This window comes from Leopardus geoffroyi, chromosome B2 (assembly GCF_018350155.1).
Source record: "Leopardus geoffroyi isolate Oge1 chromosome B2, O.geoffroyi_Oge1_pat1.0, whole genome shotgun sequence".
Taxonomy (NCBI): Eukaryota; Metazoa; Chordata; class Mammalia; order Carnivora; family Felidae; genus Leopardus; species Leopardus geoffroyi.
In genome coordinates this window covers 143,748,348-144,036,705 of record NC_059332.1, presented here as the reverse complement: position 1 = coordinate 144,036,705, position 288,358 = coordinate 143,748,348, and the positions used below count along the sequence as shown (strand labels likewise).

The window sequence follows — 288,358 nt, the reverse complement described above, 5'->3', positions numbered from 1 at the left end:
TACCACCTCTCTTATCATAGTCATACCAGCAAATACAGCATCCAATCCCCAAAATGAAAAATACTGACTTTGCACAATCCCAAGTTCTAACTAACACAGATGCATCAGAAACTTGAAAATTGGTAATGACATATAACCGTTCTATGTTAAATTTAGTTATAAAATTCTATCACTAGTTGAAAAGTTTATTTCCTATTATACACCAAGGATTACAGAACCTCAAAGGAAATTCCATTTTTCTTTAAAATGGCAAGGTTAAAAAAGTACCTAAGAAAAACCGAAGTCAAAAGTACTTCATAAATCCAGGGAATATTTAGTATTAAAAAAATTTTTTTTTTTTTTTTACATTTATTTTTGAGAGAAAGAGCGTGAACTGGGGAGGGGCAGAGAGAGAGAGCCAGGCACAGAATACGAAGCAGCTCCAGACTCTTGAGCTGTCAGCAGAGAGCCAGATGCGGGGCTCGAGCCCACAAGCTGTGAGAGCATGACCTGAAGTCGGACGCTTAACCGAGTGAACCACCCAGGCGCCCCTAGTATTTTAATACACACCAAAATGTCAAATTATCCTAAGTAAATGTATTTAAAATTGTGTAGGATTTGAGACCGCACAAAAGGCTAACGAAAAGTCACAAAGTGTAGCATCTTAAATACACCAATGAAGACAAGATACACCTGTATGCCAGTTGAGCGAGCAAAAACACAGGGCTTATATTCAAATAAGCTGTACCTCCGTTTCGGGTGTCCTAATTCCACTTCTGAGGTTCCTTGATTGTATTACAAGAAATATCTAAAACAGTAGCTTGCTTTCGTCGGTAATCACATTTCCTCTCAACCACATATATGTAAAAAACTATAGATTCTAAAACCATTCTATAACACAGACTTTGATATATCAGTAGACATATTATTAGTATCAGTAGCAGTGGCCAGTGTTTTCAAACAAACATCACTGACTACTACAGATACCCTAGTGACCTGAAATCATCTCACAAAAACAAAGTCTACTTCTCAACTAAAACCTAACACACACTTAAGGAACTGATTTTCTTCTTTATAAAATTTTTCGTATATGTGAATATTTTATAATTACTTTTACAAGTCAGAAAAAACATTTACAGTCCTAAATTCCACGTTTATCTTGCAAAACAATGCATATTGTTTTTTTAAAGATTTTATTTAAGTAGAATCTATACCCAGTGTGGGGCTCAAACACACAACCCTGAGATCTAGGAGTCACATGCTCCAGCAACTGTCAGCCAAGCACCCCAAAGAATACATTTTTTAAAAATTAAGTGCACAATCAAAATCAATGCATGAACTGAAGTTTCACTTTTGTGGTATGTTGAAGAATTAGGAGTAGAACTTCAGCAATTCAATGAAAATAAATGCTAAAAACACACACGCAAATAAAAAAAAACTAATGCAAGCGGTTACAATAAAAATCTTTATTTAGGTTTGGTCAGTACAGGTAAGATATACTGGAGTCACAGAGCAATATGCATTAACAGGATACAACAGTTCATAAAAACTGAGTAACTATGCACACAAATTTCTTAAACATTCAGTCACCTAAAGAGAAAATGCACAGATGTAAGGTGGTGGAAAAAACTGTATCTAACACTGAAACTACTCTAGGACTCCATCAGCAAGTCCAGCTTTTAGTGAAAAACTACTGTACTGGGCAAACTTGGCAGTCATAAACCCACATCTACTCTAACAAGTCTGAATGGTGCATAAGTATAATAACAGCATGAGGAAGAATGCCCGTACACAGCACAGGTTCTAGGATAGACACAGATTTATACAGACAGCATTGTGTTATACTTTAGGGAAAGATTTCCATTTACAACTTCACATTAACTCATATAAAAATAACTTGACCCTACACAAAATGTCCTTTTAGCAACATTCAAGGTAATTAACTGTTACAATTTCCAAAGTGGCAGAGGTATTGAAGCAAAGGGGGGGAGGGGCGGGGAGGAAAAGAAAAAAAAACCACACCCACAAAAAAAAGGCAAATTGTGACAAAAGTATGCGTTAATTTTCCGGACAGTATCCTCTCCCAAATTAAATGACACTGTATAAAAATTTGTTGGAAAAAATATTACAAAACTGAACCCTGTACATTTACACTTGAGTCCAAGCCATTCTGAACGTGGCGGGAACCCGTAGTTCGGTTACCTTTCCCACTCACTGTTTTCTCCTCTTGAGGGTCAGGATTGGAGTCTGTGTCATTTGAGTGGTGTGTGAGAGAGTTTTCACTGCCCGTGGGAGAGTCTACACTTTCATACCCCGCACTGAGTTGATTTACGTAACTACCACCTCCTCTGCCAGTTCTCTCCTCTGAGCTGTTGGAGGCCTTATTCCCATTCCCTGGAGAAGAAGGAAAGTCATCTTCGGCTGTGTCCCCCTCCCTGTGAAATCCAGACCCAGACGTCCTCTGCCGGGAGGAACTGCCATTACTTGGTCCGTTGGCCAGCCGGCTGCAGTCTTTACCTGTGGCCTCCGCCTGTCCTCCAGGCTCGGAAGGTGTAGTCCTGCTGGTACTTGGGGCTGGAGCCTGAGACTGCTGTTGTTGGTACTGAGCCAACTGCTGACGCGTCTCTTTCAGCTGTTGCTGAAGAACTAGAATGGTGCTCTGCATACCCTCGACTTCTTCGTCAAGTTGAATGATGAAGTCATTCAGTTCTGTGCAAAGGAGAGTCAAACCTACTTTAATATCTCTGAAAACAGATTTTAAAATATTGCTTAGCGCCTGCCACAAAGCTAGGCAGTCAATAAATGTTTAAGTGAACAAATACAAGTCTAAAACTCACAAACTATTTCAAGCTTTTGCTTAGAATTTAAAAATAGTCATTCAAGAATGAGTTTGTTTGGGGTGGAAGTAGGGGTGGGGGAGACTTGCTTAAAATATCTATAAAGCAACCAAGTTCCAACGGACCCAAGCCATCTAGCCATATACAACTCATTATAGCCCACAAAATCCACTCCACATGGGTTTACCTCTGGGCCCACATGGCCAGTCCCCTTACTCCTTATTCTCCTAATCAGTGTCTGTCTCAGCTCCACAGCAGGTTCAGCCCTAGGAAACAGTGGGTCCTCTACTCTAACACTCCAAAGAGGCCTATGCTATAACAAAGGACTGTCCCACATCCAAAAAAAATTAGAGAAAATAACTCTTGAAAACTGATAAAATACACATGTCCATTAAATCCTAAAAAGCCTTGGGAGAGGAAAAAGTCCTTCACTACTATACTGAAATCTATTTTGTATGTTTACGAACAGTAAGAGCTAACAACTATCACTATGAAAAGATACTTTAAAAGATACTACACTGACTACTGATCTTCACAATTAACTGTCAAATATACTAATTCTCAATTTAGTTTTCATTGGTGAGATATTTTAGGTACTATTCATCCTTCTTCAAAGAGAAGAGAAACAGAACAGATGCAGCTACACTTGCCAAAAAAAAAAAAAAAAAAAACACAAGGTGTGGGGGAGGCGGGCAGAGACAGAGACTGAATTCGGGCAGAGACAGAGACTGAATTAAGTTTACCTTTAGCAAATTTAAGTATTACATTACATGTTTAGCAGCACCTGGGTGACTCGCTTAAGTGTCTGGCTCTTGATTTCGGCTCAGGTCATGATCTCATCGTCAGTAGACTGAGTCCCACATCAGGCTCAAGTTGGGCATGGAGACTACTTAAGATTCTTATTCATTCTCTCTCTCCTCTCTGCCCCTCCAGAGCTCATGCTCATTCTTTCTCTTTCCAAAAAAAAGTTACATCTTATTCACTAAACAGGACCTTAACAGGTACAATCAATTCTTTATATTTAGACCACTGGAAATAGCCAAATACCTCCAAGATTTACACTTACAGAGAAATTGGTTAAATGGAGATAACCCCCTTTTAAAAACACTGACTTTAAATTTGTCTACGTACAGCCTTATGTTTCACCAAATTCCACCCCTCCAAAACCAAAAACTTCTCGAAATTTGCACAGTAAACAATTAGGAGGAGGGGGACCGCTAAAATTAAAATGGCTTTGCTACTCAACTAGAAATTTTTTTTTTTTTTAAGTTTATTTAGAGAGAGAACAAGTGAGTGGGGGAGGAGCAGAGAGAACTCTAAGCAGTCTCCTTCCTGTCAGCAAGGAGCCCAATGTGGGGCCTGAACTCACAAACCTGGAGATCATGACCTGAGCTGAAACCAAGAGTCGGATGCTTCACCAACAGAGCCAACCAGGTGCCCCAGCTAGAAATGTTTCATTTGTAATTTTATAGAATACTGGCAGAGATTAGCACATACAGAACCTAATCTATAATATTCATGCCTGGCAAGTTTTTTAAAGCCAGTGCAAATTTAACCAAACTTTTCAAAAATCCCCTTACCATCCTGACTGCTTTTAAGCTCCTCACTATATTTCTTCTGTAAAGCCAACTCTGCTTCAAGTTGTGCAATACGTCCCTGGGACAGCTGCCTTCCAAGTTCTTGATTCTCCTGGATAAGCATTCGACACTTCGCCATTAACTTTTTGCCTGTTTGGCTGCAAAGGAAAGAGCCATCCATCACAAAATGAAGACAAGTTTCTACAACCTTGTTTACTTGCAATTATTACAGCAATAGATGTAACACGTACAGAATGTAACTGTCACAGCAGATGCCTCCCTATAATTACCATCTTCTCTTCTGGAACACGTCCATCTTCTGCATTTCAGTATTTTGCCAATACAGCAGCAAAAATAAACCCTAAACAAAAAGTACCCAAATGGCCACATCTTCTATTACACTAATAATTAATTCTGGTATCTATTTTCATCCCAATTTATCATTTGTAATAGAAACAAACCAGTTAATTAACACACATCTCAGATGTATCAGTATTAAGAAAACACTAAGGTACTTAGCTTGGAACAGTAAAGTTCTTGAAAAGGTAAAGGCAGTATCATAAGCAGAGTACATTTATTCTTGCTAAAACAGCATTTGATGAGGATGCCTCTTAACAAGCTGTTCTCACAAGAAGGTTTACTGCAGTAAGTGAGGCATATTCAGTAACTGTTTTTAAGGAGCCGTTAAAAAAAAACCCGTTAAGACTATTTCCATTCACTAATCTTCATTTAACTTCTTTATTATATACTTCTGAGCTATCTTCAACTGTAAACATAAATTAAAAAAAAATTCAATATTGATATGTGGTTAAGATTTTATTCATGTTTAATAGGTTATCTTTAGAACAGAAAACTAAGATTGGGATTACTTATCACAAATAACATTGATGTAAATATCTGCCATATTAGGGGTACCAAACTTTCCACAAATTAGTTACCAAGGCCCAGTGCAACACTCCACAAAGACTACACACACATACACAGCAACTGCAAAAATGCAATCAAACGCCTTAATAACAGTCTTCAATAAAACTTTACAGCTTTTCTTTAGCCTCAATAATAGAAATGATCACTTCTAAAGGGATCTGATTTAAATACATAATTGTGATATTACCTGACACTTGAATAAAGACAGTCTGATATTTTTAACTTTTTTTTTTTTTTTTTTTTTAACTAAGTAGGCTCTACACCTACACCCAAGTAGGCTTGAACTCACGACCCCATGATCAAGAGTCGCATGCTCCACAGGGATGGTCTGGTATTCTTGTGATGGCGTTAAGTTCAGAAAGACTTAATGGGTTAAAAAAAATGTTTTGCTGACATTTCCTGTCCTTTCCTTCCTTTAGTGGGGCTTTCACTTGCCTGATACATTACTTCACAATGCATCATATCCTATTATATAAGCCTTCAGACTTTTTAAATGAGAGCATTTTGTGGAGTGCCTGGGTGGCTCAATAGGTTAGGCGGCCGACTTGCGGTTTCAGCTCAGGTCATGCCCTCATGGTTTGGAACTTTGAGCCCCTCATCGGGCTCTGTGCTGTTAGCACAGGAGCCCACTTCAGATCCTCTGTCCCCTCCCCTCTCTGCACCCTCCTCGTTCTGTCCCCAAAATATTTAAAAAGTAAGTTATGAGAGCATTTTGTAAGTGATTCTCATTCTTTGACTCAGTGTTCTAGTGTTTTTTATCCATTGTATATACTCTACCCTAATTCAGGGGTAATTTAAGCAAAAGTTCGTAAATTAACTTTCTCTGTGGTACAGTGAAACCTGGGTTACTGCTGCTCGGAGCAGCCTCAGATGAAAGCACTTGCTAAGGGTTTTATTCTCTCTATCGTAACTCTATTAGCTGGTGTTCTTGCTCATTGCTACTGTAGCTCCAGACTCCCCCTCATTTCCCATCAGTACCCTCCGACTTTGGCTTCCACTGAACAAGAGTTTAGAAATCCAGTGAGGAGTTAAAAGACGGGCACCACTGTCAGGCAGCGCGCTCCTCCCACGCCCTGCCCGCGCTCCCAAGTTTGTTTTCTTACAAAGTCTATAGCTTCAGTGTTTTCCAACTAACCTGAAAATCCTACGTGAATTTAATAAAGATTAGAAAAAAAAGACTACTGGTAAAACCAATACATTAACTTGTGACCTGACTTAACCTCGTATAAAGTACCACAAATTCTAGTAGAAAAAATGCTTCCTTTATGGTCATACCTTTTAATAAATGCCTGTTCTAAGATAATCCTATCACTTCTAAAATTAGTGATTACTGAAACAAGTCTTAAAACACTTTACCATTTTACCATGTCATGTGAGATTTATATTGTGTTCATTACATCCTCCAAAATGGTAAGAGTTCAATTACCAATAACTGTCTTTGGAATAATTTTCTTTAATTACACCCCCCGCCCTGCCCCATAACCCATTCCTAAAAATCAAATAATCCCAAAGAAAATATGAAAGGAAACAGTCTTGAGAGAAAGATTTATAAAAAAGAACAGACACTATACATTGCTTTATGATCACAAGGAAGGGGGCCAGGGTATCTGAGACATGTACACACAATTGCCTAAATGATTAAATGCAAAACAGAACTGTCAAAATAACTGAAATATACCTCTCTTAAATACTCTAAAATATATGCACTGTTACATGTATGAAGTATTTCAACTAAAGCAAAGAAGATAATTTAGAGAATCTTTCTCTTTCAAAATTAAAACAGAATAGGAAAATGGGGGGGGGGGGACCCATAACCCATTCTATTTGAATTACTCCAGACACAGCACTGATTAATAAGCACTGTTTCAAGTTAATGATGTATTTATAGTACCATTTATACCCTATTCTTTACAGAACAAAAATTCACTTACAGGTGATTAAAATAAATTATGATTTATTAATACAATGGAAATATTATGTACCCATTAAAAATGAAGTAATCTAATAAAAGAATGAAAAAAACGTGCAAGGGATAAACTGTGTGTGTGTGTTAGGGGGAGGGGGACACCAAGCTGCAATCGTGTATGTACGTTCACATTTGTTTAAAATCAATGTATATAAAATGACTGTATGTGCATAGAAACGATCTTGATGATACCCAAGAAATTTAACAGTGGTTACTGTTCCTGGAGAACACAATGGGGAATGGCAAGGTCACATCCAGAAGGGACTCTCATTTTTTGTCTCCACCTTTCTTCATGCTGTTCCAATTTTATACATGAGCATGTATTATCTTATTAAAAAAATATTTTTAACCCCACAGAGAAAAACCCCCACAGACCTCACAATGACTCTTACCTAAGCAGTAAAGAAGGATGCTAGCTAATAAAATTTGAGTACATGTTAATAATACATTTTATGAATTATTTCTTGACCTACTAAAAGTACGTAGGCCATTTCTACTGTGATCTTAAATGGCATAAAATATATACAAATGCCTTAATGCGGCACACTTTTGTTTACTTACCCTCCAACCCCACAAATAGTGAGAATTTTAGAAGCGGATTTTCTTGCTGTAAAATCACACAAACCACTTCTTCAACCCACCCTCTGCCCCACAATCAGTTCCCTAAAGCACAAACATATAAGATACTTACAATTGATTTGAATGGTTAAGAGAGAACTTAAGTCACCCTTGTTAAAACTGCACTTAAGCGTTGGGACAATCTGGAACATTTATCTTCCACTCATCTTAGACTCCATTATCACCAAGTGAAAATTCTCATTGGTGACTTAGAGAATGATCTGACGAAAAAAATTCACCTCCAGGATTGGATGGAAGCATGAAGAAATAATGCCTCATTTATCTAAATGATCAAATGAATTTGCTAGAAATGATCACTATACCTTTTTTTCAATTCACAAAATGTCTCACTTAGGCCAGCCCACAGTTCCAATACATTATTTCCCCAATCTTCTGGCAGGCACCCTGTGAAGCTGTCCCACATTAACTTCTACTGCAATACCCTGGGACAAGGTGTCAAAAAGTAACAAGTGTCAAGTCTCCTTGTCTTTTATGATACCAGCTGGAAAAAAGTAGGTCTTTAAAAATGTGACACAGAGCCTTTTCCTTCACCTTGAAGAGCATGGCAACAATTTTTCCAAAATCAATCTGCTCTCCACAGCCCCCCAAAATCAAAATGTTAAAAGTACAACAAAATCATCATAGTATTCCTTGAACTTAAAAAAAAAAAAAAGAAAGAAAAAAGAAAAAAAAAACCAACTACTTCAAGGCACATTTAATTTAATATCAAGAGTGCAATACAAAAGGCCCCAAATACAATGAAGGAAACACATTCCCCCATTAACACCAACGACAATACTCTTTCAACATGTGCCTGTTGAATGGAATGGGGATTTAATTTCACTACTGAAAAAAATAACGCGGTGAGTCTCATCACAGCCAATATCCTTATACAATCTAGTAGTGAAATGAATGTTCATAATGCTTCAAACAGTTTCAACCTGAAGTTTGATACCACACCTTTATGTTTGTACAGTCCTCAATAAGATTATCTACAGCATTAGCAAGAATTCAAAGAACAAACCATTGATTAAACCCACATTGATTTAAGGCTCAATCAAGTAATATAGAGCCCCAAACTAAACGGTTATGAACTACTTGTACTGACATCTATTATTTGATTCTCTCACGACTATTAAGTTGGTTCCTTAGCAAATGAAGCTCTTTAAAGGCAAAATTCACCTCATTTGAGTTTTGACCCAGAAGTTCAACAACAATCACGAAGTCCACAGTCTTATTGGCAAAACTGATATACAGTGTCTCTAAGTCACTATGCTCAAGGTTAAGAGCGATGCATATTCCATTTTTACATTTTACTGGAATTTTACATGTTCAATTCATGATTTTAAATCTCTAGGTTTTCATTCCTCCAAACTGTCTGAAGACACAGTGTGCCACAGACTTAAGACTTCTGTTTCTCCCTCTATTTTCTTCAAACAGAAACATTTCTCAAGTGTCTACATGTTCTAGAAGGGGAATTTTTCGGAGGTGGCCACTTCTTCGGAATAGTCCGACGCCATCAGGCCTCTGAAGCAAGGGGAGGGGGAAGAGAAAAAAGCTGAAACACAAGGTTCATCTGGTAAGTTTTACATTAACCATTACAAGCTGGATAGTGTAAGAATGTGGCTTTTTTTGGCTCAAAAAGTCTGAGTCTTGGTGTGGAAACGAGTACTTGGCTGTCCCACCACAGCTTTCTCGCAGTGGGACTGTCAGGGAAGTCTTGACTGGGGAGTATGATTTGTTTACCTATCAGGCGTAAACTTCCAGGCACTCAGTTCATTTTGGGCTTGTTCCAGTTTGTCTTTAGTCTGTTCCAGTTCACCTTTCATTTTTAGGAAAAACAAGTTGATCGCTGGGTCTACCATTGTTGATCTCAGTTGGGCAACGCTAGGCTGCTGGACTTGCTTGAGGTACTGGATTTGAGTCTGTACAAAGTAAAAGAAACAATTACTACCAAATCAAAGAAAATATACACAAGACAGTGGCGTAAAACCCCTTTTGTTCACAGAATTTACCAATTTATTAAATCCTTCCTCCTTTAATCTTAACATCCTCTAGAAAAAGTATAAATTGTAAACAACTATTTAAGGTTACCCCATGTAGGAATTAAGGCTACAATTGCATTTCCATATTTGGAATCTTTAAAGAGGCTGTATCTTACTTCGCAACCAAAGGATACAAAAAATCAGTTATATTTACTAAAAATATTGACACCCCTAGAAAATTGCCAAGTTTAAAATATTATCTAAGAGTAGTTTATTTGTATCTGTGGAAATTATTCTATGTATAGGTCTCCTAAAAATATACCAAGTACAAGATTATAACTTAAAATACACATTTGTATTTCCAAATTTAAGAATACACCGTGCTTATATTTATGAGGTGGTATTACAGCTTTATAAATACCTCAAGTGAAAATAAAGTATATATTCATTTTTTTCCTTCTGAGTAGATATGAATCACAGAATTATATAGGTGGAAGGTGACTGACCAAATCCAAACTGCTCATTTTTGAAATTAAATAAGGCAAATGTCCACGGATACACAGTTCAGTGCCAGAATGGAGACTAGAATCTAGTTCTCAAGCCTCCTGACTCCCAGTCTGGGGCTTTTTCCACCACACCAGAACCCTTCTACTTACATATGAAACCTTCAATTTCGACTCCAGTTGTACTATTACTAGCACACTAACATTACATTTCTAAAATATGAAATACAGTTTATTAGCATTAAATGCATCACTTTCTTCACACCCAAAGTAGTTTTGGTTCAAGATCCTGCTGCACGCTAACACTTAAAATAGGATTAAAGTAAACAATTTATAAGCTGCTAATTTCTACCAAAATTTAGCAGAAAGTACAAATATGCTATGTGGATTGGAAATATATATATTGGAATATATATTTCACTGAGCAAACAGAGGTAATTTTTTTATTTAGCGTAAGGAGATTTCTTAAAGTTACTCATTAAAAAAATTTTTTTTGAATGTTTATTTTTGAGAGAGAGGGAGAGAGAGAGACACAGCACGAGCAGGGGAGGGGCAGAGAAGGAGACACAGAATCTGAAGCAGGCTCCAGGCTGTCAGCACAGAGCCCGACACGGGGCTCAAACTCACGAGCCGTAAGATCACGACCTGAGCCGAAGTTGGATGCCCAACTGACTGAGCCACCCAGGCGCCCCAAAAGCTACTCATTTTTTAAAAAACGTTTTATTTTTGAGAGAGAGCGAGCATGAGTGGGAGAGGGACAGGGGTGGGGGGGAAACACAGAGGATCCAAAGTGGGCTCTGCGCTGCAGCAGCTCGAGCCCTATGCTGGGCTCGATCTCCCGAACTGCAAGATCATGACCTGAGCCAAAGTTGTATGCTCAACCAACTGAGCCACCCAGGTGCTCCTTAAAGTCACTCATTTTAAACAAAAAAGTGCAGCTGCTTATTTAACATAAGACCAGTTGTTAAGATAACTGAACAGGAACAAAGCATGTCATACAGCACATATCACCCACTGTGATCCCTAAGAAAACATGCCTCTCCGAGATGGACATAGTTACTATTTAGGTTTACAAAGTGAACTGCCCTCATCTGCCATAGATAATCTTATCCTTTCCTTATGCTTTTGTTCCTACCACCCTTTCTGCAAAATCTTACTCTGTAACTAACTGAAAACGAGCTGGTTCAGCTGACATGTGAAGGGGAAAACTATTAAAAAAAGTATGACTGGAAATGGTTAGATTCTAGTTGAAATAACCTTAAAAACCTAGGATGAGAAGACAAAAGGGTAAATGAGCATCACCAAAGGCTCTGATCAGGCATGATGTTACCAAAACTGTCTGTGCCATAGCATAGCTGGAGAACAATAGAAGTGAGTCAACAGTATATACTGTCTAGGCAAGCAGTAAGAAGTATGTGACCTAGGTGTTGTATGAAAGGAGCACTCACTTGACAAGGATGGAAGAGGCCCTCGGGCATGACAACACATATGGTTAAGGCACTGCCACCTATTTCGTGTCATCTAACCATCGTTAAAAAAAGGTACATGAACTAGGATGTCAAGAGTAGGGCTCAAGAAAGAATTCAAGACACACTGGTGCTAGGAGGTATTAGCACTGGCACCCTCCAATCACACTCTACCAGCAGTTTGTATCTTGCAGATAAGATTCTTCCATTGCATGTATAAGCATCTGGCACAGTGCCATGCAAACTGACCCAAAACTAGGTAGAATCTAGAATCCTTAGTATCAAAAAAAGGAGAAAAGAATTTAAGAGTTTTGAGATTGGGGTGTTACCTATAAAGAAAGAAAATTAGGGGCGCCTGGGTGGCTGGCTCAGTCAGTTGAGTGCCTGACTTTGGCTCAGGTCATGCTCTCACGGTTCGTGGGTTCGAGCCCCGCGTTGGGCTCTGTGCTGACAGCTCAGAGCCGGCAGCCTGCTTTGGATTCTATGCCTCCCTCTCCCACTCTCTCTGCTCCTCCCCCGACTTGCGCTCTGCTCTGTCTCTCTCAAAAATAAACAAGCATTGGGGCGCCTGGGTGGCTCAGTCAGTTAAGCGGCCGACTTCAGCTCAGGTCATGATCTCACGGTCCGTGAGTTCGAGCCCTGCGTCGGGCTCTGTGCTGACAGCTCAGAGCCTGGAGCCTGTTTCAGATTCTGTGTCTCCCTCTCTCTGGCCCTCCCCAATTCATGCTCTGTCTCTCTCTGTCTCAAAAATAAACGTTAAAAAAAATAAATAAGTAAACAAGCATTAAAAAAAAAAAAAAAGAAAGAAAAGAAAATTATATTCAAACTATTGGTGAGACTTCTTGAAACCAAGTGTCCAGGTAAAAAATACAGCCAAAGGTGGGGGGTGATCAAGAGATGAAAATATAGAAAGTGAAGGTGTGTGATTACCGAGAAAACAAACTTTACAGGAAGTAAAAGGACTGTGACTGAACCCTGAAAAACATTTTATTAGTGAGAAAACAACTAGGAATAGGACTGTGTCCCATTTATGATCAGAGTCTCCAGTGACCAGAATATTATCTTTTGCATTAGATTTAATAAACAATGTATCAGACCAATGGAGATTACACAAAAGAATTCAAGAAAATTTCAGATTTTCAGGCTGCCTGTCTGGCAGTTGGAAGAACATGCAACTTGATCTCAGGGTCATGAGTTTGAGCCCCACGTCAGGTGTAAAGATAGATTACTTTAAATACATAAAATTTTAAGAAATTTCAGATTTTTAAAATTAGTAACAACATAGATAGAGCTACCTCTATTTTACATAACATATATACAAACACTAAATAAAAAGGAATAACTGAGACTACTGAAGACAGCGTAAAATCGAACCTAAATCCAACCAGACCTAAATGATCAAACATGTCAATGGATTTCAGATCTGTGTACAAATGAAAGCTATTAACAATTAAAAGCAGACATGGCAGAGGTTGCTGATACCAGGAAGAAGTTTTTTTATGCACAGAGAGGTAAAGAGAGCAGAGGAGAAACAGCTTGCTTAGAAAGGAGCAAATGCTCCTTATACTCTCAGATACCAACCTACTAAAAAACATCTGAATCAATATGCTGATTATTGTATCATGGAAAATAACTGAAAACTTTGAACTTCCTGGCCATTGAAAAAAACTTCAAATCCGACCAAATCCGACAACAGGGTGATCGCCCAAGATTTTACAATTTGCATATTTATAGCATGAAGCTGATCTATCTCAACAAAAATGTGCGTTTATACTTACGAGCAAGTATATAAAATTCGCTAACTACGAATACATGTCATAATGCAGACTAAAACCCAATTTCGCCAAAAGACTTAAACCACTTGAAATACTCACAGTACACTCTTGCATCTCTTGCTCCTTGGTAGCCAGTCGCATTACTAGGATGTTTTCCCTGCGGGCAGACTCTTGCTGTTGTTGCTTTAGTTTTTCTTCAGACTCTCTTAACCCAGTTACGTCATTAGCTGATGATTAGAAGAAAAAAAAAATCCCCAAACATTAGGATATATAATTTCAAGATCAACCTGACCTACCCAAATAAAGTTCCGACTGCCTCTGTCAAGAATAAAAAAAACAAAGGCAAAAAAAATTCATCTAGTCTTTAGTTTCTATCCTAATGTGTTCTTGATCACAGTGGTGTTAGAGTGGCCCACAGCCACCTCATCCTACATGGGATTACATTATTCTTGTCCAATCCATCTCCCAGAACATGGGAAGCTTCATTATTTGCATCTGTCTATACTGTAACACACTGACAAAGTCCTGACTATATTGTTTTTAACCTATTCAATGTAAACATGCCAAAAACTGCACGATTATTACTTTAAGCTCTCATAATGCTAATGTGTGTGGATTATAATATAGTCATATAGTAACTGAAATTTCAGGTTATTAAGCTTTCTGGACTTGAAAAACTATATTGTCCCCCTCCGCCCTTTTCAATTTTTGAGAGAGCGAGCGAGCGAAAGCACGCGGGCGCACACACACACACAAGCAGGGCAGGGACAGAGAGGGAAACAGAGAATCCCAAGCAGGCTGTGTTGGGACACTCAACCGAATGAGCCACCCAGGTGTCCCTATATTATATTGACCCTTTTTAAAAAAGTTTATTTACTCTGTGTGTGTGTGTTGTGTGTGTGAGAAAGAAGGGGGGTGGGGGGGAGACTGAGAGTGCATGTAGGAACAGAGAAGGAGCAGAGACAGGGAGAATCCCAAGTGGGCTCCATGCTCACAGCACAGATCTCACAAACCATGAGATCACGACCTGAGCTGAAATCAAAAGTTGGACGCTTAACCGATAGAGGCCCCCAGGTGCCCCTGTATCGTTTTTTATGTTCACAAATAGTATGTTATTCTTAACTCAGTGACAAGTGACAAAAACTAAAATGGCTTGAAACTAATAAACTTTGTTGGTATTATTTTTCAGCAGGTTTTGAACAATCTGTAAATATATCTATTGTTACACTTGAAGCTCTTACAAGTTTATTGTGTGTGCTTCTATGTACTTCCTTTCTAAGACTAATAACTCATGTTTCACTTCCAATTCTTCTGTGGAAGCAATGAGGGACACATCAAGGAAAGTTCAAGTAGTTGTTGAGTTTCCCCATCTATGCTCTCAGACACTTGTATGTAATTCTACTAAAACAGTCTCGCTATCATATGATTATTAGATGTCGGTCTTTCCCAAGAACTGCACACGAAGGGAATTAAAGAAAAGAGATCACGGCTCATTCACCTATTTTGCAGCAGCAATACAGTGAATGCTTGGACAGAATTCTGGAACAAAATGCCTGAATAAAAATTACAATTGCTGGGGTGCCTGGGTGGCTCAGTCAGTTAAGTGTCCAACTTTGGCTCAGGTCATGATCTCAATGCTCCTGAGTTCAAGCCCCACATCGGGCTCTAGGTTGAGAGCTCTGACAGCTCAGAGCCCAGAGGCTGCTTCAGATTCTGTGTCTCCCTCTCTCTGTGCTCCTCCCCGACTCGTGCTCTCTCACAAAAATAAACATTAAACAAAAATTACAGTTGCTTAGTAAAACCAATTATCCTGCAACAAAAATTTTCCTTAACAAAAATCTAAAAGGAGATATTCATGTAATCTTCAGGAAACTTAAAAACTTACAATTAAGATCTGTGTATTTGCCCTCCAAAGCTTGGACGTATGCTTCATATTGTTTCCATCTAGCACAAAAATAAATTCACATATTAGTTGTTACATTGATACTGCTTTTACTAAATTTATAAACTTATAAACTTATAAATTTAAGTAATGCCAAGAAATTCACTACATGATTTTTAACCAATAATAAAGTTAGTCACTTCATTATTCCTTCTCAACTTATAGGAACTAGGCAAAAGGAAACACAGAACAAAGTGTTCTCTGTTGAGAATATACTAAGTGTGCTCCTCCAGGTCAATGGGCCTTACAGGACGCTGTCACTGATGCTCAGCACATGCCTGGATTAAGGAAGCGGAGTAAACAACTCGCTACTTTCAGATATGCTGTCCACCTCAAATAAATGGCACCTAAGAAATGTGCCCACTTATAAGGGACTCAAAGTTATCTTAGCTCTTTTCTGAAAATATCACGTGACTCCATTTATTTTTGCCCGTAGAAAAGGAGGGAGAGAATATACTCTCTCTCAGAACTATTCTTTAAAGCGTATCTAATTGGCAGAAACAATCTGCATAAATGCCATACGCTATGAGAGTATGAGGAAACTTTTCTTCCTTGCTATATTCCTCTACCTTCAAAATACAAGCTATGTTAGCTTGGCTATTATTCCTGATAAACAAGGTCCCCAGACTTATGCTTACGCAACAAAAAGTAACCTGCCCCAAATGTCTACTATTCTGCTCTTCTGAAGAGCTATGTTTTCAAGCTGCTCTTCAGTTACAGCTATTCAAAATTTAGTTGACCTCTGACCCATGTGGGGTGGAGTTTAGGGAGGAGAAATCCTGCATGCTCAAAAATCCATGTATAACTCTGGACTTTCCAAAAAGCTTAACTACTAATAGCCTACTGTTGACACGAAACCTTATACCAGTAACATACACACTTGAATAACATGTATTTTGTGTATGTATTATATACTATATTCTTATAATAAAGCCAGAAAATTTTCCTAGAAAAAGGGAATATTAAGAAAACAAAATACATTTCAAGTATTGTACTGTATAAAATCTGCACGTAAATGGACCCACACAGTTCAAACCTGTGTTGTTCAAGGGTCAACTGTACCCTTGATTTTAGAAAATCTTTCCACAAAACCTCAAAAACTTCTGAAAGCTTTGCTATGAGATATTAACATTACAACACAATGAACAAAAAAATTCCAGGATACCAAGCAAATTCACCTTTTACTGTTCAGACTACTGTTCAGTCAAAGGCATGCTTATTTTTACGGGCCCTACAACCTAGGACACAAACAGGAGTTTCACTCAATGTTTGGAGATGAATAAACATCTTTTGTGGAAGCCACATTAACAACTATTTTAGAAGAGCAGAAAAATATAAAAGCTCAGCCAAAAACATCCTTATCAAGATGACAGAAAAAACACAGAACAGTTAAATAAGCAGAACTTGATTTAAAATCACCAGGAGAATTAATGAGGACAAAAACTCACTTAAAAGTCATATGTGAGAATTCCCTGAAGAAAGAGAAGTTAAACTGACCTCAAGAATATAAACTGCACATGACTTAAAACCTTAAAGGTAACTTAATATAAAAAATTGCTACCATGAGTTTTATTAAGATCATAGTACTGATTTCTCCCCCTACAGATGAATCAAGAAAAAGACTGCACACACCAACCAAATATACAGAGAGAGTATCAACATGTGAATGGCAGTATTATCATAAACAAGGGACTACCTCAGCAGGAGGATAAGAGTGTTTTAGAATACTATGGATTTAAATTTCATGTGCAGGAAAATAAATGTATGCAATGGAAAAACTGCCCTCTGCATGAAGAAGATAAAGAGCTTGTCTACAATAGAGTAGCTGAAGGAGGTGGGAAATTATCAGATTCTAGTTAACAATGGAACATGTCATCTGTGCCTGCCCATCTTATAAAACACCTTTTTTCTCTCCCCTACTTCCAGCCAATTAAATTTACTTATTCAAGTAAAAATCACTTGGAAAGTTCTAGAGAAAAAAGTTCAATGACCTTGGCAAAGGTGCCCTGAAAAATCTTTGTTCTAAAAACTATCACGTAAAAAACTTACCAAAGTAATAAAATGCAAAAAGAACACATTTAAGTTACACAACACAAAGCCAGTGTTGATCATATTTTACATTAAAAAAACAAACAAACAAAAAAAAAAAACCCTTAATGCTGTTCTTGACAATCTGCTTTCCAAAGACATTTACAGAATAACCATAGAAATTCAGAGCTTAAAGTAACCTTTAAAAATAATTTAATTCAACTCCTTTAACCTGCAGATGAGAAAATGGATATAGTTAAATGAGCTGACCAAAGTCAGTTCTGAGAAAGAGTAACTTTGCCTATCAGCAAATGATATATGTCTTCCATAACTAGACTTGTCATCCTTCAGGACTACAACTTTTTCACATGTTGAACAGAAAAGGAAAAAATAACATCAAAACAAGTCTATATACTTGTTAAACTAAAAGCCTTCTGAAAGCAGGGTTATTCCCCATAGCCAAGTTATACACATGGAGTACAAATGCTTTCAGTTAAAATTCTGAGTATCTTCCCTCAAGAAAACCTTAAGTTACCTATTAGTCTAGAAGCTACCCAAGCTAGTACTTTAGTTCTATGAAGTGTTATACTTCCTTCAATGTTTACACAATGAACAGACCATATTATGTTCAACAGTACATTAAGTGATTTGAGGATGCATTAACGTTAAAAAGAAAAGTCTAACTTGAAGATAATTACAGGACAGAATCACAGTATGTTCTACAGAAAGTGCTTTATATTTTTGGTTAAAAATATTTTTTTACCTTAGAATTAACTCATCTCGTGCCATAACTTTGAAGTCTGTTTCACTCAGTCGAACCTATATAAAGAGATTTAAAACATGAACTGACTGCTCTTCCTAAAACTTTTTTTTCCAAAGTTTATTTTTATTTTCGAGAGAGAGAGAGAGAGAGAGAGCGCGCGCACGCACACATGCCTGAGAAGGGGAAGGGTAGAAAGAGGAAGAGAAGGAATCCCAAGCAGGCTCCACGCTGTGAGTGCAGAGCCCAACACGGGGCTCCATTTCAGGAACCATGAGATCAGGACCTGAGTCGACATCAAGAGTTGGACGCTTAACCAACTTAGCCACCCAGAAACCCAATTCCTAAAACTTTTAAATACTGAATACTACTAGTTCTTATATTCTTCACATTTTTTTATTTAAACAGGATCGTAACATTTTAATCCCTCATTTCTGTTATTAGCATTACCCTTATTACTAAAATCACACAGCACCCCTCCTAAAAGGAGCTCTGTACTGAGATGAAACATTTCCAGAGCCTGAGACTTAAATGGCTCAATATATATTACGTTTTTTTAAATCTTATTTTATTGAAAAGAAGTTTTTCAAAGGTGAACTACTTATCTTTAATATAAGCATCATTCTTAAGGAAATGCAAATTACAACTCCAATGAGCTATCACTACACATTGATTAGAATGGCTTTAAAGAACAGTAGTAACACCAAATACTGGGTGTCATACATTGCTGGTGAGAAATAAATTTATTTTCATACAGAAATTTGTATATGAATGTTCACAACTTTATTTGTAATAGCCCCCAAACTTCCTTCAACAGGTTAAATTACAATATATCCAAACCCTTGGAATACTGTATTTACTGTTAAGAAAGAAACAGTCTATGGGTCAACTTGGGACAAACCTCCAGAAAATTTTACTGAGTGGGAAAAAAAAGTCCCAAAAGACATACATACTGCATAATTTCTTTGGTGTAACATTTGTGAAACAGCAGAATTACTAAAATAGAGAACCGATCAGTGGTTGACAGGGGTTTGGGATGGAGAGGGAAAGGATGGATGGGGCTATGGAGGAGTGGCAAAATGGTGGCTTATTAGTAATGGTTCGGTTGACTATTTTGGTTGTGGTGATGGTTACACTTAATTACCCATGAAGAAGCTGCACAGAGCTACACACACACACACACACACACACACACACACACACACACACAAGCTCTGTGGATTGTGCCAATGCCAAGTTCCTGGTTTTCATATTGTTATACAAGATTCTGATAGTTATGCAAAATTAACCCTGAAGGAGGCTGGGTGAAGAGCACACAGAACCTTCCTGTACATTTCTTTGCAACTTCCTATGAATCAGTAATTGTTTCAAAATAAAAAGGTAAAAAAAAAAAAAATGAGCACAATATTCCAACTAGCTGAAACTGCTTTGTAAATTGAGAAACATTGTGTGTTTTCTCTATACCAAATGAAGACTATACAGGTTGAGACACCTCTCCTACTTTAGTATGAAATTAATGCTTTATTAGTTTCCTTTTTAAGAAACTTGCTTCAAATTGCAACACTAACCAGTATAATAGTACTACCATCAAAAGGAAAAGGGAAAATCACTGTACCAAAATACATTAAAAGTCTAACAAAAAGCACACAATTCTGATTATTAAAACACATTACAATTCTTTATTTCATGAATAATTTAACTTTAAAACTAAAGACGAATTCCCATAATACCACCTTAAGTGTTCACTTAAATACTCACTGCTTAATATGTACATACCCTGCTTTCCCACTTGAATTATAAATTACTTTTAGGAACAATGTTATTTTGTAATTCTGTGACTGACTAAATTGAATTAAGTTAGGGATATAGGACAAGGAGAAAATAAGACTAGAAAACAAACTTCAGAGGAAAGGTAGGATCTAAGAACTAGCTGTAACCTTTTCTTGAAAAACACAGAAGTGGTTTTACCACACAACCAAAGGGATTTAAAAAGTAGGAAAAAAAAAAAAAAGCAACTTATAAGAACTTGTGAAGGAATCTTTTTTGACACTTATAGTCATATAGATGGAATTACTTGTAAAACAAAGATTAAGAGTAGACCATGGAGATAAAAGTTTTTTAAAAACTCAAAATATTCTAAAAATACACTCCCTATAAGATTATGTCTAACACATTATACACCCACAATGCTATTAGTGTTATAAGGCAAAAGAATGAACAATAAGCAAATAAGGACAGTCCCTTTAATTCTATTACCGTCCCCCCCCCCCCCCCCAAACACAAAGTGCTTAAAAAACTGCTGAAAAAACACACCTTTTTGGGAAGAGGTTCCTCGTTGGTCATCTTGAATCCTAGGAAAAAGAGGCAGAGAGCAGAGGTTCGATTGATTTTCTCCCAGTTAAGGTAGGAACAAAATATACTGGCTTTTCTAAACCAATTAGGGAACTTAGTTAATCACTAGGTTATTTATTTAAAAACCTTTTATTTCATAGTTTGTTTTTTTTTTAAACGCTTATTTATTTCTGAGAGACAGAAAGAGAGAGAGAGAGAGACAGCCTGTGCCTGAGCGGGGGAGGGGTGGAGAGAGAGGGAGACACAGAATCTGAAGCAGGCTCCAGGCTCTGAGCTGTCAGCACAGAGCCTGACACGGGACTTGAACTCACAAACCATGAGTTAACCGGTGCCCCTAAAAACCTTTTATTTTTTAAGTTTTAGATTTACAAAAAAGTTACAAAGATATCACAGGGCTCCAGTTTACTCCACACCCATCTTCTCCTTTGTTAACATCTTTTGTTACTACTGTCTTTAGGTTTTTTAAGAATTCCTTTGTAAAAAAAACTGATCATTCCTTTTGATGTTCCCATAAAGGATTGACCAGAAATGTAACTCAATGCATTCTTACAACTGTCCTATGAGAAAGAGAAACCTTACGGAAGCGATAGCTTTGTACTAAACTCAGATACTGACCTCAGGCAGTATCCCAGACATCTTCCGCAAGAATAGGAAGGGTAGTACCAGTTGCTAAGTCTTTCCTTTTACAGCATTAGGTTGCTATAGTAAAGTAGAATCTGTCATCATCGTGATAATTCACCACTGTACAATGAATATTTATATACATTATATACTACACCTTAATAAAAATATTCCCAAACTACTTAATTTTATGCCACAGAATTTATGTCAAGTTAGCTTTTTATAAACGTATACAAAATTTAGTGAACCCAGTTGCAAAAGACAGGTTATATAGAACTACTCTCATTAACTTTATTATGCTTATTGAAAACACTTTCTGATACCTCCTATTGTTCAAATAAGGACACAAGCTAATTTAAATTCATTCCTAAGTTTTATTTCCAACAGCACTGTCATGAATCTTCCCCTTATATTTTAAACTTCCTTTGTATTTATTTTACTTACCCACACTTATTACAAATCCCAAACTATTAAACATTCAGCCAAAGGGAAATAAGTTGCAATGATGTAACACACAGCATGGTAACTATAATTAGCAATACTGTATTGCATGTTTGAAAGTTGCTAATAGAATAAATCTTGAAAGTCTTCACAAGGAAAAAAACCTTTCTAACTGTGGTAACAGATGGTAACTAGGCTTACTATAGTGAGCATTTCACAATATATACCAATATGGAACCATTATATTGTACATCTGAAGCTAAAGATACATCAATTATACCTCAATAAAAAAATTAACCAAAGAATTTATAATTTAAAACTGAATTATTTATTTATTTTGAGAGAGCATGGGCACCCACACACACACGTGGTACTCAAACTCAGTGAGATGTTGACCTGAGCCAAAATCAAGAGTAGGACGTTTAACTGACTGAGCCACCCAGGTGCCCCTAAAACTGAATTTTTAAAAGCTACTTGACTTCTTACTATTTGAGAGTCCTCAAAAGGAGATAATCTTCCAATATCACTTTTTATGTTACATACGATCCCAACTGTGTAAATCAGACATTCTAATCATATGCTGCCATTAAAACCTCATTTTCAGACTAGAGAAATCAGTGTTAAAGAAATCAGTACATTTTAGAAAAAAAAACCCATAAGTTGGTATTATATATTGCTGGCTTAATTCTTCCTTCTTATCAAGCCTGGCATTTCCTTAGAATTTCCCATTTGAGCTAAATATAACAGGTAAATGTCAATAAACTAAATAACTTTTAAAAACTGATGAAGGGCACCTGGGTGGGTCAGCTGGTAGGTGTCTGACTCTTGCTTCCGGCTCAGGTATGATCTCAAGGTTCTTGAGTTCAAGCCCCTTGTTGGGTTCCAAGCTGACAGAGCAGATTCCAATTGGATTCTCTCTCTCAGAATAAACAAACATTTAAAAAAACCTACGAGACAATTCCGGCCCTCTGAACTTCTAGCCATTTTTAACTAGTATACATGTGCCTCTGCAAGTCACTACTCCTTCTAAAGGCACCCAACTCACTCAAAATAGTGCACTGATCCCTTACTATCCCCTCACATCAGGCTTTATGTTTCTTCATAGTTCTTATCATAAGCTGATATTTTGCATACTTATCTGTTTCTCCCAATTATAAAATAAGATCCGTTAGAATTGTTTTATTCACTGCTGATGGCACAGTACACCGGAGACACTCAAACATGCTGAATGGAAGTATGAACAAATGAATTTGCTTCAATTACCAATGAAATCATAAAAGTGAACTAAATAAGCCAATCTAATTTCCACCCCCCCCCCCAAAAAACCAAGATGACCTACAGTAAAATCCTGAGAATAAATATGGAACCTAATATAACAGATACTGTGATAACACTGCTATGAGTGACAGTTTCAAAACTGCTAGATTTATCACTTGGATAGGTAATCCACAGTATTGCTAAATGGGCACCACAGCTACTCAGAATTTTAGTTGTAAAACTTAAGCATTATGGCTGTTATTAAACATAAATTCCAGTTTATAAACTAGTAAATGCTTCTATAACATGACATTTTCCCCCAGATTGGTTCATTCTTTTAATACGTATTCAGATTATTCCATTAAAATAAAATTAATTAAACACTTAATTAGCAATGAAGAAGCTAAACTGTTTTTAAAGGGCATTTAAAGGACTGGGGAACACATGAAATTCTAATAACCCTGGTTTTATCTAAGAGAGTGACAAACTGGGGCGCCTGGGTGGCGCAGTCGGTTAAGCGTCCGACTTCAGCCAGGTCACGATCTCGCGGTCCGTGAGTTCGAGCCCCGCGTCGGGCTCTGGGCTGATGGCTCAGAGCCTGGAGCCTGTTTCCGATTCTGTGTCTCCCTCTCTCTCTGCCCCTCCCCCGTTCATGCTCTGTCTCTCTCTGTCTCAAAAATAAATAAACGTTAAAAAAAAAAAATTTAAAGAGAGTGACAAACTTTGAAAATAAAAAAAAAAAAAAAACAGAACTTCTGAGCCCATTTTGCCCAACCCAAAAAGGATTACCACCACCAAGGCTCAAAACTATTCAGCTACTTCTAAAGATAAACACTAATCTTTAGCATGGTGACCGGCACAAAATAAGCAATTATTAGTTTCCTTCTCCCCATCAAAAAAATAAAAACTTTCAATCGCTACTTCTTGAAGAAACTGAAAGGAGAATTCACAGGTCGAGGATAACTATCAAGACATGCTCCCGTCTTTGTTTCTAAGCCCCACTGCAGAATGCTTGGTGATCTCCAATCTTTAGAATTCTAAACAGCAAGCTGTTAAAATTTTTAACATTGGTTTATGTTCTCTTTCTTTCTAAAAAGTTTGATGGTGGGCAAATTTTCATTACACACAGCTGAACGAATATCTGTATTCTCTTTATAAAACTAAATAGGTAAATTTGTGACATACATCAGAAATAAATGTAGTTTTTGTATAAAGGTTTGCATTTCACGTCGATTCTCAGAGTCACAGGTCATTCCACATGTTATAGGATATGTATGTGGCTTGGGAATTCAAAGCATAAGCATTTTGAAAGAAATCCCTCCCTGATTTGTAGCTGTTGAAATGTCACTCTTTCCTTGAGAATCCATAATATGCCACAAGAGTCAAAAGCAAAAAAAAAAAAAAAAAAAGGGGGGGGGAGGCAAATTAGAACATATTTAAATTTAAAAGCATCAATATTTAACTATTTAGTCAAAATAGAACTTGGTTCTCAAATTTGTCTTTCATATTACATGAATGTACTAAGAAAATTATTATTGCCTAAGGCAACTTTTAAATTTCAACTGACAAGCACAATAGCCATCTAAAATCAATTCTAGATTCATAAAGACAATGTTTATTCCAGGTTCTTAGAACCATCTACTTTTGTATCAGAAAAATGAATGACTGAAATGTCTAGATTTAAATTCAGAATCTTGGAGGGGTGGGGGTGGTGGGGCGGAAATGAATATAATATTAAGTGCTATGAGTCACATGCTTAATAATCAAAACTTTCCAAAATCAAAGTTAGTCCCCATCTTCTAGATGATGAAAATGATTGAGTCATCTGGTGATTAGCTCTGGTCAAAACAGCTATTAATAAATTGGGGGTTAGGACCACCAAATGCCACACCTCTCAAAAGTTGGTAACTGGTTAAGATGGATTATTCTTAATTATTAAGCTTAACTAATCTCAGAATATAAAAAAAGCAAAATAGGAGGCGCCTCAGTCGGTTGAGCGTCAGATCAGGTCATGATCTTACAGTTCGTGAGTTCAAGCCCCACATCTGCTCTGTGCTGACACCTTAGAGCCTGGGGCCTGCTTCGAGTTCTGTGTCTCCCTCTCTCTCTGCTCCTGCCCCGCTCATGCTCTGTCTCTCTCTCCTTCCAAAATAAATAAAAACATTAAAAAAATTTTTTTTAATTATGTAAAGGTTTCAGTTATTCCTATGGATTAATTCAGGGATAACCTCTTAAATTCAGATCTCAGAACCACCATGTACTCTTAATGCCTTAACAATGAGAAACATTTAATGATGGAGAGTTCAGTTCTGGTTGGCTAGATGCCTAGCATCCCAGATCCCAGTACTTCCCTGGCTCTTAGCATTATGACCCGAAGTTATGCAACTCTGTTCTCTCTTAGGCGAACACCAGCCAACACAATTTAAGAAAGCATGTACCTCACTGAACCTAATCATAACTAAACTCAAGAAACTAATAATCTGACAGCATACAACATTGGGTCTGTGGTAGGTAAAAAGGGTACTAATTAGGAACTGGAAAACCACCTTTTCCTGATTCTTATCAGTCATGGATCTTGAGCAAGTCACTTAACTCTGGGCTGCAGTCTCCAAATCAGCAAAAAAAGGATACCAATTTTGCCTGCCTTACGTAGTGTTGGAAATCTCAACATCCAAGTGCCATAAAAATGCTACACGAATGATTTTTTAAACAAAATATCAACATTAAAAGTTTAATATGCATTAAAAACAATTAAACCAAAACGCAACAACTACATTGTCAAGACCGGAGAATATTTATAGCTCGGAGTTCTAATCTGATGGACCAGCTTAATATCCAGTGGAATATACTATTATGGGAATACTGAAAAGTTTTTCTGATAATCTGAGTATCAGAAAACAGGTAAAAAAAAAAAAAAAACAAACAACATAATTTAAAAAACAAGCATAAAACCAAACATTATCTGGATATTGTTTTGCTAATTAGCGGCAAAATCTTCTTTCAAGAGCGAGGTAACATACAGTTACATGAAAATGCTAAGACCATATCAGGTAAAGGTTATTTTCTATGGGATTCGATACTATATACATACAAGTACATACGTACATACAAGAACACAAAGGACTTCGAAAGCTGTAACGTACTGTACAAATTATTACAGCTCTCGTCTCCACATCGTAGAGCTGCCACAGATTTTCTGTATCGCATATACCAACTCATTTCTAACACAAAAAATATTTTGAGCAAGTAGGACTCAAAATTGAATCAGGAAAACTAGATACTACTAAGTTCTATAAATTACATAAGCTAAGTAAAACATCAACAGTGCCGGGGACACATTTTTATTATTACTTTCGTCCTTTGGGACTTAGAAATTTAGGTAGGTTGCTTAAGGTCCGCCAGTGAGAAATGAGAATCCTGATTACCTGGCTATAGCTACCTGTTTAAGACAAGGTAAGCTCTAAAAGAACTCCCGAAAGGCACGCACCCAAACCCTTCAAATTTAACTTCATCCTTTATCACATGCCACCTGGTGGACTGCAATTTCTTTCGCCGACTAGCCTCATCAGATGCTACTGAACGACAGGAGTAAACAGCAGCCTTGGAAAGACCCAAGGTGAGACCCCGAAATTTCACGAAAACCTCTAATTCAATGAAGAATTTTTTCTTTACTCAGAATGCATGCAATCATTCAAAAATGGAAGTCTACAGGAGGACGCAGCTGCAGCAATAACCTACTGCGCGACGTGAAATTTGGTCCACGGCTTTCCTTCCCTTAATGAACTCGTTAGTGCCGCCAACCCTCGGGATCCCGCGGAGAGGTGGGAGGGGGCGACACCGAGGCGGGGACACGACGCACACCGAGGGGGCGGCCTCCCGGTATCGCCGGCCCGCGGGAGCGCCTGCCTCGCCCCCGGGACGGAGGCCGAAGGCAAAATGGCCTCGGGGCGGCGGAAGTGTCCCCGCAGGCGAGAAGAAAGCGCAGCTAACGGGAGGCCGGCGGGCCCGGGAGCCCCGAGTCGCCCTCCGGGCTCTGCCCACCCCTTACCCGGGTCGGCCGCGCCTCAGCCCTCGGGACCCGGAGGTCCTCGCGGCCGCTCCCGCCGGCGGCCCGCACCTACCTCTCCAGACGGAGGCCGCGCCGGCGCCGCCCAGTCACATAGGCCAAGGCCGCGCTGCCCGCTCACCGCCCAGGCGGCCAGACCGCGCTACCGCCGGCCCCCGCGCTCCTCCTCCCGCCGCAGCCCCGGCGCTCCCCTTTATTTGCGGGTCTCGCTGCCACAAAATGGCGCTGAGGGAGGACGCGAGGCCCCGACGCCCCACCCCCTTCCCGCTCCTCCCGCCGCCCCGCCCCGCCCCGCCCCGCCCCGCGCCGCCCCGCGCCGCCCACCGCCCGGCCCTAAAGCGCCGCAGCCGTAGCCCGCCCTCATCGCCGCCCGGTCCTGTCAGCGTCCGGCTCACTCACCGAGTCGCCTCCCCGACGCGGCCGCAGCCCCCGGCCCGTCACCAGGCCCCGCCACGGGGAGGAAAGACGAAGGGACGGCACCCGCCCAGGCGCTACGGGGGGAGCTGAGCCTCGGTGGCACGCCCCACAGCCTCCGGAACGCGGCAAATTCAGCAGGGGCCGGGGGAGAAGGGGGCCGCAGGGAAGGGTGGAAGGCGAGGTCGGAGGTCAGCCGCGGGGCATCACGGGAAGGGCGGCGGGGGTCGCGATTGGCGGCGCGGGGTGAACGCGCTGGCCGGCCACCTGCGGCTGCAGCGCCGCCTCTGGCGGAGGAATCTGGGCCAGGCGGCGCGTGATTGGTTGCTGTATGGTGTAGCGTCCATCGGTGATGCTTCCGCGCGCTGGCGGGCCAGGTGCTACCTCGGGAACTAGGCCGTGGGTGGGTCGGTTTAGGCTTGACTAAGCCGTGATGTTTGAGGCCTCAGAAACCAGCGTTCTGTCTTCTGTCGTGAAGCGCAGCCTCCTGGCCTCTTGGTCCGTCTCCACCTTGACATCTCGTGGCGAAACCGAGGAGCTATTGTCTAGGAGATGGGGGTTGTGCCTGTGTCAGCAGCTCTAGGGGCACCTTGCAAAGTCAGAAACTAAGGGAAGGCGAACCCTGTGAGTTTCTAACGAACCAGATAAGTTTTGTAATTTGAACATACTCCCTTACGCAAGACTTTGTCACCCGGACCATTGCATAAGAACGACAGTGTTACCTGCTAAACGTGAAACAATCTCTTACGCGTCCTACAAGGGGTCAGAAATTCTTTTGATTGATCTGCCTCTTATCCGGCTTTACCAGAACTGTTTATCCCTAAAGGAGGTGTCCTGAAATGAGGGGATTTATAAGGATAAGATTAAAGTGTATTCCAGATGGTCAAAGGGATCATGGCGTATTCCCAGATCAGTATAGAGAAAATATTTGCAGCTCACAGGAAATCTTAAAGACTGAAAAAGACCACAATCCGAAGAGAATTTTTGGGCAAGAACTTGAACAGACAATTCACAGCAAAGAATATCTATCAGTGGTCCTTAAACATAAAAGGCTGTTTGTCCTCACAATGGAAACGCACGTTGAAATCACACGGCTCTGGAGAAACAGTGGTCATACATCTTTTGGTGGCAATGGGAAAATCATTGAAGCCCTATGGAGTACCAAAATTATATTGCATCAATTCTTACATCTTGCAATTTTGCTTCTAACCCTAACCTTATTCTGAGAATACACCTCCACAAATAGAAACAACATGTAGGCAAGGTGATTTGTTGCAGCATCATTTGTCATAACAAGAGTTTGGAAATAACCCAGATGCCCATTAATGGGGAACTCTTTGGACAAGATACAACCATACAGTGGAATACAATGCAGCCATAAAAAAAGAATGAGTTGCTTTGGAATGAGCTTGTTTGGAAATTTGGAAGGGTATCCAAGAAACAAAAACGGTTACCTACAGAGGTTTTGAATTAAAAAAAAAAAAAAACTTTTTTAATGTTTATTTATTTTTGAGACAGAGAGTGAGCAGGGGAGGGGCAGGGGGAGAAGGAGACACAGAATTCGAAACAGGCTCCAGGCTCTGAGCTGTCAGCACAGGGCCTGATGCGGGGCTCGAACCCATGAAGTGTGAGATTATGGCCCGATCCCAAGTCGGATGATCAACTGAGTGAGCCACCCAGGCGCCCCTGGTTTTGAATTTTTAAAGTTTTATATAGATGAGGCACCTGGGTGGCTCAGTGGGTTAGGTATAATCCAACTCTTGATTTCAGCTCAGGTCATGGTCTCTTGGTTTTTGAGATGGAGCCCCATATTGGGCTCTGCACTGACAGTGTGGAGTCTGCTTGGGATTCTGTCTCCTCTCTCTGCCCCTCCCCTGCTTGCGTGTGCGGTTTCTCTCTCTCTCAAAATAAATAAACTTTAAAAAAGATAAAAACCACACACTTAAAAAAAAAAGTTTTATATAGCCAAAAAGTAAGTAAAAAAGGAAAGAGGGTAAACCCAAAGTTGGAAACAAATCGAAACAAACTTAACTTTAAATCAAGTTGGTAACATAACTATTGTTACCCAGAGAAATGAATTATTCCCTCAGGGCTTTTGAACATAGTACTCCGACAATATCTGTGGTGGGAGATGGTCTAAGAATGAAAAAGAACGGCAACGAAATCTTAAGCTTCTCGCAGTGGTTTATAATTAATGGTAATACTGTTGGTGTGGTTTTGAAACTATACATATTGTAGGGTGAGACAAGTAGTAATGTGTAGAACTTGAAGAGAAAATGAGGTACAACTATAAGATCAAGAAAATTCAGAAAAAAAAAACCCTATAATTTAAATTGGAGGTATCACTTTGAGCACATTGTTTTAAAAATAAATTTCCTAGTTCTGTGCACCAAAATGGCCTAGAAGCAGTAGGGGGACAAACTGTCCCCAGGGATTTCCCAGGATGTGGATTTTCAGTGTCAAAACTGGCACCATCAGAGGCAAAGGGATGGTTAGTCACCTTCTGTAACAATGAGCACTCTTGCCCCCTGCATGGTAGTTTCTAAATTCCATTTCTCTCTAAATAGATACAAAGCTCTTTGGAGAACTGGCCGATTCCAGTTCTGGAGCAAAGAAAGCACAGGATGAATTAGACACTTGGTGCCTGAATGCAGAGGAAGTGCTTAGGCTAATGAAGATCTGTCACCAGAACTTAGGAGAATAGGCAAAACTAATCTACAGTGATAGAGGTCAAATCCATGCTTGGCTAGGAGAGGGAAGGAGCATAAATTGACTGGGAAGGAGAATGGGGACTTTGGGGGGTTACGAAAATATTGTACATCACAAAGTGCTTACCCAGGTGCATGTGTATATGTGTGTGTGCCTGCATATGTGTGTCAACATTCCTCAACTGCAGCACTAAAATGGGTACACTTAATGTCACTTTTACCTCATATAAAGTATACATATTTGTTACATACATACACTTCATGTAAGTTAACCCTCATACGTATGTCTGTTATACCTCATTAAAGCGTGGAAATAAATGAAGACCAGCCAAGTGAGAAAAGCAGAGGCTATTTATTCAGAGCTTGCTATAAGAGAGGCACTGTTACTTGCATTTTTCCTAGTAATTTTTCTTAATGTTTATTTATTTTGGGGGAGAGACAGAGTATGAGCAGGGGAGGGGGGCGCGCGCACACACACACACACACACACACACAGAATCCAAAGCAGGCTCCAGGCTCCGAGCTGTCAGCACAGAGCCCAATGCAGGCTCACTAACCGTGAGATCCTGACCTGAGCCAAAGCCAGATGCTCAACGGACTGAGCCACCCAGGCGCCCTCCCCCTGCCCTGCCCTGCCCCGCCCCATCACTTGCACTGTACTTGGCAGATACTTAAAGGCAGGCAGAGGAGCGGGAAGGCTTCACAGTGGAAAAAAAGGAATGGCTTCAGGTGGCCCTGTTGGGGGCTGTTGGCATGGAGAAGCTGAAGCAGAAGCAGGGCATCCTATGTGATTGGCTGGGGTGCATAGTTGGCTTTCTCTGATTGATTCTTAAAAAATTTTTTTCTTATGTTTTATGTTTGAGGGAGAGGCAGAGAGCGAGTAGGGGAGGGGCAGAGAGACGGAGACAGAATCCAAGGCGGGCTCCAGGCTCTGAGCTGTCAGCACAGAGCCTGATGTGGGGCTCAAACTCACAAATGGGGGGAGATTGTGACCTGAGCCGAAGTCGGACACTTAACCAACTGAGCCACCCAGACACCCCTTCTCTGGTTAATTCTAAGTTGGAAGTGGAGACAGAAATTAGGGAAGCTGTGAGTTTTTAATCAAGCCCTGGCCATTTTGAGCTGATTGTTATAGAAGGTGTTGTTTAGCTGCTTGAATTACTACTTGGGATAGTAGTCTGGCTTCCTCCAAGTTCGCCTTACAGGAAGCTGGCTTCCTTGCTCATTGTTGCAGATAAGGAGGTTGATTTCCTGGGCAGGTTGCTGCCAGCTGTGGGTCACAATTCTATTTTTATATATGGTCTGGCCATGTCCGTTTGTATATCCAGGTTTCAAAAATAAATTTTAAAAAGACACAGGAGCCAGCTTGAAGGATCTCCCACAGGCCACATTTGGGGTAACTACCATCAAAAAGAAAATGGCAACAATTAATTGTAAATACTCAATAGATAAAAATCTATGACTGCAGCTATACTTGATGAGAAAGGGGGTGGAGGACTATTTTCCATCATTGGAAATGATTATTATGTCAAGTTACTCTGAAAATTACTTATTAAAGGGAAAATAGTATTTCTCTTTTCTTTTAAAAGAATTATGGTTCACTCCTGATTAATGAGGAAAAACTCTTCTTTATAATAGGGTGCTAGTAAATAAGTGTAGAATAAATAATATCACTAGCAAATGACTATTATGAAAATCCTAAAGAAATAATTAATTCAGGCAAGAATAGTCAATGGGCTTTAAAACCATTTGATGACACATTGCTGGGAACTGGGAGCGTACATTTGGCACCAAAATATTGTTCCTCAGATTATTCACCTAATGATAAAGAGAATACACTTGTATAGTGGAGTCATCTGGTGGTCACCATCTGAACCAAATGAACAAATTTAGAATCTGTAATAGTGGGACAACTTCCAATTTACAGAAAATACAGGAAAAAGACTAGTGGTAGCGAATCTAATGGCACTAGCAAAATTATTCCCTCCAAAACTTTATGAAACTATAAGTAGTAAATATTTATTGAGCCCCTGAGTGAGGTCTAGCACAGTCCTCAGTATCTATATCCACTCAACTTTAAGCTACAATTTCTTTTGTTTTAGTTTTTTTAATGTTTATTTTTGAGAGAGAGTGCGAGTGAGAGAGGGGCAAGGAAGGAGACACACAATCTGAAGCAGGCTCCAGGTTCTGAACTGTCAGCACAGAGCCTGTCACGGGGCTTGAACTCATGAACTGTGAGATCATGACCTGAGCCGAAGTCAGACGCTTAACCAACTGAGCCACCCAGGCACCCCTTCGGCTACAATTTCAAAATAATTAGCAAAGTGTGATGAAAGTTACTTACATTTTACTGTTTTAAATACCACACACTGTTAAGTTAGACTGGTATGAAGTAAATTGGTCATTTCTTTCCCATCAGCTCACTGGGTAGCCCATAACCTATATTCGTATTGCTTTGATTTAGGAACGACCTAATAAAATAATAATAGGAGAAAAAAGAGGAAGTGGAAAAAAGAAAAAAGCATTTGCAGTAAGTCTGGCCTTTATCATAGGCACAGAAGAAATCCAGGGAGCTTGGTGGTGGGCAGAATCAGTGGTTAAAGAAGTTGGCAGTGATTCATGGATGCTCTTCTGAGCTCAGAAATGGTCTGACCCTGACCCTGAGCATGTCAAATCCTTCCATGTGTCAGTACTTTTGCTTGGTCCATTCTTTCTGTGTGCCTTCCTTTTCACAGTCTTCCTTACCCAGTTATCTCCTATTACTCATTAGCGATTAGCTTTAGCAACATTATTTATTTAGACTATTCTTTGTCAATCATAGAGATTTGTGGTTTCACAGATATGGGAGTGAAACAAAGCTGTCTACACCAGTTTTCTCTTTTTAAGCTAGTGGATTTTACAGTGACTTTCTTACAAAATTTTTCTTTGAGTAGTGATGCAATATACCAACCCAATATATCTGATCTTTCAGGTTCAGTTAACGTTTACATTTTTTAATCATAAAGCTAATGATGTTTAGTGTTCAGTTTCTTTGCAGACCACAAAGAACTCTATTGGCACTCTCTTAAAAAAATATTTATTTTTTTAAAAGTAGGCTCCACACCCAACATGGGGCTCCAACTCACGACCTCAAGATCAAGAGTCTGTACTGACTGAGCCAGCCAGGTGCCCCTCCACTTGACACTCTTTAAAAAAGTTTTAAAAAATAAATAATTATATTTGTATCATAATTTTTTTATCAGTACTATTTTTAAAATGCCATTTCACTGTATCTATCTCTTTGAACATAATACTGAACAATTTTCTGGGCTTTGTTTCTTTGTATTATTTTGAATCCATGAAACATTGATTAAGTGCTCTCCACGTTGTACTAAGTAAAGGGTCTACAAAGGAAATCGTATCCCCCAAATAGTGGCTATACAGTGGGGTTACAATTATTCTGAATCCTTGGTGGGGGCAGGGAACAGAGATGATAGAGGTGTGGGGAACTCAGAATTACTTGTTCTTGGAAACAGGCTTGTCTAGTTACTGGGAAATCCCTTTATTAAAAATAAAATAGGGGCGCCTGGGTGGCGCAGTCGGTTAAGCGTCTGACTTCAGCCAGGTCACGATCTCGCGGTCCGTGAGTTTGAGCCCCGCGTCAGGCTCTGGGCTGATGGCTCAGAGCCTGGAGCCTGTTTCCGATTCTGTGTCTCCCTCTCTCTCTGCCCCTCCCCCGTTCATGCTCTGTCTCTCTCTGTCCCAAAAATAAATAAACGTTGAAAAAAAATAAAATAAAATAAAATAAAATAAGGGCAGACCTCAGAGATAATTTTCCTACCATGATCTCTGTAATTTTTTTTCCTTGTCACCCTTTTAGTGAAAATAGCAGAGCTTTCTGAAAAGGATTCAGTGTGCCCGCATGACTAAGCATCACTGTACTCCTTCCAATTTCCACCAGGGTGCCGTGGCACACACTGCTGGGAGCCATGTTCCTCTTCTTGGCACTTTATGGTTTCCTGATGCTGTTTGAGTCATAATATCTTCAGCCCAGGGGATGAATTACGGCTGGTATGAGCCAATGTTTCTTAACAGGAGTGCTATTGATATTTTGGGTAGGATGACTCTTTTTTGAGTGTAAAAGTGTTTGGGACACATGGGTGGCTCAGTCATTTAAGTGTCCGACTCTTGCTTTCAGCTCAGGTCATGATCTCACGGTACATGAGTTCAAGCCCTGCATTGGGCTCTGTGATGACAGCAGGGAGCCTGCTTGGGATTCTCTCTATCCCTCTTTGTCCCTCTGTGCCCCCCTCTTAAAATGAATAAATAAACATTAGAAAAAGTGTTCTGTGTATCTTAGGACATTCAGCATCCCAAGACCAACCCACTAAATGCCAATAGTATCTCTCTATTTGTGTGATGACTGAAAGTTCCCCTTCTATATTTCCAACCCCCCCCCCCCCCCGGTATGTGCAGGAATCTCCTGATGAGAGCCTTGGTCAATTGCGGGTATTGGGATCTTTACCAAATCATGACACCCTGTTTTCTTGCAGGCAGAATTGGCCAGTTGACCCGTTCTGGCCAGGAGCAGAGGAAATCCCCCCCCTCCCCCCCCCCCCCCGGGGCTTCTGAGAAAGATTGTCCTTCCCGATAAGGGAGATGCACATGAGGAGAAAGTGCTTTTTGCCCTCCCTTCGTCTTAGCAGTCTGGGAGAGACTTGTGATGTTTGCACCTATAGAAACCGTCTCATGATCAGGAAGTACCAAATGGGAAAACAGAAGCCAGCCTGCTGAGAATACAGAGTAGGGAGTAAAAAGTCCCTGGATCCTGGGTGACATTGTCAAGCTTCCAGATGAATCCAGGGACTGCCAAATGTTGGGCTTTTTATGAAGTAAAATAGAAAGGTCGTTATATTTTAAGCCCTGTCCATCAGGGTTCCTGTTAACCCATCACCAAACACATTCTGACTCACTCAGTTAGGGAAAAAGAATATTTACACAATAAGCAGGTTAAAGAAAATGGAAAGATACCAAGTAAGCCAGGTTTATTTTGAGGGAGGAGGGGGTGGAAATAGAATAAAATCTTTCACCTGCAGAGTGTTGAATACTTAAAGTCTCAATACATGAATTGTGTTTCCTTAACTGAACCCATGCGTCGAATAATTGTACTTCCTGTACCATTTTGCTTTATTGTTGTTTTTACATAAAGTTACAATTATGGCCCTCTTTGCTTAGTGGTGTGATAAAGCAGAAATTTACATACCATTATTTACTTCCAGAAACCCAAACTTTGTAAGACACAGACCTAGGTACATTCAATATGTAGAATATGTATGGAGAATCTTATTTTTCAGAACTTTTCAAAAATACCATTCTGTTTTTCCTTTGCCGCTCCCCAACCAATGGGTGGGTACAACCGTTAAGTTCTGTTGGGTCAAACACTCAATGAAACCTCTAGTTTTTAAAAAAGACAGCCTTTTGTTCCCCACAGACCACTAGCTGGGGAGACTGTCCATCCAAAAACCGTGTGCCCGACTCACTCCTGACAACTGGAATCTGTACTTCTGCCAGAAAAGAGCAATTGTTCCGGACACCATGCTGACCACCTGTTACAGATGTCTGTCAGGAGCAACAATTAAACTTATTTTCATTGCTCTTTCCTGCCTTTATTAACCTCTTAAGTACTTTTCTCTATCCCACTCATCTGTACCCACTGCTACTGCCCACATCCAGCTCTTTATACTTTCTCATGGAAAACAGCTTCCTAGTTGGTCCCCTGCCACCCATCAAAACCATCTTCCACACAGCAACTCTGGGAGATTTCCACTTTGGGGGGAAAGGAGCAGACATACCATTCTGTGTTCCCTTCACTAAGCACATCAAAAGAAATTCTGGATGTTACCTATGAGAGAAACAAGCACGAGAAGGCACACTGACTTCAGGACCCGAGGACAACAGGAAGGTACATTCCCTGGGCTTGCTTTTTGCCATCATAAACATCAGAAGCAGGCAATCTGGAAACAGAAAGAGGCACAGACAAAACATGCTCCCTGCCCCCCCTCCGGCCAAGAAAAGCCTGCTCCCTATCACCAAAGGACCAAGAAAGAAAGAGCAGCTCAACAAGACAGAAAATCTTAAGACAGTAACCACTGTCTCCAGCCAAGTCCTCCACCCATGCCAGCGAAGGCTACACATCAAAACGTCGTCCTTGTCGCTGAGGCAGGATGTGGTTAACTGGGGAGACACTGGGGGCAGGAGTTTCTCACAACCTGGGCACTCTGAATCAGTTGTTACACCTTTTCAACAAATTGCAAAACAGGAAGTGCTTTATAGTACGCTGGGAAAGAGCACCACCTAGTGATGCAATCAAAGCGAACAATCTAAATGCTGTGCTCCCAAACGCTTGGTCAAAGCCAAATCAACGTGGACTCTCAGAAGATGACTCCCAGGCCCAGCCTGGGGAAAGAGAGGGTGGTGTACAGGTGTACAGTCAGGAAAAGGGGTTGATGTAGTCCAAATGGAATGTGCTAGAATGTTCCAGATCAAAGCTGCGCTCATCCCTCTTGAGGAGGGAAAATTCTGTGTGAGATGTATCACACAGTGGGGGACTCAGGGATAACTGAGGCCCTGGGTTTCTGGAGAGGAAAAAGAATGTGGAGAAAGTTATGGAGAGAAAGAGAGAAGGAACATGATGGTTAACACTTCGCTGAATGCTTTACATATGTTGTTTCATTAGTTCTCACAAACTGACATCTAGGGAAGTAAGGTCTTGTATTAGTCTCATTTGGCAGGTGGGACATCAGAGACACAGAGAGGTTAAGTAACACTGATAAGAAGAGGTCAAGCCTCAGCTTGTACAAAGTTGAAGCTGATCTCAGAGTCTACTCTCTTAAAACATACACAACAGGCTTCCTTTAGGAACGTATACAAAAATAGAAACCTTTAGCAGAATAAAGATACAACTATAGCAGAGAATGTAACTTAAAGTATGTTTAATCTCCTCAGCCTGATATTATGATAAAAGTAATGTCCCCTCTTTGGGACACCCTTATTTTATGCCTGTAGACCCTTGAGCTGAACAGAAGGAGTCCCACTCTCAGCAGGGGAAAGCTTAGGCACCCTGGAGAGGGATTTTGTTCTTGTTGCCTAGGAAATACATGCTTAATCTAGCCAAATGATCCAGTAAGTTCCAGTAATGCTTCTGCCCAGACAGAGGAACAGCCGAATGATAATGAGGGCAGATTTGGGCAGGAGGCAATCTAAAAGGGGCTGCAGTAGCCACATACTCTTTCTGAATAAGGAAAACCCGGCTATCCAAGGTCATGTCCAGAAGGCATGGGAAACTTAGATGTGTTTAGGTAAACAGATGTTTTCAGAGGTCCATTCTCTGAGCAGGGCTCCACCTTGAAGGAGTCCCAGAGGTGGATGATGATGCAGAACAGAAGAGGAGCCTTGGGGCAGAGGTGCTAATTATAATCCAAGTAGGAGCCCAGGCAGACGCCCAGATGCAGAGAAGGGGATTCAGCCCCTAGAAGGGACTGGCAGGGGCCAGGAATTGTTCGCGGGCCTCAGACATTGAAAACAGGGAAGGAGTAAGATACTCAGGATAAATCACAGCAGAAAATCGTACTTGTTTTTTTTGTATAGGAATCTTACTAGAAGACATTACAAAGATAATAAATATTTAATAAGTTTTTAAAGGATAAACCGTGGTGTAGCTTTGACCTAGGTATTTTTCCAAAATCCACAATGTATGAGAGTTCAGCCTTGGCCTTTGGAAAGCTGGAGCCAAGTGCTCACTTTGTTGTCATTTGGGCCATCCCTGGCCTTGTGCTACCCAAGTGATTGTGTAATAGCTTAAGTTATGTCATATTCAACTGGGGTGACAATGTCGGTCGTATGATCAAGGTGCGCTGTTCAGATTATTTTCTCTTTTTTTAGTGTTTATTTATTTTTGAGAGAGAAAAAGAGGAAGAGCATGAGTGGAGGAAGGGCAGAGAGAGAGAGAGGGAGAGACAGAGAACCCCAAGCAGGCTCCACACTCTCAGCACAGAGTCTGATGTGGGGCTTGAACATATGGACCATGAGATCATGACCTGAGCCGAAGTCAGACGCTTAACTGAATGAGCCACCTAGGCCCCCTCAGATTAGTTTCAATAGTCATTAGATGTAGCACGGCACGAACATCTTAGGTTCTGTGTTCACTGAAATTCTCTCAGTTTTATCAATGTATATTCATTATGCAAAACCTTTTTAAACAGCTAAATACATCTCTCTTCTGTTTAATATCAATTAAATTCTTATAAACATTTATGACTCAAAATAATATAAGGGTCTTCCTAAAGTTATCTATATAATAGTTAACATTCTCATTGACTTCAACCTATCTTCAAATGTATTTAGCTTAAAAATTTTTTTTATCATGTTTATTTATTTTAGAGAGAGACAGACAGAGTGCAAGTGGGGGAGGCGCAGAGAGAGAGAGAGGGAGACACAGAATCTGAAGCAGGCTCCAGGCTCTGAGCTGTCAACAAGGCATTCGACCCTTGCCATAATAAATCCACATGTATGCTTCAACTGATCATGAGAGTTCTTATGAGGTGCAGCAGTGACCTCAGCAGTAATGACATGCTAAGAAATTGTTATGATATCAGGTATTTAAAATTAAGTTAAATAAAAGGGACTAAAAATACACTTACTGCGATGTGCGCTGAGTAATGCATAGAAAAAAAATTACAATTGGGATGCCTGGGTAGCTCAGCTGGTTGAGCACCCGACTCTTGATTTTGGCTCAGGTCATGGTCTCATGGTCACTGGGTCGAGCTCCACATCTGGCGCCTCGCTGAGCATGGTGCCTGCTTGGGATTCTCTCTCTCTCTCTCTCTCTCTCTCTCTCTCTCTCTGTCTCTCTCTCCTTCTGCCCCTCCCTTCCTTGTGCTTGCACTCTTTCTCTCTTTCAAAAAAATGAAATGAAAAAATGATAAAAAGTTGTTTCATTCCTAATTTAAAAAATGAAAAAAATAAACTACTACTAAATGTTTTAGAGAATCATTTTATTTGTTTCAGATAAAACTTCAGATCAGTTCTTGAGTTTCAAAAGTCCATTCTGAGAGGATGCTATATTTGTCTTTGATCAACAATTGGTCGAAACCTATTAGGCATTCAGCAAAAGTGTGCATTTATTGCATGCCTAAATTGTTTAGAAAGTGACTGATAGAATTATGTCATCACATTTCTTGGTCTCCGGTGAATATTAATTTACATCTTAACACTTATTACAATGACCAGGTATAGGACTCTTCAGTGTGTGTGTATGTGTGTGCGCGCGTGTGTGTGACCCCATTCACCAGGCCTATTTCCTCTTCTTCCTGGTCACAGAAGCGACCTACATGGCCTCACTTGTCTTGCGGTCAGATGTGGCCACATGGCTGAGTTCCACATAACGATGTGTGGGCAGGGGGCTGTCTGGCATGTCCAGGCCGGGCCCAGGCCGGCGGTCAGCTGGTGGAGGGAAGGTGGTGAACACGCACACTGGGCTGTGACAGAAACCCTGGAGAAGCGGGAGTTCACCTGTCAGAGCAGCTAGTGTTACTCTCAACTATTACTCTTCTAAAGGAATTTCAAGAAACACTTGAAAACAGCTCCGGATGCCCTAAAATGTGTCAAAGAACCTAAGCGGTAACTTTCCATTCTCCTTTTTTTTTTTAATGTTTATTTATTTTTGAGAGAGAGTGAGACAGAGCATGAGCAGGAAAGGAGCAGAGAGAGGGAGACACAGAACCCAAAGCAGTTTCCAGGCTTTGACCTGTCAGCACAGAGCCTGACGCAGAGCTCAAACTCACAGAGTGTGAGATCATGACCTGAGCCGAAGTCAGGCGCTTAACTGACTGAGCCACCCAGGTGCCCCTCCATACTACTTTCTAAATTTAAAGTCACATGTGGGCTGATTAGACGTGGGCACCCCTGGACAAGGTGGTGGTGTGGGCACAGACTGCCTCTAGAATCCCCACTGAAATGACCCATGGAACAGTCATGGGGACAAAAAATCCACACTGCTGTTAGAAATATGAAGAAGTGCTACCCAAACACCAGAAATCTGGGAGAATTTCTTTTTTTTTTTTTTAATTTTTTTTTAACGTTTTATTTATTTTTGAGACAGGGAGAGACAGAGCATGAACAGGGGAGGGTCAGAGAGAGGGAGACACAGAATCTGAAACAGGCTCCAGGCTGTCAGCACAGAGCCCGACGCGGGGCTCGAACTCACGGACCGCGAGATCATGACCTGAGCCCAAGTCGGCCGCTTAACCGACTGAGCCACCCAGGTGCCCCTGGGAGAATTTCTTGTAGACACAGACTTGATGTGTCGCTGTCACATTGGGTAGCAATGACTTGTGGCATGTGATTAGGCAGTGAGTCCCCTTTGCCATCCACTGTGTCATTACATTGGCCTGCTGAGCTCAGTTTTTTCTTTGCCCCTGGACCAAAATGCTGGTCCCATGACCTTTTTATTTTTTTTTTTAAGTTAATTTATTTATTTGGGGGGGGGACGGGGCAGAGAATCCCAAGCAGGCTCCTCACTGTCCCCGCAGAGCCTGATGTGGGGCTCGAACTCAGGAACCATGAGATCATGACTTGAGCTGAAATCAGGAGTTGGATGCTTAACTGACTGAGCCACCCAGACACCATCCTTTTTTTTAATTGTAAGTAATAAAAGTCATATAATCACTTTAAGTTGGAACACAGGCTCAGTCTTAAATGCCCAGTCCTATGTATAAACCTCTGACAGGGACCAAAAGCTAAGAGCTCCCTTAGTGCAGGCCTAAAGCAAGCCAGCAGTCCGCAGTGGGAGGAGGAGGGGGAAGCTGATTGGCTCTTCCAGTCTCAGGCCTTATTCTCTGGCTCCTCTTCTCTTAGCTTGTTAACCCTGGTTTCTGACTTCCCAGGGACTGAGCTGCAGGAGAGAGGAGGTGTGGGGGTTACTGTTCATGCTGGTGGTGTGTGTGTGAAGGGGGGGAGGGCCCGTGGGGGTCTTCCTTGACTATTACTGCCTTGCCTGGCAGTTGTTGGACACTGTCTCTTGTGGTTTTGGGAGATCGTCTGTCATTGATAGTTTCTCACTCAGACCTCAGTCAAGAAGCAGAAAGACAGCATCGTGTTCCAGGGAAGCTTAAGAAAAGAAAACCAAATCTCTGTTTTATGCTGAACCCCAATGAAAACTAGGCCAGCGGAAAGTCAAATTTTATTTATGTATTTAATTCAAATTTTTAGAGAGAGAGATGGAGACAACGGGTACAGCGGTGGGGGAGACAGGTGGGGGGGGAGAGAGAGAGGGGGGGAGAGAGAGAGAGGGGGAGAGAGAGAGAGGGGGAGAGAGAGAGAGAGAGAGAGAGAGAGAGAGAGAGAGAGAGAATCTCAAGCAGGCCCCCTGCCCAGTGTGGAGCCCAATGCAGGGCTCAGTCCTGGGATTGACCCTGGGATTGTGACCCAAAGCAAAACCAGGAATCTGACACTCAACCAACTGAGCCACCCAGGCTCCCGGAAAGTCAAATTTTAATAAAAATAGACATTGTGTCCAAAGACCAGTCATTTAAACACGGCTTCCAAAGTGCTTACACAGAGATGTTTGCTTTTCATTTAGCACTAAGAGACAACAGTTGGGGCCAGAATGAAATGTCGCATACTTACCTTAAACAATGCATTTTAACTTAACATGTGCCAATGTATATCCATTCAAAACTTTTCAGATGAAAAGCCACGCTAATAATGCACTGTCTACGATATCTGTGTACAATTCTCTGGAGTGGAGTAGGAACTTGAACATGTCTGCAAAGCAATCTGATCCTTTCAATGTTCAGTGACTTTCCCAATTTTCTATATTTGTCTTGCTCACATCTAATTGAACAGCGATTATTTTTAGTGCATCACCTTTATTGAAACTTAACAAAGTAGTCCCTTTAGTTTTCATTAAAATAACTTCCTTTCTCACATTTTATCAGTTTACACAACTACTTAATCAAATCACATAATTTTGGGGTGCCTGGCTGGCTCAGTCAGTAGAGTGTGTGACTCTTGATCCCCGGGTTATGAGTTTGAGCCCCACATTGGGCATAGAGCCTACATAAAAGAAAAAAATTTTTAATAACATAATTTCAGTAACTAGTAAATAAGTAAAACTAGGCATAAACCTGTTTGGGGGAAGAAATACACCTGACTCTCGGTAAGCATCCAACCCAAGCATCCAACCTGGGGCAGCAGTGAGTGGTCTGACCCTGATCGTGCATAGTCTATGGGCATCTGTCACTATGCTCTGCAGAGGAATGCAAAGATGTCTGTTAATCTGGAAAGCAGTTGATGTGGACTGTGTATAAAAACTTCTGTATTCTGCTGGAAACAGCATGATATGGTGCAAAAGCATCGGCCCTCGACTATGCCTTCCTCGGTCTGCCGTCCTTTGCTGACTAACTCACCTGGTTTGACACTTTTGTGATAGCTTTACCTTTAGGGCAGTGGTTCTCAACTAGAGATGATTTGGCCCCCAGGGGACGTTTGGCAATGTTTGAGACATTTTTTGGTTGTCACAGCTGGAGTGGGGTGCGTGCTACTGGCATCCAGTGAGTAGTGGCAGGGGTTGGATAAATATCCTACAATATACAAGGCAAACCCTGAAAGAGTCATCTGGTCCAAAATGTCAGCGGTGCTGGGGTAAGAGCCCCTGCTCTGTGAGTTCTGGCCTTTGACCCCAGACTCCAGTGTTGTGGCAGCCTCGGGCCTTCTCATCAGCACTCAGAAGCCACAATCTTTCCTGAGCCACAGGCTCTCCAGGTCTGTGACGAAGCTCCTGAGGATAAGGATGGTGGCTGGTTTTAACCAACTCTTAATGAGCTGAGCACATAGGTACATCATTGTTTAAAGAATAACAACAGAACATGAAGGTTAAAGCACCAGTTGAAATCCTTTCTTTTTTTTAAAATTAAAAATTAAAAATTTTATTAATGTTCATTTATGTGGGGGGGGGGGAGGGGCAGAGAGAAAGGGAGTCACAGAATCCGAAGCAGGTTCCAGGCTCTAAGCTGTCAGTGCAGAGCCCGATGAGGGGCTCGAACCCACAAACTGTGAGATCATGACCTGAGCCGAAGTCGGATGCTTAACTGAATGAGCCACCCAGGCGTCCCTGAAATCCTTTCTCATTCACACTCCAACTCCAACTGATGGAATCAGCTGCCACTAAAGTTTATGAATTCTCTAATGCCTGGATTGAAGGTAGAGGTGGAGAGGCTCGTGTTGTGAGCAGGCTGTGCGGGTTTGGCAGCTTTTTCAACGGGGAAATACAGGAGGGGGATTGAAAGGAAGAGCTGTTCTGGAATTTAACAGTGTTGGGCTTGCCCCTTTCCCATTTTGCTCTTCCCTCAGAGAAGGGGGGTCGTGGAACATTGGGAGTGAACTTCGGCACTGGAACCCACTTTTTGTCAGGATATTTCGGAAGGTGGAGTCACCAACCAACTAGCCTTTTAAAAAAAAAACAACAACTTTTTTTAATGTTTTTTGAGACAGAGAGAGACAGAGCATGAATGGGGGAGGGTCAGAGAGAGAGGGAGACACAGAATCCAAAGTAGGCTCCAGGCTCCGAGCTGGCAGCACAGAGCCCGATGTGGGGCTCGAACTTACAGACTGTGAAATCGTGACCTGAGCCGAAGTTGGAGGCTCAGCCGACTGAGCCACCCAGGCACCCCACCAACCAACTAGCCTTAAAGGGAGCATGGCGAGGAAGCATGAACCAGGATGCCCTCATGGCTGCATGTTGGTCAAAGAACATTCATCCAGAAAAGGGGCAGGGGGGCCAAACAGAGGCATGGCCACACCCGGGCAGGGGCAGGGGGTCTACATGACAGAGAGCCAGCTGGGGGTGAAGCTGAGCCAGATACGTCACTTGCACAAAAGCGCTTGTACATATGTGGGGCTATTAAAATGAAGTTGAATCAGACCAGTCTCAACCCAGACTGTGGCTAGAACTGGTGGGGCCACATGACACCCAATGCAGGAGCCATCCCTCCTGGACATAGACTCCCCTTTCCATCCCTGCAGGTGAATGCCAGCGAGCCTTCTGAAGAAGTGGGGGGAAGGGGAGGGGAGTGTGGTAGGAGGAGTCCCAGGTGGGAAGGAGACCCTCTGATTGTGATTATAAACTCAACAGTGGCTGACAGTTTGATAACCAGATTGGATTATGGAAGGCGGTGGACTGCCCTATTGGTTTGCTTGGGTTGGTAAAGCAAAATACCCTAGACTGGCTGACTTCAACAACAGAAATCTATTTTCTCACGGTACTGGAGGCTGGGAGTCTGAGATTAAGCCGTCAGCAGATCGATTTCTCCTTAGGTCTGTTTCCTCGGCTTACAGATGGTTTCCTCTCAGCCTTTGTGTGATGGTCTTTATCTCCTTATAAGGACACCTGTCACACTGATTTAGGGCCCACCCTAATGCTCTCACTTTTTACATTTATTTATTTATTTATTTATTTATTTATTTATTTATTTATAAATGTGAGTGCAAGCAGGGGATGGGCAGAGAGAGAGGATCTGAAGCAGGCTCTGAGCTGACAGCAGAGAGCCTGATGCGGGGTTTAACTCAAGAATCTTGAGATCATGACCTGCGCTGAAGTCGGATGCTTAACCAACTGAGCCACCCAGGTACCCCTAATACTCTCATTTTATTTTATTTTATTTTGAGAGAGAGGGCACAAGTGAGTGAGGGCAGAGAGAGAGAGAATCCCACAAGGGGCAGAGAAAGGGAGAGAGAAAAGAGGGCTTGTGCTCACCTGACGTGGGGCTCAAGCTTACCTGATGTGGTGCTAGAACTCATGAACCATGAGATCATGACCTGAGCTGAAGTCTGATGCCCAACCATCCGAACCACCCAGGTGCCCCTAATACTCATTTTATTTATTTTTTTTTTAATTATTTTTTTTTTCAACGTTTATTTATTTTTTGGGACAGAGAGAGACAGAGCATGAATGGGGGAGGGGCAGAGAGAGAGGGAGACACAGAATCGGAAACAGGCTCCAGGCCCTGAGCCATCAGCCCAGAGCCCGACGCGGGGCTTGAACTCACGGACCGCGAGATCGTGACCTGGCTGAAGTCGGACGCTTAACCGACTGCGCCACCCAGGCGCCCCCCTAATACTCATTTTAATTTGAACACCTTTTTGAAGGCTCTGTCTCCAGGGTACCTGGGTGACTCTGTCAGTTGAACTTCTGATTTTGGCTCAGGTCATGATCTCACCGTTTGTGAGTTTGAGCCCTACGACTGGCTCTGTGCTGACAGCTCAGAGCCTGAAGTGTGCTTCGGATTCTGTGTCTCTCTCTCTCTCTCTCTCTGCCCCTTCCATGCTCATGCTCTCTGTCTCTCTCTCTCAAAGATAAATAAGCATTAAAAAAAAAAAATAAAGTCCTTATCTCCAAATACAGTCACATTACAAGGCACTGGGGGTAATCCCTAACAACTGGATTCAGTACTAAACAGGTCTAGCACAAAACTAAGATGTCTGCTCAAGGGAGAGTTGAGTGTTCAGGGTTAGTGTTGAGATTAAGAGAGCTTTTGGTTTGTATATCACTGAGAGGATACTCTTCAAACCCTGGACAGGAGTAATTGATCAGCCTTCTTTTATAACCAACCAGAATATCTTGTATCAATGTATAGCTGAGTAGTTGCTTAAACTAAATTAATATTCTTAGGATGGAGACACTTGTGGGCTTGTTTTCCACAATTTTATGCTATTTCCCCACAAAAGGGCCAGTGAAGATGTAAGCCAATACCAGAGTGGGGGGAGTGGGGGATGGAGGCCAGGATGGCTAGTCTTATGGGACATGCCTGAGATGGGACCCAAAGTTCATACTATTCCCAGTAGACATGAATCTTCCAGAGGTTCTGGCATGAACCTCTGTGGTGTATGAGGCCAAGCCTCCTGCACACCTACTCTGGTTCCCCGCCGCGGGGTGTAGTCCCTGGCATACGCTGGCCAGGATGTGTAGCCAGTCTCAGATCCTTATGCTTCTTGGTCATTGCCCTCAGTGATGTGAGTCAATTCATCTTGGGTAGCTCTTGAGAATTATTCTTAGAACTGTGCCCATGAATTCAATTTTACTCCATGATAATCTGGGGATATTAATTGGATCTTTGTGGTATAATGATTGACAGACCAACTCACTCCTTACATAGAATGCGTTGGCTATGTTGTGTTTTGCCTGGTGTGATGGTTAATATTATGTGTCAGGCTTCAGGTCCAAGAATTATGACCTGAGTTATAGGCAAAAGATGATAAGGCCTGGGGCCTTATCATAAGATAAGTCAGGAGTTGAGAAGACAGGAATATGTCCTGAAGAAGCACGGGAGGGGGAAGTTTCAAAACTTGGGCCACACACAAGCAAGATAGGATTGAGCTCAATTTTATTGGCGCAAGGAATGTGGGAGGGGGTGGGGCAGCTGTTAAGGTGCGCAGAGCATGTCAGGGTTAACAAGAGAGAGCAACATAGTACATTCAAAGCTCAGCTCGCTGTGTGCGTGACTCGGGCACATCACTTACTGTCTTCACGAAAAAAGGCATAATAAGCCACTGCACAGAGATGTGTAAATTAAGAGGTGACGTAGAGCCTTTGACCTAGTACCTAGCACATGATGAGGGTCTGCTCGCTAAGGTTGGTTCCCTTCTCCCTTTATGGATAGGATCAACCCACTACATACATGCCTTGTTCAATAAAAACACTTTCATTCTGAAACAAGTTCCTCTTCTCCTTTTCCAGTAGTTAATGTGTTCTTTGAGCGTGCAATCTAATTATAATTAGCCTGAAGATATGGGGATGAGGGGAAACTCACTTCAAAACCTCTGTTAATGATGCTACATCTCTACCATCACTTTCCCTTTTAGCCTGGATCACTGATTTTATTTTAGCAATTTAAGTACTACCTTTGGTCCTATTAGCAATCCCAGCTACGCGAAGGGAAAGGTTGTACAGCAATTCTCACTTAGTTTCCTGCCTGGGTAGGATTTGCAATATGAGGGGTATAGAGTAAAAGAGGGAAAAAAAAAAAAAAAAAAAAAAGAATGTGGCTCAGGTCATTCCATGAACAGCCAGGGTTTGTATCCAAGCACGTGGAAATAACGCCTTATATAAAGATATCTGCCAGAGTGACGATTTGCCAATCCACTCCTCATTTTCCTGTTCGTTCTCGAATTTCACATTTTTCAGACTGGAAATGTGCACAGCTTAATGACTACATTTCCCAGCCTCCTCGGTAGCTAAGCGTAGCCTTGCACCTAAATTGAGTGGAATTGGTTGGGTGAATCTACCACAAGGATCCTTAAAAGGGAGAGAGTAGGGGCCCAGCCTTTTGTCCTTCCCTCTTCATGGGAAGGAGGTGAGATGGTTGGTGCTGTAGAGGCTGTTATGGATCATGAAGCGACTCTGAAGACAGAAGAGCTTGGGTCCTTGATAATTTCATGGCACTGTCATCCCAACCCTGGTTTACCTACTCCGGATCGCTTTTACATGAGGGAATGAATATGCTTTCCTGTGTTTGAGACACTCAGTCACTAGAATATGAATGCAATTAATAACTGGCTCAAAATGATGTTATCTCAACCCATACTTTGTCTCCTCCAGCCGATATGTCAGTCTAAACCGCCGTAGGTCTTAGGATGGCTGTGAAGTAGCCTTGGGAAGTTTATTCAAGGGGAATGCACAATTATGATGCCTATGTGGCAGATGACATCCTGAGCTGGCTGGAGGAATTGGGGACAGAATCCAGTCAATTGTAATCTAACTCCTTGGGCCAATACTGAATGAATACTTCATATAGTGACCAACTAAAAAAGAAAAAAAGAGGCCTGTTTATTGGGTGTGGCAGTCAAAGAAGGTAAAAGACTTCTCTTAACCTCCAGTATCCCCCAAATCCTTGGTGTCGATGTAGATACGCTCACAGTCCAAGTTGTTTTCTGGAAGGACGGAGCTGTTACAGATATGATGTTAGAGATGCTTCTATGGGACTGTTATTGTCACTACCTTACCCTCCAATTGTTGCTTGTTCAAAAGGGCATTTCCCCGAGGTGGTCAATTTAACAGAGAGAAAGCTCACAAGCAGGGGAGGGGTGGGGAGAAAGGGAATCCCAATCAGGCTCCACACGGTCAGCAAAGAGTCCCCCATGGGGTTCGATCCCACAAACCCAGGAGACCACGACCTGAGCCGAAATCCAGAGTCAGATGCTTAACCGTCTGAGCCACCCAGGTGCCCCGCAAGCAATACTGTTCTAACTAGCTTGCCCCTCGTGGTAACGATGTCAGACTACCTGACTGAAAAACTGCTTTCAATGTGTCTCACTTCAACTAAAATGCTTCTTGCTTTCCTCTATCCAACCATAAGTTTGGATTTTAAGGACATGCACAACTTGCCCCCAACGTGATTTTCCTCCTTTGCCAGGTCGTATACTCTTGGTTTCCTGTCAGCATGCCCCAGGCCTCTTGCTGGGAAGTCAGCTCAGTGGTTCTTGTTTACTATTCCCCAACCCAAATGCTAGTCATCCTTGTGGAGGGGTGGGGGTAGGGGTGGAAGAGAGTAGCTGAAAATCTATGCAGCACCTACTCTATGGTTCCTGTTATATTATTCTATTCAATAAGGACCCAACATAGATCAATAATAGTGTATAGCTTTCCTAACTTCTATACAGGGAGGATTCACACAATTCAGGATTGTTTTTTTAATTGTTGAGAAAGCATTAGTACAGCTCATTACACTGTAAGAAACAGCACGAAAGAATCCTTCCTCTTGTACTCTTTAAAATACTCTCCGGAGCAGTTGGTTCATGGAAGTCATCCCCAACACACACACTCAGGACCTGACTGCTAAGGCTTAGTAATCAAGAAAGTATGGACTTTCGGTTCTAATCCGCTATTTTACTTATTAACTGTGTGATCAGGGCAACCTGCTAAAATTTAGTGAGCTCATTACTGTCGCCTGGGGTCAACGATACCTACCCGGGAGTGAAATAAAGATCAGTGTATATAAACCCTGCTGCGTAGTCCCTGGCACATCGCGTTTAGTAACACTATTATCAGACGGCCCTGGGCTTGGCTCCGGCCCGAAGGTCAAGTTCATTAGAAAAGCAAGGTCACTCCTGGCAGTGGTTAGAGGAGCATTGTTGCTACAGCTTACCAGCGCCCAGGACCCTCCTCACTGAGGGATCCTGGCCCCCTAGGGCGCGCCAAGCCAGCTCAGGGAAACCGCAGCTTTTGCTCCGAGGAGGTCGCCGGACCGCAGGCCGACCCCGGCGTGCCGGCAGCAGCGAAGAGGCGGGGAAGCACCGGCCCCACCAGCCAAGGCCCTCCCCGCGGACCTCCGAGGGGCGGGGCTTCAGGTCGTACCATCTTACACCGTGGAGTGGGGGGAAGCATGGCCTTTCTTTTGGCCACACGCACAGAAGCGGGCAGGTGGTCGCTGCGGTTCTTCTGACTCCCTGAATAAGGTCCCTCATGTGCCTCTTTCTCGGGTCCCCTGGGCCCCCAAAGGGGGCGGGCTGGCGCAGGCAGCGGAGACGGCGCGCTGCGCGTCCCCCCCCCCCGGTGTGGGAGCGGCGGGCGCAGGGGGCGGAGCCCGTGGAGGACGGCGGTGTCCTTGCGGCGCCGCCGGGGACGCGGGTCAGTGTACGCCGGTGGGTCGGCGCGGTGACTCGAATTCAGGAAAGCGACTAGCGGCATCGCTCACTATGTTGTCCCGGGCAGCGCTCAGGTGAGGCCCCCGAGCGGCGCGTAGCAGTGGGGACGGGTCACGGCCCCGAGGGCGAGGGGTGCGGGCGGCCTCCTCCAGCGGCCCGGCTCCCTCCGTACCCGCGCTGGCTCGGCGGCTCCCGGGTACCTACGGGGACGCGGCGTGGCGGGGACGCCGCGGGCTTCCCTGCCGGAGGGCAGGTGGCCTCTGAGCGCATCCGGGTGCTGCCGCGGCGCCGTTTAATGCTTCAGAGAATGTGGAGGGCGAGCGAGCAAGCGATAGAAAGGCCCAGATGCGCCGGGACGTCCACAGCCCTGTCTGCGTAGACACGTGAGCGAATCGGTGTGTGTGTCTGCTCTCTTTCCAGCTCGAGCAGGACGCTGGTGCCGGCGCTGGGGGCTCTGGGTTCCAGGCAGAAGCACAGCCTCCCCGACTTGCCGTATGATTATGGCGCCCTGGAGCCTCACATCAATGCCCAGATAATGCAGCTGCACCACAGCAAGCACCACGCGACCTACGTGAACAACCTGAACGTCCTCGAGGAGCGGTATCGAGAGGCGCTGGAGAAGGGTAGGTGCCAGGCCGCCCGCCGGTGAGAAACCGCGCGGGGAAACGTGACGGCGACGCGGTGCCCCTCGGTTCCGTGGGGCCGCTCCACGCGCTCTTGAACTCAACCAGGGGTCAGACTTCACAAGGAAGGTGCCCATTTTGTGGGAAACTGAAACAGGCTTGTGGTTATTTACTAATACTTTAGAATTCAGCGTAACACTATCATATGGACGTCACACTTTAGTTTTTAAAGAGCTCAGTCGACAAAACCAGTCGTGTGTGGACTTTGTGGATCTGGGTCTGGGGATGTGTACGAAAATGCCGTGTTTTAATGTCTCTGTACAAAATAGTATTGCACTTTTCAGTCTATCGATCAGTGGCTTGCAGGAGGAAAATAATTGTATGTATTGCTTAATACGCTACACAGTTCAAAACGTAATTTTTTTCTTAAGCATATTTTTGATGACGTTCAGCCCTCTGAAATTTGTTGGGTGAATTTCAGACAGTGGCAGCTTGTTGAATGGGGGCATCTAGCGGGAAAGTGTAGTATTTCAGCCCGGTTGTGGATGAAGTAATTGGCTAAACAGAAACAAGAGGAAATTGCCACATTCTGGAAGGTTTGTGACAGGAACCTGGAGCATGGGGAAAAAGTTTGGTACTTGTTCGGGAAAAGGTTCGGGGTTTTAGAAAATAACAAATTCGGGAAAGATGTGGTAATGATGACAAGGTGGGGAATATCCCGATTGTGAAATTGTTTCCTGCGTGACAACATCTGACAACTTGAACCTTTCTTTTCAATATTTTAAAAACAACTTGAATTTCAATCCTTTCCTTGTGCAATCACATCTTTACTTGTGTAACAGAAGCTACTGAAAAAAAAAGCTTTACATTATGTTGTGCTATGTTGCCTATAAGTTACTAAGTACCCGCAGAGCTTTTTCTTTTATTTATTTAAAAAAAATATTTTAAAGACTATTGAAGGGTTAAATTTTGATGTTTGAAAATTTGGGGCAGTAATGTAAGTGAAATAACATCATCGATCTCATTATAAGGAAGTAAGTAAATACTTTTCAAACAGAAGTATTTAACTTTTATTGTATTTTACAGGAAAAAAATGGAAACCAAAGAAAATGTTGAACTTAAGAAAAGTATTCTTAAAAGCAGATATTAAAGCCTCCCAAATTTCTGTTATCATCATTATTATTATTATTATTTTTTTTTTATTTTTATTTATTTTTGAGACAGAGAGAGACAGAGCATGAATGGGGAAGGGTCACAGAGAGAGGGAGACACAGAATCTGAAACAGGCTCCAGGCTCCGAGCTGTCAGCACAGAGCCCGACGCGGAGCTCGAACTCACGGACCGTGGAGATCATGACCTGAGCCGAAGTCGGACGCTTAACCGACCAAGCCACCCAGGCGCCCCTATCATCATTATTATTTTTTAATGCAAGCTCTATGCCCAATGTGGGGCTCAAACTCACAACCCTGAGATCAAGAGTCGCATATTCTACCGACTAAGCCAGCCAGGTGCTCCCCAAATTTCTGTTCAAACTTAAAAATGATTAAACTTTAAGAGATTGCAATTATTAAGTTAGTTTTTAATAAGCATGTTTCTTTCCCATTAGAAAAATTTAGTTACTGTTGATTTATTAGAAAACAATATAGGGGCTCCAGGGTGGCTCAGTCGGTTGATCATCTGACTCTTGATTTGGCTTGAGTCATGATCCCAGGGTTGTGGAATCAAGCCCTGTGTCAGGCTCCAGACTGAGCATGGAGCCTAGTTGGGATTCTCTCTCCCTCTGACCCTCTCCCCCTGAGCCTCTCCCCCATTTGGGCTCTTTTCTCTAAAACTAAAACTATACGCGCGCACACACACACACCCACACACACGTGTTTATATATGTATATATGCATACATATGTGTATATATATGTATGCATGTATATAAATATATATAAAACACGTGTGTGTGCGCATGTATATGTGTGTGTATACACACGTGTATGTATATGTATATAGAAATATATAAACATACAAGCATTTATATTTAGGATGACTTTCCTAGAATAATTACTAAGACACTGTTCTGTAAGAAAATTATTTTGCAAACATAACAACAACAACAACAACGAGAAGTTGGCATCTTAAAACAGCTCTCCAAGATTATCTGTGTATTCTGGTATCACTCGGCCCTCTCCTCCTTTCTGAGATGTGCCCAAAGAGCAGATTAGAGAACCTTTTCTATCATGTAAACTCCCTAAGCACAGAGTCCTCAGTGGTTCTGTGTATCTTCCACTTTGCCTCTTAATGTCTGGTGAATAATAAGCACTCAGGACTTCTTTTTTTTTTTTTTTAATTTTTTTTTTAACATTTATTTATTTTTGAGACAGAGACAGAGCATGAACGGGGGAGGGTCAGAGAGAGGGAGACACAGAATCTGAAACAGGCTCCAGGCTCTGAGCTGTCAGTATAGAGCCCGACGCAGGGCTCGAACTCACGGACTGCCGGATCATGACCTGAGGTGAAGTCGGCCGCTTAACCGACTGAGCCACCCAGGTGTCCCATAAGCACTTAGGACTTCTTGAACAAGGGAATTCCCATTTTTCCTAATAGTTAATCTTAGTTTCTTGAAGGCCTGGAAAAGACTATTTTATTTTGCCTACTTGTTCAGCAAGGTAGAAAAAGTCTTCAAATGTGACTTTTTTTTTTTTAAGTACAGATAGCAGAGAATTAATTTTTCTTCCATAAAAGCTACATTTAATATATTCAATTATCTAGTCAATCAACAAACATTCATCAAGTGCCTGGTATGTAGGAGGCAATCTAGCAGCCCCTGGGATACAGCAGTGCAAAGAATTCCTTGTTGTTATTGGAGCTTTCATTCTGGTGGGGAGACAGATGAATGAGTAAATAAATATGTAGTATGCCAGGGGTCTTAAGTCCTCTCGAGCAAAACAGGTTGGGGAGGTGGTGGGGAAGTGCCCATTCTCTCTTGTGGTTTGAGAAGGCTTCCCTGATGAGGGTGACGTTTCAGCGGAAGCCTGAAGGAGAGATGTGGGAACAAACCACGAGGCTATCTTCAGGAAGGGTGTTCCGGGATGGGCAGCCGCCATCAGTGGAAGCCGTAAGCTGGGCGCATGCCGAGCCCCTGTTGTACGTGCAGGGAGACCAGTGTGGCCAGAGCTGGGCCAGCGAGGAGACACAGAGGATCAGATGATTTGCCCCTCTGAAGCCAGTTGTAGGGACTTGGGGTTCATCGAGTGAGAGGAACAGCCTTTGGAGGGGTCTGGCTCAAGAATGCTGCACTCACTTTGGGGTGTAGAGGAACCCTCCGGCCACTATTGGGAACAGAGTGTGGGGGGCACATGTGGAAGCCGGAGACCAGGGCGGGGTGGTGGCTCAGATGCAGGCAGGTGACGCTGCTGGTCTGTACCCCAGGTTAGCAAGAGGGGGTCAGATTCTGGATCTTTTTTTTTTTTTTTAAATTTTTTTTTTTTTTTAATGTTTATTTATTTCTGAGGCAGAGAGAGACAGAGCATGAGTGGGGGAGGGTCAGAGAGAGAGGGAGACACAGAATCAGAAGCAGGCTCCAGGCTCTGAGCTGGCAGCACAGAGCCTGACACGGGGCTCGAACTCACAGACCGTGAGATCATGACCTCAGCCGAAGTTGGTCGCTCAACCAACTGAGCCACCCAGGGGCCCCATGGATCTTTTTTAAAGGGAGAGCTGGCCTTGCCGGTGAGTATGTTGGTGGGCTATATGTGAGGGAAGGAGTAAGAAAGGACAAGTTATCAGAAATGCCCTGTGAAAAATAGCTGGCACTTGCTGTGATGAGGAAGGCCATTGGAGAGTAACTTTGGGATTGAAATTCTCGAGTTCGGTTTTGAATATGCTGAATTTTTTGTTAATGTAACATTGAACTATTTTCCAATGAATAGTTGTCTATCTAGAAAATGAGAGCTGAAAATGTACCATTTAAAAAAAAAAAGTCTATTTACTTGTTTATTTTAAGTAATCTCTACCTCCAACGAGGGGCTCAAACTCACAACCCTGAGACCCAAGAGTTACATGCTCTACCGACCCAGCCAGCCAGGCGCCCCTGAAAATTTACTATTTAGTCTGTGAAAGCACACATTTCAACCTTCCACTATTTTCTATTGTTCTCTTTGTTATTGCTGAAATGTTTTTTTTATAATTTTTTTTTTTTTCATTTTAGAGAAAGTGAGTGGGGGAGTGGCAGAGAGAGAGAGAGACTTAAGGATCTTAAGCAGGCGCCACACTGAGCGTCCGACACGGGGCTCGATCCTATGACCCTGGGATCATGCCCTGAGCTAAAATCAAGAGTCAGATGCTCAACTGACTGAGCCATCCAGGCGCCTCTGAAATCTTTTCTATCCAAGAAAACTTTCACTTCTTTGAAGCTCAGGAAAGAATTTTCTACTAGCTTTGCCCCTGATGCCGGACCTCTCATCTCTCATTAGTTGTTCACGTTACTAATTGAAATTGAAAATCCACTGGAACAAATAATTTTTAAGTAAATCTTTTTTTTTTTTTTTTTTTTTGGTAGAATCTTGAAATTGTGGGATTTTAGGACCTTATAGGGATGTTACAGATAAGCAAGTACAATTACCTGATGTTTTACAAAGAGAGCAAATGGTGCATAGAACGTTTGAAAAGAAAGAATTTTAAAGAATATGTTTACATCTTTACATTTCAGGTGACGTTACAACTCAGGTAGCTCTTCAGCCTGGGCTGAAGTTCAATGGTGGAGGCCATATCAATCATTCCATCTTCTGGACGAACCTGAGCCCTAAGGGTGGCGGAGAGCCCAAAGGTTGGTAGATATTGGTGCAGCCTTAGCTACATTTGTGCATGATAGGGATGGCTGTTGCTTTTCTTACGTTAATTCTCTCTGAGGTGTCACAGTGGCATATTTTTCCTAGCAAGGAGTACAACGAAGGTGTGACTTTCAAAGGGACATATGTAGGAACGGAGAATATATTCAGGGAGTTATTGTGTCTTCAGATTTTATACACACACACACACACACACACAGTGTCAGATATGGTGTCAACTTTTGTCAAAATGTACTGTATTTTACATTAGAACAAGACCAGGAAACAGTTTTTAGAAGAAGTGAGTGCCCTGGGTGGGGTAAGACACTTGATCATTCTGTACTTCTTCATCTGTAAGGTACAGGGATAATAATAGATCCGTTTTGAAAATTAAGTAAGTTATCAGATGTAAAATGCTTCGAATAGTGCTTTTTGCTGTTATTTTACTACTCTCCCCAGCTGATAGAGTCAGTTGTCCCAGGAAATTGGGTTTTCCAGGACACGTGCAGGTAGCGCGCGGAGTACAGAGCCAATGACCTTGCTCACTCTGGCTGGTTTACGTGACTTACCGTGTCCTGCGTGGAGGCCCAGACGACCTTAATTAGCCTCCTCACCCCAGGGAAGGTATGGGGCATAAGTAGAGCTCTCCTTGTCCCTGGGCTTCTGGTGCACACCTTAAGTTTCTGTGGGTTTGTTCGTTTTTAATTGGCGTATGGTGAGCATCTCATGTACTTGTGATAAGCAGTCTCATTTGGAATTGGAAGTAAAGGTGAATGGGGAAGTCAGCATGGGAAGCTGGACATTCTTTTTTTTTTTTTTTTTTCTGAGTTAGGTGTGGAGACGGTGATGTAATACTGTTGACGTTTGGTGAGTTAGCAGAATGTCAGATATGCCCATATTCAGCCAGTGGTACTTTGCCACTTTGGGTTGTCTGTACCACTTTATTCTGTCATTTGTGCTTGTAATAGATAATTACTTTTATTTTTGAATTTTTAATTTTTTTAAGTAGGCTCCAATTGCAGGGCTTGAACTCACGATCCTGAGATCAAGACCTGGGCTGAGACCAAGAATCAGACACTTAAATGACTGAGCCACCCGGCACGACGATAATTAGTTTTAACTCAGTGGGATAAGAGAAGTGATATATTTAGCCTACTTGATTTAGTTGATGTGCTCCATCTAGAATTATATTCTACATTGCCAGAGAATAAAAGGGCTGTAGCTCTTACAGTGTACCCTCAGTTTGGTGATAAAAGACAAAATTACTCTTCTTAAAATTATATAATTGTGATAAGAAAGATCTCAGCTGCCGTGGGGAAGAACCAAATAACAGCCATAAAATTTTACTATTCCCAAATCGAGACAGAGTAGGTAGGGTGGAAATCAAAGTAAAAGTTTTCTGTAAAAGGGGGGGAAAAAAAAGCTAATGAAAAAATTACTCCTTTTCTGATGGAAATAGCACAGCGAAGGAAGAACTTGCTCTAACTTGGTTCAGTAAGAAACATGTGAATTCAAATCGTGAGATCTTATGATGCCAGGGTGAGGGCAGGAGTAACAGTGCTAACTAGGCTCACTGGGTTATGTTACGTCTTCCCTATGAGGTCGTCCAGTTGTTTCTGGTGCCATACGACAAGAATATTTTGATATATGGAATAGAATTCTTGATTGTAATTGTTGCAGTCTGTTCACTTGTGGGTATTTTTGGATTTGTTTTTTAAACAGGGGAATTGCTGGAAGCCATCAAACGTGATTTTGGTTCCTTCGACAAATTTAAAGAGAAGTTGACCACTGTATCTGTTGGCGTCCAAGGCTCAGGTTGGGGTTGGCTTGGTTTCAATAAGGAACAGGGACGCTTGCAGATTGCTGCTTGTTTTAACCAGGATCCCCTGGAAGGAACAACAGGTTAGCTTTGAAGATTATTTCACATTCATTAGTGGGAAATGGTTCACTGTAAAGCATTTACCTTGAAATAAGGAACACGAGCAGTGGTTAAACCTATCGTGAGCATGTACTAAATCTTAACAAATGATACCCAGAGCCTTGTGTAAGCAGAAATGCTCTAAAAGTCCTTGATGTTTTGTAACATTAGCGCATGTAATTTTACAGATACATTAACAAAAAATGTTTTTTTTTATCAAAACATTTTTTTAATGTTTATTTATTTTTGAAGGAGAGAGAGACAGAGTGTGAGTGTTGGGGGGGGGCAGGGAGAGAGGGAGACACAGAATCCGAAGCAGGCTCCAGCCTCCGAGCTGTCAGCACAGAGCCCGATGTGGGGCTGGAACCCACAGAACATGAGATCATGACCTGAGCTGAAGTCAGACGTTCAACCGACTGAGCCACCCAGACCCCAGGTGCCCCTAACAAAAAATGTTTTAAACATAAACTCTGCTTCATTGGACAGAATTCATGTAAGCTTACATAACTGCATGTGCTGAAGTTGGATAAACACCACAAAAGAGGAAAAGACCTATAAGCTGAGTCCAACTTCAGCCCTGGGACGCAGCCCGTCTGCTGAGCACCTGTGGTCAAACTGGGACTAGAGCTCAGGTTTCCAGACTTCTGCCTTTTGGGGGATTTGGTCCAGGAAAATATTTGGCTTAGAGGCTCCAGGCTGGCTTCACCAATTCCTTTTTCGTGTTGAGCCAGATTGAATTAGAATGTCTTTAGGAGATAGTCCTGAGACATTGATCTTCAGATGTAAGGCACCTACAGTGATGTCTTTTTTGTTTTTTAATTTATTTTTTAATGTTTGTTTATTTTTGAGAGAGGGAGACACAGAATACGAAGCAGGCTCCAGGCTCTGAGCTGTCAGCACAGAGCCTGATGCAAGGCTTGAACCCACAAACCGTGAGATCATGACCTGAGCTGAAGTCAGACGTTTAACTCACTGAGCCACCCAGGCACCCCAAGACCTACAGTGACATCTTAACGGCAATCAGCAGTAGTTCTCAGCCACGTTTTCTTTTCTTTACTTTTTTTTTTTTTTTAAAGATACTTAACTTATTTAGGTTTATTTATTTTGTGAGAGAGAGAGAGAGAGAGGGAGGGGTGGAGAGAGAGGGAGGATCCCAAGCAGGCTCCAAGCCTAGCACAGAGCCCGACGCCGGCGGGGCTGCATCTCACGACCACGAGATCATGACCTGGGCTAAAACCAAGAGTCTTGAGGCTTAACCAGCCAAAGCACCCAGGCGCCTCTCAGCCACATTTTCTACCTCTACACACGTCTGCAGACTTGCTTACATGACTTACTTTCCTGGGTATATTCAGATTTAGTCAAAATCTGAACGGCTCTTTTGGGAAAGAGATGCCACAGAATTTGTAAAACCAACAGAAGATTTGTGAGCACCGACTAGAGAGTCGGGTATATCTTTGAAGGCACCTGGCCGAAAAGGCTAATTTCTAGGTAAAGCCTGGCTACACCTGCTTCCCTTCCACTTGAAGAAAGCCCATTGGAATGAAAATAAGTGGAAGTCATGGCAATTTATGTAGGGGAGAAGTCATTTATAAACTTTGTTACCTTAATTACTCATAATGAATGATGAATGACATACCTCACCACTGATCAAGACCTACTGGTTGATCATTGTTTTCCTAGAGGAGGCTGTCATTCAGTTGGAGAGTTTTTGAAAATGAATGTTGCATAAATATAAGTAATTCTTTGCATATACTATTTCATTTCTAAGACTTGTGTCTTTTTCTTTAGTCCTATTCAGTTTTCCTTGTTAACTGTTATTTCTATAAATGTCTCATAGATGCTTTGTATTCTCTAAGACTGACATTATTAGCCTTGGGAGCAGAGCAGTTTTCCTAAAACTCCCCTGACTGCTTGGGACCTTCGGAAGGTGCTCAACCACCCCATAAACATGGCATCCTTACCGATACCCCCAAGAATTGCCTCATGGATAGATTTGTTGGTATTTTAAGCATTGCTGTTAAAATACTGTACTTAATTTTCCCAAGTCTTTAAAAAATTTTTTGCTATTTATCACGTTTTCCTCCAAAGAGTAAAGTTTAAGGGCGCCTGGGTGGCTCAGTCGATTAAGCATCCGACTTCAGCTCAGGTCATGATCTCACAGTTTGTGAGTTCAAGACCTGCGTGGGGCTCACTGCTGTCAGTACGGAGTCCACTTCGGATCCCCTGTCTCCCTTTCTCTCTGCCCTTCCCCCTACCTCTCTCTCAAAAATAAATAAACATTAAAAAAATTTTTTCGAAGAGTAAAGTTTCAAATTTTTTATAGGGTGTTTATTCTTAGGCAAATTTTCTGTTTGTAAAAGAAGCTGAAAAATGGATGGGAATTTTGCAAAGGGTAATTGGGGTAATTTGGTGTGCATAGGATAATCGAGAAGAGACAATAATATTTCAGATTGAAATTCACAGTTTTTGCTTTTTTCCCCCCCTCTTCTTTCCAATAGGTCTTATTCCACTGCTGGGGATTGATGTGTGGGAGCATGCTTATTACCTTCAGTATAAAAATGTCAGACCGGATTATCTAAAAGCTATTTGGAATGTAATCAACTGGGAGAACGTAACTGAGAGATACATGGCTTGCAAAAAGTAAAACATCATTACACTGAGCAGAACAAGCTTTTTACGACTATTTTCATAGCAGTGCAGAGTACCGTAGTATACCAGTAAGCTGCTCTATAGTAGCATTTCTTAATGTAGGTTCTTCAAGTATTTGATAAACACGATTTAATGCTATGAACTTCCTGTTTTCAAATTTTATTATTGGGCAACGGAAAACAGTAAGTGCTTTGTATGATTTAGTCTTGATTGAACATTTTCTTCAAGAGCTGAAATAGCTAGGAGGTTATAATTGTCGTCATAAAGCCATCAAAAATATCTCAGCCCTTAGGGCCACTGGAGAAGCCTTTTGACCCTATTGTATTGCAGTTGTAGAAAACCTGGTCCTTTGCCCCAGTTGTTCATAGAAGATTAAATTTATTTCCCAAGGGAAACGTTCAGTGTTTCTATTGAAAACTGCTCTTTTTGTAAGTAATCTTCTGTCTACTAGTACTTCCGGTAGATATCACCCATTGGCCTTTAATTATTTTTGGTCACATGTTACACAGGGTTAACACCATTTTGTCTTTTAAAAAATATAACTTGATTGCTAATTGAGAATTGCTTTATTATGACAAGGAAATAGTCGTGCATTTGAATTTTTCTGTTGGGAGAAATAGGAGGACTTGTGTGTGAAATTTTGTCATCAGACAGAAATATGTGTTGTGTACATGCTCAAAATGGGCAGAGTCGGGCCTTGTTGATAAAATGAATGTTGGGAATGGGGCCACAGATCATTCTGGCGGGGCACTTGCCCCCACCTTCCAGTCCTGTTCATGAGCATCGCTTGGGGTGGGGGGAACCAGCCTGAATCAGGTGCTGCCTGCCCACAGAGGCAAAGGAGTCGGTTTCTGGATGTGGTCAGCAGCGTGTCCCCATCCAGGAACATTTCTTTTCGAAGACTTGTTTTTGAGTTACTCTATCATTTTTTATCTTTTCTTTTAAAAAATGTGCAGTCACTATAGAAACTTTATATTGTTTAGTCCTTTCAGTAAAGGCAAACGATACCCATACTCCAGTGACCCAACATGTCAAATTATGTTCCTGGTTAGCTTTTGCAGGTGGGACTGTTTAAATGTAGCAGGGATCCTTTCTGTAATTTGGCTTAACATTGTCATGCATTCCATGTTTCACTATTTTCTGTATTTTTACTGGCTGTATAATTTATCAATTGGACACTTCCTAATTTATTTTACATTTCCGATACTGAATATTTCATTGGTTTCTAATTGTTACTTATTCAAATAATGTTGTGGTGAACAACCCACATAGGTTTTGCCTTCTATTGGAATATCTTTTCTATATAGGTTTTTTCTTAAACCTATCCAGTAACAGAATGTTTTCCTAAGTTAGTGTATTATTTTTTCCCTCAAAATTTATTCTATTTTTTTTTTTTTTTGGCTTGGAAAAATGGAGTAACTTAGCAGTTTCAATATTGAAGACTGAAGTTAAAAAACTTTTTAATTTAAGGCACTTTTGTTTTAGAATTCAAGTAGAAAGTACTTAGGCTTTCTGAATTGTCAGCAGTGTTGATGACACTGATGACAGTGGTAGCTCTTTGTGTGCCTGTGGATTGAAAACACTTTGGAGACAAAGATTGCCATGCTTTCTCCCACAGTAAAGTCACTTTCGTGGAGCACAGATGGGAGTCATGTGATTACTGCTTACATATATACATATATACACATGCATGCCCATATAGATATATACACACATATGTATGCACACACGTATATATAAACAAGGCAGTGACTCTGTTTAAATGGACCATGTAGAAAAGTAGAACTTTTTGAAAGATGAGCTTTTGACTATAGTCTGGCAGATCATGGTTTGTATTGAACTAACAAAGATACGCAGAGACTACTGATTCATACAGTGCCTTTTGACTTTTACTAAGCTTTAGCATTTCAAAAAAATTCAATGTTGAAATTTCTATGGGGCTCTATTTTTGCCTCGATTTTATGTTGAGGGAGTGAGCGACAGCACACTGTTCTCTAAGGTTTTGGTTTCTCCTCCCCATCAGATTTTAAGAGACTAAGGTAGATTACAGATAAAGATTTTAATCATCCAGTGGAAAATGAGACTTTAAGATTTTGTCTAGCCTGGTTTTTCATTGTGGAAATAAATAAAAAAGGTAAAAGCGGCTGCTTCTGAAATAAACCCGAGTGTTGTTCATCCAAGAGGGATTTTTGTGGCCGAGTCAGCAGTGCCTACTCTAGTTTTAAATGTGCTTCAAACGCCATAGCGTGATTAGTACTGAAGGACAACAGGACACAAGGCAAATACTGCCTGAGGTAGAATCTACTGCTTGAACCATTGTGTAATAATTAAACTTTGATGTTGAGAAATTACAGTTTTACTGCACACCTCAAATTCATGATCTTAAAATGAGATTTGAGTTTCCAGTGAATACCTTTAAAAAAAGTACCACCGGAACCATAAAATTAAGATGGATTGGTGTTGTGAGTCCTCTCTCGAACTAAGTCTAAATACAAATTCTATTTCCTGTTTTGATTTCGGGGGAGCTCCTGTTTGGGAAAGCTATTAGGTAAATGTTTTATAAATTACTGCTTCTCATTTTCAGTCATACCTAATGATTTTGGCAAGCTAATGTCCTGTTTTCTTAGGTACGCATCAAACCTGGCACACATCAGAAATCCTATAAAGTCCTGGATAGTTTTCATTTAATTAATCGATAGAGAAACACTTATTTTCCTATTGTAAGTGTGAAGCTTTTTGATTGTTAATAAAAGAATCTACCAACCATCAAAAAAGGTCTGCATTATGCATGTGTGTTAAAACATTAGTAATCCTGTAATGCTTTGTCATTTTTACTGCTTTTCTGTGGGAAAGGGATAGTAAATGTTAGGTAGCATTTTAAGCATTCTTAAAACCCAGAAGGCATATGAACTGTCTCCAGTCATATCTGTAGTAACATCTGATAATAGCATAGTGTTTTTATTTCATTTATTTTTTTATTTTAGAGCGTGAGTCAGGACAGGGGCAGAGTGGGTGGGGGGAGAGAATCTTTTTTTTTTTTTTAATTTTTTAAGGTTTATTTATTTTAGAGACAGTTCTAGTGGGGGAGGGGCAGAGAGAGAGGGAGACACAGAATCTGAAGCAGGCTCCAGGCTCTGAGCTGTCCGCACAGAGCCTGATGCGGGGCTCAAACTCATAAACCATGAGATCACGACCTGAGCAGAAGTCAGAGCAGCTTAACCAACCGAGGCACCCAGGTGCCCCCGAGAGAGTATCTTAAGCAGGCTCCTTGCTCAGTGTGGAGCCCAACACGGGGCTTGATCCCATGACCCTGGTGTCATGACCTGAGCCAAAATCAAGAGTCAGATGCTCAACCAACTGAGCCACCCAGGCGCCCCAACAGCATAGTATTTTCTATGCTAAATTATAAAGTCGCAACATCTTTGAACACTAACCAGATGTAGAATATTGCCCTAACTCCATACAGCACATCTTGTGGTAATTGGCTGTTTACTTCTTTTTTTTCCATAAAATTCTGGGCTGGTGATATTTTATCCACTCTCGTATTGGGTATGAGCTTACCTCATGAATCTTTCCCTGGACCGTTTGAAGGATAATCTTGGAAAGGGAAGTGAGGTGCACCTGTGTTGGGTGAAGTCTCTGCTCTTCTGTGTGTGCCTGAGAACAGGTGCAGTTCTCAAGATTCTTCTGGAACATATTAAAAAGACTAAGACCTCAGACTGCGGAAAGGAAAGGATGTGCGGTTCTGAGTCCCACTGTCGCTCTCCGTGCTCGTCTTGACACAGCGGTAATTCTAGCTTTGTCTCGGCCCCCGCTAAAGCACAAGCTCCAGGAAGGCCAGGGACAGAAGATTCTTGTTCGTGTCTTTGCGACTGAGCACACAATTCTAGGCCCATTTTCAAATATTTTTATTAAGTGGTGTGGAGGGGAGAGTGGGTGGTGGGCATTGAGGAGGGCACCTGTTGGGATGAGCACTGGGTGTTGTATGGGAACCAATTTATATATATATATAAGATCACCAAGATCTTTATTTTTTATTACTTTATATATAAAGTAATAAAAAATAAAGATCTTGGTGAAAAAAAACCCAAATGGTGTGATTTAATACAGGCCTTGTAAATACATGTATTTGCAAGGTTCAGGTCACCTCTGCAAGTTCACCTATCAAAACCCAGAAGGACGTTTGAAGGCAGAGCTGCTGTGACCGCGAAGGCCTTATGCTTGCTCGTCTCCCTGTCGCCTTCGCCCGCGGCCCTGGGAGAACAATGAGTCAGGTCCCGGCAGGCCCGGGTCCCGGTCCTGGTGCTTTGACTCAGGACTGTGTGATACTGGTCAGCCTGCCTGCTTTGGGTCCTGTCCCTCTGATGTGGAACGATGGGTTTGGAGAGAGCATCTTAGGGGCCAACTCTAGCATTTGAGGGATTTATCTGTGTACTGACCAAACTTCCGGTGGATGAATGAATACTGAGGATACGAAATGGTCGTGTCATTTGCAAAGGGCATCCATCCAGCATATGTCCCTTGAACAAGGGTTCTCGGACAATAGAAGCCTTGCTGGTGTTGTTCATTGTGGCTCCATCTTTCACCGGGGCTCAGGAAGGATGCCGGGAGTTAAAAAGACAGCGAGTCTTTTAGCCTCTGGTCCCCACTAACATTTTTAAGTGGTATCGAAAGGAGCGGTTCACTTGGCTAAGCTGTCTCCTGAGTGCCAACTCGTATGAAGTGCACCTCAACTAAATTTGGGCTTTATTCCTTTTATCTCCCCTGGCCAGGAACAATGTGATTAATCTATCATTGATTAGGAATATGTTGTTTTTATTTATCTGAGAGAGGGAGAGAGAGAGACAGCGTGAGTGGGGGAGGAGCACAGAAAGAGGGAGAGAGAGAATCCCAAGCAGGCTCCATACTGTCAGCACAGAGCCTGATGCAGTGCTCGAACCCACGAAGCCATGAGATCGTGCCCTGAGCCGAAACCAAGAGTCAGGCGCTTAACCTGTGCCACCCAAGCTCCCTGTTACTTCTCTATTGCCTTATTAGGAGATATTATCCTATATGCCATTGACTTGTGAAATTCTTAGTGAACCCGTGTTAAATTCTGGCAAAGATAAAAAAAAAAAAAAAAAAAAAAAAGGAGAGATCTTGGGGCTCGAACTCATGAACCGTGAGCTGATGACCTGAGCTGAAATAAAAAGTTGGACACCTGAATGACTAAGCCACCCAGGCGCCCCTTTTGAGGTTTTGGTTTTAGCAATTCTGACAGATGTGAGGTGATACTGTGGTTTTGATTTGCATTTCCTTGATGGTGAGTGATGTTGAGCATCTTTTCATGTGTCTGTTGGCCATCTGTATGTCTCCTTTGGGGAAATGTCTGTTCGTGTCTTCTGCCCATTTTTTAATTGGACTGTGAGCTTTTTGGGTATTGAATTGTATAAATTCTTTATATATTTTGGATACTAACCTTTTATTGGATATACCATTTGCAAATATCTTCTCTCGGTAGGTTGTCTTGTAGTTTTGTTGATTATTTCCTTTGCTGTGCAGAAGTTTTTATTTTGATGAAGTCCCAATAGTTTATTTTTTGCTTTTGTTTCCCTTGCCTCAGGAGACATATTTATAAAGAGGTTGCTATGGCTGATGTCAGAGAAATTACTGCCTGATGTCTCTTGTAAGATTTTTATGATTTCAGGTCTCACATTTAGGTCCTTAATCCACTCTGAGTTTATTTTTGTGTGTGATGTAAGAAAGTGGTCCAATTTCATTCTTTTGCATGTAGCTGTCCAGTTTTCCCAACAGCATTTGTTGAAGAGACTACCTTTTTCCCATTGCATATTCTTGACTCCTTTGTCAAAAACTAATTGGCCCTATCATTGTGGGTTTATTTCCCGGCTCTCTATTGTGTTTTATTGATCTATTTGTCTATTTTTGTGTCAGTACCATACTGTTTGGATTACTACAGCTTTGTAGTATATCTTGAACAGGGATTGTGATACCTCCAGTTTTGTTCTTGATCAAGATTGTTTTGGCAATTTTGGGTCTTTTGTGGTCTCTAGTCTCTCTAGGTTTTCTATATATATTATCATGTCATCTGCAATAGCGAAAGTTTTACTTCCTCCTTACCAATTTGGATGTCTTTTATTTCTTTTTCTTACCTGATTACTGTAGCTTAGGACTTCCAGTACTATGTTGAATTAAAGTGGCAAGATTGAACACTTGTCTTATTCTTTAAAAATTATTTTTTATTTTTTATTTTATTTATTTTTAATTAATTTTTTATAACTTGTTTTATTTTTTATTTTTTAAAATTTACATCCAAATTAGTTAGCATATAGCTCAACAATGATTTCAGGAGTAGATTCCTTAGTACCCCTACCCATTTAGCCCATCCTCCCTCCCACAACCCCTCTTGTAACCCTCAGTTTGTTCTCCATATTTATGAGTCTCTTCTGTTTTGTCCCCCTCCCTGTTTTTATATTATTTTTGTTTCCCTTACCTCATGTTCATCTGTTTTGTCTCTTCAAGTCCTCATATGAGTGAAGTCATATGATATTTGTCTTTCTCTGACTAATTTCACTTAGCATAATACCCTCCAGGTCCATCCATGTAGTTGCAAATGGCAAGATTTCATTCTTTTTGATTGCCGAGTAATACTCCATTGTGTATACCACATTTTATTTATCCATTCATCCATCGATGGACATTTGGCTATTGTTGATAGTGCTGCTATAAACATGGGGGTGCATGTGTCCCTTTGAAACAGCACATCCCTATCTTGTGGATAAATGCCTAGTAGTGCAGTTGCTGGGTCATAGGGTAGTTCTATTTTTGATTTTTTTGAGGAACCTCCAGACTGTTTTCCAGAGTGGCTGCACCATTTTGCATTGCCACCAACAATGCAAAAGAGATCCTCTTTCTCCGCATCCTCGCCAACATCTGTTGTTGCCTGAGTTGTTAACTTTAGCCATTCTGACAGGTGTCAGGTGGTATCTCATTGTGGTTTTGATTTGTATTTCCCTGATGATGAGTGATGTGGAGCATTTTTTCATGTGTCGGTTGGCCATCTGGATGTCTTCTTTGGAGAAGTGTCTATTCATGTCTTTTGCCCATTTCTTCACTGGATTATTTGTATTTTGGTTGTTGAGTTTGATAAGTTCTTTATAGGTTTTGGATACTAACCCTTCATCTGATGTCATTTGCAAATATCTTCTCCCATTCTGTCAGTTGCCTTTTAGTTTTGCTGATTGTTTCCTTCACTGTGTAGAAGCTTCTTATTTTGATGAGGTCCCAGTAGTTCATTTTTGCTTTTGTTTCCCTTGCCTCCGGAGACGTGTTGAGTAAGAAGTTGCTGCGGCCAAGATCAAAGAGGTTTTTGCCTGCTTTCTCCTCGAGGATTTTGATGGCTTCCTGTCTTACATTGAGGTCTTCATCCATTTTGAGTTTATTTTTGTGTATGGTGTAAGAAAATGGTCCAGGTTCATTCTTCTGCATGTTGCTGTCCAGTTTTCCCAGCACCACTTGCTGAAGAGACTGCCTGTATTCCATTGGATATTCTTTTCCTGCTTTGTCAAAGATTAGTTGGCCATACGTTTGTGGGTCCGTCTCTGGGTTCTCTATTCTGTTCTATTGTTCTGAGTGTCTGTTCTTGTGCCAGTACCATACTGTCTTGATGATTACAGCTTTGTAGTATAGCTTGAAGTCTGGGATTGTGATGCCTCCTGCTTTGGTTTTCTTTTTCAAGATTGCTTTGGCTATTCAGGGTCTTTTCTGATTCCATACAAATTTTAGGATTATTTGTTCTAGCTCTGTGAAGAATGTGGTGTTATTTTGATAGGGATTGCATTGAATATGTAGATTGCTTTGGGTAGTATTGACATTTTAACAATATTTGTTCTTCCTATCCAGGAGCATGGAATCTTTTTCCATTTTTTTTGTGTCTTCTTCAATTTCTTTCATCAGCTTTCTATAGTTTTCAGTGTATAGATTTTTCACTTCTTTGTTTAGATTTATTCTTAGGTATTTTATGTTTTTTTGTGCAACTGTAAATGGGATTGATTCCTTGATTTCTCTTTCTGTCGCTTCATTGTTGGTATATAGGAATGCAACCGATTTCTGTGCGTTGATTTTATATCCTGCAACTTTACTGAATTCATGAATCAATTCTAGCAGTATCATGAGTATCATGTATCATGTCATTTGCGAAGAGTGTAAGTTTGACCTCCTCCTGGCCAGTTTGGATGCCTTTTATTTCTTTGTGTTGTCTGATTGCAGAGGCTAAGACTTCCAATCCTACGTTGAATAACCGTGGCGAGAGTGGACATCCCTGTCTTGTTCCTGACATTAGGGGGAAAGCTCTCAGTTTTTCCCCATCGAGGATGATATTAGCATTGGGTCGTTCATATATGGCTTTTATGATCACGAGGTATGCTCCTTCTATCCCTACCTTCTTGAGGGTTTTGATCAAAAAAGGATGCTGTGTTTTGTCAAATGCTTTCTCTGCATCTATTGAGAGGATCATATGGTTCTTGTCCTTTCTTTTATTGATGTGATGAATCACATTAATTGTTTTGCAGATATTGAACCAGCCCTGCATCCCAGGTATAAATCCCACTTGGTCGTGGTGAATAATTTTTTTAATGTATTGTTGGATCCGGTTGGCTAATATCTTGTTGAGGATTTTTGCATCCATGTTCATCAGGGAAATTGGTCTATAGTTCTCCTTTTTAGTGGATTCTCTGTCTGGTTTTGGAATCAAGGTAATGCTGGCTTCATAGAAAGAGTTTGGAAGTTTTCCTTCCATTTCTATTTTTTAGAACACTTTGAAGAGAATAGGTGTTAACTCATCCTTAAATGTTTGGTAGAATTCCCCTGGGAAGCCATCTGGCCCTGTACTCTTGTTTTTTGGCAGATTTTTGATTACTAATTCGATTTCCTTACTGGTTATGGGTTTGTTCAAATTTTCTATTTCTTCCTGTTTCAGTTTTGGTAGTGTATATGTTTCTAAGAATGTGTCCATTTCTTCCAGATTGCCCATTTTATTGGCATATACTTGCTCATAATATTCTCTTATTATTGTTTTTATTTCTGCTGTGTTGGTTGTGATCTCTCCTCTTTCATTCTTGATTTTATTTACTTGGGTCCTTTCCTTTTTCTTTTTGATCAAACTAGCTAGTGGTTTATCAATTTTGTTAATTCTTTCAAAGAGCCAGCTTCTGGTTTCATTGATCTGTTCTACTTTTTTTTTGTGTGTGTTTTTTTCCGATAGCATTAATTTCTGCTCTAATCTTTATTATTTCCTGTCTTCTGCTGGTTTTGGGTTTTATTTGCTGTTCTTTTTCCAGCTCCTTACGGTGTAAGATTAGGTTGTGTATCTGAGATCTTTCTTCCTTCTTTAGGAAGGCCTGGATTGCTATATACTTTCCTCTTATGACTGCCTTTGCTGCGTCCCAGAGGTTTTGGGTTGTGGGTGTTATCATTTTCATTGACTTCCATATACTTTTTAATTTCCTCTTTAACTGCTTGGTTAGCCCATTCATTCTTCAGTAGGATGTTCTTCAGTCTCCAAGTATTTCTTACCTTTCCAAATTTTTTCTTGTGGTTGATTTCAAGTTTTATAGCATTGTGGTCTGAAAATATGCACGGTATGATCTCAATCTTTTTGTACTTACTTAGGGCTGATTTGTATCCCAGTATATGGTCTATTCTGGAGAATGTCCATGTGCACTGGAGAAGAATGTATATTCTGCTGCTTTAGGATGAAATGTTCTGAATATATCTGTTAAATCCATCTGGTCCACTGTGTCATTCAAAGTCATTGTTTCCTTGTTGATTTTTTGATTCGATGATCTCTCCATTGCTGTAAATGGGGTGCTGAAGTCTCCTACTATTATGGTATTACTATTGATGAGTTTATTTATGTTTGTGATTAATTGATTTATATATTTGGGTGTTCCACATTTGGTGCATAAATGTTTACAGTTGTTAGGTCTTCTTGGTGGATAGACCTCTTGGATATGATATAAGATGCCCTTATGCATCTCTTGATACAGTCTTTATTTTAAAGTCTAGATTGTCTGATGTAAGTATGGCTATTCTGGCTTTTTTTTGTTGCCATTAGCATGATAGATGGTTCTCCATCCCCTTTTTTTCAATCTGAAGGTGTCTTTAGGTCTAAAGTGGGTCTCTTGTAAACATCATATAGATGGATCTTGTTTTCTTATCCATTCTGTTACCCTATGTCATTTGATTGGAGCATTGGGTCCATTGACATTTAGAGTGAGTACTGAAAGATATGAATTTATTGCCATTATAATGCTTGTAGAGTTGGAGTTTCTGGTGGTGTTCTCTGGTCCTTTCTAAGGATGAATATATATATTCATCTTTTCTCCCCTCAGGGAGTCCCCCTTAAAACTTCTTGCAGGGCTGGTTTAGTGGTCACAAACTCCCTTAATTTTTGTTTGTCTGGGAAACTTTTTATCTTTCCTTCTATTTTGAATGACAGCCTTGCTAGATAAAGACTTCTTGGCTGCATATTTTTCTGATTCAGCACACTGAATATATCCCGCCACTCCTTTCTGGCCTGCCAAGTTTCTGTGGATAGGTCTGCTGCAAACCCAATCTGTCTTCCCTCGTAGGTTAGGAACTTTTTTTCCCTTGCTGCATTCATAAGTCTCTCCTGGCCTGAGTATTTTGTGAATTTGACTATGATATGCCTTGTTGATGGTCGGTTTTTGTTGAATCTAGTGGGGGTCCTCTGTGCTTCCTGGATTTTGATGTCTGTGTCTTTCCCCAGGTTAGGAAAGTTTTCCTCTATGATTTGCTCACATAACCCTTCCACCCCTATTCCTCTCTCTTCCTCTTCTGGGACCTCTATGATTCTGATGTTGTTCCTTTTTAATGAGGCACTGATTTCTCTAATTCTTAAATTGTGCTCTTTTGCCTTAATCTCCCTCTTTTTTTCTGCTTCCTTATTCTCTATAAGTTTGTCCTCTATATCGCTGATTCTCTGTTCTGCCTCATCCATCCTTGCTGCTGCTGCATCCATCCATGATTGCAGCTCAGTTATAGCATTTTAAATTTTATTCTATTTTTTACTTCTTTTTATCTCTGCAGAAAGGGATTCTAATCTATTTTTGACTCCAGCATTTATTATCGTGATTCTAAATTCTGGTTCAGACATCTTGCTTGTATCTGTGTTGGTTAAATCCCTGGCTGTCGTTTCTTCATGCTCTTTCTTTTGGGGTGAATTCCTTCATTTTGTCATTTTGAAGGGAGAAAATGAAGTAATGAGGTAGAAAAATTAAAATTAAAAAAATATTAAAATTAAAAAATTACACACACACACACACACACACACACACACAATTCTAATAAGTGATGCTAGATCCTAGGTGTGTTTTGGTCTGGGTGTTGAAAGTGGTTTAACAGATTAGAGAAAAGAAGGGGGGGGGGGAAGGAAATCGTTTGAGAATTTGAAAAAGTGAATACATTGAAGTAGACTAAAATGAGATGATGGGAGTAAAATAGAATTTGAAAAAATTTACACAAAAGTGAAGAATATAGTAGAAAAAAATCAAAGAAATTATTTTTAATAAAAATTAAAAACAAAAATGAATTTTTTCTCCGTATTCAAGAAAAAGAAAAGAAATGAAAAAAGAGAAAAAAAGAAATCGTTTGAAAATATGAAAAAGTGAATACACTGTAGTAGACTAAAATAGAATGATGGAAGTAAAATAGAATTTGAAAAAATTTACATAAAAGCAAAAAATATAGTGAAAAAAATTAAAGAAAAATATTTTTAATAGGAATTGAAAGTAAAAATGAAGTTTTCTCTTTCTGCATTCAAGAACAAGAAATGAAAAAGAAAAAAGAAAAAGAAAAAAAAGGAAATCGTTTGAAAATTTGAAAAGGTGAATACACTGAAGTAGACTAAAATAAAATGATGGAAGTAAGATAGAATTTGAAAAAATTTACACAAAAGTAAAAAATATAGTAAAAAAATTAAAGAAATATTTTTAATAAAAATTGAAAATAAAAATGATTTTTTTCTCTTTCTGTATTCAAGAAAAAGGAAAGAAGTGAACAAGAGGTAAAAAAAGAAAATTGAATAGATGGACCTCTTAACAGATTGAAATAGGACTGAAATTACTTCGTTTTCCCCTAGAGGTCAGACTATGTACCGCTTTATAGTCCATAAGCTAAGTAGGCGGTGAGACTTGTGTTCTTGAAGAGAGAGGTTGGCCCGGTTGGGCGGGGCTTAGTGTAAAGGCTCTGTTCTCCAGTAGATGGCGCTGCTAGCCTACTAGGATGTTGTGTTGCTGTGCTTGTAGGTGCGTATACGCATGCGCGGGAGCGGTCAAAATGGAGTCATCCAGCTCCCCAGTCTCTAATTTCAGAGCTCTGTTCTCCCAGATCAGCAGTCGCGCACCTGTCCTCTGTCTTCAGCTTTCGTCCACTCCCCGCTTCTTCACTGTCTGTGACCGAGCCCCAGGCAGTATCTCTCTCCTGAGTTTTGTCTCAGATGTGGCTGTTTTCCCCGGCCCCTTACTTCCGAAGGACTGCGGCTTTGACCCGTTCAGCCGCTTCACGGGAGGGTGTCACCTAGCACTGGCCCAAAGAGCAACCAACGGGTGAATGTCTGCTGCACCCAGGAACTGCCGCTGGACCCTTGCTGCTGCCGGTGCCCCGAGACTGCGGCCGGGTCCCAGAAAAAGTTCTCAAGACAGTGTAGCAGCAGCGTTTCAGGGATTGTGCGAAATCACAACACACATCTGACACCAGGCTTTACCCTTAAGGACCTTGTTCCGGCACCAGCGAATGTGGCTGCCTTCCGGGGTCTGCTGGGACCAGGTGGCTTCAACAGTCTCCACCAAATGTCCTTCCAGCAGTGGGACCGCTTTTCCCCGTGTGGCCCAAGAACCTCCCGAACCCCACTCTGTTCCTGGGGATTCGCCCTTCCTACCAGAGCACTGCCAGGTAGGGAGCTGCGGAGTTGCAGCCTTTGCGCCCCCCTTGTTTACAGTCTGAATGGAATTGAAACCCTCTCCTTTCACCTTTCTCCCTTTCACAGTCCCTGTGGCTGTTTCCAATTTTCCCCTTTCTCTCCAGCTGCTTTTGGGAGGGATGCTTTTCCCATATTCTATCCCCCCCACCCCTGCCTCCATCTTCTCTCTGCCTGCAAAAGCACCTCCCTTCCTGTGGCTTCTCGCTCCCCAAGTTCATCTATTGAAATTATTATATGGCTTTTATCCTTTCTCTTCTTGATGTGATGTATCATGTTGATTGATTTGTGTCTAACCACCCTTGTATCCCATGAATAAATCCCAGTTGATCATGGGGAGTGATTTTTTAAAATGTACTGTTGGGTTCAGTTTGTTAATATTTTGTTGAGGACATTTGGATCTATGTTCATCAGAGATATTGGCCTCTTTTTTTCCTACTGTCTTTATCTGGTTTTGGTATCAGGATAATATTGAATTTATAGAACAAATGTGGAAGTTTTTCTTTCTTTTCTACTTTTGCAAATAGTTTGAGAAGAATAGGTATTAACTCTTCTTTAAATGTTTGGTAGAATTCACCTGTGAAGCTATCTGTTCCTGAAATTTTGCTTGTTTGGAGTTTTTTGATTACTGATTCAATTTCATTGTTGTAATTGATCTGTTCAAATTTTCTTTCTTCCTGATTCAGTTTTGGGAAATTATATGTTTCTGGGAATTTATCCATTTCTTTTAGGTTGTCCACTTTACTGGCATGTAATTTTTCACAATATTCTCTTATAATCCTTTGTATTTCTGTGGTGTTGGTTGTTTATCCTTTTTCATTTCTTTTTTTTTAATTTTTAATATTATTTATGAGAGACAGAGATAGAGAGAGGGAGACTGAGCAGGGGAGGGGCAGAGTGAGAGAGGGACACAGAATCTGAAGCAGGCTCCAGACTCTGAGTTGTCAGCACAGAGCCCCATGTGGGGCTCGAACTCACGAGCCGTGAGATCATGACCTGAGCCAAAGTCAGACGCTTAACTGACTGAGCCACCCAGGTGCCCCACTCCTCTTTCATTTCTGATTTTGTTTATTTGAGTCCCCCCCCCCCCCCACCTTTTTGTTGATGAATCTGGTTAAAGTTTTATCAATTTTGTTGATCTTTTCAAAGAACCAGCAGCTGATTTCATGGATCTGTTCTATTGTTTTTTTAGTTTCTTTTTCATTTATTTCTGCTCTAATCTTTATTATTTCCTTCCTTCTACTGGTTTTGGGTTTGTTCTTGTTTTTCTAGGTCCTTTAGGTGTAAAGTTAGGTTGTTTATCTGAGATTTTTTTTTTTTTCTTCTAGAGGGTGGCCTGTATTGCTATAAACTTCCCTTTTAGAACAGCTTTTGCTGCATCCCAAGATTTTGGACCATTGTGTTTTCATTGTCACTTGTCTCCATTATTTTTGGATTTTCTCTTTGATTTCTTGGTCGACCTATTAATTGTTTAGTAGCATATTATTTTATGTACCTGTGCTGTTTCCAGAGTTTTTCTTGTAATTGATTTCTGGTTTTACAGAATTGTGGTTGGAAAAGATACATGGTATGTATGACTTCAGTCTTCTTGAATTTGTTGAGACTTATTTTGTGGCCTAATATGGGATCTATTCTGGAGAATGTTCCACATGCACTTAAAAAGAATGTATATCCTGCTGTTTTAGGTTGGAATGTTCTGAACATATCTGTTAGATCTATCTGGTCCAACGTGTCATTCAAAGCCGCTGTTTTTATGTGGGGTGTCAAACTCCCCTGCTATTGTGGTATTACTATTGATTACTTCCTTCATGTTTGTTATTACCTGCTTTATGTATTTGGATTCTTCTATGTTGGGTGCATAAGTATTTACAATTGTTATATCTTCTTGATGGATTGTTCCCTTTGTCATTAGGGAGTGCCCTTCTTTGTCTCTTGTTACAGTCGTTTTAAAGTCTATTTTGTCTGACAAAAATATCGCTGCTCTTTCTTTTCATTTTCATTTGCATGATACATGCTTTTGCATCCCTTCACTTTTGTGTATGTAGGTATGTATGTATGTATGTATTTAACTTTTTGTATATAATTCATTGTCAAGTTAGCTAACATACAGTGTATACAGCGTGCTCTTGGTTTTTGGGGATAGATTCCCGTGATTTATTGCTTATATACAACAACCAGTGCTCATCCCAACAAGTGCCCTCCTCAACGCCCATCACCCACTTCCCCCCTCCCTCATCAACCCTTTTTGTTCTCTGCATTCAAGAATCTCTTATGGTTTGCCTCCCTCTCTGTTTGAAACTATTGTCCATCCCTTCACTTTTAATTTGCCTGTGTCTTTAGGTCTGAAATGAGACTCCTCCTGGCAGCTGTTTTATCCTGTCCATCACCCTATGTCTTTTGATTGAACACTTATAGTTTAGTACACTTATATTCAGAGTAATTATTAATAAGGATGTACTTATTGACGTTTTATTAGTTGTTTTTTGGTTGTTTTTGTAGTTCTCTGTTACTTCCTTCTCTTGCTATTTTTTCTCATCGTTTACTGGCTTTCTTTAGTGATATACTTAGATTCCTTTCTTTTTATTTTTTGCACATATATTGCTGGTTTTTGAATTATTTTGAATTTTGAACATTAGGCTCATATATAACATCTTATGCATATAGCAGTTTATACTAAGTTCATGATTGCTTAAATTTGAACCCATTCTTTACTCCTTTCCCCTCCATGTTTTAGGTATAGGTGTCATATTTTACATCCTTTTATTTTGTGAATCCCTTGACTGATTTTTGTAGATATACTTAATTTTACTGCTTTTTGTGCTTCCACATTTGTTACTCCTGCTTATGGTCTTTCCTTTCTACTCAAAGAGACCCTTCGACATTTCTTGTAGGGCTGGTTTGGTGGTGATGAATTCTTTTGACTTTTGTTTGGGAAACTCTTTATCTCTCCTATTCTGAATGATAGCCTTGGTGGATTGAGTATTCTTTGTTGCAGATTTTTCCCATTCAGCACTTTGAATATATCATGCCACTCTCTTCTAGCCTGCAAAGTTTCTGCTGAAAAATCAGCTGATAGCTTTATGGGTTCTCTCTTGTATGCAACTGTTTTCTTTTCTCCTGATGCTTTTTCTTTTTTTTAATTTTTTTAATGTTTTATTTATTTTTGAGACAGAGAGAGACAGAGCATGAGCAGGGGAGGGACAGAAAGAGAGGGAGACACAGAATCCGAAGCAGGCTCCAGGCTCCAAGCTGTCAGCACAGAGCCCGACGCAGGGCTCGAACTCACGAACCATGAGATCATGACCTGAGCCGAAGTCGGATGCTTAACCGACTGAGCCACTCAGGCGCCCCTCTCTTGATGCTTTTAAAATTCTCTCTTTCTAACCACATTTTGCCGCTTAAATTACTGTGTGCCTTGGTGTGGTCCTCTTTGGGTTGATTTTGTTGGGGGCCCTCCGTGCTCTTGAATCTGGATTTCTATTTCCTTCCTCAGATTCAGGGAGTTTTCAGCAATTATTTCTTCAAATATATTTTCTGCCCTTTTTTCTCTCCTTTCTGCTTCTGGGACCCCTGTAATGCAAATGTTATTGCACTTGATGATATCATTGGGTTCCTTAAGTCTATTTTCATTTATTATTATTGTTTTTTTCTCTCTCTCCTGTTTATCTTGATTGTTTTCCATTACTCTGTCTTCCAGGTTCCCTGATCTGCTCTGCTTCCTCTCATTTATTCATTCCATCTAGTATATTTTTAATATCAGTTATTGAGTTCTTCATCTCAGATTGGTTCTTTTCTCAGATTGGTTGAGGGTCTCACTGAGGTCCTCCATTCTATTCTCAAGTCCAGTGAGTATCTTTATGACTATTACTTTAAATTCTGTATCAGGCATATTACTTATTTATGTTAAATTTAGGTCTCTTGCTGTGATTTTCTTTCATTCTTTCAAAGTTAATTTATTTATTTTGAGAGAGAGAATGAATATGAGTTTGGGGGGGGGGCAGGGACAGAGAGAGAGAGAATCCCAGGTAGGCTCTGCACTGTCAGCACAGAGCCCAACGTGCAACTTGAACTCATGAATTATGAGATCATGACCTGAGCCAACATCAAGAGTTGGATGCTTAACCGACTGAGCCACCCAGGTGCCCCTGACCTGTTCTTTCATTTGGGATATATTCCTCTGTCTCCTTATTTTGTTTAACTCTCTGTGTCCGTTTCTATGTGTTGTGAAAGTTGGCCATATCTCTTGTTCTAGAAGGTAGCGGCCTTATGAAGAAGAGGCTCTGTGGTGCCCCTGCAGTGCGATGTCCCCTGTTTACCAGAACCTGGCACTTCAGGGGTGTGTCCTATGTGGGATATGTGTGCCCTGCTGTTGTGGCTGAGCCACTTTTGCTTTCAGTCAGTCTTCTGTAATGGCTCTCTTTGCTGTGGGCAGTGTTCGCTCCCTGTGGTGTTAGTTTGCTGAGCTGGGGCCATGCTGGGCTGGAGTTGAGTCAGACCGGGCATTTACCAGAGATGTAGCAGCACCAAACTTCAGGGCATCTGCCCTGTGTTGTCTCCTGAGAAGTTTTCATTGGTGGGCGGAGCCTGCAGTAGATCAGATGTCTACCCCCAGTAGACTGCTGGGGCCAAACTCAGACTGGTGTGTGTGGTTATCTTCCCCTCTCTCTGCGGCAAGAGTCACTTGGAGGGGGTTGGCCTCTGTGGGGGCTGCTTGCACACTGCCAGGCTTGTGGCACTGTTTTGGATGGGCGCCAGCCGGGGGCATATTAGTGGAGGCAGGTCTGCAGGAGAACATCGGGGTGGGGTGTGCAGTGTTAGCAAGGTTCGTGCAGGTCTTCCACGGGAGGCGACCTGCAGCTGCCCCAGACTCCTGCCCTGGCTGGCCCGTTGCAGGGTGTAGATCTGAAGAAGCATGTGGGGCAGGCACACTGTTAGCAGAGTTAGGTGGAGAGTGTTCTAGTGGGTTGGTTCCCACAGGTGTCTGTGTATCTAGGCTGGGGGCCAGGGTAAGGAAATGGTGCCGGCCAACGGCCAACTCCTTTGTCCCTGGAAGAAGTCTCCTAAAGATCTCTGCCCCTCCAGCGCACGACTCTCCCTCCCATATACCCCAGGCATTTTTCACCTTGCTGCTTTTATGCTGTATCTCCTCAGGGCTGTTTGTTGTGCTGGCTCTTTAAGGGTGAGGTCTCAGCCTCCTCTCACCCTGTCAGCTCTCCGATATTTTAAGTTCTAGGTGTTAAGTCCCACTGATTGTGAAATTTGGCCCCTCTGTTTCTCAAAGTCGGATGCTCTGGGGGCCCGGGGCGCCTGGTGTGAGGGTCTGTTTCTCTCCCTTCTCCACACCCGCCAGTCCTTCCCTTCTGCAGACAGTCCCGCAGGTCCAATGGCTCCAGTCGTGTCTCCACCCTTCCTACCCTCCTTGATGTGGCCTCTTCTTAACATTTAGCTGTGGAGAGGCTGTTCTGCCAGTTTTCTTTATGCATCATCTTAGATCTTCTGGGAAGAGTCTCCTATGTCTCCTCTCCCCTTCCCAGCCAAACTCCTTGAACGTGTGGTACTGGCAGTGTTTTCCTACTTCTCTGCTGATCACGCTGCCACATCTGGGGTTCTGCCCCACCGCTCCGATGATCCAACACCACGCCCGATGTGTGCTGAACGCTGAGGGGAACATTTGTGGTTTTGCTTGACCTGTTCTTCATGAACTCATCGTCCAGGGATGGTCCATGGTCTCCTGATGGCCCCTTGTCTCGAGATGGGCTAATCAGAGTTCTTCTCTCAAATTTTCAAGACTGGATTTTTAAGACAGTTGGTTCCTCTCTTTACTTCTTAAAACTATTAAATGTCTTTCCTTTATTTCAGTGAAATGGTTCTCAATCCAGGCCGCACTTTTGAGTCACCTCAGGGGAATGTTAGGAAAGTAATAATGCCCAGGCTGCACCCATGGAAGGCTCTGACTCCAATGGTCCGGGCAAGGGTTTATTTGTAAAAGTTTATCAGGTGACTTTGGGTCGAGAGCCAGGAACGGAGCCCCTTTGTGACAGACAGACGAGCCTAGAGAAGCATGGACTGGAGCACACACTACCCTGTTGCCCCAGCGCAGGACTGCTGCAGGGCTGTGTGTGGGGGGGTATCGGCCGCCTCTGCCTCTCAGCCTCTGTGCAGATGTGGCCTCTGCCCACCTAAGGTCTAGGCTTTCCTCCCACAGTGTACAACTGTCGCTGGGGAGTGGCCAGTCGGCTGGCGCCACTTTCCCAAGCCTTCCTTATGTAATGACGGGGCCACGTGGTTGCTTCTGGATGGTGACCAGAGGTGGTTATGAAGCGGGCAAGGCTTATGAAGCGGGCAAGGCTTCCTAATCTTCTTGTGTCCCTTCTGCTGGCTTGCTGAACATGAATGCTACTATTTTGGAAGTCACTTGCTGAAGATGGTGTAGACATAGGAGAAAAAAAAAATCTGTGTCCTTGAATTATTGCTTCAAAGAGAGCTGCATGACCAAGAGGCTGCGTGACCAAGAATACCCAGATTATGGGAGCAAGAACTAGCATTTTAATGTGGAAAGGCACAGAGGCACCTGGGTGGCTCAGTTGGTTGAGCATCCGACTTTGGCTCTGGTCGTGATCTCGTGGTTCATGAGTTCGAGCCCCGCATCAAGCTCCCTGCTGTCTGCCTGTCAGCACAGAGCCTGCTTTGGATCCTCTGTCCCCCTCTCTCTGCCCCTCCCCTGCTTGCACTCTCCCAAAACTAAATAAATATTTTTTAAAAAATGTGGAAAGGCACAGAAATGTTGTGACTTGTTTATTATAGCAGTATTACTAACCCAATGGTTTTCCCCTTCTGCCCGATAGTATCCTATTATTCTTTGGGGAACAACTTCTTTTCACTCCATCAGGGCTCGGTAAGTGTCTATTCCTGTGCTCTGCCCCCCTTCCTCCCCAATTTGGCCCACAAGGTGGGGGCACGAATCAGGCAGGTCAAGTTCTCCATTTTTGGGTGCAGAATCAGTTCAGTCATGACTCAAACTGTGTCAGTGAGAATCTTTCTAAGCCTCAGCATACGGACAGTGGGAAAAATGGTTTTTCCTCTTCTTCGGACTCCTGTTTGGGAAAGCCTGTAAGGTGGTGGCACCTTGCCCTCTACAGTGGAACAAGTTGGTTGTAGAATTAAGACAGTGAGTGAGGCAGGGAGAGCCAAGCCATGGAGACAGAGGCAGAGCTCCATTGTCACTGTCAGTGTCACTGTCGTGTTTCTGAACCTGGTGGTGCCTGAAGCCAGTGCCTGGGTTTACTGCTTCTGTGAACGGAAAATTCATTAAAATTACTGTATGTAACTTTCGTTTCGTTACTTACTCTGCCTAGGCAAGTTGAGCAGGACAGTTGTCGTGAGCTGACGCTCTGCTCTGTGTCAGTTGGGGCTCCGCTCTGCTCTCCGGACTTGGGGGACACGGTTCCCACTCGCTCACTGGCTGTGCCATGTGAGCCACCAAGAGGCAGCTCAAAACCAACGTACTCTAAGGAAAGCTCCGAGTTCTGCCCACTCCCAAGTCCTCTCATTTCTAAGCCCTTCCCCCCTCACTAAGTGGAACACCTGATGGCTTGAATCCAGACCCTTCGTTACTCTTAATCTTCTCCATCTTGTTGTCCAGTTTCTCAGAAAGTCTTGTGCTTTCTTCTTCCTTCTCATGTCTCTTCTCTCTCCCCAGCATTTTCTCCAAGAGCTTCCCAAGGGGGTTCTCCGATTCCACTCTTGCACCCCTATAACTTATTCCCACGTAGCAACTAGAATAATCCCAGAAGTACACGTTCTTCTGCTGAAAACTGAAATGTCGTTCCTTCGCTCTTAGAATGAAGTCCAAAATTCTTCCTAAGACCTTCAAGGCTTTGTATGGTCAGGCTCTTCCCTGGTTTTGAACCTTACCTCTCATCCCTCTCCCGCCCACTCCCTGCACTTGGGGTGCCGGGTTCACCATTTCCCAGACCCCTCTCAGTTCTTCTGGGCCTTTGGGACTTTGTGCCTGCTGCTCCCACCACAGGGAAGTTATTCCTCTCTTTTCCAACAGGGCCATACTTCCTCAGACAGGCCTCCAACCATCCTATTTAAACGTATTTCCTTCCCAGGAGCGTCTGTGATTGTCTATTTTTTTACTTGTTTGTTACTTGCCTCTCCCCATTAGAACCTAAGCTTCAAGAAGGCAGGGGTCTTGTGTGCTAATAGTAGCTGAATCGCTGGGCCCCGTGTCTAGCACATAGTTGGTGCTCAATAAATAACTCCCTTATCATGTGACAGGCCCTGAGGGGGTCCTCACAATGCAGCTTGAAACCCCCCAGACTAGAAATTCTCTGTGGTCCCTGTTGGTTTGTGATCCTCATGAACTAAGTGCAAAGCAAATATAATATCTTGATTAATATTCATTTAGGTTGGTGTGATATTTTATTTATATATGCTTTATTCTTATTTTTAAAGAAATGTTCCTATTTTGTTTTATTTTTTTAAGTTTACTTACTTTGAGAGAGAGCGCGAGAGCACTAGCTTGAGAGGGGGAGGGGTCGAGAGAGGGGAGAGAGAGGAATCCCAAGCAGGCTCTGCACTGTCAGTGCAGAGTCTGATGTGGGGCTTGAACCCATGAATCGTGAGATCATGACATGAGCTGGAGTCAGACACTTAACAGATTGAGCCATCCAGGCACCCCAGAAATGTCCCTATATTAAACCTTTCTTACATTCTTTTTAAAAAGTTTGTTTACATATTGAAGTAATCTCTACACCCAACGTGGGGCTCAAACTTACGACCCTGAGATCAAGAGTTGCATGCTCTTCCCACTAGGCCAGCCAGGTGCCCTTATTTTATTTTATTTTACTTTATTTTAAAATTTTTTTTCAGCGTTTATTTATTTTTGGGACAGAGAGAGACAGAGCATGAACGGGGGAGGGGCAGAGAGAGAGGGAGACACAGAATCGGAAACAGGCTCCAGGCTCCGAGCCATCAGCCCAGAGCCCGACGCGGGGCTCGAACTCACGGACCGCGAGATCGTGACCTGGCTGAAGTCGGACGCTTAACCGACTGCGCCACCCAGGCGCCCCTATTTTACTTTATTTTAAACTGAAGTATAGTTGACATAGAACATTATGTTGGTTTCAGGTGTACAATATCATGATTCGACAGTTACGTGCATTGTGACGTGCTCACCATGATAAGTGTAGTTACCACCTGTCACCATACAAAATGCTATGATATTGACTATACCCCCGATGCGGTACTTATCATCCCCACGATTTATTTTATAACTGGAAGTTTTTACCTCTTCTTCCATTTCACCTATTTTGCATATCCTCCACCCCCTCCCATCTCTTCCTCTTCTTGTAAGGGTCCAATCCTATCCAATTAGGGTGCTATTCTTATGCTTATGACCTCATTCTTATGCTTATGACCTCGTCTAACCTCAGTTACCTTCTAAAGACCCTGTCTCCAGACACAGTCTCACTGAGGGTTAGGACTCCAACAGAGGAACTTTGAGGGGAACATAGTTCAGTCCACAGCAGTCTAACTCTAAGTTCTTCTTCCTTTTCCCCCAGGACCTCAGAATTCTGGGTGAGAGATGAATCTTTGTATGGCTCATAATACTACAGGCTCATAAACAGGTCAAGTCCTTAATGATGCAAGAAATAAGGCAAAGGAAATACACTTACATTTTTAACCTCAAGACAACAAAATCTTATCATACTCAAACACCTGGAATGTTTGCACTTAAAGGAATTTAAGGAATTCCTTTAAGTTTAAGGAATGTTTAAGGAATGTTTGCACTTAAAGAATTTAACCTGGAGAATTTCCAACCTTTTGAGGTTTTAACTAAGCACAAGCTTTACTTGTTTTTCTAGTCTTTTTTTTTTCTCCCCTTACTAAGTATAAGATTTCTTGCATACTTCTTGATTACAGGGGTAAGAAATAGATGAAATTCATCTTAAAATTTGTTTTAATTGAATACTTGTAAGGCGTTTGTTTTTTCCCCCCTCAAACACATGAATTTGTGACACTTTCAGTGCTGAAAGGGTGTGGGCAATTGTATCTCTTACTCTCTTTATTTTGACTATATTCAGTTGTCGTTATGGTTATTGGTGATAAAGAGAGAATTTTGAAAAATAGAATTTGTATTTTATTAAAAATTTTTTAATGTTTATTTATTTTTGAGGCAGAACACGAGTGGGGGAGGGGCAGAGAGAGAGACACACACAGAATCTGAAACAGGCTCCAGGCTCTGAGCTGTCAGCACAGAGCCCAATGTAGGGCTTGAACCCACGAACTGTGAGATCATGACCTGAGCCGAAGTCAGACGCCCAACCGACTGAGCCACCCAGGCTCCCCTAGACTTTGTGTTTTAGAGCAGTTTTAGATTAACAGCAAAACTGAGCAGAAAATATGGAGATTTCCCATTTACCCACCCTCCCCGACTCCTCCCGCCTCCCCACCATCAACATGCCTCACCAGAGAGGTACACTTGTTATGTTCGGTGAACTTATATGGACAAGTCATATTCACCCGAAGTCCTCAGTTTATATTAGAGTTAGCTCTCAGTGTTGCATATTCTACGGGTTTTGATAAATATATAATGATATGCATCTACCATTAGAGTATCAAACAAAATCATTTTTTAAAATGTTTATTTTTGAAAGAGAGAAAGAGCGAGAGGGCAAGTGGCAGAGAGAGAGGGAGACACAGAATCCGAAGCAGGCTCCAGGCTCTGAGCTGTCAGCACAGAGCCGGACTCGGGGCTCGAACCCACGAACCATGTGAGATCATGATCTGAGTTGAAGTCAGATGCTTAACCCAGGTGCCTCATAGATATCATACAAAATAGATTCACTGTCCTGAAAGTCCTCTGTATCCCCACAAACCTCTGGCAAACACTGAGTTTTTTTTTTTCACTCTCTCCATAGTTTTGCCTTTTCTAGAATATCATACACTTGGCATGATACAGAATGTAGTAGCCTTTTCTGATTGGCTTCTTACATTTAGTAAGATGCATTTAAGGTTCCTCCACATCTTTTCATGTCTTGATAGATCATCTCTTTTTAAGTGCTGAATAATATTCCATTGTGTGACTGTACCACAATTTATCTTGGTTGCCTGTAAGTTTTGGCCGTCATGAATAAAGCTGCTAGAGACATCTTTGCATAGGTTTTTGTGTAATACAGGCTTTCAGCTCGTTTGGGCAAATACCAAGGAGAGCGATTGCTAGATCACATAGTAAGACTGTTTAGTTTTGTAGAAATGGAATTTCAAAAGTCTAACAAATAACTTTTAGGTGGTTCAGTGTTCACCCCACCGTGGGGGAGAATCTTAGCAGTAGCTGGAGCCCCTGTGTATGATCGGCAAGCTGGATGTCAGGCCGGAAGGGTGAGTGTGGGCTGAGATCCAGCCTTTTCCTGTCCTGGAAGCTGTGTCTTCTCAATTCCCACAGAGCTGCCCTATGAGCCAGTTGAGATCTGGCTAGCTGTCTCTCTCCCAGGGTCCTGGCCTGGTACCTTATCCCTGGGCCAGTTCTCTTGTTTCTTCTTTTTCCCAGAGGATTCACCGACTCCAAGCCCGCTGGGGAATGAAGTTTTGTGTCTTTATCGTACCCCATAAATATATCCCTTCCTCTTAAACTCAGTCCAGACTATGCTCTGGGCTCATCTGAAACACAAAGAGCCATCTGCCACCAGCTCCGAGTGTCAGATTGGATTCTTGCGCAGGCCTCAAGATGCAGTGACCTGTTTCCTTAGGTGTCTGACAGTTTTTAAAAGTTAATCCCTAGGTGTGATACAGGAGTGCGGATGCATAGGGGCACCTGCACCCCAGTGTTTATGGCAGCACTTTCAACAACAGCCAAATTTTGGAAAGAGCCTAAATGTCCATGAACTGCCGAATGGATAAAGAAGATGTGGTTTATATATACAGTGATATACTACTTGGCAATGACAAAGAATGAAATCCTGCCGTTTGCAGCAACGTGGATGGAGCTGGAAGGTATTATGCTGAGTGAAATAAGTCAGTCAGAGAAAGACGGATATCATATGTTTTCACTCATATGTGGATCTTGAGAAACTTAACAGAAGACTGTGGGGGAGGGGAAGGGGAAAAAATAGTTACAAACAGAGAGGGAGGGAGGCAAACCATGAGACTCTTAAATACAGAGAACAAACTGAGAGTGGATGGCGGGCTGGGGGGTGGGGAGAGGGGAAACAGGTGATGGGCACTGAGGAGGGCACTTGTTGGGATGAGCACTGGGTGTCGTATGTAAGCAGTGAACCATGGGAATCTACCCCAAAACCCAAGAGCACACTTTACACACTGTATGTTAACCAATTTTAAAATATATTATATTTAAAAAAGTAAATAAAAGTCAATCCCTATAAAAAGCTCTATTCTTCCCAGTGCAGAGGATACCTCAGGATGGGCTCCCCTCCACCTCCACCCCGCCCCCATCACCCGAAATATATTTGCTCTAAGACCAGTAGGTGGCAGTATTTCCACACTTTTCTCCTTCCCATGCACTCTCCTAAAAGCAGGATTTCTGTAAAACCCGAGTGGGTTCAGGGTGTTGAAATAGTATTAAAGGAGGACAAGACTTTTTTGTTTTGTTCACTTGAGAACAGTCTTTTACTTTTTTTCATTTTAACCTTTTTCTTTTGAAACAATCTCAATTTACATAAAAGTCACAATTATAGAAACTTGTTTTTTTCAGAATCTTTTGAAAGTAAGTTGCCAATATGATGTCCTGTCACCACAGAATATTTTATCTGTATTTCCTGCAAACAAGGACATTCTTCTACATAGTCACTAGAGAGCCTTCGAAGTCAGGAAATTAACAACCGTACATTACTGTTTTGTGATTCTCACCTCCCCTTCAGGTTTTACACATTGTCCCAATAATGCCCTTTACAGGAGAGGGATCCAGTCCAGAATTACCACTGTATTTAGTTATGTGTCTCCTAATATCTTTAAAGCTTGGAATGTTCCACAGTCCTTCTTTGTCTTCTATAACATTGACACTTTTTTTAAAAATGTTTTTTATTTATTTTTGAGACAGAGACAGAGCATGAGCAAGGGAGGGGCAGGGAGAGGGGGAGACACAGAACCCGAAGCAGGCTCCAGGCTCCGAGCTGGCAGCACAGAGCCTGACGCGGGGCTCGAACTCACGCAGTGTGAGATCATGACCTGAGTTGAAGTCGGACGCTCAACCGACTGAGCCACCCAGGCGCCCCAACATTGGCACTTTTGAGATTACAGGTGTGACTTTGTAGAATGTCCCTCAGTACATCTCTTTCCTTATATTAGACTCAATATACGCATGTTTGGCAGGAAAAGCTCAGAAGTGGTATGTGTTCTTGTCACCATGTCCTATCAGGTGGCACAGGGTTTCAGTTTGTACCGCTATGGGTTAGCTACTATTCCCTTTGAGCACTTGATTACCATGGCGTCTGGCAGGCACCTCCATTGGAAAGATATTCTTTTTCCCTTTGTAACTAACAAGACTTTGGGGAAGAGGTACTTTGAGACTATGTAAATTGCATGTTCATCAAATTTTCCAATTACTCATTTGTTTATACCAGTGTAGACTGATGAATTGTTATTTTATTCAATGGGCTATTTTTTTTCAGATTTAGTCAGCGAGAACCACTTCAGGGTGTCTTCTGCATCCTTTTGACACACCCCATCATCAATTTCTGGCACAACATGTGCAAAGTTTATATTGTACTTTCCTTGCCCCCTAATCTGCCACTTCTTCTAAGAGTTCTTTGGGTTCTTTAGTGGGGGATGGCATTTAGAAGCCAGATCTAGGAGCCAGATGAGCTCATTGTTTTTAGAGTGTCATTGCTCTCAGGTTGTCTTCTTTTTCTTTCTCTTCTTTTAAGTTTATTTATTTATTCTGAGAGAGAGAATAAGCAGAGAAGGGGAAGAGAGGGGGGAACAGAGGATCTGAAGCAGGCTCTGTGCTGACAGTCGAGATCCTGATGGGGGGCCCTCAAAGTCACAAATTGTGAGATCATGACCTGAGCCGAAGCACCCCACTCCCAGGTCTTTTTGTTGGACAGAGCTAAGGAATATGTAAATATGATGTGAGTATGTACACACACATAAATAAACACACATATGCATATAGATATACACACAGATACATCCCTATGCATACATGCATATGCACCTAGATACACACAGATGTGCACACACATTTACACACACATAGTTACATACATGTTCACACATATACCCACATATATGAAAATACCTACGTACATATGTCAGACACATCTATAATTTTTTCTGTATCTATATAGACTAAAAACTAGGAGTTCACATCAGAGCTGACTAATTTGTGGGTCCCAGTGCAAAAGGAAAATGTGATGTTGCTTGTTCAAAAAAGAAAAAAAGTACTGTTTAAGGCATTGAAATATAAAGCTTTTTCCTATTTTCCACAGTCTCTCTCAACCTGTCATGATGTTTTCTTATTTGCTAGTCAATGTCACTCTAAGGAAAGAATAATTAAAAATTTAAATTATTAGCATGAATTTTTACTAGTCATCTTTATATTGTGTAATGCTTGTTTTTAGTACAGATATAAAAGCATTTAATTTGTGTGTGGAATCACCTAGAATGACACAATACATATTTTGTATAGGCATGTGCATTGTGTTTTTACCAGAACGGCTGTAAGACCGCACAAAATTGACTTAACTGTTTTTATTTCTCCTCCTGACATGCATGCGTTCTACCAACACTGTCTGCTCAGGTTAGGCTCACCGATGAGCAAGGAGGGTCTTAGGGGAAAAAGCTATAAATGTGTGGGGGCCAGGGGCAGGCCTCCTCGAGATGGGCCAGTGTGGTTTATAGATTATTTTAAATCCAAGTTATGTGAGAGATGGCCAGTACGAGGACCCTCAGACCCTTCTGTCCCCCTGACAGCAGGAAACAAATCTCCCACGTGAAAGGTGCCTTCCTGTCCCAGGAGGGAGAGACATCCCATCACCAGAGATGGGGAATTTCGAGCCAAGAAGGCTGTAATGTACTCTTGTGACTTCCTACTCATTACTACCCTGGCCCAAATTCTGTTGAGAATTCCTTACTAGTTGAAGCTCTGCAAGTTGTTTTCCTTGTCCTGTTAATTCCTCACAGATTTATTGTCTCTGTCTAAAAAGTGTAAAAGCTGTCTGTCTTGGTCAACTCTTTAGGTCTCCATTTTATTACTGGGCCTCCATGCACATGGAATTAATCCTCGTTTTTCTTCTCTTAATCTGCCTCACGTAAATTTCATTCTTAGTTCAACTAGAAGCATCTCGGACAGAAGAATATTTCTTTCTCCCTGACAATTGCCATCTCTTTCCTTTTCCTTCTAGGTCACTATTTTCAAAGTTGGTTGGCTAATACAGTATAACAAGAGTAAGAACGAATATGGTCTTGTATTTCTTTTTTTTAAATTTTTTACTTATTTTTGAAGGAGAGAGAGACAGAGCATGAGCCGGGGAGGAGCAGAGAGGGAGACATAGAATTTGAAGCAGGCTCCAGGCTCTAAGCTGTCAGCACAGAGTCCGATGCGGGGCTCGAACTCATGAACTGTGAGATCATGACCTGAGCCGAAGTCAGATGCTTAACCGACTGAGCCAGCCAGGCGCCCCTGGTCTTGTATTTCTTAGAACACCATGTCTTCTTTACATGGGAAGCAAGTTCTAGTCCAAATGGAAAGTGTAGCTCTCAGAGCCTGTCAATCACAGACAGAACATGTTTCCCTTGTGCTGGCTTTGAGTCTAACTGAACTCCAAGGGGTCCGTGGGAATCTGTGCTCATGGAGCTTGGCGGATGCTTCATGTGAAGGGGGTGAAGGGGCCGTTAGGGAATGACAGACATGCTTTGCGCATATCTCTTCTGCTTATTCTAAGCTCTGTGGTCCTGTTAGACTTCATTTCCAAAACACAAATTAAAAAACAAGACTATCAAGAATTTCGAGGGGTGACACCACAGCATGAAACACAGCGTGGGGCTCTTTGGAGCTTTGGTCCCTATGGATCTGCACAGGTCATGTGATCAGACGGCTGTTCTTGGCTCTGGCTTCTGACAATCCAGAATGAAGGCTGCTTAGAACCTGCCTTAGATGCTGCCTTGGGGTGTAAGTAGAAGCCCTCACATCATGGACCCTGTGCAAATGGTCATCGTGGGAAAAACACCCTTCTCTTTGCTTTGTACTTCAGTAGCCTTGGACAGAGTCTTTAGCCTGTATGCACCGTCTTGTAAAGATTTCTGACTTTGCCCGCGGCGAGATTCTGTGCTCTGCCCTTTGAATTCATGGTTTCCGTTCACAACTTTCACACCCCTTGAAAAAAAATTTCCTTTAGGCAAAAGGTCCTGTGTCATGTTTTTTTCCCAAAATCTTTTGTTCTGACTCATTTAGGTTCCAAGGTGCCATGCACAGTTTTCAGGCATTTTAAAGAGGACCCCAAGAGAAGTCAAGGGAAACCGCGTGTGGGTGTCACCCACGATGTTGACTACTGGTTTTATTTCTCCCCCACCTCTTGCCAAGGAGTTTCTTCCCTCTAGAAGGTGATCACAGCTCTGGAGGTCTTAACTCTCAATTCCTGTTTCTTTAAATGTTCGGCTGCTTCCTTCCACCTCTTTCTCTTCCTGGCAGAATCCACTTAGTCTCTATGATTCGGTCAAATGGTGCCTCTTCCTGATGCCCCCAGGCCAAAGTGGTCAGTCCTTCACACCCTATCTGCTCCCATCTCTGTTCTGGAACGTACTGGCATACATCATAATAATTGGCTTCTAGGTCTGTGTCTCCAAGAGGCGTCAAGTTTTTCCAGGGTGTGAATTGACCTTCATCTATTCTGTGTCCCTAGAGCTTGTCACAGGGCTTGACACTTGCCTCATGATCAACCTAAGTAAACAGGGGCGCCTTCAACAGCTCTTTCCTTTTAGTTATTGTCTCCTCACATTTCAGTCTGGCATTTTCCTCAGTTTACATGGCATATGTTTTTGGTTGCAGAAAACAGAATAGAAAGCATTATCCCGTATGTTGATGACCTGGCTTTATTATCAAGAACTAGAAGTTGCCTTAATAGATAGACATCTAATTATCGTCAGAGAGCAGAACATAAGAGTCTCTTTGAAAACCCAAACTGTCATTTAATTTAATTTAATTTATTTTTAAATATTTCTTAAAGTTTATTTATTTTGAGAGAGAGAGATTGCAAGCTTGAGTGGGGAAGGGGTGGGCAGGGGGGGCAGAGAAAAAATCCCAAGCAGGCTCTATGCCGTCAGCGGGACTTGAACTCACAAACCGTGAGATCATGACCTGAGCCAAAATGAAGAGTGCTTAACCGACTGAGCCACCCACGTGCCCCGGAAAAGCCAAACTGCCATTTTAAAAGCTTATTTTTAACCACTCTACAATAGTCCATTCCATTTATTTAAGCTACTTGAGCTTAAAATGTTTCAAGACATTTCTGGCCCTTTACTAAGGTTTGTTTTTTTTTTTTTTTTTTTTTTTAAACAATGGCTACAAATAGCATTGGTAAGATTCATTTAAAAACACTTACCTGGTGAGAATTATTGTGGGTATCCTTAATGCCCCACAACTTGGACTTCAACGGTCCATTTGTCTGTGTGTGGGACCCAGAAAGTGTCCTGTGGGGAAAATGATGACCCGGGGCCTCTTTCCTGTGGAGTGAACCGCCTTCTGTTCAGGTACATTGTAGTTTATTCTACAAATCCTACTTAAACCCACTGGATGATGAAGGGGTGTGGCCCTGCCTATACTTTGCAGTATGTAATTTACACTTTAGATAGTTGTCAGAGTAAAACCCCAAACTCTCTGCTGACTGATATTTATAAAAATCAAGAAATAATATTTATGGACATTTATGTGAAGCATGAGTGCTTAGTACATCACATGGAGATCCGTCATGAGTGATAGGCTCTGATCCCTCGCCATCACCTGCTTCCTCCTCCTTGTCATTATGATAATAATTATAACAAAGGTGATGCAGTCCCCTGTTGTCTAGAATTGTTCATGGATGAGGCAGATGATTGGATCGCTGCTCATGTGCACTGCAATATTTCAGTCTTCTGTAGACCTTCTTAGCTGAACAGGTGAGCGGGACAAGACAGTGGTTGAAAGCTTGGGCATCACATACAGATGTTCTTGACTTGAATCCTGCTCTAACCCTGGCTCTTCCTCTTGCCACCTGTGTGACCACTGCCAAATAACCTGATCTCCCCAGGTCTCAGCTTCCTCATCTGTAATATAGGGGAAGATTGCCTCTGACAGAGTTGTGGCAACAATTAAATAATTGACCTGCAGCCTTTGGCACAGTGCCTGGCCCATCATGACTATGCAATATATATATTTAGAAGCTGCTTGAAACTTTGGGGCGTTTGGGTGGCTCAGTCAGTTAAATGTCCGACTCTTGATCTCAGCTCAGGTCATGATCTCATGGTTTGTGGGACTGAGCCCTGAGTCAGGCTCTGTGCTGACATCGACAGCCTGATTGGGATTCTCTCCCCTGTCTGCCCCCTCTCTCTGCCTCTCCCTTGCTCATGCTTGCTCTCAAAAAAGAAAACAACTACTTAAAACTTTTGACATAATTATTAACCGCACATTGGAGAACTGTTGTTGGCATTCACAGGGGTAACGTTATGACAGAGTTCCCTTGTGATACCGTGGTAGGGATTTGCCAAGATGTTCATTCATTGGTTTATTGGACAAGTATTTGTTGATATTATTGCCAGGCACAATTCTTATTGCTGGTGGTGGAGCAATGAACAAAGCACAAAAAAGTAAATTATTTAGTACATTAGAAGGGGAGGGTGCTTTGGAAACAGAATAAGAATGTGGGGGAAGGTGGTGCATTTAAGAATGTGGTCATAGTGAGCCTCACTGGGAAGGTGTCTCTTGAGTGAACCTTGAAGGAAGTAGGGGTGAGGGGTACAGATGCTTAGGAGAAGAGCACCCCACTGAAGCCTTCGTGTGGGTGTGAGTTCCTGGTGTGCTCTGGGAACGGCCAGGAGAACAATGTGGCTGGAGAGCAAGGGGGTAGCAGGGGGTAATGAGGCTGGGGTTGGGGCATCGTTTACTTAAGCTTGTTGGCCTCTGGAGGGGCTTTGGCTTTTGCCCTGAATATGATGAGAGCCACTGGGGGGGTGTGGGTGAGGAATATGTTGTTCAACTTGTGTCTCACTGTTTTCTTCCTCCCCCCCTCCTCTTTTTAAAATTTTTTAAAATAAATAAATTAATTAATTTTTAAATGTTTATTTTTAGGAGAGAGAGGGAGCAGGGGAGGGGCAGAGAGAGAGAGGGTGGGGAACAGAGGATCTGAAGCAGGTGCTGTGCTGACAGCAGACAGTCTGATGGGGGCCTCGAACTCATGAACCACCAGGCCATAACATGAGCTGAAGTCCAAAGCTTAACTGACTGAGACACTCAGGTGCCCCTTAAGATTTTATTGGTAAATAATCTCTATATCCAACGTGGGGCTCAAACTTACAACATCAAGAGTCACGCACTCTACTGACCAAGCCAGCCAGGCGTCCTCTTTTCTCTTCTTCTTTCTTTCTGTCTCCTTCCTTTCCTCCCTCCCTTCTTTCTTTCCTCCTTCCCTCTCTCCCTTCCTTCCTCCCTCCTTCCCTTCCTTCCTTCCTCTCTCCTTTTTTCTTTCTTCTCCTTCCTTTTCTCCTTCCTCTTCCTCTTCTTCTCTTCCTCCTCCTTCTGGTATACGAACTGGAATTTTTTTCTTCAAATTGCAGTATTAGGTCTGCTACGTTCCTAAGTAGCTTGTTGGTTTTCAGATAAGACTGTGAAAAATGCGACCTGTGTGACCTCCAAGGCCGTATTCTTTGTGCTGACAGCCAGAAAGCTGGCCTACATCCACTTTCAGGTCAAAGCAAGGGCCCTTTTGGCAACAGAGTATTAGGTTGATGACAACTTACTTGCTTATCTGTACACCTTCCTCACGGCAGGGGGTGACTTCAGAGCACACACCATCAGTGGTTTTTACTGTCTTTGCACGATCGTTTGGTTCGTAGCAGTTTCCTCCACTAGACCATAAGCTCCATGAAGGCAAGGGTCATGGTGCTGTTTTAAAAATCAGCATTGCACCTCCAGCAGCCACTATGAAGCCCTGTATACTTATAAATATTGGTTTGATGAGTGAATACATTGGATCAGTGTGATAATTTCTATTTTTCTTTGCTGCCATAATGCTAGAGCCATACATGAAACCTGTGTTCTCAGAGCCACGGGCAATTATATTATTGGATAAAATCTATCTGTTTAAGAATATGTTGCAAGACTGAATTTTGTGCCAACAAGATGTGGGCCATGGGGCTCAGCTTTTGTCATAATGTAGCAATTGTCTGAAATGTTTCCTCTCTGCCAGTTTGTTGGTAAGTCACACAAGATCTCAGGGGAATGGTAAGATTTGATACGAAAACCCATTTGTGTGTGTGTGTGTATGTATGTAAATGAAAGGATTCAGGAGACTCAGTTACGTGTTTTTTTTTTTAACTTAAATGATTCTTTAAAACATTTTTTTCTTTTTCTTTTTTTTTAAAAAAAATTTTTTTTTTCAACGTTTATTTATTTTTGGGACAGAGAGAGACAGAGCATGAACGGGGGAGGGGCAGAGAGAGAGGGAGACACAGAATCGGAAACAGGCTCCAGGCTCTGAGCCATCAGCCCAGAGCCCGATGCGGGGCTCGAACTCACGGACCGCGAGATCGTGACCTGGCTGAAGTCGGACGCTTAACCAACTGCGCCACCCAGGCGCCCCAAAACATTTTTTTCTTAATGTTGATTTGTTTTTGAGTGAGAGCAAGCGAGCAAGTGAGCATGCTTGGGGAAAGGGCAGAGAGAAAGAGGGAGACACAGAATCCGGAGTAGGCTCCAGGCTCCGAGCTGTCAGCACAGAGCCCGATGTGGGGCTCGAACTCATGAATGGTGGGATCATGACCTGAGCTTCATGAAGTCAGATGCTTAACTGACGAGCCACCCAGGGGCCTCAACTTTTACGTATTCATATATGTAGAAATACAAATCTATATAAAAATTTCTACCTCTATGGATCTTACACAACTATAAAACCAAATAAACACATCACTTAATGCAAACATAAATATGAAGCTGATATAATTCAAAGGAACCACATCAGCGAAGCTAAATCGTGCCTCCCCGTAAACACTGCCCTGCACCCTCTTCCTGTGTTTCCCTTGGCAGATTTGCACACCATTCCCTAAGGCGATGCAGTTCTCCTAACATTCTTCTTACTCAGAATATGGAAGATATATATCTCTTCTGCCATCTGCAATGCAATTCACCCTTTACCTTGACTGGGTTAAAAATGCTTCATTTATCTGTTAAAGTGGTATCACTCAATGACTATGTAATTGATGAGCCTGACAGCAGGGTGAAGTCCCCTTGTGTCCTTGGACATAAAGCAGACACTCCAATTGAGAAAGTGCTTACATTAAATTTTTTTGCATTACAACTGAAATGAAAACAGTTAATAATTTACTAATTTGTGTAGAAAAAAATGAAGGGTGACCAATTATAGATCAGAAGACTATGGCTTAAAAACTTTAGACTAAATAGTTACTTACTGCCTATTCATTCAGACCCAAATAATCAATTTGGTACTTTTTCTTTCTGTGTGTGTGTGTGTGTATTGGTGGGGAAGGTTGGGGGGTTGTGTATTTGTGTGTGTGGGAGACAGAGAGAGAGAGAGAAGGAGGGTGGGAGGGAGGGAGAGAAGTTATTATGTAAGAGTAATTGTTTATTTTAAGCTAGTCCTTAAATTTTGATGGGTACATAATTTCTTATGGGGATGTCTGAGGACAATTAAGCAGTGTGCTTGCCTCTGGTTATTTTCAAGATTCTTAGCATTAAGTTGGAATTCTTAAGATGAAAGATACTGTATGGTTCTAGTAAATAAATACAAGAATTTGAGAATGCATGTCTTGGGCAAATGCCAAGACTATTGCTTTTTATTTTCCACTTAAGTAAAATATTTTAAAATTGCGTTTGGAGATGGTGTTCACCATTGTGTTATGTTTTAGACTATTCATTAGTTTATCTAAACCTTACTGGTGTTTATTTAGATGATAATAAATGGCTTAATTATCTGTGTTTAGTTTTTTGTAATTGTCATGAGGCTGACTTCAGTTAAGATGTCAAGTTACTTTTTTTCTTTATACAAATGTTTTCTGGGGTGTTTTGTAAATTCTTCAAAAGTCCAGTATACTCTTTACTACTGCCGAAGAATGTATGTGCCTTAAATGTGAGTTTTTGAACTCTAACATCTGTGAACATTTGAAACGCATTTGTTTCAAAACCAAATTGTGACATTAACGTGGAATCATTGGCTTGAAAATGTAGGAGAGCTTCAGGGTTTTGGTGACCATATTAACAAAAAGTGTAGGGACCAGATTCAATTCCCAGTTTTACTTTCTAGTTCTATCAGAGAAGCAATTCTAGTGGTTTGCAAATAAATACATTAGCTCTTAATTAGTGAACTATACGAATGTTAAGATTCAGTGTTAAAATTTAATTTTGACTTTGATAAAGAACAAAGCTGTATTACAGTTAGACCATGGAATAAAAATGTTAATATGTAAAATTCTATTTCATAGTCTAAATCCGTGACTATTTGGAGACACCCATTGTCATTTGATTATTTTCAGTTTGCCATCAGATGTTTGGCATTAGCCCTATGCTGGCCATAGCATAGCAGAGTTAATAGACATATTTACTCATACAGAATGTTGGCCATTGTGATAGCCTCAGTGTCATGTTTGCTTACCACAACTTTTGCTCATTATTTTTATTGGGATCCTAATGGTTATTAGGATGGCATTTATTTTTTTATTTTTTTTAACGTTTTTATTTATTTTTGAGACAGAGAGAGACAGAGCATGAATGGGGGAGGGTCAGAGAGAGAGAGGGAGACACAGAATCTGAAACAGGCTCCAGGCTCTGAGCTGTCAGCACAGAGCCCGACGCGGGGCTTGAACTCATGAACCGTGAGATCAGGACCTGAGCTGAAGTCGGACGCTTAACCGACTGAGCCACCCAGGTGCCCCTAGGATAGCATTTAAAACCCCATCCTAAAACTTTACACAAAAGCATTTACATTTTAATGCCAGATACCATTAAAGTAATTTTGGTAAAGTATCATTATTCATGGCATAAAACACTAATTTTTTTTTCTCTAGTTAAGATTATGTTAAGTAATCTATATTTGTGTGTTGCACACAACTCTTGCGGTTATGACATATTTATTGTATCTGTCGCTATTTGATTCACTGACACATTGTAGAGTGTGCAAATACAAAAATTCATTTCAGAAGTTTCTTTTTTTTTAAGATTTTATTTTTTTTAAGTTTATTTATTTTGAGAGAGAGAGTAGGTTAAGGAAAGAGAGAGAGAGAGAGAGACAACTCCATGCAGGTTCCACACTATCAGTGCAGAACCTGATGCAGGGACAAAACTCAAAAACTGTGAGATCGTGACCTGAGCTGAAATCAAGAGTCAGATGCTTAACCGACTGAGCCACCTAGGTGGCCCTCATGCTAGAAGTTCCAATTGGCATTTTATGTTTTTCAAGGTGTTTAGATAGATGTGTAGACAAACATGCACACTCAGTTGAACATCTGGTGACAAGTGTGCGGAGCCACGAGTCTGATTGTTGGTCCAAGTTGAGGGTGGATCCAATAGGGTGTTTTAGTTGCAGAGAAAAAAGAATCCCGACTCATACTGGCTAACTGATGAGAACATTGGGTGACTAATGAACAGAAGTCTGAAGATACGGTGGATTTCAGGGCTGGTTGATCCAGTGGCTCATGTGGTCTTCAAAGATCCAGGTTGGTTTTTTTTTTATTGTTTATTTATTTTGAGAGGGAGAGTGTGTGAGTAGGGGAGGGGCAGAGAGCAAGGGAGAGAGAGAAATCCAAGCAGGCTCCACACTGTCAGCGCAAAGCCCGACACGGGGCTCCATCTCACGAACTGTGAGATCACGACCTGAGCCAAGATCAAGAGTCAGATGCTTAACTGACTGAGCCATGCAGGTACCCCAAGGGTCTAGATATTTTCTGTCTACTCTGACATCTCAGTATCACCTTCACGTAAAGGCTCATTTTCTGAGTAGCTGTGGTTTGGTCACAGCTCAGTTGAGTGTTCATGCCTGTCTATTCACATCCAGCAGGAGGGAGGTCTGGTGTCCTGTGTTCTCTGACGTGGGCCACAATGGATGGGGAGGGAAGAGAGAAAGGTAGGTGAGATATGAATGCTATTCCTTAGCAATAGGTACAGACCTGATCCAATAGCCAGGCTTTCTCTTCAAAGGGTGAGTTAAGGATTGAGCAGAGATAGTTAAAACCTAATCTCACGGGGCTGGGGTCAGAGCCAGGAATGCAGTCATTGCAAATTGGCGAGCCTGTGTGCTGGGAGAGGAGTTTTGTCTCTAAAGGTGCTGGGCATAGGAAGTTTTATATCTCAGTTTCAGAATCCCGAGGATACCAAGAATAAGTGAGGAAACCGACTTAACGTGGAGCAGATGGGCTATCTCGCCAGAGCCCTTTTGATGTTGTTGCCTTTCTCTGGAGCGGGGTTTGGAGTGGGGCTTCGGGTCCTGATGGGGTTCATGTGGCTTCAGCTGTGGACATTAGGGAGCGGGCCACAGCATGACACCGTGCAGGAAATATGTGCTATATTCTGGCCCAAATATTCTGATTGAATTAAGAGGCAAAGAAGAAATCCAGTGAATAGGAGAGACCGAATCAAATATAACATGCAGCAAGATGTTAAAATGAAACTTTAAAAACCTCAGTTTCAGCAGGGGCTCCCAAAGCCAAAACAAAGCCCAGGTGCCCCATGTTTTGAAACGAGGGGCGCTTTGTGTGTGAGACTTGCAAAGGGAATGGCCCCAGGTGAGTTGTGTGTTAGTGAACCACACGCCTCCAGCCTAGAATGGAATCAAGGTGCAAGAGGTGAGGAAAAGGAGGGTTTTTCCGCAGAGAGCTGTCACAGCGTGGTGGTGTTTTTCCTTCTCTGCTGGGAAGGGTGCAGTGATGTCTTCCAACTCAAGCCAGGTAACAGAGGGGGTGTGTTGGTTTCCTGGGAGGCTGTAACACAGTACCACAAAGTGCGTGGCTTAAAGAGATGGATGTTCATTGTCTCACAGCTCTGAAGCCTTCAAGTCTGAAATCAAGGTGTTGTCAGGGCCAGGCTCCCTCTGCAGCCTCTAAGGAAGGATCCTTTCCTGTCTCCTCCAGCTTCTGGTGGTGCCTGACAATTCCTGGCACTCCTTGTCTTGTGGCAGCGTTATGCCAATCTCTGCCTCTGTCATCACATCTTCTCCCTGTGAGTGTCCGTCTCTTCTTAGAAGGACACCAGTCAGATGGGTTTCAGAGCCCACTTTACTACAGTAGGACCTTGTGTTAACTTGATTACATCCGCAAAGACGCTATTTCCAGGTAGGGTCACATTCCCAGATCTCTGGGGTTAGGTCTCTGACTTCCTAAATGATTTTTTAAAATGTGCATACGTTAAGTCTCAATTTTTGTGCTGTACGGTCTTTTGGGCTTTGACAAACGCACAGTGTCATGTAGATTAGTTTCACCATCCTAAAACCCCCCACCTTTTCATCCCCACTCCTCTGCCTGAACCCTTGATAACCACTAATCTCTTATTTATTTATTTATGTATTTATTTATGATTTTAAAATATTTATTTATTTTGAGAGACACACACACACACACACACACACACACACACACAAATTATGAGCATGGGAGGGGCAGAGAGAGGGAGACACAGAATCTGAAGCAGGCTCCAGGCTCTGAGCTGTCAGCATGGAGCCTGAAATGGGGATCAAACCCACAGACTGTAAGATCATGACCTGAGCTGAAGCTGGATGCTTAACTGACTGAGCCCTCCAGGTGCCCCATGGTAACCACTAATCCTTTAAATGTGTCTACATATTTGCCTTTTCCAGAATGTTGTATAAATGGAATCATATGGTATATAGCCTTTCCAGAATGGTTTCTTTCAGTTTTCAATATGCATTTAAATTTCCTCTATGTCTTTCTGTGGCTTGATAGCTCATTTCTTTTCACTGCTGAGTAATATTTTATTGTATGGATGTGCCAAAGTTTGTCTATCCATTTGCCTATTGAAGCACATCTTGGTTGCACAAAACTTCTATAATGTTCATTTGTAGGCTCTTATCTGGATACACGTTTTCAAATCAGCTGGGTAAATACCTAGGAGCGTAACTGTTGGAGCCATTGGTAAGACTGTTTACCTTGTCAGAAACTGTCAGATTGTCTTCCAAAGTCAATGCACCATTTTGCCCGCCCACCGACGTGAATGAGAGTTTCTATTGCTCCACATCCTCACTAGCACTTGGTGGTGTCCGTGTGTTGGATTGTGACCATTTCCCCCCCAAATTTTATTTAAATTCTCTTTACTTAACATATAGTGTCATATTGGTTTCAGTAGCAGAATTTGTCACATATAACAACCAGTGCACAACCCAACAGGTGCCCTCCTTAATCCTCATCATCCATTTAGCCCATGCACTGCCCACTTCCCCTCCTGCAAGCCTCAGTTTGTTCTCTATAGTTAAGAGTCTCTTATATTTTGCTTCCATCTCTTTTTTCCCCTTCCCCTGTATTCATCTGTTTTGTTTCTTAAATTCCACATATGAGTGAAATCATATGGTATTTGTCTTTCTCTGATTGACTTATTTCGCTTAACATAATACCTTCCAGCTCCATCCATGTCTTTGCAAATGGCAAGATTTCATTCTTTTTGATGGCTGATTGATTCTGGTATATATACACACCACATCTTCCTTATCCATTCATTCACTGATGGAAATTTGCACTCTTTCCATAACTTGGCTATCGCGGATAGTGCTGCCATAAATATTGGGGTGCATGTGCCTCTTTGAATCAGTATTTTTGTATCCTTTGAGTAAATGCCTAGTGGTGCAATGACTGGGTCATATGGTAGTTCCATTTTTAGCTTTTTGAGGAGACCACACTGTTTCCCAGGGTGGCTGCTCCAGTTTTCATTCCCATCAACATTGTAAGACAGTTTTCCTTTCTCCACATCCTCGCCAACATCTGTTGTTTCTTGTGTTGTTAATTTTAGCCATTCTGACAGGTGTGAGGTGGTATCTCACTGTAGTTTTGATTTGTATTTACCTGATGATGAGTGGTGTTGAGCATCTTTTTGTGTGTCTGTTGGCCATCTGGATGTCTTCTTTGGAAAAATGTTTATTCATGTCTTCTGCCTATTTCTTCACTGGATTATTTGTTTTTTGGGTGTTGAGTTTGGTGAGTTCTTTACAGATTTTGGATGTTAACTCTCTTTCAGATATGTTATTTGCAAATATCTTCTATTCCATAGGCTGCCTTTTAGTTTTGTTGACTGTTTCCTTTACTGTGTAGAAGCTTTTTATCTTGATGAAATCCCAGTGGTTCATTTTTGCTTTTGTTTCCTTTGCCTCTGGAGATGTGTCTAGTAAGAAGTTGCTATGGCTGAGGTCAAAGAGGTTGCTGCCTGTGTTCTCCTCTAAGATTGTGATGGTTTCCTGTCTCAAATTTAGGTCTTTCACCCATTTTGAATTTATTTTTGTGTATCATGTAAGAAAGTGGTCCCGTTTCATTCTTCTGAATGTTGCTGTCCAGTTTTCCCAATACTATTTGTTGAAGAGACTGTCTTTTTTCCATTGGCTATTCTTTCTTGCTTTGTCAAAGATGAGTTGACCATATAGCTGTGGATCTATTTCTGAATTTTCTATTCTGTTCCATTGATCTATGTGTCTGTTTTTGTACCAGTACTATACTGTCTTGAAGACTACAGTTTTATGATATAACTTGAAGTTTGGAATTGTGATGCCTCCCATTTTGTTTTTCTTTTTCAGCATTGCTTTAGCTTCTCGTGATCTTTTGTGATTCCATACACATTTGAGGATTGTTAATTCTAGTTCTGTGAAAAATCCTGGGGTGTTGTTTTGATAGGGATTGTTTTAAATGTGTAGATTGCTTTGGGTAGTATCGACATTTTAACAAGATTTGTTCTTCCAATCTATGAGCATGGAATATTTTTCCATTTCTCCGTGTCATCTTCATTTTCTTTCATAAGTATTTTATAGATTTTAGGGCACAGATCTTTTACCTCTTTGGTTAGGTTTACTCCTAGGTATCTTACGGTTTTTTGGTGCAGTTGTTAATGGGATCAATTCCTTGATTTCTCTTTCTGCTGCTTCATTATTGGTGTATAGAAATGCAACAGATATCTTTACATTGATTTGGTATCCTGTGATTTTGCTGAATTCATGTATCAGTTCTAGGAATTTTTGGTGGAGACTTTCAGGTTTTCTATACAGAGTATCATGTCATCTGCAAATAGTGAAAGTTTGACTTCTTCCTTGCTGATTTGGATGCCTTTTATTTCTTGTTGTTGTCTGATTCCTGAGGCTAGGACTTGCAATACTACGTTAAATAACAATGGTGAGAATGGACATCCCTGTCTTGTTCCTGACTGTAGAGTAAAAGCTCTCAGTTTTCCCCCATTGAGGGTATTGGCTGTGGGTCTCTTGTAGATGGCCTTTATGATGTTGAAATATGTTCCCTCTATCCTTACTTTGTGGAGGGTTTTTATCAAGAATGGATGCTGTATTTTGTCAAAGGCTTTTTCTGCATCTATTGAGAGGATTATATGGTTCTTACCCTTTCTTTTATTAATATGGTGCATCAGAGGGTGCCTGGGTGGCTCAGTCATTTAAGTGTCTGACTCTTGATATTGGCTCAGGTTGTGACCTCATAGTCATGAAATCAAGCCCTTGCTTGTGATTCTCTCTCTTTCTCTGCCCCTCCCCTGCCTGAAGGTGCTCTCTCTCTCTCAAAATAAATAAACAAACATTTATTAATATGGTGTATCATATTGATTGACTTGCAAATATTTAATCACTCCTGCAGCCCAGGAATAAATCCCACTTAATTGTGGTGAATAATTCTTTTAATACACTGTTGGCTTTGATTTGCTAGTACCTTGTTGAGAATTTTTGTGTGTGTTTTCATCACGTATATTGGCCTGTGATTCTCCTTTTTAGTGAGGTCTTTGGTTTTGGTATTGAGGTAATACTGGCCTCATGGAATGAATTTAGAAGTCATCCTTCAATTTCTATTTTTTGGAATACTTTGAGAAGAATAGATACTAACTCTTCTTTAATTAATTAATTAATTAATTAATTATGATACTAACTCTTCTTTAAATGTCTGGTAGGGGTGCCTGGGTCAGTTAAATGTCCGACTTTGGCTCAGATCATGATTTCAGTTTGTGGGTTCGAGCCCCGTGTTGGGCTCTAGCTCAGAGCCTAGAGCCTGCTTCAGATTCTGTGTTCCCTCTCTCTCTGCCCCTCCCCTGCTCATGCTCTGTCTCTCTCTCTCAAAAACAAACATTAAAAACCATCTATAAAAAATAAATAAATGTCTGCTAGAATTCCCCTGGGAAGTCATCTGGCCCTGGACTTTTATTTATTGAGAGACTTTTGATTACCTGATACAATTTCTTTGCCAGATATGGGTCTGTTCAAATTTTCTGTTTCTTCCTGTTTCAGTTTTGGTAGTTTGTATGTGTTGAGGAATTTATCCATATCTTCCAGTTTGCCCAGTTTGTTGGTGTATAATGTTTCATAATATTCTCTTATAATTGTTCGTATTTTTGCGGTGTTATCTAATTTCCAATTTTTTTCTTGTGGTTGACTTCAAGTTTCATAGTGTTGTGGTTTGAAAATATGCACCATATGAGCTCAGTCTTTTTGTACTGGTTGAGGCCTAATTTGTGTCCCAGTATGTGACTATTCTGGAGAATGTGCTGTGTGCACTCAAAAAGAATGTGTATTCTGCTGCTTTAGGATGAAATGTTCCTTGTTGATTTTCTGCCTAGATGATCTGTCCATTGTTGTAAGTGGGGTGTTAAAGTTCCCTACTATTAATTGTACTATTATTGATGAGTTTCTTTATGTTTGTTTTTAACTGATTTATATATTTAGGTGCTTTTAAGTTGAGGGTATAAAAATTTACAATTGTTAGGTCTTCTCGTTGTATAGACCCCTTATGATATAGTGTCTCTCTTCATCTCTTGTTATAGTCTTTGTTTTAAAATTTAGTTTGTCTAATCTACGTATGGCTACTCTGGCTTTCTTTTGACGTCCATTACCATGATAGATAGAGTCCCCTCACTTTCCATTTGCAGGTATCTTTAGGTCTAAAATGAGTCTTTTATTGGTATGATATAGAGGGGCCTTTTTTTTTTTTTTTTAAATCCATTCTGATGCCCTATGTCTTTTTTAAAAAATTTATTTATTTTGACAGAAAGAGGGAGAGACAGACAGACAGACACTAGGGAAGGGGCAGAGGGAGAGAGAGGAAGAGAGAGGGAGAATCCCAAGCAGACTCTGTGCTGTTAGTGTGGAGCCTGATGTGGGGCTTGAACCCACATGCTATGAAATCATGATCTGAGCTGAAATCAAGAGTCTGATGCTCAATTGACTGATCCACCCATGTGCCCCTGATACTGTATGTCTTTTGATTGGAGCATTTAGTCCATTTACATTCAGAGTGATTATTGAACGATATGAATTTAGTGCCATTGTGTTACCTGTAAAGTTGGTGTTTCTGATGATGTTCCCTGTTCCTTTCTAGTCTTTGTGGGAAAGAAATTTTAATATTTTTTGCAGGGCTGAACTTCTCTAGTTTTTGTTTGTCTGGGAGATTCTTTATCTCTCCTTCTATTCTGAATGATAGCCTTGCTGGATAAAGTATTCTTGGCTGCATACTTTTTGCATTCAGCACATTGAATATATCATGCCATCTCCTTCTGGGTCTGCCAAGTTCTTGTGGAGAGATCTGCAAACCTGATTTCTCTTCCCTTGTAGATTAAGGACATTTTTCCCCTTGCTTGTTTCAGGATTCTTTCCTTGTCTGTGTATTTTGTAAATTTTACTATGATATGTGTTGGTGTTGGCTGGCTTTTGTTGATTTTGTTGGGAGTTATGCCTCTTGGATTTTGATATTTGTTTCCTTCCCTAGATTAGGGAAGTTTTCAGCTATAATTTGCTCAAGTAACTCTTCTGCCCCCTTTGCTCTCTTTTGTTCTTCTGGGACTCCTATGATATGAATGTTTTTATGCTTTATGGAATTGCTGAGTTCCCTAAGTCTACATTTGTGTTGTAATACTTTTCTTTCCCTCTTCACTTCAGCTTCATTATTTTCCCTAATTTTATCTTCTATATCACTGATTTATTCCTCGACATTGTCCATCCTTGTTGTCATTATATCCAGTTGGTTTTGCATCTTGGTAATAGCATTTTTAAAAAAAATTTCAGCCTGACTAGTTTTTCATTCTTTCATCTCTGCAGTAAGGGATCCTCTAGTGTCTTCTATGGTTTTTCAAGCCCAGCTAGTATCCTTATGATTGCTGTTTTAAATTCTGGTTCAGGCATATTACTTTTATCTGTTTTGATTAAATCTCTTGCCATGACCTTTTCTTATTCTTTTGGGGTAAATTACTCTGTTTTGTCATTTTGTCTAGGTCACTGTGTGTGTGTGTGTGTGTGTGTGTGTGTGTGTGTTAGGAAAGCCTGTTATCCTTTCTCTTCCTGAGAATATGGCTATATTAAGAAGAGGTCCTATACTGCCCAGGGCCTGGAGCTTCAGAAAGTGTTTCAGAGTGTGCAGCCTGCTGTGGTGTCTTGGCTTCTCTTTCCCTTAGGTCAGTCCTCTGCAGAGTCTCTCCTGGCCTGCAGTGGGGAGTGTTTGTATCTTGTCCAGTGTGTGGTGAGTTTTAACTAGGTGTATTTTGTTCTGTTTGTTAAAAGAGTCTAGATCTGGGGTGCCTGGGTGTCTTAGTCGGTTGAGCGTCTGACTTTGGCTCAGGTCATGATCTCACGGCTCGTGAGTTTGAGCCTCATGTCAGGCTCTGTGCTGACACTTCAGCTCCTGGAGCCTGCTTTGGATTCTGTGTCTCCTTCTCTTTCTGCCCCTCTTCCACTCGTGCTCTGTCTCTCTCTCCTTCAAAAATAAATAAACATTAAAAAAATAAAAAACAAAGAGGCTAGATCCCATTCCCCCTAGAGTTAAAGCTTTGCACCACTCTATGATCAGTAGACTTGGTGCCTGTGAGGCGTTTGTGTTGGTCTTCTGAGGGAGGGCCTGCTGTGCTGATTCTCAGGCTGAGTTTCCCTAGTAAAGATGCACCTGCAGAGTGTAGAGGGGAGGGGCTTGGTGTAAGCAGCTCAAACCTCCACTGGGGGTGCTATGCTGCTCACTGAGGTCCGTGAGCGCTGATGGGCAGGGGTCGCGAGCAGAAATGGTGTGGCCCTACTCTCTTGTCTCCTAAGCAGGGAGTTCACACTGGCTACTGTTTAGGAAACCCTCACAGAAGAGTGAACGATCTCCCCTCTTGTGTCCCCAGCTTCTGTCAGATCCCTGCCATCACTCGGTCTGTGTCCGAGCTATATGCCTCCGAGGCAGCGTAGTACTCCTGTGTTTTATCCCAGATGTGTGGCTGTGTTTCAAAACTCCAAATTTTAGGGACCTGGCATGGCGAGGACCCACACTGATCCTCTGGGGGAAGGTCTCCCCACGCTGTGGCTGGTGCCAGTTAGTCCCAGAAAAACCGTCACACAGTCCCCGGGGAGTTTATGGTAAAGTGAGGCAAAAGGTCAGCACCAAGGTTTTCTGCCCTCAGCGGGTGTCTCTATTCCTATGCTAATGAACGGGGCAGCACATTCACCAGCTCTTTTGTTCCCAGAGAGGCCATGCCACCTCTCCCAAATGCACTCCAAGAAGGGGGAACTGCTCGCCTAGTGTGACCCAGAGGATCCTCAAACCACTCTGTCTGCTCCTGGGCCCCTGTCCTCCTTTTCCACGGGATCACTGGTGTGGCCACCAGGCTCCACATGGTGATGGTGCATACTTCTAAAACTTCAGACTTTGGGCTCCACTGACTGTAAAACTTTGTGGTAATCGGTTGCTCTCATTTTCCCAGTCAATGGTTTTGGGAGAAGTGTTTCTCTTGTGCAATCCCCTGCGTGCTGCTTTCTCTCTGTTCTCTCTCTCTCTGTCTCCCTTTTGTCTCCAAGATCAAAAGTCCCTCCCCTCTGCAGCATCCATGATTCTTTTCTTCCAGAATTATGTCTCCACAGCTCCTATCTTCTACAACGTGGCTTCTTTTCTCCCTCTAGTTCTGCAGTTTGTCCTTTCAGCATTCAGATTGATTTCTTGGGGGTTGGGAATGATTTGATATTTATCTAGCTGTGTTTGAGGGATGATGCAAGGATAGGGTCCTCCCACTGCTCCACCATTTTAACTCTGGATTTTGATCATTTTAATTAGTGTGTGGTGGCATCTCATTATTGTACTGTTTTAATACCAGTGATCTTGAGCATCTTTTCATATCCCATCATTGCATCAGGAATGGAAAACGTCAGTGCAGACAGAATGAATTACCTCTGACCTGAATATGTCAATTTTTCTTTTACTAGAATATGCTTATCTGCAGTGTTCCATCTGTATATTTACTTCAGTGACGTGTCTGTTCAGATCTTTTGCGTGTTTTTCAGTTGGATTTTTTTTTTCTTACTGTGAGTTTTAAAAATTATATGTAGGGGCAGCTGGATGGCTCAGTCATATGAGTGTTTGACTCTTGATTGTGGCTCAGGTCATGATCTCACAGTTTGTGGGATCGAGCCCCGTGTGAGGTTGTGGGCTGACAGCATGGAGCCTGGTTGGGATTCTCTCTCTCCCTCTCTCTCTCCTCTTCCCCCCCTTGCACTCTCTCAAAATAAATAAATAATCTAAAAAAAAATTTTTTTTAAAGTTCTTTATACATGTTTGGTTCAACTTCTTTATCAGATATGTGTTTTGCAAATATTTTCTCCCAGCCTGTGGCTTGTCTTCTCACTCTTTTAACATTGTCTTTCCTAGAGCAGACATTTTCAAATTTTAATGAGTCTGACATATTAATTTTTATTTTATGGATGGTGCTTTTGATATTATACCCAAAGAGTCATTGCCAAATCAAAGGTCACATACATTCCATTCTATATTTTCTTCTAGAAGTTTTGTAGTTTTGCATTTTACCTTTAGGTCTAGGGTCTATTCTGAGTTAATTTTTGTGAAGAATTTAAATTTAAATAATCATTTGTTACATATATCCATTTTGTACCACAGTGTGACTAATTTGGGTTAATCTGTGATCTTTTTGTCCATTACTCAGATCACTCAAGACTTTATTGCGTGCATGTGTTTTGTTGTTACCAGTGTTCACTCTCAAGTGGTTGCCTTTTCCTTCTTGACTGACTTCGAACTATGTTCTTTCTCACTATCTTAGCTGGGGTGGATGTTCTTTCAGCATGGTTGCACCTCTTATATTAAAATCAATTCCCTTAGTCAATATCTCATTTGTTGGAATCCTATAGTGATAACTCCAGAATTGGAAAATTGTTGCGAAGGGTTTATATGCTTTGAACTTGACATACCCAGGTAAAATAAAAATGAACACACTCAGGTCAGAGGTAAGTTACTCTGTCTGCATTGAAATTTTTCTCTCCTGATACAGTGTTCTGTCCAGCTCCCTTCTTAACCTGGGAATCTGCATCCACCTGGCCCCATCTGTTGGCTGACTCCCATCACAGATTCTTGGAAGTCCTGTGTCCAATGAGGAAAATGCAGAAAACTGTAAGTCAGAAGTTCATGAGCTCACTATCTAGTTATTCTTGCTGCTGGTTCTGTTCCAGTCTTGAGGTTGGATTGTCCTGCATGGTCGCTGCTTAGATACTAGATGTTTTAGATTTAACTTAGACCCTTGGCTAGAGTAGTCATGTCTTACCTTTAAAATTCTTGGTGGGTTCATCTTTCACTTTCAAACCTGCATATGCCTTTGTGACTTCCAGAAGTAATTAAAATTAGATAGTGTGCTTATGCCTAGAACCTCAGCCTTCATCCTTCCCATGAGTGTGTGTGGATTCTGGTTCTAGTTCTCCTGTTCAGCCCATCCTGCTCCACCTGAACTTGATGGGCCATCTCTTTCCCTCCTTCTCTCTCTGTCTCTCCCCCCACCTCTCCCCACCCACTGCTAGACCCTCCTTAACTCCTGCAGTCTCCCATGTGGGCACAGCCTGAAGTATCCTTTCTCTCTGGGAGCCACACACGTATTTTCTATATCCATATAAGAGCACACACTGACTTGACACTCCCTCTCTCAGCCTCTTCTCTGCCTTCCTCGCTCACCCTGCTCTCCATGCCCTCTGCTTGCCCTCTAGCAACTGAACTCTGGCACAATTTCCCAAGCCTGTCGATAATGCTCCATCTGTCTTCCTGGTCTTTGCACAAATGTCCCTCTGACTCTCCAGACCAGGTCATGTTTGCTCCCGAAGGACTGGCCAAACATCAGCTCTTTCTGGGAGTCACTGTGCTCCTCACCCTTCACGTCCTGCACTTCAGGGCTGCTTCTTGTTCATCCAACTCACAGAGCCCTCTCCTTATGTTAATTGATTGATTAACTGAACCAATGTATAAAGAAGCGAATACATTTGCTGCTGGATCAGTTTGCCAGCTTAGGGACAAAGGAGGTTTTTGCTTTACCAAATATTCAAATATTATGAAATTCCCTTGTGGGCTGAATCTCTCTCCTACACACAGTAAGCAGCACATGGAAAGAAAAGGAAACCGGGTGAAGAGTGGAGGTTAGCGAGGGTACCGAGAACGTGGGCAGAGGGCAGGGGGTGAGGGTCGGTGCCCTGTCCAGGGCAGCCTGGAGGGGAGTGAGCTTGGGACTGGTGTGAGCAACAGGTCATTTCAGTGTGGTTGACGAGCTGGTTCTACCCTCCTTGGGCAGGTAGGTTCCTCTGGTGACAGAGGATAGACTCTACTGCAGTCACAGCTAATACATACATTTTCAGTGGGGGTGGGGGTGGGGGGTGACAGGGAGAGGATATCACAAATGCTTGTTCTTGGGAGGTAAAAAAGCCTTAGATATTGCAATGGTCTATGGCCCTCCAAACGGCCTCAGTCCACGAAGAGATGTATAGTATATCTGTGGTATTAAAACTTTATGCAAGGGGGAGATTAGGAACAAAATGCCTAACATGGCTTCTGGGGAGAAGGATGGTGATGATAAGAAGGTTGGGAAAAACTGGGCTGACAGATGGCCTTAAAGCCAAGGAAGGGGTTCTGGCCAGACATACCCTGGAAAATGGTGAAGTTCCTGCACGTCCCAAAGGTGCCCAGTCGAGGGGTGAGCAGGGCTGAGGTCAGCTACTCTGTGGTGCAGCGCTGAGCCTTGTCCGCCCACAGGGGGCTCATACATTTGTACGTGGCGACCTGTGTGCTCCTGGAGGCCCTCGATCTGGCAGTCCTGCCTGCTCATGCTCGAGCCTGACATGACAGTGTTGGAAGGTTCAGACTAAAATAAGAGGTGAAGTTATGGGTAGGTCACCTGGGCAGAGATTTGATCGTAGAGAGCACTGCACCATCACTAGGGTGAAGCGGGAATGCAGGTCATTTTAAGGACAGGTGTGTCCTTCTAGAACGAGACATGTTGGTTCTGCTCCCCGAGTGGAAAGTGCCCTGGAGCAAGGTGGTGTGGGAGTGGAGCACGAAGCCCAGAAACACCGGCCATCCCCGTACTTTTGCGACGTGGGGGTGCTCCAGAGGCTCTAGAGGTTACCAGCTGAAAGTCAAGGCTAGCAGAAATGCTGATGCACTTGTTCTGTTACCAGGAACCGGTTATACTTTCCTAAGTCAGAACCCTTTTGTTTGCCTTTTGGAATCCTCTAATCCTGAAAGTCCCAAAGGAAAACCAGGGAGAGAAAAAGAACTGCAGAAAAGTGGGAAAATTGCCAATTTATTTTTCCCCCAAAACGTTGACTCTGGGTTGGCCTGTGGCAATGCATTAGTAACGAGTCTGTTTATATATATACACTTTCACTGATACAAAATCAATACATAAGTGTGAAACAAACATTTAAAGGCAATCTGTTTGGCAGTGCTGAGTGCCCGTCGGCATCCCTCTCCTTGAAATAGGGGGCTGTCTGGGGTGGTTGGGGGCTGTGACAGGGCACAGGTGAGGCTCTGCTTCATCCCACACCCACATCAAGCCACACCAAGGGCTATCCGGTGACATGTGTGGGTACACTGGCCCGGGCCCACCTGGCTGACTAGGAAACATCTCCAACTCTCGGCTGTCGTGAGGGTGGGTCGTTCGCATTTTCACATGAGACCGGCATGCTCCGTGCCACAGACTGATGGAGCTTCTTTGCTATTTTCTACAAATGGAAAAGTTGGATTGTTTCTTCTCTTGGGGGAAAGCCGTTTAGTTCTGTGGGTGAGGAGGAAGGCCGTCTCCCCTAGTTTCACCCGACCAGGTGTGCTGCCAGGCCTGTCGTTAACATCTTGAGCTTAGTCTCACTACCATCTGACAGGGCCGAGCAGCACGGTGGCCACAGTGACAAACACGGAGAGGGCAGGCCTAGACATGCGGGCCAGAGCGTGGCAGGAAGAGAGGCACGCATGGCGTCCAGGTCCCAAAGAGGCAGCGGGGATGAGCAAGTAGCAGCTTTGGGAACAATGACAGAGTGGGTTTGCATTTCATCCTCTCCTGCGTGACCCCATCCTGGCCCTGTCTCCTTCCTTAGCGCAGTGGCAGTGACGTAACCAGTCGCCCGTAGTTTGGAGCCTGGGCAGAAAGTCTAGATCTCCCAGGGAATGCAGATGGTGCAAACTCACTGGACTGTCATCACTCCCCGCTCCCCAATACGATTTCTGGGTCCTAAGATAAAACCATTTTCAGTTTTATTAGATAGTGAGTGCCAGCTTGCTCTCCAAAGCAATCGTCTCCTACTCTGGATACATTCATCTTAATTTTTTGCTAGTTTTACGGGTAAAAAGTGCTGTCTCTAACTTGATTTGGACTCTTCTGATCACCAGTGGGATTGAGCACTTTTTTTTTTCTTTCTCCCAATTAATTTATTGGCTGTTTGGATTCCTTTCTCTGAGAACTGCATGGACCTTGCCTTTGCGTGTTTTTGGGGGGTGTGGTTTTCTTAGATTTGTAAGTTTTTAAAAAGTATCGTATTTGGAAATTAATCCTTAGTTCGTTCTATGTAGGGCAAAGACTTTTTCCAGTCTGTGACTTCTCTCTTAATTCTGTTTGTGGCATCTTTTGAAAAACTGAAGTTTTAATTTGACAGAGTCAGACATTCTCCTTTCTCATTCATGCTTTCTGTGTCACGTTTAGGAGAACCTTACTACCGTGAAGTCATAAATATATTCTTATACTTTTTCCTAATAATTTTAAGACATTTTGCTTCTTTCCACATTTGGGTCTTTGATCAATCCGGTGTTGATTTTGGAGGTATGCATCACATTTAACTTTTTTTTTTTTTTTATTGAAGTATAATTAACATACAGAGTGTGATATTAGTGTCAGGTATTTAATACAGTGATTCAACAATTCTATGCATGACTCAGTTCTTTTTTTTTTTTTTTTTTTTTAAATTTTTTTTTTTTCAACGTTTATTTATTTTTGGGACAGAGAGAGACAGAGCATGAACGGGGGAGGGGCAGAGAGAGAGGGAGACACAGAATCGGAAACAGGCTCCAGGCTCTGAGCCATCAGCCCAGAGCCTGACGCGGGGCTCGAACTCACGGACCGCGAGATCATGACCTGGCTGAAATCGGACGCTTAACCGACTGCGCCACCCAGGTGCCCCATGCATGACTCAGTTCTTATCACAATAAGTGTGCTAATTTAACTTTTTAATATTGATAGTCAACTGCTCTAATACTCTTTACTGGGTGGTTCATCAGTTCTCCACTGGTTGATATTGCTATCCTGTCATCCACCAAGTTTCCAGATATAAACAGATCAATTTCTGGGCTCTCTTTCTGATTCATTGAACCTGGTATCAATTCTTGCACCAACCATAAACTTCTTAGAACAGTTCTATTGAGGTATAATTAACATACAAGACACTGCATGTATTTAGTTTTTCATTTCATAGTTCTCTCTATTTATAGGTTCTAGCTTCGTTTTTTTTTTTTTTTGCATTGATTTAGTATTCCTTTCTTTATTTCCTTGTTTATTTTTATTTGAGTATAGTGAACACATAACGTTACGTTAGGTGCATGGCATAGTGGTTCAACAAGTTTATACATGATGCTGTGCTCACCGTCTGTCACTTTACATTGCTATTACAATGCCATTGGCTATATCACCCATGCTGTGTCTTTTATTCCTGTGACTTTTTCATTCCATAACTGGAAGTCTGTATCTTCCACTTGTGCTCTTATTATACTTGATGTAACAATTTCTGATGGCTATGTGTTAAAAAAAACCCTCATTATAATGGTGGATTTGTCAATTTCTCCTTTTTTTTAAAGTTTATTTTGAGAGAGAGACTGCACACCAGTGGGGGAGGGGTCGAGAGTCAGAGAGAGAGAGAATCCCAAGCAGGCTCATGAGCGGGCTTGAACTCACGAACCATGAGATCATGATCTGAGCCAAAACCAAGAGTTGGATGCTTAACTAACTGAACCACCCGGGCACCCCTGTCAATTTCTCCTTTTAATTCTGATAATTTTGGTGTTTTTTTTTTTAACACATAGCCATCAGAAACTGTTACATTAAGTATAATAAGAGCACAAAAGCACAAACATATATTTGAAGGGAATTTTGTTAGGTAAAGCAAATTAATGATTTTTTACATCTTATTGGTTGTTTATCCCTTTTATTATTAAGTAATCTCTGCCTTTCTCTTCATTCATATTTTTTTCTTTAATTTTATTTGAATAAATTAATGTTGCTAAACTGGCAATATTCATCTTTTCAATGCCAAACTTTCAAGTGAAAGACTAGATAGTCAAAACATAAAGAAATAAATCTGAGAGTTTGTCTTGTAAATGGTGAGTCAAATACATTTATATTTATTATAGTTACTCTATATTTGGACTTCTTTCTATCGTTTCATTTTATATCCACCATGTTTTTCTTTGGTTCTCATTTTTTCTTTACCACATTCTGTTGAAGTAGAGATTTTTTTTTTCTTTTTTTCCTTTCTTCTCTCTCTCTCTAACATTTTCTGTCTTGTTCCTTTACTGATTTGGAAATTATTTATTTGGTTTCTATTTACATATATATATTTTTTTCTAATTTTAATATTTCTAACAATATCTAAAGCTAATAAATGTCTCTTTCCTACTCTTGAAAAGACAGTGACCTTAGAATGCTTTGAATTCTCTTTAAATTCACTTTAAATTCTCCTGTTTTAGAATAGAGATAGATAGGAATTTGATGGTAATTAAACATGAACAAAAACAAGGTGAAATTTTACTCTTACGTGTGAGAGCCGAGGAAGAAATGTTATGGGCTTAGCACTATTAACTATGTGACACAGAGTGAGTTACTTAATCCTGTGATTCCATTTCTTCATCTGTAAATAGTTTTAATACCTACTTGTTAGGGTGTTGGGGATTTGATGAGTTGGTGAATGTAATATACTTAGAACAGTGCCTGGAATATAATAAGTGCTGTTTACGAGTTTGCTAATTGTTACCAGACGTTACCTGGATGTCAAGTGGTAAGAATACCTGAAATAAAAATCTATTGAGGATCCAAATGATATGGCCAATAGCAATATTTTAATATGTAAAAGAGGAATGAAAAATGTATCACCTATCTTGACAAGTAGAAGAAAACATCTGAAAGCCATCAAAGGAGAGTTAATAAAGAACAATTAAGTGTATTAACTGTGAACAATAGTCCAATCAAATGTGCCCTTAGGAAAACTGGCTTTGGGCAGGAGGTTCCTGGAGAGAAAAGGAGGGATGGTGAGTAAGAAGGGCAGTGGTGAATAGAAGAGGCTCCACGGGTAAATCAATGTGCTCTTATGGAACATGAGTCAACAATACGATCTAAATAGTGTAAAAGGCAAAACCACATTTGGGTGTGGTAACAAACCCAGGCTGAATAGTGGGACATACTTCATTATTCCATTTCCTTTGGCTCTTGCAGGGCCCTCGGCAGACCTTTTTTTTTTTTTTTTTTTTTTTTAATGTTTCTGAAAATCACATGTTGCAGAATGTGGAGAGGAGGGCAGGGATCCTGATCTGGAGTTTGGAGAGCAAGAGGGATAGGGAAAGCTTATGATAAGCAGCAGCTTGATGCTGACAGTGCCTTGTGGCTTGTGCTTGGAAGAGAAAGGCTTCGATTATTCTGGTTAGTCAAGAAGAGTGGGGTCAGAAATCGCAGTGTGATGCTGCCGGGGGGGCAACAGACACTGAACGAGGGAGTAACCTAACCACAGAACGGATCCGTCAGTGGGACAGGCGACCACCAGGGTCTAGGAATGATGCCAGGAACATGATGGGTTCAGACAACTGCCTTTCAGGCTGACTTTGGCGTAAACACGAGCTCCAAGCTGCCCTGAGAAAACACGGTGGTCAGCTAAGCCCGGCGAGTGTGCCTGTCCTCTGGAATTCTGCGGGTACAGACTCGGCCAGTCCCCGCACCCAGGACTGCGCGAGGAGCACAAAACCTTGTCTGTGATTAAAACCACACTCAGGAGTGGCTCATTCAGGCACCCCGGGGCTACCTTATGCTGACTGATGGTGATAATTCCATTTCCCATGATTTCTCGAGTATGCTTTTCATCTGTATTCATTCTATTTCATGAGAAAGCCACAAAGGGGTCCTTTCCACTACCATTGACACACGTGATCTTCACCAACTGGGAGGAAACAGGGAAAGGTAGTGTGGGGCCAGAAAAGAAATTGATGTTGATCTGTGAATGGGGCTTGTCACACTGGCCAGTGTCTATCCTGCAGTCAGATGGAATGCCACTTCTCTGAGTTGCCTTCCCGGACCTCTCTCACTGGAGTAGACTCTTCCCCCACCCACCCTTCAGGTGACACCTTTGTCGGGTAGACCCACAGTGATCTATTTGCTTACTTATTCATTGTCTGCCTCCCTCATTTCATGTAAGATCCTCTGAGCTGTGTGCTGGTCCTGTGTTTTTAACAGCGATGTCACCCAATACTTAGAAGTGTGTCTTTCATGTAATAATGATAATTATTATTTTCGGACCAACAAGAGGCAGCTCTGTAAGGTAGGATTGTTTTGAATGGCTAGCCACTTGGATCCTTTTAGGAAACATGTCTCTCTGAATCTCTGTGAAGTAAGGGTACAGGTAGGAAAGGTCAAGGGTAAACATAGATAGGATTATTGCTTAGGACTTTCTAGTTTTGGCAGGTTCATCAAAATGCCTAGAAAAGCCTGGATTTTTGCTTTGAGTGGCCAAAGATGTACCCACAAGAGCAGGAACATCTGATGGGATAAAAAGTTGATTGGAGCAAAAAGCTGAAGTTAGAGACACAAATGTTCTCTCTCACCTTCTTTCATAGGTGATCAGATGCCCGTTTGCCTGGGACAGTCCTGGCTTATACCTGCTGTCCTGGCATAATTCTGATAGTGCTCCTTTACAGCCTCAGAGGTTTCCTGATTTGGGTGACAAGTCATATGGCCATGTTGTCTGTGAGATTCAGTCCACCCCTTCCAACACCCAGTCAGCCTGGGGCCACAGTGTATGTTGAGCTGAAGATGGTGTGTGCTAGAAGGGACAGGAACTTGTGATTTTGGGGTTCATAAACTATGGAGGAGAATCACACATATTTCTTGACACTCATAATATGATTCTCTTAACATTCTGCCAGTCAAATGCTCTTTGTGCTTTTAAGGTTTCATGACTTCAGAACATTTGGGGCCATAGCTACAGGGGTGATAGGTCTTGGTGTCGTCGTAGTCAGGCAACGCATGCTACATGATCTTAAGACAACATGGCTGGGTCACAATGTCTTCCCAGGATAAAACTTCCTCAATTTTGGGGGCACCTGGGTGGCTCAGTCAGCTAAGTGTCTGATTCTTGATTTTGGCTCAGGTCACGACGATCATACCGTTCATGGGTTTGAGCCCCCTGCTTGGGATTCTCTCTCCCTCTCTCTCTCTCAATAAATAAATAAACTTAAAAAAAAACCCACAAAAAAAAAAACAAACCAATAAAAACATACATAAAACTTAGTCAATTTATTTACAGCTCTGAACTCTTTAGAACCCAGGAAAGCCTGCTCTTAAGGAGCCCTTCGGGGAACAGGGAGATAGGTCCTCATAATTGTGCCTCCCTTTAATCTTAATCCAAGCTTCTAAACACCTATCCCTTTCATCTTGAAGAGGAGTCTTTTCCCAGGAGGCTTTTGGTCCTTCAAGCAAAGAGACACCTGAAAGAATGCTCAGCCCGTGCCCAGATATGTCAGAATACCCGGGTCCACAGATGGGACACCAATAAAGTCTGCTAACACAAGCAGCTGTCTGACACATTCGGCCACTTTTAAGTGGTTGATCATTAATGTATGCACTTAAAGGTTGGGGAAGGTCACTGAGTGGTTCCAATAGAAGAACATATCACCCCATTACACCAAAGTGGTAAGAAGATTAATTTCCCAAACCAGAGTGGGTGATGCGGCCAAGAGGAGAGGGCCACATGCTTGCTAGATCTGAATGCCCTGATTACTTCTTCTGGGATATTATGTTAAAAGCGCGGGTTTAGTCAGTGAAAATCAGAGACACAGATCATCTGAAGCAACACATCAGTGATGCAGGCACAGGGGCTGGACGAAATGCTGCCCTAATGCACTTTGTCCGTTGCAATTTGTCTGTGAATTGCTTTAAGAGAAACGACACTGAATATAACACATGATGCCATTTCATGTGTGGTGTATTGTAATGTAATATCAATAAGTTACTTGCCATGTTAATTTGCCTGTGTATCCAGGCCTTAGGGTGACCTGAGAGCTCAAGATAGCAGATGCTCTGATTTTTCCACTTTCCATGGTCTTGATCACCATTGTTTAAAATGTTTGCATAGTAATCTATTGGGTTGGTATCCCATAATTTAAATATTCTTCTACTTTTGTGTGTTTAGATTGTTTTGGGTTTTTTCCTATCGCAAATACTATAGAAGCTGGAAGTATGCATGCATGTTTTCCCATGTTTTAGATTAGTTACTTAAGATGAGTATTTGCAAAGAGGGGAAAGATTAAAGACAGCAGGAAGCAGAGGGTCTGAGGAGCAGTGACTTGGCTAAGACGTCTCTTTGTCCGTACAGCATTTCTCATGCCCTTATGTCATCTGTCTACACAGGTTGGTGAAGAACTTGACAATCAGATGATTGATTACTTTGTGGACCTTGAATGGAAACACTGCACCCCTATTATATCAGGGGGAGGAAGTGAAGTGAGGAAAAACCTCTTGTCTAGATACAATATTGCTTTTTGTACAACAGAGTATGAAATACATGTATTTTTGAAATTTTAAAAAAATGTTTATTTATTTATTTTTGAGAGAGAGAGAGAGAGAGAGAGAGAGAGCGAGCAAGCACTAGCCAGGGAGGAGCATAGAGAGACGGGGACAGAGGATCCGTGCTGACAGCAGCAAGCCTGATGTGGGGCTTGAACTCATGAAGCAGGAGATTGTGACCTGAGCTGAAGTCGGATGCTTAACAAACTGGGCCATCCAGGCGCCCTGAAATATTTGCATTTCTATGTTACTTGTCTTGTTTCAAGCTTGTTGTATTTTTTTCTTTCCTTTGCATTCTCTCAAAGCAGGTTGATGGTCCATGGGAGAAATTATTTCCTTGGGCAAACAGATAGAAGACACTTGTACAAAAGGCAAAGAACACATCTTTCAGATGCCCTCCCTTGTTCTGTTGAATGGCTTCAAAGAAGAGTTTACTGGGGAGACCTGGGTGGCTCAGTCGGTTAAAATCTGACTTCAGTCCAAGTCATGATCTCATGGTTCATGGGTTCGGGCCCTGCATTGGGCTCTGTGCTGACAGCTCAGAACCTGGAGCCTGTTTAAGATTCTGTGTCTCCCTCTCTCTCTGCCCCTCCCCTGCTCGCACTCTGTGTCTCTCAAAAGTAAATAAAAGTAAAAAAAGAGAAGAGTTTACTGTTTTTATTTTCTTTATTAGGAATTAAAATAGGAGACTTTTGATGAGGTCTTGTTTTAAAGAAGCTATTTTCTTTGAGAAAAAAAGTGCTTCCCCTTTTGATGCTTGAGATTGATGTGATGAAATTTAGGAAAAACTTATATGACAGTTGCTTGTGTTTCTTCTGGGTGATTTGTTTAGAGTTATGTGTACATCTAAGATGCTTTAAAGTCTTTATAACAGATTTCTCACTTTCATATGGGAGATATAACAGCAGAATGATGGAATCTTGTAGCCTCTGGTTGCTGGAATTGTCCACCTTTGTAGAAGCGTTAGAAAATGCTGAGAGTGATTTCATGGGGTTATTTTGTTGGTGTTGTTGTTTACTTATTTATCTTTGAGAGAAAGAGGATGGGGCAGGGGGTGGGGAGACAGAATCCCAAGGAGGCTCTGTGATACCAGTGCAGAACCCGACATGGGGTTCGAAACAGTGAACCGTGAGATCATGACCTGAGCCCAAATCGAGTTGGATTGCTTAACTGACTGAGCTACCCAGGTGCCCTGATTTCATGGAGTTTTAAAGTAGGGTGCCCAGGCATGCTGGGCAAGGTCAGAGCGAACCCAAAGAGAGTGCCTACTGTGTGCCAGGCACACAGCTGTGTGCTGTACAACTGTCCGCCCATTTAATTCTCAACCCTGAATGAGGGGGGTAGGAACCGTTATGCCCCCCTGTTTCACTCAGCATCAGTAGAAGAATTTGGACAAATGGACCAATAAACTTGATTTTCTAGCTAAATGCTTGATCCACTGTATTGTCCTTGGGGCCATGAAGCTGTTCCCCACTTCCAGAAGGTGACCACTTTGTTGAGGCTTCTCTAGGGTCAGAAGTGGCTGCTGATTGCCACTCCCAAAGAGCTGCATTCTAAGAACAGAAGTAAATCATTGCCAAGGAGAATGGTTATTGGGCCTGGTTTTAGCAATTTGCAAAGTCCAATAAAAAATAAATCCCAAAGCAGTCATATGTTTCAAATCTGAATGTTAACAGCTGTGCTCTTATTTCTTTGCTGACTATAACTACAATGCTAAGCCTTTTCTCTGTGTTTAGAAAAAGCTCTGCCTTCACCTTAATGTTCTGGCCATACCACCCAACTGTCCTTTCCAAATTTACCCCCAATTCCTTATTTCTTTCTTTAGATATTTATTTCTTTTTAAGGAGAGATCTCTACAGGGCTGAGGTTTTAAAACAGCAAATTGTGCTAAATTCTTAATCCTCCTCTAACATCTGTTTATGCTTTTGGAATATATATATATATATATATATATATATATATATATATATATATTAGTAATGTTTTTAAGAAGTCTTTTTACCCCTGTCCAAAAAGGAACTCTAAGAACCATTTTTTTCTTTATTTCCTTCCTTTTTCTTCCTGCCTTCCTGCCTACCTGCCTTCCTTTTCTTTTTTGGTTTTTTTTTTTAGATTACTTTAAGGGGAAATAATCCCTTAATGTGTATCCAAGAACACTGAAAGATGTTTGGACGTTTTCTATTCCTTTCTGGCCTCCGAGTTCTGAGTCACTGAGTTTGTATTTTTAAGTCAGCACCTATGGGCAAAGTTGTCTTTCAAAACTAAACTAGTCCCATGATTTAAAATGCCAACCAACCAATGAGCCAAAAAATCCACTCCCTAAAAATAAAAAAGGATCAAACCAACCAAAACCCACTCAAATTTAACCAAAAACCTCTCCAAAAAAATCAGGTCTTCATTTTGGATCAAAGCCAGACAACATTTTCCCCAAATTCCTCCTGCTCTATAGAGAGAGTACATCTCTAAACATGCCAAATGGAAATTCAGATCTGAGCAACTCTTTTAAAATTCTTATCTTTTAAATATTCATAATTTTCCAGCTCTTTACTATCATAAATTCTTTTCATTAGAAAGCTCACCTTGGAAAGAGCGGAAGGGAGGAGCGAGTTCGGAAGGCGCTGCTTTCCTGGCTGCCTGCTTGCTCAGAAAGTGTCTGGTAATGGGATGGCGGGACACCCAGCTGTGGGTGCTGGAGGGTTCTTAGCTCCAATCTGTGAGGACTGAGATGTGTCCCTCCAAGTCTATCATCACCCAGGTTAGACAGGCCCCACTGAAGCCTCTCTGGTGGGTGGGAATTCTTGGAGGCAGTGATGCTTGAATTTTCTAAGGATGAGCCTAGGATAGCCATTAAGCTAGAAGGGCATAGGGCGGGGGACCTAACTTACAGCTGCATTTGCATGGTGCTTTATACAATATTGAGACGATCTTTCCTTTATTCATCAGAGAATGTAGAGAGGGCTACTGGCCAGGACTGTGGGGTGGGGTGGGGGAAGGAAGACCACTACTTTCAGCCCCTTCATGGAGACCCCACTGGTGAGGAGCCTCTTGGGATAGAGCTGTGACCATGCTGGAGATTGGGCATATTGACAGACTGCCAGTGGGAGAGGCTGGTGCACGTATGTTTGCCTGAGTCTGCAGAAGGGGCAGGCAAGGCTGGAAACTTGGCATCATGGGAGGGGAGAAGCATTTCCGGGTTTCATCACACATGCTGTGATTTGTCTCCTTGGTTAAATCTCTGGGTCCTGGAAGCTGTTTTACTAACAGTCCCTTAAGGAATGGAGAACCATGGAATCTCTCCAGTAATCTCGCCCACACAAACTCCAGTGGGTGGTGAAGCATCCTGCTTCATTTTGCCTCGGAACGATTGGGGCACTGTGATAGCACAAAGGCAGCTGAGGTGGGGCATTGCAGCAAATAAAGGGACATGGGCATCACTTCCCATACTGGTGTGATTCTGTGCTTTGTTGCTTGTTTTTTTTTAAGTGCTACTGTGGTAGTCAGTGGCACGAGTGGTGGACACCCAGTGGTACTCCCCTCCACTGAATTTCTTTTTTTTTTTTAAGGTTATTTATTTATTTTGAGAGAGACAGAGACAGCACAAGTGGGGGAGGGGCAGAGAGAGAGGGAGAGAGAGAATCCCAAGCAAGTTCTGTGCTGCCAGCACAGAGCCTGACCTGGGACTCGAGCCCACTAAACTGTGAGATCAGGACCTGAGCTGAAACTCAGAGTCAGATACTTAACCGACTGAGCCACCCAGGCGCCCCCTCCACTGTTTCAGTAGCATCTGTCCCAGTAGATTCTCAGGGAGCCTCACAGGTACCCTAGAGGTTGTCTTCTCGGCCTTGAGCCTCCTACACACTGGTGGGGTGTTTTCTGCTGGCCAGTCCCAGCCCATGTTACCCTGCCTTCCAACCTTTGGCCAGCCACTGTGGATCAGTTCTGGCTCAGGTCCTCCTGGAGAATTTCCCCACTACTCAGTGGGCTTCAATCACACCTTTTCAATGAGATCTGAATGCCAGCCTTAAAAAGGGGGGTGGGTGGTGATCTCTTTTTCAAGTGTGTTCTTTCGTTGAGCATTCTCCTTCATATTTTGGATATCCTCTAGAGTTCTTTTTATCCCTTGACAGTCAGCTCCCTGTTATGGTTATATAATTCTTTATATTAAAGTCTCCCTGTTAAAATTATTGTGTGATTTCTGTCTCCTAACTAGACCTATTGATACAAGATGATAGTAGGGATAATTGATAGAAATACTGAGTTTGTTCCCTTATACATTTTACTTCCTTCTTATTTGAAGCCTCTGTCCTGGTCCCGACAGGTACCAGCCCTCAGAAGCTGTGAGTTAGTTGCATCAGCGGGACTGGGTCCCAAGTAGCTGACCCCCAGGTTCACTGAAGATTTCCATACTTCACGAAATGACTGGAGAGAATGGATGAGAATTGATGATATAACACTAGCTTTGCATGTGGGTGAGGGGAACCCAGAGAAAAACAGCTTGAATTTCTTGTCCATAGGGATGGGACCTCAGAATCAGAATGAAGTTGAAAGAAAATAAACGTGAGACTCCCAGTGAATCTGCTTTATGATAGTTACAGTTTTTATGTCAAATCACTGACAAATACATAAATGTAAAAGCTGGCATGGATTTGGCAAAGCTTCTACAAACTTGTATTTTATTATTTATAAAGCATTTAAAAACACTTGAAAAAGTGGTACATGGTATCAATTTATTTACTTAAAAAATTTTTTTAACGTTTATTTATTATTGAGAGACAGAGAGACACAGAGCATGAGCAGGGGAGGGGCTGAGAGATGGGGAGACACAGAATCGAAGGCAGGCTCCAGACTCTGAGTTGTCAGCACAGAGCCCAATGTGGGGCTCGAACTCACAAACAGCGAGATGATGACCTGAGCCAAAGTCGGACGCTTAGCCTATTGAGCCACCCAGGTGCCCCTCAATTTATTTACTTTCATTATTAGGTCTATAGATGTGAGGATTTCCTGCCTGAAGGTGGTAACTCCACAGACCCTCTCGGATCAGAAGCTCACAGGTCTGTTATAAGAATGGAAACAATACTGAAAGCCAAGTGCTCATTAATATACAATATGGAGATCGTATCATCTTTTAAACAGTCTTAGCAAAAGACGCAAAAATCTGGCTTTCATGTGCAGTGTCTCTGTGTCCACTGTGTATTTTTCTTTGTCCATACTTTGAAAGGATAAGCAATCGTTGCTTGTTTGTTTGCACTTCCTGGGAGAAGATGCTACTCTGGATGAAATGCATTGGCCCCGCCTAGGCAGGTGGAGGATCCCATGAAAGGAGCAGTTGGCCGCCTGCCACTGGCTGGGTGATGCACAGAGAACAACGTGCCCTGGAGCGTGTCGCTGCACTGTCTACACCCTCATCCTCATCCTTATTTCCCCAGTTTTTCTTCTGGAACAAGTGGAAGCCTCTGATGCACTTATCTCCTTCTCTACCTTCCCTATTTTAAAATTAGGATGCTAATATTTGCGAAGTCATGAACTAATGTTTAACCTTTTCTGGCATCCAATATACACGCTTATTTGGCTCCACGGCACTAGTCTAGCACCCCTACATTAATCCAGAGAATCGAAATACCAACAGGAAAAAGGAAATGAAGAAAGCAAATGCAACATTAGCTACAGAAGCATTTCACTTAACAAAATCAGGAAAGAGAGCATATCTCCCTAAGTTTCATGTGATAATATAAAGTGATAATACTTTGGTTGCTTTAATTTCATTTCCTCTGCTCTGTTTTCCCTTTGACCATTAACAACACTCAGCTGTGTCCCTTTGTGACCCAATGGCTGTGTGCCTGAGAGCCTGGGGCTGATGAGAAGTGGACCCTCTTTCTCTCTACCAATTTTGAAGTTGTTTTCTTCATCCATCGCCAGCCCCTGAGCCTCAGCCCTTAACCTTGTGAGTTTAGTGTTTGGCTAAACTGGAGAAGAGAATTAATGATGGTATTAGAAAGACTTTCTTGACAAAATTCACTTTCTGGATATGGGAAATAAGGGTTCAGGGCTTCATAAATATGACTTATGGGGCAATTGGACATATTGGCAGCCTTTCTGGGTCCAGCATGGATGTCTGGAAATTATATGTCAACTCCCACCCTCATGCTAGATTCTGTAGTTTTCTGGCTTCGCCATGGGGGTGGGGGGTACATGGTGATTAAATAAATGATCCCAGAATGAAAGACAAAAAGAGAGAAAACAAATGATTTCATAAAATGGGAGAAAAAAGGAAAAATTGAATTTTTACATTTTGATATTTTTTCTCCCTTGGACTTTCACCAAAATCTTAGTTTCCTTAGTGCCAAGGTTTTTTTTGTTTTTTTTTTTAATTTTTTTTTTTTAACATTTATTCATTATTGAGAGACAGAGAGAGACAGAGCACAAGCATGGGAGGGGCAGAGAGAGGAGGAGACACAGAATCCGAAGCAGGCTCCAGGCTCTGAGCTGTCAGCACAGAGCCTGATGTGGGGCTCGAACCCACGAGCAGTGAGATCATGACCTGAGCCAAAGTCGGACACCCAACTGATTGAGCCACCCAGGTGCCCCTCCTTAGTGACAAAGTTTGACAACTCCATGTAATGACTTAAGAAAGTCATGCTACCTGACTATTCTCTAGTTCAACACAGACATCCACCCCACAGTCCCAGTTGTAGATGCTGTGACGCTCATGTCTACTCCCAGAAGGAGAAACTAATTGTCAAGGGTGAAATGAATCGGATTCAAGGATGCAATCTTTACTTGTTTGTCTATAATGATAATAAAAGCACGAACAACCTCAAACATAAGTTGAAATTGGTGATTGGCGGAGGATAGGGGAAAGGGCTTTCCTTTGCCCATGACCTTTCCTTCCCACCGCGGTCATCCTGGCAGTGTTCACCCCCTGGGTCTCAGTTTCTCCTGAGCTCCTATGTGCTCCTGTGCCCCTCTCAACCCACCTCATGTGCATGGTCTTGCTTCGTGCTGGCATATGGGGAGTGTCTGGTGAAGTTGATCTGAAAATACTTAATAATGATTAACCAGCATTGGGTCAGATTGCAGATGTTCAAAAGAAACCTGTATGTTTGGTAAAAGGAAAGCAGAGTGAGAAATATTGATTTTGTTTCCAAAGAAAAACCACATAGAATTTTCTGGGTTGTGGAAGAGTTTTAAGAACTGGCTCCAAACACAAGTTCCTGCTCATGGTCCTGAGCAAGCTCCCAACTGAGCCAACACCTGTGCAGTAACCTCCTGGGCTTCTGTTTCACCACCTGTGAGAAGCGGTTGTGAAACTTGGGGCTCACGATGAACAAAGGGGGAGGCCAAGTGTGGGCCTGCCCAGCTCCCAGGCCCCTCCTTCCTGCTTTGTTTCTCTTCTGGCTTCCACACAGGGACTCAGGGCTTTTGGCAAGTGTGCAATCAGGACATTCTAAAACAGTTCTCATTTTAAAGATTTGGTGTAAATGTTCCCCGAAGCATGTTTGATCATGAATTCTAGTTTTAGTCTTGGGAAACACGGATGTAGGCTTACATGGATAGTGGGGACCCATTGGCCCGAGATATCCCATTCCCTGAGGACCTGAGCTCAGCTTGTTGCCAAACCCCCTTACCTACGGTGCTAGTGGTCCAAATGGCTTATTGGGTGAGCTTGCGTGAGGGTTCACATTTATAGCAGGTAAGCCAATTTCTCAACTCAGGGGTAACCAAGGGTTTCTGTGTGTGTGTTTTTTTAATCTTTATTTATTTTTGAGAGAGAGAGAGAGAGAGAGAGAGAGCAAGCGGGGGAGGAACACAGAGAGAGGGAGACACAGAATCCAAAGCAGGCTCCAGGCTCTGAGCTGCCAGCGCAGAGCCCGATGCAGGGCTCGAACTCACGTTCGTGAGATCATGACCTGAGCCGAAGTCGGACAGTTAACCGACTGAGCCACCCAGGCGCCCCGGTTTCTGTGTTTTTAATTGTGGGTCACAGACATGCTCAGAAATCCAAAGGTATGTGAATGTTGTTAACATTTTCTTCATTAGAATGATGATTTGATGACATATCGGATAAAGAGTTAGTATCCAAAATCTATAAAGAACTTATCAAACTCAACACCCAAAAAACAAATAATCCAATTAAGAAATGGGCAGAAGGCATGAATAGACATTTTTCCAAAGAAGACATCCGGATGGCCAACAGACACATGAAAAGATGCTCAACATCACTCATCATCAGGGAAATACAAATCAAAACCATGATAAGATGTTACCTCACACATTCCAGAATGGCTAAAATGAACAAATCAGGAACCACAGATGTTGGTGAGGATGCGGAGAAAGGGGAACTTTTTGTACTGCTGGCGGGAATGCAAACTGATGCAACCACTCTGGAAAACAGTATGGAGGTTCCTCCAAAAATTAAAAATAGAACTACCCTATGACCCAGCAGTTGCACTGCTAGGTATTTATCCAAGGGATACAAAAATGCTGATTCGAAGGGGCACATGCACCACAATAGCAGCACTATTAACAATAGCCAAATTATGGAAAGAGCCCAAATGTTTATTGACTGATGAGTGCATAAAGAAGATGTGGTGTGGGGCGCCTGGGTGGCGCAGTCGGTTAAGCGTCCGACTTCAGCCAGGTCACGATCTCGCGGTCCGTGAGTTCGAGCCCCGCGTCAGGCTCTGGGCTGATGGCCCAGAGCCTGGAGCCTGTTTCCGATTCTGTGTCTCCCTCTCTCTCTGCCCCTCCCTCGTTCATGCTCTGTCTCTCTCTGTCCCAAAAATAAATAAACGTTGGGAAAAAAAAAAATTTAAAAGAAGATGTGGTGTATATATACAACAGACTATTAGCCAGCACAAAGAATGAAATCTTGCCATTTGCAACAATGTGGATGGAACTAGAGTGTATTTTGCTAAGTGAAATAAGTCAGTCAGAGAAAGACAAATATTATGATTTCACTCAAATGTGGAATTTAAGAAACAATCAGAGGCACATAGGGGAAGCGAAGGAAAAATAAGACAAAAACAGACAGGGAGGCAAAGCATAAGTTATAGACTCGTAATTACAGAGAAAAAATTGAGGGTTGCTGGAGGGGAAGTGGGTGAGGGGATGGACTTAAATGGCTGATGGGCATTAAGGAGGATAGTTGTTGGGATGAGCACTGAATGTTGTATGTAAGTGATGAATCACTAAATTCTACTCCTGAAACTAATATTATACTATATGTTAACTAATATGAATTTAAATTAAAAAAAAAAGAATGATGATCTGAGGGGGTCTGAGCATTAGATGTGACTTGAACATGAGTCAAATGTGTGGAGTCTGGTCACATCCTTTTTTTGATGTCAGTATCCTTCCTAATCTTCATGATTGAGGTTTAGTGATGAAAACACGAAAGGCTCAAAATTATAGCAGTAAGTGAAGATTCAATGCCAGCTTGCCAACGTGAGCCTTGTAGTGGTCACCCAATAGAAGTGGCCTTTGTGTCTATCTGGATCCTGATACTAAGTTCAGGAAGCAAATAGCTCTGGAGAGTGAGGGATAGTTATAGTAGATCATGTGTGCTACTTATTAAAACAAAGGTTGCCCAAATGTCCTTAAGCTGTGGTTTTCAAACTTTTTATCCATCAGAGTTTTCTTCAAGTGAAATACTACTCTAAGTAAGCGAATATTAAGAGGGATGAATCGAAAACTGGGTTGGCAACTGGGCCTTCACTCTTGGTTTTTCCTCCTTGGCTCCGTGCATGAGCACTTCTGTGGAACCGTCTGCCTCTTAAGAAATGGTTGGGAGGCCTTTCGCTGAAAGGAGTGACTCTTTGGGATGCCTGGGTGGCTCAATCAGTTAAGCATCCGACTTCAGCTCAGATCACGATCTCACGGTTTGTGAGAGCTGCACTGACAGCTCAGAGCCTGGAACCTGCTTCGGATTCTGTGTCTCCCTCTCTTTCTGCCTCTCCCCCCGCTCATGCTCTGTCTCTGTCTCTGAAAGATAAATAAATGTTAAAAAAAAAAATTAAAAACAAAAAACAAAAAGAGAGGAGTGACTCTTTGGAATCTACCTGATCCATGTGAATTAGACCCGTCCTGGACTAATCAAGTATCCCTGAAGCCTAGTGTTGACCCTGGGAACCCTCTTGCCATCAAAGAAATATGACATTTGGCCATAAGATAATACTGTGCCGATTCTGACTCACAGAAGACTCACTCAACCCAGGTGAGCATTCAGAGCAAATCATCTTCTAAGCCACCATGTGGAGAAAAACGAAGTTTTACCCTAACTGGCTTTTCTGTTTCAAATGGAAAATGAAACTTGGAAGACGGTGGGAAGGCAGGCTGGCATCTCTGAGATGCAGTGTTCAGGACAAATGAAACGTCAGAATCTCATGTCCTGATTTACTCACTGGTGTATGAGCTCGAGGGGTGGATAATACATATCTTCCTCTTTTCCTAAAAGGTCTGGGTTGGGCCAGATAACACTTGGAGGCTGACTTCAGAAAGCTCTGTTTGGAAGGCTCGTGCACATCACATGATGAAAGATGTGAGGATGGTCACCAGGCCACTTGTTCACTGTGCCAAGCTGGGTCGCCATAGCTTCAAATTCATTCCAACGTAATTGAAAACATGTGCTAAAGTGTGCGTTTTCTTAAGGTTCAAAATTTTCTTGTGGTGTACTTTCCATACCATTTTGATTTAAAAGCAGAGAATGACGATACTGTGGCCAAAAACGTGTGTCAGTATATAAGTGTTTTAAAACAAATCTTTTAAGAGTAAAAAACCCTGAAGAATAAACAGAAGACTGAATCATAGTTCTTAGAATTAAGGCAGGTGAGGAGCCTCAAGGAAAAGGCTTTAAAGTTGTATTTCTCAATGCAGTGTCATTACAGGTCATAATTTAGTACAAATGTTTAATACTCTTGCTGTCTTGAAAATGATTCTTCCATCTGGACGTTATGTTTGTGACTTCCACAGAGAGGGGAAAAGAAGTGTCTGCCCATATTTATCCTGCACAAGTTTCCGTCTGTGGCAATATCAAATGCCTATGTGGATCAAGCAGTAAATTATGTGAATGAAGCCAACAGGTGGAGGCTGTGGCCACCTGGACACAAGGGCTCATTTGAAGGGAGCTGCCATTGAGAAAGGCCAATGCAGTGTTGTCATCGCTTCTGGTTTTTCAGGAGAGGCTGAGAATCGATAGGTTGAATGTAAAAAAAACTCCTGATTTTTAAAGTTATAGAAATTAAAGATGTAACTATACCGCGGGTGGTCCAATCAATATCTCTGAAGGCCAGACCAGTGCCAGGGCAATAAGTATCTGGTATGCAGAGTGTGATGCGGGTCTGAAAAGTTAGCAGGAAGCAGAGTCTTACAGAAAGGTGGGACAAGTACTCCTGTTGGGGTAGAGTGGGGTGGGAGAATAGGGTTAGTCCCATCTCTATTTACCCTAATTGAAGTGGGGACGGGGAGGGCGGGACCCCACTTCGAGGTGGAGTCAAAGACTATAGTGTGCAGGGAAAGGCTTGGTTTTGCCGCCTGTGTGTGGCTTTCCTGCATGTCTCCTTGACCACCCGCATGGCACACTTCACTTCTGACACTTTGGGTTATCAAGTGTGTGGAGGCTCTTCCCCACACCAAGCGATCCTCTGTGACACCAGCGGGATGACCTACAGTTTAACTCAATTCTGACACCATCAGCCCGGAGAAAGCGTCAGATTCTACAGGTAAGGGCTCAGCCCCACAAATTGTGCCCCCCTACCCCCGCCACTTCAGGTGCCAAATGCAAGCAGTAGGTCCCCAGGTTATCCCAAACTTCTGTCTAGTTTGGTTACAAATTGGTAGTTCAGGTTCAATTGGTTTACTAGAGCAGCTCACACAACTCAGGGAAACACTTATTTCCGTTTACCAGTATATCAAAGGATGTGATAAAGGAACACAGATAAGCAGCCAGATGAAGACGTACATAGAGCAAAGTCTGGGAGGGTCCTCAGTGCAGAAGCTTCTATTCCCGCAGAGTTGGGGGGCATCACCCTCCTAGTGTGGATATGTTCACCAACCTAGAAGCCTCCTGAACACTGCACTATTGGGATTTTAGGGAGGCTTCCTCAAGTAGGCATAATCAATTATGAACTATGTTTTTAGCCCTTCTTTCCCCTCAGGAGAGTGAAAGGTGGGCTGCAATTTCCAATGGCTTGGTCTTTCTGGTGACCAGCCCCCATCCAGGAGCCCACTAGAGTCACCTCATTAGAACAAAAGATGCTCTTTGTGCTCTTATCCCTTAGGAGTTTACAAGGGTTGGGGCACCTGGGTGGCTCAGTCGGTTAAGCATCTGACCCTTGATCTTGGCTCTGGTCATGAACTCACAGTTTGTGAATTCAAGCCCCGCATTGGTCTCTTCGCAGATAGCGCAGCAGCCTTCTTGGGATTCAGTCTTTCGCTCTCTCTGCCCCTCCCCTGTTCTCTTGCACTCTCTCAAAATAAATAAACAAACTTAAAAAAAATGAGAGACATGATATCATCACAGATCCTACAGATATTAAGGGATAATAAACGACTATTCTGAACAAATTTTATGTTAATAAATTTGGCAACTTAAATGAAATGGACACATTCCTTGAAAGATATAAACTACTAAAACTCACTCAAAAAGAGATAGACCTAAAAGTCCTATTAAAACTAAACATTGATTTTATAGTTTTAAATCTTCCCACAAAGAAAACTTCCAACCCAAATGCTTTCACTAATGAATCACACCAGACATTTAAGGAAAAACTTACATCAATTTTACCCAAACTCTTGTGGACAATTGAAGAAAAGGGGATACTTTGTAAGCCATTTTATGAAGCTAACATTATCTCTTTTTTAAAAAATGTTTTACTTATTTTTGAGGGAGAGCACGGTTGGGCAAGGGCAGAGAGAGAGGAGGATAGAGGATCGGAAGCCGGCTCCTCGCTGACAGCAGCGAGCCTGATGCGGGGCTCAAACACATGGACCACAAGATCATGACCTTAGCCAAAGTTGGAAGCTCAACTGACTGACCCACCCAGGTGCCCCAAACATTATGGGTAAATGATAAAAAAAAAGCGGACAAAGTCATTATAAGGAAAGAAATCTACAGGCTAACATCATGGGGATAGTTGTAAAAATTCTTAAACTTAGAGCAAATTGTATACAACAATATATAAACAATAATATATCATGGCCAGGAATATACTATATTTATCCCAGGAATGCAAAGTTGGTTTAAAACTTGCAAATTAACATATGTAATTCACCATGTTAACAAACTAACACACACACACACACACGCATATCAAAAACTAAACCATATTGTCAAGAGCATTTGCCAAATTCAATATCCCTTTATGATAAAATCTCTCAGTTAACTAGGAACAGAAGGAGACTTCCTCAACCTGATAAAGCAGTCTGTACAAAACGTCTTCTGTTCTCATTTGCCTCAGAGTCAAATACACGCAGAGTGATGGATAGTGTGGAAATAGCATAAGCTGCTGGGTCAGAACACTTATGGAACCACAGCCTTCCCACTGCTGTGCTCATGCACTTGTTAAAGAGCCTCTCTGAGCGTGCATACTCTCCTCGGTAACACAGAGATAACGAACAAAGAAACTATGCTTTGTTGCTGCACAGCACTGCTTGTATACCTTAAAGTTAGTACTTTCCGCTTTTCTTCCCCTGGTTCTGACGAGGGGGAGATTGGCCCAGGGTGGCAGGTTTCAGCATATTTATTAGCCACAAACATTTACTACAGGCCTGCTCTGGGTGAGACATGAGTAGGCTCGCTCTGGTCATTTCCTCCTTTTTGGAAGGACCTGGAGGAGTGAAGTGGGGAAGAGGCTAGGAGGCGATCAGCGGAAGATGAGGCATCCATAAATCTTCAAACGGGCTCTCTCTGGAAAACCCAACCAGGGTTTTGGCAATAGACTCTCATTCTGGGCTTGCAGAGTGATAGATGTCCAAGCTCTGGTTTCTAGCTGAGATTACATCTTAGGGTGGAACACGTGGAATCTTAGTCCGCCGAGACGAGTGTCTTTGTAACTCTACAGCGAGGACAGCCTCCAAGCTCAAAGGGTTCACGATAGGAAGCACCTCCTGTCCTTCAGGGCTCAGCCGGACAGACACTTACACCAAGACCCGCTAGTCATTTACTTGCATTTAGTTTCATCCCTTGCCGGTGGGGGCTGTTACACCACACTTAGTAACAGGGGACCGTTCGGGGTTCATTTTCCCGGGGTTGGTATTCAGCCTTTGTTTGGTCTTCATTCGTGGTCTTTCATGATCCTGGAGGCAATGGAAGGCTTCCAAGGAGGTTCGTTAGGGAGGTTAAAGAGGAGAGAACTTGATGGGCAGGTGCGGTGGTGCCCCTGCCAGCCAATCAGCCCCATCCGGCGCGAGATTTCACCACGTGCATCAGACACTAAGAACTCTGAGAAGCTGCTGGTGGGGGTAGAAGCATGTCATTGAGACATCAGCGTAGCAGCGATGATGACCAGAACAGGTGTTCCCATCCACTTAAGACACACACACACACTCGCACACCTACAGAAACACACACATACTCACATACAGAAACACACACCCACACCCACATAAACACACTCACACACACACACTGACAGTCACACACATACACACTCACATACAGAAACACATATTCACATACACTCACATACAGAAACGTGCCCACCTACAGAAACACACACACACACACACACACACTCACACCTGCAGAAACACACTCACACATACACACTCACATACAAAAACACACACCCACCTGCAGAAACACACACTCACACACAGTACACACACTGACAGTCACACACATACACTCACACATATGCACACTCACATAAACACACACCCACACACATACACACTCATACACACACACCTGCGAGATGCACTAGGGAGAAAGTGAGGAGACGGGGGGCGGGGGTGAGGAAAGATTTGTAAAGAGACGGTTGTAAGGTGAAACAGACTAAGTTTCACACCAGGAAAGACAGAGCTACCCTATTTGGCAAGTGCACCATCAAGGGTGAATGGGATTAGAAAGTCAGAGGAGAGGTGATATAAGAAAGAAAGGAAGTAACATTTGAAACATTCATGTAAATTTTAATCTTAGAACCACAGCAGTGAACCTAGAAATCACATTGGACATGTTTATTTTTTTACTTTTTAAAAATTTTTAAATGTTTTATTTTTTAATGTTTATTTTGAGAGCGAGAAAGCATGAGCTGGGGAGGGCAGAGACAGAGAGAGAGAGAGAGAGAGAGAGAGAGAGAGAAAACACTAGTGGGGGAGGGGCAGAGAGAGAGGGAGAGAGAATGAGAGAACACCAATGGGGGAGGGGCAGAGAGAGAGGGAGAGAGAGAATCCCAAGCAGACTCCGCACTGTCAGCACAGAGCCCGATATGGGGCTCAAACTCACAGACTGTGAGATCAGGGCCTCAGCTGAAATCAAGAGTTGGATGCTCAACTGACTGAGCCACCCGGGAGCCCCTGGACATATTTATCATTAGAGCCCACTCAGCCACCAGAGATGGGGGTTTCTCACGGCTCTGCTCCACGCCGGCTTGCCTCAACCCCTGTGCCACATCACTGCCCTCCTCTCCTTCCTCCTGACGTCCTCCCTTCTTCTTGTCTCTCCTCCCCTGGACAGGAGCAAAGCACTTCTGGTTCCTCCCATCTCCTCCGGCACAGCATCTGTCGGTGGTTCAGGTTACACCATGCACATATTTCACCTTCCACTCGAAGCAACATGTCAGGGTACTTTCCTCCCTCCAGAGAATTCTGGCTCCAGCTGTTCAGCAAATAAAAGTTTTCCTTTATTATATTATGACTCTTCTTAGGTGTGTGGGTTAGACAGCATGTGATGGGTGATATCATCCTCTGTTTGTAGTGCACTGTTTTACAGGTGTAGAAAGTCGGATGGCTGGAACACAGTCTTACACTCACACTTGACAAATCTTTGCAGCTATACAGTTATATTCACTATTGTCTCAATATTCCCATCCTTGAAACGGGGTTGGCAATAGTTGTAAGAATTAAGTGATGGTATATTTTGATGTGACTTAAAGACTCTGCAAAAGCGAAGGTTATCACCAATTTGCAAGTCTAAATGGCACTGTTCATCGATTTTTGTTGTTGTTACTGTTCTTGGGATGACCGCTGTTTTCCTAGAAGAATTGGTCCCAAATATGTGGGACACCCAGTAATACTGTTTTGTTTTGTTTTTTTTTAAATAGAAATGCACTGATATCCATCAGAGGGCACTTTTGGGTATGGGTCTTAGGGCTTGGGGTAGGACATGTGGAGGGGAAGGAAAGAGGTGGACCAAGGTGAAGAATCTGGAACCAGAGTGGAAATCAATCAATACGACAAGCTGGTGATACCCAGAACAAATGGGAGTGGCTGCCATCGTTTGTTGCTGAATGTTTTGCTGTTACCACTCACGTCCAGGGCATGGACTTCTTTTCCTGACTGATGTATGTGTCAAAGTGGGGTGTGTGCGTGTGCACGCGTACGTGCACACGTGTTTCGGGGGGCCAATCTTGCTGGAAGGGGAACTTCTTATCAGAGATAAGAAGCCAGAGGGACCTTCTCACTCTTCCTGGACACTGAGCGCCCTTTCTGTATGTGACTGTTTCATAACGTTATGTAAACAGCAGGAGGGAAGTACTAATCCCGTGGGCATACTTTACAACTGGAAATGACAGTGTCATTTCTCTCTCAGCCAGGCATGGCGTCTTTCAGCTTCCCAGGCCTGTCACCCTATTCTAGGTGGATGAAGACCTTTATGACAGGAGGGGATGAAAGGGTTTAAAAACTGGGGAGGGGGAAGTCCTCTCTACTGCAAAGATGAAGGGAAAGCTAATTCCACAGCACTGTACCCATCACTAGGGAGGTCAGCATGGCTCAGGGACAAGGTGTATGACATTCGGCATGAAGGAGAGAAACCCATAATGTCAAGGAGGCACACTTGTCTATTTCCTGGTGTAACTGAATGCCACTTAGACGTGAATTAGGTGCAGAGTCTTAGAACCTAGCTGGGTTTTCACCAGTGGGTCAGCCACCTTTGTCTTGGTTTTCACGTGGTCCCAGAGGTGAGGGGGTGGCCTGAGCGAGAGCTCCGGGAACAGAACGTTGGCCACAGTGTTTTCCACGACGGTTTCAGAGCTAGAACCAGATGTTCCAGGTGGCCTGCTAGCCAGTGGCATGATGTAAAAAACACTAAAAAACGTATTCTTCAAAGTGTTCTTCGTTTCACTCTCAGTAGCTCTCAGGAGCTGCTTGCAAGCCTTCAGAGTGGGGAGGACACCAGCCCTTCCTTCCCTGGTGCGCATCTTGTGGCCTGGCCTGGGCTTCCGGCCAGTGGCTGCAGCAGGCCTCGCGGCCTCCCTTGTCCTGTTCCTGTCTCCTTTTGGAGGGGAGTGGCCATGGGAACCTGTGGGACAGGGCTCAGTGCCTTTGGCCACCGGCGTGGAGAAACCCTGAGCAACATACCCTGGAGCTGGAAGGACTGAGATCTTTCCCAGCCGTTTCGGGACTGGTGCTTTCCCAAGGGGTGTGTGGGGCAAGACCAGAAGTGGCCCCATCCACTGCCAGCCCTGGAAGTAACAGTGTCTGTGCCCCCCCCCCCAGGGTTTACTGGGGGGTCTCATAGGGTGGGAGACTTGGAGTCTCACTGAGATGGATTCACAGGTTTAAAAAACAAAAGTCAGGGTGCCTGGGTAGCTCAGTCAGTTAATTGGCTCTTTTTTTTTTTTTAAGTTTATTTATTTATTTTGAGACAGAGAGAGAAAGAGAGACAGAGACAGAATGAGAGGCAGAGAATCCCAAGCAGGTTCCACACTGTCAGCACAAAGCCCTTTGCAGGCTAGATCTCACAAACCACAAGATCATGATCTGAGCCGATATCAAGAGTGGGATGCTTATTAACTGAGCCACCCAGGGACCCCAAGTGGCGCTTGATTTTCGCTGGGGTCCTGATCCCAGGGTTGGTGGGATCTAACCCTGCATCTGGTGCTTTGCTTACAGCTCAGAGCCTGCTTGGGATTCTCTTGCCCTCTCTGCCCCTCCCCCAGCATTCTCTCTCTCTCTCTCTCTCTCTCTCTCTCAAAAAAAAAAAAAAAAAAAAAAAAAAGTCCGCACTGGAGAAGAATTGATTTTGGCCATGTGCCCTCCCTGCCCCATGCCCCCTTTCTTTCTTAAAAAAAAAAAAAAAAAAAAATTTATTTTTTTAATGTTTATTTTTGAGAGAGAGAGAGAGAGAGAGAGAATGCGAGTGGGGAAGGGGCAGAGAGGGAGACACAGAATCTGAAGCAGGCTCCAGGCTCTGAGCTATCAGCACAGAGTTCCTCCTGGGAACCCACAAACCAGGAGATCATGACCTGAGCCGAAGTCAGATGCTTAATCAACTGAGCCACCCGGGCACCCCGCTCTGCTCCCTTTCTAATTGCGGAGCCTGCTGCCTTGGGCTTAGAGATGGAATTAAAACCGTGGTGATTTCAGACCTCGGCAATCATCCACCTAACCTCGTTTTCATGGAGGAGAAACCGAGAAGGCGGGGTGTTAGACGAGTCTCCACGGCCAGCGATGGGGGTGCGGTGCCTCCCCCACTGCTGTCGGCGGTGGCACCCAGAGCCAGAGCTCGCGCCACCCCCCCACCCGCACCAAGGGCGCGCTTGCTCACCTCCTCTGCAGAGACTCGTGCACCAGGCCTTCCCACAGGCCAGGCCACGGCGCCCCCTCCAGACAAGGACAAAGCAGGGTGCAGAATCCGACAACCTGGACTGTGGACCGAAGAGGGCGGACCCTGAAAATGGGCGTGGTTTGGGGAAGCCGCTGTTCAAAGCGCAGCTGCACTCGTTCTCCGGCAACTTGGAGGGTGCTGTTGCCTACCTTCCACCTTGGCCCCTGCTTCCCAGCCCTTCCTCCGTCTCCTGGTCTCCTGTCCTCCCCGACCCAGCCTCTGGCTCCCACGGGGGCGAGTTTCTGTAATGTACTAACATTTCTCTTTCCCGTTTAGCATCCTAATGGTGGTGGGGGAGAATTGCCCCTAGCCGGCCTCAAGTCATGCTTCTGCTTCGCTGGCGCGGCTCTGGGGGAGATGGCACCCCATTGCTCCTTTGAGAAGGGGGCTGAGGGGTGCCTCTGTCCGGGATCAGCTGTTTTATGGGTCCCTGTTCATCAGTCCTCCAAACTGCTTTTCATCTTTTCGATTGCAGCGCTAAGCCTTTCTTTTCTTTCTTAAACAGCACTTTATGATTGAGTCCTGGGTTTTGTTTACAGCCACTTTGAAGAAGCGGGACGGCCCCCTACCCAAAATTTGATCTGGATGCCAAGACGGCCGATGATGCCACACTGACACCAAGAGGGTATATGAAACGTTGATCACACACGTCTGGAGGCTTCTGGAGAGAGCTGGCAGTCTCCCCTTGCTTGCCTGAAATGTCTGGAGAGAAGAGGGAGGGCCTGGCTTAGGGCTCATGACAGTTAAGGGGACAGCTAGGGTGAAGGTTTGACTCTCCCACCAGGGCCAAGCAGGCCAGCTCCCTCAGGTGTGGGCGGAGGTGGGGGGCAGTGGGGAGGCGGGAGGCTTAAAAGCTGTGAGGGAACATCAAAAAAGGGAGCCATACTTTTAATTATAGGTTTATTTTGGATTTAAGAACAGTTGTTCAAAATACGGAAACATTCTGTCACATCAGACAAGATTACCAATCCTTTTTTTTTTTTTTTTAATGTTTATTTTTGAGACAGAGACAGAGCATGAATGGGGGAGGGTCAGACAGAGGGAGACACAGAATCTGAAACAGGCTCCAGGCTCTGAGCATAGGCTCTGAGCCTCAGCACAGAGCCCGACACAGGGCTCAAACCCACGGACCACGAGATCATGACCTGAGCTGAAGTCGGACGCTTAACCGACTGAGCCATCCAGGCGCCCCGAGAGATTACCGATCCTTAACTGATAACCCAATTCCAGGGTTTGGAAGTCCGTGGATGACAAAGCCAGCAACACAGCCCGCCTCACTTCCTCAGACTCCCCATGTGATCTCCGCCATCATCAACTCCCCAGATGACCTCCAGAAGCGCTCCGGCAACGTGAAGCCTCAAGTCATGACTCTCTGGAAACATAAGAGATCATTAAAATAGTCTTTATCATTTATTTGAAAATCATTCCCTCATTCAAAATGTCAACGGCCTTATTGGCGATGAAGTTCAGTTTCAAATGAGGATCCATATGCTGCTTATTTCCAAATTCAAATGTCCAGTTCTGATCTGTCACCTGACATCCAGCAGGTCGTACCCAAGTGCTTTCTTGGCAGTCCTAGGTGCACTTCGAGAAGTATCTCCGATGGAACACATTCTTAATACAGCTACTGATTTGCCCTCATGACTCGATCTTTCTCTTAACTTTCCCATCTTCCCAGTTGGACTCTCCAAAATTCTGGAAGTCACACTTGATGTTTGCTCACCTTCATCCCCATAGGTCTGTGGGCAGAGCTACAAAACATAACCCAAATCTTACCTGCATTCTCGCATTTTCGCTCTGCGTTCCCAAGCCAACTCCGCTGCCTGCACCCTGCAGTGTGCCCCTGCTGTGGGTAGAACTGTGCTCCCTGCCCCAAAATATGTTGAAGTCCTAACCCCTGGGAATTTTGAATGTGCCCTATTTAGAAATAGGGTCTTTGTAGGTGCAACGAAGTTAAGATGACATCCATGACATCCTCAGGGCTGGCCCCAATCCAGTCTGGTCTCCTCTGGTGTCTTTATCAGAGGACACACACACACACACACACACACACACACACACACACACACACGGAAGACACCACGTGAAGACAGGGGCAGATCTTGGAGTGATGTTGTCATAAACTCAGGAACACGGGGCCCACCGGGAGTGGAAGTTGAAGAAGACCCTCCCCTGGTATTGCTGAATCAGTATATTGCACACCTGAAATGCATATAACATCAGTACACCTGAAACTAATATAACACTGTTAACCAACTGGAATTAACACAAAACTTTAAAAAAGACCTACATTTTGTATATAAAAAAAGAAAGTAAGAAAATGTAGTTGAGTCTTTCTTTTTTTTCTTTCTTTTTTTTTTTTAATTTTTTTTTTTTCAACATTTATTTATTTTGGGGACAGAGAGAGACAGAGCATGAACGGGGGAGGGGCAGAGAGAGAGGGAGACACAGAATCGGAAACAGGCTCCAGGCTCTGAGCCATCAGCTCAGAGCCTCGAACTCACAGACCACGAGATCGTGACCTGGCTGAAGTCGGACGCTTAACCGACTGCGCCACCCAGGCGCCCCAGAGTCTTTCAATATTGTATTCAATGTGGCTGGAATTCTGTCCTAGTAATTAGCATCAACGGGAACATCCCATCTTGCCATAATTTATGGATGTAGATGCATCCTTCCACTGTAAAGTGCTACGTAAAACGTTGTTAATAATTAGATACACTGCACAGACCAGTAATGATAATGTGCCATAAACAAAGTTAAAATCACAACCTTTTGAGCCGAGGTCTGCAGAAGAACAAACACCTAATAAATTGAGACCATGCAACTGGAAAAAAAAGAGAGATCGTCCCCTAGAGCCTTCAGAGGGAGTGTGGCCCTGTCAACACCTAGATTTGGGACCTCCGGTCTCCGGCACCGTGAGACAATCAGTTTCTGCTGTTTGAAGCACCCCACTTTGTGGAACTTTGCTACCGCGGCTTTAGGACGTGAATACAAGCCCTGTAATCACCTTTCCGTGCAGTGGCCGGAGGCACCTTTTGAAACCTAATTCAGATTGTGCCCTTCTGTGTAAAAACCTCTACTGACTTCCCCCTGAACTTAGTATAAAGTCCAAACTCTGCATCAGGGTCAAGGCGTCCTCACATATCTGGCTCTAAGAACTCTGACCTCATCTCTTATCCTTCCCTTTTGTTCCTTTTCTTCAGCACAGGCAACCTCTTTGCATCTGTGACCTGCTCTGCTCACATGGGATCCTTGCACTTGCTGTTCCTGTGGCCCCAAAGGAATCAGCTGCAGTCACTAACCTCACCCTGCATGTTACCCTGTTTCATTCCCTCCAGAGCACTTGCCCTGATGTGACATTTCTTTTCTTCTTTTTAATTTTTATGTAAATTCTAGTTAGTTAACATACAGTGCAACATTGGTTTCAGGAGTGGAATTCAGTGATTCATCACTTGCACACAACACCCAGTGCTCATCCCAAGTGCCCTCCTTAGTCCCCATGATCTATCCTGCCCATCCCCCTACCCACCTCCCTCCATCAACCCTTGGTTTGTTCTCTGTCATTAAGAGTCTCTTGTGGTTCATTTCCCTCTCTTCTCTTCCCCCTACCTTCTTATATGTTCATCTGTTTTGTTTCTTAAATTCCACATATGAGTGAAGTCATATGGTATTTGTCTTTCTCTGACTGACTTATTTCGCTAAGCATGATACACTCTAGCTCCATTAATGACGTCACAAATGACAAGAGTTCATTCTTTTTGATGGCTGAGTGATATTTCATCATATATATATATATATATATATATACCACACCTTTTTAAAATTTACATTTTAACTTTTTAATGTTTATTTTTGAGAGGGAGAGAGAGACAGAGAGAAAGACAGAGCACAAGTTGGGGAGAAGCAGAGAGAGAGAGGGAGACACAGAATCCAAAGCAGGCTCCAGGCTCTGAGCTGTCAGCACAGAGCCCAACATGGGGCTTGAACCCATGAACCATGAGATCATGACCTGGGCTGAAGTTGGATGCTTGACTGACTGAGCCACTCAAGTGCCCCTTAATTACCTTTTTTCAAAAATGTTTATTTATTTTTGAGAGAGAGGGAAAGAGAGGATCCCAAGCAGGCTCTGCACTGTCAGCCCTGAGCCCATTGTGGGGCTTGAACTCACTAACTGTGAGATCATGACCTGAGCTGAAATCAAGAGTCGGATGCTTAACCCACTGGGCCACCCAGGTACCCCTATACCACATCTTCTTTTTTTTTTTAATTTCTTAAAAAAATTTTTTTTGATGTTTATTTATTTTTGAAAGAGAGAGAGAGAGAGACAGAGCATGGGGGGGGGGCAGGAGGGGCAGAGTGAGAGTCAGACACAGAATCCGAAGCAGACTCCAGGCTCCGAGCTGTCAGCACAGAGCCCAACGTGGGGCTTGAACCTGTAAACCATGAGATCACGACCTGAGCTGAAGTCGGAGGCTCAACCGACTGAGCCACCCAGGTGCCCCGAACATCTTCTTTATCCATTCATCAGTTGATGGACATTTGGATTCTTTCTATAGTTTGGCTATTGTTGATAATGCTACTATTTAGCCTGGGGTGCATGTGCCCCTTCAAATCTGAATTTTTGTATCCTTTGGGTAGATCCCTAGTAATGCAATTGCTGGGTAATAGGGTAGTTCTATTTTTAACTTTTTGAGGAAACTCCATACTGTTTTCCAGAGTGGCTGCACCAGTTTGCGTTCCCACCAACAGTGCAAGAGGGTTCCCCTTTCTCTGCATCTTTGCCAACATCTGTTGTCTGAGTTCTTAATTTTAGCCATTCTGACGGGTGTGAGATGGTATCTCACCATGGTTTTAATTTGTATTTCCCTGATGTTGAGTGATGTTGAGCATCTTTTCATGGGTCTGTTAGCTATCTGGATGTCTTCTTTGGAAAAGTATCTATTCATGTCTTCTGCCCATTCCTTCACTGGATTATTTGTTTTTTTGGGTGCTGAGTTTGATACGTTATTTATAGATTTTGTACACTAACCTTTTATCAGCTATGTCATTTACAAATATTTTCTCCCAATCCATAGGCTGCCTTTTAGTTCTGTTGATTGTTTCCTTCACTGTGAAGAAGGTTTTATCTTGACGAAGTCCCAATTGTTGAGTTTTGCTTTTATTTCCCTTGCCTCTGGTGATGTGTCTGGTATGAAGTTGTTCTGGCCAAGGTCAAAGAGGTTACTGTCTGTGTTCTCCTCTAGGATTTTGATGATTTCCTATTTCAAATTTAGGTCTTTGAATTTATTCCATTTTGAATTTATTTTTGTGTATTGTATAAGAAAGTGGTCCAATTTCATTCTTCTGCATGTTGCTGACAAGTTGTCCCAACACCCATTTGTTGAGGAGACTTTTTTCCATTGGATATTCTTTTCTGCTTTGTTGAAGATTAGTTGGCCATTTGGTTGTGGGTCCATTTTGGGGGTTTCTATTCTGTTCCATTGATCTATGTGTCTGTTTTTGTGCCAGTGCCATACTGTCTTGATGACTGCAGCTTTGTAATAAGCTTGAAGCCTGAGATTGTGATGCTTTCAGTTTTGTTTTTTTTCAGGATTACTTTAGCTATTTGTGCTCTTTTGTGATTCCATACAAATTTTAGGATTGTTTGATCTAGCTCTGTGAAAAGTGCTGGTGGTATTTCAAGTGGGATTTATTCCTGGGATGGGGGTGGTTCAATATCTGCAAATCAATCAACATGATACACCACATTAATGAAAGTGTAAGAACCATATGTTCCTCTCAATAGATGCATAAAAGCATTTGAAAAAATACGGCATCCATTCTTTTTTTTTTTTTTTTAATGTTTATTTTTGAGAGACAGAGAAACAGAGACAGAGCACGGAGAGGAGAGGGAGACACAGAATCCGAAGTAGGCTCCAGGCTCTGAGCTGTCAGCATAGAGTCTCATGCCAGGCTTGAACTCACAAATTGTGAAATCATGACCTGACCCAGAGTCGGTCACTCAACCGACTGAGCCACCTGGGTTCCCCATACAGCATCCATTCTTCATAAAAGCCCTTCACAAAGTAGGGTTAAAGGGAACATACCTCAATGTCATAAAAACCATATATGAAAGACCCATAGCTAATAACATCTTCAAAGGGGAAAAACTGAGAGCTTTTCCCCTATGATCAGGAACAAGACAGGGATGTCCACTTTCACCATTACTATTTAACATAGTGCTGGAAGTCTTAGTCTCAAAATCAGACAAAAAGAAAGAAAAAAGAAAAATAAAAAGCATCCAAAGCAGCAAGGAAGAAGTCAAACTTTCACTATTTGCAGACGACATGATACTGTATGTAGAAAATCTGAAAGACACCACCAAAAATTGCTAGAACTAGAATATTTGAATTCAGCAAAGTCACAGGCTATAAAGTCAATGTACAGAAATCTGTTGCATTTCTATACACCAATAATGAAGCAACAGAAAGAGAAATCAAGAAATCGATCCCATTTGCAATTGCACCCAAAACAATAAGATACCTAGAAATAAACCTAACGAAAAGGGAAAAGATCTGTACTCTGAAAACTATAGAACACTTTTGAAAAAAATTGAAGAGGACACAAAGAAATGGAAAAACATTCCATGTTCATGGATGGGAAGAACAAACATTGTTAAAATGTCTATACTACCCAAAGCAGTCTATACACTTAATGTGATCCCTGATGGGATATTTCTGTACTAGTTCGTTGTTTGTCCTCGCCCCCTCTAGGGGGAGCTTGTGAGATCTGAGCCTCCTCTGTGCACTGCTGTGTCCCCAGTGTCCAGAATAATGGCCGGCACCCCCAGAGCAGGAGCTTCATATATTTTTGGTGAATGAATGTATGATCCTTGAAAATACTTAAAGAAGTGTTTTGCTTTTATAATGGACACCAGTAAATGAAAAGAAACTTTATATTTGCTGAATTTATTGACATTTTCTTTTTTTAAAAATCTTTTTTTTTTTTTTTAACGTTTATTTTTGTGGGAAAGAGAAAGAGCATGAGCAGGGAAAGAAGGGCAAAGAGAGAGGGAGACACAGAATCTGAAGCAGGCTCCAGGCTCTGAGCTGTCAGCACAGAGCCCGACGCGGGGCTCGAGCCCACAAATCACAAGATCATGACCTGAGCCCAAGTCGGATGCTTAACTGACTAAGCCACCCAGGTGCCCCTACCTTTTCTTAAGTATGCAAGCATAAGTGCAATTCCTGCTTTTCCTCAACTAATCTCCCTTGCTTCTTAATTCGTTAAGAGCCGTCCAACCCCACTGGGGAGAGGCCCATCCACATCTTACTGCCCCTAATGGAGGCAAATATCTGCTCTCAGATGAAACAAGAGTGTCTTGGTGAAAGGGAGGCTCATTTCACCCTTCCCAAGGGTGACTACCTGGTTAAATACCGCTTGATCAAACAAAAGTGACCATGTGTTAACAGTCGGTACTTCTAGGTGGAAAGTGTAAGGTGTTCACTGCATCAATGGTCATCTTACTCTAGGCATAAGCATTTTCAAATAAAAAGTTAGAAAAAAAATTAGCCAAAAAATACTGTATGATTTCAAATTGCCTTCAGAAAAACTTTCTGTCGTGAGATTAAAGGACTAGTGGCAGGTTTGGATGAGAGACTCAACTGTAGACTATTTGGTTAATTCAGGAATAGGATGCATTCTTTGGCCCATATGTATATTTTGTGTATTTTCAAGGTCAGTCAGAAGTCTTTGCAACAACCCAGAGCACAATCTGCATGTCGCAGTTGTGTCTTATTCCTGCTGTGGAAAACTTGAGGTATTGTTCTCATGGGTGAATGGTACTTGTTGTCCCTGAAGGGACTTCAGCCCTCAGAGCCTCTCAGGGAGGACCCGGCCTCTGTGGAACTTCAGACATGTTTCTAGGTACTCTTGGAACCGTGTCAGGTGACCCCAGACTCATGAATCAGGACTCTGTTCCCCTTTGAGGAAGCTCCTGGGCCTCCAGTTCTTCTGTCTGGATGACTGAAACACACAGTCGAATTCTAGAACTCTCTCGGGTGTGATGAACATTTTTCTTGGGAGATATGAAATATTGCTTAAAAATTGAGCAATCCACCAATAACTGAATGACGTGACAGAAGTAGCTGAAAAAGACTGATACTCCTTTCTCAAGGACTCTTTGTTCCAAATATGATAGTTGGCCTTTTGTTCCGGCAGGTGGCATAAAAGGAGAGGCACAGAAATGGGAAAATTCTCAAAGTTACTTAAACTGTGACAGATCGAGCTGAGGTTTGATGTTATCAGCACAGCCTTTGCACATTAAATCACTTGATGATGTATGAAAAGCATTTGATGTTGTCTGTCATCATCAAACAGAGGCTTATTTCTTACAGAGCGACAGGATGTGGCCAGCCGGGCAGAGAGAGCCACTGTTCTGGTCGTGTCTGGAGGAGAGGGGGATGACTAGAACCCACCTGTGTCGTGTGTTGAAAAGGCAGTTTGACCCCCCACCATCTTTGCCTGACTGTCCTGTAGTTTCTTCTTCTGTGACTGAGAGAGGAATTGCACCTGGGTGATGATGTATCTCTGTGTCATATACCATCAACCTTGCTCTCCCCGGAACCTCCTTCTGCTACAATGTGATGGAGTATAAAAGTTTATTTAAAAAGATGATCCTCCTGTCCAAACTGCAATAATGCCTTGAGGTCCCATAAATGGTCATCCCTCTATGTTAGAAGACTTTTGCCTTCAGAAAGCCAACGTGAAGTGGCATGTGGGTGAGCTAGAATTCCAGAAACCCCTGGACACACAAGCCAGGGGTGAGAGTAAGGTCATTGTTTCACTACCAACTCTATTTCTCTGACCCTGGTCACTACCAGTGAACTTGTGGGAACTCCGGCTCCCTTCAAGGTGTCACCCAGCTGCTTGGAACTCTCAGGGTGACCTAAGTTTGAGCAAGAATAATTGTCTGAGCCTTCCCTGGTCAGTGTGGATGCTGCAGGCAAACGCATTGGCACTGATGGTGGGGATCCCTCTTCCCAGAAATTGGTGCATTGCTGCTGGACCACCCAGCTCTCCAAGAAATGTTCTTTTCTAGCAGGTTCTTCATTCTCTCTGGGGAAGACTCTGGGCAAAGTTGCTTTTGATTTTGCAGACAACCTTGGGCAGGTCTGACTCCCATGGTGAACGTAGCATAAGCACAGGTGGGGACCTCTGCTCATAAAAGATCGGCAGGAGCTTTTCAGATTAGTTTAGAATGTGATTGTAATACAACTTTGGGTGGGGAGTGGACAGAAAATTCAAGAAAGTGCAAGATTGGCTGGCTTCGTGGACCGGAGACCTGTGCAGTCACATGGGGCCTGGCCCTCAGAGATCCTTGCTCTGTGGTTGCCAGCTTGAAATTCTTTTCTTTAAAAAAATTTTTTTTTTTAATGTTTTACTTATTTTTAAGACAGAGAGAGACAGAGCATGAGTGGGGAAGGGGCAGAGAGAGAGAGGGAGACACAGAATCTGAAGCAGGTTCCAGGCTCTGAGCTGTAAGCACAGAGCCCGACGCGGGGCTCGAACTCACAAACTGTGGGATCGTGACCTGAGCTGAAGTCGGATGCTCAACTGACTGAGCCACCCGGGTGCCCCACAATCTTGACATTCTTAATCATTTTATTTGAGTGTATGTTATTTAAGTGAAATCCCATGGGATGATGCAGCACGTGCAGAGGCCTCCCACTGCCTCCTTAAGACACCTTTGCAGTCCCTGCACCCTGCCTCCTGGAGCCTCCTGTGTCCTGGGGCATAGGATACGGAAGCCCTTGTTCTGCTGCTGCCCTTTACATCTTCAGTCCCTCAGACTGGGCAAGGCAGTGGCCATCCTTCCCTGGGCTTGCTACACCCAATTGGGGTGGAGCCTCTTACTGCTTGGTCCAGGGACCCAGTACATTTCTGCATAAAGGTTGCAATCCCTTGGGGTTGCAAAGAAAGGGAGGCTTACTTACCCTCTCCACTGGAGCTCTGATTTTCATGTTATATTGGGTTCCGCAAATTCCGTACCTGGTTCTGCATGCTGGGAAGCTGGGGCAGCGAAACAGAGAGGCCAGGTGGTAGGGCAGCAGATAAACTCTTCCTACGTATTAATTTCATCACTGGTTGGCTCTGGTATCAGGTGATGAAACTTACCTTTAAGAAACTTAAGGGGCGCCTGGGTGGCGCAGTCGGTTAAGCGTCCGACTTCAGCCAGGTCACGATCTCGCGGTCCGTGAGTTCGAGCCCCGCGTCGGGCTCTGGGCTGATGGCTCAGAGCCTGGAGCCTGCTTCCGATTCTGTGTCTCCCTCTCTCTCTGCCCCACCCCCGTTCATGCTCTGTCTCTCTCTGTCCCAAAAATAAATAAACGTTGAAAAAAAAAAAATTAAAAAAAAAAAAAAAGAAACTTAATCGGCACTGTTCAGATTTCTTGACTTTATTCACATCATTTTTTTTGGTCCTGGAATGTCTTTTACTAGCCTTTCTGATTTTCCAAATTCTTTTTTGTTTTTGTTTTGTTTTTGTTTTTATTTTACAACTCCTATCAAGACTCACCTGTCTCTAAAGGCTTTCGACCACTCCAGGCAACATTGCTGACTTCCCACACTGAACTCAAGGCTGTATCTTTTCCAGCTCTATTTGCGAATTGAACATAGATTATTTTCTTCTTTCTTCTTTCTTTCTCCCCTTCCTTCCTTCCTTCCTTCCTTCCTTCCTTCCTTCCTTCCTTCCCGCCCTCCCTCCCGCCCTCCCTCCTGCCCTCCCTCCCTTCCTTCCAAAACATAGACTTCTTATTGCAACCTCCAGTGTTCATTGTTTGGCATTGTTACTGAAATTTTCACGTGTTTATATTTTGTTTACATCACTCTGTCCTTGGCTCAGTCTCCTAGGTAGGGTGGATGTGTGCAAAAATGTTTGTTGATTGAATGACACGTGGGGTGTGTCAGGGCATTTTTGGAAAATAAGGGCATTATGCCCATAATTCCTTTGGAAGTTACTGATTAGCCAAAATCAAACTTCCAACTTGAGTGATTTGGGGAAGAAGTAATGCTACATTAGAAACTGATAACTTAAAAGGGTATTTCAGCCAGCAGATATGGTTTCTACAGCAGTGGGTTCATTTGATTTGAACCCTGCTTTTAGTAATCATGACATTATTACAGCTCTGAATGATTAAACATAATTCTTACTGTGATATCAGCACATGTGTCCTTCCTGACCCACAGGTTGTTTTGCACCCCCAATCATGAGGGTGAGTGAGGTTCTGGGAACTCTGGTGATCCTGCCTCAATCATCGCTTGGCATTTGAAAGTCTACCCAGCCTGATGCCAGGGTATTTGGGTGGTATTTCCGCTTCCTCTTGGCTGGATCTTCCATGATGTCATCATGTGTGTCTGGAAGCTCCGCGGTCCCACAGCAGGATCCACCAGAGAAGCAACCCCCCCACACCAGTGCTATGAAGCCCCCAAAACTCAAAGGGTTTTTCGTCAAAAGATGCTCCTTTTTGGTATTTCTTCTAATGATGAAGGTGAACCACATGGTCCATTAGCTCTGTTTTCTGAGGATTTTTAAGATCATGCTTTAAAAATCATGAATAAGGTTAAGATCTCCATTTTACGGGGGTGCTTGTGTCCAGCGCGCAGAGTTCTTGTTTTCTTGCTTGGGTGGAGGAGAGCTGCCGCGGTGCCTTCCTCCTGGGAGCTCCTGAGGAATTTAAAAACAGAGGCTCGGGGTTGTATGAAAAGGTCTCTATTCTTTCCTAAAATGTTCACAGAATCCCATGCCAGAAAGCAAAACAAGATTGCTCCATTAGTCACCCAACAATGAAAGGAGAAAACCACCCACTTGTCCAATGCTTCCTTTCAAAGTAACCTCAAAGACCCTGCCAGATTCATGGAATTAATTAGAAACAATAGAAATGACACAGTGGGATGTGTAATTTTGTCTCTAGACACTTTAGAATGCCCTGAAGATCCTCTACTGCCTCAGCCCTGTCTCACTGCCACCCCTGTCCCTCCTGAGAGAGGCTCAGAGGCCCCTTCTCCCATGTTGTCCCTGTCAACCTGGGTCTTCCCGGGTGTAACTTTCAGGGTTCAAACACTCAAGGGATATTTAAAAATAGCTAGTCACATCTTGGACCATAAAGGAAATCTCAACAGAAGCAAAGAATTGGCGTCATCAATGATAAAACGTCTGACCAAAATACAACAAAATTTAAGAGAAACAACTAAAAAGATATCCAAAATGTGTTATATAAGTATTGTAAAAAATTAAACAAATACTTCAAAATGATTCAACGGTCAAAGAAAATCTCATAATGAGGAATTTAAATATTTTGAGCTGAGGGGCACCTGGAGAGCTCAGTCCATTAAGCGTCCGACTTCAGCTCAGGTCATTGATGACGTTCTGGGGTGATGGTGGGGTGGTCTGGAGGCAGTGGCCAAGAAAGAATTCTTGAAGGTGTCTTTGGTGTAAAACAGTGATTTTATTAAAGCAAGGGGACAGGACCCGTGGGCAAAAAGAGCTGCACTGGAGTCCTGATGGGTAACTCATTATATACCCTCAGGTTGGGAGGGGGTCAGGGATAGAGTAAGTCTCTAAGGTATTTTGGAAGCAAGGTTTCCAGGACCTTGAGGGGTTAGTTGTTGCTAGGGAAACTCCATTTACTACCATTTAATAAAACCTCAGTCATGAGACCCTTTAGATATGTATCAGGGGGCCCTAAGCTTGGAGTATGATTGCCAACATATATTTTGGGACAGTTGAGGTAAAGGAAGTGACTTACAGGGTCCTCAAGGATGGGATAACGTTAAGCTAAGATTGTCTTTGGCCTAAGACACTTTGGCAAAGTGTCAGCATCGAGGCAGCTGAGCTCCTAGAGTGAGGTCACTCTGCCAGTTTCAAGGACTTTTCCGTAGGCTGTGGGCAGTAAGGGAATTTAATTTTTCATTTGCTTTAGTTTCCCACATTACCATGGCAAGCACTTAAACCCCTTTCCTTTGTTCTTGGGTAGCCAAGAGTGTCCGAGAAATAGCACACATATTCCACCCTGGCGGGGGGGTGCCAGTCTGTATTTTGCCCTCAGCTTGCCCCACACTCCCTCATCAGTCATGATCTCGCGGTTTGTGGGTTCAAGCCCTATGCTGGGTTTTGTGCTGACAGCTTGGAGCCTGGAGCCTGCTTCGGATTCTGTGTCTCCCTCTCTCTGCCTCTTACCAGCTCAGATTCTGTCTCTGTCTCTCTCAAAAGTAAATAAACATTAAAACATTAAAAAAAATATTTTGAGCTGAATAACAATAAAGCCACTATCAAAAATTATGGGATGTAGCCAAAACACTATGTATATAGGGAAACTTTTGGCTTTGAATGTATACAGAAAAAAGTTTAATAAATCAGTGAGCTGAGTTTCAACTTAAGAAGTAAGGAAAAGAGCAACAGAGCAAATCCAAAGAAGATAAAGACAAATAACAGTAAGAGCAGGAATAACAATAATATAATATTTTAAAAACCCACAGGGGAGTAAAACAAAACTAAGCTTTCTCATCTGTGGAAAGGAAGTGCTAAAATCAGCTTGAAAGTAAAGTTGTGAAGGCCACATGACATACTTTATGCAAAAGCACTTTGTAAATGGCAGAGAACTATTCATATGCACGTCTTTATTTCAGTTTTTCAGGACGTATTTACTAATTACCTGTTCTGTGCCAGACCACTTGCCCGGCAGTGGTGGCCCAATTCCTACTTGGAACTTACTCTCCATAGAGGTAGTGGAAATTCCAGTGTCTACCCAACATGACCCAAAGCAATGTGGGTGGCAAAGGAGTCATGCGCCATGTAATAGAGCCTATGAGGGAGCCCGTAAGTTACATGTAGGGGAAGAAGTTTTGCTTTCTTCCTTCCAGGTTCTTTAGCTGGTCTGACAATTAAATTGATACAAGATTTACAGGAGAAAACATGTATAGTAACATGTATACGTGGGGTCCAAGGGCAGGCTGCCCCAAAAGGTGTCCCCCTTGGCTCACTGATTATTTTAAATAAAAGTTACTTAAGAAACAGCCGGATGCAGGGATACTCAGATCCTCCTCCCCCTGAAAGCAGGAAACAAATCTCCCATATGAAAAATAACCTCCCTGCACTTAGAAGTAAAAAAGACACCCTTACCACCAGAGATGGGGACCTTAAAACCAAGAAAGCTATAGAAACAGATCTTATTGTTTTCTCATCGACTACCTCAGCCTAAGTCTGCTTAGAATTCCCCACAAGTTAAAGCTCCCAAATACCTCTTTTCTTTATCCTGTTAGTTATTCACAAATGTATTGTGTCTTTGTTTAAAATATATAAAAACTGCCTGCTTTGGTCATATCTTTAGGGCTCAATTTCATTGGGCCTTGGTGTGCATGTAATAAAATGTTTTATTCTCCTGTTAGTACATCTTTTGTAAATTTAATTGTTGGTCCAGTGGGAAGACCTTGAAGGGTAGAAGAAGAATTTTTCTTTCCCTACATATACATGGGGAGAGACGCAGAAAAACTCTCCAAAATGGCCAAAGCCATCACCTTAAATATTATCTTCAGCTGAAGACAAAAGATTGGGGGTTGAGAGTGGTAATGGGAGGTGACCAGATGAACAGCGAAAGCACAGTAAACAAGGGCAAGGTTGTTATGCAGATGGAAGTTGTTATATTCTCCACTGATAGGAGTTTTAGGGACAGCAGGGAGATTCCTCTTACACACATAAATATCCCTTATGAAAGGGTAATTTTGACTTCTTTGACTTGTTTTTCAGAGCTTCTTCTGTGTTTTCAGTTTCTTAAAAATAATCAGCCTAAAATAATCCTTATGCCAAAGAGACATATTTCGGGGTGGCAAATTCTGATCCTCTACACCTACTCAAAGATGTTAGGAAGGTTCTACCAGAAGATGAGGTTCAAAAGGAGGCCAGGAGGCAAGATGGAGGGAGAAATGTACCAGGTAAAGGGAAGAGCATGTGGGGTGTACAAAGGACAGAGAGGGCCAGGGTGGCTGGAGCCCATGGAGCTGTGGAGGGAGATGGGGCTACACATTGGAAGGAGCTATGCAGGCGCTGGTAGGCCATGTTTGGAGTTTTGCTTTCTAAGAGCAATGGGCAATAGTGGCAGTATTTTAATGGGGGGACATGGAATGGATCAGAAGAAGGCAGAATGGATGTAGGGGACTATTTGGAAGGCCAGCGTGTGGTCCAGGGGAGAGGTGAGATGATGGTGACTGGAACAAAGATGACAGAGTGGAGATGGGGAGAAGAGGTGGGTTTGAGGGCTATCTTGAGGATAAAATCTAGAGATGAGATCCAGATCCCCTACTGGGCCCCACTGAAGTGCATGATCTGAGGGATGACTCCCTGGCATACAGTCTTTATATGTGGATCTACCAGCTTGTCTACTAGAAAAGGGCCCTGAAATGCTGTCCATATGCACCTGGGGTCAAAAGACAACAAGGCTGCTGACCTGCTGAATCTGACATAAGTCTATGCCTTTGGTCTACTTCCTCTGGTGAGGATTGTCCTGCTGCACTTTCTTGGAAAAGTTGGCTGCTTGAAGTGCCGCTATGGTAGATCTAATTTTCTTCCTTTTTATAGTGATACAATATACCCAGAGGCCCATTGTACATTATTAAATTTTTAATAATAAGCCCCATAAGTGATACCCTACTTGTTGAAAACACTTATTATTTAGGATTTTCATTGCATTCCTTTTATAAATTGAAGACTTACCTTGAAGTTGACTACAATGAGGAAACTTACAAAACATATACGTTCTGTTACAAGTCCAAATCTGAGTAATCATACATTAATTTTGGAGGTCTGGGTAATAAATACAGTTTGGGAAAGCAAATCTTAGTGGGTTACATGTACAATACCTTCCTGAATAGGGCTTTCTGGGAAAATGTGCCAGGTATCACAAAACTTGCACCTAGGTGTAGTTAGACTGCGTTTCTTCCTGGGTGTACAGCCAGACTATAGGTCCAGTCTGTCTTGCAAAGGTAAGGCCACATGACTGAGTTCTGGCCAATGGAATGTGAGTGGAATTAATGTGAATCATTTCCAGGACTGTTCCAGAAAAACCTCCCGTTCAAGAACCTGATCTTTCCTCCTTTCTGCTGACTGATGCTGACTCCTCAAATGACCTTGGGAATCACCTGTTGAAGACAGCAGAGACTCTGTTGGCCTCAGGCCCTAAATGTCTATGTGAAGCACACCTCACTTTCAATTAGATTTTATATAAGTGAAAGATAAGTTTCTATCACATTAAGCCACTGAAAGTTGAGAGTTTGTTATATAGCAGTTAGCTGCAGTACATTGCTGGGCATTGAATTGTGCCCCCCCCTCCCCATTCATGTATTATAGCCCTAATACCCAGTGGGATGGCATTTGGAGATGATGCCCTTTGGCAGTAATTAGGATTAGGTGAGGTCATGAGATTGGGGCCCTCATGATGACATTAGTGGCTTATACAAGGAGGAAGAGAGAAAGATTTCTAGGTCTGCCATGTGAGCACACAGTGAGAAGGCAGCCATCTGCGAGCCAGGAAGAGGGCTCTCACAGGAACTGAAGTGGCTAGTACCTTGATTTGGAATTCTCAGACTCGAGAATGGTGAGAAATAAATGTTTGTTCTTTAAGCGGCCCAGGCTGTTATTGTGTTACAGCAGCCCAAGCAGGCTAACACATACCAATCTGTGTGACTAGCTAAGGGAAGTTGAGCCAGGTAGTCATATTCTGAGAATTCCTTTTAGAGACCTTTGTTTTTCAAGCATCTGTTTCAGTGTATCTGAGTATTCTCACTTCCCTCTTCTTTCAGGGTTCACTGGCTCCATTATTCTCAACTGCTTCCAGTCAAACACCATCAACAGTAGAGAGGAAACAATGTGTGCCACCAGAATGCTTGGGGGCTTCCTGATGTTGTGCCTTGCCTGGACTTGCATTTGAAGTCATGTTTGTCCGAGGGTTCATCCTGGCACTCTGGGAAGACCCCCAATAAATATAGCTCCCTCACCCTCTGCTCCCACTCTAGTCTCCTTGCCCTTCTTCTGAGGCAAATGACTAGTGGGCTTAGTGGGGAGTTGGGTGCAAGGGACTTTAGGCTCTGAGGAACCCCAGGAGTAAGGCTCACATAATTTCTATGTGCATGTGCCTGAGCTCCTTGACCTGAAGGGGCCAAGAGGCAACTGAATGGGTGGGGTGGGTCTTTCCTGCCTTTGACCCTGGAGGTGGAGGACTTCACCTAAGCAGAGACCGACCACCTCTGCTTTTGTGACCTGGAGCCCACAGGTGAGAGTGCACCTGATACCAAGGTACATGAAACCAGGAGCCAACAATGAAAAACAATATCCCCTCTCAGAGCCTTGCTCTAGAGAGGGGAAGACACAACAAAACAAACAGAGCTGTTGGAGGAGACGCAAAACAATTTTAAATAAAAAAAAAAAAATCAGAGTATTGAAGGAAATTTAAATATGGCATGAAAAGAATTTCTGGGGCTAAAAATCATAATTTTCTAACCAAATACAATTCAAGAGATTAATTGAAGGAGGAGAAAATCATCATGGAGATCTGAACTAGCATCCTAGGAAAATCAAAGACAAGAAGTATCTTGACATAGAGCAAAGATAAGAGATAGAAAGCAAATGGCAAAGGCTAAGAAACTTGGAAGGTCCTAAAACCTTGGATTGTGATTAGTGGGGGTAGAAAGAGGGAAAGGAGCCACAGAGGAGGGGTGACTATTATACTAACGATAACAGAAGACTTCCCTGAACTGAAGAAAACCCAAGCCTGTTTCTCTGTACAAATTTTAATAGATTTTATCTTTTAGGGTAGTTTTAGTTTTACAGCAAAGTTGCGCAAAAAGCACAGAGTTCCCATAGACCAACTCCCCTCCAATTCCAGAGCCTGCTGACCATCAACATCCCCCACCAGAATGTTCATTGGTTACACAGAATCTACACTGAAATCTCATTACCAGCCAAAGTCCATAGTTCACATTGGGTTTCACTTGTGGTGATGTACATTCCATGGGTTTGGAAAAATGCACAATGACTTGTATCCATCATTACAGTATCATATGGGGTAGAGTCACCGCCCTACAAACCCTCTGTGTTCTGCCTATTCATCCCCTACCAATCTCTTGCAACCACTGACCTTTTTATTGTCTCCATAGTTTTGCCTTTTCCAAAATGTCTTATAGTTGGAATCATATCATATGTAGCCTTTTCAGATTGTTTTTTTTCACTTAGTAATATGCATTTAAAGTTCTTCTATGGGGGCGCCTGGGTGGCGCAGTCGGTTAAGCGTCTGACTTCAGCCAGGTCGCGATCTCGCGGTCCGTGAGTTCGAGCCCCGCGTCGGGCTCTGGGCTGATGGCTCAGAGCCTGGAGCCTGTTTCCGATTCTGTGTCTCCCTCTCTCTCTGCCCCTCCCCCGTTCATGCTCTGTCTCTCTCTGTCCCAAAAATAAATAAACGTTGAAAAAAAAAAATTAAAAAAAAAAATAAAGTTCTTCTATGATTTTTTTTCTGGCTTGATGTCTCATGTCTTTTCAGCACTGAGTGATATTTCATTGCCTGGAATTTCATACCATGTTTATGTATCCATTCACTTACTAAACACATCTTAGTTGTTTCCAAGTTTTGACAGTGGTGAATAAGAACTCCCATAGATATCTGAGTGCAGGTTTTGACGTGGAGATAATTTTTTAATTCACTTGGGTAAGTATGAAGGAGTGTACTTGCTGAATTGTATGGCAAGAGTATGCTTAGTTTTGTAAGAAACTGCCCAATTGTTTTCCAACGTCGCTGCACCATGTTGTGTGCTCCCCAGAGGTGAGCAAGAGTTCCTGCTGCTCCACATCCTTGCCAGCATTTGTTGTCGCTATTGTTCCAGATTTTGGCGATTCTACTAGGTGTGTAGTGTATGTCGTCGTTGTTTTAAGTTGCATCTCCCTGATGGCATATCTTGTGGAGCATCTTTTCATATGCTTGTCTGCCATTTGCATACCTTCTTTAGTGAGGTGTCTGTTCAGATATTTGGCCCATTTTTTTTTTAATTTTTTTTAACGTTTTATTTATTTTTGAGACAGGGAGAGACAGAGCATGAACAGGGGAGGGTGAGAGAGAGGGAGACACAGAATCCGAAGCAGGCTCCAGGCTCTGAGCTGTCAGCACAGAGCCTGACGCGGGGCTCGAACTCACGGACCGCGAGATCATGACCTGAGCCGAAGTCGGCCGCTGAACCGACTGAGCCACCCAGGCGCCCCTCTTCAGCCCATTTTAAAATATGTAATGGTGAGTTTCAAAGTTCTTTGTATATTTTCGATAACAGTCTTTTATCAGATATGTATTTCGCAAATGTTTTCTCTCAGTCTATGGCCCGTCTTCTCTTTTTCTTAAAAGTCTGCCTTTTTAAAAGAGTTAACCAGGTTTGAGGCTGATTTGTTAAGAAAAAGCCTGTGTCCAGGCGTTTTCTAGTAATACTGCAGAACTCTAAGGATAGAAAGAAAAATATTTTTCTAAGTGTTTCTAGGCAAAAGGAATTAGGAAAGAGTCGGCCCTGCTGTGGACTCCACACAGCTGATCATCTAACCTCCTTGACATTCTTCCCATGGGTTCTGCATGTCTGTCTGTCTGTCTCTCTCTTTTGTTTTAAACTTGTTTTATTTTTTATTTTTTTAAATTTACATCCAAATTAGCACATAGTGCAACAATGATTTCAGGAGTAGATTCCGTAGTGCCCCTTACCCATTTAGCCCACCCCCCTCCCACAACCCCTCCAGCAACCCTCAGTTTGTTCTCCATATTTTTGAGTCTCTTCTGTTTTGTCCCCCTCCCTGGTTTTATATTATTTTTGTTTTCCTTCCCTTATTTCATCTGTTTTGTCTCTTCAAGTCCTCATATGAGTGAAGTCATATGATTTTTGTCTTTCTCTGACTAATTCTGTCTCTCTTTGCATCCCTCCTTTATCATGGCTTTTCCCCTCCCTAACAAATCTTTATATACTCTGGATATGAACACACATATCCAGACCCCACAATCGTACTTCTATAGAATCTATAGAAACAAAAGCACCAGGGAATGATAACATATGTGTAAGGATGTCTATAGTGGCAAAAAAAAAAAAAAAAGGTAAACAAAGGAAATACTACCAGAGAAGTAGTCAAACAGTTTATGGGATAGACTGAAGTATTATGCAAACATTAAAGTGGATGAAGAGACCTATACCAGTAGATTTGATAGTGATGAGTGAGAAAATCAGGAATCTGGAAACTGTATAATATATTCACAGTTTATGTCTATGGTATATTTTTCTATGTATAAGTAAAATGTAACTCAAGAATGTAAGCCCAAATAGCACAGGGAGTTTATTGTTTACTGCATAATCTATAATGCTTAGGGGGCCAGTATAAATTTAGAGAAAAAAAATTAGGAAAGCAGACACTAGATCAAGAGATTGCCAGTCTGTGTGGCTCTGTGTGTAAAAGGGGTCTAAGAAAACAAAATGAACAGTTTATATATTACCATATTTGTATATTTATGTAAAATTCTACATATGTATGTTTGAAGAAATTAAAAAAATTTTTTTTAAACGTTTATTTATTATTAAGAGACAGAGAGAGACAGAGAATAAGAATGGGAGGGGCAGAGAGAGGAGGAGACACAGAATCCGAAGCAGGCTCCAGGCTCTGAGCTGTCAACACAGAGCCCGGCACGGGGCTCTAACTCACAAACCACAAGATCATGACCTGAGCTGAAGTCGGATGCTTAACTGACTGAGCCACCCAGGTGCCCCAAAGAAATTTTTAAAAGTAAAACAAACCAGAAAAGTTTGTGTAAATTTTACATTCTACTTCATTGTATATTTACAGTTATACATAATGTTTATATTCATTTTAATTTAAAAATATTTTATTTTATTTTTATTTGCGAGAGAGAGTGTGTGAGCAGGGGAGAGGGGCAGAGGGAGAGAGAACCCTAAGCAGGCTCCACACCCAACACAGAGCCTGATATGGGGCTTGATCCTACAACCCCGTGGGATCATGACCTGAGCTGAAATCAAGAGTTGGATGCAAAAATGACTGGGCCATCCAGGCGCCCTAATTTAAAAATATTTTACAAGAAAATGTTTTAAATTACTTATGTAGAGCTCATCAAAATATTTATTCTCAATTCAGACAGAAACCGTGGTATTAAAGAATGGTTGATTTTTAGGTGTGATGATAGTATTGTGGTTATGATAAACCAAAAAATCCCAACTCCTGATCTTTGTGAAATACACACTGAAGGATTTGTAGATGAACTGACGGGGTGTCTGGGATGGGCATGTAGATCAAGACTAGCTTGGGGCGCCTGGGTGGCGCAGTCGGTTAAGCGTCCGACTTCAGCCAGGTCACGATCTCGCGGTCCGTGAGTTCGAGCCCCGCGTCGGGCTCTGGGCTGATGGCTCAGAGCCTGGAGCCTGTTTCCGATTCTGTGTCTCCCTCTCTCTCTGCCCCTCCCCCGTTCATGCTCTGTCTCTCTCTGTCCCAAAAATAAATAAACGTTGGGGGAAAAAAAAAAAGACTAGCTTGTGCTGACAATTGTTGAAGCTGGGTGATGGGGACATGGAAGATTCCTTATGTTGTTATAACTATACTGTTGAAATTTGCCACATAAAACGTTTAAAGCCAAAAACGTACTATTTCCGTGACCAACTCTTTTTTTTTTAAGTTTATTTATTTATTTTGAGAGAGAGAGAGAGAGAGAGCGAGCACATGAGGAAGGGAGAGAGAGAGAGAGAGAGAGAGAGAGAGAGAGAGAGAGAGAGAGACCCAAGCAGGTTCTCCTTTGTCAGTGCGGAGCCTGACGTAGGGCTCGAACCCACGGACACAAGATCATGACCTGAGTGGAAACCAAGAGTCAGACGCTTAAGTGTCTGAGCCACCCAGGCACCTCAAAGATCAACTCTTTCTATTTAACTTTCAAACTTATATTTCATAGCAGTAATCTATTCTGGATTGTTTTTAAAATCTGTTTGCTTTGTACTTGTTAAGTCAGAGGATTATTTGGAGTACTATTACCATTTCAGAATATAAATAAAGTCTGCTCACTAGTCAACTTTGAGAGTTACTCTTTATTAGTAAGGCAAAATGAAGATCAAACTGAATCTCACCTTTTTCAGATAATTTTCTCTTTTCCACTCGAAGATAAATGACAGTTCTCCGCTCTATCTGAAAATTCTGATCCCCACTTGCCTGGCTCCACCTGCCATCTGTGTGGTACCATAAGTGTCAGAATCACTTTCTGTTATCTGTACAAATTTCTGTAGGCATTTTCAAACCATTCTTTTGTGTTGTTTTACAAAGAAGATCCTTTTAACAGCCAGCTAACCCATCACCCAACATAGGCATGCACTGACTGACTCCCTCAATCGATCATTAGTGGCACTACACTGCAGCCAAGGAGGTGAGTCTAATAAATCGTCATTGCCTGATAAGATGGGGGTAAGGGCTCAATCTGTGGAGAGACTGTACATGCTGAAGCTGGTCCTTTAAGAAGTTCCTCTCCCTCTAACCTTTTGTTCTCGAGGTCAAACAATTTACCATGGCATTCTTTCTTTTCTTTCCCTTCCTCCTTCCCTCCCTCCCTCCCTCCCTTCCTTCCTTCCTTCCTTCCTTCCTTCCTTCCTTCCTTCCTTCCTTCCTTCCTTCCTCCTCTTCCTCCTCCACCTCCTCCATCTCCTTCTTCTTCTTTTGAGAGAGAGAGAGAGAGCACACAAGCAGGGAAGGCACAGAGACAGATGGAGAGAGGATCTTAAGTGAGTTCCATGCCCAGCGTGGAGCCCAACATGGGGCTCGACCTCAGAATCCTGAGGTCATAACCTGAGCCAAATCAAGAGTCAGATGCTTAATCGACTGAGCCACCCAGGCATCCCATCCCATGGCCTTCTAACTTGATGCTTAGGATAGTCTGAGAGAAATATGTGGCTCGAAGCTAATATGTAGATTTTCATTTCTGTGATACTGTGATTTATAATGAATTTATGTATTTGGCCGTTCAGATGACCAAAATACATTTCTCATATATATTTGGTTTTCCTCTATGGTTTATGGATCACAGCCCCTCAAACTCTTAGAGATTCCTGATGCAAAAAAAGTGAATTACAGTCAGCATACAGCATATTAGTTTCAGGTGTACAACACAATGATTCAATATTTGTATATATTGGGAAATGATCACCTCAATAAATCTAGTTAACATTCAGCACCACACATATGTACACATTTTTTTTCTTCTAATGAGAACTTTTTTTTTTTTTTTATTCTAATGAGAACTTTTAAGATTTACTCTCTCGGCAACTTTCAAATAGGCAATATAGTATTACCTATGGTCACCCTGTTGTATATTACATCCCCATGACTTACTTATTTTATAATTGGAAGTTTGTACCTTTTGACTACCTTCACTCATTTTGCCCACCCTATACCCTCTGCTTCTGGTGACCACCAATCTGTTCTCTTTGCTGTGAATTTGGTTTTTTTTTTAGGCTCTACATGTAAATGAGATGACACCGTACTTATCTTTCTGTGTCTGGCTTACTTCATTTAGCGTAATGCTCTCAAGGTCCATCCATATTGTCAAAACTGACAGGATTTCCTTTTTTTAAATTATAATTTTATTTTTTTAATTTACATCCTAATTAGTTAGCATATAGTGCAACAATGATTTCAGGAGCAGGTTCCTTAATGCCCCTTACCCATTTAGCCCATCCCCCCTCCCACAGCCCCTCCAGTAACCCTCTGTTTGTTCTCCATATTTAAGAATCTCTTATGTTTTGTTCCCCTCCCTGTTTTTATGTTATTTTTGTTTCCCTTCCCTTATGTTCATCTGTTTTGTCTCTTCAAGTCCTCATATGAGTGAAGTCATATGTTATTTGTCTTTCTCTGACTGACTGCTTTCACTTAGCATAATACCCTCCAGTTCCATCCACGTAGTTGCAAATGGCAAGATTTCATTCTTTTTGATATACTCCATTGTATAGATATACCACACCTTCTTTATCCATTCATCCGTCGATAGACATTTGGGCTCTTTCCATACTTTGGCTATTGTTGGTAGTGCTGCTATAAACATGGGGGTGCATGTGTCCCTTCGAAACAGTACACCTGTATCCCTTGGATAAATGCCTAATAGTGCAATTGCTGGGTCGTAGGGTAGTTCTATTTTCAGTTTTTTTGAGGAACCTCCATCCTGTTTTCCAGAGTGGCTGCACCAGCTTGCATTCCCACAGGATGTCCTTTTTTATGGTGGGATAATATTCCATTGAATATCTCTATACCACACTATCTTTATCCATTCATCTGATGATGGACAGTTGGGTTACTTCCACCTCTTGGCTATTGTAAACAATGCCACAATGAATGTGATAAACATAGATCTTTTTGAGTTAGTGTTTTCATTTTCTTTGAGTCAATACCCAGAAGTAAAATTGGTGGGTCATATGGTAGTTCTATTTTTAATTTTTTGAGGAACCTTCATACTATTTTCCATAGTGGCTGCACCAATTATGTTCCCACCAACAGTGCCCAGGGGTTCCCTCTTCTCTTCATCCTGCCTGACACTTATTTCTTGTCTTTTTGATTCTATCCATTCTAATAGATGTGATGTGATGTCTCATTGTGGCACTGATCTGCATTTCCCTGGTGAGTAATGATGTTGAACACAATCAGAGTTTCATGCCCTTTACTCTAAATCTACTCTCATCAAGGTTCCAGAAGTGTTGACAGTTACAGTGGATATTTTTCCTTTCTTGACTCCTCAGCAGCATTTGACATAACTGATCACTGTTTTTGCCTTGAAACACTTTTTACTTGGATTTCGTTCCCTTCCTATAGCACTGATATTCCTTCTCAGTCTCTTTTTTGGGGTTCTTCTGCTTTCTTGGACTTCAAACATTGACATAAGTTGGGTTAGTCCTCAGACCTTTCTTTTCTACCCATGTCCTCTCTTTTGGTGATCTCATCCTATCTCATGGCTTTAAATATCACTTATGTGCTAATGACTCCTGGGTTTAGACCTCCAACTTGGGACTCTCCACCAAACTCTAGACTCATAAATCCACAATTCCTGCTTGAGTGCAGTGTCTAATTGGCATCTTAAACTTCTTCTCTGCCCCAAGCCTGCTCTTCCTCCAGCTGTCCTACCTCAGCAAATGGCAAGTCCATTTTTTCATTTCTTCTGCTCCCAAACCCTGGAGTTCTTAACACTTTCTCCAACATCTCCCAAGTACCAGCAAATCTTCAAATTATATCCGGATCTTGACAGCTTCTGACTGGCCCAGTTCAAGCCATTACCTATTCTTACCAGAATGTGGCTGTGGCCTCCCAGCTAGTCTCTGTGATTCTATTCTCCCTCCTCTTCAGCAGCGGGGGTGTTACAATGTGGTGACACATGCCATTTTCCCTCTCAAAGCCCTCCAGTGGCTTCGGTCTCGCTCAGATCCACAGCCAGAGTCCTTATAGCAGACTGCAAGGCCCTACCTCGTTCCCACCCACCCACCTCTGACCGCAGCCCTTACTGCTTTCTCTTCATTTGCCTCCTTCAGACTGCATCCACCTCCTTGCGATTCCCCAGGTGCCCCTTGTAAATCTTGACACTTACTCTTCCCTTTGCTTTGGATGCTTCTCCCAGCATTCACGTGGCTCACTCCTCATGTCCCTCTTGCATCTGCTCAAAGTGTGTGCTCACCACCCTCCTCATCCATCAGTCTCCATCCATGTGCTTTGCTAACTTTTCCTTATTGTCCTTACGTGTACAATTTTATAAGATTTTATTTGTATGAAGAGGTGGGGAATGACAATTAGAAGACAATCAGCAGTGTTTGCTACATAGAAGCAGGCATTTGGAATGTGGGGTTTGGAGCTAGACAGGCTTTTGTATTCTGGTCCCACTAATCAGTTCGGTGACATCACTCAGCCTCAGTTTCTCATCAGTAAAATGGGAATAACAGTATTTAGCATGTAAGGTCATCATGAGAATTAAAGAGATGACCTTTATACAATCCTTAACACAGGACCTGGCACATCGCAGGCACAAATAAATGGTAGTTACTATCCTCACTTCTCAAGCCTTGGCTGGCCCCACCCCTGGGCAGACTGTCATTGGCTGGCACTCCCAGGTGCTGTTGGTAATGTTCTGAAGTTCCAGTTTTCTAAACCGCAGTGTTGGAAGCACATCATCACCCTGGAAACCAGTTTCTGGCTTATTGAAACATTAGCTGGGTCGATGTGGGGCATATTATTCCCAGCATTCAGAATTTACCAAATCCCAGGCGCATGAGGGATCCCTTGCACTCCAAAAGGACATCCCAGTGTGCGTAGGAGGGTTCATTCAACAGATAATTTTGCCAGATGCTAAACGCTGTCTCTGAGCCTGTCAGCTATCAGCCCCACTCCCTCCTGCCCTCCAGGGATTTTGGATCCTGTCTAGTTTCTCAAGTTTAAGGACCCTGAGGACCAAGGTCCTTGTCAAGGCTCTGTGAACTGTTGTAGGGGGTAGAGCTTGCCTCTGAATCCTGCCAACTCCCACTAAAGCTGATGATTTACCTCCATGGAAGGAAGTTTTCTCTACAAGAGTGACATGGGACCGACATGGGGGTCTGCTAGGCTGTCTACGGGGGTCATGCCCACCACAGACAGGATTCAGCTGATGCCACTAGACATGCTTTTTGGAGAAGCAATGCCGAGTCAGTACTTGCTTTTGCTTTACTTACTGGCCCAGCAGGGGCTGGTGGGGAGATCACAGGCAGCTGATTGCCAGGTAAGATGGAGTGAACTGTTGCTCTGAAGTGGTCCCCGTAATCAATGCTAAAATAGGACCCGAATCATGGAGGGTCACAGAGATTCTCAGAAACACACATTTTGTATAAAGTAGTGATTTCCAACCTTTTCAGAAGTGGAAGTTGTCACTTGCGTAATTCGCCATTATCATTCTCCACCTTTCCTTCATTGAAATATACCTTTTAGTCTATGTGGGGGGGGGGGGGATAGAAATTAATATTTTTAAACAGTGATTGAAATTTAATGCTGGTTTTCAGGTTTTTAAAATGTTTATTTCTGAGAGAGAGAGAGAAAGCACGAGCAGCATGGGGGGGGGGCAGAGAGAGAGATAGCAGGGGAGGAACAAGAGAGATGGTAACAGAGGATCTGAAGCAGGCTCAGCACTGACAGCAGAGAGCCCAATGCAGGGCTCAAGATCAAAAAATCGTGAGGTCATGATTTGCGCTAAGTCCAATGCTTAACTGCCTGAGCCACCCAAGTACCCACGGTTTTCAGTTTTAAAAATCAATATGTATTTTCAGAGTTTTGTGACTCCGTTTATTCTTCTGGACTCCCCCTCCCTTGAAGATAATGGGAAACACCTTAAGGTATAAAATAAGATTCAACTGTCTTCCTTGTGTTCCTTGAGCTCTTAGATGTGTTTCATAGTGACTGTGTCCTGACATCCCAAGCACTGGCACATTGCTGAATAAATGAGAACAGGAGTACAAGTGAGCGTCCTAGCTGTGGAAACTTCCTTGGGAAGAATAGTTCTGTCTTCTGAGTTTGCTACTTACTCAAATGGTTGTGTGGTTGTTCTTAAATTATTGCCTGGCAATTGTTATTTAATTTTTCATTTGTATATCTCACCTCTCGATCAAATAGTGTGCTCCTAGAGGGCAGAGGTATTAGCTTCTTTGGGTGCCAATTGACGGGAATTTAAGTCCATGTGGCTCACGCAAGAGCTGGGGTTTACTGATATCAGTACTTGGGAAAGACAGGGCTGCACTGAAGGAATCAAACCATGTTGTCACGGCTTGTTCTCACTCTCCATCTCTCATCTCATCTCTCTTTGTGTTGGTTTTATTCTCTTATTACAGGGCTTTTCCTCTATGTGGTAGGTGATGGGGGTGGACAGAGGGAATGAATAGAGACAGAGATCTGGTAGCACACAGCTACAGACTGCTATCATCCCAGCTGTTGTATGCTGAATTTGGCTGGCCTTTGTCCATGGTTTCTGAAAGAGAGCCTCTAACGTCTTGGAATTTCCCAAGTGTTAGGAATGTCTTTGTAATTGGTGTGGGTTGCTTGGACCACACCTGAGTTTATACTAGTGAGGTGACTCATGGTCAGCCCCTAGACAGTTTCTGGAGAGTGCCAGCTATGCCAGAAAGGTCGACTGTGCTGTTAGAGGGTTGGGGCTGTGAGCCAAGTGGTATTAGCCCGACTTCCTGCAGAAGGAAGGAGGGTGGAGACAGTTCAATCACAAGGCCAATGACCCCATAAATCATACCTACAGAATGAAACCCCAGTAAAACTCTGGTATTTATACATCAGTGTGCTGAGAGAGTGACACGTCCTGAGGACATGGGAGCTTTGCATTTGGAACCCTCCCAGATATCATTCTGTGTGTCTCCTTATTTGTCTGGTGCTGTTATCTTTGTACTATAATAAACCTGTATCATGTTTTCCCAAGTTCTAAGAGTAATTCTAGTGAATTATCAAACCTGAGGAGGTAGTGGGAATCCCTGAATTTATAGCAGTGGGTCAGAAGTATGACTTCCCTGGGGACCCCCAACTTGTAGCTGGCATCTGAGCTGAGGGTGATTTGTTAGAGGATTGTGCTCTTTACGTATGGCCTTTGATCTAACTCTGGGTAGTTAGAATTGCATTGTACTACCTTGGCAAAGGAAGGGATACCTTTTCCTCTTAGTATTGAAATGGAAAATCCCACATTAAGACTTTTATTGGACAGATTGGGTAATGCTGCCACCTTTGAGACTAGAGGCACATGGCATGGGGAGGGTTCTGCAAAGGAGGGGGATGGAAGAGTGGATGAGGTGGGGAACAGTGTTGGGTGACAGAAGCAGTAGCTGTCTCCCATAGTACAGGTCCCCTGTAATTGTATGACCTCTTTCAGCATGTTGCAAAGACAGTGCCCATCGAATATCCATTGTCCCCCTTACATATGCCAGCTTTCCTTATATTTGGGTTGGGTCCATATGACTAGCTCTGGCCAATGGACTATAAGCAGAACTGACGTGAGCTGGTTTCAGGCCAAGGTAAATGAGAGCCTGGGATCCTTTCCCATCTCCCTTCTTCCCTTGCTGCTATGCCCTCCACAGTCATGTGTTCGGGATGGCATACCACAAGATGGAGAAGGTCACCTGTTTATGTTGGTATCTGTTGTGTAAAGCCAATGAGATTTGTGGGTGTAGGATGTGGATTAATGGCCCTCCCCCAAGAGAGTAAGTTTTAATCTCTGGAACCTGGAAAAAGGGTCTTTGTAGGTATGATTAAATTAATAATCTTGATATAAAGAGATTATCCTGGGTAATCTGGGTGGGTCCCACATGCCATCATAAGTGTCCTTATTGGTGAGGGGCAGAGGAGGTTTAGACATACACCCAGAGGAGATGATGTGACCATGGGGGCAGAGATTGGAGTGATGTGGTCACAAGCCAAGGAAACTTATTTTCTCACTGTTCTGGGAGGCAGAAGTCTGAAAGCAGTGTCACCGGGCCAAAATCAAGATGTCTACAGGGCTATGTTTCCTTTGAGCTCTGGGGGAAATTTTTCCTTGCGTCTTTTAGCTCCTGGTGGCTCCAAGCATTCCTTAATTTACTGCAGTATTACTCCAATCTCCACGTCTGACTTCTCATGAGCTTCTCTTCTGTCTTCTCTCTCACATATGTTCTTCTTCTCTTCTCATAAGAGCACATCATTGGAGTTAGGACCCATCCCGATATCAAGAGATATCTGAAGAGATAAGTTGAAGAGATAATCCTGAGATCCTGAATTTAATCGCATCTGCAAAGAGTCTCTTTTCAAATAAGGTCACATATTACAGATTCTGGGGGGCCATCATTCAACCAGCTAGAGATACCAACATCTCAGAAAGCAAGTCTAGGACACGTAGTGTCTCCAAAATATAGATTCAATGGAAGATTTTATTCAATGAGCAGTTTGCCTTTATCTAAAGAACATATTCTTTAAGAAATATGAAAGCTATTAGTATAGGTGTTGACCAATTACTGCTTTATGGAAAACACACACAATCGAGTGCTGCTTGTGTATTGTTTGAGAATGTTCTACATTAGTTTGAACATATGTCCTATCTAGTAATTGCTTTCTTGGCTTTGTGTTATTGGCCTAGAATGTCATCAGTATATCCGACATACCAATCCCATCTTTACCATGATGATTTGATTGATTCCTGTTATGAGGATGACGTACTGGGTGAATAGTTTATGACTATAAATCCCAGGCTCCAGATACATCAAAGGGGATGACAAACATGACATGTTTACTTACGATGCTAAACTCAAACCAGAAATTGACTTGAAATACTATTCTAAACATCTCAAAGTCTGCAATCCTTTGGTTCAGTTGAATAAGATTAGGTTAGGCATTCTTTAAATTTTGAGGGCTTAAGTTGGAAAATAGTGTATTATTTGATCCCAGGAAGTAGAAAATTTTAGAAAAGTACCCAGAGGTTTAAATTGTTGTTAGGTATCTCCATTTACAGTGAAAATATTTGCAATCCATTTTGAAATCAAGATCAACCCCAAACTGGAGAATCTAGGGGTTTACCACGTGGAGGCAGAAAGGGTCCTGCACCTTCTGGAGACCCTGCACCATCTCTGACTCTGCAGTCGGATTGCTATGCACGCTTGCACAAGTTACTTAATCTCTTTGGGCCTCATCATCAATAAGAGGAGCATGTTGGAGTAGTTGATAACTAAGCTTCTTTCCACTCTAAAATCCTAGGATTCTCTCACAGGAACTTTGTTTTATAACAGACCACCCAGGTGAAAAGTTAGCTCTCTGGGGCATACCTCATCGTTTGACCTAAGAGAACATGCAGCAGGCAGGAGGGCCATTGCAACACAATCATGAACAAGGGCAGAGCATGAAGCAAAACAACTGAAACAAAAAGTTGGAACTGATGTTGATTTATCTCTAAGATGTGTTTTTCCATTTTTTCTGGAAAGTTTGCTCTCAAGTGGAATCAGCTGAAAAAGTACGAGCTGGCAGGATGCACACAGGCCTTTCTACTTGGGAAAGGTTTCAGAGTCCCGGGCTCCCGAGAACACCTCACGTTCACTCTCCCCTTCGGCTTCTGAAGGACGCCAGCTGGGGCCTTAGACTTTTACTGCAAATAGCTGTACAGATGGACGTTTCTTCATCATGGCTCTAGTCACCATGACACCTCTCTGCTCCTTCGAGAGGTGTGCCAACCCCTCTCCCCCCGAAAAAGGAGAATGTGTCTGCAGAGAATATCCAGGGCTAGGGGAGCGTGTTTCAGAGATGGCGTGCTTCTGATGAACTGGATGAGGGGAGGTATTGGATGGTTTCCTAAGGGTGAGAGCATACAGCTAGCTGTTTTTTGCCAAAACAATATTCCATAGCTCAAGGAATGACATGGCCTTCTAAGCCAGGCGCCTAACATGCTCAGGCCCAGATGACTTCATGTGGACAGTGACAACTGGCTCTGTCATAATAAATAGCTCTTAGCAGAAGGCCTGGCAGAGGCTGTGTTTTCCCTGCTTTATAGGTTGGAGGTATGGAAACAAGAAAACAGGAGGCTTTCCTTTGAGAAGTGTGTGTTTCAAACTTGAGAAGCTTGGGGGAATTTAAAGTTATTTTTTCTTAGTTTTTTCCTTATGGCATTTGACACTCATTGGAGGGGGAAAAACAGACGATCCCAATCAATGCGATCTCCCCACTTCGAAAATGTCATGAGAGGATTGATGGGTCTTTCCTTGTGAGTGCTGTGGTGAAGTGATGACAGATCTTCCATGGGGAGTGTGGTGTGGGCACTGACAGTACCTTCAGGGGTTTCCGAGATCACATGCGCTTGGCACCACGGTACCCAAAGTGTCCAGGATACAGATGAAAATCATCATCACACCAGGAAACTGGAAGATCTCCACTTAAACGAGAAAAGGAAATCAATGGGTGCCAACACCAAGGTGACACAGATGTTGAAAACTGTCTTAGGTCAAGGGCAGTGAGTGACCTGTACCCCAGTTCCGCACAGACCATGGCCAGTGATTTTTGATTGTATCCTAGACACTTTGAGTAATATGTTGTGAGACTCTGGATCTCATTTAATCTTCTGTTTTTGCAGTCAGCCACCCTCTTGGAGTATTGTATACAGATTCAGAAGGGAGTGGATGTTCTGCTTCCCCCGGACTCACTGACATCACCCCAGCAAAGTGCTAGAGAGCCTGCCTTAGCTTGCCTCAGCCTGCCTTGTAGCTGATGGAAGTTCAGGGCTCCTCTAGCATCCATCCAAGATATATAGGAGGCTAAAAGAAACCCAGAGAAATGACCTTTTTGCTGTTCCTCAAGTCCTGAGGTCCCCAGCCAGCTTTCTTTCTTCTTTCTACCATTCAGTCCTTCTATGTTTGTTGTATTATATCCAGGGGTTTTGAGTTGCAGGAGGGAAGATTAACAAGGAACGGGGCTACTCCATCTTGACTGGAACCTCAAGTTTGATAATGTAATTTGTCAGCCAAACTGGGACACTTGCAAGTGAAGGAGGGTGCTGACTGGCAGGTGTCTGAGCAACTGATGCAAAACGAACCTATGGCCCGTAGTCCTGACTGCTGGCTAATCTCAAAAGGAATCACTTTGTCATTTTTACTCAAATCTGACCCAAAATTCCAGGGGCTCAACACTACCAGATGGTGTCAGGTGTCAGTTTCTTCTCTTGGCCTCTACTGTGCAATCTCTGTGCTTGCCCTTCTCCCATCTGGTGATTACACCCAAGCAGGGCCAGGAAAGATAATACTGGAAATGAAGACTGATCTGCCTCAGCCTAAGCTTCTTTCCTCACTTTTGAGGGATAGTTGGTTGACCTCCTGTGAAGGCAAAGACCTCCTTGTTAGGATTTTGTGCATCAATGCCTCCAAGATTCTTTGCCCCCGGTGCTCACTTTCAGAGGCAAATGATGCATTTGACCATAGGTTTCTTGTCTCTCCAGGGCTTAGAACTTTCCCTTAAAGTCACTTGGTGCTTACTGCAGAAATGTTTCCTTTCTTTGAGTAACATCCAAGTCAGATTAAAAAAAAATTGTTTTTCAATGTTTATTTTTGAGAGAGAGAGAGAGAGAGAGAGAGAGAGAGAGCAAGTGAGCAGAGGAGAGGCAGAGAAAGAGGCAGACACAGAATCTGAAGCAGACTCCAGGCTCTGAACTGTCAGCACAGAGCCCAACGTGGGGCTTGAACCCACGAACCATGAGGTCATGACTTGAGCTGAAGTTGGACGCTTAACTGACTGAGCCATCCAGTCGCCCCTCCAAGTCACATGTTTTAAGGGCTGTCCCAGGACAAATCCTGCCTAACAGTTCCTACCAGACCCTCCAAACCTGCTGAGTCTTGATCAATATGCCTTTATTTCATGGTGATTATATTTTCTCTGGAACCAATACCATAGACAAGGAACCCCTGACTCTTCCAGATATAGTCTTGCCTTTGATATGCAGAGAAATGCCCTCCATGGATATAAAAGGAACCAGGCCAACTATGCCCTAGAACAGCTTGGGGTTACCTTCACCTTCCTTAGCTTGGCCGATATACGCTAACCACGTCGAAGACCATTGCCAGTGCATTTGGAGAAAGGGCAAGACTCTTATGGTTACCTAAGGTTAAAAGCTATCTGGATGGATATGTGTTTAAATCAAAGTGTAAAATTCAGAGCACTAACCTGAAATCTAGACAGAGGCTAGCCAGTGGGCACACTGACAAGAAGAACTTTTGGACTGGGATGTCTGGATGGCATATTATACTTCTCCTTTGGATAAAGTTTTGCACCCTCAATATTTAGGAGATGATCAGTCAAAAAGGTTGTTTGTGTTATTTCTAAGAGGACAATTTACAGCTAGTTTGAGAGAGGCAGTATAATATAGTGGTTGGACTCTGGACTCTAGAGCCAGAACGCCTGGGTTTTATTGTCAGCTCAGCTATTTCCTCTTTGTGTCTCAGATTCCTCAGCTGTAAAAGAATAACAGCACCTGCTTGACTGAGTTGTGAAGACTTCTGTATACACATATGTGGTGCTCAGAATGAGACCTGGTGTGAAGTATCTGATACATACAAGCTAGCTTTCATTATTGATTTGAGTGAAAGTGCGTGGTATACATCAGTTCATCAGCATTTAGCAGACTCCAAAATTGTTTCAGCAGAGTACTTCCAATCTGGAAACGAAGAAACCAATGACATCTGAAAACATGAAAGGCTGCGGTACAATCATCTTTGAAGGAAAGTCTCACCAGACTGAGGACTGAGTTCATGGGCACAGAGACATTGCCTTTTGAGGACTGCAGTCTAGCATCCTTTTTTTTTTTTTTTTTTTTAATGAGTGAGCAGGGGAGAGGCAGAGAGAGAGGGAGACAGAGAATCCCAAGCAGGCTCCCTGTGCCATTGAGCCTGACGTGGGGCTCGATCCCATAAACCGTGAGGTCATGACCTGAGTTGAAACCAAGAGTTGGACGCTTAACTGACTGAGCCACCCAGGAGCCCCTAATGTCCTCTTTTGATAGTAGAATTGGAAATTGGCACAAGCCTTTGAGGGGTAACATTTGTCACTTTTGTTCCATTTTCTTTTTTTAATGGTACATATATTTTTTTTTTTTTAATTTTTTTTTTCAACGTTTTTATTTATTTTTTGGGGGGGACAGAGAGAGACAGAGCATGAACAGGGGAGGGGCAGAGAGAGAGGGAGACACAGAATCGGAAACAGACTCCAGGCTCTGAGCCATCAGCCCAGAGCCTGACGCGGGGCTCGAACTCACAGACCGCGAGATCGTGACCTGGCTGAAGTCGGACGCTTAACCGACTGCGCCACCCAGGCGCCCCGGTACATATATTTTTTTTAATGGTACATCCTCTGGCCTGGCAATTTTACTTCCAGGAATGCATCCACATGAAACATCAAGGGTGCAAGGATATTTATTCACAAGGATGAACCCTGAAGCATTACATATAATAGCCAAGAATAAGAAACAATGAAAGTATCTTACAATAAGCCCTTGTTTGGTAACAGATTAAGCTATGCACGTGTGTGGATTATTAAGTGGCCACTGAAAGTAATGTCAAAGATTATTTAATGATGGGAAAATGCCTGCAATATATTTCAAGTGGAAGAAAGTTTACAAAACTCTGTTTAGTATGACTTTTGTAGAATCTACCCCTTGCCCACTTGCCTTTCCAGGCTTCCTCAGCACACAGCCACAGGACATGAAGTTGTCCCTGCCTCAAGCACTCGATCACCACGCCCTCCCTGTGGTCACTCCACCATCAGGAAGGTACAATTGCCTGTGGCTCCTGCACCACTGATATCAGTAAATATTCATGGCCATAGAGTGATAGCGAAGGAAGGGTGGACTGGTTTTTCTTTCTTTCTTTCTTTTTTTTTTTTTTACATATTTTATTTATTTTTGAGAGAGACGGGGGGGGGGGGGGGGGGGGGGGGAGGGGCAGAGAGGGAAGGAGACACAGAATCCGAAGCAAGTTCCAGGCTCTGAGCTGTCAGCACAGAGTCTGACGTGGGGCTCGAACCCACGAACCTGAGAGCATGACCTGAGCCTAAGTCAGCCGCTTAACTGACTGAGCCACCCAGGCGCCCCAAGGGTGGACTGTTTTAATAGGAACTGAGACAGTTTTGTTTTGTTCTGTTTTTGTTGTTCATTCTTTGGTGTGCTAGAAGGATGGGACATAAATATTTCTCTTTACCTCCTAGGGGATTTTAAAAATTAAATTCTCTTTCCCCTCGAGGGTATGGCAACTTGTGTTTTGGAGGTAGTAATGGTTAAGAACCTGGGCTTAATAGGCTGTTAATATCCACTGGGGCAAGAACAAGAGGGAAGAACAGGATTGAGGAAAGAAGCAGTTTACTTTGGAGAAATAGAAGTGTCCGTTGCCCTGGAATGAAAGTAGGGGGAGATCTCGGAGTTCCTGACAGCGCCCTAGGAAGATAGCAGGACCTCGGAAAGGCATGGTCTTCGGGTGTAACAGGACAGGCATCCTGAGCCTTGTTAAAAATGACCATGTCCCAAATGGGACACTCCAGAGCAGAGTAGCCCTGGGGAGAGAGGATACAGATGTCTTGGTGATAAATGGTGCGGAACAGAGGACCCCTCCAACTTTCCACTTTCCCTTGGGATTGCATAGATTTGCACTGAGTTTTAGGATTTGCAACTGTCTGGAAGTGCTCTCACTGAAGTCACTGCTCGGGGGAGACGACAGACGTGGCTACTCTATCTGATTATTCAGTAAGCACTGTTTATAAATGATCCCTATTTCCTACACTATTTCCAACTGCCACGTAATTACTTAGAATAAGCTTCTCTATCCAGCTTGGATGTCCATCCCAGTAGAAGTAGTTTATATTTCATGTGGGTGAACACGGTATCTTACAGAACAATTTAACAAGGGGAGTATGCAATCGAAAAAGTTAAAAAAACGAAAAACAAAAAACCTTTGCACTTGATGGAGACCAGAACGTGGACAAGTTTTCTCTTACTTGGGAGCTGCCTCCAGCTGATGAGTCAACTCACCAAGATGCTTTGTTTACTTTGTTCTTTGTAAGTCTTCAAGTTTCTTTTCAACACAAACTAAGTCATTTTACGTCCTCACCTCTGAACAAAGCGCTTTGAGGTCCTGGTGATTTGCTTTGTCATTTCCCTTAAATGGAAGCTAATGCTCACCGTGGCATGATGGAAATGGCAAGGCACAAGCTTCGCAGGCCTCAGTGTCCCCAGAAGACCCCAGCTGGAGCTAAGCCTGACTGTCAGGTCCTAAAACAAGGTCTGGTTCCATTCACTCCAGGGATTTTATCCTCCAGCCTGGCTCCATGCCTGTCTGCCCACAAGGGGCAAGGAACTGCCAGCAATAGGGGCCCATTTCTGAGAATCCACGGTGACATGGGGCAAAGCAGTGGTCAGTTTTCCAGAAGTGTCATTTTCCCAGTGGACCTACGATTTAGATCTCATTTTTGATCTTGAAAGAAATTCTGCTGTCTTGACATTAAAAATGAGCCTTCTCTTGTTTCTGATACTGTTCGGCAGACGAAGGAAATACTCTGTTCCAAGTTCCCTAAGAGATATTTTTAAATCATGAAAGAATGTGGATTATTGTCAGAAGGTTTCTGTACATTTATTAAGACTAATGTATGATTTTCTCCTTTAAGCTGTTAATGTGGTGAGTTACATTAATCGATGTGCTAATGTTAGGTCAACCATGGATTTCTAGAACAAAGCTAGTTAGATTATATTATTTATACATACAACAACATTAGCAGCAGCAATATATTGTTGGATGCTTCTTTTTCTTTTTCTTTTTTTAAATTAATTTATTTATTTTGAGAGAGAGAGAGAGAGAGAGAGAGAGAGTGAGTGAGAGTGTGCATGCACGCACAAGCCAGGGAGGGGCAAAGAGAAGAGAAAGAGAGTCCCAAGCAGGCTCCATACTGTCAGCACAGAGCCCAACATGGGGCTGGAACTCGAGGACTGTGAGATCATGACCTGAGCCGAAATCATGAGTTGGACACTTAACCGACTGAGCCACCCAGGCGCCCCAGATGCTTCTTTTTCTAAGTCCCTTGTGATAACTCACAAAAAAAAATCTACAACGTATGTTGGTCTCAAGTACTAATTTTACACATAAGATTAGCTTGTAAGTGACCAGAGCTAGGATTCAAACTCAGTTGGTTTAACCCCAGGCCCCTTCATCTTCTTCTTTTCCGTTTATTTTTTTTAAATTTTTTTTTATTTGAGTGTAGTTGGCACATGACGTTATACTGGTTTCAGGTGTACAACATAGTGACTCAACAAGTCACAAGTACGTGATGCTGTGCTCACCACAAGCGTAGTTATCTTCTGTCACCATCTGCGCCCTTATAATACCACTGACTATATTTGCTATGCTGTCTTATTCCCGGGACTTACTGAGTCTGTAACTGGAAACCTGTTCCTCCCTCTCCCCTCCATCCGCTTTGCCCATCCCCCTTCCCCTGTGCCACCAGCCGTTTGTTCTCTGTATTTATGACAGACCCTTTATGGATCACAAGCTGCACTGCCTAACTTCTCTCTCTTTCTGCCTCTTTCACCTACCCGTGTTGCATGACTTCACACAACGAGTTGAGAGGTATTCGCTTATTTTCTGTATTCTAGAATAGTTCGTACAAAGATGTAATTATCTGTTCTTTGAATGAACTGTTGAATCCATTTCTTTAATGCTTATTGGACTAGCAAGTTATTCTAGTTTGTCTTTTTTTAAACGTTTATTTATTTTGAGATATAGAAAGAGAGACAGATCGTGAGCTGGGGAGGGCCAGAGAGAGAGGGAGACACAAAATCGGAAGCAGGCTCCAGGCTCTGAGCTGTCAACACAAAGCCCGATGTGGGGCTCGAACTCATGGACCACAGGATCATGGCCTGAGCTGAAGTCAGACATTTAACTGACTGAGCCATCCAGGTGCCCCTCTAGGTTTTTTTTTTTTTTTTTAACTTGGTTTTGGTAAGTAATAATTTTCTAGGAGTTTGACTATTTCATTTATGCTACAAATTTTATTTGTACAATTTTGTCCCTAAAAATTGTTCCAAATATTCTCTTATGTGCTTATATGCCAAGCAATATTGGCAGTGCTTGAAGCTAAGCCCGAATGGTGTGTATGATCTGTCTTTGTTCTTTATGAATCTTATTCAAATTCGGTCATTTTATTAGTGTTTACAAAGCACTTTGTTGCTCTCCCTCGTGCTCTTCTCAGTAGTTTCATAATTTTTTTCTTCTTATTTTTGTTGTTTTCTCTTTTCTATTGAATTTGAGTTTCTTTGGCCGTTCTTTTCCTGCTTCTGGAGATATGTGCGTGCATCCTTAATTTTTGCCCTTTCTTTTTTATTAATCAAAATGTTTAAGGCCACGAATTTCCATCTAAACTCTTCTTCAGCTGCATCCTGAAAACACTGGTATATTTTCATTAGTAGTAATTTCATTTACCTTTCAGTGAAATAATTTTTATTTTGATTAAAAAACATTTTAATGTTTTATTTATTTTTGAGAGAGAGGCAGAGTACACAGAGGGGAGGGGCAGAGAGAGAGGGAGACACAGAATCCAAAGCAGGTTCCAGGCTCTGAGCTGTCAGCACAGAGCCCAATGCGGGGCTCAAACCCACGAACCTGAGAGCATGACCTGAGCCTAAGTCAGATGCTTAACCAACTGAGCCACCTACATGCCCCTGATTTTTTGATCTATAAATTATTTAAAAGAGTTTCTTAATTCAAATACACAGCAATTTCAGTGATGTTTTTGTTACTGAGTTTTACTCGGAGCATTGTTACAAAATAGGTTCTGTATAATACCAATTCCTTTAAAATATGTTGAAACTTGTTATAAGGCATAGTATATGTCAGTATTTATAAATACTCTCAGCTATCTCTTCATTAGGTAAAAATTTTTTAATCATTTTATTAGATTTTTTTCATTATGATAAATGTACTATATAATCCCCACTCCCTATTTCCCCCATCCCCCCACCCACCTCCCCACTGGTAACCATCTGTTTGTTCTTCATAATTAAAAGTCTGTTTCTTGGTTTGTCTCTCTCTCTCTTTTTCCCTTTGATCATTTGTTTTTTTTTCCTTAAATTCCACCTATGAGTCAACTCATATCGTATTTATCTTTCTATGACTGACTTGTTTTTCACTCAGCATTATACTCTCTAGTTGCATCCATGTTGTCGCAAATGACAAGATCGCGTTCTTCTTTATGGATGAATAATATTCCATTGTGTACATCCCATATCTTCATTTTCCATTCATCTATTGGTGGACACTTAGGCAGTTTCCATGATTTGGCTATTATAAAAAATGCTGCTATAAACATTGGGGTGCATATATCCCTCTGAATTAGTGGTTTTGTATTTTTTTGGTAAATACCCAGTATTGTGATTATGGGATCATAGGGTAGTTTTATTTTTAACTTTTTGAGGAAGCTCCATGTTGTTTCCCATCGCGGCTACACCAGTTTACATTCCCACCAACAGTACAAGAAGTTTTTCCCCACAACCTTGTCAATACTTTCTGTTTCTTGTGTTGTTGATTTTAACCATTCTGACAGGTGTGAGTTGATATTTCATTGTAGTTTTGATTTGCATTTCCCTGATGATGAGTGACTTTGAGCATCTTTTCATGTGTCTGTTGGCCATCTGGATGTTTTCTTTGGAGAAATGTCTTCTGCCCATTTTTTAATTGGGTTGTTTTGGGGTATTGGGTTGTATCAGTTCTTTATATATTTTGGAGACTCTCCCTTTATCAGATATATCATTTGCAAATATCTTCTCCCATTCAGTAGGTTGTCTTGCAGTTCTGTTGATTGTTTCCTTCACTGTGCAGAAGCTCTCTATTTTGATGAGGTCCCAATAGTTTGTTTTTGCTTTTATTTCCCTTGCCTCAGGAGGCATATCTAGAAAAATGTTGCTACAGCTGATGTCAGAGAGATTATTGCCTGTGTTTCCTTCAAGGATTTTGATGGTTTCCTGTCTCACTGTTAGATCTTTCATCCTTTTTGAGTTTATTTTGATGTATGGTATAAGAAAATGGTCCAGGTTCCTTCTTTGGCATGTAGCTGTCCAGTTTTCCCAACACCATTTGTTGAGGAGACTGTCTTTTTCTCATTGGATATTCATTCCTCCCTCATCAAAGATTAATTGACCATATACTTGTGGGTTTATTTCTGGGTTTTCTGTTCTATTCCATTAATCTATGTGTCTCTTTTTATGCCAATTAGGTAAAACTTTTAATTGTTTTATTTTCAAATATTGTATGTCTTTGCTAATTTTTTGAACGCTTGGGCTCACAATTTCTGAGAGTGTTATATGAAAAAAACTATTACAATGACGGTATATTTACATGTTCTATTTTTGCTTTATGTATTTTGAGGCCTGGTAATTAGACACATAATAGTCTAGAATTGTTTTAACTTTCTATCAAATTAAACCTTTTATCATGTAATGACCCTCTCTATCTCTACAATGCTTTTTTTGCTTTAAAATCCAGTTTTTCCTAAAATCATTCCAAGTGCAATAGTTATTTTTAAACTGGCATTTCCCTGTATACATATATTTTTATCCTTTTCTTTTATTGTTGATTTCTTGTATCCATATGTTTTTAATGTATTTCTTTAAAAATGTCTCTTTAATTATTGTCTTTTAACTGGGGAAATTATTGCTTACATTTATTGTAATTAATGAAATGTTTGTGTTTATAGTTCCCATATTATTATATTGTTTTGTGATTTCTGCTTGTTCTACCATTCCCATATTCCTTTTCCTATCTTGTCTTCATTTGTATTGATGGGTTAGTTTTTCTCATGTCATTTCTTTTCTATAGTAGTTTAAACTTCATGCATTTCATTTTTATTCTTTTCATAGCTACTACAGAAATTTAACATGCATAGCTCATCAAACTATAAAGTTAATAGGTTTAAACTCTCTTTGCAAATAGCATGAAATCCTTAAAACACTTCCGTTTCAATCACGGCTTCTAACATGGTGCTGTTGTTGTGTATTTCTATTGTTCCCCAAGAACATTATTATTATTATCTCATTCTCCTTATTTTATATATCAATGTTTTCTTAGACTTACCCACATATTTTCCCCTTTCTTTGTTTTTAATTTCTTTCTGTGTCTCATTCTTTCCATCTGGGATAATATCCTTTTTTCCTGAAATAAATACTTAAGGATTTCCTTTAGTGAGGGTCTGCTGCTAGCAAACTCTCCTTTTTTTAAATGTTTTATTTTAGCCTGATCTTTGAAAGGCATATTTGATGCATACAGCCTTTTTTTATTATGCCATTATTTATCGTTCTGTTAGTTAAAGTGATTTATAACAGGTGAGCATTTAGAACACTCCTGTCAATGTGGCTGTCCCCCCATGGAGACAAGCTGCCTCTTTACCTAGATAGTGAGTTTATTTTATTTTATTTTATTTTATTTTATTTTATTTTATTTTATTAAAGTTTATTTACTTATTTTTAGAGAGTGAGAGAGAGACAGAGAGAGACGGAGAGAGAGAGAGGCAGAGAGAGAAAGAGGGAAAGAGAGAATCCCAAGTAGGCTCTGCACTGTCAGCACAGAGCCTGACATGGGGCTTGAACTCATGAATCTTTAGATCATGACCTGAGCAGAAATCAAGAATCGGCAGCTTAACCTAACTTACTGAGCCACCCAGGTGCCTCTAGATGGTGGGTTTAAAGAAAATTGGAACAACCCTTTGCTTCCAGTGCAGGGGGGTAGGGCGGGAAGACTCTCTTGCCCAAGGGCCACAGAGTTGGAAATGTCCATCCATTGATTAAAACACGTGGCTCTAAAAGTCTTGTATTAAAATGAAACTTCTCATGGCCCTGGGTGATTTGTTCTTCTCATCAGTAGGCAGGACAAGTATTAGCCATTGTTCACTGTCAGCTTTATACGTGAGTTAATTCATGGAATGCTTTCCACTGCAGGGCTAGGTAATGACGTCACCTTGGAGTGGGGTCACATAGGGGTAAACAGGAATGTTAACTTTTGACAGAAGGAAGGAAGAAGGACAGCTTCTGAGCAAGGGCACTGCCCTGGGAGGAAATGGTAGGACAGCCTGGACAAGGGTTTCTGGTGGTGGTGGTGATAGTGAGGGGAGACAGGACCATGCGGTTCAGCTCCCTCCACTTCTAGCTCTGAGCTCCTCAGCCCTTGCCTCCCTGTTTCTTCCTCATCTGTGGCTGTGAGAAAATAAACTAGCAGATGAGAACTTTCCCCACTAACTCAGAGCTTTGCTTCACAAACTGCCCCTTCTCCTTCCCACTTGCTCTTTGGTCTTTTGCTTATAAACATGCTCAAGTCTCTTGCATTAAAAACCCAAACCAAACTTGGGGCACCTGGGTGCATCAGTCATTTAAGCAGCCGACTCTTGTTTTCAGCTCAGGTCATGATCTAATGGTTTGTGGGATTGAGCCCTGGGTTGGGCTCTGTGCTGACAGTGTGGACCCCACTTGGGATTCTCTCTCTCTCCTTTTCTCTCTGCCCCTCCCCTGCACACACACACACACACACACACTCTCTCTCTCTCTCTCTCTCTCTCTCTCTCAAAATAAATAAATAAACTTAAAAAAAATCCGAAACCAAAATCCCTTTACTGTAACAAATGTAATGCAGTATTCTCTGTAGAGAATTTGGAAAATAAACAAAATTGTGAAGAAAAATAAAACCCACATATAAACTTACCACTAGAAAATAATTGTGGTTTTTTTTGGATTTTCTTTCTATGTGTGTTCTCTTTCACTCTTTCTATATCTATCCACTCCCCTGCCCACATACAAAATTAGAAAGGCAACGAAGATCCATTTTCAAAATTACTTTGTCTTCCTATTGCTATGTTTCTTCCATCTTTTGCTGTCTTCTTCTGTCTTCCTTTCCCTCATAAACATCATGAGGCTACACTCCCTGTCTACACTTCTGCTTTCTCATTCACTCCTCAAATGCTTGGAGACTGTGTTCTATGCTACCCCAAACCCTCGTTTCCCACCCCCCACCAGAAGCTGGCAAATGATATAAAGACCTCGGCATTGGAAAACATGACATTCTTTTTCTTCATTTTATTGAACTTGCAGTGAACTTGCAATGGTCACTATTGGTTCCTGCCTCCTGGAAATTCTTTCCCTCCTTAATTTTCATGAATATTTCATCCTGCTTTTCTTTTGCTCTTTCCTTCTTAGAAAGAATCTCCAGCTTCTTGGGATAGTCTTACTTGGTAAGTGCTACTGGTCTTTATGGATCTGCCCTTGGTTGTTTCTCATTCTCCAGTCTCTGGGTAATTGTATCTCTGTCAGTGATTCTGCAGGCTTTTCTCATGACCTTCAAACCCACAGGTCTGATGTCTCACTGGCACCTCAAACTCAGCATGACTGAAGCAGAAGACTCGCTGTGTTATAGAGGGTGTTATGGACCAGCCTGAAAATAGTGAACATCATTCTGCCCATGGTCTTGGCCTAGAGCTCTGCCCCATGGGTGTCCCAACAGCAAAGGAGGCTGGGAAATGTCGTAGCTGGGTGCCCTGGAGTTAAAGGAAAACATCTGGGAGAACAACCAGCCAGTCTCCCTCACAGCTACCTATGAGGAGTATAAAACTCCTGGAAGGAGTGACTTCTGCAGAGTCTACAGATAAACAATCACAAACGGACTGCCCTGGAAATAGTCTTTCAGCAAAGTTTGGAACTGAAATTACTCTGAAGATTATGCAAAGAGAAGTCAGAAAGCAAGGGCAGATATGAAAATCAGGGCATCCAACATGATTTGCTTATCCATGGAGCCATCCAAGATGAGCTCAGTGAAAGAGTGTGAGGTCAGTGAGGGACGTCTCCAAAGAATTCAGATGGGGCTTTTCTCTTGGCACAGAGACTTTTAGCACTCTTGCAGGAGGACACCCAGGACAGCTTAGGCAACGCTTTGGGTGTGCTTTCATTTATCACTATCCTTTTTTCCATTTCAGTTGCAAGTTTGAAAATGTTTGATGTTTTTAGATTTCTGGTCATTTTCAAAGATAGCTCAAGTGTTTTGGTTCTGTTTTTCCTCTTGATCCCTCTCCTTAATCTTCCAATCTTTATATTCCTCTGTCTTTTATTGCCAAGTGTCTTCTAGAAAGCATGGCCTCAGAAGATGAAGGAGGTGCACAGCAAACACAACCTGGGTGCCTGTCCTTCCTGTGGTCTCTTTGCTTGAGCCATTAATAATTATTTGGTTTCTGTGAGGCATTGGCCCCATAAGACCAAATAATGGGCTCCACAGATAGAAGGAAATTCTTAAAACATCTGTGAGTATTTCCTTGCCTGCAAAACATGGATGAAGATGAAAATGAGTCATTCTTACCAACCATCCTTCTATTTATAAAGTTGTTCAATAAAAGATGTCTTTGATCCAGCTGGCAGGTAGACTTCTACAAATACTAAATTATATTAAAAGCTCACATTTATTTGTTCTTTAAAAAAAATTTAAATCCAGTATAGTTAACATACAGTGTTACATTAGTTTAAGGTGTACAACATTTCTGTATGTTACTCAGTGCTCATCATGATACGTGCACTCATAAACCTACTTTACTCGTTCCACCCACCCGCCTCCCTTCTTGTAATCATCAATTTGTTCTCTATAGTTAAGAGTGTGTTTCTTGATTTGTCTCTTGTTTTTCCTTTGTTCATCTGTTTTGTTTCTTAAATTCCACACATGAGGGGCGCCTGGGTGGCGCAGTCGGTTAAGCGTCCGACTTCAGCCAGGTCACGATCTCGCGGTCCGTGAGTTCGAGCCCCGCGTCAGGCTCTGGGCTGATGGCTCAGAGCCTGGAGCCTGTTTCCGATTCTGTGTATCTCCCTCTCTCTCTGCCCCTCCCCCATTCATGCTCTGTCTCTCTCTGTCCCAAAAATAAATAAACGTTGAAAAAAAAATTCCACACATGAGTGAAATACAATGGTATTTTTCTTTCTCTGACTGACTTATTTCACTTAGCATAATCCTCTGTAGCTCCATCCATGTCATCACAAATGGCCAGATCCCATTCTTTTTGATGGCTGAGTAATATTCCATTGTACACATACCACATCTTCTTTCTCCAGTCGTCAGTCGATGGACACTTGGGCTGCTTCCATATCTCAGCTATTGTAAATAACTGCCTCCAAAACCATGGGGTTGCATGTATCTTTTCAAATTAGTGTTTTTGTTTTCTTCAGGTAAATACATGATAGTGGAATTATTGGATCACAGGGTAGTTCTATTTGTAATCTTTTGAGGACCCTCCATACTGTTTCCCACGGTGGCTACACGTTTATTTGCTCTCAGCCAGGCTTTCTTTCCCTTCCTTTTCATCCCCGCTGTGCCAACTCCCAAATGCTCTGCCTGCTTTCTCGTGTCTTGGGAGGAACCACTTGTGAAATGATCCAGAGCTTCGTGCATCAGGCCAGACCTCCAGCAAATCCAGCTCCACCACTTACCAGCTATGTGGTCGTGGGATGTTCGTTATCATCTCTTCATCCCAGTTCCCTTACCCGTAAATGAAGAAAATGATAGGACCTGCCCTAAGAGTGGGTGAGTTATTTTTTTTTAATTAAGGTGTAATTGACATACAACATCATATTAGTTTCAGGTGTACAACATAATGATTTGACATTTGTGTACATTGTGAGATGATCACCACAGTTAACATCTGTCCCCTCACATAGTTATGCACTTTTTCTTGTGATGAGAAGTCTAAAGATCTTCTCTCTTAGCAACTTCCTGACATGTAATACAGTCTTCTTAACTATAGTCACCATAAAGTACATTACATCCTCATGACTTATTTATTTTATAACTGGAAGCATGTACCTTTTGATCCTCTTTACCCATTCCTTCTACCTCCCCACCTCTTGTCTCTGGCAGCCACCAATCTGTTTTCTCTGAGCTTTTTTTTTTTTTTTTTTTTTTTTTTTTTTTTTAATGAATTCTTATAAAGCACTTGGGGAAGTGTCTTACTGAGTATTTTGTTTTTAGTATCATCATCATCATCATCATCATCATCACCCCCATTTTAATCCATTCAGAAAGCCAGAGCTAGAGTGTTGAAGCTATCAGTTTTCCTGCTACCAATCTTCAGCAACTGGATCGCCAAGCAAATAAAGTGTAAATGTCATTCAGAGCCCCTTATGACGTGGTCCTTATGATCTGGCCAGAATATCCCTTCCAGCATGTTCTCTTACTCATCAGAATCAGCTTGAGCTGATTCAGAATGAGCTTGTTCTTCAGATACACCTGTTTCTTTCCTGCCTCTGCATCTTAGCATGTGGCATTCTCTTCGCCTCGAATTTCACCTTTCTAGTAGAGCTTTTACTTCTGGCATGCTGCTTTCCTCTTACCCTGAGAAGATTATGACTAAATGAATAGCTGTTTACTTGGGGCCTCTAACCAGCTCACTGCACACCTGTGTGACTGCCTGGGGAAGGGCAGTCAGTGGTAGTCAAGTGAGAAGAACAGGAAGGTGTTTGTTCTAGCTTGGGCATTCAGATATGCTCATGGCTAATCTTTAGACTGCCATGAAATGCAAGTCTTGGATCTATAAAGTGAGCAAACAAGACATCCTCTGCCCCTCTTTTAGAGTTACTAAGAGGTCTACATTATATCGACAATGAGAAAGTTTTGTGGGAAGAATAATTAGCTCTGCAAATATGCAAAAGATCATCATTATTATAATAGACAGGGTAGAATGTACAGAGTATGCCCAAGGCTTTGATTCATTACCACACATAATCAGTACCAGCTTGCCTATCTACTATGTACTATGCATGGTCTCATTTCATTTTTACAACCACCCTCTGAGTCGAGGATCAGGGAGGTATAGGGACTTGCCCAAGTTCCCATGGTTGGTTGTCAATGAACTCACAGACTGAGGCTATGAATTGAATTCAGATTCACCTGGCTCTGGAACATGGGATTTTCACAGTGACCTCCTGCCTCCAGATTCCGTGAGTGATGTTAGTAGCATGAGTGCATAGAATCTGGAGGAGTATCTCCAGGGCAGAAGCTTTATGCCGTGGGCAGCCTCTGACTCATCTGAGGAAGCTTCTCCAGAATCCAATGCCCAAATGTAGCCTTAGAGATTGGATGCATTAGGTCTTGAGAAGGGCCAACAATTCTGCATTTTGAAAAGTCTCTCCAGAAGATTCAACAGTTTATCCCTGTTTAAAAACCTCCTACTCTTACATATTAATTAGTTGAGCACAAACAATGTGCCAGTCTCTGTGTTAGGCACCAGGATATAGACATGAATAAATTGACTCTTTGTCCTTAAAGATCTTGTATTTTAGAAGAGAATGGATTATGTGGAATTTGCGATGCAGAGCAATGAATGTTACTGACACTTGTGCACAGTGGTATGGGATCATGGGAAACAAATGCCAGGTTTTACCCAGTAAGGCTCCTCAAAAGAAGTTAACATTTGAGCAGAGGCTTGAAGAGTGAACAAGCATTTATGGGTTGGAAAAAGTAGCCTGGATGGCATTTACAAAACACGTAACAGTTGAGTTCAGATTTTGCGGTTGAGGAGATTACCCTGGTGATTTTAAGAAGGATCGATTGGAGAAAGAAATCTAGACACACAGCAATTCAGCCTTCTGGTTCCCAGTGACCTTGAACTTCAGTCCAGGTCAGCTGTCTCATTCACACTTGGAGCCCATTATTATTAGGAGTTATACTGCATGTGAACTTGGGTCTTCCCTTCCTGGAGATTCCCTTCCTGGAGATTCTTACTTCCGGTGTCCTCCCTGGCCTTCCTCACCCCCACAGAAGGACTCTTCATTCTCGCCATCCCCACATCTCTCCCTGGCCCTCAGGGGATCCCAGGCCTTCCAGGTCACAATTCTCTGTCTGACCTCGCTTGGTTCATGCACAACCCGGAACTCTTTGGTAGTCATTCGAATACACATTGGCTAACATGTCTCCTTTGCCCAAGTACAGAGAAGAGTTTATTTTGAGTACATAGGTGAATCATTTTAATAGCATTATTCTGGGGAACCCCAAATGTCTTATGTAAGAAACACAGTTGCAGGAAGATAAAGCATTAAAATGAACAGGCAATATTGTGTCAATACTGATATATTTCAAAACATAGAGCTTGGGTGTATGTATTTGTATTGGGTTATGTAGGAGGTGTGCATGGTGGAACATATAGCCTGAATTATTTAGGAGGAATTTGTCCAGTGCTGTACTTTATGGAGACACAGTTTATAAGCTTATGTTATTTTCTTCAGAACCATGCAATTTGGTCTTGTTCCTGCTTAGCTGACTACGAATTAAAAAGTTGAGGTGTAAATGTCATCGGACAACTGAAAAAATGATACATGAATTACTTTAAAGGTTCTTTGAATAGCAAATAGGGAGAATTTCTCCTATTTTATTTTACTGTCATAGAACCCCAGCACCAAATTAAATTAAGTGGGCCAGGCCAAATTTTCTGGCATTACAGCCAAATTTGAACTATTTTCCCAATAATTTCATTTGTTTGTTCATGATGACATACTGATTTTTAATGGATACGCTGTAGGATTGCTAACAGTCCTATTGAATGCCCCGTGTGGCCCGTGAGCTATGAAGTAGCTCTCTCCACCTTCTTTGTTCTCTCACGTCCACACCCCTGGTTCTCTTGTCCTTGGTACATCTTCTGTGTCCCAGGTAGCTAAACACCTTGAGGAAACTCCTGCATTAGGGTTTCTTGGTTCCAGCTGTTGATATTCCATGTTCCTGTTTATTTATCTTTATCGGACCCATAAGCATGTTTTGTTGATGTGTTTATTCTAAATCTCTTCTGACCTGCCATATCCTTAACCTTCATCTCTACTTACTCTTGGCAAATGACCTTACTTCCCACTTTTTAGAGGAAATTGATGTGGGCATCTGAATCCCCTTCCTCCTCTCCATCACAACCTTTCTCTGGATCCTTACTTCAGTTGTGTTTCCCATGCATCTCAGAGACAAAACTCTGCCTCACCTCCAGGGACAATATATCCATTTGGTCTGCCCTTCCTCACTTCCTCAGGAACTCCTCTGTCATATCCTCGACAGTGGGTTCTCTCCACTGACCTTATGGAGCCTTCTTCTCACCTCCCCCAACCTTCACACACGCTCAGCTCTTCTCATCATTAGACACCTGCTTCTCTGAGAGCGTCCCTGTCATGCTGGCTGCTCAGTGCTCTCCTTCCTTCCTCATCAAACTTCTGGTATAGATAACTGCCCTTTCTCACCCCTTTGTCTTCATTCTGAGACCCACCAACGCTACTTATGTACATGTATGTCATTAGAATTAGCATGCTTTTTCTTTCATTGTTATTTATGTACATTTTCCCATCAGTCTTTAATGACTTCAGTCTGTTGTGTCTCTTCCTGAACATTTTCCATCATTAGATGACAAACTTCTTAAGCTCAGATGTTATGTCTGACTCATGTTGGTGTCTTGCAATATTTCTGTATAGTCTTTCCTTAAATGTCACTTTCTCATAGCGTCTACACTGATCTTTCTACTTAAAGCTCCAGCTTGCGCCCCACATCTGGCATTCCTGAATTCCCCTTGCCCTTTATTAGCTGAAATATGTTTAACTGCAAGTGAGATTGCTTTCTAAGAATGGCTTTCCAACATTTATAAATGTGTGGCTGAGAGATTTGGGATCACACGGTCTGATCAAGGTGACTCAGGTACATGGCAGCATTAAGTGGTGATTAATAAAGAGCCCCATCAATTGTGTTGTATTTTATATACAGGACGATTTGAATAGAGTCTATGAGAAGGAAGCCTGTAGAGCAAGAAATGTTGAGAGATTCTCCACCACTAGGGGGGCAGGGTGGGGACAGAGCTGGCTGGTTGGCCCCCTGCTCTATCTGGTTTGCTGGATGGGTCTGGCCCTGTAAGGTAGATGGTGTGGTTGCTCCAGCTGTCTCAGACCTTGATGCCAGGCCACCAGACACAGAGAGACTGGCCAACGGCTCAGATAGATCCTGTCGTGGCAGGTGATAAGGGTTGTCTTCTGCCTGAGGTCTGGGTCTCAGCGCAATTCCAGAGCTGATCACCGAAGGGCAGCTGACTCTCCTCCATGACTTCACTCTCGAGAGTCATTAGAAACCAGGTAGGTAAAATCTACAATGAGAAACGGAGCTGCCACTTTTCTCCTGTGGGAAAACATGCAGCAGAAACCAATGGTATGCAGGAAAGTACCGGGTGCCTTCCTCTGTCTTCACCATAGCCGCTGAGGAGGATTCAGTCCTAGATACCTCCAAAGCAAGTGCACTGCTTGCTGCGCCCACATGGCAGAAATAACATCAAAGCTAAGTTCACACACGCATACTTAACTCACAGGCAGCTTCCACCACAGCACTACTGGTGGGAAGCAGTGGAATAATCCCTTGAAAAGACTTTCAAATATTTCCCCTCTTTCAGTCCATCTGTACCGGGACGTTTGCTTTCTTTTTATGCTCTATTTAACTTAGTATCAAAAATTAGCCCACGCGATGGGGTGTCGGCGGGGGTAGACACACTATCTTGAATAAATGAGCACGTTGTTGGGGTGGAGGGAAGGAGAAGCCGACCATGGCTACTGAACCCCCCCCAGAGAATTCAACTGTGGGCAGGAAAATTACCAAAAGGACTAACTCATGACTTCATGATACAGAGATGCCTCCTTATTTGCCATGGCAAGGCCAGAGAGCCAGCTTTCCCAGCACTGATAAAACCCTGCTGAAATCCACCAGCTTGGTCTAGCAGGAGGCCCCAAGTCGTCTCAATAAACAGTAATGTAAACAAGACTTTACTGCCGCCGAGTGTTTTCATCCCAATGGAAGATGTCTTGGAGCACATGGTTCCCAGGGCAGAAGATCAGAGAGAGTGCTATAAATTACCCAGCAAGAAGAATGATAATTTTCTTGGGCTGTTTTTAATTGACAGAGCAGATGTCGACCCACACTTCGTCTATCTGGGATTTCACAATTTGGTGTCACCATGTGAGACCAGCACTCCAGGGACATAATCAGCCCTCCATGGAGACACCCCGCGGGAATGGGGGCGTTTGTGTGTGTTCTGCATTCAGTCGTGTCTGACATTCACCCTAAGAAGACCCCTTCTTGGACCCTGCTGTGTCTTGAACACTGAACAGACTGCTAAAATCTGAAAATCTCAATGAATCACAGGTAACCCCTCTGAGTTTCTACCACACACCTTGCTTCCTAAAGGATAATGTAAATAAAAAATAGTAACTAAAGGCTTATCATAAATTTAACTTCTCAGAATAAAATCACTTTAATCAACCCACCTTACATAAAACTACATGGATTGTTAGTTCCACTAATGGCACATTTATTCTTTATAGATCATATAAGTAGAGAAAGGTATGAATTCTTTACTGAATTAATGACAAACACACACACACACACACACACACACACACACACACATATATATATATATATATATATATATATATATATATATATATATAAATCTATTCACTGGGGGTTGTGCGGTATATGTATATGAAAATGCCTGGCCCAAGCCCTGTACTCAGAAAACACCCCATAAATATATGTTGCGTTAAAATGACTTTGAAAATAGAATTTCTATTTGATAAGTTGTGGCACCACCTCTAAGTCCATTTTTCACCCAAGAATTTGGCAAATTTATTTTGGGAATCCTTGAATTTAACTCACCCAGGATCAAGGAATACTGAAAACGTGTCTGATGGCAAGAAACATTAGGGTAGCTGGGTGAGAATCTAAGTAAGAAAACCCATTTATCAAATTCATTTCCAGAGCAGAAACCACATTTCTTCAGCTCAGCTGTAAGATGTTCTTTGTGTGAGTTGTTTCCCCTTAACTGGGGCCACAAGCCATGGCCCTGCAGTAGTTTCTGGACCCGAGGTGACTTCTGGCGGCCAGGCCCACACCACTTCCCTCTCATGGACACGTGAGTTGTCAGCAGGGAGGCTCTGATTCAGGAGAAGGTGAGCGGAAAACTCTCTGACATGAATCATTCTGAGCATTTGGATTTCCAAAGGAAGTTTTAGATGAGACTCTGTTGGGTATCCAAAGGGCTGGAAAAAGAAAGAAAGGGAAGGAAAGACTGATTTATGCTAAGTCTATGGAAATACTTGTGTGAAAGGCCTCTCAAGTCAGATGGCTTGCTCTGGAAAGTGAATGGGCACTCCAGAGTGTGCTGGTTTTCATTTAATGAGGAAAAAAACACCATAAGTAAACATTCAAGGTGGCTTTGTGGCCATCAAGAAAAGGGACAAGCTAAGAAAGAAAACTGTCTGCTGGCTGTAAGGGCATGTGAGAACATCCAGTGGGATGTGGGCTACGGATGCAGATTCTGATCTGTGTTCTGCGCTGACCAGTGGCACGAGCCTGGGAGAATAATTGATCTTTCTGGCCCTCTGTTTTCTCCTGTGTTAGATGGGGTGTTGGGCCATACAGTTCCCAATATTATCCTTGTCCTCGTCCTTCTGTGAGGCCCACTGGTGAATAACAGCATGTATTGTTCGCTTACAGTGTCCCAGGCACAGTGCTAGGAGATTACATATATTTTCTCAGGTACTCTTTGCAAGCATCCGCATGCAGTAAGAAAGTCTGTTTTCCTATTTCACAGGTGGAAACAATGTCTTGAAGGGGTGAAGTAGCTTGGTAGGTTGTGAAGACATAGAAAATTCCAGAGACAGTGTTAACTCTGAATCAGCTTCTCTGAGGAGGGTTGAGTGAATGATTCAGGAGCTGTGCTTCTGTCCCTGCGGCATTCATAGAGGAGTAGAGGCCAGCCTGGTCCCAAACCTGTCCTAGTCTAGTGGTGGGAGATGTCAATTTCAGTGGGGTCTTCCGAGAAACTTGAAGGTGTTTTCTTCTCTCATGCCCAACTGCCAGGATTCAAGAACTAAGGCGAGGTGGACCAGGGAGGGCTTCCTTGGGTCAGTGAGGAATTCTCTAGAGCCCATTGGCCCAACTGAGGGAAACCCCAGCTCTGCTGAAAAGTGACCTTGGAATCCCAGAGTCTTAGCATTGTAAAGGTAAAGGGGATTTTTGCATTCAGCTGCTTTAATACAGAGTCCATCTGAAACCAGTAGCCTAAAGCCAGATTCGGAGGCTGCGGGAGATTCAGGTCTCTTGGAGTTCCTCCGGGAAGTCTGATGGGAAAGCTCTGAGTGCTTTCTGGGCCGAGACTCTGGCTCCTTCACGTCTTCTAGGCTCTGGAGACACCAGGCACTGAACCCATTCTGAGGAGGGATTATGCATGAAAGCGGGGACTGGGGCCTCTCAGGGAGGCATCTGGGAAATGCACTTTGGATTCATGTCAAGCGTTAAGACCACAGGTAACTAGAAGTCCAGATGCCTTTTTTTTGCTCCTGACATAAAAATGTGGGCGTGAAAGCCTTCTTGGTATCTCAGGGTTCCGTTTCACTGCCTTGACTGAATGTTTGGGAGATTAAGTCACTTGGAAATATGTTCAAGAGAAGAATGATACTTAGAGCCCATTTATTTTTCAGTGTTAGATTATTCTGCTGGTGGGTGACCCAGGTCTTTTCCTGGTCTATTCTTATATATTACCTTTATGTTTTAGCAGCTTGGCCATTGCCCTTATGTTATTTGATGTCGTAGACTCTGGGTCTGGAGTTCTCTTTTGTCCAGCAAGAGAGCGGTCGTAGAAAGCCTAACGTGCGAGAGGAGACAAGAGCCCCCCCCCCCCACCCCCTCCCCAGTAAGCATCCTTGCTCTGTTTTCCTTAGGATCAGAAGGCTTACAGGCTTGATGGATGTGCACAGAGACAATCAAACTGTGAACATTAACTCATGTGTGTGAGGGAAAGGGGGTTTCAAGAATATGTGGTGTTAGAAGTTTGAGTCAATTAATACAAAACAAATCCTTCCACCAGCAGATGGTTGCTTATAGCAGGCACGAGGTGCTCTGTCTGTTTATCTTGCCTTGCCTAGGGGGTAAAACAGACAGAGAATGCTACCTCAGGGGTCAACAAGGCACCTTTCTTTTGCTAATTAGCTCTGCTGCAGGCAACTTCGCCCTGCTGTGGTCTTTGGTCCTGTTTACCCGTTTACCTATTTTGGCCCTTCTCTCCTGTGAAAGCAGCTTTCTGCTATTGTACTAAACTGGAGAGCTTCCACTCTGAATATCTAATCCTGGTTGCCTAATCTTGGATGTTTTCACCCTGTGGCTTCCTGTTCCTTCCTGCCTTGTTAACCCATTGGTGCAAGCTCAGGGAATTCCTAAACTTAGTCTCTACAATGTGATAGTGGAGGGAAGAGAATGGAGAAGGCCCAATCAATGAATCCTGGTCCAAAGATGGTAGGAGGAGATTTGCATCAAGTGCTAGGAGTTGTGTTAATGCAGTGGGATCTGAGGGCCACAATGGGCCACCAGCCAAATAGAGCAATATCCTTAGGGAGAGCTCCTTGCTTAGATTAGCCAGGAACAGATAAGGGTAGTGGGAATGGGGCCTAGTGTGGGGTTCAAGGGGTAAATGGGACAAGCCCAGGGGATAAGTCACAGAGGGTGGTGTTCTGGGCCACCAGAAGAGAGCTTGGGTCCTCAGAACCTGCACACAAGGAGATGAACACTGTAAGGAGAGGCAGGACATCGACCACCAGGGACATTGCTCTCTGGGTTCGCCTGGCCAATGGCTCCAGCAAGGCCACCTGCATTGCGCTGTATTTTTCAGGAAAGCGGTTCTGGGAGGCTGATGGAAAACCCGCTGTGCTGAGGGATCTGACAGAGAACGGGGTTCCAGCCCAGATTCTATCGAGTGTTTGTGTGACCTGTGCACCCTACTGAACCCCTTTGAGCCTTGATTTTTGCCATCTGTAAAATAAAGGGGTTGAATTGGATGGGTCTTGGGATTTCTTCTGGTTCTAAATGAGGATAATTGTGAGCATTGGACTAGGAAACATTTATGATACATGTGCAGCACGAGAAGCACCTCTTCAGGGCCTGAAACCCCTGATGCGCCAGCTATATTCTGGGTGTGAAGAGGAGGAGCCCTGTTCGAGCAGAACAGCCCGTGGTCATACAGCACTGCTCATCGGCTCTATGAATTACACGGGCTGTTTACACGTCTCAGCTGACACACGGGACACAAGCCCTGAACGTCACAACACAGACACGGAAGCAAAACAGGGGCAGGGGTGACTTGCCAAGCTGTTCTGGAATGCTCACCAGCCCAGATATTTCTGTGTCCTCAACACTTAAAAAATCTGGGTGATGGGCACATGGGTGTTTGTTCGAGTATCCTTTGTACTTTTCTGTGTGTTTGAAATAATGATGAAATTGACCTTTATTTACTTGTTGAGGAAGAACGTGGGGAGCGAGCAGCCTGGCGCAGTTCAGGAGCTGACAGTTTTGGAGTCTGGTGGGCGGGCTGAACCGAGTTAAGAGTTTCTGGAACCTCAGGACTAACGGTAGCATCACCTGGCCACTTCAAATGAAGGCTGCCCTCGCCTTCCTTCTCTCCTCCTGGGCAACACTGGCGACAACCGTAGCCCCAGATGGTGAGGAGGAAGCGTGAGCACTGGGTGCTGCCTTGTCTGGATGCCCTCTCTGTGCCTCGGGTTGGGATCATCTGAATTCTCCCTGGTTCACTGGAGACAGGCTCACTTACAGACTTCCTGCGGTCCTGAAGCTTCTCAGATGGGAGGGAAACGGAGGTGATAATAGAAACGGGAAGAGAGAAAAGTCTGGGGGTCTCCTTGCCTCCTTAGGAGCTGTAAGTGATCCCTTTCCCAGAGCACAAATACTTAGGGCAGACACAATAGCGTGATGACAATGAGCATTCCAAGCCACATACGGAAATGGAATTTATGTATTTTCGGTGTCTGTTGAAGGCCTTGGGGGTTACGGGGCGGGGCTGGGAGATCACTCTCCTACAACAGAGAGGCCCTTCGCTCCCATCCATCTCAGGACTGGATGCTTGAGCATCCTCGTGGAACTTGGCAACTGTACTGAACGCCAAAGATGACAAATATATCTAAAAAAGATAAGCAGTGACTTTAACTGCTAAGAATAGACCTACAGTCACTACTGCCTGCAGACCTCCCAGCTTGACATAAGTCCATTTCTTGACAATTCTGCTCCCTTTTCCACAGATGTAATAAGAATCTTCGAGATGTTCACCTAGGTTAACCCTCCTTTCATTTCCTTTAAACAAAGACGGCAATATGAGAAAGCAAGTTTTCTTTCCTTTCCCTTACGTGCTGGTATTAGAGAAAGTTGGCAGTTCTAGAAACCGAAGTATGCGTTGAAGCAGATGTCGCTAAGGCCGTGCTGGCACAATAAGTCTTAAGTGGGGACTTTATATTGCCAAACTTTATTTTATATATTCATCTTACAAAATGTTTCCTTACATTATTCATACTATTACTTAACTTCTTCTTTGGCTGTGTTGTTCCAAAGCTAAACTTTGGACTCTGTGGGACCTTAATGAAACGCTTAATTATTTCAAGATGATATTAGGGTTTAAATGCTTCTTTCTTAAGTCCTGAAAATTGACATGCTACTCTCTTAAGGAGATTCAGGTAAAAAAATACCTCCCCCAAACCAACTCTCCATCCTTTCCAGCTTAGCCAAACGACTTCTCTCACTGCCTTAAATCCATGGATGCAGGGAAAAAGAAATTGTATTTTTAGGAAGCTATTAAATATTAATTATTTCTAATGTGTGTATTAGAGATGTACTATTCCAGATGGGCTTTGAGATCATACAAGCTTGGATTTGAATGCCAACTTGAGCTTGTGTTATGACCTTGGGAAAGTTTCCTAGACACTCAGAGCCTCAGGTTTCTCAAATGGGAATATTGATATAAACCACTCTGATTAGCTGTATTAGATGAGAAAATGTACTATGGGCAAAAAAATGTACTATGTGGAGATACTCAATGGTCGATGAAAGTGAGATCTTCCCATTTCCTTGCCCTGGTGTAGCTCACACAACCTCATCTTCTTACGGAGAGGTTCCAAATGCACAGAGGGGAGATTAAGGCTGGGAAGTTCTCTGAGAAGGGGCAGACAGGCAAAGAGAGGAAGGCAGAGGGACATACTAGAAAGGGGGTATCATTTCAGCAATAGGGGGATGAGAGCCACCGGGCCCACCTGAGCTGGCCTGTCCTTGGACACCTTGGCCCTGAGTGGGAACTTCAGGAGGATGGGGGAAGAGCATGTAAGTCATAGATGGGCCCTGTTCTTGGTGAGAGATGACAGACACTGCTTAGGAGGTTTAGAAGGAAGCTGGGACTCAGGACAGACACTCTGTTTAGGAGTAGAGTTTGCCTAATTGGTTAGAGTTTTCTTATTTGTGAGTGTGGGGGAGGAGGTCAGGGTGTGTTTTCACGCGTCCTAACAGCTGCACAGTATTCTAAAACGATTTTGTTTGTGAATAATCAACTGGTGGTGTTAGTAACCCGGAGGGCACCAGGTTAACTCAAAAGTTGGTTGGTTGGTGCCTGAGGGGCTTGATAAATGTGAAAAATCATGCAACGTGGAGGTTTTTGTTGTTATTTTTTGTTTTTGAAGAAGACATAAGGAGCTTTGCTGCAGCTGATACGCGGGTCTAAACTATTTTGGACAAAAATGTTGGCCAGTGATTCCAGGCAGTTCAAGTGTGTTTTCTGAAGGTCGTGAGCCCTGACACCCTGTGAAGGTACCATGTGATGAGAGGGTCTGAGCTTGGCCGGGGACTCATTTTCAAGTTTTCCCTCTCGCTAATCTCAGCAAGGATTTCTGTCTGGCCTGTGACTGTTTGGGAGTTTGGTCATGAGATATTGACTCATTTATTCCCCCTTCAGGCAGCTTCATTCATGGGAGATGATGTTTCAGGTGCTGAGATGGGCAGGGGACAAGTCCCCAGCAGAGGCACGAGGGAAAGGACCTGAATGTGCCCGGGACTGTGAATCAGAGAGGTTGTCTGCAATGACCGCCCCCTTCCCCCCCCCCCCCGCCCCCTTCATCACACATGGAAAATGGGCAGGGATGAATGGCGGTTGGGGGGGGGGCAGCAATCTCACCCAGCATCAGAAGGATGTGGGCCTCTTGTAAAAGGAAGGGAGTTTCCATGTGGGGGTCAGCTTAGGGTTGAATTGAGTCAGTTTGTAATATATGCCATAAAACATGCTAGAAATTATTTCGACCTGAGGCTAGACTCTGTGGCCTTGGATTCTCTTCAACTGCTGGAATTGGTGGCATCTCCCCAAGTGGACTCATTAAGGGTAATCTGTATCACTACATTTCCCCCAATTTAAAGAGCACGATGCAAGGCTGTAGGGTTTCTTATGTCAGGTTGAGTTTGGTTTGGATTAGGTTTGTCTTGGGTCAACAGAGAACTGCCCCCACCCCCACCCCCCACCATAGAACTTTAAATAAAGCAGAAGTTTTTATATCTCATGTAAATGAAGTCTGGATGTTGGCACTCCTGTGCTGGTTTGGTGGCCCTGTGGTGTCAGCAATCCTATCTATCACCTTCTGTATTGTTGTTTTACCATACGTGGTTGTCATGTCCAAGGTGACTTCATGGTCCGATATCACCAGCTCCAGCCACCAACTCTTTTTTTCCAAATGGCGGGAAGGAGGAAGGAGAAAGGCTAGCCTCTTCCTACTAAATGACACTTTCCAGGAGTCACACACAATATTCTACCCATATTTCATTGACTAAAACTTAGTCGCATGCCCACCTCTAGCTGCTGGAGCAGCCAGAGAATCAACGATCCCAACGAAAACTTGGGGTTCTTCTCAGGAAGAAGAGGCTAATGGCTACTGAAAGGCACTTCTCAGTCTCTGTTGTATGTGTATGATCATGCAGCTAGGGCTGACATTAGCTCAAGGTCTTAAAATTAATCGGAGAATTTTCTGGAAATGTTATAAGTATCTTCTGGTTGGAGATTGGAGGCTCGTATATCCCAAAGACACGAATACTAGCAAATTGGTAAAACAGAGGTCTGTTTTAGTTCCATGGCAAAGTTGGTTTAGCTTGGTTTAAGTTGAAACGTGTCCCTTTGTTATACATATAATTTTACAAAATTACTATTCCCCAAAGAATCTCCTATCTGCATTGATTATTAATATGTTTATTAAATTTGCTCATTTTATACTATCTGGGAAGATGTGTACTAGGTACTGTGGAGAATAGAAAACTTTCTTGAAGGAGTTTACAGCAGAGTAGAACAATAAAGATTATTTCATGCAAACTTGAAAAGCACACAACAGAAGCATGAGTGAGAATCTAATGGTCAAATTACTAGTTCAAGACACAGGTGTTCTCCTATGCCTGACCTTTAACTGGCACATGTTGTGCACACAAAGATTTCTTAGCTCTGACTGTGCTCAAGGCCCTGACTAGGGTTTGGTTATTGTTCATACTTTTTCAAAGAAGAAGAGAATAACTCTCACTATTTTCTATAATAAGCTGATTCAGAATCAAACCTAACAACTACTTTTCATGATACATTTCAGAGACAGCGTTTTCAGTTGTGAGTCTGATCATCTTCCTGAAATCAATCCATTTGCACAGGGCATACATGTAGAGGGCCCTGAGGAAAGTGAGGGAGGAGTCTGTGGGGGAGAGGGTCTGACTTCTTGTGCATATGAAGGAGTCGGAAGGATCATGTTTCCACACTCGAAAGGGTGAGAGCAAATCAAAAGCAGTGTAGAACAGATTTGCAAAGGAAATGGGGTAGGTAGGTACTTTAAGGCCAACAAAGAAAGAGATATAATTGGAATACAAGCAGAAAAAGGCAGCCAGTTGCAGGCACTGAGAAGGAATTATGTGACAGCCATAATGTCCCATATCTGTACCCACAGAGTTTACCATCATCACATGGCAAGATGCTGAGTCTCTCCCATCCCATCCATGGGATCTCCTCAAGCAAATCAACATGTGAAATTATGTGAAATTATGTGACTTTTGACTCATAAGTCAAAAGTGAAATTATGAAATTTTTGACTTTTAAGATGTGGCAGCTGTAGCCTATGTCCTTTTATGGGGGCTGAAGTGGAGTCCAAAGACATGTTCAGGGACCATGCTTTGTCATTTTCCTTGATAGTGTCCATGATTCTGATGTTGAGTGAGACAAACTAGGTATGGCTGCATGAGTCTTGGTAATGTATCTTTTTTACTACTTACTGCTGAGATTTTTTCATCACAATTTACTTTCTACAAAGCAACATTAGCATTTTTGGGGGTCTAAAACTAGAGATAACAATGAGGCTGGTGAGGTGGTAACAACCTTATTTTCTGAAGAGAGAAATGGAGGCACTGGGCTATTTGTGCAACAAGCATTATGACCTGGCACATCTGGATGTTCAGCCCTCTACATATTTCATTGCTAAATTTGCCTGTAGAGAAGATTTATCCCTGTAGCGGATATACCATGGAAAGTTTCATTTTTATTTATTTATTTATTGGAAAGTTCCATTTTTAGAGGAACACGAAATTCTTAGTTCTTGCCAAGTAATATGGACCTATTTAAAACATGAAAGTAGTCCCATGATAAATAGGAAGTTCTGTTTTTTTTTTTTTTTTTTTTTTTTGAGAAGAGTGTCCTATTTTAGATATATTGGTTGGGAAACCTACCTTTCCAATTGGGTCTTTGGCTCTTTGTCAGCAAAGTGATGAGTGAAAGTCCAAGGGGCTATGATAAGATTAGAGTTGATGGTTCCCAGCACAGAGTTCTTTAAACTGCCTCATACTTGTTTGGAAGATAGTGGGCCTGGCAATTATTGTCCTTGTAAAAGACTACACAATGCACTTGGGTGAATGCTTTGCAAGAAATGAATGTTTGATGCAGCAGAAGTTGTCTGGAGTGAGCTGTGTAACCACCAACTGCATTCAAGCGTGCACAGCCCAGGGTAAGGTTACTCTTACTGAATTGGATGTGGTTTGGTCCATGAGTGGGTGCTGAGGATGATGTGGTTTTTTCTGGAAATGATGGAGCTCATCTGCCTCTGATAAGGCAGGGTAGGTACTGCAGCCATGGAAAGTATTTTGGATTTTTGTCTCTCCTGATACTTGGCTGGATCAGCAATAAACACTATACAAAAAGAAGCCACTGATCCTTTCTTCAAACCTCCTTTTCTGTATCTCCCTGCGACTACCATAACAAACATGCGGGCCCATTGCTACAGATCAGTGCCCACCACAAATTTCCATTTCTTTGCCTCTTCTGCAGCCTTATTTTTTTTATATCTGCTCTGAGAGGTTTTGCCTCACTTCCTTCTTTTTGAGCAAATCAGGAGAGGGTTTTGTTATTTTGATTGTGGTCATTCATTCTTTTTTTTTTTTTTTTTTAATGTTTATTTTTGAGAGAGAGAGAGAGAGTGAACAGGGGAGGAACAGAGAGACAGGGAGACACAGAATCAGAAGCAGGCTCCAGGCTCCAAGCACAGAGCCTGACGTGGGGCTTGAACTCATAAACCGCAAGATCGTGACCTGAGCTGAAGTCGGACGCTTGGCTGACTGAGCCACCCAGGCACCCCTAGGTTTATTTATTTTTGTGAGAAGGAGCACAAGCAGGAGAGGGGCGGAGAGAGAGGGGGACAGAGGATCTGAAGCAAGCTCCCCGCTGACAGCAGTGAGCCTGATGCAGGGCTTGAACCCAAGAACCGTGAGATCATGGTCTGAACCCAAGTGGGTTGCTCAGCTGACTGAGCTACCCTGGCGCCCTTGATCTTCTTTTTAACAGCAAAAAATAAAGGGTCTAATCCTACCCTTCTCTTATACCTGTCGTAACCTGTGGTTTACCTTTTCCTCAACCCTCTGAGCAAGGGCAGAAGCAGCTCCCTGGAGGCGGGTGAAGCCAGAGTCAGCGTTCAGAGAGAGCGGGAGGAGAGGGTGGGGCATAAACCAGATGTTGCCATTTATGCGAAAAATTGCTTCTCCAGGGCAAGCAGCCCCTGGGCTCACTTCAGAAGTGATTGAAATGGAGAGGAGGTGATGCGGGGGACCCTCGAAAGGGGACATAGGGTGGAGTTATTAAAAACATCAAACTTCAGTTATAAGATGAACAAATTCTAGGTTCCAAGAGACAGCACGATGACCACAGTTGATAATACTGTACTGTGCCCTTGAAAGTTGTTGCTTAGAGGGTAGATTTTAAGTGTCCTCGCACACACAGAATGGTAACTATGTGAGGTGATAGGTGTGTTAACTTGATTGTGGTAACCATTTCACAAAGCACGTGCATGTTAAATCAAGTTGTACACCTTGAAAATATACAACTATATTTGCCAATCATCTCTCAGTAAAGTGGGGCGGAAAAATAAGAACATCGAGTTCTAGAGTCAGGTTACTTGGATTCAGATCCCGATTTTACTTCTTTCTAGGGAAGTCACCACAGACTACTCCCTGAGGATCAGCTTCCTCATCTATAAAATGGGAATCCCGGGGTGCCTGGGTGGCTCAGTCGGTTGGGCGTCTGACTTCAGCTCAGGTCATGATCTCACAGCTTGTGAGTTCGAGCCCCGCATCGGGCTCTGTGCTGACAGCCCAAAACCAGAGCCTGCTTCGGATTCTGTGTCTCCCTCTCTCTCTGCCCCTCCCCCACTCACACTCTGTCTCTCTTTCCTTCAAAAATAAATAAACATTTAAAAAATAAAATAAAATAAAATAAAATAAAATAAAATAAAATGGGAATCCCAACAGACCTTGCTTATTGTGGGGGAGGATTAGGTTATCGACGCCAGGGTCAGGGAGAAAGCGCTCAATATGCATTAGTGTTAAGTGTTGTGAGAGGGTTGGGCAATGCCTTCCCAGAGCCTCAAGGCTTCCTTTCCCATCTCTCGGCCTTTTGTTACGAGGAGTCCTACTTCTATTGGAATCCTGGGGACCCTTTGCACATTTAATTCCAATTCCAGACCAGCCAAGTTTGATGATTTATTCCTCTTTGTCTGGCAGACGAGGCTGTCTTCCCAGCCATTTTTACCTTGAGTCCTGCATTGATTTATAGCCACCCTTGCAATGGGCCAAGTGTGCTCTGAAAGTAATATGCTGCAGGTACTGTTATAGCCCGTATTATAAACATATAAAGAGAATTCTTTCCTTTTCTTTTTAAAAGTTTATTTATTTATTTTGAGAGAGAGAGAGGGAGAGAGAATCTCAAGCAGTCTCTGCACTGTCAACTCGGGGCCTGATGCGGGGCTCAAACTCAAACCATGAGATCATGACCTGAGCTGAAATTAAGAGTAGGACGCTTAACTGACTGAGCCACCCAGGCGCCCCCAGAGAATTATTGTCTGATGATGCATGGGCCTCACCAGCCTGTGTACCAGCCCGATGCTATATGAGTTCTGATCCTGAGCAGCACTGCTGTACTCCTTGAATTCCATGGATTAGCCCACCTGCCCCTCTAGCCTCTGTGCTCCCACTGAACTTCCCTGAGGCCTCTTGTTCACCTGGGGTCATAGTCCTGACTGTGTCCCCAGTCACACCACTCTATGGGTCAGGCTCAGAATCAGCCCGCCAGTGACCTTCAGTCAACTCCCTTGACGCATGGAAGGTCATTCACGAGGGTGCACATGGATGCAGGGAGGCCATGACCTCAGGTCACGATCCCAGCAAGGCAGGTGGCTCATGATGGAAGATTTAGAGCTGGCGCAGTAGGTCACCGACTCTCTTCCTTTCTGTCTTCTGGTCTTTGTCTTGTGTTGCACTGTTTCTTTGGCAACTAAGCTGTATGTGGCAATTTTTCCAGAAGTGCTTCTCCTCTGTCTCTTTCACAGAAATATTCAGAGAGCTCCCTAGTTGGCCGTTCACCAGCCTCCCTGTAGGCTTTAAGCACAAGTATAGTACCCGGCTAACCACTCACGGAGCAAAGAGACAGGGTACACCGACATAGTCACAAACATGCAAGTTTCATGGTGAAGCCTCAGGAAGACGAGCGTCTAAATCAACGTGGGACATTGGCTGTCACTCAGCTCCGAATCTGTGTCTTTCCGACTTGAAGCTGCGTCTGTCGCCTGTGTCCCTGCGGCAGGTGCCCTCTCTCCACAGTGCTGGGACTTTGCCACGGTGTGAACAGTGGCCATCAGAGCCCCTTCTGAGCATACATCAGAGCCCTTGTATGAGCTACAAGGTACATACCTAGTCTGAGATGCAGAAGTACCCATGAATATACCAAACCACACTTATAAAATGAAAACTCTATTGAAAAAACCCAAACATTAAAGAGTGGAGAAGATAATCTTATGGAGCAAGCTTTTAGAAGAGATTAACTCCTAACTCTATCAGCTTCTGTACGGCTCTCACTAAAACACAGTAAATATCTAGAACAACCGAATCCCAAACGGATCTACCATTTAGTCTCAGAGCAAAAATTCAATTGATCTTAGTCTATAGCTCTATAGTCTATTTCATCTTACTATATCTATACTTATAGTCTATCAATCTGCTGGGAGCTACAAGTACCAGTGACTCCTGTCCCCTAACTCAATTATAGGAGGTTTACTCCCTATGCTTAGATTAGTCAAACTAATTTGAATCAGCATCTTTAACAGGTCACCTACAAGGTCCAGCCCATTCTACATCTCTCTTTTGTTCTCTTTGGGGAGTGAAAAGAGCCGGCTGGTCATTAGCTACTTCTTTATGCTAAGTTCCTGTGTTATTCTCCGAAGCAGGAAGAAAGTGGTTTTCCACTTTATTCTTAAACTGAAGGGAGCATCTCACTTTGGCATTTCCCTCATAGTTACTGGTGGGCTGAATGGCAGGGAGTCCTTGTATCCTCTGAAGCAGAACCCCACATTTCAAGTGTATATAGGAAATGTGTATTTTCCTGGAAAGACGGTCTGGAGGTTTCATGAGGAATTCACAGGCGTCTGTAACCTCCTTTCCCCTCCAAAGGTTAAGTTTCTGGGAAGTGCAGCTGGTGACACACATGTGTAAACCATTGTCATCAGTTTCTAGCAACTAACAGAGCTCATCTGCAAGCTTTATAAACTTGCACACTCTTCCAGAAATTATTTCTGAAGGTAACTTGAGCCTCTTCCTAGAGATTATTTTGAAGACTGTTTAGGGAATTTTTAAACAGAGTTATGCTAGTTTAATAATACCACGAAGGCCAGCTGATTCTCTAAACAAAAATTTTAAATAGAATATTTCATTTGTAAGTTTTGTTCATCATAGATAATTGAGGAAATATAGAAAAACATAAAGACAAAAAAGTTCACTTGTTACTGTACCACTCATAAACACCCTACGAGGAAATTTTGTCGTATTGCTTTCAGATCGATTTATAAATTTACGTATCTCAAGATACCTTGGGATTGTCCTAGAAAGCACAAACAAATATATCATGAACTTTTCACCTTTTAAATCTTTTATGATGTTATTTTAGCAGTTGAATAGTTATTATGGTATGTATACGATAGATGTATTTAACCAATGACCTATTATCTAATTGTCGGATGCTATTTTCTCCATTTACATAATTAAATGGACACCTACAAGAATAAACTTGCAAACAATTACTACTTGCTAACACTTACTATTTTTTAGCTAAACGAAGGACCTATATTACTTTGATTATTTCTGAACACAATTTGTGATTTGGTATTATTTGCCCATTTAATGGATCAGGAAGATCCATTAGGCTCAGGGATATCCAATGTCACAGAACCATTAACTAAAAGGAATAGAAATTATAAATGAGGTTTTTCATGAAATCCTACAAATGGAAGTTTGGGGTCAAGAATATTAATATTTTTAAGCCTTTTGAAACATATTACCAGATTGCTCTCCAGATGTCGCTGCTGGCTTCATCAATTTCTTTAGAAAGTGAAGAACAAGTTGGTATCCTTAATACTTATTCTTTGAATACTGTAAAAGAGCACTTTAAGACATTAAGTTCATTTATTGATATATTCACATCATAGATTTTTCTTAAAAAAATTGTGGGATGGTCACGATATTTCTCAACCCTTTTTACCCTTCTATTCTTTATCTTTTCTTGGTAGGATATAATTTCCATCTCCTTTCATTTTTTTCCCTCCTTCTTGATGCTTTTTAGCTCAGTGTTTTACAAATGCAAAGATCTAAGATAGATCTAATACTGTAGGGATTATGAGGTCAACAAAACAGATGGCAGTAGAAAACAAAATTTTCTGGCTTTTGAAAGCAGCCAATTTCTTCATAGTTGCATTTCTTGATGCAGAGCTATACCTGTTGAGTCCTTTTCCTTTGTGAAAATGTGGTGCTACTTTTTTTTAACATAATTCCTGGTGAACTTTATCTTTTTTTCCCCCCTTTGAACCATTGTCCAACTCATCCAAGTGACCAAATTCTGCATCTCTCTTCCAAGATGTTAGCTCCCCTGCGTCACACGGCAACATCCACCAAGCTAGATGGGTGGATCCTTCACTCCTTCTTCCAGGTCAATGACAAAGAAATGAAACAATGCTAATTGTGGGGTTGGCCCCTGGCAGGCACTGCTGACCATGTTCTCTGGGGAGTGATCTGGGGAGTGTGTGGATAACTCAGCTTTGGATGCAGAGGTATATGGTTATTAGCCAACTGCAGCCCCAAGAAACATACCACCAGCAAAATCAGATGCTTATTTCCAGGAGTATGAGAACCAGAGTTGGAGTAGTAGTTCTCTCCTGGAGGAAGAAGAGTTCTCCTTGAAGAAATAGTGAGTGTCTTAGTCCATTCAGGTAACCCAGATCCTTACTGTCCCTGAGCTCTGTCCATCAACTGAAGAGGTTAGGAGGCTTTACTCTAAAGCTCTACTTGGTTCTGGAACTGCCCAGCTCCCATTGAAAACTGACCTATTTTGCCAAAGAAGACATATAATGGCCAACAGGCACATGAAAAGGTGCTCAGCATCACTAATCATCAGGAGACACAAATCAAAACCACAGTGAGATATCACCTTTAACAGTACACCAGCTGGTCTAAAGGGTTAATTTGCTTCAGGTAACACACTCCTTGCTTGCTGATCCAAGGCACTGGATCTAATTTACTTTCTTTGAGATTTGCAGACCCCAGGCCTTGGAGAATGGAGGACCAGAACATTCCCAGGCCACAGAGTCCAGAAGGTCTATTTGAAGTCACCTCAGCTTCTGAGTAACCTAGCAATCTGTTAGCATAATGTTTTTCTTTTTTAGGGTCATAACAAATGACTTTACTGACCCCACTTTGTGCATCTGTAGACCTTGCCCTCTTTTGCAGAAAGAACAGAGTACTCTTGCACAACCTCTGGTACCAAGGAACCAGACCTTGCACAACATCCCTCTCCCCCGAGCACCAAGGAACTAGAACGTCTTGCACAACAACCAAGCACTGAGATAACTCTGTAGCTGGCACCATCGATTGTGCACGCAGTCAAGAAATGTCACAAACTACTGCACTCCCTTAACTGATTAAACCCCTTTAAAAATCTCTGGGCCAGGCAGAAAACTTGGAATTGGCCTTTGGACAAGAGTCCACTTTCTCCCCAGGTGGCTGGCCTCCTGAATAAAGCTCATATTCCTTTCCAATCAAAACTTATCCCTTGAATGTGGAGAAACGGGAACCCTCTTGCACTGTTGGTGGGAATGCAAATTGGTGCAGCCGCTCTGGAAAACAGTGTGGAGGTTCCTCAGAAAATTAAAAATAGACCTACCCTATGACCCAGCAATAGCACTGCTAGGAATTTACCCAAGGGATACAGGAGTACTGATGCATAGGGGCACTTGTACCCCAATGTTTATAGCAGCACTCTCAACAATAGCCAAATGATGGAAAGAGCCTAAATGTCCATCAACTGATGAATGGATAAAGAAATTGTGGTTTATATACACAATGGAATACTACGTGGCAATGAGAAAAAATGAAATATGGCCTTTTGTAGCAACGTGGATGGAACTGGAGAGTGTGATGCTAAGTGAAATAAGCCATACAGAGAAAGACAGATACCATATGGTTTCACTCTTATGTGGATCCTGAGAAACTTAACAGAAACCCAATGGGGGAGGGGAAGGAAAAAAAAAAAAAAAAGAGGTTAGAGTGGGAGAGAGCCAAAGCATAAGAGACTGTTAAAAACTGAGAACAAACAGAGGGTTGATGGGGGGTGGGAGGGAGGAGAGGGTGGGTGATGGGTATTGAGGAGGGCACCTTTTGGGATGAGCACTGGGTGTTGTATGGAAACCAATTTGACAATAAATTTCATATATTGAAAAAAAAAAAAACTTTCTACCAGGAAAAAAAAACAAAACAAAACAACTTATCCCTGAGTATCGACCTTTTGAATGATGGGCAGCCAAACATAGGTTCAGCAACAACCTGACTTCTGTTAGGATGGCTGTTATTTAAAAAAAAACATGGATGTTAAGTGTTGACAGGGACATGGAAAAATTAGAACTCTCACACACTGTTTAATTAATTAATTAATTTTAATTTACATCCAAGTTAGTTAGCATCTAGTGCAATAATGATTTCAGGAGTAGAATCCAGCGACTCATCCCCTACGTATAACACCCAGTGCTCATCCCAACAAGTACCCTCCAGAATGTCCCTTGCCCATTTAGCCCATCCCACCACCCAAACCCCTCCAGCAACCCTCAGTTTGTTCTCTGTATTTAAGAGTCTGTTATGTTTTGTCCTCCTCCCTGTTTTTGTATTATTTTTGCTTTTTATATTATTTCCCTTTCTTTAGGTTCATCTGTTTTGTATCTTAAATTCCACATATGGGTGAAGTCAGATGGTACTTGTTTTTCTCTGACTAATTTTGCTTAGCATAATACACTGTAGTTCCATCCACATTGTTGCAAATGGCAAGATTTCATTCTTTTTGATTGCTTCGTAATACTCCATTGTGTGTGTGTGTGTGTGTGTGTGTGTGTGTGTGTGTGTACCACATCTTTTTTTTTTTTTAATATATGAAATTTACTGTCAAATTGGTTTCCATACAACACCCAGTGCTCATCCCAAAAGGTGCCCTCCTCAATACCCATCACCCACCCTCTCCTCCCTCCCACCCCCCATCAACCCTCAGTTTGTTCTCAGTTTTTAACAGTCTCTTATGCTTTGGCTCTCTCCCACTCTAACCTCTTTTTTTTTTTTTTTTTTTCTTCCCCTCCCCCATTGGGTTTCTGTTAAGTTTCTCAGGATCCACATAAGAGTGAAACCATATGGTATCTGTCTTTCTCTGTATGGCTTATTTCACTTAGCATCACACTCTCCAGTTCCATCCACGTTGCTACAAAAGGCCATATTTCATTTTTTCTCATTGCCACGTAGTATTCCATTGTGTATATAAACCACAATTTCTTTATCCATTCATCAGTTGATGGACATTTAGGCTCTTTCCATCATTTGGCTATTGTTGAGAGTGCTGCTATAAACATTGGGGTACAAGTGCCCCTATGCATCAGTACTCCTGTATCCCTTGGGTAAATTCCTAGCAGTGCTATTGCTGGGTCATAGGGTAGGTCTATTTTTAATTTTCTGAGGAACCTCCACACTGCTTTCCAGAGCGGCTGCACCAATTTGCATTCCCACCAACAGTGCAAGAGGGTTCCCGTTTCTCCACATCCTCTCCAGCATCTATAGTCTCCTGATTTGTTCATTTTGGCCACTCTGACTGGCGTGAGGTGATATCTGAGTGTGGTTTTGATTTGTATTTCCCTGATAAGGAGCGACGTTGAACATCTTTTCATGTGCCTGTTGGCCATCCGGATGTCTTCTTTAGAGAAGTGTCTATTCATGTTTTCTGCCCATTTCTTCACTGGGTTATTTGTTTTTCGGGTGTGGAGTTTGGTGAGCTCTTTATAGATTTTGGATACTAGCCCTTTGTCCGATATGTCATTTGCAAATATCTTTTCCCATTCCGTTGGTTGCCTTTTAGTTTTGTTGGTTGTTTCCTTTGCTGTGCAGAAGCTTTTTATCTTCATAAGGTCCCAGTAATTCACTTTTGCTTTTAATTCCCTTGCCTTTGGGGATGTGTCGAGTAAGAGATTGCTACGGCTGAGGTCAGAGAGGTCTTTTCCTGCTTTCTCCTCTAAGGTTTTGATGGTTTCCTGTCTCACATTCAGGTCCTTTATCCATTTTGAGTTTATTTTTGTGAATGGTGTGAGAAAGTGGTCTAGTTTCAACCTTCTGCATGTTGCTGTCCAGTTCTCCCAGCACCATTTGTTAAAGAGACTGTCTTTTTTCCATTGGATGTTCTTTCCTGCTTTGTCAAAGATGAGTTGGCCATACATTTGTGGGTCTAGTTCTGGGGTTTCTATTCTATTCCATTGGTCTATGTGTCTGTTTTTGTGCCAATACCATGCTGTCTTGATGATGACAGCTTTGTAGTAGAGGCTAAAGTCTGGGATTGTGATGCCTCCTGCTTTGGTCTTCTTCTTCAAAATTACTTTGGCTATTCGGGGCCTTTTGTGGTTCCACATGAATTTTAGGATTGCTTGTTCTAGTTTCGAGAAGAATGCTGGTGCAATTTTGATTGGGATTGCATTGAATGTGTAGATAGCTTTGGGTAGTATTGACATTTTGACAATATTTATTCTTCCAATCCATGAGCAGGGAATGTCTTTACATTTCTTTAAATCTTCTTCAATTACCTTCATAAGCTTTCTATAGTTTTCAGCATACAGATCTTTTACATCTTTGGTTAGATTTATTCCTAGGTATTTTATGCTTCTTGGTGCAATTGTGAATGGGATCAGTTTCTTTATTTGTCTTTCTGTTGCTTCATTGTTAGTGTATAAGAATGCAACTGATTTCTATACATTGATTTTGTATCCTGCAACTTTGCTGAATTCATGTATCAGTTCTAGCAGACTTTTGGTGGAGTCTATCGGATTTTCCATGTATAATATCATGTCATCTGCAAAAAGCGAAAGCTTGACTTCATCTTTGCCAATTTGGATGCCTTTGATTTCCTTTTGTTGTCTGATTGCTGATGCTAGAACTTCCAGCACTATGTTAAACAACAGCGGTGAGAGTGTGTGTGTGTGTGTGTGTGTGTACCACATCTTCTTTATCCATCCACCTGTTGATGGACATTTGGGCTCTTTCCATACTTTGGCTATTGTCCATCGCACTGCTATAAACATTGGGGTGCACATGTCCCTTCAAAACAGCATAACTGTATCCCTTGGATAAATACCTAGTAGTGCAATTGCTGGGTTGTAGGGTAGTTCATTTTTAATTTTTGGAGGAACCTCCATTCTGTTTTCCAGAGTGGGGGCACCAGTTTTTATTCCCACCAGCAGTGCAAAAGAGATCCTCTTTCTCTGCATCCTCGCCAACATCTGCTGCTGCCTGAGTTGTTAAATGTTAGCTATTCTGACAGGTGTGAGGTGGTATCTCATTGTAGTTTTGATTTGTATTTCTCTGATGGTGAGTGATGTTGAGCATCTTTTCATGTGTCTGTTGGCCATCTAGATGTCTTCTTTGGGGAAGTGTCTATTCATGTCTTTTGCCCATTTCTTCACAGGATTATTTGTTTTTTGGGTGTTGAGTTTGATAAGTTCTTTATAGATTTTGAGTACTATCCCTTTATCTGATATGTCATTTGCAAAATCTTCTCCCATTACATTGGTTGCCTTTTAATTTTGCTGATTGTTTCCCTAGCCATGCAAAAGCTTTTTATCTTGATGAGGTCCCAATAGTTCATTTTGGCTTTTGTTTCTGGAGAACATGTTGGAGTAAGAAGTTGCTGCAGCGGAGGGCAAAGAGGTTTTTGCCTGCTTTCTCCTCTAGGATTTGGATGGTTTCCTGTCTTATGTTTAGGTCTTTCATCCATTTTGGGTTTATTTTTGTGTCTGGTGTAAGAAAGTGGTCCAGGTTCATTCTTCTGCATGTTGCTGTACAGTTTTCCGAACACCATTTACTGAGGAGACTGTCTTTATATATTGGATATTCTTTCCTGCTTTGTCAAAGATTAGTTGGCCATCTGTTTGTGGGTCCATTTCTGGGTTCTCTATTCTGTTCCATTGATCTTTGTGTCTCTTTTTGTGCCAGTACCATACTGTCTTTTTTTTTTTTTTTTAATTTTTTTTTTTTCAACGTTTATTTATTTTTGGGACAGAGAGAGACAGAGCATGAACGGGGGAGGGGCAGAGAGAGAGGGAGACACAGAATCAGAAACAGGCTCCAGGCTCTGAGCCATCAGCCCAGAGCCTGATGTGGGGCTCGAACTCACGGACCGCGAGATCGTGACCTGGCTGAAGTCGGACGCTTAACTGACTGCGCCACCCAGGCGCCCCAGTACCATACTGTCTTGATGATTACAACTTTGTAATACATCTTGAAGTCCAGAATTGTGATTTCTCCAGGTTTGGTTTTCTTTTTCAGGACTGCTTTGGCTATTTGGGGTCTTTTCTGGTTCCATACAAATTTTTGGATTGTTTGTTCTAGCTCTGTGAAGAATGCTGGTGTTATTTTGATAGGGATTGCATTGAAAATGTAAATTGCTTTGGGTAGTATCGACATTTTGGCAATATTTGTTCTTCCTATCCAGGAGCATGGAATCTTTTTCCATTTTTTTGTGTCTTCTTCAATTCCTTTCATAAGTGTTCTGTTATTTTCAGTGTATAGATTTTTCACCTCTTGGGTTAGGTTTATTGCTAGGTATTTTATGGTTTTTGGTGCAATTGTAAATGGGATCGATTCCTTGGTTTCTCTGTCTGCTGCTTCATTATTGGTGTATAGAAATGCAACAGATTTCTGTACATTGATTTTATATCCTGTGACTTTCCTGAATTCATGGATTAGTTCTAACATTTTTTTTTGTGGAAACTTTGGGTTTTCCATATCTTTTATCATGTCATCTATGAAGAGTGAACGTTTGACTTCCTCCTTGCTGATTTGGATGCCTTTCATTTCTTTGTCTTTTCTGATTGCTGAAGCTAAGACTTCCAATACTATGTTGAAAAACTGTGGCAAGAGTGGACATCTCTGTCACGTTCCTGACCATAGGGAGAAAGCTCTCACTTTTTCCTTGTTGATATTAGCAGTGGGTCTTTCATATATGGCTTTTATGATCTTGAAGTATGATCTTTCTATCCCTACTTTCTTGAGGGTTTTTATCAAGAAAGGTTGCTGTATTTTGTCAAGTGCTTTCTCTGCATCTATTGGGAGGATCATGTGGTTCGTATTCTTTTTTTTTACGAATGTGATGTATCACATTGATTTGTGGATACTGAACCAGCCCTGCATCCCAGGTATAAATCCCACTGGATCATGGTGGATAATTCTTTTAATGTATTGTTGGATCCAGTTGACTTGTGGAGAATTTTTGCATCCATGTTCATCAGGGAAATTGGTCTGTGCACACTGTTGTTGGGAATGTAAGTTGGTACAGCCATTATGGCAACAATATGGAGGTTCTTCAAAAAACTAAAAAAAAAAAAAAAAAAAAAAGAACTATCTGGTCAAATTTTCCTACTTTGGGGTATTTATCCAAAAGAATTGAACAGGATCTCAAAGAGATACCTGCTCTCCCATGTTCATTTCAGTGGTTTTCTCAAAAGCCAAGATATGGAAACACCCCAAATGCCCACTGACGGATGGATAAAGAAGATGTTCAGGTTACCTGGACTGGTGTGAGGGGGAAATGGGAGATGTTGGCCAAGAGGCACAAAGTTTTAGTTATACAGCACAACTATCTTCTGGAGACTAGTGTGCAGCATGGTGACAGTAGGTTACAGTAGTGTCCTGGACACTTGAAATTTGCTGAGAGGGTAGATCTAAGTATTCTTACTGTACACACACACACACGTGCACACATGGTAACTCTGTGTGGTGATGGATGTGTTAATTAGCTTGGTTGTAGTGATTGATTACAATGTATACATAAATCAAATCAAATTGTATACTTAAAATGCATATAAAAGAACAAAGAAAAAGGAAATGGACCTATGCTACAAATGTCACTGTCTCCTCAGAGTCCTGTCTTCAGGCTTCACCCTCTTTCCCACATTTGCACATCCCTGTCTGCTCACCACTCCCCTCGGGTACAAACACGCTCTGGTCTCTGTGTGGAGCGCAGACCCAAAATGTCTCTGTGGCACGATCTGTAGTTACCAATCTCCCTCTGTCCTTTTACCTCACAGTCTCTGCCTGCTAATTTGTGCTCACTTCTGTGGTCTGAATGTTTGTGTCTCCCCCATTCACGGGTTGAAACCTAACCCCCAGTGTGAGGGTATTAGGAGGATGGCCTTTGGGAGGTGCTTAGGTTGTGAGGGCAGAGTCTCAGGAACACAATTAGTGTCTTTAGAAAAGAATCCCCACAGCCTCCTCCTGCTTCTACTTTGTGGACGTGCTGCAAATTTGGCCATCTGTAGTCTCAAAGTGGGTTCTGCAGGCACCAGACCTGCCCTTGCCTTGATCTTGGGCTTCTAGCCCCCAGAGCTTGAGAAGGAAATTTCTGTTTGTGTCTGTGGTATTTGGTTATAGCTGCCTGCATGGAATCAAGATGCTAACTGCTTCTTCATTACCTTTCAAACATTTGAAAAGCCAGAGCCATTTTTCTTCCATCTGAATCAAGACTGTGGAAGTATTCCAGCTGAGCTAACTTGTGACTTTCCATCTGCAAAATCCAATGAAGAGTTTCCAGTCCTTGTCTTATAAGACCGACTTCCTTTGTACCCTGATGATCTTCCTTCAGCCTCCTGGGCTGTTTCCTCCCACATCTCTTCCATGGTCCCCTCTTCTCTCTGCTCTTCAAATGTTGGTGTGTCACAGGCTTTTGTCTCCCACTTCTCTCTATTCTCCTGCCATGTTTCCTCCCTAGATGATCTTACTGCTGCATTTTAACTGGTATCTAAATAAATGTTAATGGCATTTTCTGGCTATGTCCATGATCTTCCCCCCACCCCAAGCTTTGGATGCATTTTTAGCCATCTCAGAGCACCTTTCCCCACAAGAAAGTGAAGTGCAAAGTGTCTAAAGCTGAGTTCATCATCTTTACTTCAAAATGGTTTCTCCTTCTGCTGTAATCCTGCTTCATTTGGTGACACTGTCATGTGCCTTGCCCAGGCTGGAAATCTAGGGGATCATGCCAGATTCTTGTCTGTCTCTCCCACCCCACACCCAGTCAGTTTCTAAACTCTTCTATGTAGCTACCCCAATCTCATGGTTCTGCCCCTGCTCTCCACCCTACAGGCTATGTGAGTCTGGGTGCTTGCCCTCCAGTGCCTGGACCCCTTCATTACCCTTGTCACGGGTTTCCTGCCTTCAGCCATAGTCCCCTGGGGGCTGTTCTCCACCCTGTCAGTGGAGAGATTTGAGAAACGACCAGGCTGCACTTGTCCTTTAAAATCTTTCCATGGTTTCGCATCCTCTCCCACAGTTGAGTTAAAAATATTCCGGGGTCACATGTCTTTGAAAAGTTTATTAAAAATAGACACAGGGCACCTGGGTAGCTCAGTCGGTTAAGTGGCCACCTCTTGATTTCAGCTCAGGTCGTGCATGATCTCATGGTTTGTGGGCTCAAGCCCCACATCAGGTTCTGCATTAACATCATGGAGCCTCCTTGGTATTCTCTCTCTCCCTCTCTCTCTGCCCCTACCCTGCTCGCACTTTCTCTATCTCTCTCTCAAAAATAAATAAATAAACAAGAAAAAAGTAGACAAACACAGACATTTGCAGCCAATCACAAGGTTTCTGGAACTCCCTTTCAGGACCTCAGGCTACAGGTTCTTTCTGTCCCTCTTAATGAAGAGCCACGGTGATGGAAACAACTTCCTTTGGAGTTGTTGGCAGTGGGAGACTTTACACCGTCATGTCCTCAGATGTCTCTCTAGTTGGACAGCACTTGCTTTAATGTATTACTCATGATTAGTCAGCAAGATGGAAGATCACACACCATCTGTGAATGCTGGGAGAGGAAACTTCAAAAGAGAGATGCCGAGCATTCATTCACAAACAACTTCCTAACCTAAACAACTTTATTTCAACATTATTCTTAGCAATGAACAAGGAAGGCTAATGAAGAATGTGTAATCATATTTACTCTTCTGACAGTTCAGCTTTTTATCCAAATCACTATAAAAGTTCGTGCCACACATTTATCCAAGGGATACAGGTGTGCTGTTTTGAAGGGACACGTGCACCCCCATGTTTATAGCAGCCATATTGACAATAGCCAAAGTATGGAAAGAGCCCAAATGTCCATCGATGGATGAATTGATAAAGAAGATGTGGTATACATACACAATGGAGTATTACTTGGCAATCAAAAAGAATGGAATCTTGCCATTTGCAACTACATGGATGGAACTGGAGGGTATTATGCTAAACAAAATTAGTCAGAGAAAGACAAAAATCATATGAATTCACTCATATGAAGACTTTAAGAGACAAAACAGATGAACATAAGGGAAGGGAAATAAAAATAATATAAAAACAGGGAGGGGGACAAAACAGAAGAGACTCATAAATATGGAGAACAAACTGAGGGTTACTGGAGGAGTTGTGAGAGGGGGGATGGGCTAAATGCGTAAGGGGCACTAAGGAATCTACTCCTGAAATCACTGTTGCACTATACGCTAACTAATTTGGATGTAAATTAAAAAAAAATAAAAAAAACAAGTTAAAAAAAAAAAAAGTTGGTGCCTCATGCCCTCTTGATACACATGCTACAGTCCAGAGGTGGCGCTGTGAGACCTTCTAGTCATAGGATGGTTAGCAGTAGACCCTGACAATGACAGTAGATGCATTTAGAATTGGATGGGACTCTTTTATGATAATAAAAGGCAGTAAAAAATACCTGAGTGTGAAAGAGTCACAGAAGCAAATAAAGAAACGATTACTAGGAAGGCAGAAGAGAATGGGACATTTTGATTAAAACTACTGAACCGAGTATAGAATTTTCAGAAATTTGTCTCTGGGCATATTATGTTTACTACAAAAATAGCCATGATGTTAGGTACTAGATTCCTGAGTGTTTGGGAAATACAGGTTTGTTTAAACTGCAAGACAGCAGAGGTATTTTAATTCCTCCCCTATTTTGATAGAAGTGACCTTGAATTTGTCACCAAACCTCCCTGGGCCTTTGTGTCATCATCTGTAAAATGGGAGAATTGTACCAAATGCTCAAATATCCCTTCTAACTTGGAAATTCTGTGATTTCTGTCTCTGGAGATAGAATTTACACAGCCCCCAGAAGGCAGTCTGAAAATAAATGAATGAGATTAAAACAAGACAAGCTAACAAAATTACAAGAGTCTCAGATGACTACAGATGTGGTTGACCTTTAGCTAAATTAAGAATTTATTTTAATTTAATTTGATTTGCTCTCCACCTTAAAAAAAATTTTTAATGTCTATTTATTTTTGTGAGAAAGAGAGAGAGACAGATAGACAGAACGTGAGAGGTGGAGGGGCAGAGAGAGAGGGAGACCCAGAATCAGAAGCAGGCCCCAGGCTCCCTGCTGTCAGCACAGAGCCCAACGCAGGGCCCAAACTCATGAACTGTGAGATCATGACCCGAGCCAAAGTCAGATGCTTAACCAACTGAGCTACATAGATGCCCCTGTTCTCCACCTTTTGTTTTTGTTTGTTTGTTTGTTTGTTTGTGGGGGCTGGGGGGCGGCTGCCACCCTGAGTATCCCCACCAGACTCTCCTGCCTCTCCCCTCTCTGACTCCCAGGACCCCACAGAGCCACTTAACAGGGAGCCAAAAATCTCCTCGGGGGCAATGGGGTGTCTGGGGCTGTGTCCTTCAAGGCATCTCTGCTAGATGGCGTGGCCCCTGCTGCAGCAACCCACACAAGCAGTGGCCAGATGAATGCTGATGTCCACACAGCATCCAGAGCGGAGGCCATTTCTCACTCACTCACCGCTTTATTCCATAAGCTGGTCTGGAGCCCTGGGGCACATCTGGGATGCCGCCATGTTGGTTCTGGGGCTTCAGGGCCAGTGACACAAACTGGAAACATGGTTTCTTCAATGCAGAGGATTGCGGGTAAAGTTGGACCCTGTGACTCATGGTTCCCTGAGTCCATCTCTAGGATGGCACCGGGCACACTGCCCTGCACTGGTGACCTACAGGCATGTTCCACTACTGGACTGTGAGGTCTCATTACAGCGCAGTGGTTGGGAGTGTGAGCTCTGAGGGTCAAGTCTTGCCTCCAACACTTAGTACAGTGTGACATTGCTCATGTCACTAAAGTGCTCTGTGCCTCTGTTTGCTCTTCTGTAAAATGGAAGCATTAATATTTCCTCCGTAGGATAATTGTGAGGATTGAATAAATGAAGATACATCAAGTCACTGGAACCGAGCCTCGCATGTACCAAGGACTCGCTGCATGTTGTCTAGGTATCCCCTAAGTGCATAGCAGAGTGTCCAACACATAGTAGGTGATCAATATGAGTCTGTTGGTGAGATGGAGCCCAGTTTGAGAGAAGTTAACTCTCCTGCCGAACGAGACATTGGCCTGTGAGAGAAGAAAAGCTCTCCTGGTGCAGCTCTTACCTAGGAGTGCCTCTGGCAGCCTGATCTCAAAGTCAGGCCCAGGGAAGTAGACCAATAGGGTTTCTGGTGATGAAAACAGGGAAGGGAAGGGAAGGACCTAGTTTGTAAATACAACTGCAAACACATACTTGGTAACTAAGCAATTTGGCAAAGATTCCCACTCAGAGAGGGAATTTTCCCTTTGAAAACAAGAATAAGAGTGATGATTTCATGCAGGGATTTAGGGTGTGTGTCTAAGAGTGGCCATCTCTGCACTAATGTCTATAAGATCCTGAAGGTCAGGTCAGCTGTCCATGCAGGGTCCCCAGTCCTCACTGGGTGCAGTGGGAGGTCACTCCAGACTGGGGTGCTTTCCCCCGGTTGTTCTGGGGTCATTGCTGTGCTTGTGCATTGGCTCTTGCCAAGGCCTTTGTTCCTGCACTTTCTGTAATGCATGCATGATGAGCTGAGGTTCTTCTCAACTAAAGTTATAACTCAGTCACTTCAGCAAGTTTCTGGGCCTGTTCCTTTGCTCTTTCCCTGCATCGGAGGTTATTTGGATCAGAGGAGGAGTGGAATGAGGCAGGGGATGCATGCCGGTGGCTGCACTGTCTCCCTCCTACACCAGAAGCACCCATTTCTTGACCTCCCAGACCAATGGCAGGTGCCTCCCATTCCTATGGATGAGGCTATGGGAAGATGCTCTTCTCCCTCCTCTGGTGTTTAAAAGGAAAGTGCCTGCTCATGGGGGAAATAACAAATCCCCACCATGTCATCCTGTTCCCTTGCTCCCAAGAGAAATTACTTGTTTTTTCTCTACTTCTTCAAATAACCATTGTCTTCTTCGCTTGTCATCACTGACCATAAGTAGATTTCACAGCATTTGAATCACTCACCCTGGACTGGTTAAGATATCCAGATTCAAAAACAATCATACTCTTTTTGTTTTGTTTTGTTTTTTTAGGATGAAGAAAATATCCTATTAGTTTGTCAATGGCTACTTTATGTTTCTTTCCAGGAAGTCTCATTTGAGATCATACTGGGCAGGGTTGATGTTAGAACTCTTGTCTTCTACTCAACCCCAAGACTGAGAAGTTAATCAATTCCCAGAACAGTTCTATCTGTTTATAAAAATGGGTGATATTTGGAACCAGGTTCTTTTAGAAAGAGCCTTCCAATCTAAGAATTGAAGATTCTAGTGACCTTTGAACCATATTTTATACAGACGGAGGCAGAGTCCTCCTGGAGTTGATGAGACTCCAATCGTTTCTTTTTCTTTTTCTTTTTTTTCAGTGAAATGTGAACCTGAGAATTTGGGTTCCAAGACAAGGTGTTTGGTAGGCTGCTTTTTCTTTGTACAGGCCTAGTACATAGTGATGTTTCTGAATTCAAGAATTTCTGGTACACACACACACACACACACACGCAGACAGACTTTACTTCACAGATCACTAGGAAAATAACTGCTGTTTCAGGCTAGTGTGACCTCATGGACGCCCCTGGTTTGGTGTCTATTTTTCACTGCAGTGAATAAGTAGCTGTCTGCAGATATGAGCTCTGTGGAGAAGGTCATTATGAGGACATGACTGTTGGTTGACCTGTGAGCTGGACCCAGGCAATCAGAAGCTCCTCACCTCCTCTTCTGCCTTTGGAGCGTCCTCACTGCCCACCATTCCCACAGCCGGAGCCATTTTCAAGGAGATAGCCTTGAGAGAGCAATGTGTTGTTGATGCCTATTGGCTGAAATAATCTTAACTGTGTGCCTAATGTTAATTTAAGGAAGTACAATATGGTGGAAGGAAGCCTGGATGGGAAGGGAAGATATAGTCTGGTCTTGGCTTTGTCCCTGAATAGCTATGTGGTTCTAGGCAACTCTCAGTGCATGCTGTTTCCCAAATCCCTTTCTTAAGGTAAGCTGCATCAGAATTACCTGAGTGCTCATTAAAAATAAAAACACCTACACTCATCCCAAGTCTACTGAATCAAAATTTCCTAGGGGAGAGCCCAAGTATCTCTATTTAAATTTAAAAAATTGACAATAATTTAAAAGTCATGGAAAAAATGTAAGAATCATATGAAGAATTCCTGAATAACCTCACCTAGGTGACCTAAGTGTTTGCATTCTCTCAACACACACACACACACACACACACACACACACACGCACACATATATGCTTATACATGTTTAAGTCTTTTCTGAACCATTTAAGAGAAAGTTACAGACATGAGACATGATGCCTCATTACCCTTAAATATCCGTTTCCTAAAATCTAAGACTTACCTCATAAATATACAATATAATAATCAAAACCAGAAAATTAACATCAATACACTATTGTTTAATTTAAAACTTTATTCAGATTTGCCCAATGGTCCAACAATATTAGAGAAAGTAAATCCACGGTTCTGCATTCCATTGCCATATCACGTTAGCCTCTCTTAACCTGGAACAGTTCCTGAGGCTTTGTTTACTTTTCACAATATTGGTATTTTTAAAGAGTACAGGTCAGTGATTTTGCAACATGTCCCTCAGTCTGGGTGTGTCTGATGATTCCTCATGACTGGATTTGGGTTATGCTCTCTGGGCCATCCATCATACCACAGGAGTGATGATGTGTCTTTCTCTATGTATCAAGTCTAGAGGCCCCTGCAATTGATTAGTTCCATCCCTGGCATTGGCAACATTGGTTATTGGGTAAGGTGGTCCCTGCCAGGTTTCTCAACTGTAAAGTGATTTAACCCTTTGTAACTAATAAGTATCTTGGAGAGAGAGAGAGAGAGAGAGGAAGAGAGAATCTTAAGTAGGCTCCACATTCAGCTCCCACTGCCCTGGGATCACAACCTGAGCTGAAATCAAGAGTCAGATCCTCAACTAACTGAGCCTCCCAGGCACCCCCACTCTCTACTTTTAATAAGGCTTCCAGGGGATCCTGGTATGCTTTGCCTGGCCTGGTTTGAGGATCACTGCTTGAAAACCTCTGTCCTTACTGGACAGTGAGCTCTGTGAAGGTGGGGCTTTGTCTGTCCTCTGTGCCAGGCCTGGCACTTGACCTAGTGTCTGGCTCACAGCAAATGTTCCATGAATGGAGAAAAAGAAAGCCATAGGCGACCGTGTCTTCTCTCTGGGGTTGTTTATCATTATCAGTAAAATGAGGGAGATGACTGGTTATAACGGTGGTATTTTTTGATTATGTAAGTTATAAGTTTCCACTTCTTCCAATGAGATGGTAATTCCATTATACAATGCTCTTTCAACATGGCAGGCTGGGGTTGTGTGTGTCATGGAATAAAAAGAAATCAAGACATTTTCTACAGTTTGATACATGCCACAGGAAAAAATGAAGGTTGGAATTAGTTTATTCATTCAGGTTTATTCAACCGACAAATATTTATTGCACACCTTCCGTTGTGCCAGCCACTGCTACTGGGGTTGGGAATCTAGCAGTAACAAGATGGGTGTATTGCCTCGTGATGCAAAGAACTTCCACCTTCTTTTCTCTGGTTGAGCAGCCAGAGTTGGCAAAGGACGGACCTTCAGAAACAACCCCCTTCCCACAGTAAGGTTAATCCTCATGCAGCTAAGTCCTGAGCAAGCACCTGTCAAGAGAGTTGGACAGAGCCGAACAGTGTATAAGAAGAAGGTGTCAGCTAGGAAGAAGCCTATGTAATTCAGAGTTGCTTGCTAAATTAGCCTCTGACCCTCCTTATCTTAACTTTTTACATAGTTGTGTTGTGCAAAACTCACTTTGCATTGTTTTCAAAGGAATGACCCTGATCAGAGCCCAGTGTATTTCTCAAACAAGCCTGTAGAATGAAAGCCAACATAAATTCCTAATAATTTCTGATGCATAAGTAAAGTCAAGCCAGTTATATACAGATGAGCTTTCCAGAATAAAATTAGTGAGGTCATGAGAGTGATCTAATTACCACAGCACTGATGTGTACATTATAATTTAGATGAGTAAATTATTTTATGCTCTACAATAAATATCTTATAATGAATACAATTTGCTAAACAAATAAAATAGCAAGGAAAAGCAGCTCTCCATAAGAACTATGCAAGGCAAGCATAGCCTAGAGCTTAAGGGTTACATTCCAGAAGAGATGATGATAAGGCTTTTAGAATTTACAAACGGATTGTCACGGGAGAATTTCCAGCAAACAAATCAGCCTCGATTCAGCTTGACACTCTGCAGAATAAGAAATTGTCCAACTGGTTAGCGTTTATTTCCTGGAGTGTCTTTGAAGTGTTTGACTTGTAAATGTTCTTCACCTTCTGGGGTAACTTTATCATAAGATGCGGTGGCAAGTTCAGTGCTTCGTATTTGCAAAACACCTGTGACAACAGCTCTGTCATTCTCTCAAGTTCTGTTGAAATTTGTGGCCTTTGCTTTGGACTATATTCATAACCAAAGCTGAATGAGAGAATGTGGAGTTTATGGTTTTCTGTTTCTACCCATCATGGTTATTGATATGTAACTTTCTACTTCTGAAGCCCCCAGCACTCTGTTGCTTACTGGAGATCTCCTATTAAACTATGCACTGTAGGGGCGCCTGGGTGGCGCAGTCGGTTAAGCGTCCGACTTCAGCCAGGTCACTATCTCGCGGTCCGTGGGTTCGAGCCCCGCGTCGGGCTCTGGGCTGATGGCTCAGAGCCTGGAGCCTGTTTCCGATTCTGTGTCTCCCTCTCTCTCTGCCCCTCCCCCGTTCATGCTCTGTCTCTCTCTGTCCCAAAAATAAATAAACGTTGAAAAAAAAAAAAACAACAAAAAAAACTATGCACTGTAATTCACACCGCAGTGATATGAGCATCTCTCAAGGGTCTTTGGCTTTTTCTAACCCCGTCTCTGTTCACTATTACTTTGCTTTGCCTGCCTGGTTCAGTCTGACTCATTCTTCAAGGACATTTCTCTTTGAAGGCTTCTTCAGCCACTCCAGGTAGAACTTTCCAACCACTGTGCTCCCACAAGGACCACATTATGTGCTGATTTGTCTGTCTTTCCAGCTACGATGTTTATTCTACGGTAGCAAATATCCTATCTTATTCATTTTTGTACCCACGATCCATAGCACGATTTGTAGCATGTAGGACGTGCTTGGCAAAAATTAACTGAGTCAATGGAACAACCAGGAAGTGAGGAAAAGAGGTTCCAGGGGAAAGTGCTTGTCTGCATCAGTGATGGCGGACTAAGGGCATCAGGCAGGAATGAGTGGAAGAGGTGTTTTGCTGAGTGGCAGGGTCAGTGGGCTCTAACTCCTGCAGCACTGCCTTCTTGCTACGGAGGTAAGGCCCTCTTGACTATGTCATTAGAGACTGGCATTTTCCGGAGACATCTTCTCCCGGCTGAGAGAATGCGGATGGGATGGTTCCTGTCTCGGTTATGCAGTATTTCCCGCGATCACTCTCACTCCCACCAGCAGAAATTCCCTGAAAGTCCACGCAATAACCAAACCTAGGCCACGGAATCAGAAACAGGCACAACATATCGATGTGATATTTTATGGCAGATGAGCTACAGGAATGTACCCCTCTTTTCAATGAAGCCCTTGTAAAAAGATAGGAAAAATCTGCAAATCTTTAGGTACGGAGGATGCCAGAGAGGAGAAAACAGCGGCAGGAGATTTAAACTTCTGAAGAAGTGGCTGAAGAAGAGAGGCAGCTGGTTTAGCAGAGAAGAGGTCTTTATAATATAGCTTAGGAGCGTCTGGGTGACTCAGTCGGTTGAGCGTCCGACTTCGGCTCAGGTCATGATCTCACAGTCCGTGAGTTCGAGCCCCGCGTCAGACTCTGTGCTCACAGCTCGGAGCCTGGAGCCTGCTTCGGGTTCTGTGTCTCCCTCTCTCTCTGCCCCTCCCCCGCTTGTGCTCTGTCTCTCCCTCAAAAATAAATAAACATTAAAAAAAAGTTAAAACAGCTTACAGAGAGCAAGCTGGGAGGAGTGGATCAGCTTTGGCAGAGCCCTCATTAATGGCACCGAGAATATCTGAAAAATGTGCCAGCTGTGAGCCCAGATAGCTTTTGTGCTCTAAGAAGATAACCTCAATTGAATTTTTCTCTTTAGGGAACAATTCACCCAGTTACCCTAAACCTACCCTGTCTAGTTAAGATGACAATATGTTGATAGCCTGCATTGCCTGCATTAGTTTCAAGGTTCTCTCCCACACACAGTGATCTTCCCAAATCACTTCCTGTGCGCTGTTTGCCTGGCCTTTCGGGCCTCACTGAAGTAGGCAGGCAGCTGAGGAAATGTGCTTAGAAAGGTTCATCTCTCTGGTTAACCTGGCCCGAGAGCTCGCATTTTCCACCCTTTGAAGGATGGGCAATACGGGCTCTTGCTCCAACCGGATTCGTTGGATGCTCATGTTTGGCGTTCTCTGGCTGTCGGTGTGGGGATTTGCACCCGGAGCAGGCTCAGTGCCCACAGCGGGGTGTTCCCACCCCTCAGCGGGACAGGAGCAGTAACTGGTGTCTGACCCAACAAGACCTGTTCATGTCCAAAGAGCCACCACTCTGATGGAGGGTCCTCCGGGGGCCACCAAGCAGAGCCTTCCTCTGGGAGGGAGCCTGTTGTCTTGGGGACCGGGGATGTTAGCCTGCCCGAGGTGAAGAGGGCAGCTTCACTGCGTATTGGAACCCCCTGACCAGTTTTGATCCCCTGGGAACAGTCTCTGGAGTTGTCTTTGCTCATTAGGTTGCCCACCTACGGATGGTCCTGTTGGTGGAGATGCTCTTCCTGGCTGAGTGTTCTCAAAATGTTGGCACAGTCATGGCCTCCTAGATCCCACCTACCCCCGGGGCCATGTTCCAGCAGCTGCATATTCCTCAACATTCTTCAGGAGCACAGTGCAAAGAACGTTAGAACAAAGCGACCCGAGCTCATTTCTGCACGCTTCTCGCTTGGTTTCCCGTCAGGTCTTCGGTAGAGGCTCACAGGGGGCCCAGGGAGGGAAGGACGTTCTCTGTCCTGCTTGACCAGTGCTGAGAGTTCCAGGGCCAAGTGCTTGTCAGGAGTAACATGTCCCAGCTGGTGTCGAGTCGCCCTCTGGTGCTGGGATCGACCTCATCTCTCTTCCCACCTAAGGTGAGAGTGTCTATCTCCTCAGGGTCTGCTATTAGGTTGCCTGGTGACAACAGGACAGAGCTCCGACCGGTGGCTGCAAGGAGTGCCCAACATGATGCGCACAGGCGAGCGTTTCTGTGCCATGAGCAGGTTCTTAAACTGGGCTCTGCGTCCCCTGTTTCCAGACCCCCATGCGTGTGTGGTGCGGCAAGCCACGGTAAGGGACACAGTCCTTTCCTCGAGAGGTAGCCAAGAGGGACACAAAAGAGTCCACGGACCAGCCTGGCAGGTCAGATGACAACGTTTTGAGGTACATTTCTTCAAGAGCATTTGAAATAGAAATAGTTTCCAAACACACCCATTTCCACCTTGTTTGTTTAGGAAAGTAGCTGTGGTAGTTAAATTTCACGGCAACTTAGCCAGACTACGATTCTTGGTTGTTGTGCCAAACGTTAACCTAGATGTTGCTGTCAGGTATTTTGCAGATGTGATTCACATCTAGGGTAAATTGACTTTAAGTAAAGAAAATTACCCTCCATAATGTGGGTGGGCCTCAACCAATCAGTTGAAGGCTTCATGAGCCCAAGAACAAAACCTAAGGTTTCCGCAAGAGGGAGGATTTCTGCCTCAAGACTATAACATGGAAACCCTGCCTGAGTGTCCAGCCTACCAGTCTGCCCTACAAATTTCAGGCTCATCAGCCCCCACAATCGATGAGCCAATTCCTTAAAATAACTCTCTTCACATACGTATCCTCTTGGTTCGGCATCTGCGGAGAACCCTAAGGCCATATCTTTAAAAACACAAGGATATTGGGGCGCCTGGGTGGCTCAGTCGGTTAAGCGTCCGACTTCGGCTCAGGTCATGATCTCGCGGTTTGTGTGTTCGAGCCCCATGTCAGGCTCTGTGCTGACAGCTCGGAGCCCGGAGCCTGCTTCAGATTCTGTGTCTCCAATTCTCTCTGCCCCTCCCCCACTTGTGCTCTGTCTCTCTCTGTCTATCAAAAATAAACAAAATGTAAAAAAAATTTTTTTAAAACACAAGGATATAAAGTCAGGAGAGGGCATTTCAGTTTGGACAGTGATACAGTGAATCTGGGCAAATCTTTTGCGTGGCTGGGGCTCGGATGTCCCATTCTCACCAAGCAACATGGCTGGTAGGCAAGAAACACGGGGGGGTCTGACGAATTCTTAGCAATTTTATAAATTTGTCTGACACAGACACATAATTTCAGCGGTATCTAAAGGGAGGGCTTCTCCCAAAGACGATATAGACCCAAGGAAATATTCTTATCACCTACAAAATCTGAGTGGGACGGTTCTTTTTTTCTCGAATTAAATATGTAATTTATTTTTATTCTGTTTTTTTATTTATGTTTTATTTTAATTGAAGTAGGGTTGGCATATAATGTTACATAGCCTCAGGTGCACAGCATGGCAATCCCACGATTATATACATTGCACATTGCTCACCACAGTAAGTGTATCTACCACCTGTCAGCAGTTGTTACGATACTGTTACTATATACTACGCCAAACTTTTCATCCCCCTGACTTACTTACTTTATAACCAGAAGTTTGTACCCCTCAATCCTCTTTACCTATTTTGCCCAGCCCCCCAGCCCCCTCCCCTCTGGCAACCACCAGTTTGCCCTCTGTGTTTATGAGTCTGTTTCTGTTTTTGCTGTTGCTGTTTGTTTATTTTAATTTTTAGATTTTTTGGGGGAAGGGTGCTTTTCTGATCCGCCTGGGTTCCAGGACAGAAAATGGTGATTACTATAGCAGATAATATGTCAGCCACTTTGCAAGTGCTTTAAATGCATGTTATCTCATTTGACTTAAAAAACTAGGCGTGGGGCGCCTGGGTGGCGCAGTCGGTTAAGCGTCCGACTTCAGCCAGGTCACGATCTCGCGGTCCGTGAGTTCGAGCCCCGCATCGGGCTCTGGGCTGATGGCTCAGAGCCTGGAGCCTGTTTCCGATTCTGTGTCTCCCTCTCTCTCTGCCCCTCCCCCGTTCATGCTCTGTCTCTCTCTGTCCCAAAAATAAATAAATGTTGAAAAACAAAACAAAACAAAACAAAAAACTAGGCTTTTTTTTTTTTAGAACATTTTTAAGTTTATAGAAAGACTGAGCACGAAGTACAAGTCCTCCATGTGTCACCCCGCCCCCCACAGTTTCCTGTGTTATTAACATCTTGCATTAGTGTGTGGTCAGTCTGCTACAAGTGATGAGCCCATATTGATACATTATTATCAACTAAAGTCCCGAGTTTACATTAGGGTTCACTCTCCATGTCCTAAAGTTCCTTGGGTTTGGACAAATCTATATACCACAGTATCTTTTTTCTTTCTTCTTAAAAAAATTTTTTTTTAATGTTGATTTATTTTTGAGAGAGAAAGAGAGGCAGAGCATGATGGAGGAGAGAGAAAGGAAGACACAGAATTCGAAGCGGGCTCCAGGCTCTGAGCTGTCAGCACAGAGCCCGATGTGGGGCTCGAACTCAAACTGTGAGATCATGACCTGAGCTGAAGTTGGACACTTAACCAACTGAGCCACCCAGGTGCCCCTACCACAGTATCTTATAGAACAGTTTCTCTGTTGTTATTATTTTTTAATTTATTGAATTTATTAGAGAGAGAGAGAGAGAGAGAGAGAGAGAATCCCAAGCAGGCTCCGTGCTGTCAGTACAGAGCCCAGCATGGGGCTCGAACCCACGAACTATGAGATCATGACCTGAGCTTAAACCAAGAGCCAGACGCCCAGGTGTCCTAGTTTCTCTGCTCTGAAAATTCCCTGTGCTGCACCTGTTCATCCCTCTCCCCATCTCGTCTACTTTCCAAACAATATTATGAGGTGGCATTTCATGGACCCTGTAACAGCTGAGTCTCGAGCCCTTGTCTCCTTCTCTATGGATAGGGTGAAGGTTGCGTCCACCGTGAGTGTCACTGTGAGTCTTCAGGGGGTTAGTACATGCAAAAGCCTGCAAGCAAAAGCCATGACTTGAGTCTCTGTGGGATCGGACCCAGACTCTGAATTATCAGACTTGTCTGTCTATGTGTCCAGAATAAGACTGTCCCCCTTCAGACTATGATTGGTTTTACCCCTTAGTGCAGGGGAGGAGCAGTCATGGCCCCAGAAGAAGCAGAAGATTCAGGATTAGTCCGTTAGTAATGGCTAGACGGAGCAGAAAGGGGGCTTCAGGACAGGCTGGCCCCAGCGGTCCCTCGTTTCCTCTCAGGACCCCACGAAGCTCAGCAGCTCAGATGGAGTGCGGCTGACCATGGAAGGCAACCCGCCTGCGGTGGGGTGGTGGCCTCGGCGCCTGGTCCTGGTGGGGGTGGGGGTGGGGGTGGGGGTAGGGATGGGTGAGCAGGGAGGGGTGGGTCTGGGCTGGGCTGAGCGGGTGAATCTTGGGACTCCAGGGTCCCCGTGCTGTGTGGCTGGGAGAGTGTGTCACTCAAGGTGAAGTCTGGCCCAGCCTGGCCCCGGGCAGCATGTATGGCTGGTGCCTTTCTCCCAGCGAGAGTCCTCAACCTCAGAAGCTTCCTGGGGCCCTCTTCCCACCCGAAAGAAGCCTCGCCACTCACTGCAGCTCTGGCCCCGTGGCTCTGCCTCCTTGGCCGTCGCCTCCAGACCACGCCTGTCCTGTGCCATTCGTGGGCCCGCAGCTGGGTGAAGCCCCATGCCCCCACCGCCCCCCACCTTTCTCGTCTTCTCAGAAGCCTCATTCTGTGTGAGGTGGTGCAGGCAGGAGTCAGGGGAGGGCTCGAGAGTTCCGTGAGGGCAGGTGTGGTGCGTCTATTCACATTCTGCAGACTTTATACACCGCCACAGCGCAGAGGCCTTTCCCCGGGGCGATATGGGAGCTTCTAAAAGTCACTCGAGGGGCTTCTGAAAAGGGCGTGTGCCCTCTTCGCTGCCCCAAGCCCCCAGCGGGAGATTGTGATGAAGTAGGTCAGGCAGCGGGTAGGATGTTCGAGCATCTGTTATGAACATGCTCCCCCGTGCCACGGTGGTGCACCCAGGCTGGGGCTCCCTGTTGTGGCGTCTCAGTACAGCTGTGCTGTTGCCCGGGAGGAGGGGTGTGAGGGTCCTCATGCTGCAGGGCAAGGTGTCCTGGAGGGGCCCGCGAGGGAGGAGAGTGCCCTTGTCACGTGAAGTCTTTTCCCCGCTCCAGAAACTTCGCCTCGCCTTTCCGATCCTGCCAGCCTGCTCAGGAGGCCTGGCTCACAGTGTTTGGGGATGAGGTCATGGTCAAGGAGAGAGCTGTGGGCATGGGGCTTGGGATGCCTGGCCAGACTCGGGAGGGTGGAGCAGGAGCTCACGTTGGCTTAGTTATGCCAAGAGAGTCTGCTTTCCTAAAGGAAAAAGAACCACGCAAAGGAGTCTGGCGCCCTCCCGAAGGTCTCTAACGGGCTTACTCTGACTGGGAGCACTGGCTCCCTGCCTTCTGCTCCAGCCTGGGGCCAAGAAGGCCCCCAAAGAGACAGTCTGAGGCTGGACAGGCAGCCTCATAAATGCACACTCAGCAGCTGCCTCGCTGGCACTTCCCGAGGCAGATCCTGAGCCTGGGTCAGCAGATCCGGACCTCTACACCTGCACGCGCTCCAATGTCCCGCCCGCCTGGGCCGTGGCAGGGCCCAGGAGGCACCCTCCCTGACAGGGTGGAAGCACCTCGAGTCTTTGTTTATTTGCTCCATTCTCTCCTTCCCAGAGTCCCGGCCTGGCTCGTGGTTCGGGGAGCTCATGCCCAGGTCTCGACACGGTGGGAAGTTTCATCAGCTTGCTGTCAAGTTTTGGCCCGGAACCCCTTTGTCCAGGAAATCATCTGGGCTAGGAGGTTCTTCAACAGGAAAGGGGACCTGAGCTCCCCGAGGCATGTCTTTGTCCCAGCCCTCCCTGACATGTGCCCGGCATTGGCGTGCCTGATGCTCACAGCTGGGCTCTCTGCAGTTTCTGGTCAAGGGCCGGGTCACGAGCCGTTGCCAATGCCTGTGAGGCAGAGGGTCCCTTTGGAGCCTTAGCTGTCTCCACTCAGGAGTCGATGTTTGGATAGGTCTGGAGCCTAGCAAGGCGAGCTTCCTGGGGGACCAGGAGAAGTCCTCAGCAGAGACTCATCCTAAGAGAGGAGGGAGTGACTTGGTGACAGCAGCTCCTCCAGAGGGACGGACGGTACCGGCCACAGCCTGGCGTGCTGCTCGCGGTGCCCTGTGGTCCAGCTGGGGGTCTAGGCCTGAGGACGTGCCCATGGTGGGCACGGAAGCCTGGGTAGGGCCATCGGGCCAGCAGCCAGGTAACATGGCACCGTGGGGACACTAGTGGCAATAAGCAGTGCCTCGGGCTGGCATCAGGTGCTTCTTTCGGTGGGGACAAGAGCGAAGAAAACACAACAGTGCGTGTGGCACCTTATCTGGAGACTCTACCTCTCTGGGAGGCCATGAGTGACCCTTCCTTCAACTGCCCCACCCAGCGGCCGGAAAGCATGGCGCACATATGGCGGTGGACCTGTGAGGGGCCTCCCTGGGCTGTTCCAGGAGTTCAGAGCCCCCCACCCCTCGCCGCACTGCACGGGCTCCTACATCCCTCCCGACCTACTAAAGGAGTCCGGCCCATTTTGAGCGGGCCCAGCACCGCGCACTGTGTCTTTGGGAAGAACGTGCTATAGGTAGTAACCTGTGTGCTGTGATTTGAAGAACACGAGGAAATTTGGCTGGAAACGTTTTCCACGTTGGGGTGACAGTGTTGGGAATTCTGCCCATAGACCTGCCTTGTCTTCACAGCTTGCTCGTCTCAAAGAAGTGGATGCTCCTAGATCATGGGTGTCCATAAATTGTTCATTACTTTTTCACACGTTAACGTCTTATCTCCTCCAAGATGGTTTGAACTCCCCTACTCCTGTGCATCGTTGGTACAATGACCTTCACTTTGTAGGTGATCATTACCTTTTTTGTTCATTATGTAAAAAGCTACCTTGTGTTCGGTGGGCATAGAGGGTTAATTAGCATTATTTGAGCTGATACTTATCATATGCTAATGCACGATAGGCCACCAAATACTCCCTGAAGCACTGACTTCCAAGACCAGACAGGCTGTGGTCAGCCGGAACTATATATCTTGTTGGGGGTTGATCCCCCTGTATTTTCACCCCTCATGCCAGCCGTATTGCAGACATTGGAAACATTTTGTTGAATGACTATAACGCACATATGTAAGTAAATAAAATATGAAACCTCAAAGGTCCAATAAGGCAAATATTTAGTGAGTGGCTGGGTTTTAACCACAGCCATAGGAAAGACAGAAAGCAAGCAAAGAATAAATGTGAAAAATAAGGAATAATCTTGCCAAGAGCCTTCAGCATGGAGGATATGGTTTTTCCTTTCTTTAAAAAAAAAATTTTTTTTTACATTTATTTATTTTTGAGAGACAGAGAGTGAATAGGGGAAGGGCAGAGAGAGAGGCAAACACAGATCGGAAGCAGGCTCCAGGCTCTGAGCTGTCCGCACAGAGCCCGACGCGGGGCCCAAACCCATGAACCGTGAGATCGTGACCTGAGCCAAAGTCGGAAGCTTCACCGACTGAGCCACCCAGGTGCCCCTGGTTTTTCCTTTCTGAACCCAGGAGGGTCTATAACTCCTCCACCCACTTCGAGAGGGCTTAGCAAGCATCTTGCATTTCGTTGGGTGTGTTTGACTTGGAGACAATTCCACCTCAGTTAAGTCTTGTAGTTGATGAATTTGTGCAGTAGAAAGAACTGGGGCAAAAATAAGTTTATGAAGTGTCTGTGGTTGAGGCTCAGAGGTTTTTGTGCATTAAAGACTAAAATGTGAGAATTTGCAAGGAAGGAAGTCGAACTCTCTCTGGAGTTAGGATAGGTGCCTGAAGTTCCCATGGTCTAAAGGGAGCAGACCAGCATGGACATGAATGTGGCCTCGGGACAGAACAGAATCAGGAGGTGAAGCTGGTAAAAGATCTCAACCTCGAGCAAGACCAGGCCAGAGGGGACAGGATCCAAGCCACAGTGTGGACACATCTGTGTGCTTTGTGACATTTGGGGCATATACGCACATTTCATGTTTTTTTCATCCCTTGACATGTATCCATCGAACATTAATGCGAGGCTAATACATGCCTTGTCTTCTCGGGAGCTCTCAGGAGATTTGGTTTTTCTTTTACAAGATCACTGTCAATTCTCAACTTCTTTTGCTCTGTATTTGGAGCAGGCACAGAAGCTCCCTACCTGGAAAGATGATTTGCTCACCTCCCACTGACAGACACTTGAAAAACATCCATGTTTGATCACGGGGCCAGGAGAAGACTTCAGGAGGGACAATGATGATGATGAAGTAAAGGAAGCCTGTGACACAGGCAACTGTTTTGTAACTTGCCTGAGGACGTGATGCTGTTTGCGGTGACTTATTTAAAAAGGAGCTAGAGGGGCGCCTGGGTGGCGCAGTCGGTTAAGCGTCCGACTTCAGCCAGGTCACGATCTCGCGGTCCGTGAGTTCGAGCCCCGCGTCGGGCTCTGGGCTGATGGCTCAGAGCCTGGAGCCTGTTTCCGATTCTGTGTCTCCCTCTCTCTCTGCCCCTCCCCCGTTCATGCTCTGTCTCTCTCTGTCCCAAAAATAAATAAACATTGAAAAAAAAATTAAAAAAAAAAAAAAAAAGGAGCTAGAGAGCGGAGATTGGGCTTGTTCAGCTCACAAATTGAAAGCAAAGCCTCAGAATCTTTTACTGTTGCTTTTGTTCTTGCTTTCTTTCTTGAAATGGTTTCTGATGTATAGAGAAGTCGCAAGAATAGTACAAAACTTCCATGGATGAGCCAGATTCCCCGACTTAACACTTCACTGTACGTGCTTTACTCCTTCCCCTTCCCCCATCTCATCTCTGTATCTCTCTGTCTCTGTCTCTCTCTGCTCCTCTATCTATACACACACACAAGCCCATGGCCAGCAGCTCATTTTACTAAGGTTGTTTATTGACTGGAGGAGGTGATATGATGTGGGTCGGTGGACATCGAGAGAAAAGTTGATGGAAGTTACAGGAGGGAAGAATGTCCCTCGAAATGTCCTGCTTTGCCTCTTTATTTACAAGTCTGTGTCCCTATTGAAGGAAATTACCTGACTTGTTGTTTGCCACGGACTGTAGGTTTTTCAGTTAAAGCTTGTTTGTTTTCGTTGGAATGGAAATACTGTGGCAGTTTGTGGGAGTGAAGGCTATTGGTTCTTTTGAATAGATCTAAAAGAGAAGAATGTAGGGATTTTGTTTCGGGTTTTACTTTAATAAACTCAATCCTGCGGGGTTTACATCCTTGGGGTTTTTATGAGAATGGACTTTACAGTTACTCCACTGAGAAGGTTGCTGAGCACATGAGGAGGTGAGGAGTGGAGATGTTTGCAATGAAGCTTCATGTCTTATGACAGGCCAGTCCTGGTTATAAAGACATAAAAATAAAGACGAAGTTGAGACATGACAGTTTCTGAATACATTTTTGTATTGAGTGTAAAGCTTAATTACCTTTAGCCTGACACTTTAAGCCTCAACAAAGAGGACATGGGAAACATGATTATTATGATTTTAAACATGAAAAATCATCTTTCTAAGTGTATTTACTCTTCTGTGTGCTTTGGACATCCTCCCAGTTAATGTCAGCGTGATGAATCACTCTTTAACATTGTTTCTCAGAGTCTCTCTTGGTTTAATGCAATTGGACCTTTCTTTTCTAGAAAAAGAAATTAAGAGTCGTTTGAATCCATATAGGAAAAGAATCACTTTTGATTTTTTTTTAAGATGGAAACTATGAAACAATGAGAATGGGCTCAAGAGCCATTTGTAGATGAACTGGTTTGAGGAGGCAGGAAGAACAAGGGAGAGCAGGGGAGAGCAGGGGAGAGCAGGGGAGAGCCAAGGGAAAGTGCTGAGGGACAAGCGGCACAGAGAAGGAGTGGGCCCGGGGAAGGAGTACAAGTTGGGTGGAAGAAGCTGCAAGTTTCTTCTTCACTAGACTTTTATCCAATATTGGACAACAGTTGCCTCTAACCCTCAGGGGGCCACACCCTCATTGTATGCCAGACCAGCACTTTTACCCCATACTGTAGTGCATAGCAAGGGTGGAAAGATGAATAACATTGCTTGAAACGGCAAAAGAGATTCTGTTGCTGACAGGGGTGGGGTAATTCATACCAATCATCTCACTGAAAATAACCACCAGACAATTAAATGACATTTAAAACGTTTCTCAAAAGCATTAAAGAGCAAATAAGATAATGAGGAGTTAGTGGGTCAAGATTGAGAAGACGAAAATCCGAGAAGTGATGTTGCCACTGCTTTTCACCAAGGGACAGATGAAAATCTGAAATATGGTTAAGAGAGTGAGCAGCACCTTTCCAGTCCTGTGAGATGATGGGGCATGAGTTCGGAGCCCCGAGCCCACAGGAAAAAAAACCTGCCATTCTTTGGTCTCAGTCTCAGCAGCACTATTCATCCTAGAGATGAGGGTCAAACAGAAGTAAAAGAGCCCTCTCATGAACTATGGCCCAGTTCAGGGTCATCTGGGGGACGAAGAAATCTTAGGTCCTGAAATTGGAATAAAGGATAAGGAAACGATAGCACCTCAAGCCATGGCAGAGGCAAATAAAAATTAAATCTAAAAAGTAACAATTCTGGCTCCAAAATATTTCTACTAATGATTAAAAAAGTACAACGTCAAGCGTATAGTAAAAAAAACCAACAAAACAAAAAACTAGGCACAGAAGGTACACAGTCGCATGAGAAAGAACCGTGTGAAAGAACAGTGAAAACGAGAAATGACACGCACCCCTGTAAGAATATCAGATATGAGAGTGACCAGTGAGAGACTTCATAGCAACCGTATTTACTATTTTTAAGAAGAGAAAGGATAAGTTTGAAAAATTTGGCAGATTATCGGAACCCACAGAAAGTGCAAAGCAGATTTAAATGAAAACAAAATAAACTCTAGAACTTAAAAATCCAGTAACTTAGTTAAAACTCAATATATAGATTTAATGACATATTAGATAGAGTTGAAGAGAAAATTAGTAAACTGGAAGGTTAGAGGAAAATACGCAAAATGAAGCACACAAAGGCAAAAGGTAATAAGAAGACATAATACAAAGAGAGGGTACAATCAGAAAGTCCAACCCATGTCCAGTTGGAATTTTAGAAGTAGTAGCAGCAAGAGCCTTAAGAATAAAATAACTGCTCAAAATTATAACATTTATCAATAATAATTGATGAAAATAATTGCTGACAATTTTCCCAAGAGACATTAATATATATGTAAAAAATCCCAAGGAATCTTAGTCAGGATAAATATAAAGGAACTATCATGGTGTTGTTATAGACAAATCCTTAAAACTGCCAGAGAGAAAAAGGTTACTTTTTTTTTTTTTTTAATGTAGGCTTCACAAGGAGCCCAGTGTGGGGCTTGAACTCATGACCCTGAGACCAAGACCTGAGCTGAGATCAAGAGTTGGACGCTTAACTGACTGAGCCCCCCAGGGACCCCAAAAGATTATTTTAAAGGGTACGGTAAATGCACTGATAATTGAGTTATCAGGAGCAACGATGGAAGTCAAAAAAGATAGTGGAATATCTTCAATATACTGAAAAACCAAACACAAAGATCAAACTGCCAATATAGACTGTCAGTAAAAATATCTTTCAAGTATGAAGATGAAATTAAGACATTCTCAGACAAAAACAGAAAGAGTTGTTACCAACAGATTGTCAATGAAGGAAACATTAAGGAGAGTTCTTTATTAGGCAAAAAGTAATCCTTGATGGAAGGTTAGAGATGCAAGAGAATAAATAAATAAATATATGAGCAAATCCGAATGACATGGATTTTATAAAACAATAATAATATTTGTGGGATCCATATATATGTGTGTATGTTATTATCTATCTATTATCCATCTATCTATCTATCTATCTATCTATCAATCATCTATCTATCTATCTATCTACCTATCATCTATTTCTATGTAGGATATGAAAATCTTGAAGTTTGGAAGGGATTAAAAGGATTCTAAGGGTTCTAAGGTCCTGATATTACTCTAGAGGAGGTAAAAGTACCAATTATCAAAACACTTTGTTTTGTCCAAAACTCATGTTGTCATTTCCAAGGTAACCATTAAAAGCATACTAAAAAGTATAAAACTTTTAAATAAAGAGACTGAGAAAATGGAATGATAAAAAATAGTCAATCCAAAAGAAGGCAAGAAAAGAGAGGAAAAGAGCATGGAGTGAGTGGGACAAATAGCATATTGTAAGATAGTAGATTTAAAGTCAAATATATTGTAATTATATTCAATAAAGGTAGACTAATTACTTCAGTTAAAAGACAAAGATTTTCTGGCTTGATTACAAATTGAAGTCAAATTATATTCTGTTTTCAAGGCACAAATTAAAGCATAAGTATAAACACAGTTTGAAAATAAAAGAGTGGAACCCATTAAACTCTGTAAATAGTGGCCAAAGGAAAGCTGGTAAATCTGTATTAATATTGGACAAACTTGAACTTAAAGCAAGTTAAAAAGAAAAAAAAAAGAAAAAAAAGGAAAGAAAAAGAATTACTGGAGATTAAGAGTTACTTCTTACTGATTAGGGATTCAACCCATCAAGAATATAAAATAACTTAGCATTTATAAGCATCTAATTATATGGCCTTAAATATTTGAAAAAAAAGTGACCAGAAGAACTCGATGGAGGTTTGGGTAAATCCACAGTCATACTGGAATTTTGTAACAGATCTCTCTCAGAACTGATAGATCAAGCAGGCAAAAAATCTATAAGTCCAGGAGAAATTTCAAAAACATGGTTAAAAACCTGACACACCAAGAGAGGTGAGAGAATATACCTAGTTTCAAGTATATATTGAATTACAAAAACTCAGCCCATAGGAGGCCACAAAGCAAGAATCAACAACTTCAAAAGGTGAGAATTACAGAGGGTGTAATGTGACCACAGTTCAAAAGCAAAAAGGTCACTAGAAGATCACCATATGTTTAAAAATTAAGAAAAATATCTAATAATCCACAAGTCAAAAAGAACCTCAACCAAAATAGGTTTTTTAAAAAACATATTTTTCAAACACATGTGGGATGTAGTGAAAGCAATGCTTGAAGAGAAATGTTCACCTTAGAATGTTGTACTAGGAACAGATACAGCCTGAAAAGCATTCCAGGAACTAAGTGTTTGTCTCCAGAAATTAGAAAGAGAAAAACAAAACAAATGCAAAGAGAGGAGAAGAAAGAAAACAATAAAAACAAGGGCAGAAAATGCTGAAATAAAAGCCAAGCAGAAGAGCCAAAACCAAAAGTTGTGTTTTTTGAAAAGATGAGTAAAATTGATAAACCATGGGCAAGGCTGATCAATTCAAAATGGAAAGAAGTTACAAAGGGCCACTACTGGAGATGATGAGAAAGGTGGCATGGAGGCCAAGGTTTAAAGACTAAGAGGGAAGTGATGAAGGGGAAGGGGCACGCCAGGCAGTGAGGAGAGGCTGGACCAATGGCAGTAGCTGAGGCCACCGCTGCTTTTGGTGAGGAGCACCGGGAGAGAGGGTGGCCTTCCAGAAGGGCAGGATCAGGGGCAGGCCTGGCCAGGAGGGTCTTGACTGCGCAGGGTAAACTGGGAGCTATGGGGGGCCACTGGAGGATTTTAAGGCAGGGGAGAGGTGACACAACAGATTTTCCCTGTAGGGTGATGGTTGGCAGCAACCTGGGGCACGATCAGGAGATAGGGTGGAGTGGGGGGGGGGGGGTGGGAGTGCAAGGTGGGCGGGGAGTCCAGGCAGAAAAGATGAAGGCCTGGACCAATGGAGCAGGAGGGGGAGGGGGAGATGCAAGGGGTGGGGTGAGACTTGTGTTAATAGCTTCCAAGCTGAGGACAGAGGAAACACTATTTAAGGGGTGAAGGGCTAATCATGAATCTACAAGTGGGGTGGAGTGGAAGAGAAACAACTTCCAAAAAGAAGGGCATTGCACATCATGTGCACCCTACTGGCCATCAGGACATCACTGGTAGAGGTAGGAGACTTCAGAGAAGAGTCTAGTTTCTGTGGATCCTGAGTAAGTAGAGCCCGATGCCTGGAGCAGGGGAAGTGTGGCCGGGAGCTTGTCGAGCCATGATGGCAAGGAGAGAGCACAGTGCCTGAAGGCAGTGTGAGCTCACGGAGTTTTTAAAAGATGGGAGACGTGAGCTTTCCTTCTTTCACTCTGTGTAGTCTCCACCTGAAACATTGAAATCAATGACTCACATCTATGACAAAGATTTTCCAGCTATCAATCCAGGCTTTCCATTTCCTCCCTCTTTTTACATATTAATGGGGAAATGGGGAAATGTTTTTGAACCTACCCTCACAATTATTCTTTGTGTGTATGTCTGGTTACTTTATTTACCACATAAGAAGATGGGGAGACCAACGCTTTTAAGAATTTCAAAAGGCAGAGAGATCAATTTAAAGGATCACCAGAGGTGTTTCTGCCAAGGGAGTCTATGAAATGTTTAAGTCAGAAATGGCCAGTTTACATGTCAGACTGGTATTTCTCAATCCCATTTCCTCCCTGTAACATATTGTAATTGAAAGATACCCAAACAGATGTTTTCTGTTATATGGATTCAGTTCCAAAGTTTTCTTCATATGCTGCTCACAGACAAATAATCCCTAAGGACCAAGAGGAGCCAATAATCTTCATTTTTGTTATTGCATATGAAAATATTTCAGGTTGCGTAGTTAGATTAAATTTGTTTCTGAACAGCATTATTATTAAAAATGGATCCTCTCACCTTCCTGTGCACATTTTAACAATTAATTCTTTTGCCTTGTGGTGAAAATTCTAATCATTCCTTTTGTGGTCATCAAATTATTTATTCATTTGCTGTGGCACTGAGATTCTCTTTTCCTCAACCAAATTATATCCCACTGACCCATGGAGTTCCTCACAAGAGATGCTCAGATTGCCCAAGTGTGTGTTCAGGCGCACCTATTAACACAACAAGCCTTGTGTTTTCTTGTTGGACCGATGTTCCAAAAATGAAATATTTAGAATGGAAATAGTGGAAACATTGTTTTCACAAAGAGGGTTAGAAAAACCACTGTCTAACTAGACTCTATCAATATTGCTTTACATCTTAAATTGCTATATCTCAAAGTCATTCTAAGGTCAGAGCTTACCATGAACAATGGCTTGGAAAATAAGAATAGCCTTCTCTGGGGGTCCTGAACGCTGACTCAAAGGATGGGAAGTAGACAGCACTGGCCGTGGGGGAGGTACTGAGCAGCTCATTTGCAGTATAAACTTCCTGGGGTCTGGACCCCAGAGTGTTATCCAATAATGTCCTTTGTTATCGCCATGGTTTTTCTGCTCATCAGTAAATGAGGGCAGGAGAGATGGAGAGATGGCTGTCAAGGTGCCTTCTAGGGTTAACATTGGTGACATTAACTGTAACTCAGGCGTCTGGTTGAGAAGTTGGAGTTCCTTGCTCCTAAATACAGAGATTTCCCGTACTTTTTGCTGCTGGTGGAAGATAGGGCCAGATTTTCTGGCTGAGTGGACAGGGCTCACATAACCACAAACACCATGACTGAATCTGGGAAGGAAAGGCCAGGTGTGGTGCCCAGAGGGCACCTGCAGGGTATTGAAATCCAGACTTCATTATTTGTCCATGCCTGTGTTCATTCCCTCAGCAAATGATTATGGAGTCCCTTCAAAGTGGTGGGCATTGTACTAGGCACTAGGTAGACTATGGTGGACAATATAGATACCATCTCTAGCCACTTAAAGCTTCCAGTGCTATTGGGAGGGGTTGAGTAGGCAGATGAGCTATGTCATTGAATGTTGTCATAAATTCCATGAAAGACAGGCATAAAATCCTATGGGACAGAATAGCAAAGGGACCATTGGTAATGGCGGGGGCCATTAGAGGTTAGAAGGGTGAGAGGTCAGTGAAGGCCTCTCTAGACAAATGCATTTGTCAGTTTGACAAGAGGAGAAAGAAGGGACAACAGCCCAGCAGGAGGGTAGCATATGTGAGGCTGAGAGGGGAGAAAGGCCATGATGGGATGTGAGAACCAAAGAAAGTTCATGTGATAGGTGAGGGAGGGAGGCTGGGGAAAGAGACAGCTGGTGGTGGTGGCTGGGGGCCCAAGAAAAAGCTCTTCTTTAAACCAAGGACAGTGGAATCTAGAGGGTGGTCTTAAGCAGGAGAGTGACATAATTCCACTTGTATTTAAAAAATATAATTCAGGCAGCTTGGAGAGAGGACCAGGACTTGTTAAGCATAGTGGGATGCGGGAAACAACATGAAACAGGGCAGGGTGGGGGGTGAAACTGCCCCGTCAGAGAGCTAAAGACCACCATCTACAGGGGCCTTGGCTCCCTGTCTCCACTGTATTCCTCCCTCCATAATGCCATTCTGCTCTTGAGAAGAGGGAGCACCTCATGGAATGAAGACTTTGGGCAAATGATTTCTCCAAGAATTGTTTTTCTTCACTCCAACGGTGGGCGAAGGAATGAACTCACTGAGCAAATGCAAACAGAAAATGTAAATTGGCGCCTTCTCATGCCTCCAAATACCAAATTGCGTTGACTTCCTCATTTGTGCTCCAGCTGCGTGTGAGGTGAGTCTGGAACATAGCAGGGGCTGTAGGCCAAGGATGGTCCCACATGCAGAGAGGGACATGCTTGTCATCAGGGACCACGGGGCACATGTACTTGAATGCAAACAAGACCCTGACCTCAGAGATTTGTGTCTGGTGCTCTCACACGCGCCTGATAGTCTCCAGGACTGAGTGATGGGGATTTGGACATCAAAGCCTCTTGGTGAGTAGAAAGAAAGAGTATCTTTCCTGTCAACAGCATTCAACATTCCAATAGCAAGGTGCGGAATGCTGTGGGGTCAGGTTTCCCTGGATCATGTGTGTCTCAGAAGGGCCATGCACTGGCCAATCTGGGAGTCCATTTACCCTGCTTGTTTAAAAAGAAATGGGAAAACCATTTGATGAAAACCCAATTTTCCTTATCGAAAGAAGAGAAGGAAAAAGCTGATCCAATATCCTTGATGTGGGGAGGAAAGATAGATTGCTCAAGCCTGTGATAGAGTGAGCCCTTTGTGAAGTGGAAATGAATCGGATCTTACTGGTCTAACAGGACGGGAAACACCTAGATATTCTTTGGCACCATTTAAAAAGCACATCAACACGAAAATCCCCAGGTAGCAATATAGCTACAATATTCTGTCATGTGCACAGTCAATGTACATGTGGGATCAGCAAGGTGAAGAGTCTTCTTTCAGTTTTGTGTCCCAGAGCTGAAGCAAGTTATCGAAACGTTGAATACTGAGAACAGCTTAAAGGAATTCTTATCCTGTTTTTGTGCAAGGCCATGGAGAAACCCTTCCTTTCAGTCCTCCTGTGAGTGAACATGTGGTTTAGAGGATGCCAGGAGCAAAAGAACTATCTGAAAGAGCTTCCCACCCTGCAGGCTCCTGAGATTTGGGCTTCATTGCAGTAGGGGTGACTTCATTTGTTGAGGATTGGAGCTCATCTTGGGGAGCCCATTTCTTCATTGGCTACCACCTCCTCCTTTTCTGAACTGCTTCCCCTCTGAACACTGTGAGTGTTTTCCACAGGTTCCCTCCCCTTCTCCACCCCCCCCCCCCCCATCATAAGTCCCTGGGCCAGCACCAAAGCCATTACCCTGGTGGAACACTTCCAATGGGGCACCCTTTCCTCTACTGCAGCAGAAACTCACCAGCATTGCACCCCTTCCTGCAGTGCTCACTCCATGCGAGTTGCCACTGGCTCAACAGAACTCTAAGCCAGGCTGCTGGGCACTGGAGCCAACAAGCATCTCATTGAGGTCAGCAAAGAACAAAACTCTACTTGTTTTCAGAGCTGTCTTGATTTTAAAATTTGCCCTTAAAAAGCAACCAGACAGAATTCATTCTTTTCAAAGCAGGCTCCTGTTCTGGAGGAGACATGCCAAATGGTCTTTGAGCAGACATGGGAACAGTGGAATGCAAAGGCTGTTGTGTAGGCTGTTGTGTAGACCTATTATACCACTTTGGGTGAGTTGATGGGTTTGGCAGCAGGATCCTGGCCCAGTCGTTCCCAAGGACGGAGTCAAGGCTAGGATGAGGCTCTTCCTCTGTTTCTAGGCCACATCCTACCTCCAGCGTCCTGTGGTTCCTTGTCCATGTTCCATGAAAGTGGTACATGCTCTGGGCCAACACCAGAATAAAGGAGGTGTTTAAACAGGAAGTATTTGCTCATTCTCCTTTCCCCATATCTAAATCATATTCTTCTTTTGAGCCTCAGTGAACACTGCACCTCCTTCATGAGCTTTCCATGAACTCTGCTTCCTCTCCTCTGTCTTATTCAAGCCAGGAACTTTTTCATTCAGAAACTGTTCTCCATTGCTGGCTGTGCTAGATTGTTCCAGGCCAACTTGGTCAAGCTGGGAGCTACGGTTCCTTGAATTCCCTTTCCTGGGTTAGATTTGGCCAAAGGAGATTTGCATGAGATATGGAAGGCAGGCGTGAAGCAATGGCCATTATTCTTAGAAGTTCACTGTGGTCCTTTCTGGCTTTCTATGTGAAGATCCACCATCATTCCTTAGGGCTCTGTGACAGAAACATGGCCGGCAAAGTGATAATTGAGTCCATTTGCTTTTTCTCTTTCTACCCAGCTGACCATCTTTCAGAGGCGGCCTTTTTTCAGATGAGAGACCAGGAAGGGAGACTCTGGGGAAACTAATATCTGATAGTGCCCAAGACTCTTGTTTCATGGATGGGTAGTCAGAAATGTTGACTACAGGGACACCTAGGTGGCTCAGGTCATGATCTCATGGTTTGCGGGTTTGAGCCCCACATTGAGTTCACTGCTGTCAGGGCAGGGACTGCCTCAGATTCTCTGTTCACTGCTCTCTCTGCTCCTTCCCTGCTTGTGCTCTCTCTCAAAAATAAATTAAACATTTATAAAAAAAAAGACGAAGAAGAAATGTTGACTACATATGAGGAACAGTAAGTAAGCTCCTGGAATTTCTACTAGTCCTTGTGTTCATGGAACGTGCAAGTCTTTCTAAGACTTGCAAGACCAGACCTGGGGGTCTGATAGCCCAACGAATAAGGTATGTGCAGTATTCCCCCTTTGCCTCCCTCCCTTATTCTTTTCTTTCTGTTGTAAGCATGTTTTGAAGCCTTACGATCTTCAAAGTTACATGCCATGTACAAAAAATAGATTAACCTGACGGTAATGTCAAAGATCCTGTGAAAGAGTTGTTTTTAAAGTACTGTAGGGACATAGAGGAGGGATGTAGGGATGAAAACCTTCCTTAGCAGAAGGCACGCAGAGTGGCCACGACCCGCTCTGGAAAGCTACAACTGTAGCATGCCCCACTACACAACTCCTGGGGAAAACCCTTCTCTGTGCCCCCCACTGACCAAAAGTGACTAACCTTAACTATTTCACTACTTACTTGGGTACTTTTGAAAACTCACCCCAATTCAGCTGCATTCTCACCCTAACACAGGCCAGTGCCATAAAATTCCTCTGTGACTTCACTTCTCAAGACATGGCTGAGACCCTATTCTTAGCACCCTCTCCCTTACTTGGCAAGAATAGGCATGAACCCCGTTTGCTTGTTTGAACGGGTTTTCGTGGTTACCTTTGTGAGGACTACCACAATTTATTCTTTACAACAGTGTATTTTTCATTTTTAAAATATCTAAAACGTCTGTCTGGTCATTATTAATCATCTTCTGCTGCTCTTTCATTTTTGTGATTCTGTATTTTATTCCTTCAGACACTTGATATGGAATTTATCTATGTGTGATGATTTTAGTATCTAAAGTCCTTGGGTGTAAGCCTGAATATGCTGGTTTTGTTTCTGTTAACTCACAGTCATGAGGACTTTTCCTTTGTGAATTTGATCTTTTGTTATGAGCCTGGATTTGTTTGATTTTCATGTTGGAGACTCCTGAGAGCCCACACTGGGGATGTTCCTCTAGTGACTTGCATTTGCTTCTTCCAGGATCCAGGGCAGTGTTGCGTCTTCGTTTTCAGACTTGCAGGGATTCCCAAGTTCATCTTTTCCCTAAGCAACAGGTGCACCGTTCAGGTTTTTAGTGTAGGGTTATGTTACCATTGGCTCTCATGTCGACCATTCCTAATATATTTGTTTGAAGCTCATGGCTCTCTGCTCTGCTTTCAGCTCAAAGACTGAAAAAAAATCTGTCCTTGGAGATTTCCCTTGCTTTCCAGAGCCCAGCTATTAAAAAAAAAAAAAAAAAAAAAAGCATAAATCCCATTTATCTGGGATCCAGCTCTGTAGAGGGAGGGGTCTGAGCACTGTTGGTAGAGCCCCGTCTCTCCAGGACTGTTTCCCTGGATAACCCAGCTTGATTGAGCCCACAGAGGAAGTTTACCTCCTTTGCTATATTTTTAGCATCAGCACTGCTCTATAATTATACACCGATGATGCACAAATGGATACTGTAGATTAAGAAAAGACACTTTCAAAGCCTATTTTATTAAGCATTCTTGAAACTGTCTGTAAATGTCACAGAGTAAGACTTGAAGAGTTTTCAAACAGCTGAACACAGAAATAGTATGTATCGCCTGGTTCATTCTGTGCCTGCTTCCTTCTAGGGCAGTTTTTAGACTGTCTTGAGGCCAATATTCTTTTTAACTTCTAAAGTATTTTGTGTTGGAACTGATTATAGAAAGTCAACATTGAGCATTAGATTTCCAACTCACTAGTCTAGCAAGAGAAGTCCCATGTAAGCATAAAAGCAGTGAGTGAGATGTGACCAGTCTGCTTATTAAGACATTGCAAGAAAAGTAGTTAATTTCTTTCTCAACCTTTTGTTTGCCTCTCTGAAGTGTTAAGAACAAGGAAGGCAAACCAGATTATTAAGTTGCCATGCCTGGTGTTAATAAAACCCAATGAAAATGCAAAAGCCAAGCCAAGCCAAGGTAACATGTGGAAGGGGATGTGATTTTTAGCACCACCATAGCATTTTTTGTTGTTGTTGTTGTTAAGGGTCTTCCAAGTTCCTCTACACAATGATTGTTCTCAGCTTGAAACTTTAATAAACACAAGTCTCAGTTACACAAGCATTTGCCTGGAACAAGAAGTATTAGAGGCGCCGTCCTTAGATCGGAAGGCTCTAAGGATAATTAGATAATGGTCTCAGTATGCTCATTGCATAATTATCTGATGTACATTAGCCTTCCAAAATAAGAATTATTTTGCTGTTTTATCCAACAAAAAAAATTGGACTTGCTCTTTAGTATGTCATGCGTCACAGTGCTGGTACATGCTCACTTGGCTGTCTCCCTCTTCCATGGCACTCTGACCCACTCCCAGAGGGGCCAGGGAGCCTATATCCTTAAACCTCCTTGGATCCCCAGGGTAGAGCCAAGTGGAGCTCAGCAGCCACTGCCAGTGCATTCATGTCCATTGAAGGCTCCTGTGTGCTATCCATTAGTGTTAAATGAATATCCTGTCTGGTGACAAGTGACTCCCAAAGCTCACGGTCTCGTTCTGTCCACTAACTTCCTGCTGTGGCCTCTGATGGAGTTTCCAGGGTGAATAGTGACAGGGCTGTGTCTCATTACTACTTCTAAAAGATACCTCAGATGTTAAGGCTTTAATAACTGAGGAATATTTGCCCTTAAATATATTTCTATACAATAAAGTAAGTCTTCTACATCACAAGGGTAGATATGTATTTATAGACATCTATAATTACACTCAAGATATGTTCATTTTGTAAAAAAATGTGTAAACACTTTTGTGTTTTTCTGACTGGCCTGCATGCCTATCAAAAACAAACAAACAAAAAATGATTCCTAACTCCTAGCGGACACTGTTTCTGTGAGAATATCTCTGTTGTCACGTAGGACGGGAAATACCAGCCCCACCTTCTCCATGTCCTCTCATGGTTGAGAACTGGCAGATAAGTTTTACATAGTTTTTGAGCCATTTGAGGTAAAGGTCAGCTCCAAATCATTAGGTTCTGACTTATAAGCAGGGGAGGGTTAGGGTAAAGAGGGTCCTTAGAATTAATCTTTCTGGTATCGGATGTGGCTGTCATGAGCTACACGTACCTGTATATCTACCCACCCAACCATAGCATTTCCCAAGTGCCTATGATGTTGCCCAAGTCTGTAAGACTGGGTTTCTTTTTCAACTTCTTATTCAGTCCTTAGAATTATAGGACCCAGCATTTTGTCATATCTCCCAAATCAGATTCCGTTCCATAAACCATTTGTGAATGATGTAAATTATTTTATCACACAAAAAAGTTTCAGGTGTTATGTTGAAAGTATTGCCCAAACTGGAAGTCCAAGTGTGCAGATTTTACAAAAATATTTTATTTATTTATTTATTTATTTATTTATTTATTTATTTATCTATTTATTTATTTTAACGTGTATTTATTTTTGAGAGAAAGAGAGCATGAGTTGGGGAGGCGCAGAGAGAGAGGGAGACACAGAATCTGAAGCAGGCTCCAGACTCTGAGCTGTCAGCACAGAGCCTGATGTGGGGCTTGAACTCACGAGTGGTGAGATCATGACCCGAACCAAAGTCGGACGCTTCACCGACTGAGCCACCCAGGTGCCCCTTTATGAAAATGTTTTAAGAAGATCAAAGAGAGCTTTAGTGTGTGTAATGCCACCAAGCCACCAAAGTCCCAAATTGGGTATTTGCTTCCCACCTCTTTCTCCAGCTTTTCTCTGGCTTCCCATGGCCTCACCTTCCTCTCAGTTCTGTCCACACCTGTCTGTGCAACCTTGCTGGGCTTGGCCTTTGCTACCTCCTGGATTCCTCTTGTTGTCTCCACATTTTTCCCTTTTATGACTCAGAGTAACTCGGGTTTCTTGACTTCTTCGATCTTGAATCTTTGCACCTGCCACTCTGCCTGTAAAAAGATCCTTCTGGGATCTGCCCTTCTTAGCAGGCGATGGGGTCATCGGCCACAGACATTATTCATGTATGGAATGTGCCTAACACAAGTGCAGGCACCCAGGCAGTGCCTAGTCAATGGTGGCCATCATTGTTATGACGATGGTCATGTGCCTTCCCTGGCTCGACCCTTGCATTCCAGCCTTCCTTACCGGCATCTGTGGTGGCCATGAGAATGTTCCTGGCAGATGTACTACTACAGAGAGCATCAGGGTCGAGAGCCTCGCTACTGCATTTGGGCTCCAATGCTGTGGTTATGCCAAGGCCTTATTTCTCTTAGGTTGTCCCAGTGACTGCAGTAGGCATGCTAAGGCAGATTTTTTTCTGGGAGGTGTGGACTCCTTTATCACCTGCCCTTGACTCAAAGACTCCCTGATGACTTTGCAAAGTGTCCTTGGACACCTGCACTGAAACTGCCTTGCTTCCCTCCTTCACTTGGGGTCAAGTGTAGCTGTGGTGTGGTGGCTCTCAGCCTTCCCTGCTCCTTTCTTGCTCTTTTTCACACAGTCCCTTAGTAAAATTTTTGCAAGTTTAATCCCATCTTAGTATATGCTTTTCAGAGAACCTAGACTAACATGGCACCTAATGCTGGGCTGGCTCTTTTCACTTTTTATCCCTGTATCACTATGTGCCAGTTGAACATCTACCCTGGACCAAATACCCTTCTTAGGTCCATGATGCCTCCTTGCACATGAGTGACCCTGAGCATCTTTTTCTGCAAGGTGCATGAATGCAGCCTGGATCAAACCTGTATCCACTCCTGTCTCTATTTTTCCTCTTCCCCTCCTTTCTCTCATTCTCTCCTATTTTCCCTCTTCCTTTGTTTCTCTATTGCCCTTTCTCCCTCTCATTTTGTTTCAGATATAGTTTTTTAAAAATGTTTATTTATTTATTTTTGAGAGAGAAAGAGAGGGAGGGAGAGAGAGAGAGCTCACAAGTAGGGAAGGGGCAGAGAGAGAGAGAGAGAGAGAGAGAGAGAGGGGGGGAGACAAAGAATCCAAAGCAGGCTCCAGGCTCCAAGCTGTCAGCACAGGGCCTGACGAGGGGCTTGAACTCATGAATTGTGAAATCATGACCTGAGATAAAGTCAGACACTCAACCAATTCAGCTACCCAGGCACCCCCAGATATAATTTAAGTTACATAATATCCAGCAATATAACATTAAAAACAGATTGTAACAGACTTCCAGTTAAACAAAGAAGTTTGAACATTTTGCTTATCTTTTCTGCCTTCTGAAATCCCACCAAAATGGTAGTAAAGGAATAACATGTTGTAAATACACAAGAATTGAAAGAAAAGGAGGGGAGATTGTGTCTAGAAGTTAGCACTTTGGAAACTGGAAAGAAGAATGGAGACAAATAAATGGTTTGAATCCCAGAGATGGCTACTACTTAAGTCTCTGGATGGAAAGTGAAAAAAAAGCAAGATTTCTCTTGTCACAGAATCCTGGAAAAACCCAGGAATTAGAGCATTAGGTCGGGATGCAGTTGGAGCTGAAAACAGTAGTGATGGAAAGCTAAAGGAGAATTAGGGCTTCAGATGGTTTCGTTCACCCCATATCACAAGGCAATCATGGGTTTGCCCATGATTCCAGGAAAAGGTGGGAGGTTTACTTTGTGGGGATATTGAGCTAGATAGCCTCTAGATTTGGGGACACTGAGGATAGCTGAGGGATGAGGGTATGAAATTATATATTTTTTCAAAAAGGATGAAATAAAAATGAACATACTGAGTTTATAGAACTCCCAATCCCCTTCAGTCCCCAGAACTGACAGTCAGGCTTACACACTTACACAGTAGCTTTGAGGACTCTCTGTAAGGACACTGGCCCAATATGAAATACAGTTGACCTTTGAGCAACATGGTTTGAGCTACATGTTTTGTTTTTGTTTTTGCTTTCAAAAAATATAGTGGAGTACTGTAAATATATTTTCTCTTCCTCATGATTTTTAAAATAACGTTTTCTTTTCTCCAGCTTACACTTTATTATAAGAATGTAGTATGTAATACATTTAACATACAATATTGTATTAGCTGCCTCTTTATATTATTCGTAAGGCTTCCCTTCAACAGTAGGTTGTTAGTTCAGTTTTGAGGAGTCAAATTTATATGCGGATTTCTGACTGGGTGAGGAGTCAGTGCCCATAACCCCCATGTTGTTCAAGGGTCAACTGTATTTTAAATACTGGCATTTAGGGATCCCGTGAAACAGCCAATCTTCCGTAATGAATGTCTTTTAGAGTCTCATCTGTAACTATAAACAGTGAAGAATAACCAAGAATTTATATAAAACCTTTAACTGAGCAACACAGATTGAAACGGAAAGGACAGACGATGTGCTACTGAACAAAACAAAACAAATGTAACAAATGACTTCAGAACATGGAGCAAGAATAAAATTCTATAGAAAAGAATCAGACACAATATGAAAAGGGATTTAGACACTTAAACATATGGTAGCATAAAAACAAAAAATCAGATGATAAAGCTGACAAATATCCAAAAAATAAAACAGAAAGACAAGGAAAGGAAAAGTGAGCAGTGAAAAAGAGAAAAAAAAATAGAGGATTGGGTCAGAAGATCCAAATGATGGCCATTTCAGAAAGAGTGAGCAGATTAAATGGAAGGAAGAAATAAATTAAATAAATAAAAAATATCAAGAAAAGATGTCCAGAACTGAAGAACACAACTGTCCAGATTAAAGGTATATGAGTGCCCAACATAATGAAAGAAATAAGGCTCACACCTAGACACAGTTTTGTTAAGTCTCAGAACTGCAGGAAAGCAGATAATCTTTTACAGAGAGAGAGAGAGAGAGAGAAAACTCAGTGAGAAATTGCCTTTGAAAGTTAGGAGGAAGACCTACCCTATGACCCAGCAATAGCACTGCTAGGAATTTACCTAAGGGATACAGGAGTACTGATGCATAGGGGCACTTGTACCCCAATGTTTATAGCAGCACTCTCAACAATAGCCAGATTGTGGAAAGAGCCTAAATGTCCATCAACTGATGAATGGATAAAGAAATTGTGGTTTATATACACAATGGAATACTACGTGGCAATGAGAAAAAATGAAATATGGCCTTTTGTAGCAACGTGGATGGAACTGGAGAGTGTGATGCTAAGTGAAATAAGCCATACAGAGAAAGACAGATACCATATGGTTTCACTCTTATGTGGATCCTGAGAAATTTAACAGAAACCCAATGGGGGAGGGGAAGAAAAAAAAAAAAAAGAGGTTAGAGTGGGAGAGAGCCAAAGCATAAGAGACTGTTAAAAACGGAGAACAAACTGAGGGTTGATGGGGGGTGGGAGGGAGGGGAGGGTGGGTGATGGGTATTGAGGAGGGCACCTTTTGGGATGAGCACTGGGTGTTGTATGGAAACCAATTTGACAATAAATTTCATATATTGAAAAAAAAAAAAAAGAAAGTTAGGAGAAAACAGAACTTGTACCACTCTTTAAAGAGACAATGAAAGAAGCAAAACAAAAGCAGAACAAGAACAGAACAAGCTTGTGTTCACCATGGTAACCCAACAATGTGCGTCTGGGGACCCAACAGTGTGGCTGCCTTTCCACTCTTCCCCTCTAGATACATGGTGAGGGGATTAGCTGGGACCTCAGCTCCCTGTTTCCCTTCAGCCCACGTCGTGGAGACAGTGTCACAGTATTGGGAATAATGCCACAGTTGGGCTCTTGGATGATTCCAGACTTGCTACCCTAAGTACACAGAGGAATAAAGTTTCCCACATTGACTACTCTGAGTCATTTGAATGTTTGCACTCTGTTTCTTTTTTTGTTTAATTACTTTATAGTCACACCAGATAGTAAGTCAGCAGCAGAGCTGGATTCAGAACTGAACTCTCTTGACAGGAAGCTGGGTACTTCTGGGCGGAAGCATGAAGAGACTCTGAGATAGTCTCCATACATCTCTGGCTCTACATCAGCAGTGGGAGATGGTGACACACCCCACCCTGGTCTGTGTTAGACACGGATCACGAATAAGAAGTGAGCCTTTGTTTAGACTGTTTTTTAAGGTTTTGGCGTCTTTTGTCACTGCAGTATAACATCTAGCCTATCCTGGCTGACTCAGGTTACTCCCCATCCTTCACAGTGCGGGAACTAAAATGTCTATACTTTGAAATTGATTGCTGGGAGGTCAAAGAACTAACTTACTTCTGCTTGAAGATTGAATGCTTTCTGTCAGGCATTCACATTTTCTCTGGAGGTCCTGGAGCTACTGATGGATAGTGAGATTATATGCCATGGAATGATAGCATTCTGTATAAACTTTCCTTTATTCTAAAAAAAGACCCAGAAGGAATCGTCGTTCCAAGAGACTCCCTCTTACCTTTGTAATCATGAATGTCAGGGGTCTTAGTTAAAGGAAACATAGGTTCAAGGAAAGTTTGTGAGATCACAACTTATAAATTTCCCCCAAAGCTTATCATCAGTCTAGATCATAGGGGAGGGATCCACAAATATTTGTATAGGTGGTTAGAAAACACGGGCTATAGTCTAGTGAGTGGTGGTGCTTCTCTGGATTTGGACACATTTTTGGCTCCTGTTGTCCTGGCGCTCCTCCAGGACTTTCCTCTCAGTTTCAGCCTTCCCTGGAGACCAGATGCTTCAGCTCCAGCTGAGGGCCTCCGGGGAACAGAGCCTGGTGCTTCCTGTAGAGTTGCAGCTGTCCTTTAATTTGGGGGAGAGTAGGACTTGCTGGTGAGTTGGTAGCTGAAGTGCTTAATTTCCTTTCTGGAAAGGCTGGATCAAGTCTCTTCTTTGGGTTAAGTTATAGCTCCCCTGAGTCTCCATTAATGCCCTTGGCTTTCTGACATGTTTTGTGGTCGCGTCCTGTCCTAGGAGCTACTGGGCTAGTATTGAAGCTGTTATACCCATTATTGCCATAAAAGCACGGTAGCCAACAAAGGTGTCACAGGAAAATGTTACTATGACAAACACTCCAAATGCTGGGAAGCTCTGTATTCTATCATCGCTTCCTGCAGCTCAGTCACCTGGAATGCCATTTGCATCTGCTCATTCCCATTGTGACAACCATGGACTAGATCTCTGTCTCATCAAGTTTGGAGTATTTGTACAAGCTGCCCAGCCAGCCTTCCTGCTGTCACTATGCTCTTCTGCTTTTTTCTCTAGGGGCTCTTATGGATTGTGCTAGACAGAACTTCTTTATTCTAGATAGAATACTGAAAATGTTGACTACCTAAATTAGGAAGATGAGATGTCCAAAGCCAAAAGACAGGGAAATGGCTTGGTCTCAGGATTAACTAGAACCCAGAGACTTAGAAACCACCAAGAATCTCTCTCCCTCCTTCCTGTCCATCATGCAACATTCTCCTCTGCTCAGCAAGCCAGAGCACTGGCACCCACATGGTAGGAACCACAGTCATCCAGTGACCGAGCTCCACATCTAACAGCTGCAACACCAGGGGAGAGGTGGGTTACGGAAAACATTATTGCTATGGAAATATGTGGATGAGAGTGGGGTGGTGGGAAATAGTTCCCAGAAGAAAGAAGGCACTTGTCTGACAAACAATAGGTGCCTGTTACTCAAAGCAGCGAGAAGAGTCTTCCTTCAGTGCTTCCATTCCTGCCACACAAGTCACCAGCCTTCACGCAGCCTGCTTGTTTCTGTCTCCGAATTTCATAGATAGCATTTGTCCACCATCTTGAAACATCCCTGATCTTTGGAAAGCAGTCCTAACTTCTTTTTTCCTACAAAGCTCACCTTCTGCAAAAATATTTTCAAGTAACCCTACCATATCCAGACAGCCTTCCAGCTTTTGCTTGTTGTAGAGTTTGTTGAGTAAATGAATAAGTGTACACAAATACAAATGTCATCTCTGGTCTCACACCTCCTGGAAATCTTGGAACAAATGACTGGAGCCCCAGTTCTCCTGGTTCTGAAGCTTGTTATGAATCCCTGAGGGGGTTCAGGTGCCTCTCACAAAATCTCTGCACTACACAGAGTTGATCCTGGCATAGAAACTACCACCTTTGGGGCTCCTGGGTGGGCTCTGCTGGTTAAACATTCAACTCTTAGCTTTGGCTCATGTCATGACCTCACAGGTTTGTGAGTTTGAGCCCTGTGTCCGTGCTGGCAGCGTGGAGCTTGCTTGGGATTCTCTCTCTCCCTCTCTCTTCCCCTTTCCCTCTCTCTCTTTCTCTGTCTCTCAAAATAAATAAATAAATAAATAAATAAATTAATTAATTAATTAATTAAAAAAACCTACCACCTTTGTGTTGTAACAAAGCAAGGCAAACAAAGCCAGTACATAACCACTGGCACAAAGTATATGTGGGCCTAGCAGACTTTACCAGTGCTGTCGTTATGGAGACTGAATGGGGAGGGGCTGCCTCTCAGCAAAACACACAATTCAAAAGCCAAAAAAAAAAAAGCTTGACTCTTGATCCACTTCTGCTGCTCTGCCGTTGACCCTGGCCCTTCAAGGCCCTGCCTCCTCCTGTTAACACTTTTCTTTTCTTTCTCTTTTTATTTTATAATGATTTTCTATTTGAGTGTAGTTGACACACAATGTTATATTAGTTTCAGGTGTACAGCACAGTGATTCAACTTCTCCATATGTTATGCTGTGTTCACGACAACTGTAGCTACCATCTGCCACCATATGCTACTATTACATCATTGACTGTATTTCCTATGCTGTGCCTTTTCTCCCATGACTTACTCATTTAGTAACTGCAAGCCTGGGTCTCCCACTCCCCTTCACCCATTTTGCCCATCTTCCCCCCCTTCCTCTCTCTGGCAACCCTCAGTTTGTTCTCTATATTTATAGGTCTGATTCTGTTTTTTGTTTGTTTATTCATTTGTTTTGTCTTTCAGATTCCACGTATGAGTGAAATCATGTGGCATTTGTCTCTCTCTGTCTGACTTATTTCACTTAGCACAATACCGTTCAGCTCCATCCCAGTTGTTGCAAATGGCAAGATTTCATCCTTTTTATGGCTGTGTAATATTCCTGTGCATGTGTGTGTGTGTGTGTGTGTGTGTGTGTGTGTGTGAGACAGAGAGAGAGAGAGAGAGAGAGAGAGACCACATCTTCCTTATCCTTTCATCTATCAATGGACACTTGGGCTGCTCCTATATCTTGGCTGCTGTAAATAACACTACAAAACACATAGGGGTAAATATATCTTTTTGAGTTCATGTTTTTTGTTTTCTTTGGGTAAATACCCAGGAGTGGAATTACTGCATTAGATGGTAGTTCTATTTTTAATTTTTGAGGAACCTCCATTCTGTTTTCCACAGTGGCTGTGCCAGTTTGCATTTCCACCAGCAGTACGAGGGGGTTCCCCTTTCTCCACATCCTCACCAACACTTGTTTCTTGTGTTGTTGACGTTAGCCATTCTGACAGGTGTGAAGCAGTGTTTCACTGTGGTTTTGGTTTGCATTTCCCTGATGATGAGTGATGTTGAGCATCTTTTCATATGCTCTTGACACTTTCCTATTTCTCATCCCCCCCACCAACCAAAACTGATAGATTATCTCCTCTTTCAGTTCATCTTGCTGCTCTCAGTATAGAACAAAAATTGAGGCAAAAAGCTGGAAACAAGTACGTCAGAGGTGCTTCACTGCCCATGTGTCCAGCCCAGGTGACTGCTTTCTGCTCAGATCCTAACTCCTGGGCTAATGTACTGTGACTGGGGAGCAGAGCTGCTCTGGATGAAGAAGGTGGGCTGGAGTCATGCTCCCAGAACAGGGTTGCATCCTGGCAAGGGTGTGGACTCCGCCTGCAGTGGGTGGGTGACTCAGGCAGAGGGTGGTTATAAGGAAATGGCCTGTGGATGGGCATGAGCATTAAGTTTTGTTTCTTTTCTTATAGACGACTAGGAGGGATATTCCTGAGCAAGAAATAGTACTTTCACCATGGAGCTAAATATAACTTTTGAACAGGGAATATAGTGACTCTGCCAGGGGAGGGATTCCAGGCTGAGCTGGATGGGCTAGGGATGGGGCAGGCCAGGGATGGGAGGCTAGGAATGCTTCTCAGTGGAGCTGATACATGGACCGAGTAGAAGAGCTGTGGACCCAGCTCGCCAGAAGCATTTCCCACACAAACTCAAGAGGATGTAAAAAGAAAAGAAGACAGCTGTAATTGAGGAGGCAGAGTATGCTGATGGAAAGGGAAGCTTGTCTCAAAGAGGCTGAGAAAGTGGTGAAGGACCAGAAAAACGATTAGTTGGAAACACCCCGCAGTGCAGCCCAAGTGCCGCTACTTCAAGTGGCAAGTTGAATGGCGGCCGAGGCCAAGGTTCTTCCAGTAGTTCAATGTGTGGGAGCAGAATGGAGCCCAGCCAGGAAAAGACCCTGCTTCTCATAGGACTTCAAAGGCTGAGAGCAGATGCAGAACTGAAGGTAAGAAGAGGAAAAGAACAGGGACCCGGAAGGCAGACCTAAGAGGAAGACCTTCAGATGAGTGCTCCCCAAACGTGCCCAGTGAGTAAGTGCCATGGGGCAGAGATTATGTGGGTCTTGCTCAGTGCTCACTACCATGTCTGAGTACACTGAGCACACACAGTAAGTCCTCAAAACACGCTTGCTGATAAAAGCACAAGAGTGCTCCAAGAAGATGCATCATATAATAGGTGTCATTGCCAAGTGTGTTTGGGGCAAGCTCCAGTAATGCTTTTCTCTTTAGGAAGTGTTCACATCACGTTAGCAAATTTAAAACTCTGAGAAATCCTGAAGGAAAGAAACTTGTCTAACTTTCCTTAACCTGGCGTTTGCCACTTATTTGGCCAGAGCTTCCCCCCAATCCCAGTTGTCATGATACCTGTTGACACTTGCAGGGAAACGGGAAAGTACAAAGAGAGAACCAGGAAGGAGCTGGAATCTGTGTCAAGACAAGGAGAGATCTGAGATGGTGGGTTCTTGGAGAGTGAGAGGACATGGCGGGTAGGGAGGGTGAACGTGGTAGGGCCTGAGGAGGGAAGGGCACGAGGCTGGACCCAGGATGTCCTGCCCTCCCTTGGGTGTGTTTGCCAAGAGAAGTGGCGGCAGAACCCGCAAATAGGGAAATTTGGGGGGGAAAGATGCCTAATAGGGTCAAAGGTTCAGTGTGTTCAAGAGGAGGCAGGATCCACACAGTAAACTTCATGCTGAGAGCTCACAGGCCTTTGTTAGACCAGGAGGTGCTCGTCAGAGATGTATCACATGGCTCCCCGGAAGCAAAGGCATTTTATGTCAATGTCTATGTAATTTCTTCCTTCCTTCCTCCCTTCCTCTCCCTCCCCCACCTCCTTTCTTCCTTCTTCTTTCTCCTCCCTTGCCCCCTCCCTCCCTCCTTTCCCCAAAAGGAGGATTTGTGTTTCTTTTCCCAGTAGTATGGAGACCATGTTAAAAATATCCTTCCTCTTTTTTTTTTTTTTTTTTTTTAATTTTTTTTTTCAACGTTTATTTATTTTTGGGACAGAGAGAGACAGAGCATGAACGGGGGAGGGGCAGAGAGAGAGGGAGACACAGAATCGGAAACAGGCTCCAGGCTCTGAGCCATCAGCCCAGAGCCTGACGCGGGGCTCGAACTCACGGACCGCGAGATCGTGACCTGGCTGAAGTCGGATGCTTAACCGACTGCGCCACCCAGGCGCCCCAAAAATATCCTTCCTCTTGATCCTCTGAGTCTGGATGTATCCTCATTCACTCATTTGGTCAGTGTTTGAGGCAGTTGGGGGAATACAGCCCTCAAGTTTTACATGAGTAGCTCCAACGTAGCAGCAGATTCAGTAATAATATAAAAGAATAACAAGATAATCTAATTAAATTCCAAAGTGGAAAGTTTATACGGGTGATTTTTAAACTTGATCATCTACGAATCACTAGGAAAATTAAAAACAAAACAAAACAAAAACAACAACAACCTATCCCTGAATGCCATGCCTGAGTCTGAAACCTGGATTTTTAACTTTTACAATTGTAAGAGCACCCCAGGACGTTGGCACGGAATTTGCTCAGCACTGAACTGTGAATTAGTGTTTGGAAAATACTGCGGACAATAGACCACCTCTCTGAGATCAAGGACGGAGCTCTATCTGACCAGCTGGGTTATCTATCATGCCCATCCCACTTACTGATGAGGAAGGTGCAGAGGAGGAAGCTTAGCCGCCATGACCAGACAGATAGCCATCGGCCTGGTCACATGTCCTGAAAGTCAAGAGCCACACATGCTGCATTTCTGCTCTGTGTGCCTTGAAGTGGAGAAGGTGGTGGTGGCCTGCTGCAATCTTATTTGGTCCCGTGACTACCATGAAGTTTCAGTCTCCATGCTCCACACTTGCCTGTTCAAGGTCCACCTGTTTCCCCTTTCACCAAATTTACCCGTGTGAGCAATGACACTGGAGACCTTCCTCCAGGCTGTGATAGATTGTTGAAAATTGCTGGGAAAATAACTCCACGATACTGACGCCAATGGTCTTCCTTTGGAGCCCGTGTTCCCTAAGCGTGCCTTTTGCTCCCGGAGTATTTTCAAAGCACGTGTCATTGCTCTGGGGCAGGCTTTTACTGTTAGCATCCTCATAACTGACACTTCATCTGGGGCCCCGTTTACTTTTTTCTATCGCTAGTCATGCACACAGAGCCTACCACCATGGCGGCTCACTCAAAAGAACTCATTTGGGGGACTACAAAGAGAGCCTTTATCAGCCCTTTTAATAACACAACCCACATTAAACAGTTCAGTTTGGCTCCTTAGATATTTCTTCTCAAATCATGGACACATTTTTGGAATCTATATTGAAATACTACATATTTCCCCATCCCTCCCCCCTTCAGTCTTTATTTATTGCTTTGGTTCGGTCCTGGATTTTCTCTTCAAGCTGTGGGTAAGGAGAGCCATGGAGCAGTTCATTCTTTATTTTGAAGTGACAGAAATGTCTGATTTCTCTCTGTTTTGGGAAACATTGAGTAGTCACAGAAAATCAAAAGCAGAAAATCTGAAGCCTCTTAAAAGGCGATTCCTCCTGCTCTCCTTCCCTCCTTCCTTCCTTCCATCCCTCCACATTTACTAAATATCCATCATGTACCAGCCGTTGTTGTAGACTCTGCGTCAGACACAAAGGTGAGCCAAGTATAGACCCTGCTTTTCAGTGTCTCCCAGTCTTCCAAATCTTTCCAAGAAGATGGCCTGAGAAATATATAAAATTGCTTTCATCGGTGTGAAACTACCCCGAGATGTCCCAGCATGCTTTAGCGGATACCTTTTCCTGCAGGCTCGTCTGTTCAGGGCACAGTCCTAGAGAGGTGCAAGACCTAGGACTTTATTACTCATAGCAGGTGCCATGAGACAAGCAGCATTTTTTCGTACTGGCGCCGAGCCCCACTTCTGGAGGACAAGGTGAAGAGGGCCCGATGACCCCTGTGCATGTGGTGGCTTGCATTACAGGAAAGGATTCCTGTGTGGAGAGAACCTAAATCTTTTTCCTGCTTGCTTCTTTCATAGGAGAACTTACCCAGCCTCTGAGACCGATAGGCATGGAGATTCTCCCCCAGCATACCTTCCTCTTGCCCTCTGGAAATCCAAATAAAAACTAAAGCAGCTGTCAAGTGTAAAAGTGAGACATAAGTGCCCCCCCACCCCTCCGCCCAGGTTAAGGCCCCAGATATTGTCCCTGCTCTGCTGGCTGTCCTTCCCTACTCTGCCTTCTTCTTACCCTCCTCCATATTCCCCTCAGCTGGGAACATAGACCTGAGACTAACGGAGTGTGAGCTCCTGCCTGAGACCCATTTATCAAGAGCTGGGGGCCAACTACGGTCCCCAGCCAAGTTCCCCTTGCAGTCTGTTTTGTGCATCTCTGGAGCTAGGAATGAGTTTTAGATTTTTAAAAGGTTGTGTGTACATATATATATATATATATATATATATATATATATATGAAAGAAATATATATATATATGAATATATATATATGAAAGAAAGAATACAAGAAAGAGACAGCCCACAAATCTACAATACTTACGATCTTGACCTTTATAGGAAAAGTTTGCCAACACCTATCGTAGAAGAAATTGGCATGCTATAAGGAAAGGGACCCATGCAGAAGGTAGCAGCTATGTCACCCCCAGAGCGGATGAAGGTGCTGGGGGACAGGGTAGCAAGCCACCTCTTTATGTGAGGAGTGTTGCTTACCCCCCAGGCAGAAAGCGGACTGTATGTCCTTCCTCAGGTCTTAGAAGGTGCAGATCTCTCAGACTCTAAAAATCATAGTCTCTGTCTCTCTGCGTCTTTCTGTCTGTCTCTGTCTCTCATACTGTTGGGAAATAAATCAGAAAAAGTGAAGAAAAGAATGCGAATTATTGTTCCAATTATGATATGTGATTCAAACGCGTCAGGGACCTTGGCTCATCTTTGTCTCCTGGTTAAGTGCAGCTACAGCATCAATTAGGATTTAGATGATGTTCTCAGATCTGGGGAATGAATTGCCGAGTGCCAGGAAAATACTACCACAGTGTCTGTGCACGCACGAGCTAGCTGGACAGCTGCACAAGCGGATTTCCTTCGTGCTGTCCACCATCTGAGCTCTGCAGAAACTCTCTCCTCTCAAAGTCAATCCGGAGTCCCTGAGTCCTCAGCTCCCTGTGGTACCTTATCTTTTTTAATGTCTCTGTTGGACTAAAGATCTAAGGTTTTTTGCTTATACTTCATTTTACATTGAAACATGCTCTCAAAAAATATTGAAAATTGAAAGATATGCTTGAGAATATCGATGCTTCCTCTAAAAGGACTGAGGATACTTTCTTCTTCCAGGCTGTTTAGGGGGTTGACTCCAGCCTCTAACCTGGGCACTGAGATGTGGCAAGCAATTTAGAGCAGAGGAGATACAGAGGACTTGACTTAATGAAGTCTGATTTTGACTAGATCAAGAGTGCTAGTAAAAGAAATGGAAATTTGAATGGTGACAGTTTGCCATCTTGACAAAAGTAGAAGTTTTAAATATTTTTTAAGTTTATTTATTTTGAGAGAGAGAGAGAGCGCCCAAGTGCACGTAAGCGGGGTAGGAGCAGAGAGAGAGGGAGAGAGAGAGAATCCCAAGCAGGCTCTGTGCTGTCAGCCCAGAGCCCGACCCAGGGCTCGATCTCACAAACCATGAGATTATGAGATCAAGAGTCAGATGTTTAACAGACTGAGCCACCCAGGCGCCCTAATTTTTGGATTTTGATTTCATTGGTTAGATATTGTGGCCCAGATATTGGTAATTTTTAAAAACTCCCACATTATTCTTATGCTGACTGGTTGAATATGGTTCAATATCAGGAACTCATAATGACATTGCTCTTCATAGGACAATACCAGGCACAACCCCATATAAGGAGTTATTAGTGCTTATACCAAAGCCATCACACTTACGCAGGAATGTTGAATCAGTGACAGCCATGCTATGAACTGTGATTTTTCAAAAATGATGAATAACCCTTGGTAAAATTTCAAATACAGAATGTTCAATTTTCTCTTTGAATCATATAACGGTTGCATTCTTGGAAAATTCAGTGTCTGCTAAAACTACAAACATACTTTCTACTATACGTAGAAGTGAAATTGGGGTTCCAGGCTCAGAAAGCTATAAACAAATGTTTCACCTATAAAACTGTCTGGTAGGACATTGAAAAATGGTACAAAATTGGCTCATACCTCCCTGGCCTCCACCAACTAATGCAGTGACACCCAAGATTCGTAATTATCAAAAGGTCCCGCAGATTTCCAAAATGCTCCATAGGGGGTGGTGTCCCTCCACCAAGAACTATTGGTTAGACCTGATGACGACTTAGAGATGACACTTCTCCAGCATAAATCAACATGGCTAAGAGTTGTCATTGGCAAGCATATGTCTACAGTCCTGTATGTGTGTGAAGAAGCAAGTTCCCTATGGGGGTGGGTGGGCATGCTAAGGGAGGGCAGCCCTTGTGTGGACTCACACGTGTGTGGGGACACAATGACACAGTAAGAGGGGACTCGAGATGTTGGCAGTCTGTGAGGTGGTGACTCATTTGTAAGGACACACGCTGATATTTGACCTGACTGTGCTAGAATCCAATAACTTAGAAGTGGAGCTGCCAGAAAACACACAAGATAGATTTTTGGAAGCTATGTTGGAAACTGATTGGCTGAGGGAGAGGGAGCCATGCTTTCCAATGTCTCCATCAAGCAGCCTTCTCCGGAGCCTGTGTGTGCTGGGGCATTCTTAGACTTCTGCACTCAGCCAAACTTTCCCTCTTCCTTCCACTCTCCTGCTAAATGAGAAAATCGCTACTTCTGGGGATTAAATGCTTCCCAATGACTTGGAAATTGTGATGCGGACTTGTAGTTCATGAATCATTGAGGGATTACCATGGGGCCTCACAAAGACCCATAGACGTATGCTAAAGACAGACACCAAAAAACACATCAGTAGTGATGAGAGAAGTACTTTATTTTCCCATTTTGAACACTCTCTGTTTTCAAGCTATAAATACTGTCTCCTTTCCTTCCCAAATAACTTTCTTCTAGGGAACCTTCATATTGTGACACACGTGTACATTCGTGTATTTGCTTTAAATGCCATTTGCCACGGAGGAGAGGGAGGCCCTCATCCTTGTGTCCACACATCGCCACCCCTTTGTTCTCTCAGCAAAGCAGTGAGTAGCACAGAGTTTGCTGCTCGGGACTCAGGGAAGTTCTCGTGTGTACATTAAGGTGCTTCATTTGGCTGCAAGGGGAGGGTTCTTGGGAAGTTCTGCACTGAGTCCCTGCAGCATTTTAGACTGCCGCTGACTCAGTACTCAGAGCCAAAATCAGAGAAAACACGTTTTGATGACTTTCACCATGTCAGAGCTACCAGTATTTAAAAATCTTTCACAGATACCGTTGGTGAGTGTAATTGCTGGTATAAAATATTCTGGTGTAACCACCCAGCATTAAAGGAAAAGCTAGATCCGAAAATCCTGATGTCAGGAAACAAAATATAAATTTCAAGATAGTGGTTTGCCTTGTTGGAAAACCCACAAGCTTCAGGATCCAGTGGGTCTGTGCTAAGGTCCTGGTTCCTCTATTTCCCAGCCAAGAGGCCTTAAAGCTGCTTACCTCTCTGAGTCTCAGGGTCTTTCTCTGAAAAATGTGGCTCAAAATAGTTACTTTGCAAAGTGTGTTTTGCACAAGGTTAAACGTGAGAGGGAAAGAGGGAGACGTGGCTAAAGACCAGAGTGAGAATCTTCTCACCAGCAAGGAATAATACTTAGCAAATTAATTTATTATACTCAGTTTATGTTTCCAAACTAAGAGTTTATTTAGCTAGGTTATTGTGTCTTGATAATGGTACTCACCCCAAAAGAGAAAGCATTAATGCTGCAAATACAATTAGGAATCACAAATTTTGCATCACACATCATGGAGTCAAGTTTGATCATCACCCATTTGAGCGGTAACACTTCTGACTGTGTCAAAATCAATGGTTCTCAGCAATTTGGGGGAACATCCCTTTGAGAATCTTATGAGAGATCACCAATAAATGCATGTATCTTCATATATCCACAAAAGTGCATATATAACCTTAGGAGGCTCACAGATCACTGAATTTCATGTAATGATCTTTTGAGGGCCTGTGGACCTTGTATCTGAAATCCCAGAATACACACTTATGAACAGATAGCTTTTACATTTGGGGTTCTTGATTTTGATCATCACCGCCAGGATTTTATTTTATTTTATTTCAAGCTAACATATACAACAAATTGCTTGTTAAAAGAGAGCAGAGATCATGGAAAAAATAGATCTGCCCCAAAATTATGTATTGTCTGTGTTTTCTCTCTGCACATGCTTGCGAGGGAAGAGGGAGATATTTCAGAGAAGTGTTTATGATACCGGGCATTTGTAATGAGCTGTAGTTTGAATATCCCCTAGAGCAGTTCACTTTGTCTCATTGCCGGGAATGATCTCTTGCAGTGTCCAGCTACTTGGAAAAGAGAAGAAGGGATGGGTCATGGATGGACTTGAGCTATTAGATGAAGTGGGTTCTGGGGACTTGGCTTCCTGGTGGCTTTGTTGTTATTAGACAGCTGCTCTTGAGAGGGCTGGAAAGGGGAAGGTATGTAGTCTGCTTGCTGCCCAGAAAGAAGTTTTCCCTCAACTGGGGATTCATGTGAAGCCTACTCCCTGGAAGGGTGATGCTTCGTCATCATTCATACCTTTTTTCAATTGCTTTCACTGGATCTGGGCCTCTCTGGATTGGCCTCATTGGAGGAGGGTTTTATTTGAGCTGAGTTGGATGACTCCAGGGCCAGTTATGGAAGTGAGGGCACTTTGGAGAAAGAACCCCTACCAGTGGCTTGGATAAAGTCACTTTCCCTCTCAGGCTTTTAGTGTTCTCACTGTGAAAATATCCAAAGCAAGACTGTCATCTCCACGGTTCATCCATTTAGTGATTTCATTCAATTCAACAAATATTTATTGAGAGCTATTTGCCAGGAATGTTCTAGGCACTTGGAAGAGATCAGCAAACAAAACAAACAAAAATCACCGTCCCCCTAGAGAGCATTGGGTGAGGGGTTGGGGAGTATTGGGAATTGTAATTGTTCACAGGGTGGTCATTGAGGAGATGACATTTGGGGAAAGATGTGAAGAGAGAGATGGGGCAAAGCTTTCCAAGCAGAGAGAGCAGCCAGAGCAAAAGTCCTGAGGCTGGGGTGCTGTCCTTGGAGGGGCAGCGAGGGGGCAGTGTTGCCCGAGCTGTGAAAGCAGGTGGGGAGGAGGAGTAGCATACGAGGTCACAGACACAATGGGAGGCAGATACAGCTCACAGATGCCCTCGTTGGCTAGTGGAGCTAAGACTGGGTTTTGGCCCCATATATCTCTTGGGCCGTGAACAATGCCCCTTGGCATTGAAGAGCCAGCAAAATATGCTGAGGAGCCCTACATCAACTAATGTGAGAAGAAAAGATGAGAATCATCTTTCTCTACATTGTGATGTTTGGTTCAACAGGATTACTATGTCCTTAGAGCCCACTAGTAAAGCTTCTGAGACCATAGTACTTTGCTCTCCTTCCACGAGATCCCATTCTTCTGCATGAGGGGCTCCTGGAGTCTCACATGTACTCAAGAATGACCATGTCCGTCCTTCAGGCTCACCACAGTGTCCTTTCTCTTTGTCATTCCCAAGCTTACCAGTATTGCGTAGAGCATGGCATTGGCCAGGGAGTGTTCTTGGCCTCTCACACAGGGATCTGAGCCAGCATTAGCTGACTGTCCTAAGGCTGCACTTGTTGGTATGGGTCCTCTCCTGTGGGTTAGTGTTCCTTCCTACAAACTCTCAGCTGGGACCCTTGCTGTAGAAGCCTCTGGAGTGGCATAACGGTTAGAATAAAAAAGAAACCATGCTACATTGACTCTGTCTTACCACGCACTTTTTAAAATGTTTGTTTATTTTGAAAGAGGGACAGAGCGAGCAGGGGAGGGGCAGAGAGAAAGAGACGGGGAGAGAGAATCCCAAGCAGGCTCCATGCTGTCAGTGCAGAGCCCGACTTGTGGCTCGATACCACGAACCCTGAGATCAAGGCCTGAGCTGAAATCAAGAGTCAGATACTTAACCGGCTGAGCCACCCAGGCGCCCCTTACCAGGCACTTCTAGCTTTATGAGGAATTGTCTACATAAATTGGGCTGGTCACCTAAGTTTTCTGTGTGTGAAAAATGGGAATCCTAATAGTGTCTTGTCCTTTCTCATGGCGGTTTTGTAAAGACTAAATGATAGTAGATACATAGCACTTAGAGCAGCATCTCTAACACAAGTGCTTGATGAATATATTTTTAAAATCTTCCACATTTTCTGGAACAGTACTAATTTAAAATATTTTCTCCTGGGCACCTTCAGAAACCTTCAGAAACAGGTGTTAAGTATACAATGTTTCCTTAAATAAAGTTGATGGCGTTTATGGCGAGATTAAGTTTTTTTTAATTTAAAAAAAATTTTTTTTTCAACGTTTATTTATTTTTTTTGGGGACAGAGAGAGACAGAGCATGAACAGGGGAGGGGCAGAGAGAGAGGGAGACACAGAATCGGAAACAGGCTCCAGGCTCCAGGCCATCAGCCCAGAGCCCGACGCGGGGCTCGAACTCACGGACTGCGAGATCGTGACCTGGCTGAAGTCGGACGCTTAACCGACTGCGCCACCCAGGCGCCCCTTAAGTTTTTATCCCACTATGCAGTATTTCTGCTTCTTGGCTACGCTATGAAATTTTCAGAAGTGTGAACAAACATACATATGAATGCGTATCACAGTATTTTTTAACAAAATATTTAACATTAGTGAAGAACTCGGGGCAATTTAAATTTACAATGATATGTGTAGTGGGTAAAAATAATTATGGCATTTGCAAAGATAGACTCTTCTACAGCTATTAAAAATAAGATTTATACAGAATCTTCAATGATGTGAGAGAATCCTTGTGACATAGCTTTAATTGGTAAATTCATACCTATATGTATATATATTGTACATACAGTTATATGTGTATAATATATATATAATTTCACATATATGTGTATAATATATAATACGGTATATTACTCAACTTGGTAACAAATTATCTTCTGCTATTGACAAAAACTGAAGAGAAAAATGAATTAAAAGATTAATAGTGGTTATTTCTGGGTGGTAGGATTGCAGATACTTGGTTTCTTCTTTGACCTTTCTTTCATCTCTAAAATTAACATGGATTATTTTTTTTTTAAGCAGGAAAAAAAAAAGCAATGGCCTTTATTTTTAAATAGTGTGGTAAGTGCATACATACTTATCAGAGCATGTGTCTGGAATTTTATTTGGAAAATATGGTTACAGTAAATATAGGTCAGCTACTTTCCAAGATTTTTTAATTGGAAACTTTTAAACAACTTCAGAATAAATTATTTCCTGGGCTGGATCTGGATGTGAAGGGAAAATAAAATTTTAAAGGAGCTGGAGAGATGCCTTGAACGTCCCCACATACAAAGAACTCTCTTCTTGGCCTTTGTCAGGGTGAGGTTTCCTCTGTTTCTTGTTTGGAGAAATAGCTCAGAGGCCTAGAGGGTCATCTGGGCCCGGGGACAAATGCTGCGCTCCAGAGAAAGCAACTTCCCTCAGCTCTATCTCTGTGATGTCAGTGGTGACAACAGGAAATGCGGACAGAAATTGCTCTCTCGGGGAGCGGGGAGCAGCAGCCCTTGGCAGGCACAGCTGACCAGCAGCCTTAGCTCCCTCTCTGCTGCTTTGCCCCCTGGTTTCAACACTGGGACTTCGAGAACTCGCAGGGAAAGAGCAACTGGAAGAAGTTTCTGGAAGAGACTTAGCAACCGTAGCAACCCGGGGCCTGGTTTGGATCCTCATTCCTACATACTGACTGTCAAAAGACATTTGTCGGACAGTTGAGGGAATTTGAACATCGAGCGGCCACTAACTGATTATAAGGCATCTTTGTTAATTTTGAGAGGTCTTACGGTCATGTGGAAAACCAAGGTTATCAGAGATGCCTTCTCAAGTATTTATAGCAAAATGACATGATATCTGAGACACAATTTAACATAGTCCAGAAGAAGGGGTGTGTGTGTGTGTGTGTGTGTGTGTGTGAGAGAGAGAGAGAGAGACAGAGACAGAGACAGAGACAGAGACACAGAGAGGTGTGAGGGAAAACAAAGGAAGATCAGCAAAATAACTGGGATAATTATTAAAACTAGATCATGGATAAATGAGACGTCACTAACATATTCTCTCTATTCTTGTCTACGTTCAAAATTTTCCGTCCTAAAAATGTATTTTTTCTCTCTAAAAGTCTGTATTGATTCGATTGCACAATAGCATCGACACGTCAACTCCTTGAACTTCCAGGCAGAGCCTCACACTTGGGAACGACGAACAGGACACCCACTGCCTTGACCTAACAGGGCACCTGGCGGAAGGCAGACAAGACTGCAGTTTACAGTTCTGAGAGAAGGTTCCACGGGCCCAAGTCTGTGCAGGCAGCCCAGGAAGGGGGAGGCCTCTCCTCTCTGCCAAAGAGCTGTTTCCTCCTTTTTTTTTTTTTTTTTTTTTGCAATTAACATAATTTGAAAAATTACCGCGTGGTTCAGTTTGCCTGGCGGTCCACATTTTACAAGCCGCGTAAACGTTCAGCTCTGGTGGTCTCTCTTTGTCAGCTCTGTGTGAGTCAGGGGCTGGCTCAGTGGGAGCAGAGAGAGGGCAGGTCCTGTGCCTGTGGGAAGAGAACCCCTGTTCCAGCAGAAAGCAGTTTTCCCGTGGGGACACCCTCGCCACTCAGGCGGAAGCTCTCTCAGGCCTTCTGGGTCCGGGCTTCTTTCCTTCACGCTCTTCTGAACCAGGAGAAAAATCTCCTTGGTTTTCTTCTGACTCTTAGAATTTATTCCTTAAGGTAAGGCTGCCGAAAAGTCTCCCTTCTGTCTTTTTTCCTTTCCTGCTTTGGAACCCGGGGTCCCTTTTGTTCTCTCTAGAGTTTTCCCCGAATTACTGGATCTCTGGCTGCAGGGCCCAGACCAGACAGGCCCCGCTGACACGGACACAAGTGACCTCCATCTCAGCGCACGGCCATTTGTTTCTAGGAATGACGTGTCTGGGAGGCCCTCAAAAACACGCGAGCGTGTACACAAGCATACCGTATTCATATCAACACTTGCCACGGACCCCCTGTTCATGGCAAAGGTATAAATGCACAGTTTATTCTTGTTTGCGGGTTGGGAGTTTCGGCTGCATAAATCATAGCACTGCCAGGTTAGGAGGAACCTTAGGGAGTATTTATTCGAGTACTTTAGCCAGTGCTCACATCTCTCCGTGCATCAAACAGAATCAGGTAATTAAGTTTTGAAGAGTGTCGTGATTTGAACATCTTCTAGAGCTGAAAAGTGGTACTTATCTGCAGGTACCTACGCTGGGCGCAGGTGGATCTTGACCCCAATTCAGGTGGCAGGTGTAGTGGCCAGGCTGTCCGAATTTAGCCTAGACCACAGCATAGAGGGAAACGTTCAATATTTTGCCCCTGATTTGTGCATCTAATATATTTTCGTGATCTATCACCATACGTACAGAATGATTCCGTTCTTCCCTACGTTTATTTCATTATTTCCCTACATAGGCAAGAGCCTTTAAGGTTCTATTCCTTGCATATAAAACAAGTAATGGTTTCTGTCACTTCTGGCTGAATAAATTAGAAACTTACACATAATTCTTGGCAATAGGGATACAGTATGCTTAAAGGCTGATGGAAACAGACAGGTCTTTAAGCATATGTTTTATAAACATTATTAAATCACTTATCTGATAAGTTAATCCAGTAAAATAAACCACATTTTTCTTAAGTGTATTTTAGAATATGAAGAGGACAAAAATGTATACACATACTAAATTATTCAATAACCTCTTCTTTCTTTCTTTCTTTCTTTCTTTCTTTCTTTCTTTCTTTCTCTTATGCTATTGGTTAAGAAACCGTTCAGCTGTTTTGAAATATACATTTGTCTGAAAATGTACATCAAAACTGGCTGTTTAAAGATTTTCTTCACATTTATTTTTATATTAATTTTTCTCTGTATTTTCTGGCCTTGACTTTGTTTCTTACTACTCTTCGATGATAGCAACATGAAACTAAACCAGATATAACTGGAGCCAGCTAAGTATTTTCCCTAAAGATTCATGTGTCCACAAAGAAGCTAAGATTCTAATTGAAAATGGACATGTCTCTGGATTAGGAAGCTGTCTGGGTGTAAGTTTAACCTTTGGGTCGATTTTAAAGGAGGTGAAATTTATCCCTATCATTGTGTGTGTTTTTTTTTTTTTTTAATCACCAGGTGGCAATGAATGTAAAAGACCTCAAATATCCTGCCTATGTATTAGCTAACCAACAATATCACCCTTCATAGGGTAAGACCTTTTGTCACTTCAAATGCACACGTCTGTAGGACAGTGGCACCGATCCATTTCTTTCCTGTGTCCTGCAAATCAAGTATGTTGGCAGGTGTGATCTGCACTTACAGGTCTCTGTGCCTCTGCTTGGGTGCAATACGCTGGGGTGCTTTGTGCTTGGAAAGAACAAGTAGGGCGGAGGAAAACAGAGTATGGGTGTAACCTTGAACAGCCTGGATTGGAACCCCACCTGCGCTTGGCGCATATTTAAGCTCTCAGCGTCTCTCATCTATAACATGGAGAGAAAGACACCTAACTGTCAATGGGTTGTGAGGATTAGTGGGCACCTTGTCTGCCTGGACAAACAGGGTAATGGGTCAATGACAAAGGGTAGCTGTCATCATCACTGTGGTTATTAATTCACAAATATTATTGGCTCAGGTGCTAGGTTCTGGTGATAAAAAGATGAATAAGACAGGGGCACCTGGGTGGCACAGTCGGTTAAACATCCGACTTCGGATGAAGTAAACATTTTTAAAAAGATGAATAAGAATCATTGTAATCGAGAAGCCTCTAATCAAATTGGAGAACAGAAACAGATCATTTTAATGCAATGTGGTACGTAATCTAATAAAGGGCACACCCCTGAGGAATGTGAGTCATAAGACATTAACCAGTTGAAGAGGAGATGCCAATGACCATGGCTGGTGCCCCCATCTGAGGGAGAGAAGACCTGAGCTAACCAACATCATCACAGTGAACACAAAGGGCCAAAAGCTCAAAGAAGAGGTGAAGCGTAAGACCGCCAGTGGGGAGCACCATACCCATCCTGCAAGGAAAGGTATTCGGGGATCAGGTTCCTTAGGGGAGTGACTCCTTCCACAGTACTAATCAAAAGGCTCCACAAGGGAGGCAGGGACTGAGCTAAGTGTTAAAGTGTGGATTTCACGTCAAAAGACAGGGGAGGGAAATCGTGCCACTTACAGGGGATTGGTGCAGTGGGCAAATTTGCAAGGACAGGGTCAGGACAAACAGGTTGATCAGAAAGATAAGTGAGCACAGGAATTTGAAGAACATTGAATGGGTAACGAACAGGAGTGGAAGCCACTGGGGATGGGATCCCAGCTGCAGAGCTCTGTGTAGGGCAGTGGTGCACATGCGAGGTGTTAATGCCAGAGACAGGATCGTGACAGAGGCGTGGAAAGGAGGGGACAGAACAGGAGATGGTTTGGAAAAAAAAAAAAAAATCAAGAGACCTGAGTATCTGACTAGATGTGGAGGTTTGGGGTGGGAGTAGGAGGCAGAGGGGAGTCTAAGGTTTTTCACTGGGTAATAATAGTTATTATTATTTTTATTTTTTAATGTTTATTTTTGAGAGAGAGAGAGAGAGAATGGGGAAGGAGCAGAGAGAGATAGAGGGAGACACAGAATCCAAAGCAGGCTCCAGGCTCTGAACTGTCAGCACAGAGCCTGACGTGGGGCTCGAACTCACAAACTGTGAGATCATGACCTGAGCCGAAGTTGGACGCTCAACCAACTGAGCCACCCTATTCATTTGCTTTTTATCTATCCATGCATTAGTTCATTCACTCATCGTGTCCTTATTGGGATCCCTGCTCAGGGCTGGGCGACATGATGCTATTGATACAAGGGGACAGGACACACTTCTGCCCCCAAGAAGCTCACTGCTGGAAACCCCAACCTTTACCCATAAACATCTCAGCTTTCATCCAGCTTCTCCCCTCAGTGCTGCCTCGGTTTCTTTTTCTGTAGCCAACAGCCGCCAATGCAAGATGTAGAATCAAAATGTTTCAGGTTTGTTTCCCATGGAAGGGAGTAGGGGGTTATACTTTCTAAATATTCTAGGACATTTCTTTCTTTTAAATTTAAAACAGATAGAAAGGACATTTGCCAGGGTGGGGGGGGGGAAAGCTAGTTTTCCAGACAGTGCTCATATTTGAGATGGACTTCCAAATGAGTGGAACCCAAAGGTATTATCTTCCTGGAAGTTATCTGCTGAAGATACACTGTCTTTGGGCTGAATCCAAAGCTCCCCCCGACTGCCATTAGGCAGGTGCGGTCCTGATCTTCAGTGGGCTTTGGGGGAACCTGCTTGGGAACCTAGCCCCACGGGGTGGACGTGTCTGTGAAAGACGTTCTGGTTCAGAACACTAGCTTTGTGCCTGTGCTTGTTTTTGCACACGAATCTTCTCTTCATGCATCTGGTCAATAGTTTATTCCCAAGAATGTGAAGTCATTGTTGGCCAGAGAACTCCAGCCCCTGGAATTTGGTCTTTAACTCCTGCGTGAGTGTCTGTTGTCTGGATTCCTTGTGTCCTCGGTGCCCCCAGGGTTCGTCTCCAAGCAGGCAGGTGCCGGGAGACAGGACCATGGGTAGACCAGACGACACGAGGAGGGACTGGCAGTGTTCTCTGCTGTGGTGTCGTGATTCATAAATACGATCTTCGTATGTTTCGTGTGTTGCGAGGGGGCACCTGCAATGGTGTTCTTTCCTGCCTCTTTCAAGCACTATCTTCCCCTCTTCCTCACCATTAGTCAGTCTTTGCTACCTGGGAAGGGGCCGTGTACTTTCCACTGAGCGGTCAGGATTATTTCTTGAGGGCTTTCGGAAGACCCCAGGCCCTTTGTGGCACTTGCCAGGGACAGAGCTTTCAAACTTCAGGAGACACACGTTGTACCCCAGGGGGAATTTTGCCCCCTCGTAGTGCATCTGCCCAGGACATGGGGCGATTAGCATCCCCTGCTGACCTGTGATCAGAGGCGGGAGAGACCTCTCTCCGCTTAGCCTCTACTTGTTTACATGCAGGAAGAGTGGAGGAGTGTCTCTCCAACCCATTGGATGTCCCTTGGGTGCCGGGACCGGGGCTTTAACCCCCTTTCCAGCAACCCCTCACATGACAGCACTCTGCATGTGAAAGACGCATGCTGTGGGTTGAACCATAGAAGCCTAATGAGACTGTGTGAGAGCTGGGGTGAGAAAAGCAGCTTAGATCATGCTCCGGTTATCTAGCGCTGCGTAACAAAGCGCCCCATGGCCTCGTGCCAGAGAACAAGAAGCATTTTATTATGCTTATGGTTCTTTATGGCTGAGATTTAAAGGTGGCACATTTAGGAGACTTATCTCTGCTCCACAGTGTCTGAGCCTCAGCTGGGAAGACCAGCATGTCTGAGGGGACCCAAGTAACTGCACTGGGGGTCATTTGGAGGCTTCTCCACACACATGTCTGGAGTCTGAGCTGGGGCTGGGGTGCCACGAAGACTGGGCTTAGTGGGGTCCTCACCAGAGCTTCTCCAAGCACGGTGGCTCCAGGTGACCAGACCTGTGACTTGGAATCAGGGCTCAAAGAGTGTGTGTTCTGGTAAATGAGACTTTCTACACCCAGCCTTGGAGGCCCTTCCGCCCCTTCCACCACCTTCCATCAGTCAGCGTGGCCACAGAGCTGCCACAAGCCCCAGGAAGAGAGGCCTCACCTTCTGGGGGAAGAACGTCAAAGCATTTGAGGCCGCAGGTCCCACCTAAATGGAGACTCTCCCTCAGTATGGACGACAAGGCAGATGCACAGGTGGGGAAAAAATGAGAAAGTTTCGTGCCCAGAGAAGGCAAATGGAGATTTTTCTTTTACTTTAAAAAAAATTTTTTTTTAATGTTTATTTATTTTTGAGAGACAGAGAGACAGAGTGCAAGCAGGGGAGGGGCAGAGAGAGAGGGGGACACAGAATCTGAAGCAGGTGCCAGGCTCTGAGCTGTCAGCACAGAGCCCGACGTGGGCCCCAAGCTCACAAACTGGGAGATCATGACCTGAGCGGAAGTCAGGTGCTTAACTGACTGAGCCACCCAGGCACCCCTGGAGATAAAAAAAAAAAAAAAAAAAATTAACCTCCGGGGCACCAACCATGAGTTCTGAGCTTCTCTGTTTCTTCCACTCCCAGGGAAAGTAGTGGGGGGGGGGGGGGGGAAGGGCTCCAGGTGAGTCAGGCGACAGAGCCACCTCTGGGGCTCCCCCTGGGGTCTGGGTACAGGTGCTTACCTTGACCTCTGAGCACAATCTCAGACCTCCAAGCACATCAACCTGACAACTGTAAGCATTTTCATTCAAGACTTCCTGCAGAAGTCTGGTCCCTAGAGGTCAACATTTCCCATGAGTACTCTGATTCAGGGACACGATCCTCTTAGGGCCTCTCCCGGGGGGCGGGGTTGAAAAGCAGACTCCATGCACTACCCCAGTCAGCCAGCTTTAGTTCCGATGCCCCTCCCCCGTCCCTGAGGATTGGACTTGGCTGGAGAAGGGCATCTGTGCTCAAAGTCCCACACTTGACCTATGGCCCTGGAGGAAGCTTATGTGTTTGACCTTGTATCTGAAGCACCATGGAGCTTTGCAGTTTCTACTCTGCATGCCTGTGGAGTGCATCATCGGCTGACTTCACCTCCGTGAACACCACTTCACACGCATTAGAGACAAATTTTATCATCTGTGTGGGATCAGGGCTGCTAAAGAACTAAAGAAGAAAACACTGAAGCTATTTTGGGTAGCGTCTTTTGGTTTGGTTTGATTTGGGTTTTTTGACTCAAGTAATTTTTTAGCTCCCTAAGATTTACCAGCTTCGTTTGGCTGTCTGGTCGGAGGCGTTTGCCATTGGAAAAGCATTTTACTGTTAGAAGGTTGGGTCCAGGAATGTCCTCGATGAGAGCAGCATGACTTAGGATGGAGTCTTTGCCTATTACTCACCCTCGCAACTCGAATCTCCCGGGAGAGGCATCTGACTTGGGGCTGGACAATATCCTAGGAAGATGATTCTGGGCTGTGCTCAAGCTGCTTTCAGGACTCGGGAGGCCCTTATCAGCTTCTGGAGCTTTAAATAACAGGCCCACTGGGCTTGAGGCTGGAAGTGTCATGAAGAAAGGCCTTCCACTGTTATCCTAAAGAGAGTTCATTTATATCTTCAGGGAGATCCAAGCTGAAAGAGGGGCGGGTGATGAAAATTTGAAGGTGAGTGGGGCGAAGGGAGGTAAGGGGAGGCGGAGTAGGGGCTGGGAGGAGACCCGGGGATGAAGGGTGCCCGGATGGGAAGGCATCTTCTGGGAAAGGCCATCAGCATCAGATAAGATCTTCAAACCCCAGGGTCGATGAGATCCCCATCTTTGCTCCTCAAGCCTGGTTTCCACACAGCTGGAGGTGCAAATTATTTATTGATTGTATTTTTGGCTGCAGCACACAGCCCTGCAGGCACCTTTACAAGCCACAGACAACGAAGGCCTGGCCCTCGGGGTATGATTTACCACCTACAAAAAACCCCCAAGAGCACAGTGTGTTCATGCACACACAAGAAAGCAGCAGGTTCCAAAAGTTAAAAGGAACTAGAAACTACTGGTTCACTAAATGGTGGACTTCAGTGCCCGCAGAGAAATTGATATTTCTATCTTGAGCTGGGCTGTGAGTTCCCCAAGAGCAACACCTCTGTATTTCTGCATTGCTGGGACGGCCCTGAGCTATGCCACACCCGGATGGCACAAGTTAGGGCCTCGGTAATGGTTGGGGGTGTGAGTAGAGCCACCTTGGGGGTGCTGGAGGATTCGCCCTGGTAAAGGAGCAGGAAGGCTGAGGAAAGCACAGGGTTTTCATGGACATGGTTTGTCCTGGAGCCCGAGGGCTTCAGGGGGACCAGATGCTCCGATGGTCTTAGGCTAGGGCGGAAGATGGGGAAGCGCCCCGCCTGCCAAGGTGTGAGCCACGGCCATCTCGGCGCTGTCCTCACCTCAGCGGCTACGTTTAGGTTCCTCAGAGTGAGGGCCCCGGGGAGCTTCGCAATCTCTGGACGGGCTCCCACCACCTGCCGCTCCCAAGGCGGCCTGGATTCCTCCTGAGTTTCTTTGTGTTTGGGTTTTGGCGTCTGCCGTTGACAAACGTGGAGCGCCCTAAGCTCTCCTGCTGTGGCTGCTCGTCTCTCTTTCTGGATGTTTCCAACTGGAAAGCTGGAGGGGATTTTTCTTTTAATCACTTCACATTAAAAAAAATATGAATTTAATAACTTCCCAGTTTAACATTTTATTTTCTAAGGCCTCTGAGTACCCCAGTCTGACAGAATGCCTAGAAAAATAAGGTACTTAATGGACCTTGGTTAATTGGCAGCCCATGAGCTTTCTGCTTTCAGACATTCTCATTGTTCTCCAGAGGGGACAGGACATTACTCAGTTCCTCAGAGGACGAGGCCTTCTCCTCTCAGGAGACAACACTTCTGGAAAGGCAGGGGCCTGGTCTGATTCGCTTGTACCTTCTTGTCTAGCTGAGCACCAGGCTCACTGAGGACACCAAGCTTGTTAAATAACAAGGTGCCACCGTCAGCCCTGTGCCACTGGCTCGGGTAGAGGCTGTCTCTGGAGGAGATTCAGATGACATCAGGAGGGCATTGGCAGCCATAAAGACCTTGGGGTGCTTGGCATGGTACAAAGTACACAGGCTTGGGGCTCTGTGGAAGGTTGTTTCCATGGTGGCCATCAAAATCCTGGCCAGTCCTTAGGCCTTGTTGACATGTGACTTTGTCTCTCCTCTCCTCCAAAGGTGGAGTCCAAGGCCCCTCCCATAGGGTCTGGGATGGCCCCTCGTTCTGCTCTGACCAACAGAAGTTGAAGAAGCGATGTGTTTTCACATTCAAAGCTCGTGAGGCTTTAGTCTACCTTTGGTTTCCATTTTTGCTCTCTTGGAGCCCTGAGGTGCCACAGAAGTCCCTCTATCCTGTTGGAGAAACCACATGAGGCAGAGAGATCCTGGAGAATGAGGGTCCATGAGAATGAGAGTCCATGAGAGAAGAGAGACCATTGAGAATGAAGGTCCTCGAGCAGAGAGGGCCAGGCTGAGGGCAGACCTATGAGTGAGGCCATCTTGGATCTCACTCATCACAAACCTGAAGCCACCTGCAGAAGCCATGCAGTGTCCTGGGGGATAGGGACAAGCATTCCAGCTGAGCCCCGCCTGTCTAGCCCAGGGACTGTGGGCAAACAAAACGGTTTTTGCTTTAAGCCACGAAGTTTGGGGCTAGGTTGTCATGCAACAATAGATAACATATAAACTGACCTAAATTCTAATTTCAGTTCTGCACTTTCTAACTGTGTGACTGTGGGCATATAGTTTTCAGCCCTTCCCCTCATACACAAAATGAAAATAATAATGCCTGCCCAGTAAAACAGCTAGCACATGTGCTCTGGAGCACCTTGCCACCAACACTGCCTCATCTGGACTTGCCCACAAGCCAGGTACAGGGTTGGTCCTGGGTGGCCGCGAATGCACCACGACGTGTTATTGCCATGCTCTTCCATCCCACAGGCTCCAGTGAGGCTGTTCCTTTTCTCTCTGCAGATGAGGAACGCGAAACCCCGGAAGCTGGAGTTTGCAGTTAACAGAAGGTCAAGGCCAGGGTCAGAGTGCAAGGCGCCAGTCACGTTTGAGCTGAAGCTAAGAAGGGGCTTGAGCTTCTGGCAGGCAGCGGAGGCTGGGCCACAGAGCAGGTGTGCAGAACCGGCCCTCCCATTCCCCTCCGCGGGCTCAGTCTCCTGTCTTCAGAGCCCTGAGTCCCCTGTGACCGCTATCCTCGGGCTTGCGTGCTGCGTGGGCGTCTGTTGCCTCCCACCGTGCCAGCCCTGACCGCGTGTGTAAATGTATATAAACTCCAGACACACAGAGGGTGTTCAGCACATGGTCATGATGTATTAATAATGTTCGAATCTTTAAGGTAGAATCGCGGTTCTCTTTTTTTTTAAGTCCTGGACGGAGGGAACATCCATCTACTTTTCTTTCAAAATCTCTGTGCTGCCTTTTCTTTTTTTTTTTTTTTAAATGTTTATTTACTTTTAAGAGAGAGAGAGAGACAGAGTGCAAATGGAGGAGGGGCAGAAAGAGAGAGGGAGACACAGAATCTGAACCTCCAGGTCCTGGCTGTCAGCACAGAGCCCAATGTGGGGCTCGAACTCACTGACCATGAGATCGTGACCTGAGCTGAAGTAGGGCGCTTAACCGACTGAGCCGCCCAGGCGCCCCGTATGCTGCCTTTTCATGAGGTGTGATCCGCATTAACCCGGTGCTCTGAGTCCCAGGGCTGACAGTAAGCTCTTTCTAAACTTCACGTGGAGGCACGAGGGGTTTCTCTCTTGAGGCTGCAGCCCAGGGGAGCGAGGGGTGGGCGGGAGGGGTGTTGTGGCTGCCCCTGCTGTGGAATAAACCCCCTGCCCCCTGGGGCTCCGCGCTGAGGAAGGGGGAGCGAGGTCCATGTGTAAGTACCTCTGGTTCCTGGTGCTTCCTGTGAATAGATCACCCAGAATAGGATTTTCCAGATTTGCAGGCTCAGATGAGATGCTTAATAGGTTGGCTGCAGAACAAGAATTCTCAACCTCTGGAAAATAAGGAATCATAATCCTTGGATAATATTTTCCTAAGAGCAATAAATTGTGCATCCTCATTTGTGTGAAACCCTTAGCAGCGTGGCCTCGGGCAAATCACTGAACCTCTGAGCCTCGGCCTTCTTACCTGTGAAATCAGGGGGCAGTTTTCCCTGACTCGCGGAGTCGCTAGAGAATTAAGATCAAGGACACACCTAAAGCATTTGGCAGGTGGCTCACCACTGGCTGCTTCCATTTCTTCTGGGAGCACTGGGGTGGCCTGGCCTCTTTTCTTACTGCTTGTTCCGTTTTCTGGACCCAACATTCAAGTATATCTTTTCCCTCCTTCAAAATTCAAGTCTGCTTTCATGTTCATCCATGGCCACTGGGTTCAGTGACCTGCCTTCCAGGCAGTGCCCCTGAAGACTGTTTTCCCCTGCTGCCCGCCCTGGGGGGACTTGGACAGCCCCTCACATTTGGTGCATCTTGGCTTTGAAGTAGAGACCCAGACACCCCTCAGCAGGCACCTTCCTTTGACTTCTCTCTGGGGGAGAAGATTAGCTTTGCAGAGTCATTAATTTCTTGCCAAAATCTTCTTTTTATGTGTTTCTGGCCAGGGTTAAGGGGAAAAAGGGGGGAATGCTCTGGAAAGGAACTCTTGTGTTCTGTATGAACATGAGCTCATTAGTTCTGTCCTTAATTCAAGTGAGATTTTCAGTAAAGACGTTAGATGAGACATCGAGGCTGGGTGAATCCTCTCTCCCAGGCCCTCACCCCTTTCCCAGACCCTGTAGCACATCTGCCTATTGGCTCCACACCAGATTCTGAACGTGTTTATGCTCTTTACTTTTCCCCCTGTATCATAAGATGTTCTCAAGAAAGGCTTTTGGGAATCCATTTCTACTCAACTATAAACTATCATTACTGATGTTCCAATCATGGGTATTACAATAGGGGAATAAATCTCGAAGTCAAAAGAATAAATCTCTAAGTGTAGAATGTTGATCATCAGTGGCAAATTGATGTTGTTGGACTCAAGAGGGGGTGGGGTGAGGGTGACAGGTCTCACCACTAGAGCCTCTTCTCTTATCACACGCACTGACCACTGGCTCTACCTTCTGGGGAAGCCTGCTCAACTCACCAGCAAACACTGAGAGCCTGCGCTGTGTTCAATGAGCTGAAATATGGTGGGGGGGGGGGGGGGCGGTGGTGAAGTCTGTGACCTTGCCGTGTTCCCTTAACCATGTTCCCACCTCTGGGAGCCCCCGTTCCTACCATGCGGTGCTTTCCATTGTCAGGTGCACAGGGTGCTGTCCCACGTGCCTGCTTCTCCTTTTCATCTCCTCTCCGCCACGTGTCTGTCTCCACTAGGAGCCGGAAACCTCTGCAGGGGGCTATGTCAGGGGCGGGGCTGAGGCAGAACCCGTACCTGTCGGGTCCCGTGAGCCTGGCTGGGAAGGGCCTGTGTGTCTCTGTGAATGCCACCCAGCCCCAGCGATCTCTAGCGGGACTTGTGATGTAGGGTTGGCTGTTGGCAAGTTGAGGAGACTTATTGCAAATGAGCAGAATCATTAAGGTGTCAGTATCCCGTCTGCGACAGACGTAAGCAAATGAGTGTTCCCTGTCTTTGCCGGTAATTTTTACAGGTTGACCAGTCGTACATTTTTTTCATGTCGATTTAAAGCGTGGTTCTGGGTGGGGATGATTCCATTAATGTTCCTGACTCTTTCACACCTGGCCTTGAAAAAAGAAGTTAGAAGAAGACTTAATATCTGGAAAACATTCTGATGGTTCCATAAACCGTCAGAGCGGTTTTGCTCGTGGATGGGGAGTAGGGTGAGCAGACTTCTTGGGGTCCACTTCATACTCCTTGGCTTCCACTAGGAGGCAAAACTGGGATTACGTGGCAGTAATTTGGCAAAACACGCCCTGTCGTTCTCACTTCCATGTTTAAAACGTGGCTTCTCGGTTGTGTAGTGACTAAGGCCCAGTTTGGGGGAGGTTCGTAGATTGTTGGGCTCCCTGGGGTAGGAACCCATTCATCACTGAAAACGTGGAGGATGTCATAGCTGTTGGTTTGGGAGAGAACTTTGATAACATTTAACTTACAGTGTTTTCTGCCTTTGCTAAATGTTTGTTAAATAATACGAGCCCTGTGACACCCGAGGGGCTCAGTCAGTTAAGGGCTCCGCTCTTGGTTTTGGCTCAAATAGTGATCTCATGGTTCATGAATTCAAGCCCCGCGTTTGGCTCTGTGCTGGTAGTGTGGAGCCTGCTTGGGATTCTCTGTCTTTGCCTCTGCCCCTCCCCTACTCTCTCTCTCGAAATAAATGAATAAACTTAAAAAAAAAGGAAGACTATTGAGCCCTGCTATCTCAGAGGAAGCAACAGTTTACAAAAGGGAGAATAATCTTGAAAAATTGCACGTGTAATTATAGTTCAGGATCTGAAATTTCCTGATCAAAACAAATCTGTATAATAGTTTAAAAATTACATGCGTCTCCAGCTGTACCTAGTGTTCCATTGGTTCTCTCTCTCTTTTTTTGTTGTTTGTTTATTATTTATTATTATTATTATTATTTATTTTGAGAGGAGAACATGAGCAGGGGAGGGGCAGAGAGAGAAGGAGAGAGAGAGAGAGAGAGAGAGAAAGAGAGAGAGAGAGAGAGAGAGAGAGAATCCCAAGCAGGTTCTGCAGTGTAAGCACATAGCCTGACATGGGGTTTGATCTCACAAACCATGAGATCATGACCTGAGCTGAAGTCATGAGTCAGAGGCTTAACTGACTGAGCCCCCCAGGCGCCCCCCAGTGGCTCTCTCTTTTAAAAAACAAAGTTTTTAAAAAATATTTACTTATTTTTGAGAGAGACAGAGACAGAGCGTGAGCGGGGAAGGGGCAGAGAGAGAGGGAGACAGAATCCAGAACAGGCTCCAGGCTGTGAGCTGTCAGCACAGAGCCTGACGCGGGGCTCAAACTCATGAACCGTGAGATCACGACCTCAGCCGAAGTCAGACGCTTAACCCACTGAGCCCCCCAGGCGCCCCCCAGTGGCTCTCTTAATGCAGATTCAGGACATCTGCCAAGTGCCCCCAATGAGGCAGGGGGCAGGTCTCCAGGGAGTTCAGGAGCACGTCCACCCCGTGCCACTCGGCCTCACCATTTTCTCCCTCTCTTTCCATCTACCTGTTCAGTCCACCTGGCTCTTTGCAGTTCAAAGTCAGCTGCGAACACCAGCGCCCTTTCTCCCTCTGCGCACCGTCAGCTGGAGTTCAATGTCTGTGTACGACTGTCTGTAAGCTGTCAGGCTCGCTGCCCTGGGTGCTGATGTTGTATGGAGTTTTAAGAGAAGGCAGCTCATTTTGGTGTTACCATAGCCTCTCTCCTCAGGACTCAGATGTAAGTCCATGGGACATTGGGCCAGAGACAAAGCAAAGGGAAAGAATCACCTTTTCTCTTCAGCAGCCAAGATACGGCTACTGGACAGGCTTGTCTTCTGTCTCTTCCTCCAGGAAGGATGAGTCCTTTCTCCTGAGGCTCCCTGAGCTCCCAGGAAACTAGACCCTGGCAGCTCCTTCCCCACCTGTCTTTAGGCCTGAGGATTCCCAGAAGCGAGGATTGCTCAAAGCAGCGGCAGAAAATTCAGTGGGGGTTGGAGTAAGAAGTGGCCTGTCACTTAGACAGAAGCCGCATTCATCACAATGACAACCAGACCTAAGATGCGCTGAACGCTCACCACGTGCCAAACCCTGGGCCCAGGGCCTGCAGCGTGTATCTGCGTAACCACCACTGTGTGCTAGCACCTTCTGTTATTGTCTCCTTTGCACAGACAGGGTGAGTTGATGACTGTGAGCGTAACGGCTGTGATACAGATACCTACAAGCTGGCTAGGGGAAAGATCAGGAAAGATTTTGCTGGAGGAGATTATCCACGAGAAAGGGTATTTTAACATGTAGGTTTTATTGTTTTCCGGGAATGGTCAGGCCACGGATAGGGAGACGATTGTCACCAACAAGATAGTTCATTATGCTCATAGTCCCCTAGAGGCTTGCTGTGCTACTGAGGGCCACACAGGGAAACACCGGGGGGCGGCCGGGAGGCAGAGTGGGTGAAGGAATCACAGACAGGAGACTTTACTGCAGTTTCTGTGGGAACGAGTGGGTGAGGTAGGGCAAGCAGGCTTAGGATTGGCCAGTTTAAGTAATTCCAGTGGGAAAGAAAGGGGAACACTTTTGCACTGCTGGTGGGAATGCAAACTGGTGCAGCCACTCTGGAAAACGGTATGGAGGTTCCTCCAAAAACTAAAAATAGAGCTACCCTATGACCCAGCAATTGCACTACTAGGTATTTATCCAAAGGATACAAAAATGCTGATTCAAAGGGGCACATGCGCCCCAATGTTTATAGCAGTGCTATCAACAATAGCCAAATTATGGAAAGAGCCGATGTCCATCGATTGATGAATGGATAAAGAAGATGTAGTATATATATGTGTGTATACACACACACACACACACACACACACACACATATATATATACATACACACAGACACAATGGGATACAACTTGGCGATCAAAAAGAATGAAATCTTGCCATTTGCAAGAACATGGATGGAAGTAGACTGTATTATGCTAAGTGAAATAAGTCAGAGAAAGACAAATATCATATGATTTCACTCATATGTGGAATTTAAGAAAGTAAACAGATGAACATAATTGAAGGGAAAGAAAAATAAAAACAGAGAGGGAGGCAAACCATAAGAGACTCTTAAATATAGAGAACAAACTGAGGGTTGATGGGGGTGGGGAGTGGGGGGATGAGCTAAATGGGTGATGGGCATTGAGGCGGGCGCTTGTTGGGCTGAGCACTGGGTATTGTATGTAAGTGATGAATCACTGGGTTCTACTCCTGAAACCAATACTGCATGGTATGTTAACTGGCTTGAATTAAAAAAAAAAAAAAATAAAGTTAATAAAAAGAAAAGTAAAATAAATAACTCCAGTGGACTCTGGAGTGTCAGAGTTCTCCCTAGCTGTCTGGTACCTGGCCCTGGGGTGATTAGAACAGGGGTACAGTGGCCCTGGAGGTGAGACCTGCCAGAGGACGTGAGGTGAGGGTAGGTTCTGGACTGGTTAGCTTGCATATGACAGGTGCATTCACAGCCTAGGTGCAGGAATAGACTGTTTCTAGGAATAGGCTGGGAGGAGCAGACTGCGGGGTTGGTACAGTGGGGATGGGGGTTGGGGTGGGGGGCACCTATCAGGTGAACGTGAGTGTCTTATCCCAGTGATGTAAACCTCGGCACCCGCGAGGGGACTCAGGGTGTCCCGTGTGAGCTGTCAGTCGGCATATTCCCAGCTATTTGGGGAATCCAGACTTGGAGGCCTTGAACAAACGCCAACCTCAAGGGACCCAAGTGAGACTGTGAAACTCCCTTGTGCATTCCCCACAGAGCGGCCCCTGGCCGCTACTCCAGCCTCTGCCCCACTCACTGCTGCTCTGGCGGAGGGGTGCCGTGTGATGGGAGAAGCTCGTGTGGTCCCCCGGGTTAGGGCCCCGCCCTGCAGCCCTGCATCCCAGCAGCAAGCCACCTGATGATCCCTCGCTTCTGACACCTTCCTGCTCTCTCCACTGAATGTCAAGGTTTAGGGACAGATGAGGCCAGTTCCCATGTCAGTGATTCCTTTCAACTTAGTGTGTGTGCATGTCTGGGCACGAGGTGGGGGGTGGATCTAGAGCCTAATCAGAAATTATGACTTTTTCTTTCCAGGGAGACACAGCAGAGCTGACGACGTGGCCAACAACACGAGGGGAGAGCGTGGCTGGGAGGCGGCCCTGAGCCCAAGCGCGGTTCCCATCAAGTCACAGCCTCCCAAGCCGCGAGGGCCATGCTTACGGCTTGCCACTTGGGCCCCAAATGCTGTCTAGTTGCCTTTCTGTCACCTGACTTTGAGTCACTTTTCTGTTCTTTATCAGCCTTCTCCAGAGTACTGAATGGGCAGATAAAAGAGGGAATGTAAATTGCTCAATCGTGGTATTTTAATTGAGAGGTTTAGGGGAAATATCTAGGTTATTTACGAAGTTCGATCTTCTGTGTCGTTCACCCCCTCAGAATCGTGAAAGTTTTGCCGGGCCGGGTGATTACAGAACTGAAGAATGATGAGGGCAGAAAGGTACCTGGAGCCCAGCGAACCCAGCTCCTGCGTTTGAAAAAGATTTAGGGATCCTCTTGCCCCGTTGCATGGCATCCGTCTGTTCCTTGCGCTAGACTGGGATCCACCTGATCACATGTGACGCCTGTTTCCTCGGAGCCTGGCACTGTGCCTGGCACACGGAAGGTATTAAAAAAGTGTTCGTTGAATGAATGAGTGAATGATCGGCCAAGCTCACACAGCTAATCTGCGGCAGAGCTCAAAGCAGAGGTCAGCTCAGTTCATTCCAGACACAACGTTCCATCCCTTATGCCCATGGCCTCAGTGATATTTCATTTGATTAAACTTTGAAATTGCTCTGGGGTTAAGGTTTATGGGACCCTATCTCCTACCAGAGGAGCAGAGGTGGTCTTTACGGTCGGGTTTGTGAAACGCCATGAGCTACTCACACCTTCAGAACGGCTTTGCCCTAATGGAAAAACCTGGGTTTGAGGCTGGCCTGTGCCGTTTCCCAGTAGGTCGCCTTGGGGCAAATCACGTAATCTTGACGAGGCTCAATTTTTGGTCCTGTAAAATGGAAGAGTGGTTCTGACCGTGCCAATCTCACAAGGTCGCCGTGAAGTCCAAGCACGGCCATAAATATGACAGTCTTTTGTAAGCAGCCGCGCCTGGTCTGCAACGAAGGGTTAGAGTGGCCAGGGACAGGGAGGGGAGCCCAGGACTGAGCTGCCCCCAGCTGCCTCGAAAAAGCTCTCTGGTGAGCAGGCGATAGTTGTGTCGGGTGGTCACCAGGATGTATGTGGATGTGTATTACTTGGGGGAAGTGGAGGGACTGGGAACCCCCAGGTAGCTGGAGAGGTCTGAAAAGGTGAGAGAGAAGGGAAGCTTGCCAGGGTGAGGTTTCCCTGGGTCAATGGAGCACAGGGAGTGGGGGGAGGTGCAACGGGCAAAGCTCGCCCCTCTCATGATGTTGGAGAAGGGAGGGAGCAGGAGAGCCAGGGCCAGTCCTCAAGGCTCCTATATTCCCCTCGTCCTTTGCAGGTAACCGGGCACAAGCCGTGTTACCGAAAGCTGGTAAAATACTGCTCATAGGCAAAGAATGAGTGTATCTAGTAAAAAAAAACGGGAGTAGGTTTTGGTGACTCAAAAAATTCTATCCAATGTTAAAATAATAGACCAGGGGCGCCTGGGTGGCGCAGTCGGTTAAGCGTCCGACTTCAGCCGGGTCACGATCTCGCGGTCCGTGAGTTCGAGCCCCGCGTCGGGCTCTGGGCTGATGGCTCAGAGCCTGGAGCCTGTTTCCGATTCTGTGTCTCCCTCTCTCTCTGCCCCTCCCCCGTTCATGCTCTGTCTCTCTCTGTCCCAAAAATAAATAAACGTTGAAAAAAAAAAAAATTAAAAAAAATAAAAAAAATAAAAAAAAAAAAAAAAAAAAAAATAGACCAATTTGGTCAATGAGTTAGGAAAAAAAAAAAAAAAAAAAGGAATTAGGCAAGCCTGCTGTTTGAATTCAAACAGACCAAACAATGGATCACTGTCTGAACACTGAACTTTTTAACTCGTTCCTTTGTTGGGTTGTTGGCTTGGCGTGGGCCTGAGTAAGGAGAGCTGCTCAGAAATCTCACCAGAGGAGTCAACAGCAGAACCGTGGGGCAGATCCTTCAGATAGCTGAGCACGATGCCTTTGAAAGCGAGGGGTGGGTGCAGGGAGTGCAGACGGGGGTGGGGTGGGGGGAGGGGCAGGAGCATCCTCCCCTTTTAGGGGCTCAGTCCCATCGCTGGTCCTGGCAGGCTGCAGATGTAGGGGAGAAACACCGACTTGTACATTCCGTAGCCATCAACAGGTAATTATCTGAAGTTGGCCATCCCTCAGAGTCAGAGGGTGGGGGAAATTCATTTTAATAAGCTTTCGATGCATTTATTCAGAAAGAGAAGAGAGGTTCACAGCAGAAATGCTCTAATTAAGGCCTCCGCCAATCTGGGTGGGATGAAAGGAAATCTTTAAACCAACAATTGTATATACACACAGTAGTTTGTTTTTTTTTTTTTACCTTTCCGTTGTGAATTTATAGTAATAAATTTCATATTGTTTTGGTAGACGTTTCCCCAACTAGAACCAATATAAAACCTGGCTCTAATAGGAGAGGGTCAATGTCTCTTTGGCAAAAGCATAAAAATACTGAGTTATTGACTATTTTAAAAGAAATAAGGCTTTGTTTTCTACACATTTTTCATGTATGTACTAAATCCTTACTTGAATTTAATAATATTACAACAAGATGAGGAAAGAACTTTTATAATCTCAAAAGTGCCAACTGAACAGATTCTCAGAGATATTCGTAATTAGCACCTCGCCCCTCAACAACATTAAAACTGTTTGTGTATGTCCCTAAAAATCGATAATTGGCTTTCACCTCTGTTAACACTGTTGATCTGTTTTATTTATTTTTATTTTTTTTATTTTTTTTATGTGTATTTATTTTTGGGAGAGAGACAGAGGATGAGCTGAGGAGGCGCAGAGAGAGAAGGAGACACAGAATCTGAAGTGGGCTCCAGGCTCCGAGCTGTCAGCACAGAGTCCAATGCGGGGCTCGAACTCACGGACCGAACTGGGAGATCATGACCTGAGCTGAAGTCGGATGCTTAACTGACTGAGCCACCCAGGCGCCCCACTGTTGATCTGTTTTATAATCAGCACAAAGGAAATTCAGCCTAATGTGTTGGACTGCTGCTAAATGAGTGGCTGTAGTTAATCACGTGTAGGTCTTCCTTTTACAAGTAAGCTTTTTGTGTTTAGTTTTGGCTAAAAATATGTTTTCTGCAAAATTTAAGTCATATGAGAAAGTAATTATAGAAATATATACATGAGAACATTAAGGAGGCAGACGACGGTGACCTCCTCCCTTCCTTACCTGTCCTTTATTTAGCACCCAGTCACTGAGAAGGGAGGGATTCTTCTGTCCCTCGCCACTGTCCATGTCCCTCTTTTCTATCAATAACACCCAGGTTTACTTTGGCGACTGCTGACCATGTCATTAACGTGACTCAGTTAACTCACTTGAGAAATTAGCCAATTTTTACTTTCTGTCTAGAACGATGTCCATGTGGGAGAGTGGGCTACAATGCCCTCAACGTGCCTTGTTTTCTCTGATATGAATATATTTATAAGGACTTATTCCAGCAGATTATTGGGTGTGTTTGCCACATTGATTTTAGGGAGGGGGCCTATTATGTAGTAGGGATATGGTCTGGAAATGGGTCTGTTTCCCCTGAGAGTGGGAAAGGAGATTCAGTTAGAGATCTGTGAGGGTGGGGTTAAACCAAACCCCTGAGGTGACCCTTTCTTCTTTGCCCTGCTCCTCCTCTCAGGCCCTTAGGAGGACATCCGGTTCCTTAAAGCGCCAGGGCTCCAAGCCTGGTCTCGTTTGTTGCCCTGCCAGGCTTATGTGTGGACCATGTTAGCACCCCATGACCTGAGGATTCCATGTAACGATTTTATCTATACATGCAGATGTGTAAATATCAACATTTTAAATAGTCTGATAAAGTCTTTGTAGCTACTCAAAACAAAAACAAAAACAAAAACAAAAACAAAACGCATGGGGTTCTCGGCTCAAGATTGGGTTTTGATTGGATTAAGCTTGTCCGTATTTGTGGCAAATTTTATTTCCCAGAGATGGCTGTTCTTCTAGATGTTCTGGAACCTTGCCATCCTTCCATCAAGAGGTTGAGTCTATGTACCCTTCTCTTAAACCCGGGAGGGTTTTTGTGCTTCAACCAGTGGAGGGTGAAGTGACACTATGTGATTTCTGAGGCCGGGCCATAGAAAGGGAAAATACATCTTATTTTCCTGGGACATTGATGCGTAAGCAGTCAGACAGTCCTGAGACCTCCATGACGTGGGGAAGCCCAACTGGCCCAGGAGAGAGGCTCCAAGACCACGCGAAGAGAGACGCACGCCCAGCTAGCTCCCAGAACCCCTGCCCCCTCCTCTCACTGTTCTGGCTTCTAGCACATCCAACTACAAGTCCACCAGCGACCCCAGGCCAGAGTCACCCAGCTGTGCCTTCCCAAATTCCTAACCCACTGAAATCATGAGAATAGTGAGATAATTGCTTTAGTTCCCAAAGCTTGGAGTGACTTGTTCTATAACAATAGATAACCAGAACAGTATATCTCATCTCTTCGGTCGTAGTGAATGTTGTGGGGTGGACATGTGACCCAGTCCAGCATAATCAGTGTAAGCGTTAAGCTGTTTGCTAGCAATGATGGAACACAGACGTTTTCTTCTCCTCTGGGCTGGCGGGTATGAGCCCACAGGCTCGGTCAGATGCTATAGCCCTCTGATGATAGCAAGGAGAGACGGGCCGGGCATGAGACCAACACACAAAACAAGCAGACAGCTCATAATGACATCACTGGGCCCTGAAGCGAGCTGCACCTGAAGCGGGAAGTCGTCCCTAGAAATCGTCTACAGTAAAAAATTTCAGAATTGCAAGTTACTATACAGCTTACAGAATTAGGGGCACCTGGGTGGCTCAGTCAGTTAAGCATCTGACTCTTGATTTCAGCTCAGGTCACGATCTCATGGATCATGGGATAGAGCCCCACACTGTCAGCACAGAGCCCACTTGAGATTCTCTCTCTTTCCCTCTCTCTCTGCCTCTCCCCCAATCGCTCTTTCTCAAAATAAAATAAATAGACTTAAAAAAAACTCAGATTACAGAATTAGATCCCTGTGTGATACCTGAATCTTTCCTGTTTTATTCCTGATCCATGACCAGTCGGACATTAAAAACCCTCCAATGGCAGAGAGATCACCACCCCTGGAGCCTCCATTCCACCAGCAAGCAGCTTTACCTGTTGAGCCGAGTCTCTCTCCGTGTAACAGTTTTCACAAGGCAAACCAGAAAGTCTAAGAATGCTGTTACGTTAGAAGAGTAAGTAAGGCTCAGTAAGTTCCTTTTTCAATTTCTATTTTTCTAGTTTTATTGAGATATAATCGACATACATCACTGTATAAGCTTCCAGTGTGCAGCATAATGGTTGGACTTACACATATTGTGAAATGATGATCACAACGCGCTTAATGAACATCCATCATCTTACATAAGAAGAAAAAGCAAAAGAAAAAAAAAAGTTTTTCCTTGTGATGAGAACCCTTGGGAGTCACTCTCTCAAAACTTCCATACATCATCACACAACACTATTAGCTGTGGTCATCTTGTTGTAATTGACATCCCTAGTGCTTATTTGTATTACAACTGGTGCTTTGTATCTTTTGACCATCTTTCTCCATTCCCTCTCCCTGCACCCAGCAACATCCTTAGGAAAGGATTTTATGATATTCCAATTGCCAGGATGAAGAGATGTGGGCAGGAAGGATGCTTTAATGGTCAGCTGGATTGCCGACTGGTTGAACATGTTCTACCTAAAGAGCCCTGATTCACTGATCAAACTAAATCAGCATCGGATAGGAGTTGCTGCTAGTCCCTGGTCTCCTTCTCTGGGTTTATGTGAAACCAGGAACTTGGACAGGCCACTGAGATTGTGACAAACAAGCCCACGAGGGGCATGAAGCTGGGAGGGACAGCTCCATACCCTGGATGAGAAATCATTATCCTAATGTATATTGATATTCTAAACAATCACTGAATCCAAGAAGATACATTTTAAAAAAGATAAACACAACATCCTGCCCTTTAGTCTTCTCAAAATCAGCAGTGTGAATCCAAGAGACATGAGAGTGATTGAGTCTGGAGGTCGCACGTGGAAAGAGAGAGAAGTTTTACTTGTGAAAGAGACTTCATGCAAGACAAAGGGTTGTATACCTACGGAAAAAGTTTGTGTGATCTTAGGTTGCATCAGCAGAAGCACAGCTTCCAAAATCAGGCTGGTAATCCTCTTTCCCATGCTTGTCAGACTTGTCCTAGAATACAACGCTCGCTTTGTGGGCACCATATGTATGACAGACCAGTGCCTATACGGAAGCAACCGGGGAATGGTGACAAAGCTTGAAACCTTATCGTAAGAGAGATCGTTAAAGAGTGTGGATGTTTGCCTGGAAAAGACTCTATACCTTATCGGGGCTTCTGGAAAGTTGGATAAAATCACCATTTTATTCTAACAGACAAAGCACCCTGAGGACAGAATCACAATCGCCTGCCAAGTGAGAACTTGAAAGCTCAAGCTTTTAAAATGGATCTGCTGGAATCTGTAGTTTTTAATCTGCCTTCATCGGCAGGGTTGGGAAGTCTCTTGAGCTGCTGAAGGAAAAGCCAGAACCATTCCCCAGAAAAATCACAGCAACTTAATAATTTGCAAAATTTTCAGGTTTCTGGATCCATCTGAGGTCTGCACATCCCGTGCTGAGAATCCCTGATGGGAATAATGGGAGGCCAAATGGATTAATCTTGCACGTGTCATATTGTCGGAAAGCACACAGCCCTCATTATATGAGGTCATCGTATCGCATTCCTTGGAATATCTATTCATTTCCTTCTGCCTGTTTTCTCTGTTCCACAGAAGCAAATGTCATAAAGCCATTGCCTGAAATTGCTAAGAGTGAAGGGGGCTTCTTCGGTGGTTTTTATTTCACTTTCTCACCTTCAGAGAGCCAAAGGCCATTTAAATCCTTTTCTCTTCCCGTCAATTCCCCTTCATCTATTCCTTAATACTTTTTTCACTTCCTTCTAGTTTCTCCTCTCCCACCTCTCCTTCCTCAATAAGCAAAAAAAAAAAAAAAAAAATAAGGGTGGTAAAGGTGTTCACGGATGAGGGGCATGATCAGAGGAAGTTGGGACCAGCCAGGGGCTCTTTATGTTTCTTCCCTGACCTTTGACCCCTCCTGCCCCTGTCCACCTGCCCTCTGCCCTCCGCTAGTCCCCACCTTTTCCTCTAGAATTCCAAAGATCCCGAGACGCTCAAATAGAAGCTTCCGTGCAATAGCCGCACGACTTCATCACACAAGAGATTTGGGGGTGTTGAGATGGTGATTACTCATGTTGGTCCTTTTATGATAAAATTCTGAGCTTTGATAAAATACGCCATGATTTCAACGAAGATGATCCACTACTTGAATTGTAACTCAGTGTAATTAATTGTCTGCCTTGACTGTATACAAACTGATTAAAGATTTCTGAGAGGCCACGACCTCATGCTACATGACTTCTGTGCCTTTCACAGGAAATTGTAACACAGCTGATCTTACGGTCTCTGCTTTGTGTAAACTGTTGGCATGCGCTTCTCATATAATAAGTGATAATACCAGGCACAGATGCAAAGGAAATGAAACCAGGGGCGCAAAGAAATAGTTGTACCATCATGTTCAGTGGAACATTATTCACAATAAGACTTGGAAATGACCTAAGTGTCTGTCGACAGATGAGTGAATGAAGAAGTATACTGTGTGTGTGTATAGATATAGATATGGATATAGATATACATATAGACAATGGAAGAGTATTAAGCCACCAAAAAGAAGAAAATCATGCCACTTGTGACAACATGGATGCCATGCTGTATGACATCACTTTTGTTGTAATGTTTATTTATTATTGAGAGATAGACACAGCGTGTGAGCAGGGGAGGGGCAGAGAAAGAGGGAGACAGAGAACCCGAAGCAGGCTTCAGGCTCTGAGCTGTCAGCACAGCGCCCAACGTGGGGCTTGACCTCACAGACCGCGAGATCATGACCTGAGCCTAAGTCAGACACTTAACCGACTAAGCCACCCAGGCGCCCCTGTATGACATCATTTTTACGTGGAATCTGAACAAGCTGAAT

General features: G+C 43.2%; 2 protein-coding genes, 3 long non-coding RNA genes and 1 pseudogene across 8 annotated transcripts; 4 read left to right on the top strand and 2 right to left on the bottom strand.

Moving 5' to 3' along the window:
- Positions 1–1,430: 1,430 nt before the first annotated feature.
- On the bottom strand, positions 1,431–28,060 carry LOC123609249 (WT1 associated protein). 3 transcript variants are annotated; one of them, XM_045500193.1, is made up of 8 exons: positions 27,500–28,060; positions 20,677–20,714; positions 18,367–18,422; positions 15,519–15,577; positions 13,733–13,860; positions 9,651–9,829; positions 4,397–4,551; positions 1,431–2,688 (listed from the first exon to the last, which is right to left on the bottom strand). In XM_045500193.1, the coding sequence occupies exons 2-8, from the start codon at positions 20,704–20,706 to the stop codon at positions 2,105–2,107; spliced, it is 1,191 nt and encodes a 396-aa protein (XP_045356149.1). In that variant the 5' UTR covers positions 20,707–20,714; positions 27,500–28,060; the 3' UTR covers positions 1,431–2,104. The 3 variants fall into 3 exon arrangements, with proteins under 3 accessions (XP_045356149.1, XP_045356148.1, XP_045356150.1); XM_045500192.1 differs by lacking the exon at positions 27,500–28,060 and adding an exon at positions 27,156–27,370; XM_045500194.1 differs by lacking the exons at positions 1,431–2,688; positions 4,397–4,551; positions 27,500–28,060 and adding exons at positions 8,605–9,431; positions 27,156–27,350.
- LOC123610077 lies at positions 11,817–11,929 on the top strand (annotated as a pseudogene).
- Positions 28,061–49,447: 21,387 nt separating the features above from the next.
- On the top strand, positions 49,448–62,679 carry SOD2 (superoxide dismutase 2). The gene is made up of 5 exons (XM_045500191.1): positions 49,448–49,973; positions 50,320–50,522; positions 55,221–55,337; positions 57,061–57,240; positions 59,755–62,679. The coding sequence occupies exons 1-5, from the start codon at positions 49,951–49,953 to the stop codon at positions 59,898–59,900; spliced, it is 669 nt and encodes a 222-aa protein (XP_045356147.1). The 5' UTR covers positions 49,448–49,950; the 3' UTR covers positions 59,901–62,679.
- A 29,100-nt stretch (positions 62,680–91,779) lies between these two features.
- Positions 91,780–255,963, top strand: LOC123609247. 2 transcript variants are annotated; one of them, XR_006717698.1, is made up of 3 exons: positions 91,780–91,899; positions 107,554–107,672; positions 255,627–255,963. It is a non-coding gene; the product is annotated as an uncharacterized LOC123609247 (long non-coding RNA). The 2 variants fall into 2 exon arrangements; XR_006717697.1 differs by lacking the exon at positions 255,627–255,963 and adding an exon at positions 117,187–117,423.
- Positions 230,404–236,644, bottom strand: LOC123609245. Its single transcript, XR_006717695.1, has 2 exons — positions 236,350–236,644; positions 230,404–230,579 (listed from the first exon to the last, which is right to left on the bottom strand). It is a non-coding gene; the product is annotated as an uncharacterized LOC123609245 (long non-coding RNA).
- Positions 255,964–270,018: 14,055 nt separating the features above from the next.
- LOC123609246 lies at positions 270,019–280,784 on the top strand. The gene is made up of 2 exons (XR_006717696.1): positions 270,019–271,042; positions 280,194–280,784. It is a non-coding gene; the product is annotated as an uncharacterized LOC123609246 (long non-coding RNA).
- The last annotated feature ends 7,574 nt before the right edge of the window (positions 280,785–288,358 follow it).

Coding starts and splice junctions, on each gene's coding strand:
- LOC123609249 (XM_045500193.1), bottom strand. CDS start 20,706: ATGACCAACGAGGAACCTCTTCCCAAAAAG. Junction 4,552..9,650: donor TGGAAGTTTACGCCTGATAG/GTAAACAAATCA, acceptor TTTCCTTTGCAG/CCAAACAGGCAAAAAGTTAA. Junction 2,689..4,396: donor GCTTAAAAGCAGTCAGGATG/GTAAGGGGATTT, acceptor TCCTTTGCACAG/AACTGAATGACTTCATCATT.
- SOD2 (XM_045500191.1), top strand. CDS start 49,951: ATGTTGTCCCGGGCAGCGCTCAG. Junction 55,338..57,060: donor GGGTGGCGGAGAGCCCAAAG/GTTGGTAGATAT, acceptor TTTTTTAAACAG/GGGAATTGCTGGAAGCCATC. Junction 57,241..59,754: donor TCCCCTGGAAGGAACAACAG/GTTAGCTTTGAA, acceptor TCTTTCCAATAG/GTCTTATTCCACTGCTGGGG.